Source organism: Styela clava, chromosome 2 (genome assembly GCF_964204865.1).
Source record: "Styela clava chromosome 2, kaStyClav1.hap1.2, whole genome shotgun sequence".
NCBI lineage: Eukaryota > Metazoa > Chordata > Ascidiacea > Stolidobranchia > Styelidae > Styela > Styela clava.
The window spans coordinates 22,121,497-22,390,139 of NC_135251.1; the positions used below are offsets into that span (position 1 = coordinate 22,121,497).

The 268,643-nt window shown below is 34.9% G+C and overlaps 21 protein-coding genes and 1 pseudogene across 25 annotated transcripts; 12 read left to right on the plus strand and 10 right to left on the minus strand.

Annotated features, from left to right (window-relative positions):
• Positions 1–13,117: 13,117 nt before the first annotated feature.
• Positions 13,118–16,067, plus strand: LOC144432065 (E-selectin-like). Its single transcript, XM_078120097.1, has 4 exons — positions 13,118–13,133; positions 13,277–13,468; positions 14,958–15,161; positions 15,901–16,067. The coding sequence occupies exons 1-4, from the start codon at positions 13,118–13,120 to the stop codon at positions 16,065–16,067; spliced, it is 579 nt and encodes a 192-aa protein (XP_077976223.1).
• A 5,292-nt stretch (positions 16,068–21,359) lies between these two features.
• On the minus strand, positions 21,360–26,332 carry LOC144431469 (E-selectin-like). 2 transcript variants are annotated; one of them, XM_078119637.1, is made up of 3 exons: positions 26,209–26,332; positions 25,285–25,491; positions 21,360–21,488 (listed from the first exon to the last, which is right to left on the minus strand). In XM_078119637.1, exons 1-3 carry the CDS (start codon positions 26,300–26,302, stop codon positions 21,436–21,438), a joined length of 354 nt encoding a protein of 117 aa, XP_077975763.1. In that variant the 5' UTR covers positions 26,303–26,332; the 3' UTR covers positions 21,360–21,435. The 2 variants fall into 2 exon arrangements, with proteins under 2 accessions (XP_077975763.1, XP_077975761.1); XM_078119635.1 differs by lacking the exon at positions 21,360–21,488 and having other exon boundaries at positions 24,938–25,491.
• An 862-nt stretch (positions 26,333–27,194) lies between these two features.
• Positions 27,195–32,135, minus strand: LOC144432068 (E-selectin-like). Its single transcript, XM_078120102.1, has 5 exons — positions 32,039–32,135; positions 31,106–31,312; positions 29,118–29,321; positions 28,194–28,400; positions 27,195–27,262 (listed from the first exon to the last, which is right to left on the minus strand). The coding sequence occupies exons 1-5, from the start codon at positions 32,133–32,135 to the stop codon at positions 27,195–27,197; spliced, it is 783 nt and encodes a 260-aa protein (XP_077976228.1).
• Positions 32,136–32,409: 274 nt separating this feature from the next.
• Positions 32,410–51,534, minus strand: LOC144432070 (sushi, von Willebrand factor type A, EGF and pentraxin domain-containing protein 1-like). Its single transcript, XM_078120111.1, has 13 exons — positions 51,399–51,534; positions 50,396–50,587; positions 48,724–48,927; positions 47,762–47,968; positions 45,098–45,301; positions 44,167–44,373; positions 41,502–41,705; positions 40,572–40,778; positions 37,481–37,684; positions 36,549–36,755; positions 34,956–35,162; positions 34,024–34,230; positions 32,410–32,441 (listed from the first exon to the last, which is right to left on the minus strand). Exons 1-13 carry the CDS (start codon positions 51,481–51,483, stop codon positions 32,410–32,412), a joined length of 2,367 nt encoding a protein of 788 aa, XP_077976237.1. The 5' UTR covers positions 51,484–51,534.
• A 4,315-nt stretch (positions 51,535–55,849) lies between these two features.
• LOC144432074 (prestin-like) lies at positions 55,850–56,440 on the plus strand. The gene has a single exon (XM_078120117.1). The coding sequence runs from the start codon at positions 55,850–55,852 to the stop codon at positions 56,438–56,440; it is 591 nt and encodes a 196-aa protein (XP_077976243.1).
• A 498-nt stretch (positions 56,441–56,938) lies between these two features.
• On the minus strand, positions 56,939–61,491 carry LOC120336361 (kynurenine/alpha-aminoadipate aminotransferase, mitochondrial-like). Its single transcript, XM_039404033.2, has 11 exons — positions 61,326–61,491; positions 60,948–60,992; positions 60,161–60,337; positions 59,575–59,779; positions 59,243–59,440; positions 58,842–58,907; positions 58,696–58,764; positions 58,323–58,433; positions 58,109–58,235; positions 57,639–57,847; positions 56,939–57,097 (listed from the first exon to the last, which is right to left on the minus strand). The coding sequence occupies exons 1-11, from the start codon at positions 61,355–61,357 to the stop codon at positions 57,041–57,043; spliced, it is 1,296 nt and encodes a 431-aa protein (XP_039259967.2). The 5' UTR covers positions 61,358–61,491; the 3' UTR covers positions 56,939–57,040.
• Positions 61,492–81,926: 20,435 nt separating this feature from the next.
• LOC144432076 (uncharacterized) lies at positions 81,927–88,301 on the plus strand. The gene has a single exon (XM_078120121.1). The coding sequence runs from the start codon at positions 81,927–81,929 to the stop codon at positions 88,299–88,301; it is 6,375 nt and encodes a 2,124-aa protein (XP_077976247.1).
• A 5,223-nt stretch (positions 88,302–93,524) lies between these two features.
• Positions 93,525–95,728, plus strand: LOC120335458 (saccharopine dehydrogenase-like oxidoreductase pseudogene; annotated as a pseudogene).
• Positions 95,729–96,230: 502 nt separating this feature from the next.
• Positions 96,231–98,065, plus strand: LOC120335457 (saccharopine dehydrogenase-like oxidoreductase). The gene has a single exon (XM_039402958.2). The coding sequence runs from the start codon at positions 96,357–96,359 to the stop codon at positions 97,629–97,631; it is 1,275 nt and encodes a 424-aa protein (XP_039258892.2). The 5' UTR covers positions 96,231–96,356; the 3' UTR covers positions 97,632–98,065.
• On the plus strand, positions 98,066–108,225 carry LOC120335368 (glucosidase 2 subunit beta-like). The gene is made up of 13 exons (XM_078109769.1): positions 98,066–98,230; positions 98,851–99,012; positions 99,300–99,398; positions 99,748–99,875; positions 100,308–100,522; positions 100,823–100,901; positions 101,644–101,751; positions 102,143–102,376; positions 103,783–103,925; positions 104,439–104,528; positions 104,895–104,969; positions 105,306–105,405; positions 105,784–108,225. Exons 1-13 carry the CDS (start codon positions 98,128–98,130, stop codon positions 105,919–105,921), a joined length of 1,674 nt encoding a protein of 557 aa, XP_077965895.1. The 5' UTR covers positions 98,066–98,127; the 3' UTR covers positions 105,922–108,225.
• Positions 108,226–108,302: 77 nt separating this feature from the next.
• On the minus strand, positions 108,303–113,680 carry LOC120335456 (synaptic vesicular amine transporter-like). Its single transcript, XM_039402957.2, has 10 exons — positions 113,521–113,680; positions 113,024–113,104; positions 112,447–112,656; positions 111,561–111,737; positions 111,084–111,217; positions 110,850–111,006; positions 109,853–110,000; positions 109,574–109,743; positions 108,978–109,111; positions 108,303–108,491 (listed from the first exon to the last, which is right to left on the minus strand). Exons 1-10 carry the CDS (start codon positions 113,645–113,647, stop codon positions 108,435–108,437), a joined length of 1,395 nt encoding a protein of 464 aa, XP_039258891.2. The 5' UTR covers positions 113,648–113,680; the 3' UTR covers positions 108,303–108,434.
• A 4,743-nt stretch (positions 113,681–118,423) lies between these two features.
• LOC120336092 (MAM domain-containing glycosylphosphatidylinositol anchor protein 2-like) lies at positions 118,424–140,418 on the plus strand. The gene is made up of 21 exons (XM_039403694.2): positions 118,424–118,622; positions 124,027–124,168; positions 125,398–125,531; positions 127,416–127,592; positions 129,894–130,073; positions 131,880–132,042; positions 132,487–132,599; positions 133,066–133,205; positions 133,499–133,611; positions 134,199–134,478; positions 135,057–135,189; positions 135,719–135,815; positions 135,932–136,258; positions 136,928–137,001; positions 137,479–137,613; positions 137,703–137,726; positions 137,984–138,175; positions 138,498–138,632; positions 138,724–138,845; positions 138,994–139,111; positions 139,566–140,418. The coding sequence occupies exons 1-21, from the start codon at positions 118,502–118,504 to the stop codon at positions 139,718–139,720; spliced, it is 3,075 nt and encodes a 1,024-aa protein (XP_039259628.2). The 5' UTR covers positions 118,424–118,501; the 3' UTR covers positions 139,721–140,418.
• Positions 140,419–144,836: 4,418 nt separating this feature from the next.
• Positions 144,837–156,781, plus strand: LOC120336170 (patched domain-containing protein 3-like). Of its 2 annotated transcripts, XR_013474336.1 has the most exons (20): positions 144,837–144,992; positions 145,193–145,297; positions 145,740–145,841; positions 146,038–146,181; positions 146,601–147,279; positions 147,487–147,697; positions 147,941–148,155; positions 148,542–148,611; positions 148,822–149,031; positions 149,453–149,687; positions 149,852–149,989; positions 150,298–150,423; positions 150,701–150,864; positions 151,402–151,566; positions 151,781–151,922; positions 152,554–152,711; positions 153,389–153,573; positions 153,863–154,098; positions 154,198–154,880; positions 156,363–156,781. XR_013474336.1 is itself a non-coding variant. In XM_039403780.2 (19 exons), exons 1-19 carry the CDS (start codon positions 144,930–144,932, stop codon positions 154,408–154,410), a joined length of 3,561 nt encoding a protein of 1,186 aa, XP_039259714.2. In that variant the 5' UTR covers positions 144,837–144,929; the 3' UTR covers positions 154,411–155,082. The 2 variants fall into 2 exon arrangements, 1 of the variants encoding a protein (XP_039259714.2); XM_039403780.2 differs by lacking the exon at positions 156,363–156,781 and having other exon boundaries at positions 154,198–155,082.
• Positions 156,782–157,966: 1,185 nt separating this feature from the next.
• LOC120335623 (patched domain-containing protein 3-like) lies at positions 157,967–169,555 on the plus strand. Its single transcript, XM_039403160.2, has 20 exons — positions 157,967–158,895; positions 159,003–159,110; positions 159,308–159,412; positions 159,919–160,020; positions 160,305–160,448; positions 162,113–162,797; positions 162,977–163,187; positions 163,508–163,722; positions 163,987–164,056; positions 164,671–164,880; positions 164,962–165,196; positions 165,365–165,502; positions 165,631–165,756; positions 166,258–166,421; positions 166,648–166,812; positions 167,043–167,184; positions 167,380–167,537; positions 167,692–167,876; positions 167,953–168,188; positions 168,564–169,555. Exons 2-20 carry the CDS (start codon positions 159,042–159,044, stop codon positions 168,738–168,740), a joined length of 3,537 nt encoding a protein of 1,178 aa, XP_039259094.2. The 5' UTR covers positions 157,967–158,895; positions 159,003–159,041; the 3' UTR covers positions 168,741–169,555.
• A 131-nt stretch (positions 169,556–169,686) lies between these two features.
• Positions 169,687–188,802, minus strand: LOC120335624 (NADP-specific glutamate dehydrogenase-like). Of its 3 annotated transcripts, none has more exons than XM_039403165.2 (11): positions 188,701–188,802; positions 179,382–179,487; positions 178,719–178,847; positions 178,211–178,282; positions 175,615–175,809; positions 174,973–175,126; positions 174,252–174,427; positions 173,823–173,920; positions 173,289–173,490; positions 172,607–172,766; positions 169,687–170,470 (listed from the first exon to the last, which is right to left on the minus strand). In XM_039403165.2, exons 2-11 carry the CDS (start codon positions 179,448–179,450, stop codon positions 170,379–170,381), a joined length of 1,347 nt encoding a protein of 448 aa, XP_039259099.2. In that variant the 5' UTR covers positions 179,451–179,487; positions 188,701–188,802; the 3' UTR covers positions 169,687–170,378. The 3 variants fall into 3 exon arrangements, with proteins under 3 accessions (XP_039259099.2, XP_039259098.2, XP_039259096.2); XM_039403164.2 differs by lacking the exon at positions 188,701–188,802 and adding an exon at positions 184,806–185,022; XM_039403162.2 differs by lacking the exon at positions 188,701–188,802 and adding an exon at positions 181,747–182,330.
• A 5,185-nt stretch (positions 188,803–193,987) lies between these two features.
• Positions 193,988–203,252, plus strand: LOC120335579 (C-terminal-binding protein 1-like). Its single transcript, XM_039403112.2, has 7 exons — positions 193,988–197,031; positions 197,717–197,858; positions 198,494–198,700; positions 199,475–199,599; positions 199,995–200,198; positions 201,299–201,443; positions 201,845–203,252. Exons 1-7 carry the CDS (start codon positions 196,903–196,905, stop codon positions 202,243–202,245), a joined length of 1,353 nt encoding a protein of 450 aa, XP_039259046.2. The 5' UTR covers positions 193,988–196,902; the 3' UTR covers positions 202,246–203,252.
• A 613-nt stretch (positions 203,253–203,865) lies between these two features.
• On the minus strand, positions 203,866–206,776 carry LOC120335543 (E3 ubiquitin-protein ligase ARIH2-like). Its single transcript, XM_039403070.2, has one exon. The coding sequence runs from the start codon at positions 206,764–206,766 to the stop codon at positions 205,228–205,230; it is 1,539 nt and encodes a 512-aa protein (XP_039259004.2). The 5' UTR covers positions 206,767–206,776; the 3' UTR covers positions 203,866–205,227.
• Positions 206,777–206,842: 66 nt separating this feature from the next.
• LOC120335545 (NADH dehydrogenase [ubiquinone] 1 alpha subcomplex subunit 6-like) lies at positions 206,843–207,575 on the minus strand. Its single transcript, XM_039403071.2, has one exon. The coding sequence runs from the start codon at positions 207,536–207,538 to the stop codon at positions 207,155–207,157; it is 384 nt and encodes a 127-aa protein (XP_039259005.1). The 5' UTR covers positions 207,539–207,575; the 3' UTR covers positions 206,843–207,154.
• A 10,259-nt stretch (positions 207,576–217,834) lies between these two features.
• On the plus strand, positions 217,835–235,529 carry LOC120335284 (condensin complex subunit 3-like). Its single transcript, XM_039402770.2, has 20 exons — positions 217,835–218,128; positions 218,529–218,644; positions 219,231–219,330; positions 219,762–219,871; positions 222,549–222,667; positions 223,085–223,230; positions 223,655–223,798; positions 224,123–224,256; positions 226,430–226,591; positions 226,924–227,045; positions 227,504–227,745; positions 228,261–228,461; positions 229,140–229,412; positions 229,947–230,066; positions 230,821–230,931; positions 231,824–232,005; positions 232,613–232,820; positions 233,641–233,817; positions 234,367–234,541; positions 235,034–235,529. Exons 1-20 carry the CDS (start codon positions 218,027–218,029, stop codon positions 235,135–235,137), a joined length of 3,048 nt encoding a protein of 1,015 aa, XP_039258704.2. The 5' UTR covers positions 217,835–218,026; the 3' UTR covers positions 235,138–235,529.
• Positions 234,988–240,103, minus strand: LOC120335286 (E3 ubiquitin-protein ligase RNF113A-like). Its single transcript, XM_039402772.2, has 8 exons — positions 239,938–240,103; positions 239,302–239,433; positions 238,614–238,724; positions 237,869–238,051; positions 237,209–237,353; positions 236,756–236,939; positions 235,808–235,914; positions 234,988–235,299 (listed from the first exon to the last, which is right to left on the minus strand). Exons 1-8 carry the CDS (start codon positions 239,956–239,958, stop codon positions 235,238–235,240), a joined length of 945 nt encoding a protein of 314 aa, XP_039258706.2. The 5' UTR covers positions 239,959–240,103; the 3' UTR covers positions 234,988–235,237.
• Positions 240,104–240,106: 3 nt separating this feature from the next.
• Positions 240,107–249,967, plus strand: LOC120335285 (protein SDA1 homolog). Its single transcript, XM_039402771.2, has 16 exons — positions 240,107–240,331; positions 240,837–240,941; positions 241,514–241,612; positions 241,700–241,810; positions 242,256–242,327; positions 242,850–243,008; positions 243,432–243,544; positions 244,675–244,811; positions 245,512–245,673; positions 245,904–246,039; positions 246,267–246,441; positions 246,788–246,911; positions 247,300–247,376; positions 248,440–248,654; positions 249,213–249,369; positions 249,802–249,967. Exons 1-16 carry the CDS (start codon positions 240,248–240,250, stop codon positions 249,931–249,933), a joined length of 2,058 nt encoding a protein of 685 aa, XP_039258705.2. The 5' UTR covers positions 240,107–240,247; the 3' UTR covers positions 249,934–249,967.
• A 500-nt stretch (positions 249,968–250,467) lies between these two features.
• LOC120335287 (uncharacterized) lies at positions 250,468–252,338 on the minus strand. The gene has a single exon (XM_039402775.2). It carries the CDS (start codon positions 252,198–252,200, stop codon positions 251,655–251,657), a length of 546 nt encoding a protein of 181 aa, XP_039258709.2. The 5' UTR covers positions 252,201–252,338; the 3' UTR covers positions 250,468–251,654.
• Positions 252,339–268,643: the final 16,305 nt, after the last annotated feature.

A 268,643-nucleotide genomic window follows, 5' to 3' on the forward strand; every position in this document is an offset into this window, starting at 1 on the left:
CATATCCTTTTCTTTGTACAACCATAATTTTCAGAAATTACTTTCACTCTTAGTGTTTGTTAGACAAACAATCTAATCCTTACCACGATGAGTATGTCAGTTAGGAAATACGATAATTTAAACAAAAATGAAGCAAAATCAATATCTCTGGAAGATATTATATTTGATCTGCAATAACATTGGGGTGCATAGCCTCGACAAAGCACGCACGAGACGCTAAGAATTCCCGAATACATAGTGTTTCAAAACAAAAAACACAAATAAATATGAAATTATTGCGAACAAAGTACTGACACAAAATTGTCATTTTGAATGAGGATATTTGCTGCTTATTTTGAAAGCAGTGAATCGTAATCTGGCGTTTAATTCAAAAACATTCAACCTCTAAACTCCAATAATACATCATTTTTAACTTATCGTTCTTTCGCTTTTGATCATTTTTAAATCTATTTCACGCTGATGATGTACACCACCAAGTCCAACGCGAGAAAGATATGACGATGACAACTTTCGATTTTGTACCAATTCTTACTAAAGGTAAAAAATACTCCTGTTTCTCCTCAACAACTGCTTTTTCAATAAAGTAAAGACATTCTGATTTTTGACACTGAAGCTTTTTGACTGTCCATCTCAAGCTGAAGATCGTTATATTTAAATAAATATTAACTTTATATATATATTTATATGTTATAACCAAATTAATAGCTGGAATTTTTCTGGCTGAATAGATTTTCCAACCTATGACGTAATATTAAAAACTATATATTTGAAAATGAAACAGACATTTTGTAATATCGATATTATGAAATACTGTATATTGTTTGAATTCGGAACGATAAATCGTGGTAGCCTATATCATGGAGGTGTATAAACACCTCAATGACCTATTTTCAGCGTAGAAGATTTTCTGGCTTCGAAAAACGTCATTGTTACATTCTTTAGACCAAAAGCGTAAATTAGATTGGAACACGAATTCAACTCATATTTTTTTGACCCTTGTCCCCATTTGAGTTAACATTTCTCTTCTTATAATGTGTTTCCGATTACTACGACAAGTTGTCCCTGAAGTTTGCAACTCATACGACATCTTAAAATTGATGAGATTAATGTATAGAAGTCTAAAGCGTTAAGTTGTGGGGTATTTTATTCATTACTTTTATTATAGTCATTATAGGTACATAGGTGTGTAAACAAAATATTGTTTCTTGTTGATGTATGAAATGTACTTAATCAGCGAGAAATATGTTTGAAAGGGACTGAAATACAAAACAAAGGTAGAGCTTTGGATAGGGAAGGAAAATGATATGCTGTGAAGTTGAATGTTTCCGAATCACGCGCTAAAACCTATTTGCCATTCAGTTTGAATTTTGCAATTTTTTGCCAATAATTTGTTCGCAATAATATCTTAGTTATTCGTGGACATGTACAGTTATTGATAATGATTCCATGGACGAGCAACCATGATGGCTCAATCCATTTTCTTTACTTCGTAAAAGCATTTATATCTTATTAATGGTTTTTGTTTCCCGTTGTTTTAGATTTTTTTTGCAAATAATATGATACTTCTGGCATTGAAAGAGGAGTAAAAAAGTGATTTCTGTTTACAAATACACAATGCAGTTCATCATAAACCCCTGTAGGCTTGCACGTAATTTACGGATTTACGGAATTACGGAATTATTTCGAGTTACGGAAGCGAAGTTACGAATTACGTAAATTCGTAATTATTGGTCGAGCGCTTTCACGATTGAAACGAGCTCTCTTCAGAGCAGTCAATTCCGTCGATTGTAAAAAATTAAAGTTTAAGTAAAAGAAGTTAGAGTTCTGGTATTCGCAGCCGTTTTTCTCTCTCTTGTTAGGCAGATGGGGAAGGCATAACGCGTCATTTACTAACCTATTATCAACTTATCTAGGATGGCCAATGTACATATTAACCGTAAATAAGGAATAGAATTGTGTTGAGACCGATGGACGTCGGATGAAACGACTAAAGAAAGTAAGAGATCAACCTATAAAACATGGTCTATTTGTAAATGCTGTGATAATTAATGTCGCGCTTATCAAACAGCAATATAAAGACGGAAGAGAAATTGCGTAATGAACCAACGCAACTTAGTCTTTTCGGCATCGGTAAAGCGATTGAGACGGCAGAGAAACAACAATACGACGGGAGATCCATTTTCTATTACAAAATCTTGATGTTCTGTTACCGATTTTATCGTTATATATCTGTCCGGACTCGGCAATGCTCAATATGTTTTTCACAATGCCTCGCAAGTCGCAATATGTCGGCCAAATATGATTACCTGTCTTTACCAAATGCGGCAACTTATTTTGATTTATCGTCGACTCGAATACCACCGGCACTCGACCAAACTTGTGTCAATCTTGGCAAATAGGATTGTCGGCTTGAGTTAGAAAAATAAATTAATATTTTCATGAGTACAAAATAAATGTCACAAAATGCATTGTTTTGCGATATAACTTTGTATTTTCGTAGAAGGCATGTCATATAAGTACGGTATTTTAAATAATGCGCAAATAATTAATATTTGATCTAAATTTATCGCAAATAATGTTATAACTTTTAGGTCGCGAAATGATTTAATTTAAAATGAAGCATAGAATTGGGAATATCGTCAATAAGTCGGCATCAATAATTATTATAAAATGCTAACTAAGTGGTAAAGTCGGATATTGGTGAAATAACAAGTCTTCGTCGCGAGGCATGCGAAAATATAATCAAACGAGAGAATACGCTTGTAGTTGATTAATAAATTAGCAACCCGGAATTTTTATTCAATACGAAAGTCGTATTAATACGTTAATACGATTTTAAAAAAGTGAACTATCGTTTCCTAAATATATTACCAGTGTTGGTAATGATAAAATTGATAGCATAAAATTTGGTGATAAAGTGGATAAAAAAAAATCAAAGCTAATACAAAAGATAAAAATCAGAATAAAATTATTTTGAATTCACTCGTTGACATTTGTCTTTAACATCTGTCGCCGGCGTGTAGTACTGCCGGGAATATGAAAACCAAACTTCGATGTCCCATCCGGAATAGAAGTGGATTAAATTGGTTGGTATGATAGGTTTAAATGTGTGAAAAAAAATATCGCAATTACGGGGTCATTACGTAATCGATTTGGCCGTAATTACGGAATTGATTTATGTCAATTACGTGCAAGCCTAAACCCCTGACATATGCTTATTGGTGTCGATATGGGTCGTTTTGTTATGTTTTGTTGTTGTTGGACACTTTAGTGGACATAACGATCGTTTCAATATTATGTTGTTGTTCTTGTTATTATTATTATTATTCTACGTCATGATACGAATACTGGACCAATTGCTTCGAAATTGTCAGTGGGTAAAGTTTGATTTTTTTTCAAGAAGGCTACTACTTTTATTAATTCCTAAATTTCCTATGAATCCTATGAGATCTGATATTTCATTCAAAATTTCGCTGTTCTAAAATTTACTCATGGGAACACGGTTTTAGACTTGTTTCAAATGGTTGCGTGATCGAGCGGTTCGAGCCTGCAGGTACGGTGCTGCTCAGTTACCGTACCACAGTGAAATTGACTTATTCCCTTTGCGATCTTACTATTGCAGTAAGGTCAAATGTAGGTTTTCTAGCAAATCTAGCCTACCGTATTTGTTAATTTTGATAAGATAAATTGGATTGAGTTTTTGTATGCCATAGAAGAACCGTTCCACGATCGAATAGCAGGCCTACAGTACATCAACAGGTACTGGAAAGGTACCGTACCGTCTGACCGTACGGTACCTCTGTGAATTACGCTCTCATCTTTTCGTTACAGTTCTGATGTAAACAACCTAAATTTTGTAGCCTTTTTTTTTTTGATAAGAGGGAGTGAATTGAGGTCTTATATGACAAGGAAGAACCGTTCCGCGAACGAATATCAGATACTGGTAAGTTACCGTACCGCATATGATTATCGGGGAATCGATATTTTCTTCTTATTTTGGCCTGGTACCAACGGAGAAGTGACTCGGATCCCTTGGTAGGCTATTTCAATTCACGTTGAAATTGGATGAAGAAAAATAGATCATTACCAGAGGACATGGAAGAGCTATGACAGTCCCTGTACCGTTATATATGCCCATGTACTAGTAAGTCAGTTACCATAGCCCTGTAGCTTTATCACTGTTCAGATTCGTGCAGGATACCGTACCGGTAGCGAAGGCGTAGGGTACCCTATGGTTTTCGGTGAAGTGATGATAATATATTTCGTTTTATTCTAAGTGTCCATATATTTGAGCATAGCTCTCTTGTTCTTCTCCTGATTATAGGTATTTTTCTTCCTATCGGTATATAAAATCGTTTTTCTCATGAACTACTGGATCAATTGATTTGTAAAATTCAGTGGTTGAAAATTGTTTTTTTCACTAGAAAAGCTCTAATATTTTCTATTCATTGCGGAAATTTCTGTGTGCTATATGGGATTTGTTAGTCGTGAACACTGCTACGCGGCAGTCTTCTGTGATGTATTGTATACCCGTACGTTAGGCCTACTGCTTTATTACTTTTGTCACCGTATTTTATATACCGTAATTCAACAGGACCAGGAAAACAGATTTGAGGTATAGTAAATTTTATATGACTGGAGGTTTTGGAAAATTTTTGCATAAACCTTTGTTATCTAGAGTCTACCCACTGACCATAAACAGACAGAGAACATAGCCAACCTAATAAGGTGGGTAACAAGTTTCCGGTAACTGAAGTGCATACGGAAAGGGACAAAGCTTCTTTTCTTCTCCACAAAAAATGAATGGTTCGACATGACTGTGACTGTGATATTTATAACAAAGTTGTTCAGCGGAAGAATTCAAGGTTGTCTTTTATTTTGTTTCATATATGCTTTTACAATTATTGAACAGCAAGAAGTGGGCTGACATGCGGAATATTTTGCTGAATTGTTGTTGTTTCTGTTAGCCTTGTTGGAATGCTTGGAGTTGTTGTTGTCGTCGCCTTTCTTCGCAACAAATGAAACAATCAATTTTAAATTTTAATATGGGAAATTCGCTAGAAGACTGATACTTTTATTTAGTTTTTGAATTGCACCTAAACTTTTGCTGGTATTTGAATTCACGGGAACCTTGCTATATGACATTTGATAAATTTCTTTCAGCATTTAGCTGGGATTGCGATGACATTTGGAAAGTTATTTGACCACGGTGTCCATATATTAAAGCATTGTTCTCTTGTATATATAACACTTTTCCGAGATACCCAGTGTTCCGTTTCAATTTATCACCTAAACTTTTGCTGGTATTTGAATTCACGGGAACCTTGCTATATGACATTTGATAAATTTCTTTCAGCATTTAGCTGGGATTGCGATGACATTTGGAAAGTTATTTGACCACGGTGTCCATATATTAAAGCATTGTTCTCTTGTATATATAACACTTTTCCGAGATACCCAGTGTTCCGTTTCAATTTATCATTACCCGTTCCCCCTTATAGCAAGCAACCTTGCTTCAACAGAATATATTATACCTTTACCTAGTGGCGGCGCGTGGTCATTTTGACAACCGGGGCAAGCTACTGCGGGACCAAGTCACCCCCATCTACGGGGACGGGATGAGCGCTGTAAGTTCTCCCATCATTTTATGAGTATAAAAACCATTCCATCGGTAACAACCAATCGGCAAAAGCGACAATTTTTAACGATAAGAAAGTGTCTTTAAAACCGGTCCAAGTCAAGGGATTAATAAATATAGGCATTGTTTATTTTGAAACCTCTTTCAAAAGGAAAGGCAATATTTACCCAGATAAATACAATGACATATTAACAGAAACTTCGGGAAAGCAGACAAAACCTAAAATAAGGTTTAAAACGTTACTATGAAGAAAGGAAAGTTATGCAAAGATAAGGACATGCGTCGCTCACTCATAGATATATATGCTGCTAGACTTCTACTGCTTGAACATATATGCAACACGCCGCGGTTTCTTGGAAGCAAAATGCTCAATAACGCGCTGATTGAAGTCATGCATCCCAGAAATAACGTCTCTGTGAATGGATAAAACAGCCAAGGAATTTAATCTATCTTGCTTCATTGTGTTTCTGAGATACGTTTTAATACGCTTCAGCGTGCTGAATGTTCGCTCTGCGTCGGCGGAAGAAATAGGCGTCGTCAAAATGGACAACACTAAAAGGCTGAAAGAAGAAACGGATGAGGTGGAGGAAAAACGGAAGTTGAGGTGTTCCTAAAGGTGAAAAATTGAAAAACACTAAAAGGCTGAACACTAAAAGGAGGAAGTGGATGAAATTTCTTCCGACGGGTGGTGAGGTGTCTGAAGTCACTAAAAAGCTGAACACTAAAAGGAAGAAGTGGATGAAATTTCTTCCGACGGATAATGAGGCGGTTGAAGTCACTAAAATGATGAACACTAAAAGGAAGAAGTGGATGAAATTTCTTCCGACGAATAATGAAGCGGTAAAAGTCACTAAAAAGATGAATACTGAAAGGGAGAGGTGGTTGAAATTTCTTCCGACGAATAATGAGGTGGTTGAAGTTACTAAAAAGCTGAACACTAAAAGAAGAAATGGTTGAAATTTCTTCCGACGAATAATGAGGTGGTTGAAGTCACTAAAAAGCTGAACACTGAAAGGAAGAAGTGGATGACATTTCTTCCGACCAACGACTCTTCCGACGAATAATGAGGTGGTTGAAGTCACTAACAAGATGAACACTAAGAAGAAGAAGTGGATGAAATTTCTTCCGACGAATAATGAGATGGTTGAAGTCACTAAAAACATGAACACTAAAAGGAAGAAGTGGATGAAATTTCTTTCGACGAATAATGAGGTGGTTGAAGTCACTAAAAAGCTGAACACTAAAAGGAAGAAGTGGATGAAATTTCTTTCGACGAATAATGAGGTGGTTGAAGTCACTAAAAAGCTGAACACTAAAAGGAAGAAGTGGATGAAATTTTTTTCGACAGGTGGTGAGGTGGCTGAGGTCACTGAAAAGCTAAACACTAAACGGAAGAAGTACGGTAGATGATATTTTGTCCTATCGATTTTGAGGCGGTTGAAGTCACTAAAATACCGAACATTAGGAGAGTTAAATAGCCTAAACATATCCCGACGGAAGTGAGATTGGATGAAGACCCTGAAAGCGGACTGATGCAATTTTAGGCATGCCACTTTTAGATTTATGAATTGAATCGATTCAAATCGCAATTCATTTCGAATCCGATTTACGCGATTCGAAAGAAAGAGAGCCGTTTAGCGAAGAAGAACAAACACTCCAAATAACACCAATTGCCAGACGGGAATGTAAATGAATTTTTCGTTATTTACTTCTATTGATCTGCCTTCGTTCATTTTCAAGTTCAGCGCAACACACCCTGATCATCACTCGAGATGCTGACGTGCTGTGTGGGTAATTAATTTCCTTCAATCTGTCAGTTGAGTTTTCCACTGAATGACCTAAGTTTCTATCACACGCAAATTTAAATGAATCGTATACCCGAAATTTCGTTGCAATTTTGTTAATAATTTGCAACAGCACACCTTCTCTGCGACTAAGTTATGGTACGCCTTGACATGAATTAATAAACGATCAGATACCGACTTCTAGAAAACATTTAATTTTGATTGAAATTTAATTTAAACTCCGTTGAGAGTGAAATATTTCGCGTATATATTTGAAGAGAACTATTACTGAACAAGTTCATTCGCCGGGCATGTTAATTGACGATCATGTTTTTTTTATCCTGACATTTATATTTATGCTATTTTATTCCCATTTGTTGTACCTCCATTTGAGTGGCGGTAAATGAAATGAGGGAACACGTGGTAGAACACTTCTTGCAGCAGTAATCATAAAAGAAATGTAGTATTTTCTCCTAATCGTTTTCGGTTGGAGGTTTATTTTAAATGGTTTAATTACTTTTTTGTGTTCGAGCCAATTCCTGAAAGCATTTCTTATTTATAGTTATCCAGATGCAATTAAAATGCCTTGTCTTATTACACTATGCTGCTAGCATGAATATATGCTCGGTATCTTCTTGTTTAGCAAGCTCTATCGCAATAATGAGCCCATATATCACAGAGATGACAAAGATCTGCGTGTACAAAGTTTTCCTTCATGTATAACCCAGAGTCACAAATTATTGTACTAATATTTTAGAGATAAAAAATCTGTAATGAGTCCAGCCTTAATTTAATATAACAATAAGTGAAATACCACAATCACATATTCTCGGGTGGGACTGCGGGAACCAATGCTGTTACTGTTGCAGCACTGTTTAAGATGGTACAATAGAATTGTTTCCTGCGCTTATTTTCACAATTGAGTTGCATCAAATTGCTTCAGTCCTAAGGGGATGGTTGGTCAATACCGAATAGTTCACTATTTCGAATACATTCGAAAATAAAATAAAGTAATTGAGGCTTATCTATAGTAGCCTATATAAAGGAATTTGCATACAATAAACAATGGAATAACTGTCATCAACAACATGTTGTCTACCATGCATTTCATGTTTGCAGATTACTGCTATATATTTTCATATACCATGAGTTACGTTATCAGAATCAAATTAATACGGCAAGCATTTAAAATAGTGCTATCGGTCATGGATTTGAACATTTTGCGCAACACAAAATCATCCTAAAAAGTTTGAATACCAACCATTATCCAAATTATTTGCCAAAAAGCGGTATAAAGTATAAATTATATTTCTGATTTGCGACAATTTTTTCGTGAGTACGTAAACACGAATGAAAAATTAATTATATTCGGGCACTTCAATGTCCGCATATATATCTTTTATTATTTTATAAATACGGAAGTATGAATCAAAAATTAATTATAATCGGGCAGTTTACCACACATTTTCAAGTCCATGGATATATATACGATATATACGAAAATAGGAATCAAAAAATAAATAACAATCGCGCAGTTGGCCACACATCTATGTACATAGATTGCCGTGGTATTGTGCCCAAATATAATTAATTTTTGATTCCGTATTCCATTCCTTAAACTTAATATCTGTTTTTAAAATTTTGCAAGCAGTTCACGCACGAAGACTTGAAATAATGATGTATTAGTCAAATTGAAGTCCTGTTAGACCACTGTTTCTTAACCAATGTGCCATGGCCCACTGGTAAGCCTCAGAGCCATTTTGAGGCGGGCCACAAACATATTATAAATTACAAGGTTTGTTGATTGGAAAAATCGATTTGATAACAAAATCAGCTTCACGCGTCTTGAAAACAAGATATCTATTTGCAAAACATGCCTCGCCGTAACCCACCCATTGTGGCGCAACAAATTCATTATACGGCAGTAACAGCTAGAAATGAGTATATATATATAGCAATTTGCTTGCACATTACATCAAAATTAAAAACAATATAACGAGAATGTCATGGCCTTCAATATTCGCCAGGCTCGAACTGAGAATACCATATAAAAAATTAACATAAAACGAATCCACGAGGACATTGTCTCATAAATATTAAACTAATATAATAAATTTTCTTCACTATCCGTCGGAAGAAATTTCATCCACCTCGTCTTTTTAGTTTTCAGCTTTTTAGTGACTTCAACCACATCAACACCCGTCGGAAGAAATTTCATCCACTTCTTCCTTTTAGTGTTCAGCTTTTTAGTGACTTCAACCACATCAACACCCGTCGGGAGAAATTTCATCCACTTCTTCCTTTTAGTGTTCAGCTTTTTAGTGACTTCAACCACATCAACACCCGTCGGGAGAAATTTCATCCACTTCTTCCTTTTAGTGTTCAGCTTTTTAGTGACCTCGGCCACCTCACCACCCGTCGGAAGAAATATCATCCACTTCTTCCTTTCAGTGTTCAGCTTTTTAGTGACTTCAACCACATCAACACCCGTCGGGAGAAATTTCATCCACTTCTTCCTTTTAGTGTTCAGCTTTTTAGTGACTTCAACCACATCAACACCCGTCGGGAGAAATTTCATCCACTTCTTCCTTTTAGTGTTCAGCTTTTTAGTGACTTCAACCACATCAACACCAGTCGGAAGAAATTTCATCTACTTCTTCCTTTCAGTGTTCAGCTTTTTAGTGACTTCAACTATCTCATTATTCGTCGGAAGAAATTTCATCCACGTCTTCCTTTTAGTGTTCAGCATTTTTAGTGACCTCAGCCACCTCACCACCTGTAGTAGAAAAATTTCATTCACTTCTTCCTTTTAGTGTTCATCTTTTTAGTGACTTCAACCGCTTCAACCACCTCATTATTCGTCGGAAGAAATTTAATCCACTTCTTTCTTTTAGTGTTCAGCTTTTTAGTGACTTCAACCACCTCATTATTCGTCGGAAGAAATTTCATCCACTTCTTCCTTTTAGTGTTCAGTTTTTTAGTGGTTTCAGCCACCTCGGAAGAAATTTCTTCCACTGCCTCGTTTTAGTGTTCAGCCTTTTAGTGTTTTTCAATTTTTCACCTTTGGGAACACTTCAACTTCTGTTTTTCCGCCACTTCATCCGTTTCTTCCTTCAGCCTTTTAGTGTTGTCCCGTCAAAATGATGTCCAGAATTTTGCAGACGCCGTAAAGGTAGTTACTAGAGTGTTATCTATGAGGAACCCATAGAGCGCGCAAGTTGATATGAGGTTCAAAAAAGTTTGATTGGTGTATATACATCGCAATTCATTTTCCAATTTACCCACGTTTATCATGGGGTAAAATTTGGAGACAGTAGCCAACAAATGGATGGGAAATTGACGTGCAAATTTTGAAAAATTTTTGTGGTTCATCAAGGAGAACGCGGCAAGGTGTTCAGTGCGCAGACGATCGCCTATTTGATTCACCAGAATGTCACAGCATTCCTTTGCAGACAAAATCAAACGCTGCGTTGTTTGCCCGCGGCGTAAAGAAGCACTCCATGTGTCGTCGTATTTTATTGTTTCCCGGATACGAGATACAGCATCGCAGAAGTCTGAAATACACGACTGCACAGACGCTCCATCCATTAGCCTTGACTGCAAAGCGCCGTATAATACATCCACGTGATAGAATATTGCGGAAAAAAAAGCGAGAAAAAATGAAAACTCACCATCTTCTAGCAGACGCTTTAGACCTGCCGCCTCCCTCACAGAGCGTTCGTCCCAAACCGGAGAGCCCTGAATGCCATTGAAACACTCAATGAGCTCAGACCTAATTTCGGACACGCCCTGCACCACGCGTGATTGGAAGTTCCAACGTGTTGGTGCACAAGCTGGGAGACGGCGGCTACATATCTGGCGAAGGAGGTCAGAGCGCTTCGGCGAAACGGAAAAAAATGAAGAAAACCCCGAAACATTTGCAAAAAATATACGAACGAGAGGGGTATCAAGACACATATTTTATTAACGAGGTTGAATTGGTGTGCATAACAATGTAAAAAATGCGCATGAGGAAAATCTTCTTTTATATAAACTTGAACACCATGTTTCGACCCACTCATGACTGCCGCGCCGTCATAAGTTTGAGCTATCAATTTTGACTTCGCGTTGTAAGGCTTGTAACACTTCTTTCAGTACAGCCGATATCCCGCAAGCCGTGCGATCAACGATTGGTACAAAGCTGTGAAATCTCTCGGTAGGTTTACCATCTTTCACAAACCGAAAAATCACAGCCAGTTGGGAAACGCACGTGATGTCAGTTGTCTCGTCAGACTGAATCGAAAGGAACTGGCAATTCTCAATTTCCAGAGCCAAATGTAAATAAATTTTATACATTGAGTCGAGCAAATCATTTTGGATATCCTTAGATGTCCCTTTCGAAACAGTTGCGGCATCAAGATGATCTCTCAATACTGTATCTAGGGATGCGGTGTATTCGACCATATCCAAAAATACCCCTCTATTAGAAGAGCCAGCCCGTTCATCGTGCCCACGGAGGGACAGCTCGTGACAACCAATGAACTTCAAAACATCTATCAATCGACCGAGAACATGGCGGTTTTTCTCGACGTTTTGGTTGTGCCGACGAATAGAAACCGCGCGTTCTTCATCCAACTGTGCTGCAATATTAACATTTCCGAATGTTCGGTATTTTACTGCATTGTCCAGATGCTCCATAGAAGATTGATGATCCCTGGCACGCTCGGAAAGATGTTTAAGATCTCTAAAACCAAATTTACACCAACGTGAGTCACGGGCGGTAGCAAAAAGTAGGCAATAAAAACAAAAAAGTGCATTTTTTTCCTCGCTGTAACACAACCATTCGTGTTTTTTATACCAGGTTTCTGCGCAGAATGTACGCCGACGCTTTCCTCCGTCGTGGGATTGTTCCAGTGAACAATTTTTTGGTTGATAAGGCCCAAGACGTTGTACCTCTAATTTTTGTTCCAGCGGCAGCTGCGAAAACGGAGTGCGAAGTAGTGCATCAACCTTATTCATTATGAGGTCTAAGGCTAAGAAATGCGAAGCCGGAAAGAAGTGAGGAGCTCAAAAGGAATGTGGAAAATCGAAAGCAAATGGACTAAAGGGTCTAACTGATTCAAATAGCGAAACAAGCGACAAAAACGAAGGCGAGGAAACTATCAACTCTTCAAGCAACCAACGAACGAGAAGGAATGCGTGAATATGTCAACACGTTGTTGTAAGAAACGTCGGCATTGTGTCGTCATAATTTCGGGGCTAGCCCCGATCGGCCCCGATGATTTAGTAAAAGAAACAGAAAACAAACGAGACAAACGCGGCGAGTGGAAGATAAAAGAGAGAATACGATATACAATGAGCAACCGGGGCAAAATCGGCGTCGCCCCGTCGACGTTCGGCAAAGGCTTTGCGAGCGAAAAATGAACCATGTCGGGAAAATATGGCTAGTGTAGACAGTCTGTGCAACCGATATTGAGGTATTTTTCGAATATTTTTTATTATACCGAAAAAACAACCGGAGCATTGCCCCGGTTGGCCCTATTGACGCGCCGCCACTGCCTTTACCATTCACATCCTTCTCCTTAGAACGTGTTTGAATGGGAAATGAAAACCCTTTTGCAGTTTAAATATTTTCAAAAAACATTTTTTTGCCGATCAAAAACGACCTATAAAATTTTATCAAAAAAAAAACAAACGTAAAGACGATTTTATTGCCATGTCATTTCTTCAAAGTTAGTTCTTCGGTTATGAAAAAGTTTTATACAGTTGGCTCTAACTTATGTGTTGTTTCTTAGTATAGCAAGCTTATTCCTGAAGGTTATAATCTCGTAGTTGAGTTATAAATTCAAATTCTTCTTTGTTACACTTATTTCAGCTACTGTTTGTTCATCTGACCCAGTAATCGAGAATGGACGACCTTCTACGAGTTGTGCTAATACGACAGTCGGGTGTGAATGTTCAATCAAATGTAATGAGGGATATTATCAGTTAGGAGCCGCTGCTGTAACTTGCGAGAAAACAAGTCCCGGTATTGGAGAATGGATTGTCGACAGCTCTGATTGTCGAGGTACTGTTCGATTAGATAATTCATTTTCTATTGGCGATTAATTATTGTATTATAGTTATTGTATTATTATTATCATAATTTTAAATTTTTTGAATCCATCACTAAGAAAAGCGCAATTCCACTGAGGGTGTGTGGAATTAGGTAGTAAAATTGGGTTGAAATTCCATTTCTATCGATCAAGTTTTCTTTTTCTTGTCAAATACGAAAGACTGGGTATGTTTCCAAATCGCACAAACTTTAGATACCAATCTTTTAGTCCAGGGGTGCACAACCTTTTTCTTTAGACGGCCGCATTACGTTATTGTAAAAGGCTTGGGGCCGCCAGTGGGTCGAGATCTATTATGAGCTGTTTGTATTATAGAATTGGTAATCATTGATATGTGTTATTGTTTTGCGTCTAAAACGTTCATGAAATGGTGAAATTTAAACAAATCTACTAAATAATTTTTTTTAGTGGTTAGTATCAGCGACAGCGCAACGTCTTTTTAGTTTGCCCATTACGTTATAATTGCTGATATTCATCGTCAACGTTTACTACTTTGCAGGCCGCAGCGGATATAGGATTTAAATTTTTTTATTTTCTAGCACAACTGCAGGTTTCATCAAACAAAATCGTAAGTTAAGCGATCATCGACAACAGGTCTTTTCAGGGATAATTAAGGAATCGTAGTTTTGACAATGATTTTGCTAATTTCATTCAAATCACTGAATGTTTTGGTCAGCTTGATGTGTTCGTTTAGTTAGGCCGTTAACATCGATATTGTGTTTGTAAACTATATTTTGGGAAATTCTCCCTATTTCACAAGTATCCTCTTACACATGTACGTTGTTTTGTGTCTCAAATACGTCAATAATTGTTTTTTCCGCCCGGACTTGTGCGTCCAGAGTAAAGAACTCGTTATTTTGCGATCATCGGTGACGGAACGCTTCATATAATGATAGAATGATTCTGCGACTGAAAATAAGAGAGTAGTTACTAAAACTGAAGACGGTGTTATAAAATACCATCACCGTAACTTTTGTTTCCGGATTCCGCGACAGATAAAAATTTGGATATCGTGAATCGCCGAAGTTTAACAATTAAATTGCTCTGCTGGAAGCTTTATCACAATTACCGATGTGAAATAATTATTTATGCCCACGTTGTGCCTTCTTACCCATTCTCGAATTACCGTCGGGGACGCACTCGACTTTTTATCGGATTATGATGATCGGACAGGTTTACCACGTATGTTCAAGTCCGCAGATTGCCGTGATATTTAACTGTATAATTGATTCTTTTATTTTGTCGTAGGTCGACGCAATCCCGAGTTACGCCGAGCACAATTAAATCAATATAAAGAGACATTTTAAATTCTCGTATCATTCGTGGGTTAAATATTTTGAGCAACATAAAAAATCATTATTCGCTGAAAAAGCTGGCTTTTTCAACGAGTGGCATCATCGCACCCCTGCTCTAGTTCATCTAACTATATACAATTTTGTTCAGCGTTGACGTGTATCATAAACTTGATGGTATTTATCAACGGAGGTCCATCATGCGCAGCTGTTAAACCATTTGGTGGCCAATGTACTTTGGAATGTAATAAGGGTTATTACATGACTGGAATAGGTACAGCAACTTGTATTGACCAACAGCCAAACCAGAAAAATACTATAGGAAAGTGGGATTTCGGAGACAGTTCTTGTGAAGGTACTTTCAAAACACATATCCACTATTTTTCCGATTAACCCGCGACGAAAAGATACTTACTACAGCAGGTGAACCTGTATTCCCAAATTTACCTCATAGAAAATTATAACCTTACTCGGACGAAATTGAACTCATAAAAACCACTACATTGTCAAGAATGTGCACATGAATACTGTAGACACATAACGAAATAGTAGCCTACTGTTTGACCTATGTCACAAATTGTGCAACCTATTCAAAAACCAAAGCTCAATGAACGTCAAGAAAACTCACTGAAGACTCGAGTAACGATTAAAAAATAATACATTGTCTGAAATTATGCATGAAATTAAATATTTTTTCAGTGCCGCGGTGACACTGAAACATTAGGAAATTCTTGACGCAAAATTTGAAGAAGACAGTGCAAGTGTAATCATAATTAAAGATTTGAAAGAAAATAACCGTCACAAAAGCTAATTTAGGATACGATTATTACTTGTAATGATTATAAAGCGTGGTAATCGTAACCAGATGATGACAATTTGATAATAAAAATAATACCAATCTATCACCGATATTGTGGATACCTATTCACGATACTGATACATCCGCATACTTTATTGTAGACGTAGAAACAGATTCAATTTTTACTTTCTCATTGGCCAAGAAGTTTGAATAGAAAACCACAATAGGTTACGCAGAACTGTTACGTTTGTTTGTACATTTTGATTTTGAATAAATTTGCAAATTTTATTTTCAGCTGTCATTTGTTCTAATTCTCCTACATTTGCTAATGGATACCTCACTTCATCGTGCGTTGGAGATGAAATGTTTGAGGAAACTTGTGATATAAAATGTGATCGAGGCTACTATATGTCAGGAAATGGAATTGCGACGACGCAACGACAGCAGACGACAATACAATAGGTATATGGGATACAAGTGGAAGCTCGTTTAAAGGTGAAATTTTTGCAATAAAGTCGAAATTTACTAGACACTCAGTGGACCTATGGGCCGTTTTGTTAATATGTTATTGGTGATATTCTTCTTCTTGAACAGCTTTTCTCTCTAGCTTCTGAATCAATTTCTTTGAAATTTCCAGTGATATTGTTGTTTTTGCTAGGAGAGTAATATTTTATTCCCCCGAATTTCTGTGGGCTCTATAGGATTCGTTTTTCACTTTGAAGTTATGTGCGATGACGTCATTGAATTTAAAAATTGCGCACCGTGTGGCGGTTGCGCGTTTGCAATCACTGGTCTTTTTTTGGTAAGGAGGACTACCGGAACTGTAGAAGATTCGATAAAACTTCGTTTTGACCTTCGTATCAATATATTTGAGCATGGCTCTCTTGTTTACTTCAAGCCTCTAAACTTTATTGGGAACTCAGTATGTTTCCGGGACTCATGTTGTATTCCAGAATGCTATCTATATTATACCACAACATGCCAGAATTACAATCACAGTCATGTCGAACCATTCATTTTTTTGTGCAGAAGAAAAGAAGCTTTGTCCCTTTCCGTATGCACTTCAGTTACCGGAAAATTGTTACCCACCTTATTAGGTTGGCTATGTTCTCTGTCTGTTTATGATCAGTGGGTAGACTCTAGATAACAAAGGTTTATGCAAAATTTTCCAAAACCTACAGTCATATAAAATTTACTATACCTCAAATTTGTTTTCCTGTTCCTGTTGAATTACGGTATATAAAATACGGTGACAAAAGTAATGAAGCAGTAGGCCTAACGTACGGGTATGCAATACATCACAGAAGACTGCCGCGTAGCAGTGTCACGACTAACGAATCCCATATAGCACACAGAGATTTCCGAAATGAATAGAAAAAAATAGAGCTTTTCTTGCGAAAAATACAATTTTCAACCACTGAATTTTACAAATCAATTGATCCAGTAGTGCATGAGAAAAACGATTTTAAATAACGATAGGAAGAAAAATACCTATAATCAGAATAAGAACAAGAGAGCTATGCTCAAATATATGGACACTTAGAATAAAACGAAATATATTATCATCACTTCACCGAAAATCATAGAGTACCCTACGCCTTCGGTACCGGTACGGTATCCTGCACGAATCTGAACAGTGAAACAGCTACATGGCTATGGTAACTGACTTACTAGTACATGGGTATAAATAACGGTACAGGGACTGTCATAGCTCTTCCATGTCCTATGGTAATGATTTATTCTTCTTCATCCAATTTCAATGTGAATTGAAAAACCCAGTTGTGCCGAGTAACTTCTCCATTACGGTACCAGGCCAAAATAAGAAGAAAATATCGATTCTCCGATAATCATATGAGGTACGGTAACTTACCAATGTCTGATATTTGTTCGCAGAACGGTTCTTCCTTGTCATATAAGACCTCAATTCATTCCCTCTTATCAAAAAAAAGATAGTCTACAAAATGTACGTTGTTTACATCAGAACTGTAACGAAAAGATGAGAGCGTAATTCACAGAGGTACCGGACGGTCAGAAGGTACGATACCTTTCCAGTACCTGTTGATGTACTGTAGGCCTGCTATTCGATCGTGGAACGGTTCTTCTCTGGCATATAAAAACTCAATCCCATTTATCTGATCAAAATTAACAAATACGGTAGGCTAGATTTTCTTGAAAACCTACATTTGACATTACTGCAATTGTAAAATCGCGAAAGGAATAAGTCAATTTCACCGTGGTACGGTAACTGAGCAGCACCGTACCTGCAGGCTCGATCACGCAACCGCTTGAAATAAGTCTAAAACAGTGTTCCCAGGAGTAAATTTTTGAACAGCGAAATTTTGAATGAAATATCAGATCTCATAGGATTCATAGGAAATTTAGGAACTAATAAAAGTAGTGGCCTTCTTAAAAAAAATCAAACTTTACCCACTGAAAATTTCGAAGCAATTGATCCAGTATTCGAAGAGAAAAGCGATTTTATCATGACGTAGGAGAATAATAATAATAACAAGAACAACAACATAATATTGAAACTATCGTTATGTCCACTAAAGTGTCCAACAACAACAAAACATAACAAAACGACCCATATCGACACTTGGTGCCCAATAAGCATTGGTCAGGGGTTTATGATGAGCTGCATTGTGTATTTGTAAACACAAATCACATTTTTACTCTTCTTTCAATGCCAAAAGTATCATATTATTTGCAAAAAATCTAAAGTAACGGGAAACAAAAACCATTAATAAGATATTAATGCTTTTACGAAGTAAAGAAAAGGAATTGAGCCATCATGGTTGCTCGTCCATGGAATCATTAACAATAACTGTAACATGTCCACGAATAACTAAGATATTATTGTGAACAAATTATTGGCTAAAAATTGCAAAATTCAATCTGAATGGCAAATAGGTTTTAGCGTGTGATTCGGAAACAGTCAACTTTACAGCATATCATTTTCCTTCCCTATCCAAATCTCTACCTTTGTTTTGTATTTCAGTCCCTTTCAAACATATTTCTCGCTGAAAACCTTCTGGTCTCGGGTGTCCCGGGGTCATTTTGACACCCCTCTATAATTTTTTTAATATTTCACCAACCAAGAATGCCAAAAACATCATTAATGTGTCCTTAAAAAGCTTATTTTCGTCGCTTTCCACTAAAACGCGCCCAAATTACTTAGCGCAAATGTGTACGCCGTACGACGGTAAGAAGAGAGAAATTTCAAAAAATTTCGAGAAAAAGTTTCTCACTTTTAACGCTGTGGTCGACACGTGATTGATATGCGAGAGAAAGAGTTCTCTTTTATAAGAGCTATACGTCACCTTCAAGATAAAACAAGACTGGGATTTTTAAGTGAAGTGATATTCGTTTTATCGAAGAGCATTTGATCGCGTGCTGTCTGGTATCTTGTTTGTTTATTATGAGCCGAAGAACGTTGCTCGCGCGTTCAAAATACTTCGTTTTCAACTAACAACAGATTATTTGGTTATTTTTAAGCTTTGCAATACTCATACAAATAAAATTGACCTTGTTGCAAAATAAAAATTATACATAAAAAAAAATATGATGACATCACCGTAATTAAGAACACTCGGATCAAGCATGGATAATTTAAACTCAAACATTTTGAGTTTTGAAATTGGTTTTGTTCACATGCAGACCACTATGAAATACTATTGACCCCCCAAAATACATTTAATTTAGCCATAAACCCAAATTATGATACAGATCAGCCATTTATGACCGGGCCGAAACCCTAGGGTTAAGTACATTTCATACATCATCGAGAAACAATATTTTGTTTACACACCTATGTACCCATAATGACCTATAATGACTATAATAAAAGTAATAAATAAAATACCCCACAACTTAACGCTTTAGTCTTCTATACATTAATCTCATCAATTTTAAGATGTCGTATGGGTTGCAAACTTCAGGGACAACTTGTCGTAGTAATCGGAAACACATTATAAGAAGAGAAATGTTAACTCAAATGGGGACAAGGGTCAAAAAAATATGAGTTGAATTCGTGTTCCAATCTAATTTACGCTTTTGGTCTAAAGAATGTAACAATGACGTTTTTCGAAGCCAGAAAATCTTCTACGCTGAAAATAGGTCATTGAGGTGTTTATACACCTCCATGATATACCACGATTTATCGTTCCGAATTCAAACAATATACAGTATTTCATAATATCGATATTACAAAATGTTTGTTTCATTTTCAAATATATAGTTTTTAATATTACGTCATATGTTGGAAAATCTATTTAGCCAAAAAATTCCAGCTATTGATTTGGTTATAACATATAAATATATTAAGTAAATATTTATTTAAATATAACGATCTTCAGCTTGAGATGGACAGTCAAAAAGCTTCAGTGTCAAAAATCAGAATATCTTTATTTTATTGAAAAAGCAGTTGTTGAGGAGAAACAGGAGTATTTTTTACCTCTAGTAAGGTTTGGTACAAAACCGAAAGTTTTCATCGTCATATCTTTCTCGCGTTGGACTTGGTGGTGTACATCATAAGCGTGAAATAAATTTGAAAATGATCAAAAGCGAAAGAACGATAAGTTAAAAACGAGAATATCGATCGGAGACCGAAGACTTATCGATCGAAAGTTAGGGGACTCTTCAAAACAGCGCTCTTACTCCATAGTGACACCTTGTGTCCCATCATTAGTTAATTAATACCTCGCTAATTATACGACATAATTCGCCCAAAATCAATAGGCTTCTGGTACGACATATGATGAATGCACATGCAAAATGGAGCAGGTTCAATCTTGCTTTCGTGAGATATCGCGTGCATCTAACAGACATACAGACAGATAGACAAATACCTATCAACATACTTACCGATTAAAATCGATAAGTAATGATGTATTATTGGAGTTTAGAGTTTGAATGTTTATGAATTAAACGCCAGATTACGATTCACTGCTTTCAAAATAAGCAGCAAATATCCTCATTCAAAATGACAATTTTGTGTCAATACTTTGTTCGCAATGGTTTCATATTTATTTGTGTTTTTGTTTTGAAACACTATGTATTCGGGAATTCTTAGCTGCTTCAGCTTAAGTGGGTGCTATTTGACTTCACAATTGTTTAGTTTTTTGAGGTCTAAAAGATACATACGGTGAAGCCTTAGAAGCGTCTCGTGCCTGCTTTGTCGCGGCTATGCACCCCAATGTTATTGCAGAGCAAATATAATATCTTCCAGAGATATTGATTTTGCTTCATTTTTGTTTAAATTATCGTATTTCCTAACTGACATACTCATCGTGGTAAGGATTAGATTGTTTGTCTAACAAACACTAAAAGTGAAAGTAATTTCTGGAAATTATGGTTGTACAAAGAAAAGGATATGTCGCCAATGATGAACAAATGCATATACTGTCTTTATTAGATGCTTCGTGCCTTATTTTTAGTCGCTATGTTCAGATTTTTGCAATATTTACGCAATTTATATATCGCATTTACATCATAGCTAAACGAGATGTTTAGGGGGCGTAGTTGGCGTGCTTAACATTGTAAGATCAAATCTCGCATCTAAAGATTTTCCAACACGACGCTGTTAAATAAGAAAACTTCACACTAAAACATAAAACTAAGGATCAAACACTTTGTAATTGATTATTTCAAGTAATATTTGTATTCTTTCACTCGTATTCCTCATTCACCAGCAGCTTAATCGTTTACGTACGACAAGTAGATTAGCGGGGTTGCTGTGTACATCACGATTGTATTTATTTATAAGAGTATATTCACTTATGTCGTAACCACAATCAAAAGATGTTTTAAAATCTGTATTGCTTATTTATCATCTTGTTGTTGATTTCTTGTTGTTGATCCAGTGTGATTTGTTGGCATGTTCTGAAAAATAATATTCTTGAAGCAAACAGATTAGGTATATGTGGGTGGCAAGATGCAAGTGGGGAAGGATATCGATGAATTCTTAGAATAAAAAGGTTTCGGTTTACCTGAAAATCATTTTTACAAATGAACGACGAATATACTGTCTTGTGTTGGCAGCAATAGGAAAGAAATATTATGAGCAGATAATTTGGCTACTTATTATACCAAAGCTTCATCAACTGCCTTTAAATTTTAATTCAAAAAATATTGTTTTCATCATTATAGCTGCAAAATTTAAAAATGACTAAAATAGTTCCCGAATGCTTGGTTTATTTAAAATGAAAAAAAATTAGACTTGAAACAGTTAATTAAACATGGACCGCTTACTCATTAATTTTTTCGAGTCATGCCACGAAACCCCCTGCCAAACGTATACTTAAGTATACGTAGATAAGACAAAACAATACCCATAAATGCATAAACTTGAATGTGAAATCATTCGTTATTTTTTATTTGATATCGTTATTCAACGAAAACGACAAATTACCGGTAATAAGATATTGAAATAAAACAGCGTATTTCAGATTACCATGTATGACTTTAAATGTATTAAACAGTTAAAGTGACAAAGGAATAAGATGATGCACAGCAACAATGTACTTTCAGCAAGACTTTTCATTCTCGTGATATTTATAACAAAGTTGTTCAGCGGAAGAATTCAAGGTTGTCTTTTATTTTGTCTCATATAGGCTTTTACAATTATTGAACACGAAGTGGGCTGACATGTGGATTATTTTGCTGAATTGTTGTTGTTTCTGTTAGCCTTGTTCGAATGCTTGGGACTGTTGTTGTCGTTACCTTTCTTCGCAACTAATGGAACAATCAATTTCAAATTTTTAATTTTAATATGGCAAATTCGCTAGAAGACTGATACTTTTATTTAGTTTTTGAATTGCAACTAAACTTTTGCTGTTATTTGAATTCAGGGGAGCCTTGCTATATGACATCTGATAAATTTCATTCAGGAATATGGAGAGTTATTTGATCTTCGTGTCCATATATTAGAGCATTGTTCTCTTGTATATATAACACCTTTCCGAGATACCCAGTGTTTCGTTTCAATTTATCCACCATACCCGTTCCCCTTTATAGCAAGCAGCTTTGCTTCAACAAAATATATTATACCTTCCCTATTCACATCCTTCTCCTTAGAACTTGTTTGAATGGGAAATGAAAACCCTTTTGCAGTTTAAGTATTTTCAAAAAACATTTTATTGCCGATCAAAGACGACCTATAAAATTTTATCAAAAAAAAAAAAAACGTTTCTTCAAAGTTAGTTCTTCGGTTATGAGAAAGTTTTATACAGTTAGATCTAACCTATGTGTCATTCCTTAGTATAGCAAGCTTATTATGAAGGTTATAATCTCGTAGTTACTTGAGTTATAAATTCAAATTCTTTTTTTTTTTACACATATTTCAGCTATTATTTGTTTATCTGACCCAGTAATCGAGAATGGACGGCCTTCTGCGAGTTGTGCTAATACGACAGTCGGGTGTGAATGCCCAGTCAAATGTAATGAAGGATATTATCAGTTAGGAGCCGCTGCTGTAACTTGCGAGGAAACAACTCCCGGTATTGGAGAATGGATTGTCGACAGCTCCGATTGTCGAGGTACTATTTGATTAGATAATTAGTTTTATAATTATTGTATTATTATTATCAAATTGTTAAATTTTTTGAATCTGTCACTAAATAAGCGCAATTCCACTGAGGTTATAAATTAAGTTTTTATATGCCAGAGAAGAACCTTTCCACGATCGAATAGCAGGCCTACAGTACATCAACAGGTACTGAAAAGGCCGTCTGACCTTACGCTACCTCTGGGAATTACGCTCTCATCTTTTCGTTACAGTTCTGATGTAAACAACGTAAATTTTGTAGCTTATCTTCTTTTTTTTTGATAAGAGGGAATGAATTGAGGTCTTATATGACAAGGAAGAACTGTTCCGCGAACGAATATCAGATACTGGTAAGTTACCGTACCACATATGATTATCGGGGAATCGATATTTTCTTCCAATTTTGGCCTGGTACCGTAATGGAGAAGTGACTCGGATCACTTGGTATTTCAATTCACGTTGAAATTGGATGAAGAAGAATAGATCATTACCAGAGGACATGGAAGAGATATGATGGTCCCGGTACCGTTATTTATACCCATGTACTAGTAAGTCAGTTACCATATCCATGTAGCTTTTTCACTGTTCAGATTCGTGCAGGATTCCGTACCGGTACCGAAGGCGTAGGGTACCCTATGGTTTTCGGTGAAGTGATGATAATATATTTCGTTTTATTCTAAGTGTCCATATATTTGAGCATAGCTCTCTTGTTCCTCTTCTGATTATAGGTATTTTTCTTCCTAACGTTATATAGAATCGTTTATTCTCATGAACTACTGGATCAATTGATTTGTAAAATTCAGTGGTTGAAAATTGTATTTTTCGCTAGAAAAGCTCTATTATTTTCTATTCATTGCAGAAATTTCTGTATTCTATATGGGATTCGTTAGTCGTGAACACTGCTACGCGGCAGTCTTCTGTGATGTATTGCATACCCGTACGTTAGGCCTATTGCTTCATTACTTTTGTCACCGTATTTTATATACCGTAATTCAACAGGACCAGGAAAACAGATTTGATGTATAGTAAATTTTATATGACTGGAGGATCTGGAAAATTTTGCATAAACCTTTTTTTTTATCTAGACTCTAGAGTGTACCCACTGACCATAAGCAGACAGAGAACATAGCCAACCTAATAAGGTGGGTAACAATTTTCCGATAACTGAAGTGCATACGGAAAGGGACAAAGTTTCTTTTCTTCTGCACAAAAAATGAATGGTTCGACATGACTGTGATTGTAGTTGTGGAATGTTGTGGTATAATATAGATAGCATTCTGGAATACAACACGAGTCCCGGAAACATACTGAGTTTCCAATAAAGTTTAGAATCTTAAAGTAAACAAGAGAGCAATGCTCGAATATATTGATACGAAGGTCAAAACGAAGTTTTATCGAATCTTTTACAGTTCCGGTAGTCCTCCTTACCAAAAAATATCACTGAATGCAAACGCGCAACCGCCACACGGTGCGCAATTTTTGAATTCAATGACGTCATCGCACAAAACTTCAACGTGAAAATCGAATCCCATAGAGCCCACCGAAATTCGAGTGAATAAAATATTACCCTTCTAGCAAAAACAACAATCTCACTGGGAATTTCAAAGAAATTGATTCAGAAGCTAGAGAGAAAAGATGTTCAAGAAGAAGAATATCAACAATAACATAACAAGGGATCTACGCCCAAATATATGGACACGTCTGGTCGCAGTACAGTACGGTTTACCGTATCGTCAGATCACAGTCTACAAATGTATTCACACCAAGCGAAGCAGTACAGTAGGACACAAAATGGCGTCCGATGACCTCAGAACATTTGGTGACGTCATAGCAAACAAAAACAAATCTCACAGAGCTAACAGAAATCTTTGAAATAAATAAAAGTAATAGCCTTCTGGAGAAAAATTTCATCTTCAACCACTAAAAATTTCAAAGCAATTGGTCCAGTGATCAAAGAGAAAAGCATTTTTTTAATATTTCCACTAGGTGTCCAAAACGTGTCAAAGAACAACAAGAACAAGAACAACATACCAACAAAGCGATCGTTATGTCCACTAAACGTGTCCAATACCAAAATGGCCCATAGCTCTACTGAGAGTCTAGCAAATTTCGATTTCATTGCAAAAATTTCACCTTTACACGAGCTTCCGCTTGTATCCCATATACCTATTGCATTGTCGTCTGCTGTCGTTGCGTCCTCGCAAGTCGCAATTCCATTTCCTAACATATAGTAGCCTTGATCACATTTTAAATCACAAGTTTCCTTAAATATTTCATCTCCAACACACGATGAAGAGGGGTATCCATTAGCAAATGTAGGAGGATTAGAACAAATGACAGCTGAAAATAAGATTTGCAAATTTATTCAAAATCAAAATGTACAAACACACGTAACAGTTCTGCGTAACCTATTGCGTAACTCCTTGGCCAATAGGAAAGCAAAATTGAACCTTTTTTTCACGTCTACAATGAAGTATCAGTATCGTAAATAGGTATCCACAATATCGGTGATAGATTGGTATTATTTTTAATATCAAATTGTCATCATCTGGTTACGATTACCACGCTTTATAATCATTTCAGGTAATAATCGTATCCCACATTGACATTAGCCTTTGTGACGGTCATTTTCTTTCAAATCTTTGATAATGATTACACTTGCACTGTCTTCTTCAAATTTCGCGTCAAGTATATATTTCCTAATGTTTCAGTGTCACCTCGGCACTGAAGAAATATTTATTTTTATGCATAATTTCAGACAATTTATTATTTTTTAATCGTTACTCAATTCTTTAGTGAGTTTCCTTGACGTTCATTGAGCTTTGGTTTTTGAATACGTTGCACAATTTGTGACATAGGTCAAACAGTACTATTTCGTTAGGTGTCTACAGTATTCATGTACACATCCTTGACAATGTAGTAATTTTAATGAGTTCAATTTCGTCCGAGTATAATTTGCTATGAGGTAAATTTGGGTATACAGGTTCACCTGTTGTAGTAAGTATCTTTTCGTCGCGGGTTAATCGAAAAAATAGTGGATATGTGTTTTGAAAGTACCTTCACAAGAACTGTCTCCGAAATCCCACTTTCCTATAGCATTGTCCTGGTTTGGCTGTTGGTCAATACAAGTTGCTGTACCTATTCCAGTCATGTAATACCCCTTATTACATTCCAAAGTACATTGGCCACCAAAAGGTTTAATACCTGCGCATGATTGACCTCCGTTGATAAATACCATCAAGTTTGTGGTACACGTCAGAGCTAAACAAAATTGTATATAGTTAGATGGACTAGAGCAGGGATGCAATGACGCCACTCGTTGAAAAAGCCAGCTTTTTCAGCGAATAATGATTTTTTATGTTGCTCAAGATACTTAACCAATGTCCGATACGAGAATTTAAAATGTCTCTTTACATTGATTTAATTGTGCTCGGCGTAACTCGAGATTGCGTCGAACTACGACAAAATAAAAAAATCAATTATACAGTTAAATATCACGGCAATCTGCGGACTTGAACATACGTGGTAAACCTGTCCGATCATCATAATCCGATAAAAAGTCGAGTGCGGCCCCGACGGTAATTCAAGAATTGGTAAGAAGGCACAACGTGGGCATAAATAATTATTTCACATCGGTAATTGTGATAAAGCTTCCAGCAGAGCAATTTAATTGGTAAACATCGGCGATTCACGATATCCAAATTTTAACTGTCGCGGAATCCGAAAACAAAAGTTACGGTGATGATATTTTATAACACCGTCTTCAGTTTTAGTACTACTCTCTTATTTCCAGTCACAGATTCATTCTATCATTATATGAAGCGTCTCGTCACCGATGATTGCAAAATAACGAGTTTTCCACTGTGGACGCACAAGTCCGGGCGGAAAAACAATTATTGACGTATTCGAGACACAAAACAACGGACGTGTGTAAGAGAGGTATAGTAAATTTTATATCACTGGAGGTTTTGGAAAGTTTTGCATAAACCTTTTTTATCTAGAGTCTACCCACTGACCATAAACAGACAGAGAACATAGCCAACCTAATAAAGTGGGTAACAATTTTCCGGTAACTGAAGTGCATACGGAAAAGGACAAAGCTTCTTTTCTTCTGCATAAAAAATGAATGGTTTGACATGACTGTGATTGTAATTGTGGCATGTTGTGGTATAATATAGATAGCATTCTGGAATACAACACGAGTCCAGGAAACATACTGAGTTTCCAATAAAGTTTAGAATTTTGAAGTAAACAAGAGAGCAATGCTCGAATATATTGATACAAAGGTCAAAACGAAATTTTATCGGATCTTTTACAGTTCCGGTAGTCCTCCTTACCAAAAAATATCACTGAATGCAAACGCGCAACCGCCACACGATGCGCAATTTTTTAATTCAATGACGTCATCGCACAAAACTTCAACGCTAAAAACGAATCCCATAGAGCCCACAGAAATTCGAGTGAATAAAATATTACCCTTTTAGCAAAAACAACAATCTCACTGAGAATTTCAAAGAAATTGATTTAGAAGCTAGAGAGAAAAGATGTTCAAGAAGAAGAATATCAACAATAACATAACAAGGGAGCTACGCCCAAATATAGGGACACGTCTGTTCGCAGTACAGTACTGTTTACCGTATCGTCAGATCACAGTCTACAAATGTATTCACACCAAGCGAAGCAATACAGTAGGACACAAAATGGCGTCCGATGACCTCAGAATATTTGATGAAGTCATAGCAAACAAAAACAAATCTCACAGAGCTAACAGAAATCTTTGAAATAAATAAAAGTAATACCCTTCTGGAGAAAAATTTCATCTTCAACCACTAAAAATTTCAAAGCAATCGGTCCAGTGATCAAAGAGAAAAGCGGTTTTTTAATATTACCACTAGGTGTCCAAAACGTGTCAAAGAACAACAAGAACAAGAACAACATACCAACAACGCGATCGTATTGTCCACTAAACGTGTCCAATAACAAAATGGCCCATAGCTCTACTGAGTGTCTAGTAAATTTCGACTTCATTGCAAAAATTTCACCTTTACACGAGCTTCCGCTTGTATCCCATATACCTATTGCATTGTCGTCTGCTGTCGTTGCGTCCTCGCAAGTCGCAATTCCATTTCCTGACATATAGTAGCCTTGATCACATTTTAAATCACAAGTTTCCTTAAATATTTCATCTCCAACACACGATGAAGAGGGGTATCCATTAGCAAATGTAGGAGGATTAGAACAAATGACAGCTGAAAATAAGATTTGCAAATTTATTCAAAATCAAAATGTACAAACAAACGTAACAGTTCTGCGTAATCGATTGCGTAACTCCTTGGCCAATAAGAAAGCAAAATTAAACCTTTTTTTCACGTCTACAATGAAGTATCAGTATCGTAAATAGGTATCCACAATATCGGTGATAGATTGGTATTATTTTTATTATCAAATTGTCATCATCTGGTTACGATTACCACGCTTTATAATCATTTCAGGTAATAATCGTATCCCACATTAGCCTATGTGACGGTCATTTTCTTTCAAATCTTTGATAATGATTACACTTGCACTGTCTTCTTCAAATTTCGCGTCAAGTATATATTTCCTAATGTTTCAGTGTCACCTCGGCACTGAAGAAATATTTATTTTTATGCATAATTTCAGACAATTTATTATTTTTTAATCGTTACTCAATTCTTTAGTGAGTTTCCTTGACGTTCATTGAGCTTTGGTTTTTGAATACGTTGCACAATTTGTGACATAGGTCAAACAGTACTATTTCGTTAGGTGTCTACAGTATTCATGTACACATCCTTGACAATGTAGTGATTTTATTGAGTTCAATTTCGTCCGAGTAAGGGTATAATTTGCTATGAGGTAAATTTGGGTATACAGGTTCACCTGCTGTAGTAAGTATCTTTTCGTCGCGGGTTAATCGAAAAAATAGTGGATATGTGTTTTGAAAGTACCTTCACAAGAACTGTCTCCGAAATCCCACTTTCCTATAGTATTGTCCTGGTTTGGCTGTTGGTCAATACAAGTTGCTGTACCTATTCCAGTCATGTAATACCCCTTATTACATTCCAAAGTACATTGGCCACCAAAAGGTTTAACACCTGCGCATGTAGGACCTCCGTTGATAAATACCATCAAGTTTGTGGTACACGTCAGAGCTAAACAAAATTGTATACAGTTAGATGGACTAGAACAGGGGTGCAATGACGCCACTCGTTGAAAAAGCCAGCTTTTTCAGCGAACAATGCTTTTTGATGTTGCTCAAGATATTCAACCAATGTCCAATACGAGAATTTAAAATGTCTCTTTATATTGATTTAATTGTGCTCGGCGTAACTCGAGATTGCGTCGACCTACGACAAAATAAAAAAATCAATTATACAGTTAAATATCACGGCAATCTGCGGACTTGAACATACGTGGTAAACCTGTCCGATCATCATAATCCGATAAAAAGTCGAGTGCGGACCCGACGGTAATTCAAGAATTGGTAAGAAGGCACAACGTGGGCATAAACAATTATTTTACATCGGTAATTGTGATATAGCTTCCAGCAGAGCAATTTAATTGGTAAACTTCGTAGATTCACGATATCCAAATTTTTATCTGTCGCGGAATCCGAAAACAAAAGTTACGGTGATGATATTTTATAACACCGTCCTCGGTTTTAGTAACTACTCTCTTATTTTCAGTCACAGATTCATTCTAATATTATATGAAGCGTCTCGTCACCGATGATCGCAAAATAACGAGTTTTTCACTCTGGGCGCTCAAGTCCGGGAGGAAAAACCAATTATTGACGTATTTGAGACACAAAACAACGTACGTGTGTAAGAGAGGTATAGTAAATTTTATATGACTGGAGGTTTTGTAAAATTTTGCATAAACCTTTTTTATCTAGAGTCTACCCACTGACCATAAACAGACAGCGAACATAGCCAACCTAAAAAGGTGGGTAACAATTTTCCGGTAACTGAAGTACATACGGAAAAGGACAAAGCTTCTTTTCTTGTGCACAAAAAATGAATGGTTCGACATGACTGTGATTGTAGTTGTGGCATGTTGTGGTATAATATATATAGCATTCTGGAATACAACACGAGTCCCGGAAACATACCGAATTTCCAATGAAGTTTAGAATCTTGAAGTAAACAAGAGAGCAATGCTCGAATATATTGATACGAAGGTCAAAACGAAGTTTTATCGGATCTTTTACAGTTCCGGTAGTCCTCCTCACCAAAAAATATCACTGAATGCAAACGCGCAACCGCCACACGGTGCGCAATTTTTTAATTCAATGACGTCATCGCACAAAACTTCAACGTGAAAAACGAATCCCATAGAGCCCGCAGAAATTCAAGTGAACAAAATATTACCCTTCTAGCAAAAACAACAATCTCACTGGAAATTTCAAAGAAATTGATTCAGAAGCTAGAGAGAAAAGATGTTCAAGAAGAAGAATATCAACAATAACATAACGAGGGAGCTACGCCCAAATATATCGACACGTCTGTTCTCATTACAGTACGGTTTACCGTACCGTCAGATCACAGTCTACAAATGTATTCACGCCAAGCGAAACAGCACAGTAGGACACAAAATGGCGTCCGATGACCTCAGAACATTTGGTGACGTCATAGCAAACAAAAACAAATCTCACAGAGCTAACAGAAATATTTGAAATAAATGAAAGTGATAGCCTTCTGGAGAAAAATTTCATCTTCAACCACTAAAAATTTCAAAGCAATTGGTCTAGTGTACAAAGAGAAAAGCGATTTTTTATTATTTTGACTAGGTGTCCAAAAAGTGTCAAAGAACAACAAGAACAAGAACAACATAACAACAAAACGATCGTTATGTCCACTAAACGTGTTCAATAACAAAACGGCCCATATGTCTACTGAGTGTCTAGTAAATTTCGACTTTATTGAAAAAATTTCACCTTTACACGAGCTTCCGCTTGTATCCCATATACCTATTGCATTGTCGCCTGCTGTCGTTGCGTCCTCGCAAGTCGCAATTCCATTTCCTGACATATAGTAGCCTTGATCACATTTTAAATCACAAGTTTCCTTAAATATTTCATCTCCAACACACGATGAAAATGGGTATCCATTAGCAAATGTAGGAGGATTAGAACAAATGATAGCTGAAAATAAGATTTGCAAATTTATTCAAAATCAAAATGTACAAACAAACCTAACAGTTCTGCGTAACCTATTTCGTAACTCCTTGGCCAATAAGAAATCAAATTAAACCTTTTTCTACATCTACAATGAAGTATGCAGATGTATCAGTATCGTAAATAGGTATCCACAATATCGGTGATAGATTGGTATTATATTTAATATCAAATTATCATCATATGGTTACGATTAACACGCTTTATAATCATTTCAGGTAATAATCGTATTCCACATTAGCCTTTGTGACGGTTATTTTCTTTCAAATCTTTAATAATGATTACATTTGCACTGTCTTCTTCAAATTCCGCGTCAAGTATATATTTCCTAATGTTTTATTGTCACCTCGGCACTGAAGAAATATTTATTTTTATGCATAATTTCAGACAATGTATTATTTTTATATTGTTACTCAATTCTTTAGTGAGTTTCCTTGACGTTCATTGAGCTTTGGTTTTTGAATAAGTTGCACAATTTTTGACATAGGTCAAACAGTACTATTTCGTTAGGTGTCTACAGTATTCATGTACACATCCTTGACAATGTAGTGATTTCAATGAGTTCAAATGTCGTCCAAGTAAGGGTATAATTTGCTATGAGGTAAATTTGGGTATACACGTTCACCTGCTGTAGTAACTATCTTTTCGTCGCGGGTTAATCGAAAAAATAGTGGATATGTGTTTTGAAAGTACCTTCACAAGAACTGTCTCCGAAATCCCACCATCCTACAGGATTATTGTCCTTGTTTGGCTGTTGGTCAACACAAGTTGCTGTACCTATTCCAGTCATGTAATACCCCTTATTACATTCCAAAGTACATTGGCCGCCAAAAGGTTTAACACCTGCGCATGATGGACCTCCGTTGATAAATACCATCAAGTTTGTGGTACACGTCAAAGCTAAACAAAATTGTATATAGTTAAATGGACTAGAGCAGGGGTGCAATGACGCCACTCGTTGAAAAAGCCAGCTTTTTCAGCGAATAATGATTTTTTTTTGTTGCTCAAGATATTTAACCAATGTCCGATACGAGAATTTAAAATGTCTCTTTATATTGATTTAATTATGCTCGGCGTAATTCGGGATTGCGTCGACCTACGACAAAATAAAAGAATCAATTATACAGTTAAATATCACGGCAATCTGCGGACTTGAACATACGTGGTAAACCTGTCCGATCATCATAATCCGATAAAAAGTCGAGTGCGGCCCCGACAGTAATTCGAGAATGGATAAGAAGGCACAACGTGGGCATAAATATTTATTTCACATCGGTAATTGTGATATAGCTTCCAGCAAAGCAATTTAATTGGTAAACTTTGGCGATTCACGATATCCAAATTTTTATCTGTCGCGGAATCCGAAAACAAAAGTTACGCTGATGATATTTTATAACACCGTCCTCAGTTTTAGTAACTACTCTCTTATTTTCAGTCACAGATTCATTCTATTATTATATGAAGCGTCTCGTCACCGATGATCGCAAAATAACGAGTTTTTCACTCTGGTCGCACAAGTCTGGGCGGAAAAAACAATTATTGACGTATTTGAGACACAAAACAACGTACGTGTGTAAGAGAGGTATAGTAAATTTTATATGACTGGAGGTTTTGGAAAATTTTGCATAAACCTTTTTTATCTAGAGTCTACCCACTGACCATAAACAGACAGGGAAAAAAGCCAACCTAATAAGGTGGGTAACAATTTTCCGGTAACTGAAGTGCATACGGAAAAGGACAAAGCTTCTTATCTTCTGCACAAAAAATGAATGGTTCGACATGACTGTGATTGTAGTTGTGGCATGTTGTGGTATAATATAGATAGCATTCTGGAATACAACACGAGTCCCGGAAACATACTGAGTCCCCAATAAAGTTTAGAATCTTGAAGTAAACAAGAGAGCAATGCTCGAATATATTGATACGAAGGTCAAAACGAAGTTTTATCGGATCTTCTACGGTTCCGGTAGTCCTCCTCACCAAAAAATATCACTGAATGCAAACGCGCAACCGCCACACGGTGCGCAATTTTTAAATTCAATGACGTCATCGCACAAAACTTCAACGTGAAAAACGAATCCCATAGAGCCCACAGAAACCGAGTGAATAAAATATTACCCTTCTAGCAAAAACAACAATCTCACTGGAAATTTCAAGGAAATTGATTCAGAAGCTAGAGAGAAAAGTTGTTCAAGAAGAAGAATATCAACAATAACATTACAAGGGAGCTACGCCCAAATATATGGACACGTCTGTTCGCAGTACAGTACGGTTTACGGTATCGCCAGATCACAGTCTACAAATGTATTCACACCAAGCGAAGCAGTACAGTAGGACACAAAATGGCGTCCGATGACCTCAGAACATTTGGTGACGTCATAGCAAACAAACACAAATCTCACAGAGCTAACAGAAATATTTGAAATAAATAAAAGTGATAACCTTCTGGAGAAAAATTTCATCTTCAACCACTAGAAATTTCAAAGCAATTGGTCCAGTGATCAAAGAGAAAAGCGGTTTTTTAATATTTCCACTAGGTGTCCAAAAAGTGTCAAAGAACAACAAGTACAACATAACAACAAAACGATCGTTATGTCCACTAAACGTGTCCAATAACAAAACGGCCCATAGGTCTACTGAGTGTCTAGTAAATTTAGACTTCATTGCAAAATTTTCACCTTTACACGAGCTCCCGCTTGTATCCCATATACCTATTGCATTGTCGTCTGCTGTCGTTGCGTCCTCGCAAGTCGCAATTCCATTTCCTGACATATAGTAGCCTTGATCACATGTTAAATTACAAATTTCTTTATATATTTCATCTCCAACACACGATGAAGAGGGGTATCCATTAGCAAATGTAGGAGGATTAGAACAAATGACAGCTGAAAATAAGATTTACAAATTTATTCAAAATCAAAATGTACAAACAAACGTAACAGTTCTGCGTAACCTACTCTGTAACTCCTTGGCCAATAAGAAAGCAAATTAAACCTTTTTCTACGTCTACAATGAAGTATGCGGATATATCAGTATCGTAAATAGGTATCCACAATATCGGTGATAGATTGGCATTATTTTTAATATCAAATTGTCATCATCTGGTTACGATTACCACGCTTTATAATCATTTCAGGTGATAATCGTATCCCACATTAGCCTTTGTGACGGTCATTTTCTTTCAAACCTTTAATAATGATTACACTTGCACTGTCTTCTTCAAATTTCGTGTCAAGTATATATTTCCTAATGTTTCAGTGTCACCTCGGCACTGAAGAAATATTTATTTTTATGCCTAATTTCAGACAATGTATTATTTTTATATCGTTACTCAATTTCTTAGTGAGTTTCCTTGACGTTAATTGAGCTTCGATTTTTGAATACGTTGCACAATTTGTGACATAGGTCAAACAGTACTATTTCGTTGGGTGTCTACAGTATTCATGTACACATCCTTGACAATGTAGTGATTTAATTGAATTCAATTTCGTCCGAGTAAGGGTATAATTTGCTATGAGGTAAATTTGGGTATACAGGTTCACCTGCTGTAGTAACTATCTTTTTGTCGCGGGTTAATCGAAAAAATAGTGGATATGTGTTTTGAAAGTACCTTCACAAGAACTGTCTCCGAAATCCCACCATCCTATATCATTATTGTCCTGGTTTGGCTGTTGGTCAATACAAGTTGCTGTACCTATTCCAGTCATGTAATACCCTTTATTACATTCCAAAGTACATTGGCCGCCAAAAGGTTTAACACCTGTGCATGATGGACCTCCGTTGATAAATACCATCAAGTTTGTGGTACACGTCAGAGCTAAACAAAATTGTATATAGTTAGATGGAATAGAGCAGGGGTGCAATGACGTCACTCGTTGAAAAAGCCAGCTTTTTCAGCGAATAATGATTTTTTATGTTGCTCAAGATATTTAACCAATGTCCGATACGAGAATTTAAAATGTCTCTTTATATTGATTTAATTGTGCTCGGCGTAACTCGGGATTGCGTCGACCTACGACAAAATAAAAGAATCAATTATACAGTTAAATACCACGGCAATCTGCGGACTTGAACATACGTGGTAAACCTGTCCGATCATCATAATCCGATAAAAAGTCGAGTGCGGCCCCGACGGTTATTCGATAAGGGTAAGAAGGCACAACGTTGGCATAAATAATTATTTCACATCTGTAGCTGTGATATAGCTTCCAGCAGAGCAATTTAATTGGTAAGCTTCGGCGATTCACGATATCCAAATTTTTAAGGTTCCATTACATTTGAACCCACGTACATTTGAACCCATGACAATTGCACCTGTATGCTATTGCACCTATGGAATTTTTTTTGTTTCATGGATAGTTAAACCCATACTAACCCTAATCCATGGGTTTTAGCACCCGCATATAGATTGAACCCGTGGATATACGCATGGGTTCAAATGTACATGGGTTCAAATGTACGGTCACCAATTTTTATCTGTCGCGGAATCCGAAAACAAAAGTTACGCTGATGATATTTTATAACACCGTCTTCAGTTTTAGTAACTACTCTCTTATTTTCAGTCACAGATTCATTCTATTATTATATGAAGCGGCTCGTCACCGATGATCGCAAAATAACAAATTTTTCACTCTGTACGCACAAGTCCGGGCGGAAAAAACAATAATTGACGTATTTGTAACACAAAACAACGTACGTGTGTAAGAGAGGTATAGTAAATTTTATATGACTGGAGGTTTTGGAAAATTTTGCATAAATCTTTTTTATCTAGAGTCTACCCACTGACCATAAACAGGCAGAGAACATAGCCAACCTAATAAGGTGGGTAACAATTTTCCGGTAACTGAAGTGCATACGAAAAGGACAAAGCTTCTTTTCTTCTGCACAAAAAATGAATGGTTCGACATGACTGTGATTGTAGTTGTGGTATAATTTAGATAGCATTCTGGAATACAACACGAGTCCCGGAAACATACTGAGTCTCCAATAAAATTTAACGTGAAAAACGAATCCCATAGAGCCCACAGAAATTCGAGTGAATAAAATATTGCCCTTCTAGCAAAAACAACAATCTCACTGGAAATTTCAAAGAAATTGATTCAGAAGCTAGAGAGAAAAGATGTTCAAGAAGAAGAATATCAACAATAACATAATAGGTCTACTGAGTGTCTAGTAAATTTCGACCTCATTGCAAAATTTTCACCTTTACACGAGCTTCCACTTGTATCCCATATACCTATTGCATTGTCGTCTGCTGTCGTTGCGTCGTCGCAAGTCGCAATTCCATTTCCTGACATATAGTAGCCTTGATCACATGTTAAATCACAAGTTTCCTTATATATTTCATCTCCAACACACGATGAAAATGGGTATCCATTAGCAAATGTAGGAGGATTAGAACAAATGACAGCTGAAAATGAAATTTGCAAATTTATTCAAAATCAAAATGTACAAACAAACGTAACAGTTCTGCGTAACCTATTGCGAACTCCTTGGCCAATAAGAAAGCAAAATTAAACTATTTTCTACGTCTACAATGAAGTATGCGGATGTATCAGTATTGTAAATAGGTATCCACAATTTCGTTGATAGATTGGTATTATTTTTAATATCAAATTGTCATCATCTGGTTACGATTACCACGCTTTATATTCATTACAAGTAATAATCGTATCCCACATTAGCCTTTGTGACGGCCATTTTCTTTCTAATCTTTAATTATGATTACACTTGCATTGTATTCTTCAAATTTTGCGTCAAGCATATATTTCCTAATGATTCAGTGTCACCTCGGCACTGAAGAAATATTTATTTTTATGCATAATTTCAGACAATGTATTATTTTTTAATCGTTACTCAGTTCTTTAGTGAGTTTCCTTGACGTTCATTAAGCTTTGGTTTTTGAATAGGTTGCACAATTTGTGACATAGGTCAAACAGTACTATTTCGTTAGATGTCTACAGTATTCATGTACACATTCTCGACAATGTAGTGGTTTTAATGAGTTCAATTTCGTCCGAGTAAGGGTATAATTTGCTATGAGGTAAATTTGGGAATACATTTTCACCTGCTGTAGTAAGTATCTTTTTGTCGCGGATTAATTAGAAAAATAGTGGGTATGTGTTTTGAAAATACCTTCACAAGAACTGTCTCCGAAATCCCACTTTCCTATAGCATTGTTCTGGTTTGGCTGTTGGTCAATACAAGTTGCTGTACCTATTCCAGTCATGTAATACCCCTTATTACAATCCAAAGTACATTGGCCACCAAAGAGTTTAACACCTGCGCATGATGGACCTCCGTTGATAAATATCATCAAGTTTGTGGTACACGTCAGAGCTAAACAAAATTGTATATAGTTAGATGGACTAGAGCAGGGGTTCTCAAACTTTTGGTGTTGCGGAGCCCTTGAAAGGTTGAATATTATTCGCGGAGCCCCAAAATAAATTTTAAAATTGTTACTTTCAGATTATTATTCCCGAGCAAGTTAAAAGTACTTTATTTATTCTAAATGCTGAACCTTTTTTAATAGGGTTAACACAAGTCCTAAATAAATCTAAATTTTATACTAAAGCTGTAAATTTGACACTTGACGAACATATTAATAAATTAGGGATCGAATCTTTTCTTTTTTGACATTTTTGGAAGACTTAATTAAAAGGCCGTTAGTAACGTGCGCTATTTCATTTTGTTACAATCGCCGATTTTTTCCGTCAGCATGGCGTGTTTTAAACATCTTTACGCCGCTGTTTATTCTCCCTAAATCAAAAATTTCCCTCGGCATATACATGTATTGTTACACAATGACGACGTTAATTGCTTTTTTGTTCTCGTGGGGAATTATGAGTTCAATGTGAAAAACATGTTACCATATTATAGTCATCGGCGACGAAATGCTAAAAATAATAATCAATAAAAAGGTAAATCCACAACTCAAATTTCTTGATTGAAAAGCGGCATTCTAAAATATTTAAACTGAAACTTAAAATGGAAGATCACACTTTGGTTTCAGCAGACTCACCTCAGATTGAAAACGCTTCTATGGACATTGTAAATCACAAAATTTGGTGTTATGTTAGGTTTTCATCGTAGTAGCTGCGAAATCGAAACACAGTCAATTGTGCGCGCGATTTACCTTTTTTTTTCATTCTGAAACTACCGACGCAGCCGCACGCAATCAATGGTGCGCGCGATCCGCGATGTACCTTTTTTCATTCTGAAACTACCGACGGAGCTGAATGCAATAAAATAATTTTCAATTGTTCGTATTTTCCCCAGACATTGTGATTTTTTAAACAGCGATATCTTGCTTAAAAATAATCTCAAGTGCGAAAGAACAAATCAAGTTTGAAAAATACCAAGATCGCAAAAATACGACACCAATTTATTTATAGTTGGCAGTATATCACATATTTTATGTTATTTTAGAATAGTATTCTTTCATTTTAGTAATCCTAATAGTAATCTCGAATCAAACGTGAGTAACGATGAGCACAACTACATTATACCGACGAGACACGTCAAATGCTCCATCGGTCTTGGATTGAATCTTTTACGCAACAGAAATCTCGTTATCCGTTTTTTTAATCGCGAAAAATGTTGCGCGGAAATTTCCGATTCCAATTTTGAACCATCTCCCTCTTAAGAATCCTGGCTGCGCTACTGCTCATAAATAATGTCATTTTTTAATTTCGGCCCTTTACCATATTTCGAGGCTATATTGTTGTCAGATGTTATCAAAGCTGTTATTGCTTCTTTGAACAGTTACAAAATTTTGAGTCAATATTTTGAAGAGTAATCGAATAGCTCGCGGAGCCCCTGAGTTTCTCTAACGGAGCCCTGGGGCTCCGTACGGAGCACTTTGAGAACCTATGGACTAGAGCAGAGGTGCAATGACGCCACTCGTTGAAAAAGCCAGTTTTTTCAGCGAATAATGATTTTTTATGTTGCTTAAGATATTCAACCAATGACCGATACGAAAATTATAAATGTCTCTTTATGTCGATTTATTTGTGCTCGGCGTCACTCGGTATTGCGTAGACCTACGACAAAATAAAAGAATCAATTCTACAGTTAAATACCACGGAAATCTGCAGACTTGAACATACGTGGTAAACCTGTTCGATCATCATAATCCGATAAAAAGTCGAGTGCGTCCCCGACGGTAATTCAAGAATGGGTCAGAAGGCACAACGTGGGCATAAATAATTATCTCACATCGGTAATTGTGATAAAGCTTCCAGCAAAGCAATTTAATTGGTAAACCTCGGCGATTCACGATATCCAAATTTTTATCTGTCGCGGAATCCGAAAACAAAAGTTACGCTGATGATATTTTATAACACCGTCCTCAGTTTTAGTAACTACTCTCTTATTTTCAGTCGCAGATTCATTCTATTATTATATGAAGCATCTCGTCACCGATGATCGCAAAATAACGAGTTTTTCACTCTGGACGAACAAGTCCGGGCGGAAAAAACAATTATTGACGTATTTGAGACACAAAACAACGTACGTGTGTAAGAGAGTAAATTTTATATGACTGGAGGTTTTGGAAAATTTTGCATAAACCTTTTTTATCTAGAGTCTATCCACTGACCATAAACAGACAGGGAACATAGCCAACCTAATAAGGTGGGTAACAATTTTCCGGTAACTGAAGTGCATACGGAAAAGGACAAAGCTTCTTTTCTTCTGCAAAAATAATGAATGGTTCGACATGACTGTGATTGTAGTTGTGGCATGTTGTGGTATAATATAGATAGCATTCTGGAATACAACACGAGTCCCGGAAACATACTGAGTTTCCAATAAAGTTTAGAATCTTGAAGTAAACAAGAGAGCAATGCTCGAATATATTGATACGAAGGTCAAAACAAAGTTTTATCGGATCTTCTACAGTTCCGGTAGTCCTCCTTACCAAAAAATATCACTGAATGCAAACGCGCAACCGCCACACGGTGCGCAATTTTTAAATTCAATGACGTCATCGCACAAAACTTTAACGTGAAAAACGAATCCCATAGAGCCCACAGAAATTCGAGTGAATAAAATATTACCCTTCTAGCAAAAACAACAATCTCACTGGAAATTTCAAAGAAATTGATTCAGAAGCTAGAGAGAAAAGATATTCAAGAAGAAGAATATCAACAATAACATATTAACAAAACGGCCCATAGGTCTACTGAGTGTCTAGTAAATTTCGACTTCATTGCAAAATTTTCACCTTTACACGAGCTTCCGCTTGTATCCCATATACCTATTGCATTGTCGTCTGCTGTCGTTGCGTCCTCGCAAGTCGCAATTCCATTTCCTGACATATAATAGCCTTGATCACATTTTAAATCACAAGTTTCCTTATATATTTCATCTCCAACACACGATGAAGAGGGGTATCCATTAGTAAATGTAGGAGGATTAGAACAAATGACAGCTGAAAATAAAATTTGCAAATTTATTCAAAATCAAAATGTACAAACACACGTAACAGATCTGCGTAACCTATTGCGAACTCCTTGGCCAATATGAAAGAAAATTAAACTATTTTCTACGTCTACAATGAAGTATGCGGATGTATCAGTATCGTAAATAGGTATCCACAATATCGGTGATAGATTGGTATTATTTTTAATATCAAATTGTCATCCTCTGGTTACGATTACCACGCTTTATAATCATTTCAGGTAATAATCGTATCCCACATTAGCCTTTGTGACGCCTTTTTCTTTCAAATCTTTTATTATGATTACACTTGCATTGTATTCTTCAAATTTTGCGTCAAGTATATATTTCCTAATGTTTCAGTGTCACCTCGGCACTGAAGAAATACTTATTTTTATGTATGATTTCAGACAATGTATTATTTTTTAATCGTTACTCAATTCTTTAGTGAGTTTCCTTGACGTTCATTAAGCTTTGGTTTTTGAATAGGTTGCACAATTTGTGACATAGGTCAAACAGTACTATTTCGTTAGGTGTCTACAGTTTTCATGTACACATTCTCGACAATGTAGTGGTTTTAATGAGTTCAATTTCGTCCGAGTAAGGGTATAATTTGCTATGAGGTAAATTTGGGAATACAGGTTTACCTGCTGTAGTAAGTATCTTTTCGTCGCGGGTTAATCGGAAAAATAGTGGATATGTGTTTTGAAAGTACCTTCACAAGAACTGTCTCCGAAATCCCACTTTCCTATAGCATTGTCCTGGTTTGGCTGTTGGTCAATACAAGTTGCTGTACCTATTCCAGTCATGTAATAACCCTTATTACATTCCAAAGTACATTGGCCACCAAAAGGTTTAACACCTGCGCATGATGGACCTCCGTTGAGAAACACCATCAAGTTTGTGGTACACGTCAGAGCTAAACAAAATTGTATATAGTTAGATGGACTAGAGCAGGGGTGCGATGACGCCACTCGTTGAAAAAGCCAGCTCTTTCAGCGAATAATGATTTTTTTATGTTGCTTAAGATATTCAACCAATGACCGATACGAGAATTATAAAGGTCTCTTTATATCGATTTATTTGTGCTCGGCGTCACTCGGTATTGCGTAGACCTACGACAAAATAAAAGAATCAATTCTACAGTTAAATACCACGGCAATCTGCAGACTTGAACATACGTGGTAAACCTGTTCGATCATCATAATCCGATAAAGAGCCGAGTGCGACCCCGACGGTAATTCAAGAATGGGTAAGAAGGCACAACGTGGGCATAAATAATTATTTCACATCGGTAATTGTGATAAAGCTTCCAGCAGAGCAATTTAATTGGTAAACCTCGGCGATTCACGATATCCAAATTTTTATCTGTCGCGGAATCCGAAAACAAAAGTTACGCTGATGATATTTTATAACACCGTCCTCAGTTTTAGTAACTACTCTCTTATTTTCAGTCGCAGATTCATTCTATTATTATATGAAGCGTCTCGTCACCGATGATCGCAAAATAACGAGTTTTTCACTCTGGACGCACAAGTCCGGGCGGAAAAAACAATTATTGACGTATTTGAGACACAAAACAACGTACGTGAGTAAGAGAGTAAATTTTATATGACTGGAGGTTTGGGAAAATTTTGCATAAACCTTTTTTATCTAGAGTCTACCCACTGACCTTAAACAGACAGGGAACATAGCCAACCTAATAAGTGCATACGGAAAAGGACAAAGCTTCTTTTCTTCTGCACAAATAATGAATGGTTCAACATGACTGTGATTGTGGTTGTGGCATGTTGTGGTATAATATAGATAGCATTCTGGGATACAACACGAGTCCCGGAAACATACTGAGTTTCCAATAAAGTTTAGAATCTTGAAGTAAACAAGAGAGCAATGCTCGAATATATTGATACAAAGGTCAAAACGAAGTTTTATCGGATCTTTTACAGTTCCGGTAGTCCTCCTTACCAAAAAAGATCACTGAATTCAAACGCGCAACCGCCACACGGTGCGCAATTTTTAAATTCAATGACGTCATTGCACAAAACTTCAACGTGAATAACGAATCCCATAGAGCCCACAGAAATTCAAGTGAATAAAATATTTCCCCATCTAGCAAAAACAACAATCTCACTGGAAATTTCAAAGAATTTGATTCAGAAGCTAGAGAGAAAAGATGTTCAAGAAGAAGAATATCAACAATAACTAGGGCTTGAAATGGTTAACCGGTTAACCGATTTCAGATGGTTAACGGTTACGATTTATTTTTTAACCGTTAACTGACATCTTAGGTACAAATCATCTTCATACCGTACAATTTTCTTCAAATATGATTACGTCATCACAAATTTATCTCTTGTGGCATTTAATTCAAAAGAATATTACTAACTGTGTGGGTAAGGACTCAATAAATGTGAAAAATAATGGAAGTACCAAGATTGCTGAATATGGAAATTTGACAATGATGAATTCAGAATCAGTTTTCAGTCGATTTCGAAATATATTGTTCACGATTTCATTGCAAAATCGGATATTCAATGTCATACAACAAGTGCGCAGTTGATGCCGTTTTTTTTTATGATATATATCTCGAAGTAAAATTTGCACATCGAACACTGATATTTGTCACATAAATGACGTTTAACAACGGAATCAGGTTTTCTAAAATACTTCAACACGCCCGAACCACGCTGCCTATCTCTAGAAGCAGAGCAATCATGAAATTATCTCGATTCGTGAATAATTTTAATAAGCGTACCGGGATACGAACACGCAAAATTGCTTTATAAGCATTGTGACGTAACAAGCTGAAATTATAAATTATTACGTCAAACGCCATGCGCGGTCAACCGGTTAATTTTTACCCGGTTAACGGTTAAAGTGTTTTCCCTGAAATTTCCAGCCCTAACAAAAACATAACAAGGGAGCTACGCTCAAATATATGGACACGTCTGTTCGCAGTACAGTACGGTTTACCGTACCGTCAGATCACAGTCTACAAATGTATTCACACCAAGCGAAGCAATACATTAGGACACAAAATGGCGTCCGATGCCCGCAGAACATTCGGTGACGTCATAGCAAACAAAAACAAATCTCAGAGAGCTAACAGGAATATTTGAAATAAATAAAAGTGATAGCCTTCTGGAGAAAAATTTCATCTTTAACCACTAAAAATTTCGAAGCAATTGGTCCAGTGATCAAAGAGAAAAGCGGTTTTTTATTATTTTCACTAGGTGTCCAAAAATGGTCAAAGAACAACAAGAACAAGAACAACATAACAACAAAACGATCGTTATGTCCGCTAAACGTGTCCAATAACAAAACGGCCCATAGGTCTACTGAGTGTCTAGTAAATTTCGACTTCATTGCAAAATTTTCACCTTTACACGAGCTTCCGCTTGTATCCCATATACCTATTGCATTGTCGTCTGCTGTCGTTGCGTCCTCGCAAGTCGCAATTCCATTTCCTGACATATAATAGCCTTGATCACATTTTAAATCACAAGTTTCCTTATATATTTCATCTCCAACACACGATGAAGAGGGGTATCCATTAGCAAATGTAGGAGGATTAGAACAAATGACAGCTGAAAATAAAATTTGCAAATTTATTCAAAATCAAAATGTACAAACACACGTAACAGTTCTGCGTAACCTATTGCGAACTCCTTGGCCAATAAGAAAGCAAAATTAAACTATTTTCTACGTCTACAATGAAGTATGCGGATGTATCAGTATCGTAAATAGGTATCCACAATATCGGTGATAGATTGGTATTATTTTTAATATCAAATTGTCATCCTCTGGTTACGATTACCACGCTTTATAATCATTTCAGGTAATAATCGTATCCCACATTAGCCTTTGTGACGCCTTTTTCTTTCAAATCTTTTATTATGATTACACTTGCATTGTATTCTTCAAATTTCGCGTCAAGTATATATTTCCTAATGTTTCAGTGTCACCTCGGCACTGAAGAAATACTTATTTTTATGTATGATTTCAGACATTGTATTATTTTTTAATCGTTACTCAATTCTTTAGTGAGTTTCCTTGACGTTCATTAAGCTTTGGTTTTTGAATAGGTTGCACAATTTGTGACATAGGTCAAACAGTACTATTTCGTTAGGTGTCTACAGTTTTCATGTACACATTCTCGACAATGTAGTGGTTTTAATGAGTTCAATTTCGTCCGAGTAAGGGTATAATTTGCTATGAGGTAAATTTGGGAATACAGGTTTACCTGCTGTAGTAAGTATCTTTTCGTCGCGGGTTAATCGGAAAAATAGTGGATATATGTTTTGAAAGTACCTTCACAAGAACTGTCTCCGAAATCCCACTTTCCTATAGCATTGTCCTGGTTTGGCTGTTGGTCAATACAAGTTGCTGTACCTATTCCAGTCATGTAATAACCCTTATTACATTCCAAAGTACATTGGCCACCAAAAGGTTTAACACCTGCGCATGATGGACCTCCGTTGAGAAACACCATCAAGTTTGTGGTACACGTCAGAGCTAAACAAAATTGTATATAGTTAGATGGACTAGAGCAGGGGTGCGATGACGCCACTCGTTGAAAAAGTCAGCTCTTTCAGCGAATAATGATTTTTTTATGTTGCTTAAGATATTCAACCAATGACCGATACGAGAATTATAAAGGTCTCTTTATATCGATTTATTTGTGCTCGGCGTCACTCGGTATTGCGTAGACCTACGACAAAATAAAAGAATCAATTCTACAGTTAAATACCACGGCAATCTGCAGACTTGAACATACGTGGTAAACCTGTCCGATCATCATAATCCGATAAAGAGCCGAGTGCGACCCCGACGGTAATTCAAGAATGGGTAAGAAGGCACAACGTGGGCATAAATAATTATTTCACATCGGTAATTGTGATAAAGCTTCCAGCAGAGCAATTTAATTGGTAAACCTCGGCGATTCACGATATCCAAATTTTTATCTGTCGCGGAATCCGAAAACAAAAGTTACGCTGATGATATTTTATAACACCGTCCTCAGTTTTAGTAACTACTCTCTTATTTTCAGTCGCAGATTCATTCTATTATTATATGAAGCGTCTCGTCACCGATGATCGCAAAATAACGAGTTTTTCACTCTGGACGCACAAGTCCGGGCGGAAAAAACAATTATTGACGTATTTGAGACACAAAACAACGTACGTGTGTAAGAGAGTAAATTTTATATGACTGGAGGTTTTGGAAAATTTTGCATAAACCTTTTTTATCTAGAGTCTACCCACTGACCATAAACAGACAGGGAACATAGCCAACCTAATAAGTGCATACGAAAAAGAACAAAGCTTCTTTTCTTCTGCACAAATAATGAATGGTTCAACATGACTGTGATTGTGGTTGTGGCATGTTGTGGTATAATATAGATAGCATTCTGGGATACAACACGAGTCCCGGAAACATACTGAGTTTCCAATAAAGTTTAGAATCTTGAAGTAAACAAGAGAGCAATGCTCGAATATATTGATACAAAGGTCAAAACGAAGTTTTATCGGATCTTTTACAGTTCCGGTAGTCCTCCTTACCAAAAAAGATCACTGAATTCAAACGCGCAACCGCCACACGGTGCGCAATTTTTAAATTCAATGACGTCATTGCACAAAACTTCAACGTGAATAACGAATCCCATAGAGCCCACAGAAATTCAAGTGAATAAAATATTTCCCCATCTAGCAAAAACAACAATCTCACTGGAAATTTCAAAGAATTTGATTCAGAAGCTAGAGAGAAAAGATGTTCAAGAAGAAGAATATCAACAATAACTAGGGCTGGAAATGGTTAACCGGTTAACCGATTTCAGATGGTTAACGGTTACGATTTATTTTTTAACCGTTAACTGACATCTTAGGTACAAATCATCTTCATACCGTACAATTTTCTTCAAATATGATTACGTCATCGCAAATTTATCTCTTGTGGCATTTAATTCAAAAGAATATTACTAACTGTGTGGGTAAGGACTCAATAAATGTGAAAAATAATGGAAGTACCAAGATTGCTGAATATGGAAATTTGACAATGATGAATTCAGAATCAGTTTTCAGTCGATTTCGAAATATATTGTTCACGATTTCATTGCAAAATCGGATATTCAATGTCATACAACAAGTGCGCAGTTGATGCCGTTTTTTTTATGATATATATCTCGAAGTAAAATTTGCACATCGAACACTGATATTTGTCACATAAATGACGTTTAACAACGGAATCAGGTTTTCTAAAATACTTCAACACGCCCGAACCACGCTGCCTATCTCTAGAAGCAGAGCAATCATGAAATTATCTCGATTCGTGAATAATTTTAATAAGCGTACCGGGATACGAACACGCGAAATTGCTTTATAAGCATTGTGACGTAACAAGCTGAAATTATAAATTATTACGTCAAACGTCATGCGCGGTCAACCGGTTAATTTTTACCCGGTTAACGGTTAAAGTGTTTTCCCTGAAATTTCCAGCCCTAACAAAAACATAACAAGGGAGCTACGCTCAAATATATGGACACGTCTGTTCGCAGTACAGTACGGTTTACCGTACCGTCAGATCACAGTCTACAAATGTATTCACACCAAGCGAAGCAATACAGTAGGACACAAAATGGCGTCCGATGCCCGCAGAACATTCGGTGACGTCATAGCAAACAAAAACAAATTTCAGAGAGCTAACAGGAATATTTGAAATAAATAAAAGTGATAGCCTTCTGGAAAAAAATTTCATCTTTAACCACTAAAAATTTCGAAGCAATTGGTCCAGTGATCAAAGAGAAAAGCGGTTTTTTATTATTTTCACTAGGTGTCCAAAAAGTGTCAAAGAACAACAAGAACAAGAACAACATAACAACAAAACGATCGTTATGTCCACTAAACGTGTCCAATAACAAAACGGCCCATAGGTCTACTGAGTGTCTAGTAAATTTCGACTTCATTGCAAAATTTTCACCTTTACACGAGCTTCCGCTTGTATCCCATATACCTATTGCATTGTCGTCTGCTGTCGTTGCGTCCTCGCAAGTCGCAATTCCATTTCCTGACATATAATAGCCTTGATCACATTTTAAATCACAAGTTTCCTTATATATTTCATCTCCAACACACGATGAAGAGGGGTATCCATTAGCAAATGTAGGAGGATTAGAACAAATGACAGCTGAAAATAAAATTTGCAAATTTATTCAAAGTCAAAATGTACAAGCACACGTAACAGTTCTGCGTAACCTATTGCGAACTCCTTGGCCAATAAGAAAGCAAAATCAAACTATTTTCTACGTCTACAATGAAGTATGCGGATGTATCAGTATCGTAAATAGGTATCCACAATATCGGTGATAGATTGGTATTATTTCCACAATATCGGTGATAGATTGGTATTATTTTTAATATCAAATTGTCATCCTCTGGTTACGATTACCACGCTTTATAATCATTTCAGGTAATAATCGTATCCCACATTAGCCTTTGTGACGCCTTTTTCTTTCAAATCTTTAATTATGATTACACTTGCATTGTATTCTTCAAATTTTGCGTCAAGTATATATTTCCTAATGTTTCAGTGTCACCTCGGCACTGAAGAAATATTTATTTTTATGTATGATTTCAGACAATGTATTATTTTTTAATCGTTACTCAATTCTTTAGTGAGTTTCCTTGACGTTCATTAAGCTTTGGTTTTTGAATAGGTTGCACAATTTGTGACATAGGTCAAACAGTACTATTTCGTTAGGTGTCTACAGTATTCATGTACACATTCTCGACAATGTAGTGGTTTTAATGAGTTCAATTTCGTCCGAGTAAGGGTATAATTTGCTATGAGGTAAATTTGGGAATACAGGTTTACCTGCTGTAGTAAGTATCTTTTCGTCGCGGGTTAATCGGAAAAATAGTGGATATGTGTTTTGAAAGTACCTTCACAAGAACTGTCTCCGAAATCCCACTTTCCTATAGCATTGTCCTGGTTTGGCTGTTGGTCAATACAAGTTGCTGTACCTATTCCAGTCATGTAATAACACTTATTACATTCCAAAGTACATTGGCCACCAAAAGGTTTAACACCTGCGCATGATGGACCTCCGTTGAGAAACACCATCAAGTTTGTGGTACACGTCAGAGCTAAACAAAATTGTATATAGTTAGATGGACTAGAGCAGGGGTGCGATGACGCCACTCGTTGAAAAAGCCAGCTTTTTCAGAGAATAATGATTTTTTATGTTGCTTAAGATATTCAACCAATGACCGATACGAGAATTTAAAATGTCTCTTTATATCGATTTATTTGTGCTCGGCGTCACTCGGTAATGCGTAGACCTACGACAAAATAAAAGAATCAATTCTACAGTTAAATACCACGGAAATCTGCAGACTTGAACATACGTGGTAAACCTGTCCGATCATCATAATTCGATAAAGAGCCGAGTGCGACCCCGACGGTAATTCAAGAAGAAGTAAGAAGGCACAACGTGGGCATAAATAATTATTTCACATCGGTAATTGTGATATAGCTTCCAGCAGGGCAATTTAATTGTTAAATTTCAGCGATTCACGATATCCAAATTTTTATCTGTCGCGGAATCCGAAAACAAAAGTTACGTTGATAATATTTTATAACACCGTCCTCAGTTTTAGTAACTACTCTCTTATTTTCAGTCGCAGATTCATTCTATTATTATATGAATCGTCTCGTCACCCATGATCGCAAAATAACGAGTTTTTCACTCTGGACGCACAAGTCCGGGCGGAAAAAACAATTATTGACGTATTTGAGACAAAAAACAACGTACGTGTGTGAGAGGATACTTGTGAAATGGGGAGGATTTCCAAAAATATAGTTTACAAACACAATATCGATTATAACGGCCTAACTAAACGACCACATTAAGCTGACCAAAACATTCAGTGACTTGTATAAAATTAGCAAAATCATTGTCAAAACAACGATTCTTTAATTATCCCTGAAAAGACCTGTTGTCGATGATCGCTTAACTTACGATTTTGTTTGAATAAACGTGCAGTTGTGCTAGAAATAAAAAAATTTATATCCTATGTCCGCTGCGGCCTGCAAAGTAATAAACGTTGACGATTAATATCAGCAATTATAACGTAATGGGCAAAGTAAAAAGACGTTGCGCTGTCGCTGATACTAACCACTAAAAAAATTTATGTTGTAGATTTGTTTAAATTTCACCATTTCATGAACGTTTTAGACGAAAGACAATAACACATATCAATGATTACCAATTCTATAATATACATACAGCTCATAAAAGATCTCGACTCACTGGCGGCCCCAAGCCTTTTACAAAAACGTAATGCAGCCGTCTAAAGAAAAAGGTTGTGCACCCCTGAACTAGAAGATTGATATCTAAAATTTGTGCGATTTGGAAACATACCCAGTCCTTCGTATTCGAGAAGACAAGGAAAACTTGATCGATGAAAACGGAATTTCAACCCAATTTTACTGCTTAATTCCACACATCCTCAGTGGAATTGCGCCTTTTTAGGGATAGATTCAAAAAATTCAACATTATGATAATAACAACACAATAATTATAATACAATTGATTATCTAATCAAATAGTACCTCGACAATCGGAGCTGTCGACATTCCATTCTACAATACCGGGAGCTGTTTCCTCGCAAGTTACAGCAGCGGCTCCTAACTGATAATATCCTTCATTACATTTGATTGGGCATTCAAACCCGACTGTCGCATTAGCACAACTCGCAGAAGGCCGTCCATTCTCGATTACTGGGTCAGATGAACAAACAGTAGCTGAAATGAGTGTAACAAAAAAAAATTGAATTTATAACTCAACTACGAGATTATAACCTTTAAGAATAAGCTTGCTATGCTAGGAAATGACACATAGGTTAGATCCAACTGTATAAAAAAATTTCATAACCGAAGAACTAAATTTAAAGAAATGACATGGCAATGTAATCGTCTTTACGTTTTTTCTTTTTTTTGATAAAATTTTATAGGTCGTCTTTGATCGGTGAAAAGATGTTTTTTGAAAATACTTAAACTGCAAAATGGTTTTCATTTCCCATTCAAACACGTTCTAAGGAGAAGGATGTGAATGGCGAAGGTATAATATATTCTGTTGAAGCAAGGCTGCTTGCTATAAGGGGGAACGGGTATGGATAAACTGAAACGGAACACTGGGTATCTCGGAAAGGTGTTATATATAAAAAACAACAATGCTCTAATATATGTCCATATATTACCATGGTCAAATAACTTTCCAAATGTCAACGCAATCCCAGCTAAATGCTGAAAGCAATTTATCAGATGTCATATAGCAAGGCTCCCGTGAATTCAAATAACAGCAAAAGTTTAGGTGCAATTCAAAAACTAAAAAAAAGTATCAGTCTTCTAGCGAATTTTCCATATTAAAATTAAAAATTTGAAATTGATTGTTCCATTAGTTGCGAAGAAAGGCGACGACAACAACAACAAACCCAAGCATTCCAACAAGGCTAACAGAAAAAATAACAATTCAGCAAGATAATCCACATGTCAGCCCACTTCGTGTTCAATAATTGTAAAGGGCATATATATATAAGACAAAATAAAAGACAACCTTGAATTCTTCCGCTGAACAACTTTGTTATAAATATCACGAGAATGAAAAATCTTGCTGAAAGTACATTGTTGCTGTGCATCATCTTATTCCTTCGTCACTTTAATACATTTAAAGTCATACATGGTAATCTGAAAAAACGCTGTTTTATTTCAATTTCTTATTATGGGTAATCTGTGGTTTTCGTTGAATAACAATATTAAATAAAAAATAACGAATGATTTCACATTCAAGTTTATGCATTTATGGGTATTGTTTTGTCTACGTATACTTAGATATACGTTTGGCAGGGGGTTTCGTTGCATGACTCGAAAAAAATAATAAGTAAGCGGTCCATGTTTAATTAACTGTTTCAAGTCTAATTTTTTTTCATTTTAAATAAACCAAGAATTCGGGGACTATTTCAGTCATTTTTAACTTTTTCAGCTATATTGATTAAAACAATATTTTTTAAATTAAAATTTCAAGGTAGTTGATAAAGCTTTGGTATAATAAGTAGCCAAATTATCTGCTCATAATATTTCTTTCCTATTGCTGCTAACACAAAGCAGTATATTCGTCGTTCATTTGTAAAAATGATCTTCAGGTAAACCGAAACCTTTTTATTCTAAGAATTCATCGATATCTCTCCCCACTTGCATCTTGCCACCCACATATAACATCTGTTTGCTTCAAGAATATTATTTTTCAGAACATGCCTACATATCACACTGGATCAACAACAAGAAATCAACAACATGAGATAAATGAGCAATACAGATTTTAAAACATTTCTCGATTGTGGTTACGACATAAGTGAATATACACTTATAAATAAATACAATCGTGATGCACACAGCAATCCCGCCAACCTATTTGCCGTACGCAAAGGATTAAGCTTGTGAATGAGGAATATGAGTCAAAGAATACAAATAATACTTGAAATAATCAATTACAAAGTGTTTAAGTCTTAGTTTTATGTTTCAGTGGAAGTTTTCTTATTTAACGGCGTCGTGTTGGAAAACGTTAGATGCGAGATTTGGTCTTACATAGTTAAGCATGCCAACTAACCATATAAGGTCATTCATTATAGCTTTACAAAGTAAAAATATCGACCTGGTAATCTTAACATCTGGCTGATGTTTCACCACCCCCCCCCCCTCTCTTTTAACTATGATGTAAATGCGATATAAGAATTGCGTAAATATTGCAAAACTTTATACATAGAGACTAAAAATAAGGCACAAAGCATCTAATAAAGACAGTATATGCATTTGTTCATCATTGGCGACATATCTTTTTCTTTGTACAACCATAATTTTCAGAAATTACTTTCACTCTTAGTGTTTGTTAGACAAACAATCTAATCCTTACCAAGATGAGTATGTCAGTTAAGAAATACGATAATTCAAACAAAAATGAAGCAAAATCAATATCTCTGGAAGATATTATATTTGATCTGCAATAACATTGGGGTGCATAGCCGCGACAAAGCACGAACGAGACGCATCTAAGGCTTCACCGTATGTATTTTTTAGACCACAACAAACTAAACAATTGTGAAGTCAAATAGCACCGACTTAAACTGAAGCAGCTAAGAATTCCCGAATATATAGTGTTTCAAAGCAAAAACACAAATAAATATGAAAATATTGCGAACAAAGTATTGACACAAAATTGTCATTTTGAATGAAGATATTTGCTGCTTATTTTGAAAGCAGTGAATCGTAATCTGGCGTTTAATTCTAAAACATTCAACCTCAAAACTCCAATAATACATCATTTTTACCTTATCGTTCTTTCGCTTTTGATCATTTTAAAATCTATTTCACGCTGATGATGTACACCACCGAGTCCAACGCGAGAAAGATATGACGATGACAACTTTCGGTTTAGTACTAAACCTCACTTAAGATAAAAAAAAATACTCTTGTTTCTCCTCAACAACTGATTTTTCAATAAAAGAAAGTATTCTGATTTTTGACACTGAAGCTTTTCGACTGTCCATCTCAAACTGGAGATCGTTATATTTAAATAAATATTTACTTTATATATTTATATGTTATAACCAAATCAATAGCTGGAATTTTTTTGGCTAAATAGATTTCCCAACCTATGATGTAATATTAAAAACTAAATATTTGAAAATGAAACAGACATTTTGAATATCGATATTATGAAATACTGTATATTGTTTGAATTCGGAACGATAAATCGTGGTATATCATGGAGGTGTATAAACACCTCAATGACCTGTTTTCAGCGTAGAAGAATTTCTGGCTTCGAAAAACGTCATTGTTACATTTTTTAGACCAAAAGCGTAAATTAGATTGGAACACGAATCCAACTCATATTTTTTTTTGTTGACCCTTGTCCACATTCGAGTCAACATTTCTCTTTTTATAATTTGTCTCCGATTACTATGACAAGTTGTCCCTGAAGTTTGCTACCCATACGACATCTTAAAATTGATGAGATTAATTGTGTAGAAGTCTAAAACGTTAAGTTGTGGGGTATTTTATTTATTACTTTTATTATAGTCATTATATGTACATGTGTGTAAACAAAATATTGTTTCTCGATGATGTATGAAATGTACTTAATCAGCGAGAAATATGTTTGAAAGGGACTGAAATACAAAACAAAGGTAGAGATTTGGATAGGGAAGGAAAATGATATGCTGTGAAGTTGACTGTTTCCGAATCACACGCTAAAACCTATTTGCCATTCAGATTAAATTTTGCAATTTTTTGTCATTAATTTGTTCGCAATAATATCTTAGTTATTCGTGGAATTGTATTGTGTATTTTGGCATTCGTTTCCTTCTTGTCTTCACATGTTTGGACACGAATTGTACTTATGAATCGTTTTGTTATTACTATGTTGTTGTTCATGATGTTGTTAGCGTTTTTTTTTAAAGTGAGGAGCGCTTCACAATCACAATAGTGGGTGCCACCCTTTTATTGTGGCCTAAACCTAAACTGTTGATAAACGACAAAAACGTCGCGTTGCTGTTGCGGCTATGACCGACAAGGTCATTGCAGATCAAATAATAACATCTTGCGGTAAATATTTATTTGATCTAGTTTTTATTTGAATGCTTTACTTATCTAACAAACTGATCTCGGTGGGGGATACGTTGTTTGTCGAACAAACACCAAATAATGAAAGTAATTATTGAGATTCATGCTTGAACGTTGAAAAGGTCACTTTGCCAATGGTCAGGAAATGAATATTCTGTTTTTACTAGATTTGATTTATGCGTTGTTTTCGGTCAATATGTTAAGATTTTTTATATCAAATTTATATTATATTATTATATCTGAAAACGACAATACTGTCTCCTCAATTAAGTACCTGCCAAAACATGTTCTATTGCAGGACTTCCCAAACTTTTGAGCCCGCGGCCCCTTGTGATATAAGAAAATTTTCGCGGCCCTTGTCTAAGTTTATTATGCTAAACAGTTCGAAATATGCATTTTTGATATTTTACTGACACAACTTTTAGTAGGCCTACTCAATAACAAAAACAAGCACATGTTTTCTCAGAGTAAGGTTATTAAATTATTCAATGTAATGGGTGCAAATGCTTTTCGCTGCGTAGCAAGTCCATCCGTGGCCCAATGTTTGTTTATGCAGGCCTAAATGATGAATTACAATGTCAGGCCACCGACGGTCTGATCCTTATCCGGAATTGTTCTCTCTTATTGATCAAACATAGCATATGGCTTAGCATCGGTTTGTGGTTTGTGCGAATTTGATTCATATACACATTATTTGCAATAATGAGAAACATCAGAATATGCCTTGTTATGCAAGCGCGATGATTCTACTGTGTTTCCCTAAAAATATGACCAAGACTGAATTTCAAAAATGGTTTTAACATAAGCGCTCCCCTTAACAAAGACTTCGTCGATAGCGCAATTGTTTTTACCTAGTCCAGTTTCAATTTTGCTAGAGCGTCGCAAAATTTTGTGATGGTGTTATAATAAATAAGTATATTTCTAAAAATTCGTTTTTTTTGTAGATAAAGATTATTTTTCTTTTATTTTTCAAGAAGCGTTGCGCACTCCCATCCCTAGGCTTGTCCATAGGACATATTTTTCTGTCCCATTCCCATCCCATTGCAATTATGCTTGTCCCACCCCATGGGATTTGTTAATTTTAGGTTTAGCGTCTACTAAATAGGACTATATGTACGATGAGACATGCAACACAACAAAATTTACTTTAAATTCAGATTTATCATACCATTATCATATCATGTGTCCATCAGCCCCTTCACGAAACATATTGTTAAGGCTGAATATATTTTGCTCTTTATAACTAACAAGAAAGCTATGCTCAAATATATAGACACGAAGTCCATAACGAAATGTTTTACCATCAGTTCCTTGAAAATCATACGGTTTTCGTGTCCCATGAGCAATACAAATGTGTGTCGGCCCATCCCATCCCACGGGACGTTTACCATGGAAATCCCGTTCCCATATACAAGCCTGCAGATTGGGTTATGTCAAATAGTGTCAGGATTCTTCCGTGGTCATTCGGGTGGAGATGCATCAGCAAGAAGCGCGGTGCAGGAAAGTGGCGATGGAAACACACAGATTGCTTCGCTTGTATCTTGTTTAGTAATGCTTCTTGTATTACTAGTTATCGGACCAGTTTTTGAAAGCTTACCTGTCGCTTGTCTAGCTTGTATAATATTAGCAAACCTACATAATCTTTTCATGCAGTTTGAAAAATTACCTCGGCTTTGGAAAATCGATGAATATGATTTTTCAATATGGCTTCTCACATTCCTATTTGTCGTTCTTCTTGGCGTGGATACTGGACTACTTTTAGGAGTAATATTTTCTCTTTGCTGTGGCGGACTAAGACAACGTATGGTATCGACCAAGTTCGTAGGTGCTCTGGATGAAACTGGCGTATATAGAGATGTGAATTTCTATCAGGATGCGCATGAAATACCAGGAATAAAGATTATACAATTTACGCAGCCTCCAACGTATGCCAACATGTCGTCATTAGAAAAAAATATTACAGATCTTCGCCATGATTAATCTGTGAATCCAACAATTGGTAAAAAAGTGTCAAAAACCAGTGATTTCGAAACGATCGAAGGTGAAAATGACACTCCCATTAGCATCTATACAAGAAGATGTGCTCATGAAACTATCGTTGTATGGTATAGTATAGATGATGAGAAATTTGCAATAAAAATATTTCCTACAGTGTCGCTGGCTGTGGCGACCGCAAAAAGTTTTGCTGGAGTCAGAGCACCAAATATTTGAGACAGGATATATTCTTGAGTGAATATTGTTATGAAATATTGCAATATTTCAATTCTATCTCGGTAAATATATGTTAAAGTACTATATATATATAGAAGTGCTTTGTATACATACTTACTATCAATATAGTATAACTGAGCTAACTCGAACAATCGCTAAGCTTTTAAACAATCTTAAAAAATCAGATTTCCATTACCATGCGCAACTGATGAATTGTAGCCCACTATAAAATGATGTAACTGTTTTAATCATGCAGAGAAATAACTCTTATATAAAAGGTTTTAAGAATATTTTATTTTGAAGAATTGTAATAAATTAGATTTATGTAGAAACTCTTCGTGATTTTTCTTAAAATTGTACCACAGAAATTTATTTGTTGTTGTTATGCAACTCTTCACGAACCAGATTAGAAAGTCTCTGAATTCCCTGTAAAATTTGAATTCAGTTTTTAATTCCTATTTACATCAGATTCGAAAACAATCTGTACGACCAGGGGCGAAAATGTTTTGTATTCTACCCAAGAAATGTTTGATTCGATAATTTATTTTCAGATTGAAATGCCAAGAAACACGGAAGTATATATGTGCCCACACATTATGGCGGTTGTTATATATATGAAGCAATGTCAATTGTGTTTGCACACTGCTGTGGTAGACTCTGTTGACATCTCCTATTTTGTTTCAGTTTGTTAAGATCTATGTTTCAATTGATTTTAACTTTTTATTCAAGATTAAAGGAGTAGCCAAGATTTTGGATGAGGTTTCCACAATTTAACTCCCATATTATCTGGGCAGATTTCGTAAACATTTGAAAATTGCTGCAACCAATAACTGCATAATTTTATGCGTAATTTCTCTCAAATTTGCGATATTTATAAATTATCCCGTTGCCTGATTTTCAAAAATCATGGAAGAACCTCATGTAAATCAGATTACGCTAGGTCGCTGGTTATGAAAGTTCAACACACCTCCTCAATATTTTCAGGTGATATGAGCGAAAAAGATAGTCTGCAAAATGATGATTTTGTGTTATCTTCTACATTAAAAGCTGATCCCGGAATCATAACAATCTCTTTTTCTATTATACCCCTCTGAACCAATTCCTTTGTGTCATCGATCCCGAATAATTTGAGCCACAAAAACATTCCACCTTCGGGAACATTCCATTCCGCTAATCCTGCAAAAAATGGAAGAAAATCAGTCTCAAGCTGAATATCATCATACCAGTATATAACATGAACTTTAATAAGAGATAGAAGTCCTGCTTTTAGAGAAACGTATATGCAGACAAACATCAAAGACATTAATGCCTTCCTGGCAGGACTTCGAAACTTGTCACTGATCGATCAAACAAAATACCATTAAGAATACTCCAGAATACGACAATCGATGCAAAACTTCATATTTTACCTTTGAAGATAAATCATTAAAAATATACCTGTAAGCCACTTGTTAGCGCTGGATATGATAGCATCTCGTTGTGATTTATAAAACTTTTTGATATCGGTTAGGTGATTCTGAAATCCGACAAATTTCCATTGTTCCAAAAGTTTCAATACGATCATCTATATGTGATAAAAATAATTATAGCAATAGCTTTCTTCAGTATTAGTGAATAGCTACAAACTCGCCCTGAAGATTGAAAAATGTACCTGGATTAAAGTACTGTTGTGTTGCGTTGTCACCTCTTGATTGAGTATCAGCTTTTGAATAAAAGGTTTTGCTCCAGATACCCATCCTAGGCGTATTCCGGCCGATAACACCTTTATTAAATTAATAAATAACAAAGAATAATTATAACTTTAATTCAGAAATGCTAAACATATAGGTCAGGTTGAGGTTTGGCATAACAAAAGCGATTTAAATGTGCAGCAGCGTATAGAGTTTACATCAATGCGTTGCAATTCTGCCAATTAGAAGTCCAATTGTTTAGGAATATAGCGAGAGCATGATCGCGCATAACAAGTTCACCACTATTGACAGTACACATTCAAAATTTATTAAGCATTAATATGAAGTATTTACCTTCGACATTGAGTCACTCCTGAGCACGCGACCATCGGTGTCAAGAGCTTGATAGCTTGAAGCAATGTCCTTAATTAAAATACACTAATGTATCATCTTAAACTTGGACAAAAATATAAAAATTAATATAAAAAAATATATCTTACATCGCCGTATTGCAGAAAATAATAAGGATCATCCTCGACAATCACCAGATCGTATTCTTGAGCTATCTAAAATGAAATACCAATCAAGAATCATATAACTACGAACGTATTTACAAATTCTGTTTGCGCAAACTCGACTCATTTCTGACTGTTTTATATGTGCGATGCAAATGTTATTTCAACAGAAGAACTTTAATAATATCACTAACCGACTGTGAGGTGTGTAAGGTAGTCACACTCAAGAGTACGAAGTACGAAGGACTAAATTGATATTCATACTTTATGTCTATTTATTTGCCGTTTTCTCATCAAAATTACATCTTACAACGTCAAACTAAGAATGACAGAGAACCTAAGAATATTTTGATGACTAGCATGCACATGCTAAATTTAGAGCCAACCTTATATATTTCCTTTTTCCTTTCTGTCGAAGCAGTTGCACCAGTTGGGTTACTGCAGTTAGGAATTGTGTAAATAACTTTGGGCAGTTTTGATTCTTGTTCAATGTTCCAAGTTTGCATAATTTCCTTGAGTCTGCAAGCTTTCATTCCAAACTCATCTGTTTCTACAGGGATGAGATGAATTGGGAGAGGCTTTAGCTAAAGAATGTTATATTGTTATGAGCATTAAATTATATAAGAATTTATTTTCAATCATAAAGGTTATTAATACAGAAAATGTTTATCACTATCATACTAGATTTCAAATTTATAGAATTTAGGATAAAACTCACAAATCCAAGAGTTCCTGAAAACACGGGATCATCAATTAAAATATTATCTCCCGGTGATAGAAGCATATCTAATGTTTGGGCCAGGCCATCTTGACTTCCAACTGATACATATAAGTCGAATTCTACTTCACTATGTTTGTTCATGAGAGGCGGTTCGTGATAACGCTTTTGAATTTTCTGCAGCCATTCCTTTAGCTCTTCAATGCTTGAAAATAAAAGTGTATAGATATAAGCATTAAAAAACGCTAACTACTAATATTGTATATGGTTACAATAAATAAGGATATATAATCTAATCCAAATTACATTTTGATGAAACTTTTTTGAATGAATGCATAGCATGTATGAATAACGGAATATAGAAAGCAAGTAAAAGAATAGTCATTAGTTATTTGAAACACATACGCAATCAAGTGAACAAAGTTTGCTATGCACTGTTGCAATGAAAACAATTGCGCTCGTGTCTGAGTTGACATAGTGTCGCGGAACTTACAAAAACAATCATGGAAGCTTGCTTCGTATTCCAGACAAAATAGAACCTTGCAATTCAACTTCTCAGAAGATTTGTGTCTCTAAATATACTCACCCCCCAGACTTCGAATATTGCAAAGCTTTCGCAAGTTCCTCCCCCTCTATCTTGACTGTTGAACCGTTTTTGATTTTGACATCAATACTTTCAAAGGGAAATGTAGATGGGTTCGGCATACCTGGGCCAAAGGAAATAATCGTCGGAGAACTTTTTGCTAAAGTGGCAACGGATTGTCTGAAATTAGAAGATTAGTTGGCTTATGCTCTGTGTTTTTCAAGCGCATTATCACTATTTCTGTATTTCGGGTAAAACAACCGATTAAATGGGTATGAGCTTTGCAACTGCGATAACTGATTTGCAAACCATCGATAGGTAAACTATGTTTCCAATAAACATATCTTATGCTGTCGTCAAAATATATCAATTTAAATTCCGTGTCCCAAGCACACATACTCACACTTGTACACACAATATTTTATATTTCAACACACAATATTTTTTTATACAAATGTCTTTCAATTTCATTATCTAAGCAAGCCAGAGAGCATACATAGATTAAGGTAAATTGCTTTATTCTTCGTACATGAACTTCAATTATCAGGAAAATGCTTCGTTAGAATCGCGCGCACCTTCAACAAACTGCGAAAGCAACGCATCAGAGTATAGTTTGAAGCAGAATGTGCATTTCGGTCGCGTTTGCGCTTGAAAAGATGAAGCAATCAATCAAGTCAAGTCAAATCAAGTGTCAAGGAAATTATTTTTAATTTCCATTGGTTTAAATATTAAAAGTAATCGTAAAGTTATACCTGATCCCAATAACACTAGTTTTTTTGTGAAATGTTACCTTATCGCACATGGTCTTCGTCTTTTACTTACTTCAGAAAAGAATCTACAAACAAAATAACCTTTATTGGTTATCTGAATAATTATTAGACCAGATGAATGAAATAATAAATGATGAGCAATTGTAGCTATTCCTATTAGTTTATTGTGTTTTCCTAGCTTAATATATTATATATATTAGAATTTTGACGGTTGAGATGCATTTTTATAATCGTTAATAAAATCAAAAATGGTCGACTCATCTCTAAGTAAAAGAGGTAATTAGCGATTCAAATTTGCTTAAAGTTGGGATTAAATTTATCGAAATCATTGGTTCTTACTTCAGTTTGGTATTATATGTATCAAGTGGACACAATACATCTTTGTAAAAATATCTCACCTGTCAAAATCTAGCTTTTGTGGAGTAGTCATTTCGAATAAAGAGTCTTTGAACACCCCGGTTTCAATTATGAACAATAAAATTACATTATAATAATACTGAATACAATCTAAAAAATTATTAAACTAGAATAGATATCGAGCACAAAATTACTGCGACAAATATAAAATAAAGCATTTTTAAAAAGATGGCTGAAACTTGGTATTTGACACGTTCGTTTAAATAATACGTTTTGCACACTGTTGAGTCCTGATAAAAAAAAAAACAATAAAACAACTTACCATTTTTTGTGGTACGTTACCGATGCCTACAATTTACTGTATATTAAAATAATAACTATACGAAAGCTAAACATTATCACGGTCATAATCATAACTAGTCATAATGTAGCATACCAAAATTAACGTAATCCCCTGGGTAAGTAAACCTGATTGTACTTTCAAAGGTGGCAGATGTATGAGTGTGTAACTAGCGTAACTCCGTTTCAGTTCTCATGTAGATAGATAACAAATTCTTTTTAATTTTCCAATACAATACCGGGCTTATTATGCATTGTGCAATAGAGTTTGCTTTTCGCACATGTTTAGGAATTGAGCTGAACTTGCCGACTATTTCCCTAGCATTTTCTTATAAATGAAAGCTCCATTGCACATAACTTTTATGCATGAACTAAAAAGAGAATCTCTTTAACTGCTGGGTTGGCCGACGTGATATGAACATCTAGTTGCTTTAGTGAGGTAATCGTCCTGATTTAAGTACTTTTAAGAGTACTTCTATAAATATTGCGTCATTGTGCATTAAGGCAATATTGCAGACGAAGATAGCATTTTCTTGTGTTTGAATTCGCTGCAATAACCATTTTCACCTGGCTTCTTCCTGTTAGTACCATCATAATTCGCTTTCGTGGATGTAACAATGAAATTCAACACGCAACAAATTTTTACGTAATATATCAGTATTCGTATTTATTATTATATACAAAAAATTATTCAGTATCGAATATATTGAAATTACGTTTAAAAAGTCATTTCAAGTTCGTGATTACGTATTGAGTAAAATTAAAATTTAAATAGACGCTGGCAAATAACGGTATATCGATATGTTTACTTATAACTATACAAAATTGACATAAAAATGGTTTCTCCAATGTATATGGAAAAGTCGAATCGTTTAAATACTTTTTAAGGACCTGTGAATCGCTGCTGAATGGCTATTGTTGGGTGATTGTTGTTGTGAAAAATCAACGGTCGGTAAAGTCGTAGGACTCACCGGAATGTTATTATTTTTAGTTTATATTTTTTCAACTTCTTTTAATTCCTGTGATACGCGATATTTCTATCAAACTTTATCTTTCACTCCATACCTTCAATATTTAGCTGGACTGCGCTGCCATTGTGGTACCAGCGGTTACGTGAACCTCTCGCACATAAATATCTCCGCATGGGATTCGAACTTGCCAACCCACGCAATGCAATCAGAGGTGCGTTGGTGAGCGTATTCCTAACGCTTAGCAAGGTGGGCCACACCGCCCATTTTTCATAAAAGTGCTATTTACATGTAACGATAACCTCTTTTAGCCATTTGCGGGACAAATGTTTGGATATTGGAACTAAACTGAAACTCTTTGGGACTTCTTAAGTTATTTTGTAGCGAGCACATTGGGGTAGTTACTGTGTATTTCAATATTTTTTACCACGTATTGTTAATAGTGCATGTTATTAGCTTGAAACAAGGTCGTTGCTCTAATTTATTTCCTATATGATTTATTTCCCTCGCTCAGTGTTGCTTGTCTTTAACTTTTTTTGTTAGTTAGAAATTTGGTTTCATCACAAAACTGCATCAAGGTTTTGAGTGTAATTTGTTATCTGTCATTGGGATCAATTCAATTGCGCATCTTTACCATATCAAAACATTTGGCGTTCAATCTATTGTGTGCTCATTGACTTCTGATGAGTTCAGGTCGGAGTTACACTCTGTTAAACGTGTGTTCAATAACACGGGAGTGTGGACACGCAGATAGGGTCATAGCCAGTAGTGGGATTCAGCCAGTTCGCACCGGTTCTATAGAACCGTCTCGCGGAATTTTATGAGATCAGCGAACCAGTTAGCATTACATGACTTTTTGTAACAGAACCGCCTGAAAATTCGTCATTTGTATGATGGAACCGGCTGACAAAAAATTTGAATCCCACCACTGGCCATAGCCAAACAACTTAAATTCCTTCCTTCAAAATGGAAATGAAATTTATCAGTTATCAAGTCAATGGACAATACGTCAACAACATAGGAATCAAGCAAGTAACCGCACTGCAGTTTTCGGCGGTTTGTCAATTTAATAAGCAGTCGAGAAAACCAGAACGTAATAGATTTTTTCCTCAAAACAAAGAATCTGGATCAGGACCTCCTGCGATCCGACAGGACTAACTCAACTTCAACTCTTCAAGTTTAACGCCCGAGTTCACGCTCGTGTATTTTTATTTTTCAAGCTTCAACGCCCGAATTCAACAATTCGTGTATATATACAGGAATTTTCTTTCTCAAGCATTTACGCCCAAATTCTTTGAATTTGTGTCTCATTATCAACTTATAAATTACAACTAAATGTTTTGTGTGTCAAACGGATCAGGACTTTAGCAAATCAAGCCGCCTCATTGAAATTCGAAATTACCAGGACAACTTCATATTATTATTGGATTTTTAAATGTGCCTATACCGACGTCGACAAAGCAAGCTACACAGGAAATAACAATGACACAGACAAAATCAATTTTGCTGAGCATACGATATACGCAAACCGATTTTTTACACCAAACAGCAGTATTTATACAACCTATTTATACAACCTATTGTCTGGCGAACCAACGAACATCAACTTTATTCTCTCAAGTCGACCCAATCATCTATTGCAGCATCATTGGAAACCAAGTCGAATACAAATATTTGTGGCCCGTGGAAAAGGGTCTTTTGTACTTCAATCACATAACACGGAAAATGGATTCTCCTCTAGCTGATTTAAGCCAATGTGAACCGAACACGAGTTTCTGTCGCACAGGCGCTTTCACAATAGTTTGGAGCGTAGAAGATACGAAAGTTTGCAGGACCCGCGGCTTTCTAAAATTCAACGCTACCGAACGTTTGCTACATTACAACTCGTCGGGCAATCTTCACATATTGAAAATTCCGAGAGTTGGCCAAGTTTTCAAAGCTTCGAGAAATGCTTTCAACGAAAGAAATCTTAACGTCGACATTATTCTACAAATCAACTATTACGTTCAACTACGGAACGCGGAAATTGCACTCGCCTATCGTATTGGCTTGCTTGACTCTATAGTAGGAAAAAACTAGGACTTTCTAGCAAACAGATGTAAAGCACTCAATTTCTGATTTTCAGTTATAATTTTCCTACCTGCACGGTTACTCTTACTCAATATATATTTGCCGAGAGCACGTTATTCTATTACAATTCGATTCGACAACGCGATTAACGGATCTTGTAGCACTATTACCAATCACCTGAAAACTATTCTAAAAGGACTAACTACTTCTTCGAACCGTTTTTAAAAATAACTTGAAAAAAGTACAAACGTGAAAAAAGAAATGTATTACGTGTGTCGTTTTAACTGTATGTTTTCATATGAAGAAACGATATATTTGAACAGAAGTACTTAGGACATGTGCGATTTCGTATATAAATAACTGGAATTCTGAATCACTTTCCCAGAACGTAATGTACTGACTTTTGAAGTTTCCATGTTTTCTGGGTAAGTTAATAAACAACATCCATGCCTTATCACGAGTTAGATAGTGACGTAATAAAAGAAATATGAGACTACAATCCGTATTTGCATTTTATTGCAAAAACGTGATAACTTATGCAAATTGTTCAAGCTATTACGTAAATTATATGAAAAATGTTGGCCATTCTCATGCTTGCTTCAGATAATTGGCTGTCTATGTCTGATGATTATGAACAAGAATTTTATGTCAATTTATTTATTTTTATCTGTATAAACTCAGCCATGGTACTGCAATATTCGTCTCTTAAAACAAACATCATTCTTCAACAAGCGTACCCCCAAACTGTTGGTTCTTCTCATAACCGCATCACGATTATTAGGAAATTCAGGACATCCTGGCTTCCATGGTAAGAGAGATTGATAATGTCCATCCACCATTTTTATATTATCTTTCATTAGTTGTAATGCATACTAATCTTCTCTTGACAATGTTGGTGTTGGAGTCAATGATATATCTTTGAAATCTGTTTCCCACATCTCTCGAATTTGTTGTTGAAGATCTTCACTTTGCACTTCAACATGATGAAAATGTACATGAAAACTTTCATTCCCAGAAGCTTTATTAAAGGCAGGCCCGACCAGTGACCAACCAAGAATACTTCTTTTTGCAACTGGTTCATTGTAGTACCACGTCTTTCATCTTTCACCCAGAATACTTCAGGTACATTCACTCCAATCATGAACATACCTCTTTCATTTGGCAATTTTGGAAATTCAATGCCCTGAAGATATCCATGCATTTCTGATTCAATCCTTTTAGGAAATTTATTTGATACGGAATGTCGGAATTTCGTTCACAGTGAGCACACGATGTAAAGTCACACAACCTTCACCTTTTAGTGGTTCAACAATCAAGTCAAGAGCAAATCCATCTTGTTCCTGTGATTAGGTGTATTTACAGTAGTAATAGAACAAGAGAGCTATGCTCAAATATATGGACACGTAGCGCCACATAATTTTGGTGACCTCGTAGCAAAAAATAAAAGTAATAGCCTTAGTAATATGGAGAAAAATTCCATCTCTAACCAATGAAAATTTCAAAGCGGTCAGAAATGCAATCAGAAGCCCAATTTTTTCACGCATGGCTGCGTATGCTCTAGTCTCGACACAGCAGAAACGATGTTCAAGGCTTGAAATCTGTGGTGGCACACCCGTCGTTCGGTCGCAAATACGTCTTCCGAGTGTCGTCATTTGGTGGCTTGTATAGCTTCAACCCCTGGTCGTAGAAAGTTAATTCGAAGTTTAGCGTGCAGAATAAATGCCAATGTCCCTACGGTGAAAAAATTAACGGGTTAGAAATATTGGTTTGTCGTATTTTGGTGGCTTGTATAGCTTTAACCCCTAGTCGTAGAAAGTTAATTCGAAGTTTAGCGTGCAGAATAATTGCCAATGCACCTACGGTGAAAAAACACACAAGACTACAAGTAAATAAATTCGGTAAGCTATGGTAAAATTGCCAAAGTTCAGACAAAATAGACTATTCTTATTTTCGCTGATAACTTTACTCTATTTAGGTATGTTACAAAAAAATTAAAGTTCATCCGATTTAAATAAAAACTGCACCAGTGGATAGATCTAAGTGAAAATAAGAAAACAATACCAAGTTTGCGAAAAATGGTCAAGAATTAACGGAGATATCTGCATTTAAGTACCGCCCGATAGGCCAATTTTTTCCATAAGGATTGTATTGCGCCGACTCAAAAACTGTGACCGCGAGAATGTCAGACCGATTAACAACAGAATGTATCTCGGCTATTTTTGGAGGTAATCGAAAAAAATTTTGAACGAAAAGTTATTGTGAATAGAAGAACCTAATGCAAAAAAGTTTACAAATTCTTTTTAACGATATTAGCTGCTTTTCAATTAATTATGTACGAGAAAGTTTCTGAACTTTACATAACCTCTGGTCGGCAACGACTTTCCCAATACGCAAGTCCCCGCATACGCGGCAATTAACTGATTTAGCGTTTTTCATATCCGACCTTAGTGAACGATTAATTATCATTTAATATTCCTTAACTCGTAGGAGATTTACCGCGCTTAGTGAAACGTAAAACGAGAGAAATCGCTGCGAGGGAAAATGTCGGCATTCAGTCGATAACTGATGCGCGTTGACAGACGCGTGCTAAGATCATACTTCTCGTGCCCTGAATTAATTTGTACCGTTTCGTAAACGTATGCGAATTGACTTTTTTCAATAAGAACTTTAATAAATATGAAAAAAAAAACACATATCAATCTTTAAGTTTTTGATGTACGTCACATCTAAGAAAATTCAGATTACTTTAGGATTTTATTCTGGCAACGATCATTGAGGCCGTCGGAAGATCGTCGCAAATCAACCCTGGGGTTGAGCATATTAGTTTGACAGTGCCTCGTTGCGGGTAATAATTAACGATGTTCTGATTGAACAAACTTCATAAAAATTGGTAAGTATCAAGTTAGGAATGACATACATGCGTCCATATATATTTTATTGGTGTCCATAGACAATATCATTAATTTGCAGTACCTATAACTTTAGCGTAATTTTTAAAAGCCCCGAATGTTGGGAAATTTATGCGCTAATGAAAAAATTCAAATACCAAATCATAGTTGCGCATTTTATCTAAGTTATGTCCAAATTTCATGGAATTCCAAGCAACAGCAGGCAGTCCGTAGTCGTTTTTATGAGCGGTATTCTGACACGTCGTTACGGTACTTAGCAGACGTGGTGCGTACATTTTTTGGCGCGAAAAAGCGCGTTTTGTAACATTCCTACTCTATTACCGTATTAGGTACGGTACCGATATGTTTTTAATAGTCTATCGGTACCGTACTGTCCCCATAAAAAACTTTCAATTCCAACTTCCGCTAAGGCGGTACGGTACATCCGATTCACTACTGTAATATAACACCAAGTACGGCGCTATTTGCCATTCACCAAATCTTAGCAAAGCAAGGATTTCGTTACGAACCACCGACGTTCGATGGCACGTGATCAAAATAAGAGGAGTGTCGGCATACGCGTCCGCAGAACGTTCGGTGATGTCATAGCAAACAAATCTCACAGAGCTAACAGAAATATTTGAAATAAATAAAAGTAATAGCCTTCTGAAGAAAATTTTTATCTTTCACCACTGAGGATTTAAAAACGAATGGTCCAGTAATCAAAGAGAAAAGCGATTTCTTCAAAACGTGTCAAAGAACAAGAACAACAAAACAACGTCCACTACGTGTTCAATAACTTATTGGCTCACCATCCATCTCTAAAAGTTCCATCAATCTTTTGTCACAAGTGCTTCCCTCGTCTAAGAAAAAGTATATTACAATTTCTTTACCATGAGGTGAGGATACTTTCACTGGAACTATATTCAGGTAAACTCCAGCTGAATTTCTGGTATAATTCGTTAAGTTTGACCCCGATGTAGCAGTTTGAGTAGCAGTAACTTGTACTTTGCTCTTTTCGCTTAGTATCTGCAATATTTCGATGAAGCATTCCATGATGTCTGCCACCACATCCTCTCTCAGTACATGCAGGATTCTTTCGACATTGCCGTGCCGTATGACAAATATACAAACAGTTTTTACAAATATGGAATTCACGAATTGTAGCCTCGTGTTCACTTGCAGACTCCTTTTCAAATTCTGGACAATGAATAAGAAGATGATCTTTCGAACAGACAACACATCTGTATCTATTTCTCACAAATGTACCTTTTCTCTCGGTAGATTGTTCATGTTTGCTATATTAGTATATGATGTTGCCCAGAATTGGTAAATTACTCCACAATACTCCACAAATACTCCACAATACTCCACAAATACTCCACAAATACTCCACAATACTCCACAATGCTCTTACTCCACATTGCTCCACATTCACATTGCTCTACATGGACAGGACATGTTTACTTTTTCGGAAAGGTATTAGAGTATTCGCTAGAGGGGTCAGGGGTGTTTCTCTCTCTCTCGATAAGACCTTGACATGAGAATTGGGAGAGAGAAAAATAGCGCTATTGTTTAATTTTCGCGCTTTAATTGATAAGACTTCGAGGAATTGGTAGAGAGAAAAATCGCGCTATTGTTTAATTTTCGCCCTTTAATTGATAAGACTTCGTCAAACTGGGGAGAGAGAAAAATCGCGTTATTGTTTTAACGGGGTGGAATCGCTTGTGTAATTGATAAGACTTCGGCGAACTGGGGAAAGAGAAAAATCACGTTATTACTTTATGGGGGTGCAATTAATCGTATTTTCGCTCTCTTGATCGATAAGACCTCAGCGTGATGAAGTGAGTTACCGTGAATAATTAGATAATAAAACTGCGTGAGAAGATCTGCGCAATCGTTTTGTTTAAATGGAATAGTGTCTTATTATAAACGAAGAAAGAGTTTGTTGAAACTTGATCAATGCGAGAAAAACATCATGATTGCTTGACTATGATAAACTGTTTACTTTGAAATATTCTGACGCTTATGAAGAAAATATCAGCTATGTTTGTAAGTGAATCTGCGCAATTGTTTTCTTTTAATGGCTTGTGCCGTAAACAACAAGACTTGCTGTGTAGCGCTGTTACACTGTTTGTTTTTATAAAGAATGTAAAAGAGAGAAAAATTATTTACAGAAAAATCTAGTTATTTTTACAATTAAACAAAATCGGAAATATATCACTCCGTGAATTTATAGGAAAATTAACTAAACAGTGGTGATACAGTAAAATGAAACGAAACCCTAAACAAAGGAATGAAATATGAAATGCGAGTGGGATTGCTGAAATTTTGACGATGAATTTTATCCGGGTATTTGTTAACGTATGCTTTTTTACTAAATATCTCATTAAATATGATGAAATAGATTCAGCGTGACAAGTAAACCCCCCATCTGGTGCTTATTTTATTGGAATATTGTTGCGATTATGAATAAAAAGTCGGTTGGGTTTTTAAGGTTTGCAGCTTTAATAACAAAACTAACGCAGTATCCACCATTTCGTGTAGTATCAGACCACATAATTTATTTTATACCACTGGTCGTACTATACGGGGCGGCTTTGTAGTTTTAACATATTGAGACTGTTGTGTGAAAGGTTTCTCAGAAATGAAGGAAGTGTTTTATGCTTTGGCGTCAGTGAAAATTTATGATCAACTCCGGGTGCAGTTCGAAATAAAATTCTGGTTCCGACTGTGGGAAAAAAATGTCAACTATGACTCTGTGTTTTGAAAAAATCGATTTCAACTTTTGGCCGAAAAATATTAGTGTATGCATAACTATTAAGAACGCTCAGTAAAAGTAATGATTTTGCAGTCTTAATCAGAAGTTATACATGATAATCTTCATCGATGCTCTGCAATTTTGACTCCAGATAGTTTAAAAAATAAGACTGCGGCTCCATTGAAAACATGTTAAACTTCAAATAGCCCGGATTAAAACAAAAACTGAATTCACTGAAGTTGTAGATTTGTACCCTCTTTATCATTTATTAATTAAATATTTAATCTTTTTAAACCCCACACATACTTTAAAACATTACCATGATATTAAAAATAATGTGACATAAAAGTAAAGGCGTAGATGTATTCCTAAAACACATTTATTAATATTCAATATTATTATTCATAATTATTTTACTTTGTAGAAATAACGTACGAGTATTAATTCTATGAAAAGTATTATTAGGCTCAAATAATCGTACATTACAACAGAAACATTTGAAACATTTCTATTACTCCGAGATCAGGTTCAGGTTGTGCGCCATCTTGGTGCGCATACTTCAAGAGGTCCGACTGATAAATTGCCTACATATTCAACATTTTATTATCATAAAAAAGTTTATTGTAAAAGCTTTTTGGCAATGTATGCTTATTTTACTTTACAGAAATAACGTGCTGGTATTCATTCTATAAAAATATTATCAACCGTAAATAATCATACATTACAACAGAAACATTCGAAGTATTTCTATTACTCCGAGATATTAACTGATAAATTACCTACATGTTTAGCATTTTACATTTTGTTATCATAAAAAAAAGTTTATTATGAAAGCTTTTTAGCAATGTATAATTATTTTACTTTACAGATATAACGTGCGAGCATTCATTCTATGAAAAATAATATTAATAATCATACACTACAACAGAAACATTTGAAATATTTCCATTACTCCGAAATATTAACTGATAAATTGCCTACACTTTCAGCATTTTACATTTTTTTTTATCATCAAAAGTTTATTTGAAATCATTTAGTAATTCATAATCATTTTACTTTACAGAAATAACGTGCGAATATACATTTGATAAAATATAATATTAATCGTAAGTAATCATACATTAAAACAGAAACATTTGAAATATTTCCATTACACCGAGATATTGACTGCACTTTCAGCATTTTACATTTTTTTATCACAAAAAGTTTATTTGAAATCATTTAGTCATTTTACTAATAACGTGCGAATATACATTTGATAAAAAATAATATTAATCGTAAATAATCATACATTACAACAACCGAGTAATTAACTGATAAACATATATCAAAAATGCATTTCAATATGAAGCAACAATGACATTATGAATTAAATATCAATACAATGTCATATTGACTCAAAAATAAAGCTACGTGATAAATAATCGATCTACATTGAAAATTCAAAATTTAGAACTACGCACTTGGGCGGCATGAATCAAAACCCGTTACAAATTTTTAATCATCCAATCTTTCATGTATATTAAATTTAATTTTAAAATAGTTGAGAAATGTTCTCGGACAACGATAAAGGCCTTATACTACAATATAAATAACAGTATCTTCTATATTTAGAATTACGATTTTAAAGTGTTTACCATGAACTGATTTTATTTTACTTTTCAATGATGTTTACTGAAAGCAACCGTATTTGTTACCGCAACAAGTTGAAAAATCCAATTTTATTATGCGGAGATGAAACGTATAAAATTAGTTGTTTTACATTCACCTAAATTGGGTAAAATGTTATCAGTAATCTAATCTGAGCATAATACCAAAATATTAAACATCTCAACCTCATTCCGATTTGATCTTCTTTATTGAATTACCGATAGATGGTAAACGCGTTACAATGTCTTTTTAAAAACAACGCTACACACAACTTCACGAAATTATAAAATTAAGTTTATTATAACAGAATAATCTTCAATGCACTGCAACAATATGTTTGAACATAAACGCTGAAATTCCCTTATAAAGTTCATAAACGATGCCATGAGCAATTTCATCAAAATTTATCAAAAATGCACTTCAACGTCCAGGCGCGAATACATGAAATTACGATCATATCTCCTATAAGCGACGTCCCAAATAATCTCGTGGCTCTACATTTTGAACGCAGTTGAGTAATTTTTTATGTACAAACCGTTATGCTAAATATAAATGATAAAATACCCCCATACCGAGTTTAGAGGCCCGCCATGAACAACTCCGCAACTCCAAGGCAACATGTAATGTGTAGCAACTATACGCTACAAAGCAAACGATTTACCTTCATACCGCTTCTTAACACCTCATAAACAACTTCATCAAACTTATAAAAACAAATCAGTAGACAACAATATTTCTCTTCAGATATACGAAAGCTGCACCACAAGTCACTTCGAATTTCCAATATGAATTTTCAAAAAGTATTTATATATTTTCCACATTAACATAAAATCTAACAATTTAATATTATACCAAAACATTCAAGTAAAACAAAATAATTCAAATTCTTTTTCAATCTTTCAACAATAATTAAATATCCTTCATATTTAACGAGATATTTAGTAAAAAAGCATACGTTAACAAATAACCGGATAAAATTCATCGTCAAAATTTCAGCAATCCCACTCGCATTTCATTTTTATTCCTTTGTTTAAAGTTTATTTTCATTTTACAGTATCACCACTGTTTAGTTAATTTTCCTATAAATTCACGGATTGATATATTTCCGATTTTGTTTAATCGTTTGTGACAATGCGAAATCTCTACGTAACTTCTCTTTCGTGCATATGAAACAAAATTTAGGAACTGAACAGCTCATACACCGAAACAACTCTATACTCTAAATATCAGAATCCTTCTCACTCACATCAAGCTAAGTGCAAAATAATTTCGCAATACTACATTATTGTCACATGATAATCATATTCGTCATCGAATTAATCACGGTTAAATAATCTGAGTTATGTTTTAATAAGAAATGATTTAAAAAAAACCAATATGTATATTGTTACGTGTATGTAAGATACTTGAATAAAGTCATGTGTCTCACAATCTGTTTGGAATATATCAACTTTCAGGACATATATACATGTGTGTAACCGCCATTTGTTTGTATACATTTTTCATAAATGAAAACAAAATCTTTGTAATTTTTATTATGGCCATAGCGGTATTTTAGTATCGTAACATGGTTACACTCATATGCATATTACGTAGCTACATCTCTGCCGAGTGTAATACGGGGCCAAATTAATTCTATCATAATCAAATACTAAAATAGAAACAGCTCTGTCAATTTTCAGCAAATCAGTTACGGGCAATACAACTTTCATTCTGGTCGACTAGACAAAATTCAAGCAAAAAAAGAATCGTTCCAACTGCTTAATCAACATTTTATCTTTACATAAAATTTATACCAATGTATCAAATGTCAGAAGTATTAACAAAATAATTTTATTAGCTCATTACTGAGCATTCAATACTTGCCACATTTGAAGATTTGTTAATAAATATGCACACGCTAATAAATTGACGCATGCTGAATTTTTATGGTGTATAATTAGATTCCATCGCAAGAATTACCGCAGTTCAACTAACATTTAAACTTTTCTACTTCACTCATTAAAATTAATTGCACGCCAAAGCATAAAACATTTTCTTCATTTCTGAGAAACCTTTCACACAACAGTCTCAATATGTTAAAACTACAAAGCCGCCCCGTATAGTACGACCAGTGGTATAAAATAAATTATGTGGTCTGATACTACACGAAATGGTGGATACTGCGTTAGTTTTGTTATTAAAGCTGCAAACCTTAAAAACCCAACCGACTTTTTATTCATAATCGCAACAATATTCCAATAAAATAAGCACCAGATGGGGGTTTTACTTGTCACGCTGAATCTATTTCATCATATTTAACGAGATATTTGATAAAAAAGCACACGCTAACAAATAACCGGATAAAATTCATCGTCAAAATTTCAGCAAATTGCACTCGCATTTCATTTTTTATTCTTTTGTTTAAGGTTTCGTTTCATTTTACTGTATCACCACTGTTTAGTTAATTTCCCTGTAAATTCACGGAGTGATATATTTCCGATTTCGTTTAATCGTAAAAATAACTAGATTTTTCTGTAAATAATTTTTCTCTCTTTTACATTCTTTATAAAAACAAACAGTGTAACAGCGCTACACAGCAAGTCTTGTTGTTTACGGCACAAGCCATTAAAAGAAAACGATGGCGCAGATTCATTTACAAACATAGCTGATATTTTCTTCATAAGCGTCAGAATATTTCAAAGTAAACAGTTTATCATAGTCAAGCAATCATGATGTTTTTCTCGCATTGATCAAGTTTCAACAAACTCTTTCTTCGTTTATAATAAGACACTATTCCATTTAAACAAAACGATTGCGCAGATCTTCTCACGCAGTTTTATTATCTAATTATTCACGGTAACTCACTTCATCACGCTGAGGTCTTATCGATCAAGAGAGCGGAAATGCACCATAAAGGCTCATAAAGTAATAACGCGATTTTTCTCTTTCCCCAGTTCGCCGAAGTCTTATCGATTATACAAGCGATTCCACCACCGTTTAAACAACAACGCGACAAGCGATTCCACCCCGTTAAAACAATAACGCGATTTTTCTCTCTCCCAAATATGACGAAATCAATTAAAGAGCGAAAATTAAACAATAGCGCGATTTTTCTCTCTCCCAATTCCTCGAAGTCTTATCAATTAAAGGGCGAAAATTAAACAATAGCGCGATTTTTCTCTCTCCCAATTCTCATGTCAAGGTCTTATCAAGCGAGAGAGAAACACCCCTGACCCCTCTAGCGAATACTCTAATACCTTACCGAAAAAGTGAACATGTCCTGTCCATGTAGAGCAATGTGGATGTGGAGTAAGAGCATTGTGGAGTATTGTGGAGTATTTGTGGAGTATTGTGGAGTAATTTACCAATTCTGGACAACATCATATACTACTTGCTATCACCACTTGTTGAATTGGAATTTGCATAAATTCTCTTCTTTTGAGGGTGTTTAGCCTTTTCCCTCTCTTTATGAGCTCTCATAGTTTTGCCCATTGATGGGCACCCTTTAAAAGATGTTCAAATTATAATTCAATGTTTCTGTTCTCATAATCTGTTGCCTCTTCTTCCCATTTATTATGGTACTTTAGGGGTAATCTACATGAAAGTTGTGCAATATTGTCGAAATTATTTAGATCTGAATATTGCTTCCAATGCGACAGCGTTAGGTAACATTCTTCCATTTTATGAGAAAGATCCAGAAGACTATCTCGATCATCTGGTTTCAACATTGGACCATGTACTAACTCTTCCATATAAGTTCTGGCAATCGACAATGGTCTTCCATAAGCCTCTCTCAAGAGTCTCTTTGCTAAAGTCAATCCTTCTGTAGGCGGATATACAGAACATTGACAAATCAATTCTCTTGATTTACCTTTGCAAAATTATTGCAAGTAAGTAAGTCTCAGATTGTCATCTGAAATCTTGTTCTCAATATTTATCTTGAAACTATTCATGAATCTTGTATATTCTTCATGAGAACCATGAAACCAAAGTAAGTCAGGCTTAGGTAAATCTACCATGTCACGCATTGTAGATGTCATGGTAGCAAGAATAGAGCCAACATCTTGTGATTGCATATTTATTATTACCTGACTCACAAAATTGACCTGTCTCGTTTCACCTTGTCTAGGTTGAGATGCTTGATTAACGGGATTCATCTCTTTCGTAATCACTTTCTGGACCGGATCCAAGGTTAATCTAACTTGTGGCTCTCTAGGAGGCACAATACAATTGGTTTGACCAACTTGAAATGTGTTTACTTCAGCTTGTGCTTCTTCACATTCGACCAATCGAGCTATCGGTGGTACAGAATTCATTTCTTGAAACTGGACTTCTTCTTTGCGATTAGAGCTTCTTTCCCACACTTCCGCTCAACACAAGCGGCTTGATGTTCGCGTATAGCTTCTAATCGTCTTATTTCCGTCTCTGATGCTGATTTTATCTCTTCAGCACGCTGCTTCTCTGACAGCTGCTGAATTTTAATTTTGCAAGTTCCCTGACAGCTATAGCTTCAGTTTTCTTGTAACTGGAACTTGTACTTCTATAACTCGATGCTGCTCTGGCAGATCGAGGTCTTGATATGTTAGATGATTTTCCTCTAGCCACAGATTGTGGTTTTGATGGAGGATTCTCAACGATTTGTGTGCTTTCTTGCTTGTGAGGTAGTAATTATTCCGCGTGTTTTTGATGCTTTTGTTTTCTTGTTTTTGTAATTTGTTTTGATTATTGCAGTGTTACATAATGATTTAACGCCGAACGCAAGAATGAAAAGGGATCGTCTGCCACGTTCTGGGCGGTGACAGACAGTCATGGTTTGAGTTTCGCGTGAGAGGATGATTTCTGTTTGAGTTCTAGCTGTCCATTTTAAGCTGTTTTGATTAAAAGAATAAAGCCGCAGTCGAACCTTGGATCTTCTGTTTTTATCGTGGCAGATGTTTAGTAAAGTATAGGAAGAAAAAGCTGCTACAAAATTGGCGAAAACGCCAGAATCAATAATTTGTGCGAATTATTGATATAACGAAACGAAAAGGAACTTTTTATTGGCACCTTCACGAGGGGGGTGATTTTGACGAATTTATAAGAAGAGTTCAGTACTCGATGTAATAAGACAAAAACAAATTCTTTATTGGCGATTCGTAATTTAACTTCTGGACAGTGTCTCATCATGACGTACACCTCTTTTACTGCAGAAGGCCTCTATATTCCGAAAGAGGAACATGTGAATGATGTGATAAATTATATTATCAGCGAGGTTGGTGAACATGTTCATCTTAATGGTCGTATGGGACGTTGTGGAAATTCGGAAATGTATCAAATTTATGGTCCGGTTGTTCGTGAAGTTTCTCGCGCATGTACAGACAGATAGCAGGAAGTTCTTGACTGCATGGATAATGGCATACTACATGATATTAAGGGTCGTACAAATACTTCGTTGTATTGCTATGTCAAAGGTAGCAAATTTATGATCCGGTTGTTCGTGAAGTTTCTCGCGCATGTACAGCAGGAACTTCCTGACTGCATGGGTAATGGCATACTACATGATATTAAAGGTCGTATAAATACTTCGTTGTATGGCCACGTCAAAGGTAGCAAATTTATGGTCCGGTTGTTCGTGAAGTTTCTCGCGCATGCACAGCAGGAAGTTCCTGACTGCATGGTCAGTAGCATATCATGAAGGTGCTATGGATACCAGTTTTAATCCGAAGGATGGGAAGTTTGGTACTCGGGACCAAAGGAGAACTATTGTCGTGCCAATGGAGACACTCTACTAGATTACGTCGATGACAGAGTAGCTTCTACGTCAAACCTCAATAGAAAGGGCGGTGGCTTTGATGATGATAATTGGGAGTAAAACCTGCATCTATTGATATGCATATTCTGATGTAAATAGATTTTTGAGCGCTGTCGAAATTCAGACATATCATGAGTTATCATGAATCGTTTTATGTTATCAACGGGGGCATGTTTCAGCCCTTTGATTACGTTATGGTCGCTTCATAACTGAAATGAGCTGAACTATATTCTTGTTGTGAATAAGTTTATAATTTGAGTTGTGTTAAGGTGTTTTAACCAAGTTCTCGTGACCTAAAATGACCGCGAATTCATTTTAACTGTTTTTATACGACTTGTGTAGTTTTGTTGTTCACGAGTGTTCAGATTTTAAATTCATAAGTAGTCTAATTCTAGTGTATATATATGTAAAGCACTAGTTTCCTATTTCGTTTTGAAGAGGATTTTTGTGTTTGGTTCACTCTTGTTGTACCCCTGTTTGTACATTTTTTTGTGTTTATCAAGCATGATAGGGAGGGGATATGTGTATGGCACTAGTTTTTTTTTAATTTCGTTTGGAGTCTGATCTTTGTGTGACTTTAGTATTTGAGTCTTAGTATTTTTTGATATTTTGTGTGTACAGCATGACCAGGAGGTCATGACATTTTAAGGGAGGAACTGTGTGATAGTAATTATTCCGCGTGTTTTTGATGCTTTTGTTTTCTAGTTTTTGTAATTTGTTTTGAATATTGCTGTGTTACGTAATGATTTAACGCCGAACGCGAGGATGAGAAGAGATCGTCTGCCACGTTCTGGGCGGTGACAGACAGTCATGGTTTGTGTTTCGCGTGAGAGATTCAATATCTGTTTGAGTTCTAGCTGTCCATTTTAAGCGGTTTTTATTAAAAGAATAAAGCCGCAGTCGAACCTCGGATCTTCTGTTTTTATCGTGACAGATGTTTTGTAAAGTATAGGAAGAAAAAGCTGCGACACTTGGAAAGCCACTCTTCCACACGTGCTTTGAACTCTTCATATCCATAACTTTCTCTATGGAAAGATTCTTTAGCTACTCTTTGAGCCTCGCCATCTACTGGAAGTTCTGCAACATGTATTTCATAAGCTTTAGAATACTCCACAAACATTGCATCCATTTCTTTTACTTGATTGATTGTAGAATCTCCTTATTTTTTGGATTCAACATCAATTCTTCTGCTGATCTATACTGGCCATTCAGATCAGCCAATAAACTTTCCAGTTCTTCTTGTGAAACTGGTTTTGCAGCCATTTCGCCTTTTAAGTGACCTTCTTCACTTAATCTGAAATCAATTGAAAAGTTCGATATCTTTTAATTGCTGCTTTCAATACTCTGGTTTAATTTCGAAAATAGAAGCTTCAGTATTCCTGCATTCGAAAACTTTAATGTTGCGCTCGATACTGTGTAGTCTGGTTACTTCCCACGCACATTATAAGATTGGAGACCTCATAAACGAGAAACGTAGAACGTAAAGAAACGGTTTTCTGCCAAAATAATAGATAAAACTAAATAGCTTATATGGCACAATTAATCGAATATAGAGGACTTGCACGGGTCACGTGACTTTGTTTACTGGACGGCAAAAAAACAAAAACGTCCAGCTGGCTCCTGTCAGTTGCAAGTCGGATTATACGTTTCCGTTTTGTTTGGCTGTTGAAAATGGTTATTTCGTATTGTTCCGTTGGCTGTACGTATAGTATAGACAACGAAATAGATCTTCAGTTATATTCCACTGTTTCCAAAAGATCCGGAACGTCGCCTTATGTGGATATCATCTACTGCTGTATTGGCAGGACTGCTTGGTGTCAAGTCCAGAAATCATCTTTCTTGTGTTTCACTGTTTGCGGACAGCACTTCGAGTGATAATGTGCCGTCATCAATTTCTTTAAATATTCATAAGCTCCCTCATTTTAATGGAAAGCAGATGACAAACTACTGTTATTGTTGGGCCTAGGCGTGGGCCTACTTGCAGACTTGACTTGTGTAAGGAATTAATCATCAATTGCCATAAGGTATTGTTTCCCTAGATGCTTCATAGTGGGTACCCCGTCCGACCTGTAGAACCTGCAGTTTTCATGAGCGACTTGATGACAGCTCTTTTCTTGTCTTATGCTTCATTGTTACAGTGAGTTACTTTTGCGTTTCGTTTCACTGTGTTTGTAGCCAACAAAGTAATTTATGTGTATATATCCGTCTTTTTTTCTATACCTATCTATTCCGTATATGCAGTTACATAATCATATATATATAAGGGAATCTGAATCTTTCGAGGCACAGCGAGTAAAAAGTAAATTATTTCACAATTTCTATCACTTAAATAAGAAAGAGGAAGATATGAAAGTCATTAGTCAAGCATTTATTCTTATTTTACAAATTTCCTCTGGGGTTCTCCGTCCACGTCAAATAGTCTTATTTCTGCAAATATTGCGCCACCAAAGTTAGTCTGTATTTGATATGCAGCATTTGAAACTTTAAATATAAAGATTTTTGCGTGGGTCTACGGTTTGTAAATTGATTTTCGTGGCCATACTGTGAGATCAACCAAGACTTGAAGCCCATGATACGTAGTATATCGTTAATTTGTTACCAGTTGTTGTTTGTTTGATGCTCTTATTCACCATTACTACCATTAATTAATAAAAATGATTTCAGTGTAGTGATTCCATTATACGTGGCTGACTAATTATATGTGGCTGACTAACACATAAAAACGCTATGGCGATAGGAAGTAAAATAATACATAATAAAATTAGGCTTTTCAAGAACTCATTCTTAAATATATTTAAAGTGAGTAAATGCGGGATGTTTTGATCACTTTCGGGTTTTCTCTGACTTAGGGTTGGATTATCCGGATAGCGGTTAACCGGATAACCCAGAGGTATTTTGCAATCTGATATCCGGATATTATTGTGACGGTTAACCGGATAATAGAGCAGTATAAATAATGCATATGCGCATTGGTGATTTTTATATTTTTTGTTGAGTGGCCACTGACATCTCTCAGAGCATATAATATCAACTTATATCCACACTACTCTGCTTATATTTTAGCCATTCGCGTAATGCTGGAGTGAACTCGACTATTAGATCACAAAACACGCCGAACAAATGTTACAGAAGAGCTCGACTTACGTTAAAATAAAAGCACTTCTACTCTAGATATTAAAATGCGTGTAAGCTGCACGAATAAATCCAGTTTCGTATTTTTGCGACCTTTCGAGTTTATCAAATTTGAGCTCTTGATTTATGAGCCAGTGATAGATAAAACAAAACGCCCTTCTAGGCGCTGTTGAATTGCCATCGTATTTACTGAATTTGCAACAAGCTTAATTTTTCACGGAATGTAAATTATCAAATTAAAACTGGCATAATGCCGATGTTAATTCTCCAAATAATCACGCGACGCGGAAGAAAACGATCGACGACGATAACCAAATTAGTCTGTAAAATTCGACCGCCTTTATTAGTGACGTTTTCGGAAATTTTAAAAAGAGGAGGGGGAAGTGTAGCGGTCATGATTCTAAACGGTGACCGCTATTATTATAACTAAACTGGCAACGGTAACTTAGGGCATTGAACCCTGACCAGTTTGGTGTTGGCGGGATCTCTTTCGGCGTGAGCCGCTTGGAGGTAGGACGTATAAATTTGTATCTTAATCAATCGGGGGACTTTTGGTATTATTAATTAGGCGTAGTTTAAATTTACATCATATAATTCTATTTTCCTGTTTCATATAGTTATTATTGGTCCCTCCTGTGTAATAGCACTGTATTTTACCGGATTACTGTTTGACAACTATTTCATCATTATTTGACTACTATTTTGACTCAACAATAAACATCTTTGGACAATCGTTTCGAACTTTGAAAGGAACTCAGACAGAACCGCGTCATCAAAAATAAAGTGCCTGTACGATCTATTTATTCCAATCACCCTAACGAGCACATCGCCATCGTATGGTGCTGAGCCGTTATAGTAAAATACATATCTCTCGGGAGGACATTGTCAAAATCTGCAAGTGTTGCAGTAAAGTATTGTGGGGTGTACCCACAGACCCAACACATTGTCAAAGTCTGCAAGTGTTGCAGCAAAACGTCATATAATCAGTAATTTGTGCTGCTGAGAAGGCCGTGTAGGCCTATTGTAATCAGCTGCAATTAGATACCGTAACGACCAACACCATGTCAACAAAATCTAGAGAAAGTCAAATTACTGATATAAAAGATGATTTGGATTCCTTGTCACCATGTGAAACTTTAAAAAGCAAACCAATTAAAATGTTCTCTGCTGCTGACAAGTCCGGCTCTAGGCCTACTAGCAGTGAAAATAGCTCTAGCGTCCAACTAGACCAAGGCACAAGAAATAGTGACTCGTTGAAAGCAGCCTTCACTGAAATGGAGAATGACATTTTAGAAGCCATAGCCGACTGCAAATTGTCTTTCGTCACCTGCAAAGATGGTTCTGGAATTCAAGCGGTGTTTCCAAAACTAGTGCAGTATAAGTCAAGTTTATCTTCAATTGTCAAGGATATGAAGAACATTTTATTGGAGACTGATTTGATTAATTTCACACGTCGTTATCAACAATGTATTGAAAATATTATACAAGTTTCTGAAACTGCTAGTGCGAAAATATTAGAACTAGATGAACGATCCCAATGTTCTCAATCATCTCGCCCAACTTCAAAGCGGCATCGTTCTGCTCGAACTGTAAGCAGCGTGAAATCAACAATGTCTGGGGAAAGCAAAGTTTCAAGCAAAAAAGAATTCTTCGACTTGCAAAAAGATGTGGCAGCAATGGAGGCTACGAAAGGCATTCGTAAACAGCAATTTGATCTTCAGATTCAAAAAGAGATAGCGGAGAAAAAAGCCAGGGCGCTAGTTTGTCTTCAAGCTGAAGAGGCCGAAAATCCTTTCAGTGTTGATGTGGATCTAATGAGAGGTGCAAATAATTATTTCAATTCAAATAATAGTTGTTTTAATGCAAATTCAAAATCATCTCCTATTTTAAATGAGGCCCCAGCGTGCATGGTTATTGATCCTCAAATTGAGCTAAATAATTCAGATATTTCTAATCATGATCAAGTTTCATCCACTGTTGTTGATATTCCCTGCCAAGCATCGAGCTATAGTCCTGTAATCAATCCCCGACTGCCCATTACTAATGTTAGTGCTTCCCAAGAGGCCGTTTCCACTGGTATTGTAAATGTTGGTAGCTTTTCCTTGCCACCCCCTAATGTGAATTCATTCCCATCAGTGCCTACTGTTTCTAATGTATCACAAAATGTTTTTAATGTATCCAGAGTTGCTAGTGCTCCTTTTAACTGTTGTACACAAACCACCACTGTGTCTGCCAATTCAGGCAGCTTACCAACTCATTGTAATGATAATAATATCTCTGTTCCCACTGTGAATAGTGCTGCTCTTCCTCCACAAACCTGCAATCTTTCCCATGACATGACCAATTTAATGAGTAATATTTTATCAGTCCAAAGGGCTCCTGTAGCCAAAGTTAGGGTGTTTGATGGGGATCCATTGCAATATCCACAATGGGAGAGCTCATTTAAAAAGCTAGTCGAGCAAAGGTTGCTTGATGACGCAGATAAAATGAATCTGCTTGAACGTCACTTGACAGGTGAACCCAAAAGTATGGTTGAAGGTTTGTTTTTATTACAATCCGAGAATTCTTATGAAAGAGCTAAAAAGGCCCTAAAAGATCGCTATGGTGATGACAGTGTCATTAGTGTAGCCTTTAGAACAAAACTGGCATCATGGCCTAAAATTGGTCCAAATGATATAAAAGGCATGTTGGCATTTTCTGATTTCCTTCAGCAAATTGTTGAGGTTAAAAAGGTTGTAGAGGATTTAAAAATTCTCGATTTTCCCTCAGAGCTATGTGTGTTAATCAAAAGAGTTTTGCCCTCTTCATTGTTTAACAGGTGGAAAGAGTCAGTTTATGAATGGAAGTGTAAGTTTAATGTAAACACATCTGATAACTTGAAGGTAAACTGCCCCAAATACCCTCCATTTGAGGAGTTTGCAAAATTTATTTTAAAGCGTGCCTCAGTGATGCATTGTCCTGAGATGACAGTTTTTGATGAGAATCTCAACCCGTCCAAGTATAATACTGAGCAAAATAGTAAGTCTAATCATTCGAGATATGGTCATCGAATGAATAAAAATTCCTTTAGCACTAATGTTTCACGAGATAGTTGCTTGCATTGTAATGGGTCTCACAAAATTGGTGATTGTCAAACATTCTTACGAATTTCTTTGGTAAAAAGAAGGAAACTGTTCTGGGATAATTTTTTATGTTACTCTTGTGGAGTGAAAATGTCCAAGGGTCATAGTGCAAAGTCATGCAAAAACGTGGCTTCTTGCAGAAAGTGCAATAAGGGCCATTTGACATGTTTTCATGTTGACAATAAGCCAGAACAGACTGAAAGTAACCAATCTTTCTGTTCTGAAGTATGCTCAATAGTTGACCAACATGATGGTGTAGACCAATCCATGATTATCCCAGTATGGGTCAAAGGTAACACTTCAAAAGAAGTGTTATGTTACTGTCTGCTTGATGGCCAGTCTAATACAAGTTTTATCACAGGTGAGTTGCAACAGCAACTGGGGTTAAAGGGTGTTGACACCCAGATATCATTATCCACTATGTCCAGCCGTAATGACTTAATTCAGTGCAAGGTTTTTAAAAATATTCAAGTCTCTAGTTATGATCATAAAGATATTATATCTGTTCCCAGAGCATATACCCGAGATGAGATCCCTGTCAAGAGATCTCAAATTCCTAAATCTGAAGTCTGCAAAAAGTGGAAACATCTAGCTGATGTAGCCAAGCACTTAATGCCATATATGCCAGATCTCCCTGTTTCTATGCTTATAGGCAGCAATGCACCAAATGCTATCAGACCTCGAGATATAATAGCCGGCCTAGAAACTGAGCCATATGCTCAAAGATCCATACTTGGATGGGGTGTTGTTGGGAAAGTTTGCCATGGTGATGATGATTGCTATGTAAGTCATAGGATGCTAGCATGTGGTGCTACTTCCAAAGTCGATCCCGGGGAGAAGTTTGTCTTCTCTACTAAAGTAAAAGAAGTATTATTTCCCAATCAGGTGTGTTCGATGTTTAATGCTGATTTTGTTGAGCACTGTGGCAATCAACAAAATATGTCAGCAGAAGACCACAGGTTTCTAAAAATTCTCTCAGATGGCATCACTAAAAAGGATGGCCATTACAAACTTCCATTACCTTTACGATCCCAACAAATCAACCTTCCAAATAATTTGCCTCTTGCTCAAAAAAGACTTGAGCAGCTGAAGAAGCGTATGCTTCGAGATCAGAAGTACAAAAATGATTATTATAAATTTATGTCGGACATCATTGAGAATTATGCTGAACGGGTGCCTGATGATGAAGTAAGTTTGAGCAATGGTAGTGTGAATTATGTTCCTCATTTGGGTGTGTATCATCCAAAGAAACCTGATAAAATTCGTGTTGTGTTTGACTGTTCTGCAAAATATGGTGGTGTGTGTTTGAATGATTATTTGCTTCCTGGGCCTGACCAGATGAACAGTCTTTTGGGTATTTTGCTCAGATTTCGTATGGAGAGAGTGGCTGTGAAGTGTGATATTAAAGCATTTTTTCATCAATTTTTAGTTGATGAACCGCACCGTGATCTGTTACGTTTTTTATGGTGGGATAATAGTGATATGACTGGTAACTTATGCCATTACAAGTTGAAAATTCACCTATTTGGTGCAATTTCATCACCTGGCTGTGCAAGTTTCGGGTTAAAGCATGCTGCAGATGATGGTGAGTCTTCTTTTGGTAAGGAAGCAGCAGACTTCATTCGTAATGAATTTTACGTTGATGATGGTCTGACTTCAAAGCCAAATGCAGAGGATGCTATTGAGTTGATAAAAAATAGCACAAATTTGTGTTCGAGTGCTGGTTTAAATCTCTGTAAGATAATGTCTAATAGTCGGGAGGTTCTTGAAAGCGTTCCTCAATTGTCTGTGTCTCCTAGCGTGCAGTGTTTGGATCCAAAATCTGATCCCTTACCTGTTGAAAGAGCTCTGGGTGTGGACTGGTTAGTGGAGAGTGATTGCTTGTGTTTTCGTATTGACTCGAAGGTTACTCCTGTTACAAGGAGGGGAATTCTTTCCGCAGTCAGTAGTGTGTATGATCCCATAGGTCTGGTTGCACCAGTCATTCTTGAGGGTAAGAAAATCCTCCAAGCCTTGTGCAAGGATTGTTATGACTGGGACGAACCCATTCCTGAGATTTTCAGGGTTAAATGGGAAAAATGGCAAAAGGATCTTTGTCATTTGGTGAATCTGAAAGTAGATCGTTGCTATAAGCCGGTAAATTTTGGTAATATCAAGCATGTGGAACTGCATCACTTTTCTGATGCCTCTGAAAGTGGTTATGGCCAGTGTACATACTTACGTCTGGTTAATGATTGTGGCAAAGCACATTGTGCCCTTGTAATTGGTAAGGCCAGAGTTGCTCCGTTGAAACATGTTACAATTCCCAGGTTGGAATTGACTGCAGCAGTGGTGTCTGCCAGAATGAGTAATTTGGTTAAAACTGAACTAAAATTGAAAAATGCCACAGAGTTTTTCTGGGTCGATAGTATGGTGGTACTGGGGTATATACAAAATGAGAGCAAACGTTTCAATGTTTTTGTGGCTAATAGGGTGCAAACTATCCATAATTTTTCTAGTCCATCATCCTGGCATCATGTACCTACCAAGGCAAACCCGAGTGATGATGCGAGTCGAGGCTTGCAAGCAGACCAGCTAAATGCTGGTTGTAGGTGGTTGAACGGGCCAGAGTTTTTGTGGTGTGAAGGAAAATTTGTTCCTCCATTAGTAAAGCCTGAACAGAATGATGAAGTAATTTTAGAAGTGCAGAAGGAGATGAAGGGATGCTCTGTGCATCGAACCATCGCCTTCAAAGCTGACTGTTCTGGCAAAGATTTTGATATCTCTAGACTTAATATTTTCTCATCCTGGTTTAAAGCAAAACGTGCAGTTGCAAACTGTATTAAGTACAAGGATTTGCTCAAGAATCCTAAATCTGCCTTTCAGAAAGTTACTTCTGATGATTTGTGCCAGGCGGAAAATTTAATTATATTTTCCCTTCAGCGTTCATATTTTAGTAAAGATCTAAGTGTACTAAAGAATTCTGATTGCTCAGATCAAGTCTCATTTAAAAACCGGTTTTCAAGATTAGACCCCTTCCTTGATAACTCTGGCATTGTCAGAGTTGGGGGACGAATTCGAAACTCTATAGAGGAGTTTAAGGTAAAACACCCTGTTGTCTTACCTAGAAAAGGTCATGTCACAAGTATTATTATTCACCATTTTCATGTCCGTGGTGGCCACATGGGTCGTTATATGACTCTAAATGCTATACGGCAATCTGGTTATTGGATTTTGGGAGGCACTTCTGCTGTTTCTCAGCAAATACATGCTTGTGTTCCTTGTAAAAAAATTAGAGGTAACCCACATGGCCAGAAGATGGCTGACCTGCCAAAAGATAGGTTTAATTTGGACAGTCCGTTCACATATTGTGGCATGGATATCTTTGGGCATTTTTTTATTAAAGAAAAAAGGTCCATGTTGAAACGATGGGTAATTTTATTCATTTGCTTGTCATCACGAGCTGTACATCTGGAATCTCTGAATTCTATGAGCACAGACTCTTTTATCAATGCTTTGCGTAGGTTCACTGCTCGAAGAGGCCCTGTGAAACAGCTACGCTGTGATTGTGGTAGCAATTTCATTGGTGCAAGTAACGAATTAAGAAAGGCTTATAAGGAATTTGATCAAGTCAAGATCAAAAATTTTCTCTTACAGGGTGAATGTGACTGGGTCGATTTCAAATTTGGGGTGCCAAATTCCAGTCATATGCAGGGTTTTGTTGAAAGGCAGATACGAACTGTTCGTTCTGCCTTGGAGCCCCTGTTTTTACAGTTTGGTCACATATTATGCGAAGAATCATTTCGCACTGTGTTAGTGGAGGCCGAGCAGGTTGTTAATTCGAAACCATTGGCAGTTGCTAATTTGAGTGATCCTCTGGCACCTGAACCACTGACTCCTAACCACATTTTAACACTCAAGCCCAAGGTTTTGTTGCCACCTCCAGGTAATTTCCAAAAGTCTGATCAGTATCTTTTAAAACGATGGAGACGTGTACAATATCTTGTTAATGAATTTTGGTACAGGTACCGACGAGAATGCCTTCACCTTTTGCAAGAAAGACAGAAATGGGTCTTTCCAAAGAGAAATCTTGCTCTGGGTGATATTGTCCATGTTATTGAGGATGGGTCTCCTAGAAATTCATGGAAATTAGGAAAGGTTGTTGAGGTTTTCCCCAGTGGTGATGGGCTAGTACGTAAAGTAAGACTTCAGCTTGCCACAAGTTTGTTAACAACCAATGGTAAGCGGGTTGGGGTCACAGCTTATTTAGACCGGGCTGTGCACAAGCTTGTTCTTTTAATTGCCAATGAGGGTTCCAGGTCTGTGGAGGATTGATTGCATTACACCTTTATTGTGTTAGTAACTTGAATTTACTGTGTTAGTAGTTGATTAATTTTATCACTACGTTCTTATTGTGTTAATAATTTTTTGATGTTTTGCTATTTGCATATGTTTTGTGTGTTTCTATTGAACGTAATTGACGGGTTTACAACTTTTCTCACAATTTGATACCTTTGTAATTTTATAAACTGCTTTCTGTTTTTCTCGTATGTGGGGTTTCCCCGACGGTGGAGCCAATCGTTTTAGAACCTTTATAAAGCGTTTTTATATTTTCGCTTGTTATTACTTGTTTGTGGGGTTTCCCCGGCGGTGGAGCCAATCGTTATGTTTTGACATTATTCAATTTGAAATGCTTAATGGTGCACCGGCGGCGAAGCTTCACTTTGGTTTTCACAGTTGGTTCTTGTTTGTTTTTATTAAATAGAAATCAGTCCCCCTTGTACTTCCATACGAGAGGAACTGATTTGGGGAGCCATGTAGCGGTCATGATTCTAAACGGTGACCGCTATTATTATAACTAAACTGGCAACGGTAACTTAGGGCATTGAACCCTGACCATTTTGGTGTTGGCGGGATCTCTTTCGGCGTGAGCCGCTTGGAGGTAGGACGTATAAATTTGTATCTTAATCAATCGGGGGACTTTTGGTATTATTAATTAGGCGTAGTTTAAATTTACATCATATAATTCTATTTTCCTGTTTCATATAGTTATTATTGGTCCCTCCTGTGTAATAGCACTGTATTTTACCGGATTACTGTTTGACAACTATTTCATCATTATTTGACTACTATTTTGACTCAACAATAAACATCTTTGGACAATCGTTTCGAACTTTGAAAGGAACTCAGACAGAACCGCGTCATCAAAAATAAAGTGCCTGTACGATCTATTTATTCCAATCACCCTAACGAGCACATCGCCATCGTATGGTGCTGAGCCGTTATAGGAAGGGCTGTTATTACATTTATGGTTTTCATGGAACTTTCCCAAAATAATTTCTTTGCAAGATGGTCTATGTTATTTCAGCAAAGTTTAATCTGACAGACTTTGTATCGTGTCATGTTTTTCATTTACTCACCTAGGGTGATAAGTAAAGTTGTTCAAAAAATGATGCCCCATCTTTTAGCTCTGTTAATTTAGTATAGGTATTCGAACGGAAATAGATTTAAAGCTGTGGCCTAATTAGTACAAACGTGAGAATATTTACAGTGACATGTTAAATAAGTGAAGTTTCCAAATTAGAAAAATTGCTGACTAGTTCGGTTTTTTCAAAATCATCAATTTTCTTTGTTATTATAAATTTTGTTCAAATTACGAATATTCCCTATACACTTTCACGGACTTTGTCCCCCCTGTATTCTATTTTTTTTTTGGATAATTCTCTCACCGAAATAAAATGTTCGAAATTTTTCGTGTTCAGGATTTCATTTATACGTATGCTATTACGGTATATGTGTACAAAGTTTATTTCGTCGTGCAAGAAATCACAAAACAATTAAGAATACAAAATACTATACATGACAATAATAAATTTCATTGCAACTGATAGGAAGGTGCGAAGAATCAGAAATGGTCATCGTGAGTCTGCGATATTAAAATTTAGTACGAGACAAAATGTAAAGAAAAGACGCTCTAGACAGAAAAAGAAACTTCCTAAACATTTAACAATGAAGTAAGAAATAATATAAATCTTTAAATATGATTTGAATAGGAGAAAATAACTTAGCAGTCGGGGGGAAAGACAATTAGGACACAGTATTTTTTTTAAATGTTTCATTTCATTATTCCGCTGTACATCGGTACGATTACAGAGCTTACATTTTTAGTTACAGACACATGCAACATCAAAATGCACAATCATTCTTATTCGAGAAAAATAATACATATGTGCGTATTTACAATATAACTAAGCGGTGGTTTTTGATCAATTCACCGCAAAAATCTTGTGTTATTTGTTCTCTAAAACTAGTAGTAACTATCCGGTTAACCGGATATTCAAAATACGAATACCCGGATATATCCGTTATCCGGATAGTAAAATATATAGGTATCCGAACTAACCCTAGGTGAGTGAGTGAGTCTGATAGTCCGGCAGATAAGGGGACCTTTTTGGCCCAAGTTTGATTTCAGACATAAAGTTTTTTTTATTTGTGATTATTCATCTTGGGGTCATTGTCCATCATTTATACATTGGTGTGGAGTTTGCAGCCTTGAGCAATTTTTTTACGGCTCAATATTTGTATTAGTGTTTTTCGTCAAACCTGTGCATCATAATGACGCACAACCTGAACCATAACCTGTTACAATACTATGTTCAGGTTGTGCGCAATCTTGATGCACAAACTACGCAAGCACCTAGCACAAGCACAAATTTACTAGGAAATAAAATCAATAACTTTTAGGTATTTGTTGAGCCCAGCTTTGGGTCGCGACCCATATATATACAGTATATTTCAGAGTACTATTTCAAAATACCCGTTTTTGTTGCAATTAACAATACAAGCCTGCTAATGCAGTCGCCAGTGGTTCAAGTGGATATACAACCGGTGGAGAACAGTCAATTATTTGTTAGCGAGAATTGTTATGCAGCGGGATGATCACGACGACGCAGTGAAAGATAATGATATCACGAGAACAAGAATGAGAAAATTGCTACATTTTATAGTATATCCCTGGGAAAGAATGTAGTTCATTCTTATGTTCCATGCTAATGCTTTTCAAACTACTAAAGACTCTCAACACTTTTGCTTCTTCTCTTCTATAAAAATACATTGTTATTATATATTCGCATTTCCATCTGTTTGTTCGTGCTCCCAGATAACCGATCAGCGGCCTCCAAGAAGGACGGGGTCCCTTTTTAAGAAACCCTGTCATAAACTAAAAGAGGCGACCGTGCTTCTCTTGCCTGTTGTCATGCTGTCCCTGGAATTCAGCTACAACAAAAATTTCACGAACACGGATTTTTAAATTTATGATTTTATTGATATTTTCAACAATGAATGATATACGGGTGGTAAATTGCCAAGTTATTCCAACAACATCATCAAGTTTTGCAATTTACAACCAATATTTTGTATGTAACTTTGTTTGACAGAGCCCCAAGAGCTCTAACTACAAATATCAAAAATGTGAGGCCAAAAAAGTCACACTACAACATTGTCAAATGTGCTGTATTTACGATAAATAACAGGTTTATCAAAAAGAATTACATGAAAAATGGTAAAATAAAGATCAATTCAGCAATATCTACTTGGTGATATGTATCTGTTGATGATTTTATGTGTTTGTTTCGGAAGTTTAATAACAGAATTAATTGTGGTTGTTGGGGATGTTTTAAAAAAAGGTTGCATGGAAAAAAGTTTTCACAAAATGTCAAGGTTTGATAGTAGTAGAGAAGTACGAAAAATACTCCCATGTTTTTTTTTTCATTTGATAACCACGCCACAGAACTTCCCCGATAAGTATACGCAGCAAATGCGAGAGGCAGAAATGCCAAGATGGGATTTCATCGCATTGCAAACCAATATTAGCAATTCTTATATCGTCACGCTAATAACGGAATTGCGTAAGTCATTTTTAGCAGTTTTGAGAAAAACGTCCTAATGATATTGTTATGCCATTGAGATTCAATAATTTGCCATGGTTCAATTTTTTGATCGTAGCCTGATTCAAGTTAATTTGTATGACGCAGTTAAGTGACGTCATAATGACGCACTGTGACTTAGGCAGAAATGTGTCTATGACTTGGGGACATACGCAATTTTGCAACTTTACTATATGCACCAGTCCTGAAAACTAAACATTCCAAAAACGAATGTAATTCTCAGTATCTCCAATGTCCAATCCCCAAAATAGCTAATCAGTTTTAATTACATTATTTTTTATGTTTGAAAATATATATTTCATCAATATAACACGTTCTGCACACCCACCGAAATAAGATTAAGATTAAATATAAAGAATAAAACAGCAATACATCCAATATAAAAGCCAACCAAGGTGAATTGGACTCGGACAGTGAATATCACAAGTGCACGCCTTCCTGTTCTGTAGTATAAAATAAAATTAATACGCGCTAAGCTAGAATCCGAGATGCAAAAACTCAAAAATACTTCGCCGATGTTATTTTGCCTTTGTGACGTCACAATAGTCCTGCGGTAACAATGATAATTCATTATGACGAAACAATTGCACAAATGTGCATGTCATACCAAATCTCCAGTTTTATGGGTTTCGGAATTCTTAAAAATTAAATCTGAGTTAACAGACAGGTGCGCCGCATTACATAAATACCTATTTTATAAAAGACTCAAAATCGGCAAAAATGACTTACGCAATTCGGTTATTAGCGTGATGATATATAGGCTATTTGCGCATTCCCATCTGAACAGCGTGGAAAAGATTATACCCATCTACACACTTTAAGACTATGTCAGATGAGCGTCATATTATCAAATATCAGTAAAGAAATAGTGCAATGGGAAAGGACATATAAGGCGGAACTTCCAGTAGTATGCAATCAAATAATCTTATTGTAGAATATATATTTAAAAACATTTCGTCACGCCAACTGCAGTCCGAATTTTTTAGTCTCTGGCTGAGCATAGATACCAATTGGCACTCATGTAAACTGGTAAGACTGTAAGAGGCACGCGTTGGAGCAGATACTAAGAGTATTCATCCCCCAGCTGTCATTTGAGTGGTTACTGCTGTTTTTATTGCAGATGTTACTGATCTTTTCGTATTAAAGATTTACTGGCATCACCGATTTAAGGATGTTGGAAACCAACACGCAATATTACAAAACTTACTTTCAACACGCGGTTTGAATGAATGAAAAAGCTGGAACTAGTATTCTTTAGAACAGCATACAAATTCTATGGAATGAAATCTAAAAACTAAACAAGCACGGTATGTTAGTCGTTGACCATGCAGTTACGAAATAATTGTTTTTAACAAAAAGGCGCTCCTGAATTATTCGTACCAAGATGGCGCACAACCTGAACATTGTATGTTTACCAGGTTAGGGTTCAGGATGTGCGTCATCTTGGACCGAATACTTTAAATCCACTTAAAAAAATTGCTCAACATTATATACTCCACACTCACCTGGGTATCATTATATATGTCATATACAATATATCTAAACAATAAAAAAACTTTATGTCCCAAAACAATGTTAACCCTATCACATCGCATCATGGGAATGGATCACTGACCGACAATTGGGCTCATATCCCGAATTGGACACGCGTCGGGCGTCGGACCGTGTTGTATGGCTTTATGTTTATAGTCAGCTCAACTCATTTGGAATTTATTTAGGCTCTGTAAAAACAATGGATACATCTATTTTTCGAATGTATTTATGTGCCACAATTCTGGAAAGGGTGTAACATGGCACCTCTTCATTGCAATATCAGAACTATAAATTTCCTACTAAATGGGATACCAATATAATATTAGAACTAATTATTGCTGTATTGCATGTGTGAAGGGGACAATATGGGATTTTTAAAAATTATTATATATATATAGAAAAGGATACTTACCAATCAACCCTGCAAACAAAATGTTCAAATACAACTGTACAAGCTGAGAGCTGCAAGAAAATATATGGGGGAAGGAACAAAATTAGAAAAAAAAAGGGATGAGTTCATTGATAAGTTACTTGATAAATCTGTTATGCTTTATTACTGTATTGAATGTGTTATTGTATGTGTATATTGTGTATAATGTGTATATGTGAATGTGTATAGTGTTATTTCATTTAAATTTTGAGGGTATCAGAAAAAAAATTAGTTGATAATACCGGTATCGCATCCTGCACTGCAGAGCCTATTTTCATTTCAGCATTTGATTTAGTCATTTATTACAGTAAAATGGTATCGGTATCGCTCTACTTGTACAACAGTATTTCAATATTCATGATTCTTTGATTATACAATATAGTCTATAGTAGCCTATAATTCTTAGCACAGTAGCACTAGCTCGTTAATCAATACTGCAATATGTCCAAAAAGTTTGATTTTGTTATTTTCGGAGCATCTGGTTTTACTGGGAAATATGTCTGCAAAGAACTTCTAAATCAGGTTGGTGACATGAATGGAAGAATTGCTCTCGCTGGAAGAAGCAAAAAGAAGTTAGAAGATGTGTTGTGTTGGTTAACAGAAGACTCTAGCTTGTCTTTCGACATCGATAAAATAGGTTTCATCATCGCTAATGTAGATGATAGCCAATCTCTTCTAAGCATGTGTAAGCAATCCAAAATTGTGTTAGATTGTGTTGGTCCATATAAATTTTATGGCGAAGCAGTGGTTAAAGCTTGCATTGATGGTGGATCTGATTACGTTGATATAACAGGAGAACCAGAATACATAGAAATGATCATGACGAAGTATCATGATGCTGCTATTGCAAAAGAAGTTTACATAGTAAGTGCCTGTGGATTTGATAGCATTCCGAGTGAGCTGGGAGTCATTTATGCCAAAAGAAATTTTAGTGGAACCCTCGCAACGGTTGAAAACTATTTTTCAACCAGGGTAGGACCAAAAGGACTGGGCTTAAATTTTGGAACATATGCTTCAATAGTCCATATTTCTTCCAATTTTGATCTTTTGGCAAATTTGTTTGCAAGAAGCTCTCCTCCTATATGTGGACCTGAATTGAAGCAGAAGAATATTCATTATGATCGCAGGCAAGAAACTTATGCTGTTCCATTTCTGGGTGCTGATCCAATGCTTGTTAGGAAAAGCCAACAGTTTTATGCTGAAAAGTACAATGAAATCCCTCTGCAGTTTACTATGTATCTCGCCACTAGTTTTGCAAGGATTATTGCAATTATGCTGTTTGGTATCATATTGAAGATTTTCACATTGACTTCATGGGGAACTAAGCTTCTACTGGATCATCCTAAGTTTTTCACGGCTGGTGTCTTCAGCAAAGAAGGTCCCACTGAGGAGCAAATTGCTGGAAGTGGATTTGAATTTCTTATGTTCTGTGAGGGATATAAGAAACAAATTGACACTGATGAATTCAAGGCCAAAAATGGGTCAAGTGATTCACTGGATGCAAAAATGACAGTGAGAATCTCTGGTCCAGAAATAGCATATGTATTGACACCCATTGCTGTGGTGCAATCTGCAATTGCAATAGCAGAAGAGAGGAGTAAATTACCCTCGAATGGTGGTGTATATTCACCTGGACCAGCTTTCAGAGATACAAAAATAATCAAAAAATTACATGAACGAGGCATAAAATTTGAAGTTTTGGACTGAAAGTTTTTTGTTCCGAATTAGTAATTAGTTCTTTCATGTTTTTTGAATTCTAGATTTCTATTGATTAATTACTTAATTATTATTTATAATTGATAACACTGTACATTTGCTATCAACATTAATTTATTCTGATATATAAATATTTTTTATAATATACAATTTTTAAAGAGGTTTCTTCAAAACTAATTTTAGTTGATTGGGATGTGTATCTTAATGCAATTTATAATATTACACTTTAGAATACTTTATCGATTGTTATTTAAAAAATTCTGACTAATAATTTCCATGGTGGAATGCTCTTTTGCTAGCTATCTAATGTATATATATATTATGAGTGCAATTTCCAATGAAACTTAAAAGTGCAAAATTTGTTCTATTAATTTTTTTTCTATATTGTAGCAAAAATATGATTGTAATATACATGGTATGTCACATCTCGAGACATTTTTCTATAATTTTAAAAACATAAATATGCTTGAATTTTTTTGCAGGCAATATTGCCATTCGTATACACCAATAGGTTGTCAGTTTTGATGTACAAGATAGCGATATGGATGAAGATCTCTTAAAATACCGTATCTTAGTTCATATCTCCCTTCATCAGTTTCTGTGATTAATTTGTTGAAAATTAATTTTGTCATAATATCTATACTACCTATTCATATTATGTAATGCCGATCTTCTTGCTTTTTTAATTTAATAACAAATTATATTTTTAATAATTGCTAGATATTAAATTTTCAATAATTTGTAATATTAAATATATGGAATAATATGGCGAAGGAATATGATTTCGTTGTATTTGGTGCATCTGGTTTTACTGGGAAATATGTTTGCAAACGGCTTATTAAAGACTCCGAAGGGGAAGAAGTGAAAATCGCTTTTGCTGGAAGAAGTAGAAAGAAGTTAGAAGATGTTGTAAACTGGCTATCAACTGATTCTTGTTTAAGTTTTCCTCTCGATAAAATTGGATTAATCGTTGCCAATGTTGATGATCAACAATCTCTATTGAATATGTGCAAACAATCAAGTCTTGTTCTAGATTGTGTTGGTCCTTTCAAGTTTCTCGGGGAAGCAGTGGTCAAAGCTTGCGTAGAGTGTGGATCTGATTATGTCGATGTAACAGGGGAACCAGAGTTTATGGAACGGATGTCAATGAAGTATCATGAAGCTGCCAAAGCTAAGGGAGTGTATATCATTAATGCATGTGGCTTCGATTGCATCCCAAGTGAACTTGGCATGATTTTCGCAAAGAAAAATTTTAATGGCACACTCTCTACTGTAGAAAACTATTTTTCCATGAAATTTGGCCCCAAAGGAATGACTGGAAATTATGGGACTTACGCGTCATTAGTTCATGGCATTTCAGATTTCAACTCACTGAAAAAATTGCGACAAGCTGTATCTCGTAAACCACTGCCTTTATGTGGTCCAAAATTGAATGTAAAAAGTATTCATTATGATAAAGAACAAAAAACATATGCTCTTCCATTTTTTGGTGCTGATGTTTCAGTAGTAAAACGAAGCCAACGTTACTTTTACGAAGAATGTGGGGAAATACCTGCTCAATTTGCAATGTATTTTGCCTTGAGTTTCAAAAGAATCGTTAGTATTCTTTTATTTGCTGTAATCCTGAAGCTTTTCACATTAACATCATGGGGAAAGAAACTCCTTCTGGATAATCCAAGTTTCTTTTCAGCAGGTGGATTTACCAAGGAAGGTCCAACAGAGGAGCAAATGGCAGAAAGTGGATTTGAGTTCTTTATGAAATGCAAAGGATATAAAAAACAACTAGATTCTGGTGAATTTACAGAATCAAATGGTGTAAAAAAGCCATTGGATTGTGAAATGAGAATGAAAATTAAAGGCCCAGAATTGGGGTATGTTCTGACTCCTATTGTGATGGTGCGAGCTGCTTTTACTGTGAAAGATGAGAGATCAAAATTACCAGAGGGTGGTGGCGTGTTTACTCCAGGTCCTGCCTTTAGATCAACTGATATAATAGAGAAGTTGCAGAAGAGTGGAGTTACATTTCAAGTTATGGAATAAAAACTTTACCATTTACTATGCATGCTAACATAAAATGCATTTACAATTTTACATATAGTTATATTATTTTACATTAAATTATATTATTTCAAATTCTAAAATTGCAAATTATTACACTTTTAATTGTATTACAGTTTATTATATTCTGGACACTGTAATTTATTTGATGCTTAATTTCATTAATAAATGTTTTATAAGTATTTATATAAATATTTTGTTCAAGCAATATTTAGGATATTAATTTAGGGCCAGTTTATAGTTGATCTTTGCTTGATTATTTAAATTTGTCCAGTTGCTGAGAAATCATTGATTTTTCATTCATCAACATATAAGAATTAGTTTTATTGTTTATCTTTTTAAAACTCTTGTTTAAAGCAATTTAACTGTATTGCTGACCAATTTGCTATTGAATGATTTTGCATTAATTTTACAGATCACCACTTTATGGGTATAGGTCTTTTAATTTTCTGACTAGTTTTCATCACTGTTCATCATCATGAAATGGAATGTTGTGAACATAGCATTTTTGGCTGCAACTGTTGGAATAGTACAAGCTCAATTGAGCAAAGTTGACAGACCTAGAGGTGTATCACTAACAAGTAAGTTAACAAATTATGCCTTTGTAATTCATGCTAGATTGAATCTTGAATTGTCATCAAATTAAAAAAATGATCTATTTTTTTATTTATTAGGATATACAACTATACAAGTGCTCTTCAAACATTTTATCTCCATGAAACCTGTGATATGCTATTGAGCTTAATATGGAACCCCATTACATAAAAATTCAAAAGTTCTGACTAATTGTATGGAAACTCAATATTTTGACACTTGGACAATAACACAGAAGTTAAAATGCGAGAAATTTATTCTTTCGGCTCTTGCATTTCTCTCACAAACTTCTAAACATGGCTCTATGTTGCTCAATCCAATATTTATGCACATATTCACATTGTTCTGTTTTTGTTCTTAATAATGGTTAAACCAGGTTATGCTGTTCCATATAAATAGGTGTTGGGAAATTGACATAGATCACTCAAAAACGAGGAACTCTCATGGAACCCTAATTTTTTACCCTATGTATGTCAGGAGAAAGATTGTCTGCATTTGATATATTCTCAAAGCTGTCTAAGTCATTCCGAATATTAATGTCCAAAATTGATTTATTATAATATCATGTGATCACTGTCAAGTCACATTCAAATCAATTCTATTTCAGAAAAGGTGTTTTATGATCCAAACAAAAATTTTGCTTGTTTTGATGGATCTCGAACTATTCCGTTTTCTCAAGTAAATGATGATTATTGTGATTGCAATGATGGATCCGATGAACCTGGAACATCAGCCTGCCCAAATGGACAGTTTCATTGTACAAATGCAGGTATTTTACATCATAGTCTAATATTATCTCAGAGGCAATAATCTGATGCAACCTTGATAATTTCATCATTCTCAAATTTGAGGGAGATCTGCCCCTGATATAAAGAAATTTGGATTGAAAACTTGGCATTTGCATGCTTTTTTACGTTCCTGTTAAAACTTTCGAACGACTGAAATTCCTTACTTTCGGAGCTGCATATTGTAGAAGCTCAAAATTTCAAATCTCAGACTTTAGTCCAGCTTTATTAGGTTCAGATAAATTTTTAATCTTCTTCTCAATTTCCTCAGGATATCGACCGTTAAATATTCCATCATCTCGTGTTAATGATGGAATATGTGATTGCTGTGATGGAAGTGATGAGTGGAAAACTGAAGGACTTTGTACTGGTAAGTTGCTTCACTCTGAATGAACATAAATTACCTAAATCAGGATATTGAAACACTAAATTTATTTGGATTTTGTTTGAAATATATATATCTGAGTTTGTATGAACTGGGATCAAAGATAAATGTAGATTGACAATACAATAGTCAAGGCTGGCATGACTAATGCTTGAAATGTTTTATTAAATAGTTTATTTTACTCAAATTGATGAAAAACGTCTTTATAAAGCTCAGGTTACCTTGTGAAATAAATAAAATAGCTCTCTGTGGTTACCCCTAACTGTGTTTGTTACTTGCAGTCTGGAAACTAACTGCATGTTTTGTGTTAATCAACTCTTACATGACTTCCTAGATACATGTAAAGAGTTATGGAAAGCAGCAAGAGAATATTTACAGAAGCAAGCTGCAGCAGCGAGCAGAGGTATTCAAGTTCGTAAAGAATATTCGGACAGGGGGATTGCTCTCAGGAATGAAAATCAGGTGGGTTTCTCTGAGCTGTCCTGACTAATGACTAACTCTGGGATAGGATTTTTATATCTTGGAACTTGGAAAAGAAGAGAGGAAGAAGAATATTAGGGATCATTTATATGGTGCACTAAAGCCTCTTTTCCAGTGGCCAGACTAGGTCGAATTTAATAACGAAAGCTGATATTAGGGCTCAATTATATGGGGTACTAAGGCCTCTTGCCCAGTAACAAAGTTAGGTTGAATTTAATAACGATTCTTAACCAAAAAATCATTTCATATACATGGGGGTGAAAGCCATATGCAGCCAGTGGTCATATGCATTACCTTATGAAAACAAAGTCGATCTTCTCACACTCAATTGACTGCTTAGAATTCGAATTTACAAAGGTGGGATAACATTTAACACAATGCACTATCAAAAATGCAATCTAACCTTTTTCACAGAAAAAATTAGAGACAATGAAAATTGAAATTGAGGAGATCAAGAGATTGGAAGATGAAATTCGAATCAAAAAAGAAGAAACAGAACAAGCAGAAGCTGTAGCAAAAGATACCGAACAGACTGCATGGAATGATTTCAAATCCAGAGTTCAAAAACAACAAGAATCAAGAAAAGCTGCAGATGCTTTTACTGAACTTGATTCAAATAAAGATGGAAGGTTAGTAGTGTGCAGATTATTATTTTGCAAGATGATCTTTGTGAATTAGGCAGTACAGATAAATATTTATAGAGTCTTACAATAAATAATTTGTATCTATGAATCGCTACATTTTTGAGGGATTTGCTGTTTTAGTATCTGTAGCATATATTGGGACTATGCCAGAGATTATACTCCAACAAAAAATTTCCATGACAATGTAGGTAGTGTTCTACCTATTGATAAAAGGAAATTTTTTTGTTGTTGACGCCAACATACATAATTAACTTGGCATAACTGATTCGTGTCTTCCGTATGCAGCATTTCTGTTGAAGAAATGAAATCTCATACAGAACTTGACACAAATTTGGATGGTGTTCTAGCAGATGATGAAATCAAGGTAATTTTTTAATTTTTTTCACTGATTTCATACATCTATGTTTTAATCAGGAATTATTAAATATTTACCGGTATGTATTTTCAATTTTTCTGAATCGAATTTGAAATGTGTGATATTTTAGGAATTTTTAGTAGCAAATATCCCGTTTTTTTGTGTAAATTTCGTTTTTCTAGATCCTGAAGTTATGACTTTTTTCCACTGTCATATAAAATTTGACATATATATATTTTACGATTTTGCCGGACAGTGTATCAAGTTAAAAGATAATTAAATGAGTTGCAAAGTGATGTATTAGACCTAGGGTGTGGAACTCTTAATACTGGAGGGCCAAATACAAATAACTGGGTGAAACCGCGGGCCTCTATTTAAATTAGGCTTCCTAGTATTTGCAGGCACAAAATTTATGGTCATTGATCTTATGACATGTGTTGTTTACTTCGCACAAGCAAGCTATTGGGGCATTGTAACTTCATAGTCATTGATAATAAATTGGACTTAGGTATAGACGCAACGCAAAGGGATTGGAATTACTTGTACGTAATAGATTGAACTAAATTAAAAACTTGTTTCACAGGCCACACACCATTCAAAATGGGCACTTATTCGCGGGCACACAATTTTTCCTCGTGGGTCGCAGGTTGCACAACCCTGTATTAGACTGTCAAACTAATTGAATTTTGGTATCAGACGTTTATACCTACTAAAAATAAATCCTTGACTTCATAATGCTTTCTTTCATCAGGCATTATTAGGAGGTGATATGGCTGAAGCACCATACTTTATTGAAAATACTTGGAAAATCATAAGTGAAAAGTATATATCTCGTCCTACTGAACCTGTAAAGGCACCGGTATGTCTGAACATTATTGAACTGTTTAAGTTGATCTTCTTAATATTGTTATGAGATGATGATTACCATAAAACAGGTATTTCAAAATTTACCTAAGAGAGCGTGGATGATGGGAACATTTATTCAACGATTGAAATTATACTTTCTGGTACTGGGAGGTGATATTTGAATGAGTGGTTAGCTATTAGTTTAAACTTTTTATTGTCTCTGCTCCTTGAAACTGATTTGATTTTTCCAGATTGTTTAGTTTTTATTTGTGATTGCATGAACGCATGTTGTTTTTCTCTTGGATAGATTTACTTCAGTATAATTATATTCTGGCTAAAAATTCTGAAATCAAAACAATCACTCGAAAAAAATCAGTGTTCCCATTTTATCCCGCAAATGTTAGCATCAAGAAATTGATGAAGAGGAACACCACGATGATGATCATGAAGATGATGATCTGGATGAAGAGGAAGATGATGATGATTATCATGATGAAGAAGATTTGGAAGATGAAGGGTATGATGATGATCTTAGCGAGGAGGAGGAAGATATGGAGATGAAAGCTAAGCTGGAGGAAGGCGAGCCGCAAAAGGAAAATTCTCAAGCTGAACAGGTTGAACAGAAGCAGGAAGAAAAGGTAAGGTTTGTTTGATATAAATTATATGGGACTAGGAAATAGGATTTTTTGTTGTTCATTCATTGCAAAGGAGGAATCCATATTGGAGTAGAGTATAATTCAGTCTTCAGAATTTGTCAGGAAATATAGAGTTGTCAATTCATTACCATAATTTAGTACTTTTCGTATATTGTTACATATATTGAAATTATCCTTGAGATTTCAGTCATAACTAGTCTATATGTATCTATGTTGTTGAAGAAAGTTTAGATTTCAACATTAATTACGATAAATTGTTAATTCAAACCACACCACTTTTTATTAATGATTGTTACTGCACTATTCTATATATTATCTGGAGAAACTCTTTCTACGATATCAATATATAATATTTGTGGTATTGTGCTTTTTTCTGTATTAGCTCAGACTCAGAGTGATTACCGGTACCTTATATTGCGGTTTAATGATGGTAGCTTAATAATGTAACAATGTAACTGACTGGGCATCTGATTATAATATACATGCCCGATTATCAAACATGTCATCAATGAATCATGCCTGTCAAATATATCCATTTATGTAAAATTAAAAAGATTAGTAATCTATCCTAAAATTGAGCAACCCAAATTTTTTGGTTAATGTTTTGCTTGTTTTTCTTTTAATTTGACTTTGCATCAATTATGCATCTTTTTGCAGTAAATTATTGACAATTTGTTATTAAAATAAGATATGTGTGATTTACTGATCTGATGCGATGATAATTCGAAGTGTCTATAAATTCTTTCCTCATTAACAGTTTGCTTTGTTTATGTGTGCAAATTTGTAAACCTAACTTTGATGTAATCTATCGTTACCAGTCTGAAACAGACCATGTGAAGAAGCGATGTCGCTGATTTTTAAGTACATTTGTGCTGTGCTATGGTTTTGATTTCTGTAGAGTTCGTGTGAAAATTAGTGGTGATAGTTATTATTAATTAGATCATGTTAGATCATGTTTGGAACTCTAGTTTGAATATTTTCTGATATATGCTTAATACCTTGGTTGCATTTGGTCTCGGTGACTAATAAAAGCTTCAATATTTTGCCACTTCGTCAACGAGAATTTACAATGTAAAGATATGTAAATGAAGAAATATAAAATAATGTTTCTTTTAATTAAATGAATGTTTAAGACACAATTATTAATAGCAGTTCTTATTTGAACATTCTATCCTAGATGCCCAAGGATCAATAAGATTTTTTTGTTTCTGTTAAGTGAAAAAAAAGAACGATAATGTATAGCATACTTACAACCGTTGTAAATAATTATCATAAATGAACCAAGTTTTCTATTTCATAATTGGGCAATTGAAATATTGTACTGTGTTATATTAGTATTCGAATTCTTCATTAAATATTTATATATTAATAAAATTTGTACTTTATAGCCTGAAGAAATACCAGAAATAAATTTACCGTCAGAACCAGTTTGGACTGACAATACTAAGGCATTAATAGAAGCAGCTGAAAAAACAAGACGTGAACATGAAGAACAACAAAAGAGGAAAAAAGATTTGGAAAGAGAAATCGCGTAAGTTTACTGTATATGGTCATAAGCATTTGCCCAAAGCAAGAAAGCATGCTATATATATATATTAATCAAATGTTATATCGATGATTATGAGTAGGATTTTTCTATTTATCCTGGGGAAGCCTAATCCTATGGCGAACCACAGCCTCTCTGTCCAGTGATCAGTCTATGTCTGGTATGGAAATAGGTAACCAATTATGTGTTTCAGATGCATGGACAATAGCAGAGGAACCATCCATCATTATCATTTATCGAATTCTTCTCTTTGTTTATGTAGTATGATTCAAGAAATAGTGTTTTTCTGTAGTGTGTTTCATTTTCTAATATCCTGCTGTTTCCTGGTGGCAAGCATATTCATGTGCTATAACCAATTCACAGTAGCTGTTTTGTGTTTTAAAAGTAATAAAATAAGTATTCAGCGTATTACATTTGTTACAAAGCATTGGGACAATGTACTGTTTTAATTTCCATATTCGGTATTTGATACATTCTTGTTATATTTTTTTTCGACAGGTCTCTGGAGAAAAATTTGAAAATGGATTTCGGTAATGACCAAGCATATAAAGAACTACAAGGAAAATGTTTTGATTTAGATACACATGAGTAAGTTGTTTCAAAGAGCCTGTGGGACTCTTAGTTTACTTCTGACTGAATATCCTACTCATTGAGAAATAGTCAAGTAAAATATTTTTGTCTAAGAGAGTCAGAAATTTAATTCCCTAACAGCTAGCTCGCGCAAAGCGATCAACGGATGTCATAAGAAGATCAAGAACCCAAATTTTTGTGCCTGCATCTGCTAGAAAGCATATGTTAAATAAAGGTCCGCCCACGGTTTTAAAGTTATTTGTATCTGGCCCCCCTTTTTTCAAGGTTGCACACCCCTGCTAAAATCAAACAAACTTCTGTAGGGCGTAGTATGTTTATTTCCTTTTTTTGTTCTTCAATGTACTGTACTTTGCTTCTTCACAGATACACATACAGAATATGTCCATTTGATAAAACTGTACAAAAACCAAAGGGTGGAGGATCAGAAACAAGTCTGGGGTGAGATAATAATTTTTTTTTAAATTAAGATTGTGTAAATTTATATTCAAAAGCGTATCGGTAGGAAATATTTAAATTAGTGGTGGTAAACCGAGCTATATTGATATATGTCCTCGTTTATCATAATATTGTACGTAGAATATCATTTTGCAGGCAATATGATCTTTTCCTTTCGTTTCTCTAAGGATCTTCATTTTTCCGGTGTTGCGTAAAAGTACTTATGCTTTCATTTGTACTAAAAGCTTCTGATTGTAACATGATCTACTGTAAATAGTGATTCAATATCATTGTCGAGTTTCTAACTACAAAATGAATGATATTCTAAAACTTTTTCAGACGTTGGGGATCTTGGAGTGGTCCGGAAACTAGCAAATATTCCGCAATGAAATATACTGGTGGTGTCAAGTGTTGGAATGGACCTGATAGGTCAACAGAGGTCAGTTATTACATTGTTAAATGTCAACTAATGTCAAAAATCGACCAAAAACACTAAAACTTGCAAAAACTCACAATAAACGTCAAAATAAAACCAAAAACAAAAGGGCCAATCATTTGCCATTATACATGTTTCAAGAGGTTGTTAAAATGATATCTAAAGCTGTCATTATTAGGCCTGGATGTCCTTATCCATATTTGTAGAGAGAGCATCATTTTCTGAAATCGTCACTGAATGTTTGAGAGCACTGAAGCATATTTGTTTTTGACTAATTCTGGTTTTGGCATTTTTACTTTCTGAAGACCAAATATTAACTTTGAAAATTTAAAATGTTCGCCAAACGATTTTTTTTAACACCCTACATTTGTCTCATTGTAGGTGAGAATTGCATGTGGAGATGAAAACAAATTGTTATCGGCCTCGGAGCCTTCGAGATGTGAATACCGTTTTGAATTTGTCACTCCTGCTGCTTGCGAACCCATCCATGTTCCAGATGCCGCACATGATGAATTGTAATACAATGACTGAAAAAAATAGGGAAATAGACTTATGCAAAGATTTCTACTTTCATACGGTTCTGCAAAACTTAGATGTCCAGCAGTTTATCTTTGATAGGATGCGAGTCATTAATACACTCTTGACTTGAAATGTTTCGATTGTTTCAATTGTATGAAAGCCAACAGTTCACATGTTACTTTAATTTCCGCTGTATTAGTTGAACTTATTTGTCAAAATGTTCCGCACAAGTTCTTTTGTTTTGTCGCTTTGAATTGAAACTTTGCAGTATTGGTTGAAGAGAAGATTACCATTTACTATTCACACACAAATCATTGTAGTTTTCATAGCCCTATTCATAGATGATCACAACATACTAATTAAGTTTATTTATTAAAATGTTAAATACCCTAATTTTTTTTCATGTGGAAGGCATTAAAATTTGGTTAGACTTATTGACAAATAATACAAAGCCCTTATCGATTGCACATTTGAAGGCATTGGATCTGAAAATGAGGATAGAAACTTGGCAAAGGAGGTTGTTTTGCTACGTCTAATCATTTTTGGGCTGTTATTTGAAAACTTTTGTTTACGGTCTGTGTAATCAGTCTTGCTTACTAAAATATCAGCTTTTCTCATTAAAAAAAAATTTTCTATATATATTTACTTGAACTACATAGCATCTTCATATTTCTTGGCATTTTTAATTTTACTAAACATTCAATAAATATTCTATAGTCTCTGCCATGTCTGTCATCACATAGATTTCGCTTTTGATTAAATTTTCTGCGCTTTTAAAAAAATATTGTGGTTATGCTTCTAGTGAGCACATTCCGATAATGAATTCTATAATATTTCCGAAATTAATTATTACCTACCTGCACCTATTAAATTGACTGTGTCTGATTTTCAAACGAATTCAACGTTCAATTGATTTTGTGTGTACCTGGCGGCTTCAAATTGAAATAAGTTTCATTGTGTAGTCCTTCCTATTTGCTTTCGGTTGTGAGTAAAATAAAGTGTGATTTATCTGTGCAATCTTTCAGATAATAATGCCGGCTATAATTAAAATATATTTAGGATATTCTGTATCCATTTTAAGTCGAGCGATCAACTATCAAATTGTTATTTCATTGATGTTTTTGTCAAGTTTATTTTCTCCCTATATCTGCATAAGAATATTTATCCCGCTGTTCAGCTTAAGAATTGTGCTATCGCATAGCGCGAATTTATCTTGCTTGAGAACTTTAGGAAATGTTTTTTTTTTGCTAAGCCTAATGAAATGAACATTAGTTATATATTAATATTGTTTCTCTGCATTTGATGAATATATAGATGTTAGAGTTCACATTGTATTAGTTCTTTGCTATGTACTGCTATTTTTGTTGTCACTTATTCAAGCCATAACTTCGAATTGTAAAAGGATGCTGTAGTCAATTTGAAGAGATTATATTTGCATCCAAGCATGTTAGAGGAATAGCTCAAGAAAATGCTATTCTCTTAAAATGTTGCAGTAGTAAATAACAGTAGGGTCCTATATTAATGAGTCATAGTTTAGATATAAAATTAAATGGCGGCTTTCAAATTATTTCTTCCGTCAACTAGCTCTAATTTGATTTCACGCTTTTTGGGGAAATTTATGTATGTATAACGTTTAATGTTATCAATACATGTAATATATCCATCGAAGGATAATTTAACTTCAGTAAGAAAACTCTGTTTATCGGTTTGTGAATGCTAAATTGGCACAAAATTATGATTTTTTGTGTTCGCCAAGCTAGTTTAATGTAAATGTTGATTAGCGCTTGTGAAAACATACTGGATAATTTTTTCTAAGTTCAGAATTTGAAAAAATATACTTATATCGTTATAACTCACTATTTCAGCAATTCGTGCCTACACAGATTTCGAATGATTACATTCTTTAGCAAAATTTTGATATTACCATAAAACAAAATTCATTTCCCATTAGGATATTTTCACTTGTGGAACAATACTTTGAATCTTTCTATTCTAAAATATAATTGTTACGAATGCTTTACCCTTCAATAGCAAATACCCATAGAGCTGGATAATTCCAACAACGTTAGATTTTGAGTATATATTTTTTTTTTCATTTTATAAGTTGCATAAGAAACTGATTTATTGGATTTTACAATGGGAGTTTGGAAACCAGATTTAGAATGTCGTATATCAATGCTTGGTATTGCGTTTTGAAAAAATTCGTCGTACTCCTTAAACATGTTTATTCAATACTAACTTTTCTATTGTCCGTAGTCGAAGCAAAATCTAATAAAAAGTGCAATTAAATGAGTCTTATTAGCACCTGATGATGATGTCAGATAGTTTCGAAAGATAGTTGATGTGAATATCCGATACTGATGGGAAGGAACCAAGAACAGTTCGATCAATGCAAATGTATTTAAAAATATTTTTGCATAAAGCCAGTATAAAACCTTTAAAAGTTCAATAAATGTAGCTTTTCGAGCTAATGATAGGAATTATCAAGAAACGGGACAGAAAAAATCTAAAATTTATTCAGTTGAGCGTGCTTCATCCTTTTGTTCAATGAGACGGTCGCTTTCGTTGTCCTGTTCGTGAGAACAAAAATAACGTTTTATAAGTAACAGGAGGCATACTTGAGATAAGTCACTTCAAGTTTAAAAAAAAATAGCGTTTTCTAGAACCGCCAAGTATTTAATGGTATCCAAAACTTTGCATTACGCTTACAGCAGTAGCACGGAGCGCCGCTTGTGCTCTTTTTGTGTGCCCAACGTCCCTTAGACTTCTCGTTATTATTGAAATTGTCATGTTGCTATGTATTTAGCGGGGCTTCTCATGATAAACTAAGTACGAGGTATATGTTAAGGGCCAAAGAAGCCATTCAAACATTTTTGATTTCACACCAGATGATGATATTAGTTCTGGACCTTGACAGTAATTTACGATTGCACTACTTGGGAATTTGTTTTTTCATAAGATGTACTTTCGTACATTTCCCCAGCATACTAAATCATACGTATACCAGAGGTTGACGTTACTCTAGCTGAGTATGCCAGCATACTTTTTCGACTCACCTTTTTGTATTCTTGTGAAAGAGGCTTTCGGAGAAATAGAGAAGGTAGTATGCCCAGAATAGATATTCCGGTAAGTATATACATGCATACAGAAAATCCCACAGCAGGTACTAATGCGCCCGAAACCATAGGCCCTGCAGTGAAATACGTATACAATATTTGAAAGAAAAAAAGATATTTGTGTAAGTATTCTATGTATCGAGGTAAAAATGCAGTGCGATTGAAATGTCAGTTCGAATTTTATGTGAGTATTCGAATATTACACGCACTTGCAATAAATAACTTAGACATTAATGGTGTTGGGATATATAGCTGATTATTTAACATTCTATGATTAGTTTGATTCCATCCCAGCAGTAAAAAATATATGGCAACGATAATATTTTTCAGGGCATAATTTTAATGCACAAAATTAAAAATCTCGCTTTTGCAAACAAGATTATTATATAAATGTGAAATGGATGCTGTTTCCACCATTCTGTTCTGTGTATAAATATATATACCACTTATATATATTTAAGCGAGTTTGCTTATTCTTATAAAATGTACATAATATTTAGTGACACTTCTTTGTTTTTTAATTAAAAATATCTCACCAACTGCAAAGACAGCGCAGTAAGCAGCGTCGGCAAGGGCGTACGCACTCCCGTAAAATGAAGGCCCGTGTCTTATATCAGCTAAATATCCTAATATTTGATATGCTGATGTACTAATCATTGCACCCGAAATTCCGAGAATTAACCCTGGCCCGATTAAGTCGTAGAGACTGCAAAAAAAACAAGAAAAATTTGTTGTATAAAATATTTCCTATCCAAATAGTCCTCATTTCTGTGTAACGGAATATTGTTGCGTAATTTGAACATTTTTTGTCATACCTTTTGCATAGAGGGTAAGTTGAAGAAGATATTGCAGCAAAGAAAAACGACAGAAAATTGAGTATCCATCTTCGTTTTGTAAAATTCAAACATCCAAGTATAGCTATAATCACCATGTAACCTCCGTTCAATGGTAGAAACGCTGCCCCTGTATTGAATAACTACAACATTGACTGCGAACAAGTCTGTAATTATCCCGGGAGTGGCATATGCATATCCTAGATTAGTATTTCATATCATTAGCTGACCTGAGTTTGATAAACAAAACGTAATATTTGTCAGGAATCTATCATATAGCCAAGTGAAAAAATGCTACCCGTTTGGTATACATTCCCGTTTGATTATTACGTTACGTAATGTATGATAAGTTGTCAATTTTTGCCTGACTTGTAACAAGCGGAAAAAGAAATGCTATGTAGTTATGCTTACTATATACTGGGGCATTTTCAGTAGTTAGTGGCGAAGGTTTCAAAAGTCTGAAAAACGGTACAATGTGGATTTTACAAGCCAACCTTGATCCGATACAGAGGGTCAGTAGTAGTTTAAACTTTTGCAATACTATTGACATAACGCACATCAAAATTAGCTGTAAATCTTTGCTTCAAATAATGAAATTTTTTTTTCAAATCAATAAAAAAACGTGCAATTTGTTTTCGACATTATGATGATTCAACGGTTGCTCCACAACATAACTATGACATAACCATATTTTATCTCTCTCTATCTGAAGTGATGAATGGATTAAACAATTTTATATTAAATTAATAAAAAAGTAGGTATGCCTGCCATATTATACCGGAACATTTAGGTTCACCGACCGGGACGATAGGACAGATTGTCAAAATCGGGACTTTCCCGGCTTAACCGGGACGCATGAGGGCCCCATTTATAGTACAGACTTTTATGAATTAAAAAAAAACCGTCACTTTGGGTAGACTTGGCGCTAGCGAGAGCACAATTATGAGGAGAACCGATCTTTTCTGTGAGATATATTTACCCAACATCCAGTCTTCTGCACACATTGTTCTTTTCATCCATATAGGTAAAACCGATGGGAGTGAAGCCATAGTAAACTGCCCGAAAATTATAGTTGAACATGCCAATAGCAGATACGGATCCATGAGTAATTTTTTATACGAATTGTTGCTTGTTCCCTATATAACAATAAAGCTGTGCTATTAAAGATAGTCTATAACCTGCGGTTTGAAACCATGTCATTATCAATACTCACTTTAAAGTCAGAACGACGCATTCGTCTAGTACACAATTGCAATATCAAAAGTATAAACCCCATCGCCGTTATTACGAGAAATGGAGCAGGTTTGCCTCCAAATTGATATAAAACTCCACCTAGTGCCGGGCCAACTACAATAAATAAGCAAACAAAATTATGTTGTCATATATATATATAATTCCTAGAACCATTTAAACACGTCGGAATCACCAAACTATATAGAGTTGTGCTTGTCACTTTAAATTGCATAAAATGGCCCAGGGTTAACTGACAAAGGTTTTGTACCAAAGTTTGTACCATCGGTCACCTTGCGGTAAAGGGTAGACTTTACGACACCTTTATTGGCTTCGTTAATCAAAACTATTTATGGCTACTCCAGGCCTAACATTGAAAAGATTGCAAAATATGAACTTTTACATTGAGATTATAAACACATATTTCACGAAGTATATAACAAGAGACAAATTAAGTTACTTGCAAATCCCATAGTCATTCCAAAGAGAATAAAGCTAAGCATTCTCCCTCTCTCTTCATCATCACGAAACATATCTGCAATCAAAGTCATACCACCAGTTGTTGCCATAGCCGAACCAATTCCTTGAAGCGCGCGCGCGATGAACACTCCGGGATATGTATTCCAATATGCAAATGCTGTGATTAGTGCAGGAATGAATGGATCATTAAATATAATCCATAATCGACCGAGAAACACTAGAAATCATATTGAACCAAGACATATCATAAAAGTGGGTGCAATAAAAGTAAAATTTCAAATGAAAATGAATCGTTGATCGTTTTTAATTGACAGGCATGTAGCACTAATATTGATATAATTGTTACCATATTAGTGAAAGTGATAGCACTTATTTTTCTCATAAAGGTTTTTCCATTTGACGAAGAAATCTTCTTGTGTAAATAAATTTTCTCATAAAGGTTTTTCCATTTGACGAAGAAATCTTCTTGTGTAAATAAATTTATTTTATTGTCTATGTACTAAGATAAAATGCAAGGCCAACAACATTTATTAGATGATGTACTTTTGAGACTGCATCAAGTACTTTAACAATTAAGATAACACGTATTATATCACAACAAATCTTTTCGTAGCCTACGTGTTGACTGAGGTATTGCTTGGCGTATGCTGAATCAGTGTGCAGCAGTTTACTGTGTTTAATTGGTTTCAGACAGAATTTTTTTAATATAAGCGAATCATTTTATTATACAAAATCATCCAAATATAATTACCTATCATGGCACGAATAGGGTTAAATGTTGTGACTGTCTTATTTACACATAAATACTTTAGCGTAATGTTTACGTCTTTACTTCCGTAGCTTATCGAGTTGTGCAGTATGCTTACCCAAGGTTGAAGTCATCATGACGATGTAGCCATTAAACATAACAATATCATATCCGATTTTATCAATTACCGGTCCCACGATAAAGTTTGAAAAGAGTTGGGAAATCTCTTTTAGGGCAATTATGAATCCAATGATGACGTCCTGTTTTCCCGTATTGAAGTATGCGAACGAACAACTTGAATTTACCAGTGTCACCTCAACTTTGGATTCTAAATATAAAAAAACACACCGCCTATATACATTTAATTGCAAGTTTTAATCTAATGCTGTTACAAACGGATATTTGAGCTTATTTCAAATTTGTCGACAAAGATGATGAATAGAATATAGCAATGTAATTGTGTGAATTATTATCGGGCTAAAGTATTCTCACACAGTAACTTCACGCTATCTATATATTTTTATGCACTAAAAAGCCTTTATATTGTAAACTATATTCGAATACACCACTTGGTGAAAACGATCGATTGAATTATTAGACTTAAAAAAAAACAGCTTGTAAACTGAGGAAATTATAACACAGACGTAGACAACCAATCAAATGCATAATAATTGAAAAATATTCGCGGAACTTACCATTGATTAATATTGTTCCAGTGGTTTTGTTTTTTCCAACATTTTGATCCAAGTCTTTAAGAATGTCAGGCAAAATTGGAGCTGTAATTAAATATAGCTGATATTTATGTAAAAAACAAAGGAAAGCGTTACAAATCATACAAAAGCGTTACAAAATGCAGTCCCAACAAATGAATGAATTTCTGGCATGCAATATATTTTATAAATAATTGTTCATGCGAATCTGCTATGTAATCGTCACCTTAGACCAGAAAATATTTCAGCTCAAAAATCATTCTACTCGAAATGACACTTAATAAATAAAAATCTTCAAAACTAGCGAAATTACGTAATGTTCGAAAGCAACTTTGACATTGTTTCCATTAAGATAGCCATCAATTTTAGGAGAAACTATATCGGCTATGACCAGCGTGAATTATATAGGAAAATTGCTACGTTCTTAATTGTTAAATTTGTGCGTCAGTGTGCTATTATTCATAAAATATAATGTTACTTACCAACTATACCATATAAAATACAGTCAGTCAACAGCGTAAAGAACACAATTCCTACGGTTAATGAGGATGAATTTGTGATCCGGTTGCATAATGTACCCAACTTCTCCATTTTTATTTCAAATTTCATGTACTTATTTTCTATCTATTTCTAAAATGTAAGGTGTTGCTATAAATAAAAATGATAATAAACATGGGTTGTTAATTGTGTAGTGCGTCATAAATATAATTATTTATCCAAGCCTTAGCCTACTTTGTAATTGCTACGAGATTTGCAGATTTTTTGAAACATCAATAAAAATACTGGTAAATAACGATTTACCAAAACAATTAATGCTATGTTAAAAATAACGAAGAAAAAAGAAGAAAAAGTTAAAAAGAAGAATGGAATTTTTATTCGGAGAGAAGATATCCGATACAACGACTTAAATATATGGCGAAATACGGCATCCACCTCTGTAATGGTCCATGTCAGGTGTGAAAATATTCAACCAGTTATTTAATTCAGATGCATTAGCGTGATTTCGGAAGAAGCCGTAACCGACTACCGGTTGTGTGAACCCCGCTGTGGGCCCATCAATCTTCTCCTGCATGAATAAACCAGTGTTTTTAGGCTTAGCACTTTGCGCCAACATTAGAGCGTAATTAAAAGAACTAAACCTAGTTAAGAGTTGAAGAGTTTAAACAGGCGAAGTGAAAGTGAAGTGAACAGGTCAAGTGAAAGTTTTAGTATCAATGTGTCCCATATTAATTCATTTCTCTCTCATTTATGAAATCTACAATGACTCCGAACTCCTGCTCAGAATAGAAACTCGTGTGCAACTGAACTCCGTTTATTGAGAACAATGGCACAAATTCAACAATACAACTTAAACAGCGATGACGACTGGTGAGCCAAGACGGATAGATGAGATGCGGCTCAGCAACTAAGTTGTCGCGCTACTCATCATTTGAGTAATCACATCCTCCCGTCAAACAAGAAATAGCATAATTATTAAATGTGCAAAAAATTGAAACATTATTAATCAATTACCATATCTATCAGATTTTCGAACTGCGTGTGTAGATCGCCGAAGAGGGGAGGTTACTCTGTTTTCCATTTGATCAGATACACGAGGATTAACTAAGTGACTGCTATCGGGACAAATGTCATTATTGATTGGGTCATGGTTGGTGTGTTTTCATATCACCGTTGTTATGGGAAGATGTGTATGAACCAGAAATAATACAATCATAATTTTTTGTAAAGGGTTGGAACCTATCAGGTTCGCTTATATGCCTCAAATGCCTTCGATTTCTTCGATAAAGACCCCCATCTTCAGTTCGGATCAGATACGATCTGATGTCAACTTGTTTTTCAATTCTACCTCTGCGCCATCTTTTCCCACGGTCCGGCTTCATTCTGACCAACTGACCCGGGTAAAATTTCATCAGCTCTCTTGTTCCCCTGTTGTAATATTTAGCTTGAATGTCTTTACGCTTTTTTAAATGTGGTTCGATATTCGTAACAACCTTTGAGCGATGAAGAGATTTTGAAATTGATTGTGTGTCTTCCAAATAACCTTTGTGCTGGTGAACCTGGTATTCCTTCACTCGGTGTATTACGCCAATCGAGCAACGCAGTAAATACATCACTCTTACTCGCAATAGCTTTCATCGTTAAGCTCTTCATTTGTTCCCCCACGCTGGACAATAATTTCTACCTTAAATGTGCTCTCTACCTCAAAGTTTACGCTCACGAATATGGAGTTTACTCTCATTGGCACTTTCAGCCCAAGGCTTCACTCGTGTCTTTTTAGTTTGATTGCTTTTACTTGCGTTGACATTTTCCATCGACGACTTCATTGTTTCTGAGCATATCATAGTAGACCATGAGTAGGCAAGGTTTTTGGACCAGGTGTCAAGAATTTTGCCCATGGGGGCCATGTAAGTGAGGCGTAAAAAGGTACATTTTATGTACTGTATTTACAGTGTTACAAAAGCCAAAATGGAAAACAATGAGACTCGCGCCATAACAAAAGTTAATCGCAATCTCAAATTCCTTAAGCTCCGGATGTAACCTCATGAGCTCGACAGCGATCAATACACTTTGCAAGGAGTTAAATCTCGTTCTTGTAACAATCTTCGTCTAAGGTCATTATCGGGTACTTCATCAATTATATTTGTTCTCGCATCAGACTCCCAATGCTCCGAAATTATATACAGGTTTTTACTACCACTTTTAACATTCAATGGAGCGGTAGGAAGATTTATTTCTTTTCTGAAGTCCGCAGATGAGCAATATTATCTAGGCGTAATTCGTCTTCTCGCTATTCCGCAGAGAATAGAACCAATTCTGACACCATGTTTTGTGGCTTGATTGCTATCTGCTCAGAGTAGAAATTCGCAAACAACTGAATTCCGTTTATTGAGAACAGTGGCACAACTTGAACAATACAACTTAAAACAGCGATGATGAACAGACGTTAGCACGACTATGTGACGACTGGCGAGCCAAGACGGGTAGACGAGATGCGGTGCGCCGCAACAATCAAGTTGTCGCGCTCCTCATCATTTGAGTAATCACACCACGTCACACTCGGGTTGTGACTTGAAATAGCTTGGGCTTGAAGTTTGAAATCGAATTCAACATGAGACTCCAATTGGAAATGTGCCCAACAATTAATTGAAAAACGCATTCCACATACCGAAGAAATCACTACGATAAATTGTCTGAATTAAGACCAATACTAACAAGAGAGCTATGCTCAAATATATGGACACGTAGCGCCACCTAATGGCAATAATTTTGATGACGTCATAGCAAAAAAAAGTAATAGCCTTCTGAAGAAAATTTTTATCTTTAACCACTAAAAATTTCAAAGCAATTGGTCCAGTAATCAAAGAGAAAAGCGACTTTTTAAAAACGTGTCAAAGAACAAGAACAACAACATAATATTGAAACGATCGCTATGTCCACTACGTGTCCAATAACTTATTTTGTAACTCCGTGTTGTACGCAGTAGCTCGTAACAACTATATATTCAACTGAGACGTCATTTTTCGTTTTTTACTGCAATGGCTAATCTCTATGAAATTGGCAACGTCGCCAAACTATGTCATGGTATAAGAAGGTATTTTGATTTATTATAAATATAAAAAAAAGATCCCGCCTGTAAGTCTAGTTATGACTGCGCGACTCACCACTTGAAAGTCATCATCAATGAACACAAAAAGTTTTGCATGATTTTTTCTGATACAATTCAATGATTTATTATTTTAAATATTTCTCTGTATGTGAATGTCTCATTTTGCCCCGATTTTTAAAAGTACTTCGGGTACCCAATGTCTGCGCATTATTGTTTTCTGCGTGTCCGTATTTTACGAAACAAATATTAGAGTCTATTTGTCTTGTGAAATAAGATAGAACTCAAACACAGAAAGCAGCTAGATTGCAAAATAATAAACATTATGCGTTAACAGAAAAAACATATCCTCTCGAAAGTCTGTCCTATATGCAATCAAAATATCTTTCCTGCAAAGTCCATACTTATAAACTAGGTAATTCTCACATATGTCCATATTTGTAAATCTATATATTCTCACCAACCTACATTTGCGCAAAAGCCCATTTTCGCGAAGTTTATTCTCGTAACGACTACGTTTTTGCAAGAATGGTTTATCCGAAATTGAGTTTTCTCATATTACAGCAGACCCATAAACTCATCTATTTGCGTTTGTAGCCACGCTGTGAAGCTTTCGCGGTCATCCTTTGTCATCTAGTGACTTGGAGCAAATCTATTTTGAACTTATTTATTTCATATAATTTAGAACATCAAGCTATAGCTATATCATCTTTACAAATTCAACAATGAACTCACAATATATCCATGTATTCCATTAAATTAGACAGGGTACCAAATGGCGAGATTTGATTAGCACATATCAAATTTATCGTGAACAGTGATAATAGCGACAACATAAAATAGCTGCTCCTGGAACACTGCCTCCTGCTTCCTCAACTTTCACTGGGTATCTCTGGAGTATGCTTCAAACTGCTCGTCAAAACAGTAAAAAAAGCCAAAATTACATTTTGAATGCAACACACCTGGCAAATGAATGATGGATCTGTGTTTTCCTGTAACAGGAAACTTTGGCGCGGCAGTCGCGTTTTCTATGATACCGAGAGAACTGAATCTCGATTATCGATTGTTTTCGGGAATATTTATTGTGACAACAGGTCTCTATTTTTGCTTTGAAAGTTCCAATGGAAAGCAAGCAAAAATCATTATGCTCGCGGTATTGATGGCGCGGTCATTTTAAATGGTTCGCATGTCAGTCATATTATAGTATATTTACCAATACTTAACAAGCGCGATCTTCACACACTCCAAAGTAGCCATGATGAGCATAATCAGTTTACAGTCCAATTAATTACACTAATCACGGATGATTCAATTAGTATTTGGTCTGCGTTCACACGTGTCTGAAGCATATTAACAATGAAAGCTTGCACAAGTGGCCGAGTTGAAATTATAGTGGAATGCAAATTGCTTTTACCAGCTTCGTCATTATAAAACATATGTCATCTTATAGTTTATTTCTAATCCATTATCTTATAATTATTTTGTCAGGCGTCGAAATAAATTCCTAATTTGAGAATATTGGAGAAAAAATGCAGACGCAGGCGTAATACACCAGGGAGTTTCGTTTCGGCGAACGCAGAATTATATTTAAATTTGTCACTTCTTTCTGTGTGTGTAATTCAACTGCACAGTTCAAGAAGGCAGTCCAAAAATATTTTAGTATTATTCGGGGAATCTAGGTAATATGTGTCAAATCGATTTTTTCAATACGCCCGACGTTATGCAAATTTACTTTTTTTGTTTATGACATCTTAAAGGTTCGTATAAGTTATAAACCAGAATTGATGCGAAATATAGCGTAGTTTTTATTTTATTTCTCGGAAGTGAGACAGATACATTACTACAATCGATCAAAACTAATGGAATTAGTGCAAAGATTCTTCTGCTATTGGTCATGCTGTTCTCAAGTTCTACTGCTTATGGGTTTTACAAAACCGTCGTTGTGCTTTGGGCCGGATTTTTTGAAGACCAGTGTTTACGGTAGGATATTTTTGTATCAGTTATGTTATACGTATTTTTAGAATTTCGAAATTTTTGGGAGGAATAATGATTTGATGTAATCTTTCCCCGGCAAACAAATGATCATATATATATACTGAATTTTTAAATTATTCCGCCGTTTCGTATGAGCTTAATATCTTTAAAATGTGCGTAGCTCATTTCGAAGAATAGTAAGCAATACAGTAGCTAATTATAAAGTCTAGGTTTTATTCCCAGCGAAGATGTAAAACCCATTATATAAGAGTAAAACGAATGCTTTGTCTGTGAAGGATAGTGCAAATGAATTTGTGTATTGCATTTTTTCGCAAATTGCACCATTATGTGAATTCAGCAATATTTTGCGTTCATACTGAAATATCAATAATTTTTTGGGCGAACTTTCTTTATTCGATTTTGATTTGGCATATGCTGACATGATTTATAGTTTTCAAGCTTATGTCTAAATTACGCTCAAAAACAATATCACATTTGCCAAAGATAAGCCCAATATCATAATCCCGTATTCGACTTAAATTTGGTATAATATAACGCCATTCCCTTATATTTATCGCTGCGTGGCAAACTTTTAGCAATGCTTCTGCATCCGTCGCATCCCCAGAGATTAAAAATAATTTAGCATACGTTGCTTCAAAGTTGGCCATGAACAAAAACATATTATGTAAATCGATCGATATGCTTCGTATAATTCATTGGTTTTACATATCATATAATCAATAAAATATAATACTAAAATTTAAATGATAAAATCTTGCTGTAAGCACACAATACAAAAATGATCAATTTTGAGAAACTAAAAATAATTAATATACACAATTATATAATTAATAATTTAAATTACACATATATTCATAATTATGTTAATCATACATTTTTTGGTTTACTTATTAGCTTGACTAAATGATAAGTTAATAATATCTTAATTTTGTTGATTGAAGAAAAGTTTTATAAGGTTCAGTCTTCGGGTACCCCAAATGTAAGTTTTGTCAAATTTGTAATATTTTATATATAACAATTCTAGGTTTAATTTGCGACTAGTCAGTAGACGGAGTAAGATAGAAACACTCTATATAAATTATCATGACGTATAATTAAGATGAAAGTTGTAGTAGATGTGTAGCACTTATACAGTTATATTGGATGGTCACATATGCATGCCAATAAATTTTGGCAATTTCGGAATGAAATTTTCCATTGCTTTTAGTAGTATAGTGACGATTAAGCGCTAAATTGCTGCTTGGAACAGGTGAGGAAAAATCGATATCCATTGATTTGCAGCAGAGACTCTTTTGAATGTTTAAATCTAAAATTAGTGCAAGTGCTACGAATAAATATTGCAACGACAAATCGCATTTGAAATAATGAGTCACAACTGAAAAATTAATAAATTTTTGCATTGTATTCGAAATCTGTCTGAATTTGTTATTATATTTTTTGTGAAAGTAATACCATAATAGTTTGCACTCAAGGCTGGTGACGTTTATGAAATATAGCTTCTTAGTCAGTCTCTATAGTATCTTAGATAGAAACGAAAGATGACTGCAGAAAATAATTTGCGAAGGGTGATGAAAAATAATATGAGTCACGAAACGAGTGGGGACATACCGTCCATCGGAAGAAACAGTAAAATAACAGTTGTTGAAAATTAGACGAATAAACAAATAAAAAATAATAGCATTATAATATGAATTTCTTTGTCATTTGGTGGTTGTGAGTAAAAAAGCTTCACGGCTGTAAATTAATGTGATGCAAAATTCGCTGTTTTCATCATAGTAACGCTATATTGTGACTCTTTTTAACTTCATTTTAAATATTCACAAAAATATCTGGACATGATAAAGTTTGATTGTTTTGAGTGAAATATTTGTTTTATCGAAACTTCCTTTACGCATTTAAAGGGTTTCATTTAAAAAGTATAATTGTCCAACTTTTCGTACGATTTTACCTTAAGTAGTGAACTTTCGCATTTATAAGGTTTTGTTCAAAAAGAAAAATTGCCCAATTTTTCGTATGTATGCCTTGGTTACGCCGAGTTTTGCTGGATTCGGGGATTAGAATGACATGTAACTGTACTGTAAGAGTACCAGAGATCCAGACTAAAAGTTAATTCCTATGCATTAACCGTAACCAATCAGTTTGAAATGGTTCCGATTCTAATTTGGCTCCAAATCGATCCATTTGGAAGAAGCACATAATAAGTGTAATAGAAAAAATTACAGAAGAGTAGTCTTACTGAAATTTTTCAGTGGTTAAATTCCTAAAGTAGTGAAAGGATGATTATGTACTGGCGTTTGAACCCAAAAAAATTCGCAGAAATTTGCTTGAATTCCAATGTTTCTACACCGTTTAATATGGTATATACAAGCATTAAAAATCTCCAAACGTTTAGATTTGATTTGCGACGCAACGCATAGATTTGCGTGTAAAAACGATACAATCATTTAAGTCGTAACTACAGAAATAAATCACGTGAACTTGAAAGTGAATAAAAGCACATGTCGCGCGTCTTTGGCAATTTCACATTGGAGAAATCAATTATAGGCCGTTTATATGAAAAAGAGTACCCGCGGTTTTGCCGAATGGGACCAATGTATGTAAATTATTAATGAGTATGTTAAGGTTATGGGTGTACTTGTCAACACCACTATGTAAGTTTGTGTAATCAAAGGGAAGAAACGTTTCCTATGATCCAGGAATGATTGAAAGGTACATGTCCGGAAAACTTGTGATCCTTTGTTATGAACAACTTCCCCATATGCACTGGATACATTTGAACTCGATGGTCATACTGTAATATAAACACATGAATTCGAGCCAGTTTACTGGCGTTATTAAATAAATAATTCGTCTGCTAAAACTTTTTCCTAAGAACTTCCATTACAGTTGTGACTTCAATTATTTCAAGCCTCCTATATCAATAACTATATCATGACATTGCTGTCACGAGGACAAATCCGTTACAATAACTTTGTCAGTATTTTTTCCGCTACAAGTTGAGACCTCACGGTTAAACTTTTTTTTATTTTTTGCTGATTACTGAGCGTATGTATTCAGTATGATCATCCAGGTTAAATTCGTTTGTTGCCATTTTTCACGTCTCGTTTCAAAATATACTGTCAATTGAGTAATACTAACTGAAGCAACGAAGTATACTTTTCTTTCCCATCCTCCCTCGTTTCAACGACTATGTAGAAGAAGATCGCCGTTTGTCGCAATTTTCATGCAATTTGTCTTTGCTTATATATCGCATAATTCACTCTTTATTTAAAGTTCTCACCCATTGCTGTTTTAAATATAGTTCCGTGAACAATCCAAAATTCAGGTGCGTACGGATTTGCAATTTGCGATTGTAACAATGATCATTCTCAATCCTAGAACGGATAATGTGCAAATACGACGATATCTGCTCCCAAATATTTACATTTTACTCCCAGGAGAAATTGACGTGGAAAATTCAAAAGTAAACAGTATTTCATCTCTTGACAAAAAGATTGATCGTCCAAAACGACTGAACAAAAATATATTTTTTAATATTTTGGCAATGATTACTCAATTAACCACGTTTATTTAAAGTCATAATTTTTACTTACTATCATTTATTGCTAATTCGTTTCATAGAAGAACCTAATATTTAAAGCAAAATGCCACTTGTTAAGTAAAGTGTAATAATTGGGAATTGGCTTGGTAGTATTTTATCAGTACTAAGACAAAATGTGATCACATTAAAGTTACACGAACTCACGGTGACATAGTTTTCTAAACTTTCCTATTTTTTTTTGCAGGGTATTACTTGGCATGTACAAAATGTACAAAATTGAATTTCTATGTTTCTAGAATGTTTCTAATTTTCGTCGTAATATGTTTATGACTCTGGCATGATTATGATCGACAGGAAAGGCATTTGTCGCCATAAATTATGCAGAGAAATTGACAAGACAATGTCTCTTCTATCAAAATTTTGCATTAAAAATATTAACGTTAGTTGGATACAAGATTTACAGTCCTTGTAACGAAGATGGCGGAAACTACATTTACAACAAACATGTCGAAAATCTCGGTTCCTATTTTAATCACAACATATGCACAACAAAGAAGACGAATAATATTTTTTTGTGCGTAATTCGTACTTTCTCCCTTTTTATAAATCGAAAATAGGGAGGTTTCATTGAAGCAAAGTCACGAAAATAGTCCCGACCAACAAGTCGTTAGGTAAACTGTTCGGTGACCTCTATGAATGAAGATTGTTTGGAAATAATTTTCAAAAATACATTGATTGTAATCTCAACAGACTGAAATTTTGTTAAATTATCTAAATAATTATCTAAATGATGATTGACATAGAAGTACAGAAATTATTCTACTTTATGTTGCTTGCCAAATTTGATGAATGTAAAAGGAAAAAACATCCATTTGGGAAATAATTTTGAAATGTCCACTGGTATTATTTCATTAAATATAATCTGATGAAAATTTAACATACAGGACGCGCTATAATTTAACTGTTCCTGACCGTAGAGAAAATTCAACCCAATATTTGAAAGTGGTATATAAAAATTAATTTTCATTTTGAATAAAGATTTTTTGATTGTATGCCCCAGAGAGTCATATAATGCTGAATGATAATGTGAAAGTTTAGCAATATTTTATTAAATTACTGAAAACAAGTATATATAATCCTATATATAACTGAAACTTATGAGCAGGGGGATATTCACTTGGCTAACACAGACAGTCCCCGAACTCGCAATAGAACTAAAGTAAGGAAAATCGAAATGAAATTATGGTCTAACCCTAACCTAGTACACATAATTTTGGAGTACCGAATTTTCTAGGAAACGTATATTAATGACAAATTATTTTCAATATCGGGCGTAATCCATCACCGTTGTTGTAGCATAAATATCAACAAATAAATGTAAATTGTAGGCTACCATTAAGTGAATATATCAAAAATAGCTTTCATCATTTCAATCAATGGAAATATAAGATAGAAACTAACACTCAGTAAATATTTGATTAATCGAAACACTTTCTAAAAATTTATTATTTCACCTTTTTGTTAGTAGCAAAATCATGGGGGAACTTGAACTTGGCCGACCATTACTATTGGAAGATGCAAAATGTTACAAGTACTGAGCATCCTTTTCTATTGCTATATTCACCAGATGAAGTATCAAATAGTTTCTCTACTTTTTTTAATTTTCTCCAGATCGAGATATGCGCATTGGGTGTTCATGTAAGAAACAAATTATCTGGTTTCAACTAAGTTCAGCCTTGATTAACTAATGCGTTTTTCTTTGCCATTGAAACATCATTATTTCCTAAACTATTTCTTTCAACTGCCACAGCTTATCTCCCGATATAGAAATTGTTATTTACATTTTAGCATCTCCGAAAGTCAGGATAATACCGGCTACAAAAAATAAAATTGTCTTGAGAGCTGGAGACAATGTTGTTCTCACTTGCGTAACTACTGGTCATCCCAAACCCAAGATACAATGGACAATACAAGGTGGAGAATTGGACAGGTATATGACTCTGATGGTTTCATTACATTTGAACTTACGACAATTGTACCTGCATACTATTGCACCTATATAAAAAATGTTCGTAAATTGTTTTACGAATATTTGAACCCATACTAACCCTAACCCATGGGTTTTAGCACCCGCATATAGATTGGACCAGCGGATATACACATGGGTTCAAATGTACGTGGGTTCAAATGTACGGTCACCGACTCCGATTACTCGAACTAGGATAATAATAGACCAAGAACCCGAGTCGAAACTAACGGGCCCGAGACTTAACAGGGGAAAGCAAAAAACACGTTTCCGACTGTGTTGCAACAACTTGCAACTGTGCCTTATCTTATATTGGTTTTATGTTTACAAAGCATAAAATAATGCTGTCATGGTTTTAACGCAGATCTCCGTATTTTTAGTGTTTTTCTGTGCATTTGGAGTTGTAACGTCGCCTTTACGTAACTAAAAAACGGGAAATTTACGGATGACAATCTTAAAAAGCATTGGATTATTGTTAAATCAGTGCATGTATTTTGGGTTTTGAACTATACAAACATCTGTTACTCAAACTAATAAATATATGTATTTCTTCACCCAATGGTAACCGTTCCTCATCTTAGAAAAACTTATGACATTGCACTCAAAATTATTTTAATATTCATCCAGCCGTCGTATGCTCCAAACAAATTAATATAATTATATTTGTGGCAATGATTTAGTGCTATTCGTGTTAGCATAAACAACACTTTCAGCATTTCTAAGAGGTCGACATTGAGAGTACCTCTGAGTACGAGCATTATCTCAACTGATGCTACTGGCAACATTTCATGAAAATATGTATTGTTGAGCGCGAGTTACACATTTCATCACTTCCAATTACATTTTCCATGTTCTAAACTTTTTTTATGCATGTAATGAATTGGGTTATTATTTTAAAAATATAGTTGGTCATCTGTGTCTGAACTTGATAAATAAAAACTTATCTTTTATGAAAGTGCATTTTCGGGAGATTTTGAATAAGTTCAGTGTAGTTTTAAGATGAATGAACTCGTGATTCAAATCACTATGGAATATTCGATGAGAAACTCTCAATACATGCATTCAAAAATCAGTTAATTGCCAAATATTCAAATTTGACAAAATACAATGTCGTCATTCGTCTTTCAGTGTTTGAACAAAATGAATAGTCTTCATTGTCTATTTTATCAGATGTTTCTGTTTTGTTGTCACAGACGTCCCTTGAATTTATACGATCCGATTTTAAGTGTAAGTAACATACAACCCCAAGAAGCAGGAAAAATCAGCTGCAAAGCGGAAAATGGAATTGGAAGTAGAGTGTTCGCTGTGACCAGACTGATTGTATATTGTAAGATGATTATATTTAAACTGAACAATGGATTTTGTATTATTGTTTCTGCCATTTTAATGTTGGATCTGTTAACAAACTTGATCTATTGTCGCTTTCATCTATCACTAAGTCACTTTGAAATCTTCATATAATTTTATTGTATTATTATTACTAAATATCATAATATTATTGAAAAACTGAACATACAAATAATATCTAATTGTTCGGAATGCACCAATGTCGAGGCTCATTAAACACGGTTTACAATGAATTCAAATTATAACTTGCTTTTGTTATGATCTAGATATTTCATTTTAATTTCTCGTTCTTTTCATTATCATTGTCACATTCTTAAGACTTATACGTGTATGCTAATTCAGGAAGTGCAACAGAAAAAGCTATCTACCTCAGAATTTTTTTCAATAACATCTCTCTCAGTCGGTAATTTTTTAGTGCGGAATAAACCAATTTACCGCAATATTGATTTTTCATGGACGGATTTTTTGACGTCTCCTACCATGGCGTCGAGTGAAAAATCCATTATCGAACGAAAATCCTAATGAAGAATAGACTGCCAATCTTTCCATTTGGTCACATAAATATGGGCTTTGATAAATTATGTTTGTTCGGATATAATCTATTTGATTTTAAGTTTTTCCAAAATGTTAAAACCCATTTATATCAAGTCATTCACAGAGATGGCATGTGCTTAAATTGGTTCGCTCGCTTCTGAAAAGTATCCAAGCCAAACTTGAATATATTTGGTGACTCTAGTTGTGCACTAATGTTGTAATCGTTTTTTCTTCGCAACTAAATTACTCTTAATGTACTCGAAATGGCAAAAAGTTCATTTGGCAAAGTTGGATAATTAATAACACAATTTCGCGTTTTCCATACTTACTGTACATCTCTCATTTTCAAATATTCAGTTATATAACTTTATCCGTTATAAGAGAATTGAGACAATAAGCCCTGTTCCAATTTCACTCTTTCGTGCCCGCTATTTCTAATTTAACTAATTTATATAGCAGTCTTTCAAATCATCAATCCCATTAGCGTAAATTAGCCAGAATGTGACTTAATTGGTTTACAACAGCCGTGAGATTCCAAAAGTCAATATTATTTTTGACAGAAGTAAATGACTCATCGGCCATTTGACGCAATTTATAATGCATATTATTATTCGAAGGGAATTAAATTATAATCCACGGTGAAAATTACAAAATATTATTTTTTACGAATTTCTTTCTGCCACATCGCATGTTATGTACAATATTAGTTATATGAATAGTAACGATTATTTCTACTTTTTCAAAATCGAATTTGACTGAACTTCAGACAGTACGGAGAATTATCTGAGTTTAATCCAAGATTTTTCAGAAAGCTCCTTAATTTTGTTTTCTTTAAAGACAATCAATAATTATCGGACAAAGTGGGATGTTTTATCGGATTTAAACTTTTTTGGGTGATTAAGGGCCATTACATAATGAAAACGTCATTGTTTATGGCGGCGTGCGGTTTTCGTCTAGACATGGCACTGTTGGAACGTAGGTACCCCACAGTATGTCGGACACGGGAACGTAGTATGTGTACCAGGTTGGGGTTAGACCATAATTTCAGGTACAAATACTACGGGAGACACTTGGTTAATCCCCGAACTGGTAATAAAACTAAAAAATGAACTAAAATAAGGAAAATTGGATAAAATTATGGCCTATCCCTGCTCTGATACACATACTACGTTCCGGGGTCCGCCATCTTGGTTCACATACTACGGAAGTACCGAAACGTATTTCAACAATAAACACATTTAAACTTGAATATATTCTTAGCAAAAGTACTATTCGTTATTATAACAAAATGAAGCTATTTTGATATCAACTGACTAACATTATGTTTCAGATCTATTGAAGCCAAGTATGAGGCTGTATATTAGCAAAAGTGACCCAGTCCCAAGTCACAGCATGTGGTTTGAAAACACGATAGTACTTCGTTGTGCGACTTATTCCAATCCAGAATCAGCTGTCTCGTGGTATAAAGACGGGCGACCAATTACAGAAGCCGTTGCAGCAGAAGATGGTAAGCTATCCTATACTGTACTGCTGTTATTATTGATATAAACATGTCATAAATGACACTCCTTTGTAATTCGAGTGATCATCATGTAAGAAATATATTTTAAATTGGCAGTAGGCGCCCTGGATCTCCGCTGATAGTTGAGGCCCGCACTCAAGCAACCGGTCACCACCAATAAAAACTTGCAGATCTATGACGACAGCGTAATTTAGTGAGCGGGTTACCGAAACTGCCAGTTCATATAAACCAGGGTCGGCCAACCTTTTTGGACGACGGGCCATATTTAATTTACTAATAATTGCGCGGGCCACTTAACATGGTAATTATGTTCTAGTTTTTCTACACTGACCAAAAGTTAATGATAAAACAAACAAAACCCTCGCACCAAACTTTCTCAATAATGAGAACAATAAAAAAACGAAGATACAATAAAGTCAACAAAGTTTTTCTACACGTAGACATTTTAGTGTGAAGTTTGGCACTGTTTTTCGCTAACAAGTTTGTCAATATTCGCTGAAAAGGACGATGTAGCAATGCGAAGCGAATTTTCCATATGACTGTCAGAAATTAGTGATCTCACAGAGGAGTTGACATGGTTTGACACGTGCTGCCAAATTATGAGGTCATTAAAACTGCCATTCTGCCCGAGTGTGTGAGCTACTATTTATGTATCGATATCTTTCAGTTGGTGATGGCACTCATGGCCTGTTTGAAAGGGCTAGCAAAGCGCATTTCAGGAAAATGAACGAATTGTTTGTATCAAATATTCATATTATCTACATCACTCAAAAAATGGAAGTTTTGCTCATTTTTTTTATTTAATTACAGCGCGGGCCACTCGAAACTCTCGGCGGGCCACATGTGGCCCGCGGGTCACGGGTTGGACGACCCTGATTTAAACGTTGCGCGTTTCGTAGACACTCTTGCGTGAGTGATATACTGCAGCTATTTATTGGATCCCCGCTATAGGAGACACCTATTATCGGTCGTTATGTCTGTCTGTGTGTTCATGCTCTAGCGCAGGGGTCGGGAACCTTTGTGGTCAAGAGAGCCATAAAAGGTACATATTTTCAACTGCATTTCCGTGCGAGCCATATAGCATTTCTTCACCTAATCGGGCCCGAGATTTTTACTCAAAAATCAACACATACAATGTCAATATAAATTTAATGTGCCTTCTGATGCTGCATGTTGTCGCTGCCGGCCTTGAACGGCTGCTCACATGCAGCACAAGTTGAAATCTACGATACTCATTTCCCTTCTTTCGTTTAGGCATCTTCGTAGTATTTTTAAAAACTAGCTTTGCTAGACCGACTTAAATATGACAAATACTGTAAATAGTACATACAAACGGACAAAAAGCTTTATTCTATTGGTTCGCGACTCTATCGCTATGAATACAGAATATGTTCCGTAATCTAGTTTTGTCACAATGCCTGTCTGGTAATTTTCTTAATTAAATAACGTAGACATGCGCGGGGCACGCGTTCTCAAACGTATTGGCAACTTTTCTGCCAAATTTGACTATAAAAGAGTCTGAAATCTCGTAACAATAGTAGGCTTAGCCTTGGAATACTAGATTTTTCTGGGAGCCATATGCCGTCACCAAAAGAGCCATAGATGGCTCGCGAGCTATGGGTTCCCGACTTCTGCTCTAGCGTCTTAACGACTGGACCTTTTTTTTTTCGGCTGGACCTATCTTGAAATTTTACACATGGGTCACCTGGGGTGCTGTCACTCTAGTAATGTGCATTACATAGAAAGTCCGGATTGGAATTTCGTTTCCATGATAACAACGACAAAATCGCGTCGATCGTTATAAAATTTCTAAATTTTTCACAATTTACCTAATAACTGTCTTGTTAGGTACACCACCAGAACGTGCACCCTTAAAAACTGGTACCTAAACGCCGTCGGCTTTTCCAGTATGACTGTACCCAGTCAGGCCAGCCCGCTGTCACTGTGCCAAGGTGATATTCACTTTGGTCGTTGCTATGCTGTTCGCTGTCCATGGTTACCCCTCCCGTACTTGACGGTGCCCGGAGACTCTTTTCTGTAACAAATTTGGTTTTTGGACCTCAATATTTGATATATTAATTTATATATATATTGTTCGTCTTATTTCCATTAAACTTGTATCAAAGTTAGACTCTTATCAAAGGTGTCGCAGGAGACATAGCAATGTTTTTTTTAGCTCAAAACTTTAAATTTGCTTGTCTGTCTGGGTTACATAAAAAATCAGTATTAACGTGGTAATTGAAGCTGTTTATTTCTAAGTAAAATTCTATTTTGTTTTGTTAACAGGTATAGAAATGCGAAAATTGATAAGATACATGCATGGAACCGCAGTACATGTCCTAAAGATTCGAAACGCAGGTTCCCAACATCACGGAAATTATGAATGTTTATCATCTTTGAAACAAAATGGATTGAAATACAGTATTCCAGAGAAGAGAGCAAATTTTACCTACAATGGAAAAATTGGTAGGTTGTCGAACAAACATTATGGTTTCATTTGAACGCAGTATCAACAATATCGTACAATAAACTGACATCTTACAATGGTATATTTATTATTTTTAAACAAAGCAATGGATAGACGTTTGGAATTAAACCAGATTGTTATTGTTGTAGTAAAAATAAATTTCAATCCGTCCAAGCTCACGATTAAAAGTGGGAACAGAGTGAGTTTTGCGGTAGATCTATACTGCAGGGGTGGCCAACCTGCTTTCGACCGCGATCGACTAAAATCCTCAAAATAGCTCTCGATCGACTGAGGTCATACACAAAAACGTGTACGAGTACTGAATAACTGCACAAATGCGTATAAAAAAATTCCGCCGCTGCCAATTAGCTCGGCTCAGTGGGCGCATTCCTAATAAAATCGCTACAAAAAGAAACCTTGCCAAGTATCCATTTATTATCTAATAAACAGATATCAATGAATATTCCCAAACCATAAATGTTACATGACTGCTCAAACTCCAGTATCTTAACTTCTCTAAGTCCGATTCTTCGCCTGCTTGGAATTAGAAAAAATTGGGAATTATGATGCCACTGCCATCTATTTATCACACTACCCTTGGAGCAGGGTACGGGAACTTTTTGGTCAAGAGAGCCATAAAAGGTACATATTTTCAATCACATTTCCGTGTGAGCCATTTGCATTTTTTCTCTTAATCAGACGTGAAATCTTTACTCAAAAGTCAACACATACAATTTCAATATACATTTAATGTGATTTTTGATGCTGCTTGTTGTCGCCGCAGGCCTTGAATGGCTGCTCACATGCAGCACAAGTTGAAATCTACGATACTCATCACCCTCCTTTCGTTTAGGCATTTCCGTACTATTTTAAAAACTAGCTTTGCTAATCCGATCTAAATATGACAAATACTGTAACCAGTACGTACAAACGGACAAAAAGCGTTTCTCTATTGCTCCGCAAATCTATCGCTTTGGGATATCACAAAATATGTTACAGAATCCCCCAGTTTTGTCACGATGTCCGTCTCGTAATTTTCCTACATAACATAGCCATGCGCTGACCGCGCGTTCTCAAACGTATTGGCATATTTTCTGCGCCAAATTTAGCTATAAAAAAGTTTGAAATCTCGTCACAATAATAAGCTTAGCTTTGGAATACTAGATTTTTCTGGGAGCCATATGCCGTCACCAAAACAGCCATATAGGGCTCGCGAGCCATGGGTTCCCGAACACTGCCTTGGAGTGAGACAATAACTTTTGCGTACTGTAGAAGTTATTGTAGGATCGTTTGTTAGCCAAGGCTCAAGACACACGATATTCGGCAAGTTCATTTCTGAATCTTAGCAGCGACGAAACTTCCATTTGTTGGTAATAATATGCTCAATCGGTCGTTCCCCTTACTCAAATATTTTGCGCATGCACAGTATTGTATGCTTTCTGTTTTAAAACATACAACAGGCGCTGCATAAAACTGGTTCGAGGCAATTTTTTTAGGTTAAATTCACTTAACATCAGACGCGATCGACTACTCGAGACGTGGCGATCGACCGGTTGTGTTGGCCACCCCTGATCTATAGCAAGTAGTCCGCACACAAAGAAGGGAAACAAATTTATATTATAAATTAGTTGACTGGAGAAGAGATTGTGTAATATGCTACAACCTTCCCGTTCATTAAAACCATTTTTGTTAATTTATTTGCGGCTTATGGCTCCATAAAATTTTATGGCACCGGATCCCATTAAATTCATTAGAATATTGGCATTACGTCAGCAACCAGACATCGAACTTTACCATTTACACAGCGGAACCAAGAATAGTTGTGATGAATCTTGACAAAGTGATTGCGAACACTGGCGATGATATATTACTTGAATGCAAAGTCACGGGTGGATTTCCTCAACCTTATGTAACATGGATTCGTGAAAACGAAGCAATTCCTCGGAATCACGCATTCGTCAGCAATAGGCGAGTTATTTAGAATATATTTTTGGTCTTGTAAAATGCAAGGTTGAAGAATAATTCAGAACAGTGCTTGATCGACTGAGCTTGCTCACTTTTAAAAAAACCCGAAACTCCCATTTACTTTGGGTAATGTAAAAAAAATAGGCTACAGTATCAATAAAAAATGTTCTACTTTTGACTTCTAAAATCTAGCATGCATGAGGAATTCTACAATCAAATTTGTTTGTTGAATATATTGTTCAAGATCAAGTAATAATTGGAATGCGAATTATCGGTATATCAGCTATTTTGGATTTCTATATATATGTATCATTTATCTAATAAAATATTTGAATAATTATCTGGTAGATAACTTTTATTTGACTGTTCATTCGAAAAGTATGCCACATAGCTTTCCATCCCAAAAACTGTTTCCTATATATTTTCGTAAAATTTGGTTTATTTTAGAAAAATTTTGCAACTTCGACAAGTTCAAGCTAACTACGCCGGAGCTTATTATTGTGTAGCAAATAACAACGTGGGAAACCCAGTAAAAACAAGAGTAGATATAATTGTCAGATGTGAGTTTTTTATAAATCTTCTCTTCACTTTATTTTTGTAGGTCGTCAAACATACAAACTGATGATAGGTATTTTGAGCCTACAAAATAGATATACGCATGCTACTAAGATAAATGGTAGTTATGAGGAGAGTTACAATATGATCGAAAAGTATAGTTTGTATGCTTTGCGATAAACGTTAGTTTCGTGGTGTAAATGCGATATAATACGTTTTCTTTCCAGGGTTTCGATTGAAAAAATAGTAATATCATAAATAAAAAATAGTTCAGATATATTATCACATTAATCTATATCAAAGCATCGAACCCACGAAGCAAACAAATTTTTTCAAAATTGTTTTCATAAAATTACTTATTTATTTACATTCAATGTTATACATATAAACTTTTTATTAAGTTAGAATCTTGTAGAATATCGTGTTAAATTTTTTTGTTGATTGACAATATTAAATTATCATCTCTTCAAGATCTGAACCCAATGCAGTACTGGATAACTCCCGATCCTCTCAGTGATGACAAACGACTTACAGTTGGAAAAGATATCAAATTAACATGCTACACTGAGGCGCAGCCCCCAGAAGAATTAGAATATTTATGGTTTAAAAAGGTATAGCCGAAATTTTCAAAGCCATCTACTTTTTCAATATCACTCAACAAGCCGGCTTAGTCAGCATTTACTGTTTAACAATGAGTTAGGCGCCTGACTGAAATAAGTCTTGTCTCTTATTGAAATAAATGTTTTGTGTTTTGATATCAAGTATGTTTTTGCAAGGCGTAGTCAAAGGTCTGGAGCAATCACAATATCATGCCATATGGTCTACCCACAGCCATGCAATTTAAATATTGTCGGTCTTTGTGAATGCATAGGTTTTTATAGATTCTAATTTAATTATTTTACAGAAAGGAAACAATGCACTTATTCCTGTGAATAGTAGAACAGGAACAAACATTCATATCACCGATATCAAGACTGATATTGTTAAGAGATTTTTGACTTTTCCAGCTTTTTCGAGGTTACAAATATACTATTAATATTGTTTTTTTCAATCGTTCGTAATATTTCAATCAGTTTGAAAAAATGTTAGTTGAATTTTAGTTTTAAACATCCTAAATTGGTTTAAGAATACTTACATAGTTTAAATTTGAATTGTTGTAGAATTTTTATTTGACTTCAATCCAGTATACAAGTATATCTGACTTGATCGTAATTGAGTCATTCCCGACTGCGCATGAACAAAAATTGAGTTCGGGCATTTAATTTATATTTTACGTCACAACGACCTTTCAAAAACGATTTTTTAAACAATATCGATATGATTTACACTTACAAAATATAATGGGTAAATTAATGCTGAAATATATCTTTTTTTTATTTAATATCTATCTATCAGTAAATATTGAATAACGCTGTAAATTATTTTCTGCAAATTGCGTCACATTTACAAGTTTTGTAATTTTAGCATATTGAAAAAGGAAGGTTTCGATTTCCTAGACAGCTGGCGATTGCTTCATTATTATCAGACCATCAGTTCTTACTATAATACTATACATACATTACTATAATCGTAATGGTCATGTCTGTAACCAACTAATTTTTTAGTCGGCTTGAAATTCGTCAGTCAAGTGAAGAAAATTACGGTATTTACGTGTGCCGTGCTCGCCTGGTCAACGGGAAAAACGGAACACAAGTACAATCGGAAATCGTCATCACACAAGAATCAGCACCGGCACAGCTTTTTGCAAGCGACCCCTTGGTGTCGGCTCGAGAAGGAGGAATGGCACTGCTTGAATGCAGATCGAAGGGACGACCCGTACCCAAAATACAATGGCTAAGAGAAGGAAATGTGACGATAAACGATAATAGAATAACGATTGTGAAGGTATGAAAAATCAATAGGCAAAACAAGCATAAAATAGAATTATATGCATTGAACTATTTTTCTTTTTTTGCCAGTGACGACTTTCTGAAATTAGTTATCGTTTTATCTAAACAAAATGTATTTGATACATTCTTAATAATTATTTTTACAATATATCATTTCGGAATAAAATCGCCATTTTCTCGTAAAATTTGTAAAGATATATAATATTGTCCTGTATCATTCGCTTCTCTCATGCAGACAACGGTGTATGACTTATAGAAAATTTTTCCCACATCTACAATTTCTCATTCAATGGCTGCCCTGATAGAAAAAATGAACTTTTATTTCCAAGCATAAGATTGGCGGGATGTGATGTGATAGATATGATGTGTCTTCAACGCTGTTATAAAATATTCAACATAATTCTAACCAACATGTATGTTTAGCAGAAGTGGTGTTTAAAATAATGATATCGTCTTTACGTCATATTTATCACTGTCAAACTAGTAGTATTTGCTTATGATCGTTGTTCTCTGTTGTTGTCAATATTTTTTATCTCACAAATAGAGCAAATAAAATGCATATTGTGCTCATAGAATGGCAAACTGCAGATTCGAAACGTGTCGCGAGATGACGCTGGAACATACACCTGTATACCGACTAGAATCAACGGATTCAGTAAATTGGCAAAAATAAATTTCCAAGATGAAGTTGAACTTGATGTTAATTGTGAGTTAAACATTAATGCCGTATGATTTGAAAATTCGATAAACAGATTTCTATTTTATCGAAATTGGAACAACGAAAAGGATAAATGTTTGACTTCTTCTTACTTTATTTATTTATTATTTGCACAATTTGTATGAGGCAACACATATATTAGTTGAGCAATAGCAAAGAGCTTATGCTTTGTAAAACAAAACATTGTTTCTGCTCAGAACGCAACTCTAATTCTTTTGTTGACGTAAACTAAATGTACCGGGTATATCATATTACCAAAAAAAAGCAAAACGGATTCGATTCATGCCAAATTAAAAATTTACTATTTAAAGCAGTAAAAGTTTGTACTCAATGAAAATTTCTACTTGCGGAATTTAAGATTAATCAGACCATTTCATTATTGAAAAACATCGTGTTAATAAATGTATAGATGTATACTATAACAATAATATCACAAAGATTGTCTCTGAGGATTTATGTTCATGCTCTATGTAATAGGGATGATTGAAAGAAAATAACAAGAGTGAAATTTTTACAGATCCGCCTGAAGTGATACCAAGTTACAAAGTATGGCGTAGACAAATGGGAGATAAGTTAACTCTAACGTGCCAAAAACAAAATGCAAAGCCAGATTGGTAAGCAATTTTGTAATATGTTTATTGAATTTGTCTTGGCTAAACGAACCCTATAACGAATATTGTATCAGCCTGATGCATTATAGGTTCATTAATACACAAATTTATTTATTCAGGGGAATATCATACAGGTGGACGAAGGAAGGTCGCTCAGTTACCGAAACAAACAGTCAAACAATAACAATATCTCCGCTGAAAGGCAGCAATTATGGAGTATACGTATGCACAGTTTCTAACGAGGTTGGCGAATCGCAGTGCGTCATCAATGTAACCGGTTCCGCATACGCACCAGAGTTCTATTACGGCGATGAAGACAATATGAGAATAAATGGTCCTGCAAACAGCATGTTTTCGAGAAATATCTCCGGACAAGGAGTTTTTGTTTACATATTATCTTGGACACAAAGATTGCCATACGCTGTTGACCCGATCACTGAATACAGGTTAGAATCTGTCACTTCGTTGTCGTTGCATGTTGTATTTACTACTTTTTGCCTGTTTGATAATGAAGTTAAAGAATTGACTGATATCAATGTAAATGACATACGCATTTAATTCTGTAACAAGTTGGTTGTAGGACATAGATGGAATTTAGGAACGTTTTGTTAAGTTGTTGTTGTTGCTGCTGGTGAGGTAATTGTTGTTGTGGAACAATTCGCTTTCAGTGCTTGTAGATCAAAAAACTCGCTAGAAAACTAGTACGTATATATTTTCAGCAAACTCGCTGATGGGTCATACCATCATACCTATTCAAAATCTTTGTGTCCTTATATTTAAGCATTTGTCTCGTGTTTACAAAAATAGCTGTAGACATAAAAGTATATTATAACTCAGAAGCATTATTATTTTAAATGGTTGAGGTTTTAATGCAAATGTTGATGGCAAATTTGGCAATGAACTTTCTATATACTTACCTAGTCCACACGTTACCCTGCTGTCCTCGACATATTTACATCAAATAGGTCAAGCTTTGTTTTTTTGTAAATATATTTATGTGTCAATATTTTTGCTCACTTGTTTTTATTGATGTGGATTTCCACTAGAATGAAAATAAACAGATGAAATTTGAATACTGTGGTCTAAACTAAAGTACAATACTCCTCTTGATTTAGGATAAGGTGGAGACAATGGACCAACAACTTGTCGACGGATGCACAGTGGTATCAGGATACAAAGCCAATACAAGGTACGTAGATGAAGTCTGAGAGGAATATTATGTCGCGGTTTTGTGATGCACAGATATAAATAATTTAACCAATATACAAATGTAAAAATATTCGCCAGTACTGTGACTAGTGTTTCTGCTGTTTTTGATTTGTCAGATTTTTCAGAAATGTGGACTGGCATATTTATTACTCATTACAATGCTATATATATATATTAGAGGGATACTGGACAAATGCTATCCGAGGGTCTCGGAATCTTTTTCGTTTGATTCATCTAATTTATCACAGCTCGGTTAAAATTGATCTGGTGGGTGGCTCGGTCGATCTGGTGGGTGTCAGAATCAGCTTGCTTAAGGCAACATAATATGCTTGATAATACAATTTATCGACTGATTATAAATACAAATTACAATTTATGAAATTTGAAAACCGACGTGAGAATCTCGGTGATTTTCGTTTTTTTTTGCACAAAATTTAATAAGGTTTAATTATTGCAGGAATCGGAGTTGGAGAACTCATAACGTACGAGATGTTAGATTTGACTGCTGGTAGTTACGAAGTTGAAGTTACACCAAAAACAGATTTTGGATATGGGGATACAGCTAAAAGAATAATTAATGCTCGTAAAAAACGTGAGTGGATATTTATCATTTTATATTAATTTATATTCAATCTATATTTCATTTTTGTTACCCCAATTTTTACTTTGTTCACAACACAGGTGGATTACAGACAACACTACAAGGTGAGTGCTGAAACTTGTTGAACATAAATTAAATCAATAAAAAGTCCTTTTAATATCAATGCGTAGAGCAGATTTTCACAAATACAATTTTTGTAAAAGTTTGATATATATGTAAAGTGTTAAAGTGGTTTGTTAACTAAGAAAACACATAAAATAAAAATCAATTGATATGATTTTTTTCAATTTACGAAATTTCAAAAAGTTGACATTTTCACAACAATATTGATTAAAATATATATGATTTTATTGTAACGCAGGGTCAGCTTTCTTCTGCGCCTTTTCTACAAATGATATTTGCGGATTCATGCAGGAGCCATCAGGCGGAGACCTGCATGATACTTTTTTACCAAAGGACGACTTTGATTGGCTGTGGAACAATGAAAACACCTTAGCAAAAAGGACAAGAGAAACTGGACCAGATTTTGATTTCACCAGCTCTAAAATAGATGGTAAGAGAAAAAGTATCTTCTTCACCACAAATCAGAAAATAAAGACAAAATCACAATCAACAATGCCATGAGTATTGTCGACAATAGATCACGCGTCATAGCTCGACTTTTTTCGTTTACATGAATCATGGAAAATATACTTACAAGTCTGTTGGGAGCAAAATATTGTGTCATCTTTAGTATTCCAAATTTAACACTCTAGCATTGTGCGTAACTATTTCGTTATAAGCCGCTGGTTATATCGATAAATTGAATAAATCTTTTTATATATACTTCATGTGAAAAAAAATCCAATTCACTTTTAAGTATTATTAATTTCTAGGAGGATATATGTTTATCGAATCGTCTCAAGTGAGAAAAGGTCAAAAAGCGAGATTAATTAGTCCATGGATTCGAGACGAAGATTCTCCGCAACAATGCCTCAAGTTTCATTATCATATGAAAGGGCGGCATATAGGTAAGAGCGATCTTCTGCAAAGTAACATCGGCACACATTCTTAAACAATACTCAACATAATTGTTGTAGCTAACACATATTATTTCAAAAGGTCGTCTTCGAGTATTTATGCGCACTACAAACATAGAAGCAACATTATGGAATAAAACAGGACATCAAGGAAACAATTGGATTCCAGCGTTTGTGCCTTTTTATCATAACATGCCGTACAAGGTGAGCTTGTGAATAAAAATCAATCAATTGATAGTAGAAATTCGACTGCTATTCATCAAATCAAAAGTAGTTAGGAATTAAATTAACTGTGGTAACCTTTTTCTGGTATACAGAAATAAATTGAATAGGTGTTTTCGTTATATTACAGATGGTATTTGAGGCACATATTTTAAAACCCCGACCACAAAACAACCAAGGAGACATAGCCATTGACGATGTTCTAATCGGCAAAGGTCCTTGCCCTACGCCTTCTACTCCCACATCAGGTATAGTAGATGTAGTTAACAACGTTGGAGCGTTTTCTTAAACCTTTTGCTCATCAATTGACAATATAGTATACCATAGTTTATAGTAAATAATTAGGTTCGAAGGTTTTTAGTTGTCTGGTGTGTGAATCACTGCACTTTTTATCTGAGTGAAAAAATGCCATCAGATTTATTTAATTATTGTTTGCGGATACTTGCAACACGAGTTTCTAGTTGTAGAACGTTTGCAATGATTTGTGACAACAAGACTAATTACAGACAAAGTTAGGTAATTTGATTTTATAGGTCATTTTACATGAAATATTCTAAATATTTCTCAACGTACTATAGTAGAGAGATATATATTGAATGTGGTATTACCTGTACTCAAACATTTTGAACTTCACCCAAATGAATATCAACTCATTAGCCATCTTAATGATTATATTCTGATCTCATTTGTTGTGTGTTACAGATCCACCACAAAGACGGACAGCGAAATCGAAAGGAAATGGTGCGAGGTCGATTCACTATTCAATAATTTCAAATTATATTATATCACAATATCCTGGATTTTGTAGCTTTGTTTTATTTTATTATTTTGCGCAATTCGTGCTGTCCATGAGATGACAATGCAGATATATACTTGCCAAGAGGTGAATATAAATCAATACGAAGAGAAACTGAGCTGAACTCCACTAGGAAGTAATATTCTGATTGATTTTGGTTTAAAAACAAACCTTATGGAATAGCAATACTAAGAAACAATAGGTCAAATATAAATTAATTTGGTAATTTGACCTAAAAACATTGGTCAGTTATGATTAGTTAACTTTTGCTAGTCATCCAATAAGATCATTTATAGTGACGTCATCGACAGAAACCCCAAAAGTTACCCAATTTGGATCAAAAACGTCGGGGTTATCAAAATATGTAGAAATTAGATGGTTCTATAAATAAGTGATTTATTTGTCAGTCATCCAGTACAAGTCAGACCAACAAATCAATAGATTTGACATAAAGCTTGGAATAATCGAAACAATTGCAATTATTTCATAATCTAAAAATGCCTAAAAACAATACCCCCGTCAAATAAAAATCATTTCATTATGTGAAATGTGTTATTTATTTATTTTCTAATAATGTGGTGTTAGTTGAGTTTTGTCCTATGTGTGCAATTAAATTTTTCTCTCCTGTTTTTTTACAATGATTTAAAACAATTTTTCTATTTTTCCGCAGTAACAACCAATGATCGTTGGTTGAATATTTACTGAAGAATTTTTATATTGTTCAAATGTTACACTGTTTAAATGTCTTCATTAAATAGATTCCAGTCGATGTGATACACTTTTACATGTCAGGTTCATGGTCAGGGGAACAACATGATAGACAAGAGTTTTCATAAGAAAGTTTGGACTAAAGCAAGCCGTATTATATTTTGTAAAAAGTTCTTCCCGCAATGAATGGGATGCAAAAAGAGGCTTAATAGCGTCAGTTATATATAACTTTTTCAATACAATTGAATCGGTGTCTAGGCAATAAAAAAATGTTGTATGCTGCCAAATGATCACTAGTTACAAAAGTCTTATTAAATTATTTGATTTGATAATAAAAAATATGTAATTAGAAAAATAATTTAACGTGTTATAAAATAACTCTAATTAACAGGTATTCGCAATTTTTTAATTTAGTTTTTTTTGCCGCAATCTCATTCATGTAACATAGATTTCAGATTAACATCGAAATTTCAGATAGTACCAGATTAACATCGAAAAGAACACCAGTTGATACATTGCGGCAAAACTCGAACCGAGATCGGCATTATTGATGCACTTTGAGTTTAGACAATACAAACATATTTACCTACTCGACGAACTAACTATCATTTTAAGTTTATGCAATCTTTTTAAGATGGTAAAAACTGCCGAAAAACTCGCTAAATCAATGGAGTTTTTCGAGTATTCATTCCACTATTAAGGGAGCAGTAACAGAATGAAATTACCACTGACCTCTCTTGGCTTTTTAAGAAAAAGAACTATATTCCTCAGACACATTGAGCTCTGTGTAATTTTAGAATCAAGGAGCGCAGGTCACTACGCTGATTTTGTTGCAAGGAAGCGACGATTGAGTTGTGCTGAAAACTTGATCATAATATAATAGAAAATAAATTTTGCGTTAGGGTGTTTCACGTCAAGTTTAACGAAAACTTTTAAAAAATCCACCAAAGCGGCCAACTCGGTATGACATTCACAAGAGCGGTATATTTTATCAGATACCACTGTCAACTTCTACTAGGCCTCAGAACATTGGAGCATTAGTATTATGCGGGGCAATTCCCGTCACGGTAGTTCTTATGAGAGAATACAACGATACAAACAAATTGTCTTTACATTGCTACTTTTTTAATTAAGGTGACAGTTTATAAGGAGATGACATCGGACCAAGACATTGTTTTATATATATATCACTCAGAGAATCGATGACGTTTAAAATGAAAACCATTTGTGTGACAAAGGATCTCACGTTATTTTATAATTTAAACCCCATGCCAAATTCGTATATTGACAACCCTAACTGAAAACATATATTCGAGCATATTTAAGCTTATATTAGTTGAAAGGCAATAGGATGACTCTCATTATTTTAAGCAGTATAAAAGAATATGATTCAGTAGTGCAGAAAAATGAGTTTGTTTAAAAAAAACTACTGTATAGCAACAAAATGACATTGATCACAGTATGTTGTTGTTTCGCTAAAATTGCATTACGATATTTTATATATTTAATCACCTTCATCTGAGTTTTTAATAACTTTATTGTGATCACAATTGATAGACACCATTCAAACAAAATGTGTATTTGCAGCATTTCTCCATCGTTTGTCTGAAAGGTCCCATGGTTGGACCTCACCAGTGTATTGAATACTGATCATAACACTGATTGAAGATTGGGATGCAATATACATCATACAAGGCAACCGGATAGCGAGTGACTTATATATATAAGCCGAAGATGGGTACAATCTTTTCATAATGTTGGATCCAAAATGTCAAAACAAAAATGACAGCCTTAAACTGTGTCTTTTATCATTTTAATTAGACTACTCAAGGAAATTGATTTTATTTTAATAATGACGCAGATAGACACATTACTACAAGGCACTACGTTTGTTTCGTTTCTGTAAACCACTAATAAGATAAAACTGTTATTCTGAGCAAAACAACTCAATAAAATGAACAAAATACTCCTCAGAACTATATAGTTGAAGGCTTTCTCTCGGACAGGTGCTCTGGTTGAACATAAGGTAATATATACACATAAGAAATAAGGTTTATTAATCATTCTACCAAACGAAGCTATCGGAGTCAGTCTGTCGTAAAACATAGGTCATATTTAAATTTTAGTGCATTCAACTAAAGGCTATTAGCAGTGCGAAATGTGATATTGTGCATTGGTTTATATCGCCTTTATCAGAACTTATAGCACGTCACGTTGTTAAAGAATCATCTACAAATTAACTTTGACACCATTGTGTTGCAGAAAAAAATTCATGTAAAATCTGTGTAACGATGATGGTAAAATATATAGAACATCATTGTAATATTACGTAGATAGAGACTGACATTCGGTGGTTGGTGATTCAAGATATCTGAATACATATTTCGAGAATTCCTAACTAAATTTTTGTTATCATAACAATAGTATAAATGTTTCAAAAAAAGGAATTTTTTATGAAATTTTCAGCTAAATAAAAAAGCAGTCAATAAAATAAGCCATTCCAATTTTTCTCTTTCAGCAGAAGATAAAGGGAAAAGCCAGTACTTGATTAGCACCAGGCTCCTTCTGTTGGTTGACAGTCAAGCTATATTTTTGTAAACTAAATTTCAGTGAAATTTTTTCCACGAACTAACGGAGTACATTACCAATGAGTTTTTTGTCCCCAACTTTTCATGAGTTACATTTCAGTCATTCAACAAATATGCGTTGAAATTTGGTAGATTTGTTCGGTACGGTAGGGGCCGCTCGCGACTTTATTATGAAGCAGGTTTGTTTTTAAAGTAAAAGGTCTGTATTTTCATTCATTTTTTAAATTTATCTTGCACAATAGTAATAAAATAATTTAAAAATTATTTGTAGGAAGTTCAAATCCGTGGGACAGTGGGTAGAACAATGTCCGTACAAATGCAGTCGAAGGTTTAGAAATATCTTGTTACTCAATGCGTTTTTCAGTAAGGCATACACTTAAATATTATGTATTTCTAATAGTACGTTATTAGTATTAGTGTTAGTATTAGTGTTGATTGTCGACTTTCATTCATTTAAACCGGGACATTTGGATGATATTCTCGATATTCACATAATTATTGGAGTTATGTAAGGATCGGAAAAAAAGAATGCCTTTCAATAAATGATACACAAAATATCCGATAAGAATGCCGACTCATCATTTGTCTACGCGTAACCTGGTCTCAGGTCATACAAAATCTATTTTCAGTATTACAATGGCTTGACTTACATAACGTAACGTTATACCATCCCTTACGTCTCGACCATTGTTTCCATATTTGTTTGGAATGGAATGGCAATCTACGAGTATTATTCGTATATCATATGCCCGTGTCTTGTTATTCTTTAAAAAGGAAGTGCCGTACACGACTTCGCTGATCGTCTCACACATTTATATTTTATGGATCTTCACTTGAACGACCCTTACCCCACTAGCTTCGGTCGTGATCACGCAACGAAGTGGAAAATAACGATACCCGCGTCGTCAGATTAAGTCGCGAATTCTTTTACTGAGCACGTCGTTTATAACAACATATGGGCTTAGTTTTGTAGTGGAGCCGAAGTTTATGTTCAGATATAGTTATATCACAGATAGGTCAGAGTCAGAAGATAAAAGGTAACATGCTAGGAAAGAAAGTTAAGAAAAGAACTATTACAGAAACTTGCCAAGCGTGTCAACCAGGCTTCGCACGCAATCAGTATACCGGTATGTTTGTGTAACTTGTTATACGCTAACACGGCAATATTTATACCGGATGCACTTGAAAATATGCTCATTGTAGTTTAACAACATCAAATTTATGCCTAAGTAGACCATATCTTCACAGCGCATACGTACAAAATAAGGTGGCTTCTGACTACTGTTTGAATATATTTGTTTTGAAAATCCTTTGTCGAAACAATACTTTCATTGAATATTTTTTGGCCTTTACATTCTCATATTTTCAACTTCATTGCATCACCTGTATCAACCTTTCATATTTATTGTAAGACGAAATTACGTGACTGAACATTTCTAAAGTGACTGAAACTTGATTTGAGCTTAAAATACATGTAAATATAGTTCGGATAAACAATAAAAAGTGCTCTTGGCGCTGTTCGTGACCGGAGTCTTTGTTGATGTTATCGGTTCACAATTACTCCCGACCATTATATATATGTATGTATTTATTTAATCTGTCGTCTGGTCAAATCTAGCTGTCAGTAAGAACGTGTGCGGTTTGTAGGTGTGCAAAACTGTATCTGGCGTCCAATAAGTCGAACTGGACAATAACAATATCAGAGCTTAGTAAGAATTTAGAAAAGCTACTGGTTCAAAAAAATCACTTGATGCATTCAACTTTGATGGCCAAATTTTTCAGTTTGGATATAGCTTGCAGCTCAACATTTCTTATGCTCAGAGGCTCTTTCTTCGCTGAATTCCAGTAAACGATAATAAATCCATTATTACTTACAGAGTTACAACTATCAACAAATTATATATGATATGAGATATTAGTTAAACAATATTTGTGTGTGACAACTACGGAAATTGTATTCTACGGAAACAAATCATGGAGCCGACATTTCAAAACAAGATTTGGCGAAATGCTGCATATTTTGCTTTCATTGGAATGGTGGGTGAATAAATAGAATAAATTTTATTTTAGAGAAAAATATAGCATACATTTTGTATTAAGTCTTCAAAAACACTGGTTCAGCTTCTCGAAATTAACAAAAACTTATCATAGAATGACTTATTTAAATCACAATTTTTCATGGTGTGTTGGTTTACATGTTTGGCTCGTTTTCATGTTTTGCATTTTCCAACTTTTAGAACATTGGAGCACTAATAGTTGTCGGAACAATGCCATTCACATTTCATGCAATGGGAGAAAACAGCGATATGAATACACTCGCTCTGCATTGTATTTCTATGAAGGTTTGTATATGTGATAATCTAAGAATATGTAAGGCTTGTGATTTTCACAAGCATTACAAGTGCATTCGTACGAACTAATTGCGGTCAAATCAGTTATTTGGTAAACATCAAAATGTTTAATTCGTTGGACAACTTTTTTTACACTCACTAAAAAGTATTCCACTTTTTATGTGATCAAAAATTATGCTGGCGATGAAAACATATAATGCATATATATATATATTATACCCAGTAGAAAAAAAAGTTCATATTGAGTTTATTATATTTTCGTTTTTACCGGTTACATAAAAAAAAATTATTACTGTACCATTGTTCTTTATGAATGCGTAACAACCGGGAACAAATGTGAGTCTTATTTAATGCAAACTTCGCATGCTTGCAGGAGACCTTTTTCGTGCGTTCCCTCTTAGGTATAGTATTATAAAAATGTTTGATATTTTAGTCCATTCAATACTGGTTGATTGGAATAGGTGGATTTGCCTTCATTGCTGAAGTTTTAGCTGTTCTGGCATCGATGGGACGAAGCAAAACATTCCGGATGATAGTAAGTTTTTTTATATTCGAAACAATACAGCAGCAGCTTGCATTGTTTTCAAGTCAATGTGACATCAAACTTTTAATTTTTTTTCTGATTTTCATTAGATAGTAAATGAATTAATTTTCTTATTTACTTCCATTTTCAGCTTAGAAATCACCAATCTAAAAAGCTTAACATTTCTATTGTTCATGTCTTTGTGCAGGTGATGGCTATCATTTCGCTAGTTATTATCCTCGCCCTAACTCTGGTTATCTGGGGATCAGTTGAAAGCGATAAAAGAAAAGAATATTTTCAATCGACTTGGAACGATATGGATGGTGATACTAAGCATTTCATTGAAACTTATGTAAGTAATAAGATATTAGATTTACTTACACATCAATAAATGTTATACCTCGGACTTAAATATATACATCTAAATATCGGCTTACTATCGAAATACTTTTATATTTTTTATGAGATCTTCGTCGTCTATTACAATTGATTTTCACGATATGAAAACCGAATTTACTAAAATTAATGTCGCCTTGCATAATTCATTTTGTAGTAGAAAAGGCTGTTTGTATAATAACAGCAGGACATTTAGATTATGTCGGGATTAATGGCCATTCTAATTGCCACATCACCCGTAATGTGATGTCAGTACACGCAAAATCAACTATTACATTTGATCGTCCGCTATGCTATGGTTTTAGATGGCATGCTTTACGACTTGAAAGAAACAAATGCGGTAAAGAATTAAACCAGTTTACTTCCATTTTTCAGTTCTACTGTTGTGGGTTCGAGAACGAAACTGAATACACATCAACGTTATTTCCAGTGAATGAATCGTGTTACGCAATTCCATCAGAAAACATAACATGGTCAGTTGGGTGCTACCAAAGAGTCACTTCTTCATATTTGGGTTCAGTTTCTGTGATAAATGGAGCAGGAACGACTCAATCTATCGGAGATGAGAAAGTGAATCCGTTTCTTGTTGCATTCATTTTTTCTATTCTAGTCATAATACTCGCGCTAGGAACAAATTTCGGTGTGTTTGTCGTGGGCATGACCAGGTCGACAATGTCACAGAACTCCGACAGTTTCGTCCTCGAGAATAGAATGGTTACAAACTATGACAGGCAGGCCTCAAATGCACCTGAAAGCATCAATGAATCAGAGAGAAATAACAATGAAGAAATTGAAGTCAATGACTTTCAAAATGGAAACTCGGTTACAAACGGAACGTTGCACAAAAACGGAGACTTGAATGGAAAAATAAATACCCAAAAGACCGAAAAAGCCTCGGTCTCTAGCGACGGCAGCACAATGATTGAGTCAAAACCATGGTACAAAGTTGTTCCAGATGCCATATCTAAAACATTCGGTAATACATTTTATTGGATCGGATTCAGAGTAGCAAGTCATCCAAAAATGACGATTTTGTTCTCCCTTATTATGATAGGTAAGTAGGCGTTTCTTTTACAATCTATTGATAACGAGATTGCAATGCTCTGATATATGGACACGAAAGTCAAAACGAAGTAGCACGGTTATCAAATCTTGAACAGTACCGGGAGTCTTCTCGACATCTACTGACCACTAGAACGCTGAGACCCCGAATTCAATTTAGTACGGTACCTTACAGTGATACTATTCACTCTTTCCACAGCTACAATGTCTGTGGGTATGCTCCAACGATATGAATCTCCAGCGGGATCCGCAAGCGCCTTTCTTGCAGATGACAACCCACGATTGCAAGAATTTAATTTATATGCACAAACTTTTGTAATACGGGAAAGAGATCAAAGAATAATTATAGAGGATGAATCAAATGTTATCTCTGCAGAAAACTATCTCACAACACTGAATCTGGATAAGAGGTGAGAAAGAACGAGGCAGGCAATATTGTAGACACACTATAATAAATTCGAAGATAATTTATGGTGTTTTATAGTAAATATTTACATTTTCTATCATTGTTAAATGGCACTCATGGTAAGTTTTTACTCACAAATTCAGAATTTATTTTAGCAGTTTGCAAATTTTATTTAGCAGTTTGCAATGTATTGCTTTACTTATGTCATATGCCACAGTTGACAATAATTACAACATTTACTTTTCAGTGTCAAGAATTTGACTAGTTCCACCGGACAAATGTTTTCCGACATTTGCCAAAATATAGACGGTGACTGTAGAGAAAGATCAGTTTTTGAATTTTGGAGTTTTAATAACACGGTTTTGGATGGATTATCAAATGCTGAATTGTTGACAAAAATTAATGAAAATCCGCTCACAAGCCCCGTCTTTGGAGACAACGTTGATATTACACACATACTCGGTAAGCGGTATAAACTGGTGTTATACATCTACAAAATTGAACTGATTCACCCCTAGAGTGGCCCGTTCGCTGTTCCTGGAGGAAGTTGTGAGAACATAAAGACAAAACATACAGAATATAGATATTTTTTTCAACTTAATTTAAAATATTTATAAAAGAATTATTAAAATAATATAAAGTTTTTTCCCCATTCCCGGTTCAGCAATTAATTTAAGTCGACATTAAATTCGACACCGTCGAATAGAATCAATAGATAACAATGTGATACATTCTTTTTAAACAATAAAGATTTCCGAATGTGACTCTTGCCAAAATACTATGTCCACTACCCATGCATGGTCTGAAATTTAAAAACATATTTGAATCCGAATCATATTTGAATTTAGGTGGAATAGGACGGGACAGTTCTGGCAATATCGTTTCGGCAAAAGCTCATCTTCTAGACTACGTCACAATGTGGGTATAGTTATTTTTTCTGAAGTTTGCACGTTACCAGGTTGCCGTGGCATACCTGATTACTATGTCCAACAGAAGAACCACTTCTGCAATTATATGATTAGACTAACTTGTTTAACTTCTTATACTGAGAATATTTTTGGTTTTACTTGTTTTGGTTTTATTTTCATTGCATCCTGTTTGATATCCTATAATTCACATTGTGTTTAGTGTCAACGGTGGTGACTGGGAAGAACTTTTCATCGATCTTGCAACGCAGAGCTACACCGGTCTCAACGTCTATCCATCTGCTTTCACAAGTAGGCGATTGGAATCTGGCAGCACATATACAAAAGAACTTCCGTTATTATTTGCTGGATTTGCATTGATTTTCGTTTATATAATTGCTATGAGTGGAAAGTTTTCTCTTTTAGAACACAAGTAAGAGCTCTATCATCTCCATTATACTGAAAATCTATTTTAACAGTAAATGCACCTGAAATTTAAATGTAATAAATGTTAGTTATTCCAATGAACCGAACTAAAATTAGATGACGAAAATAATACTACCATTTTTATACGTAATACAACATATTTTGGAGAAAGTAGTCCGGTAAAAGTTCAATGAGGACGTTCATTCGACATACTTTAAAATGTCGGAAATATTGATTTGTAGTTTTCAAAATTAACTTAGGCAGGTGGGGTTTCCAATTTCATTTTCTTCTTCATATAAGAAAGATTTTTTTTAGTTTTCATATTTGAATGTCAATCACTACGAAACTATGTTTCGAATTACTTTTACTTCCAGCAATGTATTTCTAATATCTAATTATAATCGTAAGTGATGTTCTTTTTTAAAAAGGGCTTATGTAGCATTAATGGGAGTCACTGCTTCTGGCCTCTCAATGGCTGGTGGAATTGGAATTTCCTCAGCATTCGGACTAAAATGGACACAGCTTCATCTAATCGTTCCATTTTTGGTGATTGGGATTGGTGTTGATGACATGTTCGTTATCATTCATTCTTGGGATACTATCGAAGATGACAAAGACAATAAGGAGAAAAGCATTCCGGAAAAAGCAGGACTGACTCTCAGAGTATTAAATCTTTTTTATTTCAATATTCTGTAATTTATGCAAAACCATATACTAAACTTTACTTATACTTTACTTATAACCTAAGCCACATATCTTTTTCTGTGTTCAACGTACTACCTTCATTTTAGATAGGTATACGTATAACCTTTTTGTATATATTGCAGACTGCAGGAGTATCCATCACAATAACATCAGTAACGGATTTGGTGGCTTTTGCAGTTGGTGCATCCAGTGAACTTGGGGGTTTTGCATCATTCAGTGTGTTTGTTGCAATTTGCATCATTTTGTTGTTCTTTTTGGAGGTAATTTTTATTTTTAAGTATTCCATCGTTGATAGATAACCGGAAAGTTATCATAGCGCAAAGAAATCGAGTTATTATATAATGTTAGGTATATTTGATTTGGGTTTATGTCTCACATATAGAAAGTAGTTAGTCTATCGTATGGTAAACATTCAATCAGTAATTGCTTCTTTCCAGAAATAGAAAATGTAGCTTTTCACTTATCAACTATTATTGAGCAATGAAGACAAAATCTTTCATTATATTAGAACCTATTCTAAAAATAAACATCGTTAACACTTAGGCAAGACTATCTATATTTTCCACAGTGTACATTTTTCTTGGCTTGTGTATGCCTCGATCAGCGACGTAAAGATAAAAGATACGATGCGTGCCTGGCATGTTGTTACAAACACAAGGATACGTATAAACCTGGCAAATGCTCGGAGCGAGAGGTAGGATATATCCATGTAAATGTTAATTAAACAGATGCTATTTATTGCAAAACAATGTATCAAGTGGCTTTATATTTTGAATATCTTATTTTAAACGAACCCGATTCGAACTCGTATTGTAAAATTTGAGAGGTTTAGAAGTAGATGAAACGTCATTGTCAATAGAAAATCTTCTACGATTCGGCAAATATTTGAAACTACATATCGAAAAATACAGCGGTTTATTTGTCATATAGATAGAAATGTGGAATATTGTAATAAATGCCTTTTTTTCAAGTTCTTTCAGACTTTTTTCGAAGATGGACTCGGTCGTATCGTTACCAAACTACCCTTCCAAGTATTTGGAATCTTAGCTACGTTGGCACTGACAGGAGTTATGGCATGGGGATTTTATAATTTAAAAGTCAGATACGACCCGGATTGGTATTTACCGGTGGATAGGTGGGTTTTCGTTCTCAATTGATTAAGCCTATCTCAAATTCCTTTAATGGGTATGCTCAGTGAACAGATCAATGAATAAGCTATCCTAGTTTTGTATCTCTGTTTTCTAAGGTGGGATATCGTATAAACTTACTCAAACCTATTTATACAAAGCAGAGTTTGAGTTTGCCCTAAAGCAGGCTCATCCACAAACAACAGTTCAGCATTTAGAATAGTTTTCTGACCCAATGATAATGGTGTCAAGTCCAATATCACGTCACCTGCAGCAATCCAACGGTGGCGATTTGAAAGTTATTTCATTCCCACACTTTGTTGCTGTTGTTTACTGTCTTGATCAAACTTAATACGTGATACTAACTTCTTGGTACGCAAATTGTTGTAGGCTATTAAAGTATATTCACTCAAGCGTTCAAGCGATATAAACAAGACATATTCACATTCCTATTTTTATCAACGTTAAATACTGGCCTGTAAGTATGCTAGCATATTCAATATATATATATATATATATATATATATATATACTCCATTTTTTAGCTACCTTATCACATACAACAACAAATATGATGAATATTTCAATGTTGGAGCAGAAGGGGCAGCTTACGTAATAAATGCAGATTTTTATGCAGAAAGAGAAAAACTTCACACTTTATATGAACGAATAAGAGTCAATTCCAACATTAATACGGCATATCTTCAGAGGTTAGCTAACTACATTTATTCAATATAGGATTTGAAATCAACAAAATGGAGTGCAAAATATGTAAAATCAGGAACGTAGATCACATGTTAATAAATTGAATCATGCTGATTTACTTTCAGTGAATTAGTTGCATGCGTTTATGTTTTCTTTTGAATCTTCGTGATTTGTCTGACAGAAAATAAGTTGAATTAACTTTTTTTCATCATTTTTCAGTTGGTTTGAAGCCTTTGTGTCATGGGCTGGAACAACGAAAGGAATTTCTGATATATATGCAAGTAACGCGTTTTCAGATGCAACAGCGTTTTACACAGCAGTTAACGAGTTTTTGTACTCAAGCGGACGAAAATATATTTATGTGAGTAATATGAATTTAAAATTTAAAGACAGGGTAGTTTGTATTTAATAAATGACATAAAGTTTGAAAAATACAAAAACGCTTAAACATCATTCAACTAACAAGGTGTAATAAACTTTTATTATGTAATGTAATGTAATATGTTCAAATGAACCAATCTTAGTAACTTTGAATTACATTTCAAACTACTTTGAGTCAACTATGCGATAATATCTTATTCAATGCGATAACAACATTCATGGTGATTTGTGAAAACAGCGATTGTGTGGGTTTCCATGTTAAAGTATTTTCGATTTAGTTAGTGAAAACATCATAAAAGCAAAATATGTTTTTTTTTACCTGTGGTAGATTCGATTCCATCTACACGATGATTATCAGTTGAATAAAGTAAACTGTAATATTGTTTGAGAGATTTGTTTGGGTCATTTCATCCATGAACGCTTTTTAACGCAAAAAGGCATAAGTTCGTTGAACCCTGACCTGGTACACATACTATGTTCAGGTTGTGCGCCATTTTGGTGTACACATTTCGTTTTATCGAAGTAGACTGCTTTGCATTTTGGCCATGATTGAGAATATTTCTTCCAGTGAAAATTAACATTTATAGCATAAATTTAAATCATCATTATAGGATGTGGTGTTCAAAGATGGCGTTATTATTGGATCACGAATTCATTATACTCATGTATTAGTATCGGATGATGCAGAGAATATAGAAATAGTAGAATCATTGCAAGCAGATTGTGAAGCCGTTGGATTCAGTTCAGGACAATGCTTTCCTTACGGAGGGTAAGTAATGATATATAAGTACTAATTAATTACGAAAAAAATTCTTGCACGACGTTTTATTTGAAATTCGAGGTAAAATCGTCCAGAATAAGAATATGGGTAACCACGGTCTATTCTCTTTTTACTTGGTTCAAATCGTATCGTGTATCAAAATCGTATTGTGTATGGAAATAGATAACAAGTATATTATTACATATACTTATGAACTCTGATCTCTTTGTGTGACACATCTTGAGACGGCGGGGCTCTCACGTGTAATTATTTTCCGCAGTATTCGAACCCACTCAGAAAAACTAGCGAAAATAATTATTACTTTTTTTGTAGTGAATTGAGTATTTACTAATGAGTTTCGATTCGGAGAATAAGTGAATATGTGGCATATAGTAAATAGCGGGTTGTATCATCAAATTTATCTTTGCTTCACTTCCTTCTCAAACTTTGGAGATTACGCAGTGATATATATAATAAACGTGACAACTAAGCAAACGATTGTAATTCAATAGCACCATTTTAAAAAAAAATTTGGAGAAAATTGAAACCCAAAAAGTTTGGCTTAACTTTCAGAAAATTTAGTATATATATATATATATATATATATATATTTGCATTTGCTTTGATTCGTTGAGTTAGAAACGTCCATTGTTGCTGTATAATTAATTATGAATTATTGTGTGTAGGTTCTATCTGTTGTATGAAATCACCAGAATTATCAAAGTTGAAGTTTATAGAAATTTGGGGATTACGTTGGCTTGTGTTTTTATTATGGTCTTGCCAATGCTAGCCAGTTTACAGATGGGTTTCTGGGTTTCACTCTGCGTTGTCTTCACAACTGTGGATGTCGCAGGAAGCATGTATTTTGCAGGTACAAATCAAATATTTCTATTTCGTCTTGTGCTTATATTTCTAGTTATCTGTCCTAATTTTCAACACACCATAGCAAGATAATTAATTACTCCCAGAGTAAAAGGAGACAGTAAGAATGTTTTTGTATATTAGAAATTGGCCATAGAGAGTGTCATATTCATGTGTTAAATCTTCATTACAACGATCATACAACACAATCTGCTATCTATATAGGCGACTAATACAATCGTTTGTAAAAGACATTCCACCGTTGCGGTTAAAAGTATATCCATATTCTTATAATTTAGGTCTTGCTATTGAAGCCAGTACAATTATCACTTTATTACTGTCTATCGGCCTGGCAGTGGACTATGCAGCTCACGTTGGTCACAAATTCCTGACATTGAAGGGAAGTCGAAAAATGAGAGCAAGAGTAGCTTTAGGACGAATCGGTCTTGCAGTTTTCAACGGAGGTTTCAGTACTTTTCTAGCGCTTGTCATGCTGGCCGGTTCGGATACATATTCTTACAAAGTCTTTTTCACGGTGAGGTATTTTTTAAATTATACGGGACTTTCTTTTTGTTCAATAAAACATAATTACAGAACATACAACCCGCTTATTAACATTACTTTTAATATCCAGGTGTTTGCCTGTGTAATCGGATACGGTTTGTGGAATGGTTTGGTATTTCTACCCTGCGTTCTAGCATTGATGGGACCGCCACCTAACTCCATTGCTACTGAAGCTCGTCTGACCTCCAGACATTACGCTCAAAAATCAAAAGTGAATGATAAAGCCAGGTCTGCCAATACAATTGAACAAGGAGATACACAGATAGGAGAAGCTAAGCAATGAGAGGAAAATTATAAATAATAATGATCTATCAACAGTATTATATTAAAGAACGATTATTTTCCTAATTGTTTTCTAAAATTTTCAAAAATTAAAATTTTGTCCTAAAACTTCTGCAAATGATTATTCTTGACAAACAAATTTGAAATTGCCTATTTTTTCATTGTTATTCATCAGTAAATCCTAGTCTAGAATAACATTAGCGCTCGTGTTAGGTCTTCTTTATTATCAATGTAGCGTTTTCTTCAAAAATAGTCCATCAATGTCAACCCGTGCGATAATGCTTGGCGTAATAGAGTACTTTCAGTTATATGTGCTCAACAATGCGTTCTCCGTCAAAATTATTCGAGAGAGATATATTTCTCTATCAGAATTCTAAAATGTAATAAATATGAATCATCACAAAATATATTACTCTCATTTGAATGGTTATTATATATAAAGTGTTTCAATTGTTAAATATCTACTTGCTTGTACTAGTAAAGCAACGCCGCAGCAGATACAAACTTATGAAATAGATAACTTGAATGTTTTTTTTTTTCATTTTGGTAATGGATTTATATATATGTATAAATTTTTATTGTACTTTTGTTGTGTTCAAAAAATTGATTCAAACTTTGAGTGTTTTCTACTTCTCTCGTTTTCTATGAGGTTCGAATATAATATTACTCAGAATTGTTCACTTAACGATAGCTAAAGATATTTTGGTATGCTAAAAATTCTGAAAATTAAGCTCAGTAATCTTAGGAGACATGATCGAGTTTATGCTCTATTTACCATGACCCAAGAAATTCTTAAGCTGCACGGATGACTGATTTTACTGACCCAAAGGCTTTATCACCAACACGGCAAGTTTCATCGTTCGTTCTGATGAATGTACTCAAAAACTGAAACAATGGGTTTATATAGTCAAACAGCTGACTTGATCTTCTTTTACCGTGTTCTTTGTCAATTCTAAAATGTAATAAATATGAATCATCACAAAATACATTACGGTTATTACTTATCGATCTTAAGATCGATAAGTATATTGATAGGTGTTTGTCTGTATGTATGTCTGTGTTAGATGCACGCGATATCTCACGAAGGCGTGGTTGAATCTGCTCCAAATTTTGCATGTGCATTCATCATATCCCGGACCAGAAGCCTATTGATTTTGGATGAATTATGTCGTATAATTAGCGAGTTATTAATTAATTAGTGATGAAGAGATCTGGATTTTCACAAATCGAGAGATTTTCGAGACGCGCTGAATGTGTGTGTGCGTATAAGATGCGCAAGTTTTCACGCTAGTGAGTCAGAGCGAAGGATACACACCGCTAGATCGTATCTCGTGATTAATCTTTGAGCCTTGTCCATATCTCTCTTGTAACTTTGACGTCGTCGCGATGCGCAAGTTTCCTTCGAGAAATTTTCCACACTATTGAGTCAGAGCGAAGGATACACGCCGCGAGATCGTATCTCGTTACTTATAATTACTCCTTAAAGTTTAAGCAATGTCCATATCCCTAAATCAGGTTCGGGGTTGCAGAATTCCTCACCAAAATATCGCTAGGCTGTGTTTGAATAGCCGTCGCAACCTGGGTTAGCGCCGTTGTATTTGACACAAACTATAGGATTGGTAAATACAGAAATAGGCTATTGGCTGGAAACTAATCGAAACAATCCAGTTCGGATTTGCAGAATTCTTCATAAAAGTATTTCCTCGAGTAGTATTTCGACGACATGGGGAGTTGGCTATTGTTTCCTACATTTCTGATATTGGCTGAAAACTAATCAAAACAATCCAGTTCGGGTTTGCAGAATTTTTCGAATCGAAACCGCAGTTTCTGTTTTGGGGATACCCTAACTTTCGATCGATAAGTCTTCGGTCTCTGACCGATATTCTCGTTTGAATGGTTATTATATATAAAGTGTTTCAATTGTTAAATATCTACTTGCTTGTGGAATATTAGCTCGAATAATGTCAACCCGTGCGATAATGCTTGGCGTAATAGAGTACTTTCAGTTATATGTGCTCAACAATGCGTTCTCCGTCAAAATTATTCGAGAGAGATATATTTCTCTATCAGAATTCTAAAATGTAATAAATATGAATCATCACAAAATACATTACTGTTATTTGAATGGTTATTATATATAAAGTGTTTCAATTGTTTAATATCTACTTGCTTGTACTAGTAAAGCAACGCCGCAGCAGATACAAACTTATGAAATAGATAACTTGAATATTTTTTTTTATTTTGGTAATGGATTTATATATATGTATAAATTTTTATTGTACTTTTGTTGTGTTCAAAAAATCGATTCAAACTTTGAGTGTTTTCTACTTCTCTTGTTTTCTATGAGGTTCAAATATATATATTACTCAGAATTGTTCACTTAACGATAGCTAAAGATATTTTGGTATGTTAAAAATTCTGAAAATTAGGCTCAGTAACCTTAGGAGACATGATCGAGTTTATGCTCTATTTACCATGACCCAAGAAACGAAAAATTCTTAAGCCTCACAGATGACTGTTTTTACTGACCCAAAGGCTTTATCACCAACACGGCAAGTTTCATCGTTCATTCTGATGATGTATTCAAAAACTGAAACAATGGGTTTATATAGTCAAACGGCTGACTTGATCTTCTTTTACCGTGTTCTTTGGAAGCCAGTTGAGACTGTTGGTTGCAAAACTTTGAGTCATGTATGATAGTAGTTTCTCAGTCGCGATCAAAGTAATAAATAATATAATTCAGATACTTTCAAGTGACAGAGAAATTGATCGCCACCCTATGTATTGCCTAATAGCAGCAATCTTCAGACAAAGTGTACCAATCCAACTCCAAGCTATATAAATTATGCAAAAATCTCCAGCACCAAGTGAACAAGATAGACAGATAGAAGGCCGCCGATGCGCTAGTCGCTGAACTACAGTATGTACATACAGTTATTCACTCGACAGGCAGTACTTACAGCCCAGTATTTATTTCACTCAGGAATTGTAGTATGATATTGCAAAATTGGTATCAATGAGTACAATTTTAGCGTTCGAAGAACACTTAAGATGGTTCGACGTGGATAACAACATTTGTTCAAATTAAGATTTGATAAGTTTTGCGATTTTCAATGATTTCAATAATCCTGAGAAACGTTTTCGTTATTAAAACTGTAATTTTCATTCATACATAAACAAATTTTTAGCAAAAAAAATTGTAATAATTCGTAATATAGTCTTCATATACCCAAAATATCAATTTCCAGCTAATAAAATTTAATACAATAAATATGCGGACTAAAAAATATTTTACACAAAAAGCAAGTCTGCCTACCTAAACTTTCCTCTAAGTTTTTGTGCTGGTTTGATAATCATGCGTATTTCTCAAGAGTGCTATAATGAGCAAGAATAAAGGCGACTAATATTACGCCATCCACGAGTCTTGCTGCTGTCGTATTGCAACATTTCATAAGGGTGGTGTATACATTATGCTGCGCATTTATTATGTTGGTGCAGATAGGTGTGATTATATGTACATTGAACACAGACAATGATTTAAAAATACAATTAAACAAAATTGCGTTCTCGCTTAAATCTCTAATAATCGTTTGTGTCTGTTTTATACAACAATTTTGCTTCCAGGCAAATGTCTTAAATGGTTCGTTAGTTATAGAATTAGACAATATCGCATTTCTATTTTGATTCCGCAAAAGGTGGACTGAACAATGCATATTAATGAAATGGTAATTCGGTTTTCGTGATTCAGATACGAATGCAATTAACTTCGAAAAACTGGCTATATATGGCATAACAATCGCTCCTAACATTGTGTTTAGCAACGTTTTTCTTCGAAGACGGTGTCGCCATGGCATTTTTTGTAACTTTAATCGACGATGAAAGAGAGAAACAATGCTTGGAACCTAATGTCCATATCAAATGTTGTGGATATAAGTGTCAATCTTTTCACTACAATGGATGACCTACTTTTGTAAAATTGCTTATGACCGCTTTGAAACGCACGATTGTCCGAGTCAATTTGTAGATTGGCATGGATTGTGAAGACACATATTGATCACGCGGCGACCAAAGTCAACGTGGTGTCATATTACGTTCAAAACTGGACGTTTGTAAAATTGCGGCACGTTTTTATGGATTTACCATTAGCATAATTCAAAAGATTAGAGAAAGTATAGATTTAAAAATGTTGAAATGATATATTTGATATGGAAGGATTACTGAGACTTGGAAGAATAAAGGGTGCATAGTCAGTAGAGTTTCAGCATCGAGAGTGAGCGAAACAGAAAGCTTAATCAAAGATAGAATAGGCTACATAGCATTAGAGAATTCCTACCAGAAAGCTCTTTGTCTGTGATAGAAAACATTGTTTTCAGCAAGTGGAATTCCACATTTATCGATATCAATATCATAGGTTCTATCCAAGATTATATCTTAAAGTGATATTTGAAAAACCTGATTTGGAATGATTTGATAGACTCAAGAAAAAGTAAGTTGCATTCTTGTACCTTGAGAAAAAGATTGAAATAATGATTTATTAAAGTTCACTGCACATATGCCTATATATATAAATACTGCATTTTTATTCTGACACAGGTTTTGGACTCACGTTTTAGTATATCAAAGACTACTTAAATGAATATGGAACCCACATTTCAAACAAAGCAATGGCGAATTGCTGCAGCCAGTGCTTATATTGGCATGGTGAGTATATGTATAAGTCAGAAATACTTTGAATTTTATTTATAGATAAAATTATATACTGTTACACCGTGGTTCTTTCCAAGTGTATATACTTAACAGCTGTCTCTACGGATAATATCTTATACTGGCACTCTCTATTGGAGAGGTTGCTCAAGTAATTTTATTATATACATTTCAAAGAGTTTTTCAAATTCCAGATTATTGGTGCCTTAGTAATAAGTTCAACGATACCGCTTACATTGCTTGCGATGGGAGGAATCAATGATTTAAACATTCTTGCTGTTCATTGTAATTCATTGAAGGTAAGTAGACTGTTTATGATTGTCTGTATTTTTCTTATCTTGATGTTCATGAGCAAACTTGTAATTATTAGCTACGTACGCCGCAAAACGATGCTACTCATGTGGGATGTGCCACAAAACGACACATTACTTATACGTATATATATATGAAAATATGTAGAGCATAAGTGACTGTTCGATATTTCAATCAGTTCCAATTAAATGCCATGTTGTTATCATTATAGTAAATAATATATGTATATATATAAGATATATATTTTATGATTTAAAAATATATTCCGCTAGTTTTCATAAAAAATCTACGTTTTAAAACTATATATTCAAAAAGTCGTTTTTTTATTTGAATATGCTACCCAGTAATTTTGTATGTATATATATAGCATATATCCATGTCTTAAATAGAGTTACAAAAAGCTTTCTTACTTATATGAGGGACTTGCATCATCCAACTATCGCTAACAGAAAGCAATGGTTTTAATTCTTAGTCTACTCTTTAACATTTTTAGACCATCCAATACTGGTTTCTCGGATGGGGTGGCTTGATACTGGTGGCCGAATTTATGGCTGTCGTTGCGTCGATGAAAAAACACAAAATATTTCGGATCGTTGTAAGTCAAACAGTATTTATATGTGTATCCAACTTAATCTCATCGCTCAGTCATATGAAAATTAATTAAAGCGTTGAATGTACTTACCCATACACATGCAAAAATCATGATCCATTTGAGCATGAATTTCAAATGCAACTAGACTATGGCCCAAATATAGCAAGAACCAATGTTATGAATAAAGAATGATGTGTTCTAGCTTGATGAAATGAGAATGGAATATAGGCCTACAAACGCATTGTAACTTATACCTAAAGTCTCAAACTACATTAATTAAATACCAGGTGGCGGCGATGCTGCTGATAACGATAATGTTCTCATTAACGTTGGTTATTTGGGGATCTGTTGAAAGTGACGGGAGAAAAAATTATTTCCAATCAACTTGGAATGATATGGATGATGGCACAAAGCATTTCATTGAATCTTACGTAAGTTTTGGACTCTCTAAAGAATTAGTTGGCGTGCTCTTAGTATTAGCCTGTAATGATTTTACAATGATGGTGATACTAATTATTCGTTTTATGTATGGATTATTTTATTTCTTTTTCATTTTTTTCGAATATAGTAGGTCGGGGTAGTTCGGACACCCGGGGTATGATGGTCAGTCAAAATAAAATCCTCCTAATAGCGACACCTCGCGCTTTTTTTTTCGTTTTGTTTTGTTTCGCGCTTTTTCGTCGCTCAAAACGCATCGCGTGAAAGAGCGACATCATGCGAACAACGACAGAACCAAGATTTACATTTCAGGCTCGACAACTTACACGGCGGTGCTTTTTGGGGAAAGGGTGTTTCTGTTGGGACAGAAAACATCAAATTATAGAGTCCCATGGTGGCGGAGAATAATTTTAGCCGGAAAAGTCTGCGAACTCGGTTCTGTTTTGTTTATTTGTTGAAAGTAGTTGCAGTAGATCGAATGAATTCTTTAGCAGACTGCCAGTACTCATTTTTGGGTTCGTAGGGTCACTTAAGAGGTAGGGTGAATTTTGAGTGGGGGAGGGGGGAGGATTTTTTTCAATATAGTCTGTTGGGAATGTCAATGGGCCGTCGTCATCGAAACTTATAAATAATTATTTTTTGGTACTAAGTACCCTTTTACAACAAAGATCAAAAGCACACTCATCGCCATATTTATCTTGGGTCTCTTAGAAGTTAGGCCCGGCGGAAAATTTCATCTTACCCCGTCCAATTTTTTTTTTTCCATTCGCGTATAAAAATACGCCCAAGGGTATGCCAAGAAATTACAAAATAAATATTTCTAGAATCTAGAGGTAGTCCGTGTAAAGAAGATATAAAAATTGCAGTTGAAAAAGTGCAAACTAAATTTTAAATTTCTACTTTTCCTAAAACTGTTCAAACTCTTTTGAAAATTGCCCTGTTATGTCCTTTATGGGGTAAGACGGACATACATTTTAATATGCAAGAAAAGTGATCTGTTTTAAAAAATGTAAGAGACATAATCCTGGGCCATCTAGGCGTTGACCGAAGTCTTATGACCGAAATCTTAGACACCATCAAGTTTATTTTGGTGTGTGTCTAACTTACCCCGATATTTTTTTCAGCTGAAAATCGGGCGTAAATTCCGATTCGTTGCTATGGCAACAATGTGCAAATGTGGCAAGATAGCTGGAGGGTGGGTGCATAAATCAAACGTAGAACGAATGCAGCTGCGACATTATTTGAAGAGTTATTCAAAATAACCTATTAGTGGGTCCGACTTCCTTCGACCTACTATATATGAAAATACAGCCGATAAATTTATTCGATATTAACAATAATATTTCGTTTATTGTCGAGTCGAAAATAAACAACGGATTATTATTGTGGGTCAGTGGTGTGTTGATAATTTTTACACTGACTGGAATTTATAATTACATCATCCAGCACAAGAAAATAATTCATCTGTATGCCATTTCCACTATTTCCGATTTCATTTAAAACAATATTTTACGCAACTTAGAACTTAAAATAATGATTTTTAGAGTACTATATACCGAAAACAAGCATTGTAATCAGTGCCTGCGAATCAATACATACATATATATATATATATATATCCATAATGTTTCAAATATATATTATGGCTATTTTTCAGTTCTACTGTTGCGGATACGAAAGCAAAATCGAGTACACAACAACACTATTTCCACTAGACAATGCATGTTATGCAATTCCATCAGAAAACACAACTTGGCCTGAAGGTTGTTATAACCGCGTTATTTCTTCATATTTGACCCCAATTACTCTGACAAATTCAGTGGGTGTAACTAACACCATCGGAACCGGGAAAGTCAATCCATTTCTTGTTGCATTCATCTTTACGTTCATGGTTATTATACTCACTGTTGGAATATCTACCGCAACCTTTATCGCAGCCATGCTCAACACTTCTAGGCCAATAAAGCCACCAACGCCAAATGATTTTGTTCTCGAAAATGCCACTGCAAAAACATACGGGGAACCAATACAGAATGGAAAAGATGCGATTTCGGCTGGTGACAACGACGTAGATGTGGAAACAATTCAAATGTCTAATACTATGAGTAAAAATTTGAGCGCAACTGAAAAAGCACGAAAGGAATCAAGCGCAGAACCTGAAGCGGGACTTGATACAAACGAGACCAATTCTAATTCCAAAGATCATATTACTACGAAAAAGATATGGTATAATAGAATACCGGATACTATATCTGAGGTCATTGGGGACACGTTTTATTGGATCGGATTTCGAGTAGGGAAGCATCCCAAATCTACTATTATATATTCACTGATATTAACAGGTACGTTGAGATCTCCCAACATTTATATTCAAAAGTCGTTCCAATTTGACATTTCGAGAAGTGCAAGAAATCTCTACACCAATCGTCCTTTTATGTTTAAAATATATATTTAGGTTTTTTGGCTCTTATCTGATACATAGCTGAGTATTGCCATTGATATATCATTATTTATGTTTTAGTCGCGATGTCCGTGGGTTTGCTACAACGTTATGAAGATACCTCCACAAACGATATCGCTTTTTTGGTGGACGACAATCCGCGATTGATAGAGTATAATATTTTTCTACGAACTTTCATCACCGAGGAAAGAGGCCAGAGCTTGATTGTCGAAGATGAAACAAATGTGCTTTCTTCGGAAAACTTTATTACGACTTTGAATTTGGAAAATAGGTAATAGAGTGAACGCATTTAGCGTGAAATTGTTTATATATCATACAAATAAAATAACCAGGTTGGAACTAATCCAACCCAATTCAAAAATAAGAAAGTCGGTCTAGTTTACCATATGTTGACTTTTCTTCGAACATTTCGGCTGTAATTTCGAGTCCGGCTATAATACCAACTAACAGAATCCAACTTCACAGCCTTGCGAATAACCAAGAAAATATGATAGGAATATTGATATAGATTATAACATATGAGGCGACATCAATGCATACTAATAGAAGAGCTCCATTTTAGATCTGTTATCCTCATTATTGCTCTTTCAGCGTGAAAAACTTGACAAGCTCAACAGGTCAAACATTTTCCGACATCTGTTTGTCAATATCCGGGAATTGTAAACAACGATCGCTGTTCGAGTTTTGGGAATTCGATAACGCAATGATAGAGGGACTATCAAACAGTGATATTCTGGCTAAAATTAACGAAAACCCACTGACGAGTCCTGTTTTTGGCGACAACGTTGATGTTACACATACAATCGGTGAGTCGTCGTCTTTTCATGAATCTTGATTAGGTGTAACAGTACACATAACCCTATTATCAAGGAAACGTAATATGACATGACTTTGGTGAGCCAATAAACAAATGTGCTTCCCACTTATATCGTTAATTAAGCACCACATATAATTGTTTTTACTTCACGAGTGCAACTAGAAACTACGCACACATACCTAAGCCATTTTTTCTGCTGCATTCGTTTTTTTTCTCATTCTCACGAGATAATGTAAAACATTTCTTTGTCTAGGAGGTTTGCAAAGAGATGCGTCAGGAAGCATAATATCAGCAAAGGCTCATTTACTGCATTATGTCACGACGTAAGGCTAGACCTAACATTTTTCAGTTAGAGATAAATAGTCTATGTAAAATCTAATCCTAACTTAAATTATAGTGAACCAAGCTGCTTGGCTTGGGCGTAAAATCGTAGATATACCGGTTGTAGTCCCATTACTGGAGAAACTGTAATAATCTGCAGCATCGATTTCAATTTTCAATAATTTAGGAACACAACACGCGGTAAAACAGGCTCATCATACCTGTAGGTCAGTCAGCTAAATAACTCTTCGTTGTGAACTATCTTCATGTTGATCAGCTGTCATCCGCGCTAACGGAAAATAGCAGACCAACAGACATGGGCAAATTTAACAATGTACCTATATTTCATAAATATAGTTAATACGCTCTTAGAAAACAAGTCATTTCAACCAAACCTGATCCGCGAGTTACCGCAGTTTATCATGACGAGCGACACTTTCTCAGCCAAACACGTCCGTAATCCGTATACGTATTCCTGAACCTAGCGTTGCCAGTTTTTGTTTATTGCCGATTCGCTGCGGTTTGTATATACCATTATGTTTAGACACCGACATACTTTACATTTACAAGAATGAGACAAATTGATTAACTGCACAGAAACAACAATTTCTTACAGAACTATCGGAAATAACTGGGAAGATTTATTCATCGAAAACGCCAAGCAGGGCCGTAGCGGTCTGAATGTATATCTTTCAGCATATTCAAGCCGGGTTTTAGAGGAAGGCAATATATTTACAAGAGAACTTCCATTACTTATCATTGGATTCAGTTTGATTTTCATTTACATCATCTTAATGAGCGGAAAATTTTCTCTTTTGGAGCATAAGTATGTAGCCTACTTCTTGTTTTTCTTTAACACAAAAAAGCAAGATAGTAGAGCGGCAATATTTTACCTCTTTTTTTTAAGAACGCACGTCGCTTTAATGGGAGTTACTGCTGCTGGCCTTTCAATGGCGAGTGGAATTGGACTTGTAGCATCGTTCGGTCTGAAATGGACTTCGTTGAATGTGATTGTTCCATTCTTAGCAATAGCTATTGGTGTTGATGACATGTTCGTGCTGCTTCAGGCGTGGAGTGGCGTGGAGGATGACAAAAATCTTAGGGATAAGAGCATACCTGAGAAGGCCGGACTCACATTGCGAGTAAGCGTTGTCGAATTTTGTGAGAATAAATTTTACGCTTGCGACTGGAAAGCCTCTAGTTAATTGCAATTTATTCTGTAATTGTACTACATTGTCTCGCATCTGGTCAAGTTTTCCCATTTTACCAAAAGCTCCTAAGAATAAAAGGAAAATATTTTATCTTAACAGACAGCCGGAGCTTCTATCACAGTGACTTCAATTACAGATTTGGTAGTTTTTTCGATCGGTGCAACCAGTAGTCTCGGAGCTTTTGCATCCTTCAACATTTACGTAGCAATTTGCATCCTATTGTTGTTCTTTATAGAGGTGAGGTAATTATATAAAGCTGATATTTGCCATAGGGATTTTTCTTTCGTGATCGCTTTGGATGAACTCGAAAGTCATTCGTAACGTGAAGTTCAAGTGGAATAGGTTATTTATTTCTATTTTATCAGTGTACTTTCTTCCTGGCCATTCTATGCCTTGACCAACGCCGCAAAGATGAAAGGTACGATGCATGTCTTACTTGTTGTTATAAACACAAAGATACATATAAAGCAGGAAAATGTTCGGAGCGAGAGGTGAGCTAGGTTTTATTTTCAGAAACTGTGATTCAGTCATGACTGTTTTCTCTGTAGACATGTAAGTCTGCTTTCCATATGAGTTTACGACATGTGCTTGATGAACCTTTCGCCCAAGAAAGAGGGATAGGTGTTTGGTAAGCTTTAAAAATGCGGTACTCCCGGAATATGTGAACCAAGATTGCGGACAGCGGAACGTAGAATGTGTACCAGGTTAGGGTTAGGCCATAATTTTATTCCAACTTTCCTCATTTTAGTTCTATTACGAGTTCGGGGACTAGCCAGATGATTTCCGTAGTATTTGTACCTGAAATTAAGGCCTAACCCTAACCTGGTACACATACTACGTTCCGGTGTCCGCCATCTTGGTTCAAATACTTTGGGAGTATCAAAAATGCTATTGCAAACAAATAAGAAATTATGCAATAAAATAATATTATTGACTATGTTAGTGTTAGATGAACAATTAAATAACAATGATGCATAATAACTTTTTTTTAGTTCTTTCAAATGTTTTTTGAAGACGGACTTGGGCGCATCGTAACAAAATTACCTTTTGCTATAATTGTCATTCTAATCACTCTTGGACTGACAGGATTCATGGTCTGGGGATTTTATAATTTGAAAATTGAGTTTGATGCAGATTGGTATTTACCCTCAACCAGGTAAATCGATTGTAATGGATGATTCTATATATTGCAGATCTAAAATCCAAATTTTGAACATTTCCTACAAATAACTAATGCGGAGAAAATCAGATTGACTTTGTTACAACTTCTACTTATTTTTATACTTAATGTTGTCTCCGGCCGAGTATTTCTATATAACAAATTTTCCTATATGAAACTTGATATGTTCCAACTACTAGAATATAACAACGTTTATATTCAGTTACCTCGTTACTTTCAACAATAAATATGATGAATACTTCGACGTTGGCGCATCAGCAGCTGCTTATGTTATTGAAACTGACTTCTACACTGAGAGAGAAAAACTGCACACTCTATATGAAAGAATACAGGCCAACTCTAAGATTGATACTACGTATCTTAAAAGGTAAAAACTGCTATGTAGTGAAGGAATAACAAAGATTCAAGCGCTCTGAAAAAGTCATACTGTTTAAAACAGAGCCATAAGTCCTGATAATCCATCTCTGTTTAATATGAGAGACAAAAAAGTTTCAATATTTGTTCACTCTAGTCTTGTCAGATATATACAAACTCAAACTCAGCCAAAAACCATTGGTATTGCCAGTAACACATTCCTCTTTCTTGTATTTGATTCAGTTGGTTTGAAAATTATGTGCTGTGGTGCGCAACTGCAAAAGGAATATCCGATGTTTACGCAGAAAATGCATTCTCTAGTTCAACTGCATTTTACACTTCTGTTAATGAGTTTTTATCTTCAACTGGGAGTCACTTTGTTCATGTAAGCATTGCTGTTTAATTCAGGATTCATTGAGAATAATTCAATAAATTTAATGGCTAATATTATTTCAATTAATAATATTAAAAGAATTAAATAAAACATAATATTCAATAAATTAAATAAACTGTTTTGGACAATAATGACAATTAGGAGAGAGCAGAGAAAAAGCATTTTATTTATTGCATTTGGTTTCAGGATGTTGTGTTCAAGGATAATGTTATCATCGGATCACGGTTTCATTTTCGTCATATATTGGTTCCCACTGACGCAGATAATATAGAAATTGTTGAGTCTTTGCAAGCAGACTGCAATTACGCTGGATTCAGTACGGGATACTGTTTTTCTCGCGGACCGTAAGATACTCATCTGTACAATATATATATCACAGAAAACTTAGAATACCGTTAAAATCACGAAGGATTAGACTCGGCAAAAGATGATCCATCATCCCGAGTGATCTAAATAGTCATTCAGCGAACTTTTCTATCTGTTGACACCTATTTTCAGATTCTACTTGTTTTACGAGATAGTAAGGATTATCGGACTGGAAGTTTACAGGAATTTAGGAATCGCATTAGCTTGCGTATTTATTATGGTGCTCCCAATGCTTTCAAGTCTACAGATGGGATTTTGGGTGACACTATGTGTCGTATTTACAACCGTCGACGTTGCCGGGACTATGTATTTAGCAGGTAAGTATCCACAGTTCTTTGTGTTGAGAGAAAACAAAAATGTGAATGTTTAATCAGAATATAATCTCAAATATAGGTCTTGCCATCGAAGCCAGCACCGTGATAACGTTGCTCCTATCCATTGGATTGGCAGTCGATTATGCGGCGCACGTGGGCCACAAGTTCTTGTTATTGAAAGGATCTCGAAAAATGAGAATAAGAACAGCTTTAGGTCGAATCGGTCTCGCTGTTTTCAATGGAGGATTCAGCACGTTTCTTGCACTTGTTGCACTGTCCGCGTCGGATACTTACACTTACAGGGTGTTTTTTACGGTTTGTGGACTTTTTGTAGTCTAAGGTCTAGGAATATTTTTAGTGATATCTGTGTACATTTATTGCGGTAGAACCGCCAGCGCTTATCCCAAAATGCCCAAGTGCGGTTTAAAGTATTTTGTGGCGTCTGAAGCTGCCGCAAAACCATGGCGGTATTTCCAAACCATGGCAGGAGCTAGCATGAAGTGGTAAGAACTGCGACTCAAAATGCTAGCATATAGGTTTCTGAGAAATCTTTCCAGGATTATTACCAATAATACACAACCCAACTAGACTCAAAGTAGTTCAAATCAACATGGACAGAAAATGAGCCCAAAGGTGATGACCGCCAAAACTTCAAATAAAACCTCTACATCATTTTTTTTATTTCTTCAGATATGTGCTTGTGTCGTTGGATTTGGTTTATGGAACGGATTAGTATTTCTACCATGTGTATTAGCTTTCGTTGGGCCACAACCTCTTATAACTGCAACTGAAGCGCGATTGAGTACAAGGCACCATGCTAAAAAAACTAAAGTTCAAAATACAACTACACAATCGCAACATGACTAAGCGATTGAAAGCCTTTAGATTCAAATTTTTATCATTTATGTGTATAATTGAGGACCATGAATCATTGCGACTAAAACAGGTACGACGTCGCGTTTTCAGATATTGCGACATTTTATCGAAGCCATAACCCTCAATTTTTTCAAATTTAACTTACTCAATATACTTACTTATACTATAATAATATACTTACTTATTTAACTTACTCAAGATATTTACTTATATATCGATCTTGTCAGGTCTAGCGATTATGAGATATAAGACTAGATATACTAACACAGTTAATGCCAAACATTTGCAACGTTTAACATTGATATAGTGGGAAGGAAACGCCGAAAAAGTTTTTTTCTATTCTTAAATTGTATAGCTTACTTTTTATAATAAAACTATTAATGAGCACCGGAGTTTTTAATTCTCGAAGGTATAAATTTGGAAAAAAAAATACTACTATGAAGTACAGTATATATATATTTAGAAGTTGTATGATGCAATCAGTCGAGGCACCGCTGCCATAATAATATTTAACAACTCATTAGAAGTGTACGACCGAAAACCCGAAGCAGGCCCATACGGAAACGTTGCCCATTCCAGTGCATATTACCAACGAAAGAGAAATTTTTCCCCAGGTTTATACTAGGGAGCAATACTTTACAGAGAGCCTACACCTTGCCACAAAATATCCACCGACCTACCTACCCACGGCGTTGAAATGAATATCAACCAGTTAATAATCTACACCTCGCCACAAAATATCCACAGACTTATCCACGGTGTTGAATTGAATATCAACCAGTTAATGAACTTTGTAGAGCTAGACATAAACCATGCCACTTTATTTATCAATATAGCAAGCGTTTATGTACGCAACAACCTAATCCCATGGGCGATATGGCATGAACTCAACTAGATTGAGACTAACCAAGAATCCAACGCACAAATTACAAAAATGAGCAGTGCACATTTCTCTATTCTAAATGATAATATCACATGCAATTCCAAATTTGGAAAGCATGAATTCAAGAAACCCAAACAGCAATAATATACTGAGAATACTAATTAACTATGAAGTCACTCATTAAAAGTTTCATGTATTTATAATTATTAAAAATTCAACTTATTTTAAAAATGACAATCCAGAGCTAAAAAAAATCAAGCACTGTATAATTTTAACCTTTTTCTAACTAGAACTAGAAACTTTTAACTAGAAACTTGCAGGAAAATCATGGAAAAATTATTTTAAAGAGATTGCTAAAATTTCATAAAATCACCAATAATAGAGTGAATAGAATTAAAAATAGAAGCTAATAATGCAAAAAACAAACAATTTCATTGAGTATAATATCCCTATTAAGTGGCTGTTGCATTCGGCCATATTAATAAGACCAAATGATACAGTAGTATCTTACAAATACTTCAATATTGAAAATTGAAGTCATTCCAGATTTAACAGGAAACAATAAAAAATAATAATTCACCCTCGATTAACCCTGGTTCATTGATAATCATGTTTTTCCAAGGAAATTTATCAACGATCCATGGATGATAGGGAATAATGGTTAGTTCATTAGTGATTGAGAATAAATGTATTGAATGTGTAGGAATCATTCTGCCAGTATAAACGAGTGGGGAGTGGCATCAAGTTTACAGATTTGGTTGGAAAACTTGACCTTGTGCTATCATGGCATCAGCAACCTTCTTGAACCCAGCAGCATTTGCTCCAAGTTGATAATCACCTGAAGATATAAAAAAATACCATACAGAAAATTCTCACTTATAAGAAAAAAGAATAGGATTTACATATTTATCCGGGGGAAGAGGAGAGCCGATAGGACTGCTTAATCATATGGCGAACTACGACCTCTCGTCTGTTTCCCAGCCAATGTCAGGTATGAGATTAGTTAGCCAGTTATTTGTTTCAGGTGCATGGACTTAATGGTGGAGGAGGCCGCAACACAAGTAATTGAGGTACAGCCCACAGGCTATATTAATTGACTTTCTTTCTAAATATGCCTGGAAATTTGTCATGATTATGAATTGTGTACAGTGATACCCCGGTAGACGAACTTAATTACGGTAGTTCAGCATTGGTGTACTGTACGACTACTGATTTGTTCGAGTACCAAAACTTTTTTGCCATAAGCAACTATAGTATTTATTTTAATTCGTTCTTTTGCATTCCAAAATAACAAAAATATTAACAAAAGTGTAACAACAATATCGGTACCGGCGTTACCGGTAGTCCACTGTGACAGATTGCATATCCATACCATACTTGTTGAATGATAAATATTTTTTCTTAACCCACATCTTTTTATGTTGCAAAGCCGGCTTATTAACATTTCCTTATAATTTTTGTTCGCTCTCCATAAACCTCAATATATAATATATTTATGTGTGTTGTGCAACAAACATCATGAAAAAAACTTTGTTTATATACATATGTCCCAAAACTTTCGGCAGATTCTAGAATAGATAATAGCCAGCCAGCCAAACTGTGTGTACAAAATTACAATACTATAAATTACTCAAGATAATGAAGCATCGAAATCAATAATTCACAAGCGTTTCAGTAATACCAACGATTTTCAAAATATTTATCCCATTTCTATTTTAATTAGGCCACGTATAAATTTGCCCAGGGCAAAAAGCACAAGCAAATTGTCAGAATGACTTCAAAAAATAATTTTATATAAATATTGAATAGCGTTAACATTATGCTACTGAGATTATACTTCTGTGTGAGCTTTGATAAACTTTACTCCTGAAAACAACATGAACTTTAACCAGTGTTCATAAATATATTGACTCATAATATTAAGGTTGACAGTTCAGAGCTTTACCACCAGCCATAAATGAACAACATTTAGGCCTGCAGCTAAAACCGTTAAAAAAATTTCGGAAATTTTGAGTTGCCACAGTCAGGAAGTAGATCAATATTTGTAACCAAATTTGGTAACAGAATCTGTTTTGTTTATTCTTGATTTCTTATTTATTTACAACTACCGAAATCCCAATAACAAATAAAATGAAAGCTGAAAAAATTTCAGTGAGACAAAAACTATTAAAATTAAAACATTCCAATTAATGGAGGGGGTTTAAGTTCACTTAAGTTAACTTCATTTTTGTTTCAATTTTACCATTCAGATCATATTCATTGCAGAGAATATTACAGAAAAAATTCAAATCAATTATTTATTAAAAATGGTCTTCATAAAAATTCGGAGGATCAATATAACTGTTTTTCACAATAATTTATCGGATATTAAGCTGGCCTAATAGTAGTTTTGCTAAATTATGCAGTTAAATCATTGAGGCTCTCCCCATCAACTAGTGCCCTATGTTACAAATTTTCAATAATTAGAGATGGAAGAGACTGCTGAAGGACATTACTCTTAGGTATTTTTCAAATTTTCCTGTACAGGGCTCAACATTTAACGCTAAATTTCACTGGTATTTCATAATTTTAGTGCACACCTTCATATGAGATTCAGCACAGTTCTGGTAATGATAACAGTAGGCTGGAATTTTGCAAACATCACCACAGCAAATAATTAAATAAGTAATTTTGTCAGTATCTTTTATTGCCAAATTCAAAAGTATTTTACCATAAGACAACAAACTGGTATATTGTTCAATTGATATAATTGAAACTTAATATTGTCAGGATCAATTTCTACATTCGAGCGTACATCTGTTGCTTTCGCCATTATTAATTGTAACGACCACTGAACTTGCCCTGTAAATCAACATTTCCCTGGGGAATGAGGATAGATATATTATTGTACTTGAGCATGCAAGACAGGCTAGGCATAAATCCTAACTTCTTTATAGACGAATATGCCACTGTAATTTATTTTGCAAATTTATACCTGGTTTTCCCAAATCCTTGGCAGTGTCTCGGCAGGTTTCAAAAATGTTTTTCATGATTCCTTGTAATTTATCATCAACTTCTTGTCTTGTCCAATGTACTCTCCCAGAATTTTGTGCCATTTCCAAACCAGAAACAGCTACACCTCCCGCATTGGCAGCCTGTTGAAAATTAGAAATTTCTTTAATTAACATAAAAGCACAAATATATTGCAGGGAAATACAGCAAGCATCCTGGGAATAGAAATGACCCAATCTGCTTCATGATAATTTCGATTTCAAAGTCTAGGAAACTACTATCAATTGGCCCTCGCCTGCCCATTTTATCACACCCGGTATAATTTGACATGAACATTTATTTCATTGCGAGAACGAAGAGTTTTGATTTTTACATCAATATTATTGGGTCGGATGTTATTGAGTAAAACCTTTTCCAGTGTCATTAATTTTTACTTCCATTTGAATAAATTCTTTGGGCATTATTAAATCTTATGGAAAGAAAAATTAAAAAAAACATCATTTTAATCAATATTATATAAAACAATGTTACATTGGGACCAAACATTGATTTTACAATTTTGTTCCTACTGCACAACTCTTTAAATAATTCATAATTGTTCGATCAGACCTTTCTGTCTAGACTACTGTTTATTTTTATAGCAAGAAGATAAATATATATATCACCTTCGCTGGGAAATAGACAACTTTATTTGCTTTGAAAATTTCAATAGCATCGTTTGTCGACGGCATGTTAGCACCTTCAAACACATATTTGCATCCATTCTTCACAAGAGCATCAGCATCAGCTTTCTCAACTTCATTTTGTGTTGCGCTTGGCAAAGCAACATCACAAGCAATATGCCATGGCCGTTTGCCATCAAAATACCTTTAGAATGAGAAAATGAGAGTTTAGATTTATTTCTGAAGCTACTCTTTGGAAAGAGCTATAGACAACTTCAATGTCTCATTGATGTAGCTTGCCTTTTATTCGATAATAACTCCTTATGATAATTCGTCAGTCACACCACACCCAGGATGTCCAAAACGATTCGAACCGATTTGGTGCATTCAATATTTTAAATTTTTGATTTTAGCGATAACTCAGTATAGTTTCTTTACAAAAATCGTTATTTTAATCAATTTGATGTCCAAAGATGAAATTTTAGCATTCTTAAAACTATAATTTATTAATTATATATATTTATGAATAAGACTTACTGAGCAGTACTAGACTCTTGTAAATACTCTTTACATCTGCCTCGCCTGTCTTTGATAGCGACAAGTTTATCACATTTAGCCTTATCAAAACCATTAGGCTGTATGAAAATAAGAAAGATAAATTAAATATAGAATTAATATGGCATGGAGGATCAATTTAAAGTGTGATCAATATATTCATCATGTTTCTAAATATTGCTGTAATTCTTAAATTCTGCTCCATGATTAATTTTGATTACGAATAATTGAAATAAATGCCATATGCAACAAAATCAAGAATTCCCATCGCGTCATCTCATATTTGTGACTAAAAATTAAACCTGCAAAAAAGCTTAATGTTCTGGAGTGAAGGAAAGTTTGTATATGGCCTGTTATTGTGTTCATCATATTTATATTAAATAGGTATTTAGATGGATGACAGTTCAGTACCTCATAAATGGTTCCTGATGAGTCACTGAAAGTAAGCACAGTTGCTCCAAAATGCAAACATTTCTCAGCAGCAAATTGAGCAACATTACCAGATCCAGAGATTGTAACTTTCTTGCCTTTAAGTGTGTCACCATGTTCAATAGCAGCAAAGTTCAAAGCATAGACACAACCATAACCTGGAAGTATTTGTTGAATAATTAGTCAAAATAATTTGTATGCTTTTATATCTATCACTTTTTCCAAATTCAAAAGGATTTTCCTCTGCAGAAGAGCATGAGGGCACTCCTGATTTTTGTCGAATTCTCAGTTTGAGACTGAGAGTGTGTTCTTTTCAATGCTTTTTAAGACAGTTCCATTAGCATGCATAATATTGCAAAGTAAATACTCTATAAGCACATTTGGTAAATTCAATTTCTCGCATTATTACATATCATAACTATCAACATCATGATATTAAATCCTCTTCTACATAATTTGAAACACAAAAACTGTTTGACATGCCAATGCAAAATTAATAGTAATATTATCAATACACAGACTGTTGAGACCAATTATAACATGGCAGCAAAATAATAAAGCAGACAAAACACATTGACAGATTAGAATACAAGGCAAGAAATTCTGAAAATATAATAATAGTCAGCAATAATTTGGCCTATTTATTAGATCAAATTAACAAAACTAGCGGTGAACTTCCAATTTACATCATAAAATTACCAACCTGTGGCTTCAGGTCTGATGAGTGATCCACCCCATCCCCAACCTTTTCCAGTTAAAACACCAACATGATCATGTGTAATTCTTTTATATTGACCAAACAAAAATCCGATCTCTCGTCCACCAACTCCAATGTCACCAGCTGGTACATCACAGTCCTAAAAATGTTGTACAATATTTATAGAAATGCAAAATACTGTTGTATGCAACTTTACGATTGGTTAAGATTTCCATATTAATCGCAAAAAAGGTGAGAAGATTACAAGACAATTTCATTATATAGTAAACCACAGCCTCCCATCTGGTTATTAATAGTCCATGTCCTGTCCAGTATGGGAATAGTTGGCCAGTTATTTGTTTCAGATGCATGGACTTGATGGTGGAGGAAGTTGTAACCAAACAGCAGAATATGATGACGAGCAGTCCAGTAATCAGAGATGCGATGGCAAGTGTAATCCTTGACATGCCAAACCCAATCCAAAAAGTCAACATTGTTGACTTACTGTTATCAGCCGTAATAAGCAATGAATAAAAATCAGTAGATTCAGCGGAATTCATCAAAATTATGATCATGTCTAAATATCCCACACCATAGCTTAGAAGGATGATCCAACCGTTATAGGAACAAAGAGGAAAGCCAACTTACTGGTCCAATGTGTCTGTACAATTCAGTCATGAAACTCTGACAGAAACGTAAAACCTCAGCATCAGATTTGCCTTTGGGATCGAAATCTGAACCTCCCTTTCCACCTCCCATAGGGAGAGTCGTCAGAGCATTTTTAAAAATTTGTTCGAAGCCAAGAAACTTGATGATTGACAGGTTGACAGAAGGATGAAAACGCTGAAAACAATGAGCGTTATTTAGTGAGATATATTTGAGACATTGAAACAAGCAAAAAAGCCATTTGTCAAAAACAATCTATGTTTATTTTTTTTATGATGGGTTTAAATTTATGAATTGTTTCTTTTTTAAAATGCAACACTGTTTCCAGGTTTCATAGAATACTTTGTCCTATTAATAATATCTTACAATTATGACAATATTTTTCGGATTTTTTTATTAATTCATTAACCTGTTTTCTGAAAATTGGGAATGCTGATGAATAGTTACTTCCAAAATATCTTGATATATTATTTACAATTCCAATATTAATTCAATTCAAAAAATACCAAATATAGATATATACCAGGCCACCTATACAAATAATGCCATATTAATCTAATAAAAACTTTTTCAATATTTGACTTCATCAGAACTTGTGATGGGAGCGATTCCTGGACTCGAAAAATTTGTGGGCAAACAACATGGGAAATGTGATTTATTGTAATAAATAACCCACAAGAACATATTCCATGAAATGTGTTTCGATAGATACATAGCTCCAAATTCTTAGAATTTACTATCAAAAAGTCAACATTATTGGCTTACTGTTACCAACCCTAATAACCAATAAATAAAGATCAGTTAATTCAGTGAAATCCATCAAAATTATGATGATGGATAAATATCTCACACCATATATTGGTAGTTTAAAAAAAATATCAATGTCTGTCCAAACAAGGCTGAAGGTTTCATTGTAATGGAAACCTAAATGAATCATTAACCTATAAAATATAGTATACTTTATGCATTTTCATTACAGTGTACCTAACATGCCAGACGTCATGGGTATCCCATGATTTCGAAGCATGATTTTTCACAACCTGCTGTTTCTAAGTAAAACAAGGTGATGGTTTGAATATTTGAATAAACCACACAACACAGCACTTGTAACTAAGTGCAAAGTCTAGCTTATATTAACCACAATTATAAAGGAATTGAACCTAAAACATTTTATCATAGTTATAATGTTCACATTTTTTTAGGTCAATGATTTTTTATTCCTTCTATCAGTTATGTAAATTTTAATCCTTCATTGGCATATCCATATTTAAACTTTGTGTTTAATATTTAATTTCTTTGCTTACATATCACACAACTGCAAGCTGTTCAAGACTAATAAACATACAAAAACATCAATCCCATATTTTCAATAATAAAATTGAACAACCTAACTTTTAGAATGGTAATTGCTTGTATTAATTAACATTTGAAAAGAAATTTTTTTGTACAAATCCATGGTAGGATTACATACCTTACTAAATTACTTCAAAAAAATAATGGAAATTGCTAGAGGAAAAAATTTATTTTGTGTGATTACAAGTACCATGATAGTTTGGTCACGTTCAGTTTACCAATTTACTGTTAAATTTGAAAAAGAAGGTATGTAAGAGTGGAATGTTAGAGCAAATTCTATTTTGTTACATCTGCTACTACCAACTGCTTATTGCAATACAAAACATCACATGCTCCGAGGGACGTATTGCTGCTTGCAAATAACTACTGATTAATAACAGGAGGAAGTTATTATCAGATGCAGCCAATCAAATGATATCACCAATCACTCAACAACATAGGAACGGGTAATCAAAGTAGAAGCATCAAAAAATATATTGGTGTAGCAGAAACATAGGAAGCAAAAAAACCAAAAATACTAAGATATTATAATTTATCATTGAATGGTATGAGAAAATAAGATAAATTATTATATATGAATTTCCAATGCTTTTGCCAGTTTTGAAAGAGTAACATGACATATTTCATATAAGTAATCCTCCATGAAAAATTAATTAAGGAACCTCATTTTCTAAACTAAATCAGGCGTGATAGGATATGACCAATTTAAGCCAATGAGAACAACTTAAATGGGGGTGTGTCCTAATATGATTGAAAGAAGCGCTTACGCAAACATGGATCGAGCCAATGGCTCAAAGAAATTGCTGACAGTAGATTACACTATTGTTAATGATCAACCACAATTTGAAAACGTTGGAGACTGAAGCACTGGTTATTATATGGGCCAATAAAAGACACACTGTCGAGAATTGGCAACCTCAATCCCACACTTTCGTGTGAGAAAAATAAATAAACTGTGTCAAGTCAGTGAATAAAGATTTTGAAATTAAACATGGGTATCTACATGATTGTCCAAGCTGTGATGACATCACCAAAAGCATATAATACGGGATTCCAAATTACAGAATAAACACAGCATAACCCATGTAATTCAATCATGCAAGTTTAGCTTCATTTTCCTCTGGTCCACACATGAAAATATAGTATCAAAATTGGCTTTCAAAAAAGGTAAAGTAGAATCAAATCAAAATTAATGTGGAAGAATATATATTAATGAGTTACTTACTAAACCCCCTTTGTATGGCCCGATTGCCTGGTTGAATTGCACTCGAAAACCTCTGTTAACTTGCATTACACCCTGAAAACAAGAAATATTAATTGTAAATTCTGGTACTTCCCCCTAACTCCTGCAAGAATATAGCTAGGAATATAATATGTTGTTAGGTATCACTATCTTCACTATATGATGGCTTCGTCCATCCACCATAAACTCATGCTCAGTGGCAATTAGATAGTATTAACACGGTGAGAGAAAACAAAACTGAAAATTATTTATCAGGCGAAGTTATATATGCTGCAATACATCATTTTACCCAACCGTTTTTTACTATTTATACTATAGCAACTTTCAAGCTCATAAATGTAACAAGACAAGTTAACTAGTTGAAAAATTATATTTGTCAAAATTTCTTGAAAAAATTTTCTAATCATCATTTCCAACAAGCTGTACCAATGACTGATAAAATAATATGATTTTCACAATATTCAATGTTTAATTTGAAATAAACACCCACCTTGTCATCTTGCCATGGAACTCTGAATTGAATCGCTCTCTCTGGTTCACATGCTGTTGCAAGTACTTGTAAATATTTTGGGTATCTCTCAAAAAGAGGTCGCAATGATTGGACAACTTCATCTACCGCCTAAAAAATTGAAATTTAAGGAAATGCTATACATAAATCACATTATACAAATTTATATACTATATGAACTAAGAAGAAAAAAATTAGTCAAAAGTGAAAGTGATAACAAAATTTATAACAAACAAACAATAATCAAAATTGAAACATGTATATCAATGTAATTAACTTTCGATATACATCAAGAAATAACACATTGAATAGCAATTCAATTGCTATTTTTAAAATTCTAAACCTATTTTAAGAAGGTCATTCATGCTGTATTTGTGATTTATAGATGAACAGATATTAAGTTCAAATTGAATATCCATAAAACACATAAACTTGGAATTTGGCTCAAAATAAAATTCTGTTTTATGTTTGGTCCATGTATAAAATTAGTAGACTAAAGAGTCATCTAACTTGGTAGACAAATAGTGCTAAACTCCACAGAGTCACTCATTAAGAAAGATTAACTGTCATATCATAGGAAACATATGGAAGTCAGGAAGTCGTTAGGAAATACATTAGTGAAGATAACGTTAAGTTATAATTTACCTGTAAAAACTCTGTTTGATTTGGGTCACGGCTTTTCACTTTAGCGTAGACTTCTTCCAAAGTTGCCATTATCAATCGATCTAATTCTGTCTCTGAGGTATACAACCTAAAAATTCAACAATTACATATTTAACATATCTCAGCATCGGCATAAGGTGATATGCGAAGGCCGATGTGTTCTTTCCATTGAAGAACTAAAGCTATAGCCACCCACCACTTGCAATTCAGTATTAGGGTACCCCTATATATTTTTTCTGGAACATGAAGCGCGAAGAAGGAAGAGGCATAACTGCATAATGGAGAATTGGTTTTCAAGTTTGGATTTTGCTTACAGAGTAAACAAATCCCATTTTAAAAGAGATGGGAAGAGATGACGAAAGGGGGAAAATAACTTCCATTTAAGCATAAATTATATTTAATGTGGGCCTTCGCTTCAATTTTATAATAACTCGAGATAGTCTAAATATTGTATATTCTAACTGCAGTACCATACTGTCCTACAGTCATAAGCTTCAGATACTTTTGAAAGGTAATATAATCTATGTTAGCCGATATGCGGATAAAATTAGTTGTTATATCTGTCTGTCTGTATATCGAGATAAGAGTTTGGTCAATTCAAAACGCTTGCAAAATAAAAAGAAATCTGCCTCTCGCTCTACGCAATAAATGCGCCCTCATTGCAATCAAGCACGTGCAGCGCACGACGAACCGGCGCCGCAGCCGACTCAATTGCCGCTGGCTTTTGCAAAGTCACGCAGACAACGAGAAAAACGCGACGATGCCCACGTCGACACTGCTCGCTTGAAATAGTCTTTTGTTGTTTGCTGTTTGACCACGCACAAATGGCTAAGCATGAAACAATTAACACATAAGGTATCCCGAAAGAGCGCCACTTGAGCCATTCATGAACGAATGTAATAAATTTCCTACACGTCTGATTACGCACGAATTCTGAACGAAAACACGAGTTTCAATTTAACAAAGGATAATTGAATACAAACACGTATTCAAGTATTTGAGAAGGCGAAAAATTGCTATTATAGTCGAAAAAGGAAAAAAAATAACCACACTACTAGATACTACTGTCAATGTACCGACTGTTGAATGAGATCTAGCGACTCGGGTTCCAAATAGCGACTGTCAGAAGAGCGACTGTCAATAGAGCGATCACATGGCACCGATTAATTTAAAACAGCGACTGTCAATAGAGCGACTATACGACAGTAGGGATGGGCCGGGATTCGGATCCGGACTCGGATTCGAGTCGAATCCAGGCATTTTTTGGACTCGGATTCGATTTCGAGTCCACGTCGTTTTTACCGAGTCCATAATCAATTCTGTTTTTACTAATTTACGCCTATGTTTGTACTTTTACCTCTTTAAATCCCACTACATACCTTAACTAGTAAAATTCAAAGTTAGCTCTGTAACAATATCCCTCGTGTGCATTATAAACACTCCTAATAAAACGACGACAGATATCCAGATAATATAACGCAAGTTAAAAACTATTGATCGCTTATAACAATGATGTTGCGCCAGTCGCCTTCAAACTATCTCTTCTTTTCGGTATACATGTGGTACACAATAAAATATGTGTTAGCGCAATATTTTTGAGTTTTAGATTCGCGTAAAAATGAAACATGCCCTGAATCAACCCAATGGGGAATCTCATCAATACCTCTTTTAAATCGGGTTTACTACGTGCAATCCTTTCGCTAAAAAGGCAATGGAAAGCATGGAGAGTTTTAGAACGTTTAGATGAACTATTAAATTGCAAGCGGATGTACCACAATGTATTGACGACGAGTGGCATTTCTCTACCATATGCGCACGTGACATAGTAAATTCACGGCTAGAAATATCTGGAATTATGGGAAAGCATTGTAGTCGAAAGATTTTTTATTTTTCATATTAACATGTAAGAATATCTGAATAGCCGACCAGAATTGACGCAAGGTGGTGGGCTGGAAATTCAGTTCACAGCCAAGGCGCACATTGGCCCACGTTTACGTTTGTATCATGGCCGCCAAAAAGAGAAAAAGATATTATTAAAATGATTCAACAGCTATCTGCGGAACCATCAGGCAAAAAATATGAGCTACGACGTATATTTGTGAGCGCACGATGCTGTAGCATGGTCAAAAACGTGTTTTTCTGCTTTTCTATTATGACGTCACGGACTCGGCAGATTCGATTCGAGTCCTTGACCTATTACTCGGATTCGTCGAATCTCTGTAATGCCGGACTCGTCCCATCCCTATACGACAGCGATTCATTTAAAACAGCGACTTCCTTTATTAAATCCAAGGCTTACGCGCACACGCACTCTTTCACCCCCCCCCCCCCCCCCCAACACACACACCTTCCATCCGTTACTTTCCTTTCCCGTCTGAACTTTTCATCGTACATGCGCTTTTTTATGCCAAAGTATAAGCGTGGTCGTATAATCAGCTGATCCGTTGCTTTCCTTTTCCGTCTGATGGTTTGACGCAGATTTGTAGAAGAGCCAACAGCTGCTGCGACTTCTTCGGTTATTGTATCCTGCACGATTCTTCGTGGTGGATCCCGTGTTCTTACTGCAGCTGTTTTTACACTGTTTTCAACTCTCCTGGCTGCCACTTCCGCAGGGTTTGGTGGATGCGTGTGGACGCCACTGCTCACTGGGGGTTGTTGTTGCTCACGATACCGAAGGCTTGTCGTTAGGCGACCTTTACAACCTGTTTTGGCACACCTCCAATTGATTGTATTTAACTTTGTTTTGTCATTTCTATACAAAAAGCCTTCATGACATATCATGTCACTTCCTTTTCTTGAAGTTATGAAATCCATTAGGGCAAATTTTTCAAACAACCTTAAAATTAATGTGACACGACATAGCGTTACCTTCCAACAACCGACCAGGAAATTCGACTCGGTGAATATGAGTTAAGTCTCTATCATAACAGGCGCTGTTTTAATGCGGTCGGCATTTATACAATCGCTGTTTGGAATGTCGCTCACTTGATTACGTCGCTATTATGAAGTCACCATTATGACAGTCGCTGTTTTGACAGTCGCTATCCGGCCTGGATACCGATCTAGCCACGCTATTAGCTCTGTAACGCCTTATAGCGCTTGACTGTACCACAAAATGCTCACAACGTTTTCATTTGATTTCAAACAATGTACAGTAATACTGTTGAAGTTAAACTAAAATTAATTTTGTAATCTTTAAAATATCAAGATATACATTCTTATATATGACTACTCGTGGATGCTCACCCTAAAACCATGGGCGTAGCTAGGAATTTTCAAGGGGGTTAGGGTTCAGACATATCTAATTGTCAAGTTAGAACGAATGAGCTAGCGGGTCGGTCGGAGGCCGGAAAACGTTGGTTTCAAGAGTCTTGGGAACCTAAAAAGCGTTTCAAGCTACAAAAATGTATGATTGATACAGAAAAATGTGGGTCGTGGTAACTGTAATTGCCCAATTCAAATTGTTGCATACGTACCAGATACGAGATATTTTTATAATTGTGGTAATGATAGTAAATACCCACAAATCAATTGCAATAATAAATCATTTGAATGAAAAATGAACCAATTTTAAGATGTTATTCGAAAAGCGGAGAACTGGACATCGAGTTTGATTGCAGCTTAAAATCCAATCCACTATATTATATACCACCGTGATGTTCCACAAGGAGATGTGGCCTGACATCAAAAAGTTTTATACAATAATCAATCATTATCAACTATTTTCATCATCACAGACGAAATGTCTAGAAAAAGAAACCAAAGCAAGGTAAGATCTCACAAAGATTATATATATGCGAAACAGATTCGAAAAGTGAGGCAGTATATCCTTATCATTAAAATATAATATATCATGAACATTCAATAAATATATATATATACAGAACCAATGAACCAATTTTAAGATGTTATTCGAAAAGCGGAGAACTGGACATCGAGTTTGATTGCAGCTTAAAATCCAATCCACTATATTATATACCACCGTGATGTTCCACAAGGAGATGTGGCCTGACATCAAAAAGTTTTATACAATAATCAATCATTATCAACTATTTTCATCATCACAGACGAAATGTCTAGAAAAAGAAACCAAAGCAAGGTAAGATCTCACAAAGATTATATATATGCGAAACAGATTCGAAAAGTGAGGCAGTATATCCTTATCATTAAAATATAATATATCATGAACATTCAATAAATATATATATATATATATATATAAATAATAAGAGATGGTTGGAGTTTGCTCATCGAAATAGAAGCAGGTGCTGTCGATCATTGTACAATAGAACAGAACTGGTTGCCATATTGTACAGAAAATATCTTGTGCAAAGCATGCTTGGGATTCTCGCACACATGCTATAAACACGCAGCCAATAATACGTACTTCGTCGCTTTGATAGATAAAAGCTTATCGATTTAGAATTGCTTATTCAATTATATTAAATCCTAGGCGAGGTTCAAAACCCAAGGCTGGTATACATGATCCGAGGCATCGAGATATGTCCAACGTCTTAACCACAACGACATTTTTTGATATATATGTCACAGAGTGCCGGTGATGACCCAACCCATATACATCGTCGAATTGAAGCGCGAATACACACATTTAATATATAAATTTTAATAACAAAATTACGCATTGATACAAGGATTAATACAAACGACAACTGTTATCGTGTTGGTGTGTTGGCAGCAGTGTTGTTCCCAGAAATTGCAAACGCGGTGAAAAATATTACTTCCGCAAAAGCTATCAGATATAAAGTAATCTCAAAATTTGAGTTGCACACAGCAAGCAATAGTACCTAACAAAATCACGCATTTATACAAGGATTCATACAAACGACAACTGAATCATGTTGATGTTTTCAACAGCGTTGTTCCCAGAAATTGCAAACGCGGTAAAAAAATATTACTTCCGCAAAAGTCATCAGATGTACAGTTTCGAAATTCGAAATTCGCACTGCAAACATCAAGCAATAGTATATTCATTGCTGCCAGCCAACCGCATGACTAGCTGAATATATCACATTCTAATTTAAATGGGTATTCCCGCAGTGTGTGTACCAGGTTAGGCCATAATTTTATTCCAATTTTTCTTATTTTGGGTGTATTACGAGTTCGGGGATTGTCCGTGTTAGCCAAGTGTATATACCCCCTACCCATAGGCTTCAGTCTCTTCACACAACTTGATGTAAAGTAGGCGAACAAAATTAGTTACATCCATATTGTTACACACACTTCTGAAGCGCCTGCAAATGACATTAACAGTGTCTCTATTGGTCGGAAACAGTGAATGACGACCCTTGACGTAAGAGTCGTGTAAAGCTGTGGGCCATACTCGGCCGAATGCCAAAGTGGCATAAACAGAATGTTTTTTGCGGTCGTTTTCTTACAGAATCTTACCTGGCAAATTGAATCGTTGGAATCCTAACGTTCCATTGATTATGCCTTTGTAGAGTCGTCGGCGCTGGTAAACAGTGAATATAGCTGCTGTAAAAACGTTGAGATAAATTTGCTATTTGTTTTCCAACACAAAATAATCTTACAGTTGCTCTTTTCATAACTAATTTCTATGATAGAGCAAAATATCGTTATGTAGGTCAAATATTCTAAGCCTGACTTCAAAACGAGGAAGCACTGCTAGACTTATTATACTGAATGTTATATTTAAGAAACAGGGGAGCAAATTGAAACTTTTTCGTCGCCTGAACCCTCATTTTATAAACTCCTTTAGTCGAGTCAAGTGGTTAGTTACATCGCATCGATATTGTGAGTTTTAATTCTAGGCAACCTTTCATTTTCACGCTATATGTTTGTTCAGCGAACAAAACCACCCAAATAAAATATGTATGAGGATGGTAGAGCTTGTGGCGACGTGGATCATGATAATTTTTATGTAAATTTGCAAAGAAGAACCGCCGGTTTCGAGGAACTTAGTTATGCATGACTTAGATAAAACTTTTATCGTACATGCGCTTTGTTATGCCAAAGTATAAGTGTTGTTGTATGATCAGCTGATCCAAACGGGCGTCACGCATTACCGGATTTCTATTGGCTAAATCACTGTGGTGTGAGACTGTGAGTATTTTAATCCGAAAAACTATCCCGGAAAACGAGAGCCTAAAAAAACACCGACAAACACTCAGGTGTCACGAACTCGGCAAACGCGTCAAACTTTATATTTTTATAGCTAAGGAACTAAGAAATGTTACCAAACTGAGTTCAGCGAGCGTTTTCCGGAGATTGCCATGGGTTTTGCCTTTTTTATCGCAACCTGAATTTTATAATTTTAAATCACGCATTTATCGATTTTTAAGCTTTTTTCTTGTCAATTCGCATACAGCAAAGTCTCAAAAACTTACAATTTGATCAAAATAAGCTAGAATGATCTTTGAAATTTAGTGCATACCAAAACGTACCGCAATCAACCAAAACTGCAATTTATCAACTAGTCACAAATACCGCGTAGTTTACGATCCATGTCCCGAGGGTAGGTTGATGGAAAACAGAGCCGAATTTTGACAGCTAAGTGCGTCGTCGTACCTGTCAACCAAATGCACAACCATTTGCAAGCCTATTATCTGCCATCATTTTCCGCTACCTTATTTTTAGCATCATTGCATTTTCTTCCGCAATGGTTGCTATGGGTCTTTTACGCATGACTTTTAAGTCGTTGGGATAAATTTTCACCGTTATAAATAAATCGTAATCTTCGAAAAGAGATTAAATCGCGTTGCATCGATCAATATTTTCTATTGAATAGTTATAACATAAAACAGCCAATGCCATGTTCTGTCGAGTTACTAATAAATATAACTTCACGATTTTTTTATGTACAGCAATGAAGCGATTGACTGTGTAAAGCGAAGCTTTATAAAATTTTAATATTTGTCAAATAAGTTCGAAACTTATTTACTTATTTAGTGAATCGGAAAGTCAAATATTTTCCTTCCACCAGTGACGCGACGATAGGAAATCATGAACTACCTTATTGAGGTTGTTGTTTGATTCCAAATACTAAACCAGGTGACGTGATGAGTGACGTTATTTTGTTTGGATGTTTGTGACACTCACATGACGGAATCTCAAATATTTGTTTCCTTAAAATTGTGCCAGGCTCAAAGTTTTTATAATAATATCCCTAATATGAGATTTGCTTTACATGAGTTATCGTTCGATAACAATTTATAAATGTACAATATTTTACATATCCTGCCTTTCGGAGTTAGGAATGCAGGTTCTGAATACAAACGGCTATTATAAAAAAGCATAATGAAAAGTTGTATTTGATGAAGGCTTCTGACATATTAAACTGACTATAGACTGATTCTAATTTTGATTGCGAAACAGTATATTTCTTTACTCTGTCTGATAACATTGTGGAAAATCTCTCCATATATAGATTAGCGACGAAATGTTTTGCATGTATAGTATTTCTTCAATTATATGTCTAGAAAAAGGCCCTCGAACTCAAATACAGAATCCTTCAAACGTAAAACCATCTGCTTTTCCGATTAGGCGTGTGTATGCGCCATTTTACGTGAGAATGTTTTTCTTTGCGTTGGTATACCATGCATAAGTGCAAGTCATTGATTATCCGGAACGCCGAGTACATTTTGTTTTAAAATTTTGCCATTTGTGTTCTTGCATTTTACGGTGCGGTTGCCTGGCTACTTTCTGCATTACCTTTGATTAGTCGAGCGGAAACGCATTCATTGGGACAACAAAGCTAAAAACACATACTATTGGTACTCAATTTTACACTTTCTAAGAACTGTGTAATACATGGACGCAAAAATAAGCAAAAGTCGTTTTCAAGAATATTTAAGTTAATTCTCTATTTTCAATATCAACACCTAGAGTTGGATCGAATTTCTTGAAATAACTTGGACAACAAGCTAGAACATTAAACATGCCCATCATTGATAAACCCCGCATTGATATTCTGTGCCAGAGAGTTTACTGCATTATTATTGAGCTTTCTAGCAATGTCTATCACTCGCATGGTATAATTGTCTGGTCTTGTCTGGTCGAAGGCGTCAATAAACAAAGTCTGAATTGCGCCACAAAAGTATTATTCTGAAAATATAATTTAGTCATTTGTCGATTTGACTAATGCTTCGATCAAGCATGTCTGATATATCCCAGATCCTGCTTTTCGAAGACCATGCGCATCAGCCCGATAGCGGCTGAGCGGCCCGCTTCGATGGACCGTACCAAACAGTAAGGGAATATTCACTACTACTTCATCAAATATAATTTGTCGTAAAAGTAAAATAATTCGTAAGCAAAAAACTGCAATCTGCTATACTTGGTCAGTCCATTCAAAGTAAGAGACAAAATATTCAACATAATTGGCTCCACTTGATGGGCAGTGATTAAGTGGGCTATATCTTAATGGTGAAAACGTTGGTCTACGTATATATGCACAATTTAATTATATGCGAAATATGGCGGAATCTCTTTAGTTATGTCATGCTACAGAATAATACATTTGGCAGTCTTACATTCTATTCTTAGGAAGCGTTTTGATGAGTCATCACACTAGGACGAAAGAAAGTTTAGAGATTTCAATTCTAGTTCGTGCATATTGTGTCGATGTTTTCTAATGACTAAGCATGACATAATCATTAATATGCACGTAGTAATATTGAGCATACCATGTGATATCCAATTTGAATTCGAGAAGAAAGAGAAAAATTGTAATCAGCGATATAGAATTTAATATATGTTGAGTATATAGTTTGCAAGTCTTTAATACGTAAATGCATTATTAATTATAAACTAAAAACACCTAACAGGACCTAAAAATTTAAAACTTCATAAGAATAGGATTTACAAGCCAGCCTATACGTGGCGCCATAGGTTAATGTACACATTTGTAAAGACAAAGTTTCAAGCCTGAAATATATTAATGCTAAATCCACATGCAACAGACAGTTGGTAGGAGAAGGAATGAATATAGATGGTCCCGAGCGACCATGGAATTGACTCTTCCGAAGAAGACTGCCATATATAGACCACAAGTTTGATTTACTTTGGTAGCTACGCAAAATGTGTGCTTCCGACTGTGCAATGATTTAGGTAAAGACTAATTTTAAATGTCTCTAGCAAATACCTAAACCTAATTATCTAATTCTAACGTGCGGAAAACTTGATTCTTAGAAATGAGTATAGGAAACCTCAAGCCCGCCTAAGGCCGAGAAGACTAGTGCGCGATAAAACACGAATATTCTTCAACGGAGTTTAAAGTAAGCTCCTGCTGACAAAAATATATTTAAAAGATGACTCTACTTACTTTTGTGACGAATATTTTTCCGGCTGACGATAGCCTCGTTATTGACGTGTTCTTCTTACTAAAGTATTATGATTCTAAAACTTCAATATATACTAATCTGTTCCCTGTGATAAAAAAAACGGTATTTAATAATGATCGATCGAATCGGTCAATATTAATCTCACATAAGTTTTATACAACATTACAAATATTTTACACTGTCTGATACAAATACAAAATATGGAGTTCCTAAATTAAATTATACTACTCTATGACAATTTTGTTGAACGAGAGAACCAACCAAAATATCCAACATACCTAAGGCTAAGAGAGTTCAACCTGAACGCAATTATTTTGATAATTACAAGCTAATCGCAACTAAACAAGGAGTGACTACGCTATTTTTTATCGCGTGATTTTATACTTTCATAACCGCTGTGTCATGTTTACTATTACATTTCTCGTCTTCTAATTCGCATATGTTTGATTTGAAGTTCAATCAATCGCGTCACCAAATGAAAGTTGTTACGTTAAGCGTTACGGTCTTGTATTAAAATAGTTTGCAATTTTAAATTCCAAATCAAAATAACCATTATAAATGATGACAATTGCTACAGCGATTACTGTAGGCAATAAATACCTTGTGAACCACAATTATTGTTATCGCGAATTGACACTTAAATAAATCATAAGAAGAAAAAAGTTGAAAAGACACACAAATGGCACTATTTCGATTCGCAAGCTTTAAAAAAGCAATTGGGCCATTTTTTAACTATTTGACAATTCATGTTGGAATGATGGAAAATGAGCATCATTCGCCAGGCAATATTTTGATCTAAAATTAGGACCCTAATTTGTTTAAAATTGTTTAATTCAAGATAAGCACCCATACTATATATATATTGGATTTGCCATATAAAATTACGTAAAAAAAAGTTGCAACTTACTGATCAGGAATGATATTCAAGAAGTCCAATTCTTTCGATATTATTACAGATATCATTTCAGTCATTGGTGAACGGACGATAGATAAACACATATAAGACTTTACCTTTTTCACAAAACATGAGGAATTTTGCATAAAATCCCTCTGCAGTGTAACAATTGTCTATAAACAAGGTTTGGGTATTGTAAAGTGGAAATACCTCATCTGATGTGTCAAGCTCACATTATAGCCAACACTGTTCAGATTCTTTTGACTTCAAGCCAAATCATCGAAGGGTCTAGGAAACAGCAATGCAAAATATCTGTTGCAGGTAGAAGTCCCGAATTGCGTGCCTGTTCAGTCTTTCACAATTGCACTTACATGTATTGATAATCCCTATCTAACTCATTCGGATGCCAATATACCGCACATTATTGTGTTTCCAATTGTCCATTATAGTAATGTTGCACAATCAAAATAGAATTATTCAAAGTAACAGACAAGATAGCAATGCTTAAATATTTAGACACGAAAGTCGAAACGAAATATTTTTACCCACAATTCCCCCAAAATCATGTCCTGAACGAATCTCGAACTGTGTAACAGTGATCGTAACTAGGTCTAGTGTGGTTTAGTGCCACAAGTATATTTCTAGTGGGCATGGCGTAACAATTTTTTGAATATATAGCTGACTGCGTTATTAAAAAATCACGTCACCGAAACGTCACAACCACGTAATGGACCTTTCCCCGAGCAGCGACTTCCTTGTTTACTTCGTGACATTGGCCAATCAGCAAGATGCAAAAAGTGACGTAACAATGCCCCCTTTTCGCATCCGCTCAGACACTTTTCTCACTCAGACAGATTTTCAAGCGCGGTTGTAAACATTACCTCGTTTTCGCGTTTTTGAACTCTATTCGTTAGTTTTCAGTTCTGTTTCGGAAACTTAAATAAAAATCAGATAATTCAATGATCACTCTGTCTTCCTAGGAGTTTTAATTTAATTGCAGTAATAAAAATTAGTGTAGAAATAGCTGTGATAGACTAGCCTGAAATTCTTTACCGGTACTTTTAAAAAACAGATTGTTGTATGCGATGAATCATAATGATGGTTTGAAACACATACCCCATTTTACAAGCGCCAACTCGCAAAAGCACTCTTAAAATAGCCCTGAAAATTTTGCAATGGTAAAGTATAGGAAGAATTTTCCGGGGGTCAAAGGTCGGGGAAAGGTCCATAGATCTTGCCAGCGTAGAGCTAGCGATCGTCCGTAATGGCTTCTGCGACAAAGATAAGAAACTCACTGAAGCCAGCTATTTCTCATGTATTAGGTGATTGACGACTGTGAGGTAATTTTTGAATGGCGTAGTCATCAGGAGGTCAAGAATGAAATATTCAATAATTGCTGGTACTAAACTGTTCCCGTCAATAAAAATGAAACTAGATGAAATATCAGATCTCATAAGATTCAAGGAAATCTAGGAATAAATAAAAGTAATACCGACTAGAGACAAAAAACAATCTTTTACAACTGAAATTTTCGAAGCTATTGGTCCAGTAGTTAACAAGAATAAAGTACCGCCACCACCAACAACATAATAGCAAAACGATCCATAGCTCCATTTCGTGTTCAATAAATGTTATTCTGTGAAATAAACCCTACACCTTAGCGCTATCTAACGATTTTACTCGGGGTCAAATGAATTTTATATTCAAGTGCCAGCCAACATAATTAATATCGTTGATGGCTTATTTTCATTAAAAGTCTTAATCTCTATGCTGCGCCACTCAGTCACTACATCAATACAATTGTTGTAATAAATAATGATAATAAAAATACATCAATGCGCCAAAATATGGATACTAAAGTCAAATATCAAATAAATGAAATAGCCAAACTCTGGGTGAAACATCGTTTCATATGAGATTCTAAAGCAGGGGTCGGCAGCTTTTTGTCGCTCGCGGACCAAAATTAGGGGTTGCCAGTCTTGGCGGGTCGCATATCTTTTTAGAAAGGGAAATTCACAACTCGTGAAATCAACTTAGTCGTCTTATCCAAAGAAAAGTTTACAAATGAAATTTAATGCGACACTTTTTGTTGCATCACGCCTGATACGTTTTCGACATCACTAAATGGGAAACATTTTCTAAATGGGACACTGGTAAAAGCCAAGATTAAAACATTTTATAAAAGGGAATCACTGATCCGAGTTCTCAACTTAATTTTTGTACTGTTCATTTTCGAAAATAATTGTTTGTATGCATATCTACTTCCAAACATCGATGTGAATCTTTTCGCAAAGTTTGTCAAATTTGGATAGAATTTTCCTTCAAGGACATACTTTTTATGAAAATCAAGCAGTGAAACATCTCTTGAATAGAATATAGCTTTATTTCCTCATTGCATTGCACTTCAAATTCCATTCAAATATTTACTGTTCCATCGAACCCTTTGCACTTAGCATCAACTTTTTTGCGTTTTGTTGCCATTTGTCTAATTATAGTTAAGTATAGGCTTTTTAAACGAGTAATTGTAAATTATATACTTGTTAGGTTATAATATAATTTAGTCTACACGTGTTTCACAATAAATCATGTTAGGTAAAGAATATAATCGTTATAACAGCGGTTCCGTTACTATAATTCAGTGGAGCGTCGCTGGCCGGATTATTTTACTCCGCGGGCCGGATTTGGCCCCGGGCTGTAGGTTGCCGACCCCTGCTCTAAAGTCTGAATAAAGAAAATAAATTAATATAACCTCTATAAGCACTACAAATTTGAAAGCTCTTGCTTCTTTATCTGGGAGGAAAGCGATTCTTTTTCACAACAATAATAACAACCCCAATAACAAGTAATTAGACAGGGTTCATCTTGTTCAAGAATGTGATGAGTGAGCTATTGACCAAACCATTTTTGTTAAATGAAAATAAGTTCTATTGCATATTATGTGATGGGTCCGTTTAGGTGATGAATTATTAAAAAAAGTTCTTTCTGGATTGTATTTAGCATCCCAGTGCACCATCAATTCAAAAATAATCTCCTCAAAAACGATTCTTGGGATATTGCGTAGATCGGAATTATCTAGGTTCATGGATAATTGCGGTCGGCAACCTTTAGCTGGTCGCGGGCTAATATCAAATCTTATAGGCCAGATATTTATATCATACAAAACAACGTGTATGCAATGCGTTTTACACTGGTTGGAAGGAGTGCTGCATGAGGGCGAGCGATGAGACTGCTTGTTACCAAAAACTAATATCTTTTATCTTTCTATTTGAATGATAATTGCTCGCACCCACCCTTATATAGGCCGGCCGTGGGTTAACGACTCACGATCGCTCCGTTTTAGCCTAATCACAATGTTTCGAGAATCTTTCGAATATACTGTATGTTATGAACCATTTTAACCAATTTTTTAGTTTTTATTAACCTCGAAGATTATCACTCACCCACTGCCATTTTGCCTGAGCAGTGGATATCGGTAGCTTCGAGCAGCCCAGTGCTGAAGTCAAGGGTCTGGCTGAGCGCGCGTGTTTGGGTGTTGCAGTGTCGGGCATCATAATAGGATACAGGGATAGGATGGGATTTACGGTACATATTTATCCCGGGGGAGAGGAAAGCCGATAAGACTGCCTCTCGTCCGGTTACCATTCCAAGTCGGGTATGGGATTAGTTACCGGTATATTGTTTGTTTCGGAAGCATGGACTTGGTGGTTGAGGAAGCCGTAACCGACCAGCGGTTACGTGAACCACCCAACGACGGCGAGGAGTCCAGCAATCGTCTCGCACATAACCATCCCTGCATGGGATTCGAACCTGCGAACCCACGCAGAGTAATTAGAGGTGCGGTGGCGAGCGTATTTCTAACGCTTAGCACGTTGAGCCACACCGCCGCGGCATACCTAATACTCTTGTCAGTTTGTGATGTGCGTCCTGGTGTCAGTACATTTTGATTTCAAAGTATCATGGCAGTCGCCGATTAAAACGCCAAAATGGGAAAGTTCATGTTTCAGCGTTCTGATTATACATTCAGAATTTACCGTTACGGTAGGAAAATAAGTATATACATTAACGACAGCATCATCAATCACATGTATTTTCAGTAAATCTCTGTTCTGAAGTTAGAGCTGTAGAATGGCGTCAGCTATTCGGTCGATGTGGACATAGCCTACATATCGACCGAATAGCTGACACCATTCTACAGCTCTAACTTAAGAACAGAGATTTACTGAAAATACATGTGATTGATGATGCTGTCGTTAATGTATATACTTATTTTCCTATTTGTACATACATGTGTCCCTTATTTATTATTTAATTATTGAAAATTCCACTTTGTTGGAACCATGAAAAAAAAGAAAAAAAAAGAGATTTACTTACATCTGTAATTTGAGAAAATCCTCATTCTGTCATTTGATTGTTTTTGTCAAGACTCGATTGATGTTTCGTATCGACTATCAGACTTACAGATTTGACATGGTACCGGTATCTGACCTATCATTCAGCATTTTGTAGCAGAAACTGAGTCAGTGAGTAGACATTTTCACTTGCTCAAAATAAATAGAATGACTTGATGCAAGTCTGATGTTATTATCTAGTAGGGTATTGTAGTCGGCTAGTGCTGTAGTAGTGAAGTCTGAGAAAAGTATGAACAATAATATAATTATAATTAATCCTATCCTATTGAATACCGCAATGTCAGAATATGTCCAATGGAATGGTAGAATGGGATATGAAATTATTCAACACCGGAAATTGAAAATGAAAGTCGCATTCTGAACAAACACACTGGACAAAGACTGTCTCCTAAAGGAGGGGCTTGAATTCACTGTTATACTTGATGATTATTAATGTGGGGGCTATTCTTGAAATCAGAGAACTTTGCCCTACTGTACTGCAAATGAACTGAAAGTACTCACATGGACCATATTCTTTCAATTTTTTTTGTTGGAATACAGGAATAAACATGTAGCTTATAATAAAGCTATGTAAACCATTTTCGAATCAAAGATTGGAATTTCGGGCTTAAATTATCACATTTGGTTTGTTTTTAGAAAAGTATAATACAGTTATAATGTGAGTTTTAGAAAATTATGGTCGAAATGATTTGTCTGAATAAAACGAGCTTTTTTAGCTGCATGGCCATTCATTGTTGGTACTTAAAATTATGCTTTTCAAATTTGTTATATTATTCATTTATTCAATGAGATAATTATAAAAATAGTAATTTACACTATTTTTGTATAAATTATATACAAATTTGGAAAGCTATTTTTGTACATATTTTTATCAAAAAATTGTTCATAACCTTTATCAACAGGACCTGATTAAACATAGTCACACATTTATATGTGACAGCTATTTCCTTTGAATTCTGACATAAAATATATACCTATATGTACATACACATATATGTATATATTGTAAAATGTTGAGAGTCAAGATTGACTGTATATTGTAAAATGTTGAGAGTCAAGATTGACTGAATTTAACTTAGCAAATAGAAATGTGCATTGTTCAATTGGTTCGTTTGATTTAAATGGGTGTGTCACTTTTGAAATTTTTCATCAGAAGAACTTCAATTATGTTCAGTACGGTCTGTTTATTTAATTACTTTTCATTCAGTTGGCTTATTCAAAAGTCATGTTAAATTTTTCATACATATTACCGAGTTACCGTATCATAATAACTGTCATACATTACACAAATGAAAAAAGGTATAAAACAATTGCAACATTGAATATTTATGATGTTCTAATATCATCTAATTCTGATAATTCTACAATGAAGTAACGATTAATGCATAATATCATTAACATGTTGTACCTTGTAATATTTGCATTCAGAATAACAAGGAATATTTTGTTAATTGAATTGAATAAGGTAAAAGTTTATAAACTGTTTATAAACTTCAATTTTGCGAGAATAAATTTCTGTGATTCATTTTCAATTCGAATTGTGAATGTGATGCTGATTATAGATGATCCTTGTTTGTTGTTGTTTTAAACTAGTTACTCGAAGACAAGAGTAATTTAATAGTGTGCCATTCTCCATTTATTTGCATTTTTTTATTCCGTTATATTTATATTCAACTGCAGAAATACCATTCCAAATTTTTATAGTTTTGCTATATAAAATGTTTTCCTAACTGTGTATTAATTCAAATTTTTTAAGCTAGTTGACGCTATTTGTATTAGGATGTTGCACAGTTTGAACTAGGAATTCTGGAAAAAATCAAATAGGCTAGTCGATGATTTTCAGATTTTTAAATTGTTTACAATAAAGTTTTACTTTTGATAATACTATAGTTCACAATAATTTCATTTTAAAATTAGCTTTTGATCAATTGATGTGTGAGAACAAATAGTTTACATTCAACCTTAAAAACTACCGGTTTGTATCCAAAATATTCGGTTTGGACATTTCCCGATTTGAAGTAGTTTTAGTATTTTATAGCACATTTCATTAGCTAAGTAAATATATTGTCAACATTGCACCAAACAGTTTAGTTGTAATAATTTATTTTGTTTTGGCGGGTTTTCTAGCCATGGTTTATGATGACTAGTGAATTCCCCACTCTAAATTTCACATCAAGTAAGGCTGTAAATACGATACTAAAGTGTTTTGCTTTTGGGTAATATGGTTACTCAGGAAATAAAGTACACTTCCTGCCGGCATCATATTGTTTTCCATCAGCATGTGATTTTCTTAGTAGGAAAAAATATTAAATTACTACCAGAAGCTGTTTCCTGTAATATGGCGCTATATTCAATTCAGCTACGGGAGTATAGAGGCATTACAACACAATGTTCTAGTAATAAGTCCTATGATATTTAATTCACATGTATAAGTCCATTAATGCAAGTTCTTTATACGAGTTCATTTGGATGGCGATTACGTTAGTTGAAAATAATTTTGATTGTTTTTTAAAGAAAAGATTCTTAGATTTGAAGCTACCAGTGTGTTCATATTCTAATTGGAAAATTCTAATAATGTGAAGAGACTTTCCATAATGCATGGCTGGAATCAAAACTAGTCTTGAATTAAAGACACAAATGACGGTTCTTAATAAAGTTTATTCTAATGACAGCTCTATAATAATAACGCTTTCAAATGTTTAATAGTTGTATCTATTTTGAAGCCAATTATATAAAATTATCACTTATTTTATTTATTAGGAATTGCATTTAACATATTTAATTCATGCTGCCAGATTTTTCTGTAATTGTGTATAATATTAAATAAGTAGGTTATATCAGCCATTGCATGACTTAGACTAATTTTAATCACAATCACCATGGCTGGAGGAAGGCCTTTGGTAGCCTTGTTAGATGGAAGAGATTGCAGTGTGGAGATGCCAATTTTAAAAGACATAGCAACAGTAGCTTTCTGTGATGCTCAATCAACACAAGAAATACATGAAAAGGTAATGATTGGAACTGTTTTGAGTTGAAAAAAAAAAATTTTTTATGTAATTGAACGGAAAATTCAAAAAATGTTTGTGGTTATTTAGTATAAATACTTGGAATTTTTCAAACATGTTTATCGTACTAATTAGGAAGTATCCATCTCCTAATATTTTTTGTATGAATTTTTGTTTTGGTTTATTTTGATTTCTGTTGTTCAATATTTAATAGTATGCTGCTGAAATGTGATATGTCATATTATGTGATTTACAGAATCTTGAATTTGCTACCAACATGATGGTTTTGTTATTAAATCAAACTCAATTAAATGATTAGCACTCATTTGAATGCTCTATCATGAAATTCATTCATATTTTATTCTTCAAACTGCCAATATTTATCTAACTTTAACGGAGGAAACTTGAAAAAAACCTTTTGGGAAAATTTGGGAAAAGTATTTTCTTGACTTCTAAACATCTCTGCTTTTCACTGAAATAACTTTGGTGAATATCGTTTCAAACTTTGTTCAGAAAAGCTGCTTTTAAATTTTTTTGTTGGAAACTTTCAACATTCACCCTAGCATGTTGAAACCCTCAAATTGAGATGTTTGATTTGATGGATGACTGCTAATGTTTCAATTTAAAGGGGGGTTAAAGTTGTGAGTTGTTGCTATATTTGTTTATATCATACTGTTTATCTTTCAAGGTGCTTAATGAGGCTGTTGGTGCATTGATGTCACGCATTCCTTTGACGAGAGAAGATCTTGAAAAATTCAAAGCCCTTCGTGTCATAGTTTGTATAGGGTCTGGATATGATAATGTTGATATAAAAGCTGCTGCTGATATGGGTAGGCAAAACTGAAAAAATTTCAAAACAATACATTTTACTTTGATTTGGGTATTCTGCGTATGAAATTGGAGTTTATAATGACTGGATATGGTTTTGATCGTCTTTTCAATAGATATATTTTTATAAATCTTTACTTCAAATTTTTCTTATTGCTAATCTTTTGAGGTATTTAACATCTTCACTTTTGCACAATGCTTATTTGGGCAGATAGAGCTAATATAGTTTAGAAAGGAATGGAATATTTCTCTTTGCTTAACGCAATGGTTCTCAAACCTGAATGATTTGTGGCCACTTCCAAAGATTTTGCTGAATAAAAAAAAAAATTAGATTTGCTTTTGACACTTCTCCATCAGTTGTTTTATTCGTTACATTTAATATTAAAAAGATAACGAATGAAAGCAAAAGAATAAAGCACTGCAGTCAAAGAATTAAACAATTACGGTCAATTTACTTTCAATTGTTGTAGTTATCACAAATGGCATCTATGCCTTGTGGCTCCCAGAAAACCACTTTGTGGCTCGCTAGGGCCCAGTTTGAGAAGCCTAATGCTTGCCTAGGTTATGTTGTCTGAATTTCTCATTTCATGCAAGTTTGTTTTCATGTGATATAGCTAAAGACATTTCTTTGTTTCAGGAGTGGCTGTGTGTAATGTACCTGCTGCCACAGTTGATGAAGTTGCCGACACAACAATATGTCACATATTGAATTTATATAGAAGAGTAACTTGGTTACATGAATCAGTAAAGGAAGGCAGGCGACCACAGAACAGTGAAAATGTAAGAGAAATTGCTGCTGGAGCTACAAGAATTCGTGGAGAAACGTTAGGAATCATAGGATTAGGTCAGTCATCTTCAATATACTTACCGTAGTTGCATTAGTTTTATCATTAGTTTTTAAGAAAACGAAATTATTACTTTTTCACACAGTTATAGCATAAACATTTTCAATTGTTATTATCGTGTTTGACTGTTTTCCCAGTGTATTAATGCTTAATTACAAAGATTTTTATACCGCTTGTCAGTTGTCACTAATATATATACAATGATTCATACAACACTCCCAAATTCAATGACTCATTATCTGGTATTTTAATACTTCCATAATAAGTATGGAAAGCTGCCACAACATAATAATGTGGGTTATGGTTTTATTCTGTTCCTGACTAAATGTTGGTATTATTCTCGAGATATCTTTTTAAATTAAAAAATAGGAATCAACGGTGTTTTTGCTGATTGTAACAAAAATCTAATTTGGTATCTGAATGAATCCACAAGTTATTTCAAGTAATAAAGTTTTTTGTGCGGTATAAATTATGATGTATGCTTAATTTTTTTAGGGAAAGATAATGGACTGTTTTTTTTACTAACCATAAGGAAATTTTTAATCATACACCAGTGTAAATGTAGAAACTGGACTAGAAACAAAATTTGTAATTGTAAATAGTAATTGTGCTTTTCATTTGCCTGTCCTAATTAGATTAAACAAGTTCTTCAACTTCCATTACTTTTACATATTACGGTACATTTACTATTCTCATGCCATGATACTGCTAGTGCCATTCTATCATTTTTTATATTTAAATATGGAAATGAATATTTATATTTTCATTCTCAGGTCGGACGGGTACAGCAGTCGCACAAAGAGCAAAAGCTTTTGGGTTTAATATTCTATTTTATGATCCATATTTATCGGATGGAATTGGTAAAGCTCTCGGATTTCAAGATGTACCTACTTTGCAGGTGAAATATATGATTTGTAGTATGTATGTATGTACTATGTAGAATTTCTCGAAGTAAATATATTGAAAAAAAAATTTAGGTTCACAGTTAGCATGTGTTAAGCTTGTCTATTTCAGATATGCCTCTATCATATCAATGGCTAAAGATGAAAGATTTTAATAAAGTCATCATAATTGTTTCTAATATTCAGCACAAATTTGTACATCCCTGAATGTTAACACGTTCATTACATTTATTCTTCAAAGTAGTGATTATCAAAATATTGTTTTAACCAATCCAGGTTCTAATTGGGTTTCCCAAATCATGTATTCTTGCCCACTGACTATTTTAATAGTATGGAATTTAACCAAATGCAGATGAACTGTAATTTTTTTCCTTCTGTTTTGCGCCACTAGGATCTACTGTACCAGAGTGACTGCGTTTCAATACATTGCAATCTCAATGAACACAACAATCATTTAATAAACGATTTCACAATCAAACAAATGCGACACGGAGCGTTTCTTATCAACACAGCACAAGGTTCCCTTGTAGAAGAACATGCACTTGCTTCTGCACTTAAAAATGGAAATCTGAGAGGGGCAGCTCTTGATGTACAGGTCATATATAATCATTATTTAATTAAGATCTCCATATTTATCTTGGGGTAAAGAAAAGTATATGACGAACCACGGTGTCTTGTCCAGTGACCAGTCCATATTGGGTATAGGAATAGTTGATCACGTCTTTGTTTCAGATTCAGGGACTTGATGTCGGGGAAAGCCGTAACCGACCAACAGTTTCGTGAACCATTCTACAACATACAACGATGAAGGGTCCAGCAATTCTCTCGCACATAATTATCTTCGCCACAGGATGCGAAGCTGCGCAGGGTATTCAGAGGTGTGATGACAAGCCCATCTCTGATGATTAGCACGATATACCAACTGCCAGGCCATTTTTTCTTTCCGAGTATTGTTGATGGTATCATACTATGAAACCATGTGTTCATATATAAAAAGCTTCTTTTAAATCAGATATTAAAAAATGGATATTGTATGATTATTTTCTGAAATTCAAGTTTGTTAAATATATATTTTGACATGGTGGCGATTAAATCTGGTCCAATGCTTCGTATTATTATTTTAAAAAGTACATATATGATCTTTAACGATATGCACAATCCGAGACACTTTCTCAGTTAAATTTGCTGTAAATATCACACATATCGAAAGAAACTGTCTCAGTTAAGACTGCACTGATGACGCAACATAATTTGAAGTTGAATGCAGGATTTTCATATTTTTTAATCTTTTGAACTTGTACTAGCAGAACTAAATTGGCGCCCAAGGTCCACCACGAAATTTGAATTTTCTCTCTCTACACAGCGATAATTTTGTCACTGTTAGAATTATCCTTTTTCTGAACTCATGCAACCATTCACCAAAGAAAGTCAAATTTTAGTCTTGACCTCGTTACTAATTTTGGACTTCCCGTAAATGATCTAGTCAAATGAGATTTTAAAAATATTTTGAGTATTTGTTGCCTTGCTCTTTGTACAGAATCAAGTTAGCCAGAAAGCTGTTTTTTGATTTCTGCAAGATCTGTGTTCAATTTTAATGGTTGAGCATTTCATTACCAATTACCTAAGTCGGTTGACTGTAATAGCTGCATGATACCTATTGCAATAAATTTCTAACTAAAATCTTTCAATATATAGGAGAATGAACCATTTGCATATGAAAATTCCCCTTTACGTGATGCTCCTAACCTCATTATAACACCTCATGCTGCTTGGTACAGTGAAAAGAGTTGGGTAGAACTAAGAGAATCTGCTGCTGCTGAGATCAGGCGTGCCATAACAGGTATCAGCATCTATAGCTTCTTTCATTTTTTGCAGTATTCTTTTTTATATAAAATAGGCATTTAAATTTCAAACAAATAAAAATTGATCAAAACATAAAGAAATAATTTGACAAATTGTGTAAATGGATAGATTTGATTATGATGACCGCCATGAATTAATTTGTAGCTATTGAGTAGTTCTTGATTCTATTTTACATGTTATAATTTATCACAACCTATTAATATTAATGGAGGTCATACCTTGGTTCACATGATTCATTCATAGGTCATTCAATAAAACAGCCATGATAACAATATATTATTTGTCAACTTTGCAACCATTTTTAATGACTCATGACTGGGCATATCAGGTGTATTTCTGCTTGATTGGTCAACATGGTGTTTGTATTTTCAATTTTAGGTCGAATTCCTGATAATCTACGAAATTGCGTCAACAAAGAATATTTTCCATCCTCTGGTTCAATGTCTGGCTCAGGAATGCATAGCGCTCCACCATGGCCAATTGAACCATCTATCCATCCTGTCCCGAGCATACCGGTACCAACAGCACACCATGAAACTAACGGCAACTCTTTCCGTTACGGCATACCCCCAGCTGGAGTTCCAGTTCCAGCACCATTGGCTGCAATAACTGATGGAGTAACCCCGGACGGACCATCTAGGGCACAAATAAATCAAATTCCTGGTGCTATGGTTATGCCTAGGGCTGCATCAGCTTCACCGATTGTTTCCGGGCAGTCGCCTGCCCCTCCTATGGTGTCTAAAATGGATGGCCAAGCAGATTCAACAATGAAAGAGTAGAGGTACAGGCCTATTTAGAAGGGGAACCTACTATAATATAAATGAAGATTTCATTTGCATGATAATAATGAATGCACAACATGAACGGACATTTATCTACACTTCCACTGGGCTCTTAAGCTATCAAGGTGCTTTTAAACATGCACTAGATCGCTTTTGAAAAGTAACCTACATCTGAACTCGCAATATTAAGATATTTCTCAAGGATCTCTCTGCTTAGGAAGCTGTACAAAAGACACTGTACAAGGACATGCATGCTGTATACTGATGCGTCGTCATAAACTGCATACACATTTTCTAATTCATGTTGAGTTGTGTTTTTTCAATTATTTTCACCAAACATATGCTAAACGTTTCAACTATATTCGCGCTGTTCTGTCTTGTAGTTTTTGGGTTCAGCGGAAACATATTTTTGCATATTCATAATCACAACTTAAACTGGATCATTTGTGATTTTGGATACCATTATTTTTCGTATTGCTATACCAATAGACTGGGAAATTGACTAAAAATTGCTAGCATAGTCAGTTAAAGGGAGATGGACATTGCTGTTGTAGCATGCTACCTTTCGGTTTACTTAAATTGCATCCTTAAGTATTTTCTTTGAAAAATTGGGGCGTGATGCCACTGGAATATATATAAGGACTGAAAACGCATTCTTTAGTGAGGTCTTATGTTATATCCAGTTTTGACTGGTTCAATGAATGAGTTTTTGTGTCTTAAGCAAACATGATACTGATCATTAGGTACAGCAGGTAGGGTAAAAAAAGTATCATTGTCAAGTTGAAATTTTTTGATTTTTGATGCATTCATTCGAATGAATTGAAATGCCTTGTTTGTTTTGTGCAGTGGTCTCAAAATATGTAATGTTCATTATGGGATATTTTGCATGTTTTTTCATTTTATTGTGTTCCAATTTGAATTGCTCATTACAACCAATACCGGCAAGTCTCTAAGATCGCTCATTGTATAGACGAAGCTTTTCTAATAAATGATAAAGAAATGAACTGTTCTTCTAAATGTAACATAGACTTATTAGCGAAGTGATATGCCCATGGCAGATGTAGCCTTCAGCCATGTTCTCATGTAATTAATAAATTTATTATTCTGACAATTAATTATCATGTCTTAAAACATTGAATAAAACACGGATTCACAGGAACTAACGTTCGATACAAACGCAAGGACTTCGCAATCATATAACAGATACACCATTTTCAGTCCCTTAAAAAAACAAAATGGTCTGTATAATGAAGCATTGGCATCTTCGAGCTATTTATGCCCGCCCTTAGCTTGCTAATTATGTTATGCTGGATAAATGTTCTAAACACTTTCAGTATGGAGATGCGGTTAATTCCATGCATATACACACCTTTGAGTCACGACATAGAAGCTGATGACTAACATAAACAACTCAAGTCTCTTAAATGGCAAAAGCCTCCCAACACTAACTGACTGACTGATTATAGCTGGTCAGTGAAGCTTTAAAATATTGAGGTTCTTTATCAACTAACTCCCTGTAATCCAGGATAAACCCATACACTCCTGCAGAATCTAGGTATGCCCGCTAACTTAGTTTGCTAACAAGTGAATCATTGCCATTATGCCCGTAAAAACACCTTTCACACAACAAAAAATAAGTGTATTGGAAAAAGTTCACAGGAAAGTAGCAAGTTACAAGCTAAAGAAGAACATGTAAATGGCAATTTCGACGGAAGTGTATAATACAAAGTAGAAGCGCTTCACATCTTGCAAAATCATTTTATTTATAGGTAGAAACATTGCACTATATACAGATTTCACAAACTCAAATAAAGGTGAAAATCCCACAAGTTAATTGGAAAGTATATGACTTGATGACACCATAATTATGAGTTAACTAGGTCATAATCTGATGCTTAATAAATCTTTGCTTCGTTAGCAAGGTTTACAACACTTATTATACAGAAACATGATAATGCACAAGAGTTAAATGCCTTTAGTTAGCTTGTGAAGCAATTTTCCAACTTAGGCAGCGGTATCTTGTTCAAGTACATACCATCATATGACCGATAAATAGAGTTAATTGAATCTGAGTCCAGTATGATATTTTGCATTTATCAAACTTATACAAAGAGGTACTATCAAATTTATACAGAAAACAATCATCAAACATTAGCTGTCGAGATTTCCAATTCAGACATAGTTGCTGGTTGACCGAACAACTTCATATACCTGGTTAAAAGCGGTATGGAATTTGGATCTCTTGGTTAATTATTGTGGTCTGTATGAAGTAGACTAAAAAGAAAAAACACCAAAATAATTTTACAATAATGGAAAAGAAAATAGGTGAAATCACAAGCTTACAGCAATATGTACAAACTTTGAAATTGCCAGATAAATGCTATAGTGACCAAAGTGAATGAATAAATGACATTGTAAAAATAATTATTTCACTCAAATGTGTGACAAAAATTTTCAAGATTGAAAAAAAAACATGTGCGGATTTCTGTAAAAATATTATAAAACATTTATCTTTTGTAGGAATTGAAGCGTAAGATAAACAAATTTATTGTTGCTACTGCACAAAACATTGACAATTATTACAAGAATAGAGAAACTAGAGATTTTCTACGAATAGCCTTAGGCCAATTACAATTTTCGTAAGATATAAATATCCATTTCATTACAGGCAATTACTTGAATTACAATACAACAAGTTCAAAAAAAATATTCCTAATGAAACATTGAATAACATCAACTGCTTCCCATATTTCCATTTTTTCTCTGCAAGTTAACTATGATACTGAAAATACTAATGCACCAAGATCAAAATATTCAAATAATAAAACCATAGGTATCAGCAATAACTGGTGTTCTAGGATGCTGTGGAGTTATATAATACATGATGATTCTGTGCATGAGTAACTTGCATTTTATGCAAAAATGAAAATTCAGGTGATATCCAGTATATGATAATGAGAGTTCAAATAAGTTCACAGTTTAATCTTTCAGAAAGTGCAAAAGCAGTGTATGTCGTCTTTTTCCAGCAACATCCATCTGGTTTTCTATGTCCCCTCTCTGGTATGATCCAGCGTTTTCCAATTTCCAAGATAATTCTTCAATCTCGACTTCCAATTGTGCTTGCTGATATTCAAATAATTCTTTTTCTGCCCCGACAGGTGAGTAATAAGCAAGTGGATATGTATTTTGGAGCGTAAGACGACATTTGGCTAAAAGTTCTCCAGCACGTAACAAATACTGCCAGTCGATCCATGTTCCTTCATTATTCATAACTTTCTTTTCAATTTGTTCCTGGATACGTTTTCGAGCTTCAGCTTCAAGATGTAAACTTTGGCTATGATTTTCCCATCTCTCAAAGTAAAAGAGATATTTCTTCAATGCTTCTCTGGCCTGGGACTTCTGATTTTGCTCTGCGATCAAGGGATTCTCTTTATATTTACTGCAAACGTAATAAGAATTACCGTGGCTACTCCAATCACCAAGACACATCCAGCAAAAATTGAATTTGCATTTGGAGCACTGGATATGATTACATCCCCCATTCTTTTCGATGCATATATTGCAACGCGGACAGTTTTTGGTGTTTGCACAAATATAATGAGCTGTCTCAGAATCATCACCACACTTCAACAACCATCTTTTGATAGTATCACAATCAGTGGGTGAGTGATAGTTATTGCCACATTCGAAACAAAACTCAGTGAGACATTCTTTGCATTTCACATGACGTGCTTTTGGCGTTTTCGAATAAATAACCATACTACAATCAGCTCCAGCGCAGAACCGCAGCAGATAATGAGCAGTTACGCATGCATCTCTGAAGCGAATTTTATACTGCATTGCTAAACGAGATTGCATATTTAAAAATTGCTCAACAAAGTCCTTAGGACAAAATAAACTGCACCCTTTAGCCATGCATTCAACACCCACAGGCATACCATCTTTGACAACAGTTTCTATATGCATATGCCAGCAATCGCGACAAAAAGCATGCATACAGGAAAGCCAAGCTAACTTTTGACGAGGTAGTAAATCAAAGCAAACCCCACACTCAATTTTTGTTGTGGCTAACTTTCGAACAGGGACAGGCAGTGAAGGAGGGGCAGACGCACACTGAACACCAGCATTGATCAGTAGTTTAATCCTCTCATCTTCACCAATTGTTGCCTTTTGTAAAATGACAGGCGTTTTCCATTTATTTGCTTGAAGAACAAGTCCGGCCACAGATGCCTTGACCTTCAGTTTACTGGCAACACTAGCACATTCCTGTTCTAATTTTTCGTCGACTTGTTCAGTAGCAAGACACTCATACTCAAAATATTCCAAGTCTTGGATTAGTTTTTTGACATTGTTATTATCCCGGTTATCACCCTGACCCTTCTGTCCAGAGTAATTATCATTTGGTTCTTCATCGCTACTTAAATTATCATCGTTATTGTTGTAATAATCGTCATAGTCCTCGTATTCCGAATCAGATTCTTCACCACTTTGAATGTCGGTCTCTTTCTCATCAGACATATTATAAGAATGATATGGATACCGTGTTAAGTTATAGATTTCAAATAACTATCATCTATATATTATTGTCAGAACATCTAAAGAGAATTCAACAAGATATAAATAAGACATTGGATACTGACAGAAAATATTCAATGAAATGAAACCATTAATTCAATCTAATTTTCACACGCATTGTCTCAGAACTTTGGGATTTAATGAACTGTACTTTCAAGATAAGGAGCAAATAGAAATGTCACTATCACAGAAAGGTATACTTGTTCAATGTAAATATATACCATATAAACAGTTAACTGTTTATGTAGAATTTCAATGTAGAATTCAATGTAGCATTCAAGAAAACAAAAAAAGTTAGGAAAGTATTGTCTATCTACATAATTTTAGAGCATTATTTCTGAGTAAAAAACTTGGACAGGAAAGTAGTTGGTCGTTCTATGCGAGAGTCATGTTTCAAGAAATAGAGAATATGATGTGTCTGCTTCCACATTTCCATAGTTTCTTGTAATTCCATTCTTCCCTTGACAACAAGGTAATCGATAGCCCGAACATCACGAACGTGAGAATTTTTGAAAAATTCCTCTTTGATTCTATCTCGTAGAGTTTCTGCTGGAGCTGGAAGGCGGTAGATGAAGCAGATTTCAGGAATAGCACGATACCATGTCTTGTATAAATTCAATACTCGAAGTCTGGCTTCGACACGATTATTTGACATAAATGGTTTAATTTCTCTTTTCCCTATATTCACAATGGCTCTGCCTGCTGTACCAGCCATGGCAATAGTTGGCTACATAGAAAACAAAACACAATCATCAAAACATCAATATTGAGAATCATACGATATATAACAAAAACCCAATTGATCCTAAGCTTCAATAACTACGGTAGTTAATATTGAAAAATGACAAAGTCTCATAATTCTGATCACCCTGTCACCCAATCCAACTGCTTTTCTGGGAAATCGCAACTAAATTTCCATTTTAAATTGCGATTTTCCGTCACTATTTTTTCTATTATTTTCAGTGTTTTATCTGTCTGAACTCAAAATAGAGATGATTTAAATTAAATTTCTATCACTGGCCAAACAATTTTTCCTAAAAAATTTCAAGGTCACAATAATTTACAAAAAAACCTTGCTTTGCTTGCCATCGGCTTTTATGCTGTAACTTTGTTTTGGAGCTCATTTTGTCAGTTTGTCAAGATTTCATGAAAAATTGGGTGGCAGGTAGGTGTTAGCTGGGTGATCAAACTTACAATTTTATTTTTCAATAATACTTCGATTATATAGGTACCTAAGTCACTATCATCGAATTTGTTGTGATCAAAAAGTGGATTAACAAACTCTACTAATAAACTCTACTCAAAACTCAAAAACTGGGAATTTCAGAAATTATTCTTTGACTTGACCCTGTCGGCACTACTGCACAGTCAAACAGTTGACTACTGAACGACTGGTCAGCTCTTCATTTTTGCATTTAGTCCTTGTAAATTCTGAAATTTCAACCCTATCAGCCTACCGTACCGGTAAACTAGATCTTTACCGTACGGTATTCCTGTACGATACTTGCATCACGACCCTATAACAGTATAAAAGACTGCAGAATATTACACAGTCCTGCAGTTGTAAGAACAGATTTAGAAGAATCGGAAGTCGGCACGAACAATGAAACCCAGGCGAAACTTTTCACAACTTGGACAGCTGGAAAACAAAAAGCAGTGCGACTATTGTTTATCGCTACCATCCCCCGCTTAGTCATCGCCTTTTAATTGAAGCGCTGGGGAGCCTCAACACTAAAATGCCAGTCGCGACCGAAGTGACTATAAAGCGTCTTGAAAAATCTCGTAAATTAATGGAAAACCAGTAGACTATAATAAAACTGTTATTTCTAATAATGATTTAGTAATGCTTTATACACCTTCTGTACCTATTGGTGAAACTACTAAAATTGCTTATTTATGGAATGCCCTTACAAAATTATTAACGTTTTGGAAAATCAGAAATTTCTGATTGAACCAGTTCGCGAAAACATTGGGAAATCCCATTCTAGTAGTCGAGTCTATTTCAATAGACTCAAACCCTTTATTACCAGACGTGAACCTTTGGTTTGTCGTGGTGCCCCCGATATCCCAAACACTTCACCAATAAAACATTCAAAACCCCTTGTTTCGAACCTTTCATGTAATCGATTCGGACCGCGTATGATTTCTTTATTTTGGAAGATTGTCTCCACTTAATTTTGGATATGTAAAATTTCGCGGTTACGCAGTTTTCCACAACTCGCTTTTCTTTGACTTTTTAACCGAAACGATAGAGTCACTAAAATATTGTTGGGCGCAGTACGAAGTACATTTTCTGGCCAGACCGGATCCCAGGAATTTTCAAGTTTTGTAGATGGACTTTTAGCAAAGATAGTTGAGTAGCCCTGCGTTAGTTCTCTCGTTCATTCGTATGACGCTCTTACGTTGTGCGTTTGTACATTTTCGTCTCGTATTTTTATTCGTTACTTTATTCATTATATTCATTCCGTATATATTGCTTTACTTGCACTGCACATGTATCTTACTGTATCTGAGTACATCTGACCGGTATCAGTCGTTGATCTGACTGATCTCACTATTTGAGTATCTGAACTTAAATCTCGTGCCTTTTGGGCGGAATGAGTTGCTATTAGGATTTGAAAAATGGTAATTTTAACCCTTTTTTGACATACGTAATTTTAACGAATAAGGGCATAATGTCTGTGACAATACCCCGATTTCTAAAATTTTGCAGGGATAGGTTCTAGTTGTATAAAAAACTTGACGTAATCCTCTTAATTATTAAATGGTTGAATCTCGTGCCTCTTGGGCGGAATGAGTTGCTATCAGGATTTGAAAAATGGTAGTTTTAGCCCATTTTTGAAAAACGTAATTTTAAAGAATAAGGGCATAATGTCTGTGAGAATACCCCGATTTCTAAAATTGTGCAGGGATAGGTTTGAGTTGTATAAAAAACTTGAGGTAACCCTCTTAATTATTAAATGGTTAAATCTCGTGCATGTTAGGCGGAATTTTTAAAATTTTGCAGAGATAGATTCGAGTTGTATGAAAAACTTAACGTAACCCTCTTAATTATTGAATATTTAAATCTCGTGCCTCTTGGGCGCATGAGTTGCTATTAGGATTTGAAAATGGTAATTTTAACCCATTTTTGACATACGTAATTTTAACGAATAGCCCGATTTCTAAAATTTTGCAGCGATAGGTTCGAGTTGTATGAAAAACTTAAGGTAACCCTCTTTATTATTGAAGAGTTAAATCTCGCGGAAGGGAATACTTCTTGGCTTTGTAAATGGTAGTCTTTACCCTTTTTTGACATATATATGTGATTTTAACAAATAAATCAATTTTCGCTGTGAGATCACTCTAAATTATGAAATTCGAAAGGCTTAGGTCCAAGTTGCGAAAAATACTCTAGGTAGCCCTTTTTGATATTGAATAATGACACCTGACTGCTATTCAGCGGTAGAGTATGCTGCTGGGATATTATACGTCATACGACGTAAAATAAACTGACTTTTGAATTCACGTAATCGAGACATATTGGGATAACAATAACATCTTACGTTCTGATTGCTATATACCACAAAATGCATGTGAAAATTTTTAAATTACCAAGGTGTAATAATGAAATTTGGTCATTGTTATGTCATACAATACACAATTTCAGACGAAGTAATAACACGTGTACGGCAACGAAATTTTTTAATAATTGACCAGGCTTTGAAACACCGGTGTCATCTTGCCACAATTTCAGCACAAAAAATACAACTTTACATCCGGGTGTCATAGCGAAAAAAATACCAGTTGCCACATTTAAAACAATATAAGATAAGGCCATTTCAGCTGGTGAAAATACAAATTACAATACAGCATTTGTGAATGAGGCATTTATAACATTATAAACATGAATGAAACGAAGTTTTGATTGCTCATTCAGAAAATCGACATAATAAATTCAACATCTACAACAAAAAATTAAAACCTAAAAACTTTAACCTCAGAAAAAATTTCCATTGAAGGAAATAATCCAATGAATATTTTTGAACATGTAACCTTATGCAGTAACAAATAGAATACGTATTCGGCAAGCCAATATATCATAATGAAATTTTTGATAAATAGTATGTGAGAGTCACGATAATAGAAAACGACATAAGCAATTTTGCTGTAGCAAAAAATTGTGCAGTGGAGGAAAATTTTCCAAAGCATTTCTGAAAAGGGATTCTAATGCAGTACATATAGAATAAATATTCAAAATAATATTCCTAAAAGCAACAAAACAGATGGAAATTTCCGATACAAAGTAAGTGAAAGTAATGAATATTGAAAATGACAAAAGCAATTTGGATGTAGTCTCAACATGATTTCTGAACGTGGAATCTACGGCAGTAAACATAGAATTAGTTAAATATTCAAAAAAATATTTGGAAAGCCAACATGACATATTGAAATTTCCGATATGTACTCAGCGAGAGTTACGATTATAGAAAAATCCAATTAGCTGTAGCGAAAAATTGTGCATTAAAGGAAAAGTTTCAACATGATTTCTGAACGTGGAATGTAATGCATTAACACATAGAATTAGTTAAATATTCAAAAAAATATTTGGAAAGCAGACATGACATATTGAAATTTCCGATATGTACTTAGCGAGAGTTACGATTATAGGAAACGGCCACCCCCTTTGTATGTGCTGGCAAAAAGGTAGAGGTTAAATCTGGAATTCAAAAAATATGTCATCGTCATATCTCAGAAAATAAAGGTCAAATAGTAGATGTCGAAGAACCAAAATTTAAAACACAAAATGTATTACCTAACTATAATACCACCAATAATAGGGATTTAAGCGAGGAAGTGAAATATGAGGAAGAAATATTTGATAGCGCTGATTACACTGGTACTGGTAGAACTATAGACATAGAGAATAAATTTGGAATTCAAAGAATATTTTATGATCATCCCTCCGAAGGGAAAAGCCCAATAGCACATGACGTAAAACCAAAATGCGAAACTCGAAGTGTATTTCCTAGCTCTAATACTACTAGTGATTCACCAGTTAGTAATGAAGACGAGTAAGAAATATGTAATATCACTACTAATTACGATGAGAGTAATTCGTCCAATGAAAGTTTAATCGACTTTGTAGAAAGTGAGATTATAACTGATAAAAAAATTGTCAGAACTAAATACATAAATATTGATGAAGAGATTCCCGTCGAGTTGCCGACTTGGAAAAAAATAATCGAAAATCGGAAAGAACATAGTTTTGGTCATGGCCAATATATAGAGTTTCTTGTGGAAAATATCACAAAACTATATACTGGTTGCGTTCCTTGTGTTTTGAATCACTATTTGACACACGCAAAAAGTAAAAAAAAATAGTAGCGAGGGTCAGCGACGTGAGGGTCGTGTAAACTTTTACTGCGCCCATAACAGTTGCTGTGGATGCGATGTGAAATATCAAATTCAATTCTGGTCAGGTGATCAAATTACAGCCCGGTTGTTGATAAAGGGAATGCGGACGCATGATAGGAATTGCGCTCGAAGCCGAACTGTGAGAAAAAATATGAGAAAGAGTAGCGGAAAACTACTAGAAAGTACGTCCACAGCTAAACAATACCGGGAAATGTACAAGAATTTGTCGTTTTCAGAGCGTTATCTTGGTTCGCATACATTTTTACCTTCTGTATCAGTATTAAGAAATATTAAAAGTGAACAAAGTGGAATTAATTATGAAAACTCGTGGGTTGATAATTTGCTTCAAATGAAAAATCAGATGGAAGAGATCGGGGATTATTTCATAAGAAAAATCAGCGCTTTTCCGCCCTCAGTAGCAGTGTATTCCAATACGCAGATGAAAATATACAGACGCCTATGCAAAAGAGATTTGGTATATTTTGATGCCACTGGAAGTGTCATCCGGAACTTTGAAAATAAACAATTTCAGATATATACCCTATTAATTAGAAACCCTCATAAAAGTAAAATCGCATTGCCAGTTGCAACACTCATTACTACAGACCACACTGCTTCAAACATTGGCCAATTTTTGGAAAATTTCAACGCAGATCAAGACAGAATTTTTAAAAGTGCAATGATGCCATTGTTAATTATGGTTGACGGCTCTCATGCAGTTTGGAAGGCCGTACTCAAGGCTTTTAGTCGTGAATCTCGGATACAGTACTACGAAAGATGTTTTCGAGTAGTAAGTGGAGATCCCGAACCGGAAGATTTGAATAAGACATTTTTACACAATTGCTTAAGCCACGCCATGAAAGCCGCCAAGCACGTGTGCATAAAATATTATAATCAGCGTTTCGTGAAGCAGGCTTTAGATTGGATCCGAATCCTATTTTCTTGCAGCACGTTGAAAGAATTGGACAGCACGTTGGAGTGTTTCATATGTCTGACATGCTGCAAGCAAACATCCAAATTTGTTGATGAGCAATACATTAAAATAAAAAAGAAACGTACCAATATCAATTCTGAAGAACCATTTGAGGTCACAAATTTACTTTCGAAAAACGAAAACGATTTTTTTGGGGATATAAAATCCACTGATAAATTACAAGAGTTTCTTTCACCTTTTTACATCAGAGCAAAACAGCAAATGCATAATTTTCGGACCAGCGCTATTTATAATGATCATCAAAATACCCAATTGCATCCTAATAAAAATAATTATTACAGCGAAACGTTCTGTAATAAATTCATTGAAATAATAGTTAGCAAAATTGCTATAACATCAGATTTAATGCTGGGCGATTTATCACGGCACATTGAAAATAATACCAAGCCCGACCAAAGAAAAGCATTTAAATTATTTTCCATACTATTCGAGAAGTTATGCAGCTCAGATCTTCAAAATATTGCGGGGAATAATAGGACCCAGGGAATCATTGAACAGCATTTTGGCCAACTAAAAAATACATATCTACAAGGCCAGGGAATATCAAGAATTGATAAGTTCATAAAATTATACAAAGAAGATATAGAAACTACGGAAAAAATATTTACAGATCAGGTAATTCATTCTGGCTACAGTTCGAAAAGGGAAACACACAAGAATCGATTCGAAAATGGGAGAAAAATGAAAGCACATTTGGTTAAGGAAAAATTCAAAAAAAGGAAAAGGCGAAATAATGGCATCGGATATTACGAAACGACAGAATCGGCAAAAAGAATACGCTACGCCAATATTCAATCAGAGGAAAGCAATTTGATTACAGGAGATAGAAATGCAACAGGCTTACTTCCAAAAATGGAGATTTCAAACTTTGGAAAAAACATATGGACATCAGTACATTTTTTAGAAAAGATTAAAACTACTGCTGTGAAACTTTGGAAACAAGCAAACGAAATAAAAGATTTTGGTCACACGGCATTAAGACTTAATAAAGAAATCGATCTGAACTGGGTTGATGTATGCTCGGTTTGCCCAAATATTGGAAAAGAAACATTGTTCAAAATGCAGAAAGTTATAAAAAATATAACGTATCAAGGTTGGCTAACGACTGACGTAGTGAATGCATCCATCAAAATGACTGTGGATCAGCACAACAGAGCAAAACAGAATGAAGATATCGGATGCACCGACTGGTATTTCACCAAAAGAATAATCGATGGACGTTATTTTAAAAGCGGATCAAAAAGTTTGAGAGATCTAATTGTACATGGAAGCAGTGAGTTGAGACAGCATCTAATATTTCCCTATCTTGTTAAAAAACGGAGAGCAGCATTTTGTCATATTATATTATTCGACCGATTTGAAGATTTGCACTATTATCAATTCCATCAGACCATACGACAAAATTTTATACAAAACAATTCAATCACAATTCATCCCATTTCTTCGTCAATTGGCAAATGTGCAATATATACATTAAATTAGAACAAGAATGCATAATTGAGCAGAAAGACGGTAGTTCCTGTGGAGTCTGTGCATGTGCGGCTGCCGAATTTATTTGTACGGGGGAAAAGTTCAATATTTCTACTGATGATTTCAGGCATTGGATTGTATATTTTCTGTTCGAAAACTCAACCAATGCATATCTCTTGAATGGTCAAAAAAACGAAAAGCCTATATTTAAAACTGTCGGATTGGTAAATAAATGGAACAACTGTTGGGAAAATTGTTGCTTACAGGCTTTAAATTATCTCCTAAGAAACTCTCGAATAGCAAGCGATGACGTGCCAGAATTCAATAACCTTGTAGGAAATGCAATTATGATACTCCGAACAATGTCCACAGGGCATCAAGTGTCGGATATTTCTATCACAAATTTATTGAAGAGAGTTTGTACAGAAAAGATGTGGACCTATGGACAAGAACAGGACGCTGCCGAGTTTCTATTTCAGACAGTGCTATTCAATATATGTCTGCTTTACGGGAAGGTTACAACCCTACAACTATCGACAATACGCTTGTGTAAAAAGTGCCCATATAGGACACATAATATAGTTTCACAAAATCATTTAATATTACCAATGCCAGAAACTATCGCCGACAGTGCTTATTTACAAATTTATTTAAAAGATTACACATATGGGAAAACTGGAAATGCCCCGAATGCAAAAAGAAATCAAGAGCAGAATGCAAAATCAATATCAATTCAACACCGGATATTTTGACAATTTGTCTTGCTCGAGGAACAAGACAAGGAATGAAAAATCATAAAAAAGTTTTCCCCAATCCCGAAATATCCATTTTTGATAATTCGCGGAATCAAAATGTCAAATACGATCTAGCTAGTGTTATTGTACACCGGGGTGAAAATAATGATACTGGAGGATCCCACTACGTGACTTACATATATTCTGACAATTCAACAATCTTGTGTGATGATCTGAATATTGGAGATCAGATATTATTCGATCCGGAGGATCCAGGCGATGATATAGCCAGGGGAGGGTATATATATTTTTATGAAAAACAGCTTAATACGCTAAAGTAGGATGCATCAATTGTAACTCCAATTACGTATATCTGAAAGATTTCCAAGCTGATAGAACATCCTTCCTGAAGTTATTTAAAGAATTGAGCACAATTTTTCGCTACAGCGAATTGGATATGGTCGTTTTTTCATAATCGTAACTATGACTAGGTAATTATCGGACATTTCATGCTGTGCTGGCTTTACTAATGATATTTTGAAAATTTAACCAATTCTTTGTGTTACTGTATTAGATTTCACGTTCATAAATCATATTGAAACTTTTCCTTTAATACACAATATTTCGTTACAGCTAAATTGCTTTGTCATTTTTAATAGTCTTAAATTTCGCTTAGTAAATATCGGAAATTTCAATAAGTTATGTTGGCTATTAAAATATTTATTTGAATATTTAACTAATTTTATGTGTTACTACATTGGATTCCACATTCAGAAATCATGTTGAAACTTTTCCTGCAATGCACCTTTTTCAATAGAGCGACTTGGATACGATCGTTTTGTTATAATCTTAACTTTCATATTGAAACTAATCGTCGTCTAACATGTTTTGACATTAACTGTAAATTTGTTAAATGTATTTTACTCGATAAATTTGAAAATTTCAACTTTTTTATGTTGATAATGTAATAAACGCGTTTTTACAAAATATTATTATGTAATATTATTCGATTTCGTCCCGAGAAATCGCCAGATGTTGCTTGTTGATGTCGTATCCCAAATGTGGCAACTGATGTTTTTTCCGCTATGACACCCGGATGTAAAGTTGTATTTTTTGTGCTGAAATTGTGGCAAGATGACACCGGTTTTAAAAACATTTTTAGTCATGCATGGGACGACCGTTTCATTGTTGGATCAACACTTGAGCAAAATAAGCACATGCAAATGGGGGCACCGCATAAATTTTCATAGACGATTTTTCAACGGTATCTTAGTGTTAGCAAATTAAGTCGAGATGGTCATATGATTTAGATCTCAACATTGGATCAGTTGAAATTGATAATTTCTCTTATTGGAGTACCATCTAACACCTCCATATAAATGTTTGCAGTCATGAGAACTATTACCCCAAAATGTCATGTAAAAGAATCATAACTTTTAATTACTAGTAAATATTTGCGACCGGTTTTAAAGACACTTTCTTATCGTTAAAAATTGTCGCTTTTGCCGATTGGTTGTTACCGATGGAATGGTTTTTATACTCATAAAATGATGGGAGAACTTACAGCGCTCATCCTGTCCCCGTAGATGGGGGTGACTTGGTCCCGCAGTAGCTTGCCCCGGTTGTCAAAATGACCACGCGCCGCCACTGGTAAAATCCTTTCATTGACCATCTTAATTGTTCATTCCAGTTTAGTAGGCGAAGCGAGGCTTTTAAAAAGTCGATGCTGAAATTTGGCGCCAAATTATTTTAAACGTCAGCTTAGCTCATCACGCTTTATTGATTTCCTAGTTTCTGTCTACAGTACTTTGTCGCTCGGTCGAATAAGTCGCTTCGAGTGTTTTGTGGTTGTAATTTCCGGACTTCGGTCTTCCACTAACTGCTGGTATTTAGGATAGGATAGGATAGGATTTACATATTTATCCCGGGGAAGAGGAAAGCCGATAAGACGGCTTATCCATATGGCGAACCACGGCCTCTCGTCCGGTTACCATTCCAAGTCGGGTATGGGATTAGATTTTACTGTATTGTTTGTTTTCGGAAGCATGGACTTGGTGGTGGAGGAAGCCGTAACCGACCAGCGGTTACGTGAACCACCCAACGACGGCGAGGAGTCCAGCAATCCTCTCGCACATAACCATCCCTGCATGGGATTCGAACCTGCGAACCCACGCAGAGTAGTTAGAGGTGCGGTGGCGAGCGTATTCCTAACGCTTAGCCCGTTGAGCCACACCGCCGCGCCCAATTATTTCATTTTAACTATCATTCAAATGTACAATAGTGTCCAGATTGTGTATACAACATTACGGACATCATCTTTAGACTGTTAGATAATAAAGGTTTTTGCAATCTGGAGGGTCCTAGGCCTACTGGCTGACTGCTGGACTGGCGAGAGTAAACGACGGTACCGGTACCGTACCAGCTTACCGATCCCCCAGGATAAATATGTAAACCGTATCCTATTTTTAATAATACGTCAATACAAATAACAGCCAGATACTAGACAGCATTGTGAAAGCTGGATTCTGGGGTTATACATTACCATACTGAATCTGTGCAAATTCAGAAATCAGGTAGCCTAGACTAATTGTGAATTTCGAGTATCAATATGAAAATTGAAGACAAACTATCAGAAACATTCGATAAAAGTCAACATGGACATCAAAATCAAGCTAAACTCGCAGAAGGATTGAAAACATTTTATTCTAAGGTCAGAAGGTTTTTACTTTTCAACATTACTGCATTAAGTACCGGTACCACATTACAGCATTAACTTTATTATGCATTTCAGCATTTGGTGAAGTTAAATATCTCTGTATTTCTTTGGATTCAACCCAAATGGCAGATAAAAATATGTGCCCATAATGGCTGAAAAACCTTCAATAATAGGTTTTAGGAAATGAGAAGTTGTATTACTGTATAATTATGCACAGATATAGATATGACCTCGATGATAAGATGGTGGATGCTTCCATTGTAATTCAAATCTTAACTATTGGCAACCCTTATTTATTCAAAATTGTTAGTAGCCTATTGATCATTATATTAACAATATTTAATAGGCCTACAATATTTATAAAACTATAATTTACTGTTTAATAATTTTTCAGCTGAAAGATAATGACAAGCAAACTTTCCGAGATGAGTTTATTCGACATTTGAAGCCATGTTTGGTTGTGTTTACGAGAGAACCTGCTGTGGAACGAGTGATGGAATTTGTTGCACGGTTCGATATCCCTATTTGAAACATTGGTGGCTAATAACTCTAACTAGGATAACGGTTCACGATATTAATATTCTGAGAATATTTCGAAGGGTTGATCATGTTTTTGGGTTATTTCAAATTTAGTTGAAGTGGAAATTTCCACAAATCTATGAAGTTTTTTTTAGGTGCAGTCACTCCCTTTGTACCCTAAATATATTTGGAGATTTCTGAATGAAAATTAAACGAAGGGGGTTCAATATACAGTCCTCAAATGCCATTTGAATATATCCTATCCAAGACAAGATAATCGCTTGGCCAGCTTGCATAGCGTCCTTCATTTTCTTACTTTTTAGAATGAAATATATGTTTCCATTCAATCTAATGAGGTGTCCCACGCGATAGTTAATAGCCACCTAAAGAAAACTGGTTTTTTACTGAAGTTATGAAAAGTTTTGACTGTCTGTGATGAACCCTCAAAATAATAACTATTCAAATATATTACAATATTTAATTTGCTTTGTCCACATGTACCTCTATGACACACATAAATGTCATTGCAAAAAAACAAACTATTCACTGTGCCATATGATTTTGTTTACCACCACAGATTTGCAGCATGTTTTGCACAAACAAGTGATGAGGATGAAATTGAACCAGAGGTTGATGCTGATAACTTCTATCATTTCTTATTCGATTTTTTACTCAAGGTGAGTTGAAACATTCCACTGTCATGATGAAGATGAGTTTTTTGAAATACTTTGATGCTACTTGCCTTGAATACTTTGATTCTACAAGTCCATATTTAAGGATGCGTTTATATGGAAATGACTTAAGCTAAACATATTTTCATTTAAAATTATTGAATTGGTTTTATTAAATTTTTTTTTTTTTTTGGTAAATTTCTATATGCACGAAAAAGCTTAAATCAGGCTTCATGTTAAATTTTGCTAGTAAAAATTTTTATATCATCAAAAACTATAGTTTGTTTGCTATTTGTTGAAATTGAAACTTCAAAAATTGAATTAATCTGAAGAAATCAAGATATGAAAAATTTGTAAAAGATGCTTAATCTTCAATATATATATATATGTATACATCTGTGTGTATATTACCAGATAAATTGAGAATCTTTTTCTAGAACCATGTTGCGCAAGGAAAAGCAGTTAGATTTCGTATCTGTCAGCTTGTCAAGCTGTTATTGCATGTTGTACCAAGGGATGCAGCTTTGGATGAGGACTTGGTAGAAAGGTATGGAATTGCATAATGGGGCAGAAGGCCTAGTTTGAAAAAAACCTTATTAGTCCGGCAGAATCGCGCCTTAACATTGTTTTGAGACAAAGTTTTTTTATTGTTTAGATATAATGTCGATGACATAAATAATGATACCCAGGTGGTTGTGGAGTATATAATGTTGAGCAATTTTTTTTAAATGGATTTCAAGTATTTGTACCAAGATGACGCACAACCTGAACCCTAACCTGGTCCACATCATGCAATGTTCAGGTTGTGCGCCATCTTGGTACGAATACTTCGGGAGCACCTTTCGTTAAAAACAATTATTTCATAACTACATGGGTTAGTATTGAATACATAGTAACATTGCATCTCCTTACAATGTCAGAAATTCAATTTTAGTAGAATAAATGGTAGTTTATTTCACTAATATAAGCCAAGATCTATCGACAGCATCTAGCCACTTTCTTTTGCGCTCGTCAAACTACATTTGTGTTGCTGCGGGCATTTCGTTTTCCTGCTTAAAGTTAGGGACCTGGGAAATATTTTATTAGTTGAAATGAATTGGAATATTCGACCTCGTCTTTCACTCCGAACAAGGCCATGTAACTGACGATGTGTAACGAGTTTTCTTTTGAAAGAACAGGAACCTTTCAGGTGCAGCATTGACTTTTGCCAAATTAATATATTCTTGAGGAGATAGAAAGTATGCGTATGCGAAACCGAGATGTGCACCTGTTATGCCAACATAGTTGAGTCAAACATTTTGATCACTAGTACATCACACACATTTTCCTGTGTGCTTCGGTTGTACGTAGTAACGCGCACATTTTTGCGAACATGCATCAAATTCCACTTGTTTATTGAGCTATAGGTTTTTGACGAGCTTTCGTGTATGATTTCATTCCATAGAATTTGTATGCTGTTTTTATTAAAGAATACTAGTTTCAGCTTTTTTATTCATTCAAACCGCGTGTTGGAAGTAATTTTTGTAATACTGCGTGTTGGTTTTCAAATGGTTTATTTATATCCATCACTTGACATCCTTAAATCGGTGATGCCAGTAAATCTTTAATACAAAATATCAGTATCATCTGCAATAAAAACAGCAGTACCTACTCAAATGACAGCTGGGGAATGGATACTCGTATTATCTGCTCCATTGCGTGTCTCTTACTAGTTTACATGAGTGGTATCTAAACTCAGCCAGAGACAAAAAGTTTCGGACTGCGGTTGGCGTGACGAAATGTTTTTAAATATATATTCCACAATAAGATTATTTGATGCATAGTACTGGAACTTACGCCTTATATGTCTTTTCCAATTGCACTATTCCTTAATATTCAATAATATGACACTCATCTGACATAGTTTTTCAAGTGTGTAGATAGGTAAAATCTTTTCCACGCTGTTCAGATGGGAATGTGCGAATATATCTGAGAATCGCTAATATTGGTTTGCAATGCGATGAAATCCCATCTTGGCATTTCTGCCTCTCGCAATTGCTGCGTATATTTATCGGAGAAGTTCTGTGTCGTAGTTATCAAATGAAGAACACACGGGAGTATTTTTTCCACTTCTCTACTACTCTCAAACCTTGACATTTTGTCAGAACTTTTTTCATTTAACCTTTTTTTTGAAACATCTCCAACAACCACAATTAATTCTGTCATTAAACTTCCGAAACAAACAGATGAAATCATCAACAGATGCATATCACGAAGTCCTAAGTAGATATTAGGCCTGATTACATGTCCGCTGGAACCGGTCTAGCAGACCACATATTGCTAAATTGATCTTTATCTGGGAGCACGAACAAACAGATGGATTGGAAATGCGAATATATAATAACAACGAATTTTTATAGAAAAGAAGCAAAAGTTTTGAAAGTTTTTGGTAGTTTTAAAAGCATTGGCAGGGAACATAAGAATGAACTACATTCTTTCCCAGGGATATACTATAAAATGTAGCAATTTTCTCATTCTTGTTCACGTGATAGCATTATTTTCACTGCATTGTCGTGATCATCCCGCTGCATAAGAATCCTTGCTAACAAATATTTGACCATTCTCCACCGGGTGTATATCGACTTGAACTACTGCCGACTGCATTTGCAGGCTTGTATTGTTAATTGCAACAAAAGCGGGTATTTTGAAATAGTACTTTTTATTTTACGCGTATTTCAACAGTATTTCCATATATATGGGTCGCTGGGTTAAAAAAATACCTAAAAGTTATTGATTTTTATTTCCTAGTAAATTTGGTGCTTGCGTAGTTTGTGAACCAAGATGGCGCACAACCTGAACACAGTATTGTAACAGGTTAGGATTCAGGTTGTGCACCATTATGGTGCACAGATTTGTTGAAAACACTAATACAAATATCAAGCCGTAAAAAAAATTGCTCAAGGCTGCAAACTCCACACCAGTGTAGAAATGATGGGCAATAACCCCAAGATAAATAATCACAAATAAAAAAAAACTTTGTCTGAAAACAAGGTTGGGCCCAAAAAGGCCCCTTATCTGCCGGACTATATTTAGAAGAACATATTACTTGAAGATATATAGTAATCTGTACAACCAGTGGGGCAGAAACTATGTAAGTTTTATGTAGGTTAATGTCCCTGAGACATTGCTCATTGCCCTTGATGCGTATATCGGCCTACAATAAAGTTTGGTTTCTTCTATCACAGAATATCTGATTGTATGTTGACAAGGATGTACGACATTATTCCATCCGTCAGAGCACAAGCAGTTCGAGCTCTCACCAGACTTCAACAACCTACTGAAAGTGACTGCCCGATTATTCAACGTAAGTCAATAATATTTCCTTTTTATTATACTGATATCTTTTGTGAAAGGTTTTACTAGAAAAACAATAGAATGCTTAGTTGATGTAAATCATTTCCATATAAAAATATGCATGATAAATTAATAAGTAATCTTCTTTGCGTTTAATTATAAAAAATCTGAAGCCAATATGAATAGAGCCATCTATTCTGGTATTCTATTTCAGAATTGTTTACAAATATTGAACTTGTTTAACTATGTGAAGTAAATTATGACAGAATCCTTTTGATAGAATTTTTGACAGCATCCATGTTCAATTATTTATTGAACAATCAAAAGTAGATATGATATAGGAGGATAAACAGGAATATCATGGAAACAAAGATCATTAGTTTAAGACAATATATCAGACAACAGACAATATAACTTACATTTCTAGGTTATTTGTTCCTGCTTCGATGTGATGAAAGTGCAGAAGTTCGAAGTGCAGTTTTATCTTGTATTACGCTCAGTACTCGAACCTTACCAGAAGTAATGAAAAGAGTGAGAGATGTGAAAGAAAGTGTTCGAAAATTGGCATATCAGGTCATTAGGCTATATATATTTTATTTCTGCCTATCAATGATCATAATGGTATAAAGATAATATTAGGAATTAAGAATTGCTTGTGTTCGATCGAATGTGGGAAGGTTGCTTTGGACTTCATTGTCTTTATAGACTGGGGCACTTTACTGTTCACTTGTTCATTTAACCGAGTCTGCAAGTCTGGGAAATTGACCTTCTTAGCTATCCTACTGCACCTGACCCAAGGCCGATAAATAGAGGAAAAGTTTGTCATATATCTACATCTTATTAATTTTTATCTTAACTCTAAAATATCTTATTTATAAAACACTTGTAGATAATAAAACTCAGAAGTCTCATACTATGATGACTCTCTATTTGAAAGAACTTGCTTTATATTAATCAAGTTTGGTTTGAAATTAAAGTTAAAAAATTTTGTATACAGGTTATGTCACAAAAAGTTAGTATTCGAGCTCTTACCTGCTCTCGCAGATTGCATCTTATTGAACAAGGACTACTAGATCATTCAGAAAGTGTTAAGAACGTTGTCAAAACACAATTGTTACAAGCATGGCTTCGAACTTATGAGGTAAATTCCAGTATTCATCAGTACTCAATCAAATGATATATAAACAAAACAGCCTTGCAGGTGAAAGATCTCGGTTTCAAGCTGTCTCCTAGGCTTTAGTACAAATAGTCAAAACTATGGCACGCATGGGGGGGGAGGAGGCTTGTATAAGCGCCGAAATTCATTTTCTTCTCTACAGACTTCTACTGATGTTAACTTCTGTTAGCACAATCAGTATAATTAGTTGTGATATGGATAATGAAATTAAAAATGCTATTATTCCTTTCCTACAAATTTTTTTCCTCAAATTTGTACCTTATCTATTTACTTTTTGATTTTTGTCAGGGCAACATCTTGGAAGTTTTAGAAAAACTTGACGCTATTGGATCTTATAAAACTACTTGCAAAGCAGTCCAGGCTTTATTTGAATATTCTCAAATTGCTGATCTAGTTTCAGGATTCACTATTCTAAATGAGAAGTATGTTATTGTTTTTATTGAAGATTATGTTGTATTTTTTTATAGGGGGGGTGGGGTATATTGAGCATATGGGGTTAATTGAGTACAAGGTATAAAAACCTCGCTAACTTTTTTGTATGTTGAGTGAATGGTTTGTACTTTGTAGCAACAATAGTTCATATCCTATGCTTCCATTTCATTGCGTATAACTCACTTGCCTACTAATGATAAAATTGTTTTAGATGTTTGTATGTGAAATTTTTTTGTTCACGAAAAAAATTGTTTTGGAAACTTTACGTGACACTTTTCTGATAGTATATTTTAAACTTTTTGTGATGCCTTTTATTACCTTAGTAAAGACTCTCTTTGCCCCAGTAGATAATTTTTCTGTAACTCATTGACTTTTTGTTTCATTGATGTTTGAAAAAATCGAGGTAAATTGAGTCTGTCGGAAATTTACCGTGGGGTAAATTGGGTATATGCATAAATGGCCTCTCCCACTGCTATAACACAGGATTATGAGGTTCTGTGTGACTATTTTTAGCCCTAACACTTTTTTGTAGCCTTTATCATGTCCATCTTTCAATATAGGATTCTATTTTTCATGAATATGAGTGTAAATCCACAATGGGCAATCGTAGGATTTTGAGAAAGCAGTTCTCTTCTTGTAACTAAAAAAAAATAGTAAAAAAGAAAGCTGTGGACAAGCCAAGCACAGAGTCCTACTCCACCATTAAGCTTAGTGCATTTACAAAGGCTTTAGTTGACGTAATCACACTCACTGTCATCTCCGAAAACATGTAGTAATAATAAAAAAACAGCCGCCCCAGAAAAAGAATTCAGGCGAAAACTATATATCGTCAGTTGAAAGTATATACCATTATACTGATAGGATAGACTTAAACGGATATGATTGGTAGAAAAAAGAAAAGCAGCAAAGAGAAAGATCATAATATTAGTTCAGAAAAGCAGTAACAGAGTCAGAATTAGATTGGGCTTTATTGACGATGAGACAGAATATGAAACAGAATTCTCACATTGTAGAGCTGATTATAACAGAGGACTAACTATAAGTAGCATATTCTGACATTAATGAAATCAAGACCTTGACTGGCTGGTTGAAATACGGGGAAAGGGAATTCCTTGGCCAAGTTGTCCTCACCAATGTATATAAAATGAACTTTGTATGATACCAGTGTATGAAAGAGCTCAAAGATTTTGTGTTAGATTTAACCCAAAATAGGAACATAAAAAGTATCTCTATCAAGGAAGTTGTTGGCCAAGTCAAACCACCCATTTCTATTCCATAGTGAACTCGTATTTAAACTAAAAGCCTATTTGTGGTAAAAAGTTTATGGAAACCATAATCGCGATCTATCATACCAAGTTTAAAGTGATGTCAGATAATTATGTTCCATGGTTTTTGTAATTACTATTTTTTAAAATAAACTATATGTACCCAAGTTTCTCATGAAGGTCTTTGATTTGGTTCTAGGGCTTTCTTGGATTTGATTTAACTGATAGATGTCAGTATACTCAATTATCCTCGAAAAATGAGGTAAATTGAGTATACTGACTTCCAAAAAAAAATTGCATTTTAAGGTGACTTGAATACATTGAATAAGACTCAAACTGTTATGCAATGAAGTACAGGGTCAGAATGTTACAATGAAACCATAATTTCACGGAGAATCAATTTCACTCAGATTTTACATCGGTTCAAATGTCAAAAACTACTCAAATAGCCCCCCCCCCCCCCCCCCTAGTATAAATTGAAATTTAATAGCTTGCTTTTGGGCTTCATTGACTAATTAATTGTAACATTACTTTTTTTCTTTTTGGGTTGCCTAGATGTCCAGTTTAAGATAAAAATATGTTATGGGTACGAAAACATGATCCAATAGTATTACAAGAATGGAAATTACTACAGCAGTTTATCCTTGAAAAGAGGGCAGACAATATGGTTCAATAATTTGACGAACTCGCTTGTTTATTCTTTGAGTTTGATTGTTTAGCATACGTGATCACAGCTGGGGAGATCTCAGCTGAGCATTTTTAGATATGGTGACTTCCAAGATTGTTCTCATGTCATTATTGTCTATTTACACTGAACTTTTTATGTGTTTGGATTAAATACATTAGAATATTTCACAGACTGTATTGACGTATACAAAAATTTTTATTATTATTTCAGTAATCTTATCAGCTTTGATATTCTCACTCCTGAGTCAGCATTGTACTGGTGTGAGCTTTGTCAATTCTTGAGATCGAAAGGAGTCGACTGTGAAGAACATCTTGAAAAATTACTTCCATCACTCACTGAATTTTGTGAATATTTGGAGCTTTATGTTAAAAAGTTAGTATGAGTGACTGTATGTTGAATATCATCATGGAAAAATTTATATCTTATATAAATATTTTTAGTTTCAACTATGTTATTATGGATAGTTTATCTCATCAATGAACAAGTGAGGATGATAAATTCACCACCGAATTGTCTCTTTGATAGATTTAAACTCATTGTTAAATTATGATCACATTGATCATTTTTCGACTATTCTCACTTAAATGTATTAGCTAGTGACTTTTTCAGTTCTATTCATGCCACACTTCTATTAATTACTATTAATAAACTCGCAAATAGGCTTCACTTGTTATCGAGCCATTAACCTTAAAAAAATATTTCAGATTTCTGAGAGTTAACGAAGAGGAAAATTCTCAAGAAGCTGAGGCTGAAGCAGAAGAAAAAGAATTTATAGCTGAACAACTCATTAAAATTGCATCTGGTTTTGATCTGTCTGACGATGCAGGTTGGTTCTAGCGAAACCTTCTCTCAGCGTCTTTTCTGGTCAATTTTCGAACAATTTTGCTCATCAGCAAATAGGCCTTAAAACTTTACTCATGGCTTTTTAAAAGCTTATGCTTGTGTTCTATTTATTGGAATGATAAAAGAGAGCCATTACTAGTAGTTTTTTCTTTTAAGCTAGTCATGGCCGAGAATTTGTAAAAAAAGTTGTAGTTGTATACTTGTATGCAATTGTGACTAGTAGAGTTTTGGCATGTTAATTTAAATTAGTTCAAATTTAGTGGCAACACTTTTTGCAATTTGTAGCAAATATCTTGCTACCTTGTTTAAATACATTTAAACTTCTATTTTAATTGTCTAATGTAAGATGTAAGTCATGTATTTCTAAAGGGATTGTACTCTATTAAAGGGTAGAGTTCATTTATTGTGTCGATGGAAAAAACGATGAATGTTTATTTTTAGGTCGCAGAGTCTTGAATGAGACAGTCCGAAGACTCACTCTGAGTGTTGATGTAACTCACTTTTCTATGATTGTGCCAGCTCTTGCTAGAATATTAAATTGTCTGCACGATTCTGATCATGAAGCAGATAGAGTTGAAATGGCTGCTGAAATGATACAAGATGCTCGTGAAAAAAGTGATCCTGTGCCGTCACAAACTGTTGTGTCATTAAGTGAGGATGAAATTCGCTCAAAACAAATTCAAGTAAGTGATGGCCTGCCTAAACACAGATGTCAGTCACCCGAGGTTTTATAAATTGGATTGTCGATGCTAAACCGGATGGATTCCGAATTCCAATTAATAGTTGCTCCGCACATATCGTCAGATATCAGTTGCCTCTTCTTGTTTAGAGCAAACGGGGCGAAAAAGGCATCATAAGAAAAAACTTATGGAGGATATTTTTGTTGGATTCTAGAATTCTGTGTATTTTGCACATCGCCATGTTATTCAATTTTTTCTGAGGATGTCTTGAGTTTCGTAAAGTTTGTTGGCTCTGTTTGAAATTTCCTCAAAGAATAAAAATCTGTTTTAATTAATATCAAGTATACACAGTATTTTTCTGTGTTATCTAGTTTGCCACTTTTGTCTTTTTTCCCTATTTCTGTATCCTGTGCTCACCCTTACATGTTTAAATTTGTCTGTTTTCTTATTCAAATATTTTTATTGTCCTACCTACATTTGCTTACTCATTCACCTTATTGCCTTCGGTAAATTTCTAGCTTGCTCGAATTCGAGTGAAAATGATCGAGTTGAGTGAGGTTTTAGAAGAGGAGATAAGTGCAAAGAAATTTGTTGAAGCTGCAGAAGTACAAAAAGAACTGGATGGTCTAAAAGTTGATAAAGCAGAAATAGAGAAAAGTATGGAACCACAAACTGTTGAAATTGATGGAATGGAAGAAGATTTTCCACCTGACCTGAAGGTTTGTGTTGATCCAGACTTCGTTTTGTGCAGGGATGGGTGGCATGTGGATTACGCAATTGAGAAAGTTGTGAAAATTTCTCACTACATACAAAAAAAATTGTTTGTGAAGTTTATTTGAAGTATCTAAAGTCTAAACTATGAATTGGTAAAATATTTTTAAAGTTTGTTCATCTCTGGTGCAATACTATCAGCTGCGATTAAATTTGACACTATCATAGTGAATGGGAATAGTAACTATTGAGAATAGATACTTTTGTCATTTCTTTAAAAATCCTCAATTTGAGATCTTTTTCATAATAAATTTGAACTAAAGGTAACTATTATAATCATATTTAAAAAATTAAGTACTTTTGTTGATGCAGTCCTTGCAAAAAACTTTGCCCCAATGCTGGTCTTGTGTGATCATTAGGAAAATCCGAATCCGTACAGCTATTGGAATACATTTGTAATGAAATATTAGAATAGGTAACCTAAATTCTTTGTTATTTAATAATACATATGGCAAGGATTGGGAAACTTTCTTGTGTGATTCCATAAACATCCAATTTACCGAAAGAATCTGAAAGAGGAATAGTTAAACTGAAGGCTTGTCTACCCTGATGATCCATTTTGCTTCTTGATTAGTCATTATCTTTTTCGCTTCTCTACAGTAAAAATGATTTAATTTTTATTCTAGAATGATCCTGCAACAATATTGAAATGCTTACAAATCACAAAAGAAGTTTGTTCATCGATATCTTTCTTTGATTCTGCCACAAAGCCAAATGGAAAAGTAAAAAGAAGATTGAAATCTCTTCATCCTACTCTTCTTGAGCTTGTCAATACACTCGTTTTACCTTCGATTGCAAACCCCCATCCAGCAATTCGTGAAGTTGCTGTTGAATGTCTGGGAAATTGTTGTCTTTATTCATTTGATTTGTCTGCTCAACATCTTCCGTTGTTTTTACAGGTGACTACTATTTTATACATTGTTTAAATTTGTCCGTTAGTACAGCGTTTTCTAACTATTTATGATACATCATACATTCATTCCTCCTTTCACTTATTATGAAACTCTCTTATTTCTTAAAATCTGCTTCTGTTTGTTGTGAAATATTTATTGGATCATTAGCATTAATGGATCAATGCGCAAAATCACTTTTGTTTATTTTAAATTTAATGTGTACATAAATATGTACAACAATATTACTAAATCTTCTTATTCTCATAAAAAAATTATTATTTGTTGAAATCGGATCTTGCTATTGCTACGCTCAATTGGCAATCTGGCTTTTGTGCAATTTGAATAAATTATAATGTGTCTATGAGTATGTATCACAAAATTACTAAATGAATGAATAAGTAATACATAGTAAAAGTACACCAAATACAAAGTAATATTTTCTTCCCGAAAAAACAACAAATTTTGTCTCTGCTTGTGAAACGCTGTTAGCAATCCTGGCAATGCTCCAACCCCCTAGGTCAAATTTATTTGTTTTTCTAGATTATACAAGCTGATGTTGTTGAGGTTCGAATCAAAGCATTGGGTGGTATTGTTGATGTATTAAGAATCTATGGTGTGGAAGCATTCGCTCCTAATAAAGACAAGAAAAAGGAAAGCGATGTAAGTTTGATGTTTCAAAAAGATTTTTATCTTTTTTCTATGGTTGAATCATTCGTATTATTATCGCATCAAGCTCAAATTCATTCATATTTTTAGTTTAGAACAATTGTGTGAATTTGGGGTTTGTTTTTGTACACTGTTGACTGCTGCTATTGGCAAGTATTTAGTTTAAAACTCTTGTTTATCTCTGCACTGAGGGCATAATAAGTAGTGGTGGGCTATGCTGAACCACGATTATTCTATTTTTTATAAACCTAGCATATCATTTCCTATGGCAGAATACTCAAATACCCTTGATCTAATCAATCAAACGTAAAAAATAGAAAAAAAGTTCTTTTTATGGGTAACATTGTGATTTATTACTTAGCAGAATAAGAAATTCGTTTTCAATGATTTCAAGTCTAAGCTTTCCTAAACCAGTGGTTTCTCCAACTGTCATGATCCGTAACCCCCTTCGGAAGACCTAACGCTTTTGGCGCCCTGTCTTCTATAAAAAAAACTAATTTTGCATTCAATAAACATGTTCCGATCAGTTATTTTATGCGCCACTTTCAATAATAAATAGTCAACAAATCAAAAAGTATTTGTATTACAGCAAAAAAGTGAACAACTCAATGTCGTTTAGTTGCAATTCATATAGTCATTGTGAATGATACCTAGTGGTGGCTTTTGGTTATGGCCTCCTGAGAACCACTCTGCTTTGCCTAATTTAAAAAACCCTGTCATGAGCCTATCGTATTTGTTTCCATCTCAGCCACTCGCTAATGAGGAAGAGGATAAAGAAAGTTATGACGTTGAAGATGATGAGAATAATTATATCACTACTTTGATTTTAACTAAAATTGTTGAAATGTTGGATGAAGACGTAAGACTTATTATTTGTTTCGGAAATGCTGTATGTCTTATGTGATGTATAGTATACATGCAAAAACTTTTTAGAATTCTCCGGTCTGTCTGATGGAGAGAAATATGATAAGATTGCATACTTATATCATTATATGGAGAAACCATGGCCTCTTATCTCGTTAGTAGTTTTTCCAGGTTTATGGACTTGATGGGGGAGACGTGAATCACCCCATGACAGGGTGGTCCAAAGTTGTTCGCTTCGCGGGCCACAAAATTATTTTTGCATTGTTCGCGGGCCACAATAGTGCTAAGAATAGGTAAACAGTGCAATACAAAACAAACACTTATATTGAGCAAACACATAGTTATCAGACATAGCCATCCCAAGCTAATAGAATCCGCATTCGATTTTTAGTATCTATGATGCCTATATTGTTAGCATATATTCCTGACCAAATAGATAAAAAGCCAGATCATAATTTAGACTGCTAAGCAAATTATTCAACTTTGATAGTTGCTTCAGCTAGCCATAACACTATAGTCAATTCAGTGACATTATTGATGTAACAATATGTCAAAAGATTTTTCTGATTAATTTTATCACGAAACAACATGAAATGCGATTTTTTGATTACTCTCCGAATGTTACGTGGGCCACAGATAATAAAGCGGCAGGCCACATGTGGCGCGTGGGTTTGGGTTGGACCACCCTGCAACCTGTTTCCACATAATTATCCCGAATAGGATTTGAAACTGTCGATCTATGCTGGGAAAGTTGTGCGATTCCCTTCAGTGCCTTATGATAAAATTGTGGAAAGAAATTTCAGCTTTGCTATAAATTGAATTATTGATATAGAAATCATTGGTTCAGTTACTAAATGAATTCGTATAAACTTCTGAATTTTTTTCAGCATGCTGATATCCGACACGCTGCTGCTTCTGGTCTAGCTATGATACTTGTATCTGGTAGAATCGTGAGTCCTGCTATATTTTCACGACTTGTTTTACTTTGGTATAATCCAACAACTCAAGATGAATTCAACACATTGAATAAAATCAGCTGCTTCCTTGATTTTTATCCTTACATGTGCAAGTAAGTGCTACATGATGATAAATATAACATTTTGTGACAATTTTAGGTGAGATGAAAAAAAAATTTATCAACTAAGTTTTAATACCAAGAGTAAATAGCTTGATATCAAACTTCATAAGCTGAGATTTTCTAAAATTACCATACCTTCAGTTCAGTGTAGAAAAAAATTAATTTTTACCTTTGAGAGCTTATGATTTATTGGTTTTCTATAAATTGTAATTAAAAATGTCTTGTCTATCGGTATTTACTGACTCGTAATTTGCCGCAGTGGTTGTCTGTAACTTCAGTCAGATATCATATCCTTCGCTTTTGATGAGTCCACATGACCTTGTTTTGATCAAATTTTTTCATAAAATCATTATATTAGTAGTAACTATATAGTCCTTCCAGTTGGGGGTAGAACGTCGCGTTTGACAAATAGTTTTGAATGGACTTTCTGGGAAACTTATGTGAATTCTAAATTTGAAAATTACAGCTCAAAGATGATATTTTCAAACCTAAAAATTTATTTAATTTAATAGCTAAGTTATGTTCGAAAATATGTTCCTGTATGTTAAGACTATCGTTTTTTTTTTTTTTTGCAAAATTAATACTTCATTAATTTCAGAGCAACACACAACTGTCTTGAAGAAGCATTCCTTCCAACACTTCGGACTCTTTTTGAGGCTCCAAACTCATCTCCACTTGCATCAGTTAATATACAGAATGTTGCAGAATTACTTGTTCATCTGACAAAACCATCATTGATAAAAAGTCTTCATCGTGATAAAGACAATGAAGGAAATGGAACAAAATGGAGAGAACAAGTTGATTGGGTCAGTTTGCATGAGAGAATCTGAAACCTGATAAAACATAGGCGGCCTCGTGGGTAAAGCGTTAGCATCGCAGGTTGACATGCCCACCATCTGTGATAAATTTTGTAGGCAAAGCTGAATAAAGATTCTGGTCTTTCCAAACTATTGTAGCTTACCTTGCTTTGAGTGCTTCTGCAGTGTATTGATCAAAGCGAAAGGCATAAAGTTTCGTGTCAAATCAGAAACAGGTGTCACGGTCAGCAGATTAAAAATCGTGTTCCTATGACAAATATAACAAACTTTTAGATGAAATATCAGATCTCATACGATTTATAGAAAATTTAGGAATAAATAAAAGCAATAGCCTTCTTTTTAACCACTGAAAATTTCAAAGCAATTGGTCCTTTAGTGAATGGAATCAAATTGACTCCTCAGAATTGAAAACAGGCAATTGAATTAAGCTTGCATATGCTTTTGTGATCATTGCTCTAATTTTTGTTTTCTCCGAAATTAAATTTATTTTATAATAGTTGTTGGCCCAGGACTTAACTTCCCAAAGTCTGAATTGCACACTTTTATAGGCGATAAACTTAATTCCAAACTATCCATTTCTCAAAAGAGCATTAATTTTACTGAGTCTTTGTAACAGTTTATTATAGGAGGCTCACATGCACCTAAGTTTTCATTATCAAGAGTTGATTTTATTAGATCTGTAGTCGAAACCAACATTTATTCGACTGTAGTCTGAGGGTGAGCAGTCATGTTTTTCAATAAGACTATTTTCATATGCAATTTGCGAAACTTTAATACTTATTAAATCATTTGTTGTGCCCATTTTCAGCTTGGTGATCGTTCAGCACACGATGGATTGGCAATAAAGTTAAGCAATGAGATTCTGAGAGATCCACAATCAGTAAATGTTGTGGTTTTATCTCGCAGTTTATCTATGTTGGAATTGTCATCAAACCTGCAAGACAATCTTAAAGATCTCACAGTTTTGTGTGAAGATATGTTGGAAGTGGGTATTTGGAAAATAAATGGATTTTAAGTGATATTGAGTCTGCTGGATAGAGCAACAATATCACTCGACCCTGTGCTAAATATTGTTTATTGGACCGTTTAATTAAATTCTCGTTTCTTGGAAAAAAAAAAACTATTGGACCAATTGTTTCAAATTCCATGTATGTGTAGATGGAAGAAGTCGCTACAAGGCTGTTCCTTGTTTTTTCTGATTTTGCACAAAATTCTGCCGTTTTTAAATTTAACTTTTGTCATTCGTTCCGCTGATCTTTTCAGCGAACTCTATGATCTCAACTCAATTCTTACTGATCAGTGATGTAAAATCTCCACGTCCATATATTTCAGCATTGCTTTCTTGTTAGTGTGCGCAAATTGGTTGTTTTCAGTCGTAAACTAGTTTTTGTGATAGTGACATCAAAAACGGATTATGTTTTGCAGCTAACAACGATAGTATTTGGTTCACAAAGCATATCGAGCTCGCACAGATAAAACTTATGATGGGCCAACTGATATGTCATGATAACTTGCCATGTAATATTTCGTTCAGGTTGTAAAAAACAAACAATCTTGGAGATATTTGAAGAAGTTCCAATCACAAGTTTTATCACTCATACTTGTGAGGCCATCGAGCAAACAACAGGAAAATATGAGCTGTGAAGAGGAGACCATGAACGATGAGAATACTCAACATTCTGAGGAAGCTAGTGAAGACAACAGCCAGGGTGCGGAAAGTGGAGATTCTGTATTTATTTAATGTATTATTACTGGGATAAATAACTGAAAAAATCCTTAAGCACTGAGTCTTGTTTCTTTGCATAACAGAAAAATATATTGTGAAACCTTGTTTTGTTATTATTACAAGTATAAAACTATTCAACTCATGGGTAAGGATTTCGGCGAGGCCATGTATTTATTCTTTTATTATTACGTCTTCTGCTCTGAACAAGGCCAGGTGCAGCAGTCACCAATCAATATCCACTGGTATGTCAGGACCCGCCTTCCTTCCTATGATAATATTATCCTCATACATGTTGAGTGAGGGTCCAGGAACGTGCGCACTTTTCCTTCCGTTTGGCCACAAAATACTCATGATGACCTCATCTGTCGCATTATCTACCCAGGACGAGTCAGTCCACAGCCCCCAAACCTACTTTGCACGAAAACATCATTGACAACAAGTAAAATAACATTTATTATTGTATCACTCTCTACAGGAAAAACCTTGGTGCTCGATGAAAACGATACAACATTCCATATACAAAGAAAGAGACTGAAGAACAACAATCAGCCACCAACATCAGCTTTCACAAATGCTTGATTGATATTCAGCTTGGCGAGTACCTGCGACTTTTTGATAGATTTTGGTCATCTCATCATTCAATATTCTGAGCAGCAATCATAAGCTTTCCTTTCTTCCATCAGTCTTCGTCTTGTCCATAACCTTCTGCATCCTTCACTTTCTCCAGTTTTTTTATTAGTTCTGTTCGAAAATTATTATTAGTTTTGGAGGTACAAGATTTCATTACAGCCCTATATTTTACTGTTGCTGTTAACATGAGTTGTTTTTATACACAAACATGTACATAGTTGGCCATTTTTAGGCTTGTTCTAATTTGATTATTCATGTATGGGCCACCAAAACTGGCTGTGTGAAATTAATATTCTACTGCCATGTGATATTTTATAATGTAATAAATTGTTCATGTTTTATGATGTTTGGTGGTGCAGATTGGGGCATCAGTTTGGTTGTTTTAGATATGGATTATATGTCGGTAATCGTGAAGGACATTGAAGATGAAAATTGATTTAGGTAACGATTAACAGAATAACTTGTTCTTGGGCTGTTCAATAAATTACCCACATTAGTGGGATTTTCTATCTTACTTTTGGAAGATCTACACGTGTCTATTAAAATAGATACAAAATACGAATAATCAATCCCCCACCACAACTTCATATTTGATATGCGCATAGATATGTCAGAATACCTTTAGCTGGGTTGAAAACTCCGCTTGTCTGAGTTCCGCATACAAAACATCGTTTTGATTTCTTATAATGATCCAGAGCACATTTTTCGCAATAATAATGTTTGCACCTGTAAATTTATAACAACAAAATTGGCATCGTTATTTTCCTCCTGATCACAATATTAAAAAATTAGTAGTTTTTAAAATTTCATGACCCACGGCCAGTGGTGGGCTTCAAAATTTTTGTAAGCCGGTTCCTTCCCAAAAGTCATATTTTCCAGCCGGTTCTTTTATAAACAGAACATTGACAGTAACCAGTAATGCTAACCGGTTCGCTGATCTCATAAAATTCCGTGAGAAGGTTCTATAGAACCGGCTGACTCCCACCACTGCCTACGGCCACTTTCCAAAACTCATCATTTGCATGTCCCAGCTATTCTATAAACATAACTAGTTTTTTTTTTTCAACACAGCTATATCACAAATGGTACAGGGTAAAAGTCTTTGCTCTAAGCTGATTGCCTTGAGTGATACCCCGGGCAGGGGTGGGCAAGGTTTTTTGACCTTGGGCCAAAAATTTGCCACTCAGATTGGCAGGCCATGTAAGTGTGACGTCAGAAAAGTTATGAACAGTATTTACAGTGTTACAAACGAAAAGGTTGAAAATAAAAAGCCTCGTGCCAAAACTAAATATAATCGCAATCTCAACAAATTCCTTCCTTCTAAAAACATCAACTTTAGTTGTAGCAGCATCAGCGGGCAAGATTGAATTTCCCAATGGACCTGATTTGGCCAGCAGGCTGTAGTTTGCTCATGTCAGGTCTAGCAGCTTATGTAACTGAAAAAAAGAGCGTAGACAGACCTACATCAGTATTGCTTTTAACAGTACTAGAATCATAGGCCCCAAATCATCATTGCCAACCCATAAATGAGTGGATGAAAATAAATTGGTATTGCTTTCCAACTTACTTGGTAACGATTGGGTCTTTGAAAGTATTCCGACAAATTAGACATTTGAATGGTAAATCTTCATCATCGCTTGATACTTCCCAATTTTCATCATCGTTTCCACCATAATGTCCCTCAGCCATCTCTCTTTCTAGCTGCCAACCATGCTTGTAATCACTTCGATCATGGAGAAATTTACAAGAATCTGAGAAAAGGAAATTGTTCCTAAATTTTGATACTGATTTGTTGAACTGAAAATTAGCTTTAAACATTCTTATTTAAACAACAATTCTATTTCAGTAAGGTGAGTGCTGGAAATAAGTCATGAAACCTGAGGTTTAAGAAACGCTAAACTGAAAAAGATATCTGTTTTTGCCTATTGTTATGGTTGTACATGATTTGTTATTAGCAAAAAGCGTTTTGTATACCACCATCGGTGTTGCGATCAGAAATGAATCATTACTTGATCCTTACCTCCAAATCCACAAAACCCAGTTTCTTTGTAATCTTTACAAATATCTGGTTGATAATCCCATCTGACTGTTGCTCTTAAATGTTCTGGAGCACGAATTGGACCTTTTCTAACATTTCCTGATGCTGCGTTACCAGCTGCAGTGTCCTACAAAGACAAGTCAGAGATAAAAAACAAGTCCATATTCATTGAATATACCCTTATTCATTCAAAAATCAGTCTACATATGGAAAACTGAAAATGGCATGAAAAAACAATTTTAACATTAGCTCCTATTGGAAATGAGGATCATATATTCACATTTTTTCCTTTATCATGAAAGTGGCATTATTATTGATAGGAAATTTTTCTTGGTTCTCATCAATATTCGAATATGTTCTGATTGGATCTCTCGGACAAGACTAGACCACAACATTATGCCAACGACTTATCGCCTGTGAAAGTTGTGCATCAACTGTGGGTTTCAAATGATTAGATCAATTCGCAGTCTTTCTGAGATTATGTCGAACCTTAAAATGCAGTTTATCTGAATAATAACAGGCATACTAGTTGTCCCTCAGCCTGACTACATAAGGCATGATTCTATTGTAGTGACAAAAGAAAGCTTGTATATGTATTATATTAGAAATAATGAAATAGATACAAGCATTGTCAATTCATACCTTTGGCTTGATAAATTGCCTATATCCAGCTTGCCCTCTGTATAAATTCTCAGATGCCTCACCAGAGTCAATTTTGTCTTGAATTTCAAGTCCACGTTCAAATATGGCTTGTGCATCCCTGTCTTTTTCTGTGTCTAGTTCATAAGTCCTTGTTGCTCCCATATCATCAGGTCCTGATGGTTTCTAAGTGAAATTTAAAAAAAAAAATGACTGAATCATAAGCTTCTTACAAAGGAATTGTCATTCTAGCAAAAGAGTGTACTTGATTAAATATCCTGATACGGGAGCGGTGCATAGTGCTAAGAAATGAGTACGTACTCGTCATCGCACCTCTGATTACACTGCAGATTTGAATGAATCCTGTGGGAGACGACTATGTGTGAGAGGATATTTAGACATATGATTAAATCGTCTTTCCTCTTACCAGGATAATTATAATGGAAGTCCTGCCCAATTGAATCAACTAATTATAGTGCAGAAAAGGTAGGAAAGTACTACTTAAAAAAGTCTGCAAGAATTGAATTTTATTCAAATATAGGATAGGATTTACATATTTATACCGGGGTATATAGGGGTCATTTTCAATTTTCAGCCAGGTATATAGTAAACTGGTAAGAAAACGAGTTAGTTGTTGTAAATTTATTACTATGGACAAGCCTAGTAGCGACTACTTGACATTCTAAGTAGGTTCTTTGACAATGGCTGACATGAAATAAATACACAAATCATATTTAAAACAACTTACAGCAGTCTTCGATGATTTGTAGGAAACACTGATTTTATTTTTATCGTCATCAGAACCTTCACCGCTACTACTGCTACTGTAATCTACTTTTTCTTTTGTGAACTTCGCACTCTGTAGATAAAAACACATTTTATGATATTAAAGGTTTCACTTGCTAAATTGTAGAACCTTACATAAAAGAATTACGGGAAATTAAAAAAAATCAGAGTCCAAAGTCAATTACTGAGTCGGGTCTCGCTGGCATTTAGTTGATAACTCCGAGTCAATTTCATTCAGACGGCTTTCCGTGGCTTATATAAATGGTGATTGTGTCAGGGACTCGGGTCTTCCAACATTGTAAATTATATGGAAGTGATGATGAATGAATGATCATTTTGTTTCATTCAATTATACAGACTCCACCGACTCCACCTGGCGTATCGATTGTGCTTCATCTGTGATAGAATAGCTTCATAAAAACATGACGATAATTTCTTGTACAGAGATGAATCCTATGACATACTGTGATACAAGAACAATATCTGAATATATTTACAACACCAAATTTCTGGGCAGTTATAGGTAAGACAGGAAAAGGTGGCAGGGCGATGTCCTATCCTAACCCAACACAGACAGAATCGAATAAAACAAAGCAGAAAATGAACGGCGGGGCAATGACAAAATATTACCGATCTATCTAACTACTCACCGATTGAACCATTGGATTCATCTTTCTCTTCTTCTCTTTCCTCACAACAGTTTCCTGGTCTTCTTCATCACTACTTTTTTTTTCAATTTCATCACCGCTGTCTTTTTTCTTTCTTCTATTCCTACCACGAAACTGCAAAGTGAAAATTTTATAAAGAATTAGGTTTTCGTGTATTACATTTTTTTGAATCAAAACTTAGTAAAACCGTCTAATCTGAGCGTTTTGTACAGTTTATGCTTTTAAGATGACAACACCTATTGCTAATATAACTGATTAAAAATAATAGTTATAACTGTTAGAAAAACACTTCTGAGTTCTGAGTCACACAAGTTCGGAGCATAAATGAGTAACCAAATTCAGAAACATTTAGAACACCAAAAACATTTTCTGATTTTAGATGAGTTATTCGAGAACTTGGATAAATGGACATATATTATAATTAAGTGCTGTATGGAAATATGTGCTTCAGGTAATAAAAAAATTTTGGTCAAGAAAATGATCAGTATATAGGAAGACTCATCTTGAACCCGGTAGAAAGCGACAATATTCTCAGATTGAAAACTAGAATTAATCGCAACTAAGGCTTTATCCTTGATTGGCAAATTAAAGTAAAATTCGTAAAAAAGAAAAGCTGACCTTTCCGGATTTCTTGAACATGTTTAGTTTTCTTCTTTTACACACTTTCTAAAGTTTTATTGTCTGAAACTTGACCAAAACCATCGCAACCCGCGCTTCGCAACGTTTGATTTACAACTTTCAGAGAAATTACTGCAGAGCTTAAAATTAACAAAATTTGTTTTCACTATTATGATGTCACACTTTACTCAAGTGACCGTGGCACGTGGTACACAGCTGATCTGATTCTGTGTGATCTCACTTCCCCAGCTGAATTACTGGCCCATCGGCAGCTCCTTTGGATATTTTGATTTGAAATATTGGTGCAGAGATGGGGAGAACAAATCAACTTCCATATAATTTACCGCAGCTTCAAAATTTAATCAAAAGAGATCCGGTTTCTTATCAAGATGAGGTGAGAGTACTTTAATAAATAAATTATCGTATCTACAAGACGGCCTAAGCTTCGCCCGTGAATTTTATTTCATCGTTTTAAGGTATGCTGTTTATGAATTTATTCTTTTCAGTATGATTGTGTTGATCCATGTCATGTGTTTTTTCACTTGTGTGGTTGAATTGGCACAAATGTTACAGCGTTTGCTATAAACATTTCTCTAGTTTTTCCCATTCTCCCGATCTTCCTGTCGTCATTGTCTGTGTATTTTATTTTTGTTTATTCATGTTCTGTGATGTAGACGAAAGATCAAAATGAAGTTGTACTGTATCTACAATGTCTATTCCGCACATCATGACATTAATACCTTCTGTATTTATCGCAAAATAATGTATTAATGGGCAGATTTGGGTACTGTGGTGTTACAATGCTGGATAATTTTAAGCTGATCTGATTAAATTTGTTGTGATATACCATCAGGATATACATATCTAGTCAAATATTTGTATTATATTTATGTTAACAGTTCGAGCAACAGTATCGGAGATATCAATCCAATATGAAATTGTTTCTTCTTCAACCAAATGAAGAATCGAAAGATCTATCGGAACTCATAACATTTATCGGCCAGGTCAGCAGGTTGTTTTTGCATGTTCTTGTTTATCATTTATGTGTATATTGCATATCGATAAATCTTGTATTCACTAGCTTGTTGTAGCGATAATTCGACATAGGCTGTGATGATGTCAAATTAAATATTATCAATACAAGAATAAATCCAAATTTTGATTTCGAAATGACCATTATTTTAACTCAAAATGGAAGTTTCTGGTGTCGGTGTGAATCATATCTATCAATTTTACTGTTATTTATGAAATTTTCAGAATCGATGTGCAGTGACTTTTACTCAAAAGTTTAAAATTTGCTGAAACTTTGACTTGACTTGAGATCAGATGACCCGTGTGACCTGACTTGATTTGAAACTTGGGGACTAGGGACTTGCACCCAACAGATTTAATTTATCTTAGAAAGAATTATGACTTGTAATTCTAATTTTCAAATATACATCCTCAGTCATCACCATCCTGGAGTTGCTTTTTTGGTAAAGCAGTAGTAATCCAGTCTCAATTCTATCATTATCTGATGTGCTGGCATGTTGAGGTTTTTATATACTAATGTTAAATTGTTATTTTTTATATTTAGGTAGCTCATTGCTATCGAGAGTTGGTAAAAGATTTTCCCAACCAATTACAAGAAATTCTTCAGAAACATGCACTCTCGATAAACCATGAAATGAGACTGGTCAGTATATTTTTAATGTTGATTATCAAAATGTAAAATTAAATACGCTTGCTATTCGATAAAATTAATTTTGTTTAAATATTTCAGAATTTCTGCAAAAGTTTGATGCTTCTTCGAAACAAGGATCTTATAACACCACATTCTTTGTTTGAATTATTTTTTGAGTTATTGAGATGCCCTGACAAACTTCTTCGTAAGGTATATGTGGATTTCATATTACAGTAGTTACTTGGAAATACTTGACAAGGTCCGAATAGCTATGGTTAAATTATTTTTAAGTTTTCCCTCATTCCCTTGTACATTCTGTATTATCAGGCACTAGTAGTCAAGGAATTGCTCAAGTTTAAAATATTCTGATTCAGCTTAGCTATACAAACTATTTTCTGTGTTGCAAACGGACATCCAAAAATTTCATTCATATTTATATTTACAGTCTTACATTCAATTCTGGATTGGGTTATTATAACTCTTATCTGAACAAGGCTCTAGATAAGCTACTTTTATGAGAAGATCTAGCTATTACATTCCACAAAGACTGGATTCGGCAATCTGCATACGGAATTTATCATAGAACAGTAGACTTTGGTTGAAGAATTTGTTAATTTACATTAAGTTACTTCTTTGTATATTTTATTAATTTCAGACGCTGTATAATTTCATAGTTCAAGATATCAAGAATTTAAATCATAAGCATAAGAATAATAAGTTAAATAAGGTAAGTTGAATTCACTTAAAATTTCATGTCAGTTTGAATGGCGTGTTCAACTACAAACTATAGATCTGACATGGGCAACTCACGGACCTCGGGCCAAATCCGGCCCGTTGGGTAATTCAATCCAGCCCTGCTGATGCTGCCACAACCAAACTAATGAGGAATTTGTTGAGATTGCGATTGGATTTGGTTTTGGCACGAGGCTTATTGTCTTCCACCTTTGCTTTTGTACACTGTAAATATTGTTGTAACTTTTCATGTCACACTTGATGGCCTGCCAGTCTAGGTGGGCATCCACACCCTTATCAAAAGCTTTTAGTTCGAATAACTTATATAGCCCACTGTAATTATTCTTATATTATATCTGAATAGGTCTGAGCTCATGATTTATAATGTCTGTAGCAATTTTTTTCACCCGAAAGAAAAAAAAATGAGTAGAATGACTTGTATATTAAAAATTGTTTCTATGTAGAGTTCGAATCCCGCTTCAGTAGACCTCAACCTCTTTTGTTTATGTTTTCCTAGGCGCTACAAAATTTCATGTACACAATGTTATCAGACAGTAATGCAATTGCGGCAAAAATGTCGCTTGATGTTATGACAGAATTATACCACAGACAAATATGGAATGATACAAAAACAGTGAATGTGATTAGCACAGCATGCTTTTCAAAGATTACAAAGGTTTTTTTATTTGATGATATATTAATTTAACATTATTTAGCGGTGTAAAACATAGTTTTGCTATATTCGAATATCGTTTAAAAAATAATGTTTAATCAAACACCTGTTAGTTGGCCCATCAACTTGGCTTTATTGCATTGGCATCATATGCTATAGGTTCCTATTCAGTTTGCAATATTTATCAAAATACCCCCTTTCTCACCCAGAGTATGAAACAAATCAGATTTGTAAAATATTTTGTGTTTTCTCAAACTTAATTTGGTATATATATTTCTCATAAAGAAAAGTGTGAAAGTCAAATAAACTTTATATACCTGTATTACGCTATAACAGTATTTTCCCCGTTACATAGGTAGGTGTGTATGAGAAAATTATATTAATTTTTGATCTAAATGTTCCTGCTGTTTTTAATGTACAATCCAGGTTTCATCATGCGCTCTTCGATTTTTTCTTGGGCAAGATGAAATGAAGAGTAGAGTCGAAGATGATTCAGATTCAGATAATGGCGAAGTAACAGCTAGAGATGTTCTTATAAGGTTGGTGTGTTTATAATTGGTTCAAATCTACTTAACGTAATAGTTAATCTAGGAGTATTAACAATATTGTTATTTTTGCACCATATTTTTTAAATATGACAAAGCTATTCATTTTATGTCCATGTCAAACTCAATCGCACCATTTCACCAAAAAATACAAGATTGTATTGTAATAGCTGAATTCCTAAGGGTCTATATCAAGGGTGGGCAACTCTAGTCGGCGAGTCAGATGTGGGAGAATGAAGTCCTCGGTGGGCCGGATCATTACAAAAAATACTTTGGTATCCGATCTTTGTTAAATGCTCTGCTCAATCTATGTTAAATGTTTTGCTCGACACTCTCTGTCAACTTTACGTTTTCTTGATATATATATTCCATGTTTAATAAATCTTAATATAAAATCTAATTTCTAAAATCTATTTATATTTAGAATCTAAATATAACTGATAACAGTAGTGGGGAATGTTTACAACGCTCTCTGCTTTGACCTTTTAACAAGTGTGCTAACTTAATTGTTTGTTCACTAGGACAATTGTTTATTTCACCAGCTCGCACTAACAGTGAGGTGAGAGTAGAGCGATCGGTAACTTTCAAGAATGATGCGTCGGACCACATTACAGAGTGTGGTTGATACAGTCAGCAGGCCGGTCAAAATCTCGTTGCGGCCGTATGTTGCCCACCCCTGGTCTACATATAGGCTATATATATGAATGGTTATGCTTGAAAAAATATCAATAAAAAAAATAATTTTGCAATCATTTTCGCGATTTTTTATACACTAAACTAATTACAAGTAGAGTAATTGCAACTGATTACAGCTGGGTTTTTGCCTGTAATTGTACAAAAACTTCAGGCAAATTTGTTAAACATCAGGTTACATTGGTTAAATTTATTTTTGTATATGATTGCAGGCTTGCAGCATTATTATGTATTAATAATCATTATTTATAAACAAAATTAGAATTTGATGGTATGCGAAAAAAATCCATCGACAATCGTAAATACAATTTTTTCTGTAAAATATGACTTTTTTCAAAGAAATTAGGAAATGCTAAGAATATCAGTGAAACTTTCATTTATTTGTTTGCAATTTGCATTACATGATTATTCAATTGCATGATATCATTCAGGTTTGGTGTAAATAAGAAATCAACAAGAGCTAAAAAGAAAAGAGATAAGGCGTTGAAAACATTGGGTAAACATAAGAAGAAATTGAAAAAACAAGCAACTGATTTTTCTGCAGTTCATCTTCTGCATGATCCTCAAGGTATATATACATTCTTAGTTCAAATTAACACGAAGATAGAGTAGTAGCTGAAATTGTAGAATAATTATTACTTTATTATCTCTTACACAAAATGGTTTGTTTTATACTCATTGTCTTGAATTGAACGTTTACGTTATGCAAATTTTTAGTTTTAAGCTAATTCAAAGTTTCCGCTGGCAAGTAGACCGAATGGTCATTTTGTGGATATCCTGTCCATTCTGTGCAAAGGCATAAATATATACAAATATTTCGTAAGCTGTCTTGCATTCATTTCATTGTGCTTTTCCTAATTGACAAATAAAAAACGATTTGATTGATTGAATATCCTGCCTTTTATAGAAGATCTATTGCTTAGTTCTCAAGGATTCTGAATTTTCTTACTTGATGTAGCTATAAAAATATGTATAATGCACATTCATATATCTGGACTGATAAATGGAAGAGAGAATGTGGTTTGCCATAGCATAGGTTAAAGCCGTCTTGTAAACTTTCCTCTCATCCCAAGGATAAATATGGAAATTTTTTTTCTCCTCCATCTATTGGTCACAATCCCCGAAAAATTCTCGTTATCTAATATAAAAGATAAAATATCTTAATACCAACTAGAATCAAATTATTATACAGCTAAACCAAAATTGGCCATACAAATCTCCATTGAAATTAATTTTAACTTCTACATATTTGTAACTGCATTTTACAGGTTTTTCCGAACGTTTGTACAAAGTCCTGGAAAAGTCTACTGAAAGATTTGAACATAAACTAATGTTGATGACGGTGATCTCTAGAATTATCGGAATTCATGAATTGTTTCTGTTTAATTTTTATCCTTTTCTACAAAGGTTTTTGCAACCACATCAAAGAGGTTAGTTCTTATTTTTTTTCCTTTTTTATCTTATATTAATTTATTTGGGTTCAGATGTCAAAATAATTTTCTTAGAAGTGATTGAGAAATTCATGGGCTTTGTTTTTGGGCCCCTCATTATTTAGCCCATTATTGCCAGGTGTTTGAATTCATTAGTTGATGAAGGATTATAAAATTTTGTTTATCGCGGGTATAAGGTAATTTTTTAATTAGTTTTCTGCTTATTTCAGAGGTTACAAAAATGTTGTTATGCGGAGCACAAGCTAGTCACTCCCTTGTTCCACCTGAAATTTTACATCCACTACTTATGACTATTGTTAATAATTTTGTTACTGAACGAAACTCAAGCGAAGTTATTGCTGTTGGGTAAGTATTATTTTTTATATAAATTAAGTATTGTTTGAGATATTTTAAAAATTTAGCACAGTGGACATGACCAAATCATTAAATTCCATTTCAAAGTATCGCAAACTTTTTTTTGTATAACAGCAAACCTACTGTTGAAAAAGGCATTTATGTCAATGTAAATAAGCATAAAATACTCGCAATTTTCTGACGATCTTGTATTTAAATTTGTGTATTGATCTTTCAAGATTGAATGCTGTCCGAGAGATATGTTCACGTTGCCCGCTTGCCATGAATGAAAGTTTATTACAAGACCTTGTACAATATAAAACATACAGAAATAAAGCTGTCATGATGGCAGCAAGATCCATTCTACAATTATATAGAACTTTAAATCCAACCATGCTGCATAAGAGGGACCGGGTAAAGTTCTTTGCTTGTTATTTATTTAATTTATGTTTGTGTCAATTATTCAATTTCAATATATTGACTTGTTTCCTGCATGTGTCTGATAGAATAGGAATTATATTTACCCCGGAGGAGAGCAAAGACACTATATATGGAGGAGAGTAAGATTAATATTATTTCCTAATACACACATATATAGTGTTCAGCAATCCTCTCTTACATAATTATCCAACACAAATCCTGCAAACACAATTGGGGTAATCGAAGGTGCCATAGTAGGAGCCAAGCTCTTCCATATATTTCAAGTTATGATACAGTTTATTTTATTTTTTTTTATCTATTATTAATATTACAATTGTAGGGTAGGCCAACTGAAGCCAGTAAAGATAGGCAAGTAGTTGAATATGGACAAGTTATTGCAACAGATTATGTTCCTGGTGCCGAGATTTTACCAGAGGAAGTTGAGAAAGATGAAGAAGATAATGGTTTGTTGTGGTATACATGTTTTGAAACAGACATTAGTCTGCGTCTGACTGTACATTTATGTGAAATGTATAAAGCTTGGAAGATGCATGTTTGCTCTGTAATATTATTGTATGTATCATATTACATTGCCAATAATTTCAATTCATTTCAGTTACTATAGTATATCTAGGAAAGTTAAGAATAGAACGAATTAATTCTTTGTCTATTTAAATTAGTAAAAAATACTGATTAAGATTTTAAAAATTAGTATGTTAAGTCATTTGGGCCGAATAATTTTTGAAAACGAGACAGCGGTTTGCCACTTATTTTTGTATGTACCAGTATATCAAAATAGTAATCGAATCTGTTCCGACATGGGTTACTGTAAATGCTTTTCGATCATTTCAGATGGTTGGGAATCTTGTTCTGATGAAGATAATGACAGTGATGGAAGTTGGCAGGATGTCGTGCATTCTGATGATGAGGTAGGTTAATGTGAACTCTGATATTTAATATACCTAAGCTTCCTTACTGCGAATTCTTAATTGCTATTCTCTTTTTTTATCTCTTTTTTTTTTTGATGCGAAGTGGACATATGGATCATTTTACTTTTTGTTATTATTAGGGTGATTGTTGTTGTTGCTTTTCCTCTACCAATGCGCCAATTAATTTCAATTTACAACTTTAAGATTTTCAACTTGGGACAAGATTTTCCAAGTTGGTCATCTGGGACTCAATATTTCACCAAAAGTTACATTTTGGTTCATGGGAACACTTTTTATCACCTATAGTAGAAGTGACCAACACGTTGATCACGATCGGCCGAGCTCGATCACTACGCTTAGAGTAGTCAATCGCATCTGATGTTGAGTGAATTTAATGATAAAGCCCAAAAAATTGCTCAAACCAGTTTTATGCAGCGTCTGTTGTATGTTTTAAAACAGGATGAATACAGTATCATACTTGCGCAAAATATGATATACAGTGATACATACAGTATTTGGGTCTGGAAAGTCCGATAGAGAATATTATTTATGTAACAAATGCAAGTTTCGACTTTGCCAAGGTCTAAAATGAACTTGTCGAATATCGTGTGCCTTGACCGACGAATGACCCTCCAAGTGTAGTGTGATAAATTTTATTCACAACGGTAGCAGTGGCATCAGATTGCCTAATTTTGTCTAATTTCAAACGAGCAAAGAATCGGGCTCAAGAGGAAATTGTAAATTAGATACTAAAGTTTGAGCAGTAATGTAACATTTATGGTTTGAGAATAATTATTTTCCACTGTCTATTTTCCCACAGGGCCAAGCATATTGGCAGCGGTTCAGTTTTTTATATGTGTGTGTGCAGTTATCTGCATATTCAGTACTCATTTGTTTTTGTGTACGACCTTATTGCAGATCGTGAGCTATTTTGAAGATTTGGGCCACCCCTGAACATTTTAATTTGGTACAGATGCGCAGCCATACTTTTCTTATTAATTTGAGTACTGCTCTCTTGTTTATCATGGCGTGGAAATAACGAGTGTTCACTTTTAACTTTCAGACTGAAATGGAAGAAGTTGCAGATATGCCGAAAGAAGAACAAATAAGCAAAGCGCAAGCTGTTAGTCAGATGAGACTTCTCACACAGGAGGATTTCATGAAGATGAAAGCTCATCAAGTTATGAAAGAAATTGAACCTTCCTCTTCAAAGAAAAAAGCGAATAAGCGAAAATTAAACGTCAGCATAGCAGAGAATGATGAGGAAACAATGGGAGGGTGAGTGCACTATGACTTCATTCTAAATTAATGACATTTCCTGGCACTATAATCCAATTTCATGAAATTTAAAATCCAAAGGCTGTTCATTTAGTTCTGAGGCTTTTATTTATATATCCGCATTTATTTATTCACTTGTAGCATCTTGGCCACGGAATAACAGTATTTGGATATATTAATTGCACTGGTAATATTTTGACGTTGAAAAATGTCATTGATTTTGGAATAACAATTAAATGACTGTAACGAGGCTCAGTGGTGCAATCTGTTGACTAGATCTAAGAATACTACTACTGATTAACCATGTGATGTGGTCTAGCATCCTATTCAATACGGATGTATGTGTGAAAGAAGATTACTGCAAACATCGTTGCCATGGTGATGTTCACTGCAAATTAATTTGATTGAGTTTGTACATAACAGAGTTTTGACTACGATATAGATTGTTGAAAAGAGCTATCTCTGTGATTAATTTTCAGCATTGTTTAGTGGTGTGTTTAATCAGGTTACTATTTCAAATAAAGTCATTGTTGAAAAATAAATTGCCTTTCTTTTTAGAGAGCTTGTTGCACTTGGATCAATTGAAAGAGTCCATGCTAAACGAGCTCACAATAAAGAAAGCAGACTTGCTACTGTATTACAAGGAAGGGAAGGTCGAGAGAAGTATGGAAGAAGAAAACAAAAGATGGATCCGTATGCTTCAACAACGAATAAGGTTTGTTGAAATTTTCATTGTATATTCTGAGAGGGATAGAGAAACAATGACTCAAGCTTATAGATAGGGTTAATGGGAGATACTGTGTGTGAGGTTGGGTGAAATATGTTATGTCAAATGAGCTGGCTAAACTAATAATAGACTTGAACAAGTGGCTGGGGTTCACCCATATGATCAAAACCCCCACCATACTTGGGGTAAATATGAAATGGGTTTTGAAATGATAAACAAATTGGACTCTGTAAGATAAGTGTTTAATCCTACTCATTCTTTAATATACTGTCACACAAAGTTGTGGTGTCTATTTTAGCATACATGAATCGCATCATGTTTTTTTATAATACTGGTTGAATTCATATCAGTTCAGCTGATATTTCTCTGTTAATTTTGAACTGAATGTTAAATAAGGACTTTCTTTTGAAAACATTTCAGCAAAAAAGAAAAAATAAGCCATATATGATGGTTCGGAACAAAGTGAAAAAGAAGGCATCGGGGCGATCATTCAGAGAAAAGCAGATTGCTTTACGGAATTCATTGTTGAAAAGGGCCAAACGAGTTAAATGAATATGTAGATAATAAAGAAATAAATAAAAATTTATTCTTGGTGTTTATAGTATTTGAGCAGTGGAACAATTTGCTGCAGTCTGGTAGGTAGTTTGGTAACTGACCATCAGGCCTGCAATTTTTAACAGCAATTGTTGATTTGAGCCGTCTGTGGAATTATGTCATTGTTAGAATATTACATTGTTTTTTTGTCATCTCTGTCTCTGTGCAACAAGTGAGCAGTTGACTGGAGGCTATCCACAAATAAATATCAAAATTGCACCCTTTGCTCTTGTTGAGTTGACGGAGGCTACATTGTTAATTGCAGATTTGGTTTAAGGTTTACTCGCTGTAATTCCAGATCCGTTCGCTGATAGCTTTTCTAATTTGGACGGTTCTAACGAAATGACTAAAGAGTGATTTCAAATGCCATCGTCATAAATGTGATAAGTGAACCTGTACTTATATCCATTCTCTGCCACCCTAACACAGAATATTTGCAAATCAGTTTCCGCATGTGTCTCCACTGATTCTAACAAAAAAAGGGACACGTAACACCATAAAAACCATTTAATTAAACTACAGTGTAAGAGAAAATACATTGAACTACAGTGGCTAATGTGTAATAACATGGGCAATGACTATACTAAATATATTAGCACCATACAAAACAAATTATATATACATATCCCAGTCAGAAATAAATTTATGCCAAGAAATGGCAACGTCACTTTACACCGTTGGCACATGCTCGGTTTTATTCTGATTAGGATAATTGCACAAGGCGGAAGAACTAAATATATGATATTTGTTGTTGGATAAAACTATTATAAAATATAATATTTATGAATACAAAAAAAATTACTTTGGTTTATAAAGATAACAATTCAATTATAAAATTATTCCTGGACTTTTCGTCTACTGTTTTAAATATAAAAATTGTGAAATATTGCAGAATCTGATAAAATATGTCACATTCCATTAATCTTGAAAACTAGATTGGCTGAAAACATCATCACTGACTAAGTTATACTGAAGGAGAGGCACTCTGCTGCAAAATTGGTTTTGGTGCCAGCTATACCAGTGTTGTCTATCATTGAATCATAGAATGAAATCTGTTCCGCAGAAAGATTTAATAATTGGGTTGCAACTAAAATTGTAATAGGTACTATGGTATGACTTTCTTCGCTTTAAATGTACTTAAGAATATTTTGATGTGATACACTTGCACAAAATATTATGTCTCCTTGTGAAATGATCTTCACAGTTCTTGACAAGGTAGAATTAGATGGCTGAAGAAAGTTTGGTGAAATTTCCACCATTGATGTTCATATTCTTTGATAATTTTTGTTCGGACCAGAGGGCGTTGATATATACAATTGGGTGCTCCCGAAGTATGCGAACCAAGATGGCGGACATCGGAACGTAACATGGGTAACAGGTTAGGGTTAGGCGATAATTTTTTTCCAATTTTCCTTATTTTAGTTCTATTATTAGTTCGAAGACTAGCCAAGAGCCTCCCGTAGTATTTATACCTAAAAATATGGGCTAACCCTAACCTAGTACACATATTACATTCCAATGTCCGCCATCTTGGTTCGCATACTTCGGGAGCCCCTACAATTGTCTTTTTTGTCCATTTATCAGTGATAACAAAATGCTTCTGGTTTTGTTCTGATAAAATCTTCAATGACTTTACTGAGACAATGTTAGGTCTTCATTCCTGTAGTAATAGGGAAATGTTAAAAGTCGAATGCCGAGTCTGAGTTGTTCTCATCAAATCCTGAATCTGATTTGAATCGTGTAATATCATGGATTTGTTCTGAACATGGCGTGATTCGACATTGCAAAGATGATTGAGAAGCAAAATTGCTTTCAGGTATTCTTTGCGAACTTCCACTGTACTGAGGCATTGATTTACTCACATATGAGTAGGATGGTTCTCCTTTAGTAGAAGAATAACCATATTTATCTGGTGTAAAAGTCGATGATTTCATAGTGGTTGCATTTCCCTGTGGAACTGTTGCTCCAAATCCTTTATGTCTTGAATAAACAGAGTTATGGGATTTATAGGAATCAGTATTAGGTTTTGCAGTTTCTATAGAAACATTTTTTCTAATGCTCCACGCGTTGTCCAATCCAATGTTTGAAGGTGCATTGTTTTGAAACTGATCTCTCGCAAATTCTGTGGACCACTGCTCCGGTAATGATGTCTTTTTCTTGGGCGATTTATACTGAAAACGTTTGACTGAGGTCGTTTTATCCTTTATTTCGTTTCCACTTTTCATTTAAACTACTCAATAATATAACTTACCTAAAAATCGGCAAACATGGCCTATATCTGAACCCAAATAACATAAAAATCGGGACTTAATCTGAAAATGGTAAGAATTTGTTGTTTACCTGTTACCAAAGTTTTAACCCTCCAGCGACACCAAGCGTTGTCGATCAGTCACAAAGCGTGACCGGTGAACATATATAATATGTATCGAAATGGGTTTAAAATACCGACTAAGTATGGAATAAAACTTTCACAAATTTAAACAAAAAAGAAATGCTCAAACGATGGTAGCTGGCAAAGCCGAGCACCAGGTTCGGAAACAAGACGAATGACAAACTTGGTGGAGTCGGTCACACTTGACTGAATAAAATAAGTGTTCACATGAATTAAAATAATATATAGAAACTTTCTGTAAAAAATCGAATCTTATGGCACTGAAAGTAAGTTGAAAATAAAAAATAAAAGCGATTGAACTGAAAATCCTAAAATTTTTAAATTGATTGGCCCGATATTTATGCCGAAAAGCTAATTTTCAAAGCCGCCCTAACAATTCAATAATTTATTAAAACGATCTTTATGGTCATTTCGTGTCCAATATACAGGAATATAGTATTCATATCTATTTCGGGAATTAAACTAATCTTGTTTTCAACACGACTGCTATTGCCATCAACATTTATGGCATTACAGTTGTTTCCAGAAAGGCTATTTATTGTATATATCACAGCCAATAATCTAAAATAAGCAATTTGAGGTTCTGAAAGAAGAGGTAAACAATTGGCTCTAATCTTTTACGTTCATTTTAAACTTCGTGTTTATTTTTTAATATAATGTATCTGTGTGAGGAGTTTAGTATGATATTTCATTCCAACGTGGTAGTAGCATAAGCCCATGTTACATTGAGCTGATATTGAAAAAGTTTGGAAGGGTGAATTCAAAATTTCGTGGACCTCAGACGCCAATTTAATTCCGTTAGCACAAGGTTAAAAAAAGGCTGCCTTCAACTTCAAAGTATGGCGCGCTTTTTGCGTGCGCGTCATCAGCATCGTCTTAACTAAGGCAGTTTCTTTCGATATGTGTGACTTTTACAGCAAATTTAACTGATAAAGTGCCTCGGCTTGTGCGTGCCGTTACGGATCATATATGTACTTCTTAAAATAATAATAAAACATACCGGTATGTATTATACTAATACTGGAGCATTGTACCAGATTTAATCATCACCATCTCACAACATATATATTTAACAAACTTGAAATTCAGAAGATAGCCATACAATATTCATTTTTTAAGGTGACCGTACATTTGAACCCATGTGTATATCCGCGGGTTCAATCTATATGCGGGTGCTAAAACCCATGAGTTAGGGTTAGTATGGGTTCAAATATCCGTAAAACAAAAAAAATCCATTGGCGCAATAGTATGTAGGTGCAATTGACGTGGGTTCAAATGTACGTGGGTTCAAATGTAATGGAACCATTTTTTAATATTTGACTATAGGTCAGATATAGGTTTTATAGGTCGATAGCATCGACAATACTCATAAAAAAATAATCGCAATATAAAAAAAATTACAAATAGAGTTGTGTTCATTCAACAATGATTGATTACCAACTTAAATCAGTGGTGTTCCACTGATCACTTAAATCTGAATGTTGTGTTTTATACTCGTCGATGCTAGAAGCAGGCTAACTCGTAGCATCAAATTTTTATTTTTCCCGACTGAGGATGGTTTCTGACATACGAAGACATAGATACGGATTAAATTTTGTACACGTTAAGAACCATATTGATTCAAATGAAAACAGGTATCACTGCATATCTAGCAAACTGCCAAACGATTGCCAATGTCTAATTGGCTACGTAGTTTCTCAACCCAAAAACTTTCCCGCTTTTTTATTTAGTTTATAGACACGCCCATAACTTCTATAATCTAGATTCTAGATCAACAGCATAGCCTAGGGCCCATCTTGCGCATTCCTTAAAAACTTTGTTATAGAATGACATAAAACTCAACTAAACGGCAAAGTCGAGTCGTGAATTTAGTTGTGTCACGAGTAAAGTAATCGAGCACTGAATCTGACAGTAAATAAAAAGTATGACCGATATTGCAGTGCTTAGACAAAACACAAGGGGATGATGAAGGTATGGGATTTTGTATAAAAATCGATACCAACTATCCAATAAATGACTAATTATTGTATAATAAGGTACTAAAGACGAAAGAACGTTTAATAAGGGTGAGTTTGTGAGTTTTCGTTGTATCCAATGATTGATATATTCCACTTCACCACGAGCATAACCGGAAGTTATGATATCTTATTTCTATCATCGTTAGTGTTTGGCAAAATTAAATTTTCCAAGGATACTTCTGTCATATACCGATACCAACATATGATTAACTCCAATGTAGTTAATATGACACCCATCATGTCAAGGATGCAATATGGTCGAAAGGCCATCATCTTCCGACTTGGTCATACACTATTAAAAAAATCGAAAAATTCAAAAGTTATATTGCATACCTTGGATTTTTTTTATCATTTGATATCGTAATTGCATATGTAAAGCTATCCACAAATTTCATATGGCCATGGCTAGCAGTACTAGAGACTGATTTATTGGTAACTCGTCTTTTATATCTGAACTCTGTTGTTATACTTGACTGTGTATGTCTGTGGAATCACGGTGAACTAAATCCACATTGTCAACAGTGCTACCCGCTGGTATATTACGTAGGGTATGAATGAAATGACTTTACTATGAGAAAAGAATGCGTCTTACTTGTAGGCACATGTACAAAAGGCGACGATACCGAATACAATGAATTCTACAAGTGGTGAGTTGTAAAACTTTTACTTACGGTAGTTAGAATAATTCTGGTATATCTATAAAGATGCATGCGCGCTTAACAAAGAATTGTTTTGTAGATTGTCATACTAACAAGTTATGAAAATGTGCGAAATGTTTCAAATTGGGTGAAATACAGAAAATTAACAACTCTCGAAATGGCAAGTTTGCCATACAAAACTGACCTTCACACCGTTTTAAAGATATCGACAAAAAGTTTATTTCACGTGGTGTCGTGTATAGTAGTACTATAACTATGCACGTCAAAAAAAAAAATTCCATTACAATACTGTTGACTTTTAAGCACTTTGGTGAATCGTAAATAGTAGGACAGGATGCTAATTTCATATTTGACAGGAGAAGAGGAAAGTCGATCGACCAAGGTAGAGATTTCGATGCAATACGCTGTAAGGAAAGATGTGATCTCGATTCAACTTGGCAAATCATTGACTACAGCGCTAATTGGTATATGTTTTATTGCCATAACATAACAGAGTCACTCACTATGTGGTCAGAAGTCGTGTTGCAATATTGGCGGTTCCAAATCCCGCGGTGGTGGAAACACCATGTCACAACTCACGAGTCACGATCAAACAATATTCTATCTTGTCGTGTTGGTCTAATTTTACTAGCAAACATTACTATGGAGTGCATAAAACGGTACCTCCCCGTTGTGTTTTGAAAAGTCTTACGCATTTCTATTCAAGAACCGCGTGATGGGTTAGCATATCTTTGCACCAGTTTATTTGACAATCTCGGCATTTTTTCCACAAAAGTTGTTGACGGATGTTAACATCCTGGAATTGTAAACCTTGTTTAGACAAATGATATGGATTGGTGAAAATTGAAAAACAAAATGACGATGAAGTGTAAATTAAACGACGCATTCGCTTTCATTAGAAAATGCTCTTTTGGGCCCCGATGCCCAATCTTCGATACCCGATTTTCAATGATTCTTACATTAACGTACGTTGTCAATCTGTCACCCGCAACATATTTATGAAGGTGAACACTGAGAGCTATATATTTTAATAAAGGACAGGCAGCTCCAGCGTGTCATAACTCGTAATAAATTAGTTAACCATGAAACTACCGTTTGCAATCACGCTGCGACAATGATGATTCAATTTTCAATACGAAAATGAATAACTTCATGATATATATGTTACATGAGTTGAGTAAAGAAAATGTCCGTTGTAGTAAAAACATAAAAGAAGCCAAATTTTCACGCTAACAACAGTGAAGCAAACTGCATGGAAAAGGAAAGCTATAAATATTTTAGGACACGAATACTTTCTGAGTGACTGCTTTTATCAAAAATTAAAAAGATTTCGCAATTTTTTACACAAGTAGATAAAATATCATACCTCCGTACTCTCTAGGCCTATATATATCTAATCGTGGTATTACCATTTGTTTTAGGGAAATGATAGCTCTAAAATATGCGTTGAATATATATTTCATATATATTAGGTAAATATTTACGTTCTTTATTCTTCCGAAATAAGTCGATACGACAATGCTGAACGAATTATTTTCATATTTGGTAAGTGTTAGGTTTGAAATATACTTAAAATCGGTGAGATATTCGATATTTTGCCCTGACTTACGTAGTGTGTACAATTGTATTGAGTTTCAGACTGTCTTGTCCTCCTGGTTCCTTATCCGAAAATGACTAAATATGACAACCATCTTTTGTTAAGAAATACGTTATTCAAATGATTGTCAGACAACGATAGCACACAAATTCTGAAGCACAGTAAGATATGATAATATCGATAGATTTTGAATGTCGCAAGAATTGAAAGTTTGCGGTTTACTGATCTATTATTCGCTTTTCTGGGTCTCACAAGATTAGATTTGAAGATTTAAAACCGTGTCATTTAAGTGGTTTCCGTAGTGGACTGTAATTTTCCGTTTCAGCTCCGTAAGTTTTGCTCGTAGCCCGCGGCTGATATTTTGGAGTGGTATCGTACTGTGTAACCAATGAGAACATGTTAAAACTTAGAAATTGCCGGGCATGAATTCTTTTTCAGTATTTTTTATTCAAACTAGTAAAATATTACATAAACGGTATCTTCATATGGAAAGTTCTGATCCGAATAAAAGTTTAATTTTGATCTCTGACGTCATTCGGAAAAATTATGACATTTTGAAAAATGATAATTTTATCTCAACTCGTATTGGCCAACGGGGTATTGTCCATCAAAATGGGTGGAAGTGAAAAATGTTTTGAATATTCGAAAGACATTTAAAAGACAAAATATTCTGCATTCGATTTCTGAATCAAAATGTATTCGATTTTGGCAAATCTTCAAGATTAGTTGAGCCCAAATCATTTTGGTATTTTCTTGTAATAATTCCAAAATTTTATGAAATTCAGTAAAAACACTACTCAAACAACTTAATGTGGAGCGGGAGATCAAGGTCGTAGCGAAATTACTTTTCATGTTCGCGCATAAACTTGTGACCAAACACTCAAGGTTATAATTCCAAACTATAAAATGTACTAAATGGTTGAGATCAATCAATAAAATGATGTGTAACTGTCTGTGTATGAAAGATGTCAACTTAAAAAAATGATGTTAATGATAAAAAAGGTTTGTTTGTTCAATTCAAACCAAATCAAATGACCCGGTCAAGCATGCATTTGTTACAAATAATTATTTCGAAATTTGTCGAATTTTGTGGGAAGAAAATAAATTAGACATTGTTATACGTATGCCTCTATCTACGCTTTTAATCTCTTGATACATATTCAATATTCATAAGTCGGCACTTTGATTCGGCGATTTTTGATCAGCCTGTCATTTCCAGGGTATTCCGTAAACTTTCCGGCATAGCCCCAGTGAGACCTCATTCCTGGTTTTGTACATAAATAGTGGACGACAATGCTCAAGCAATTGCGAAATATTTTGTTTTATAGCTCAAATTGTCGCCGGTACGAGCGAATTGTGCGTATAGGACGAACGGGTTGATAATACAGTTTACTCATTCAGAATATTAATGATTTACCAGCGGAACGTTGACTCAATTAATGTCATGAGAAATATATATCAGAGGTTTAATGAACCGAAATCACAGAATGTTGAAGGTAATTTTAACTTTAAGCGTTATTGTAGAAGTCCCGTGATTAGATTAGAAACACTTTGAACAAAACTTGGTTCGATGCAAACGTATAATATTACTTTGCAGTCAGTGTAGTTTCCACTTATTGGAACCTGAAAACGGTACCTCAAGTTAGCAACGTCAAATTATATGTGATACTGCTAGAAAAACTAAAATCGTAATAAGTCAGTTTCAGCAATTGCGTTTTTGACGTGGCACTGATCCTTTATTATTATTAGAAGAACATGTGATTTGAAATTTTCTTTGTCTAAACATTGCCGAATTTTACTTTCGCTGTTGGATAAGATAAAAAGAGTCGTCCTCGTGATTTATTTTACTTTATGGTACGTCTTCAATATTTGCATTATTCATTAGCAGGAGAAGTAGAATTTAGACGACTCGACTGACAAGCTTGTGGCGGCTGTATCGTAGGAACTGCTTGATTTACTTAAGCTTAGTCGATAAAAGGTCGACCAGAATGAACGTTTTACGTCAGTGCAGCAAAAAATGAGATACAAATAGTCAGTTTGAGGCTCAAAACCACTGGAGTGACCTTTTGTAAAGGTGCCTTGCCTCGCCCACGTTATTACGTTCAATACCAAACTCAGAAAATTACCTCATATGGCGCCAAATTATATGACTACTGCGCAAATATTTGACTATGAAAGTATCCTTATACTGCCGTGCTATACAGCTTTTTAGTATCTAGTATAAAATAATCTGTACCATGAGATGTAACAGCTTTATTGATGACTTATTTTTGTATAGGACAATGAATCGGTTGTTACAAATAACACGTGCTTGATGACGTAGTGATGTGCAAGTCAGACTTTTTTCTGTTCTACGGGTCTTAAATTACTTCCGGATACGCTATTGTACTGTACAAAAAGTACCTGCTGCTTCCCATACGATTCGAAATTGAGTTACAAGCCCTAAATACGAAATGTCATATTTAATCGCCAGTTTGTATCAAACATGTTTTGTATCTTATATACTTATTGTCACATTGTTAGACCATCAAGTGGTATCTTGGTTCGGAATATGTTCGTCAGGCAAACCTGGAAAGTCATCCGAAGTGATATCATGCAGCGTTGTGACATATAGCACGTAATATGTTTATATTGTCTGTGTCGCGGTACCTATGTTTGCACTTGAGGATTTTTTTCGTCTGTAATAGCATACGCTCAATAAATTCGTCGAAAATGTTTGACATTGAGTGATGCTGACAAATAAAATCATTTTACACGGAATTTAGATCAATAATTTCCATCGTAACTCAATCAGTGACAAATAATTGACATATATATATTTCTGAAAAATGGAACTTTGCATACAAGAATTGTGCAAATGGACGGCCAGTCTGGTACGTGCGCAATTTTCGTGGTACAAAATTGACCGTTTCATTTTAGCGCGAACACAAGTTTACTGACTTGGTGTGTGTTTTGCTATCCGCTGAGACACGTAAAAATACATAATGTTGATTTGTTTATGTTTCGGAAAATTTTGTACAATCACGCTTACCCACAAATTTGTGTTAAGTATCAAAATTCTGGTATGTTATGTTTGGTATATTGTGAAGAGGGCCATGGAAGATTTCGGGTTCGCGTTCATTATCTGATTCGAAATTTAAAATAACGAGGCACATCAATTAAACTTTGCATGAAATATGTGCGATATTTTTATATAGAAAATAGTGAGTTTCAGGTGTCTTTTTTATCATCATTTTCACTCTATGATTTGATGTATTATGAATCGTGCAGCTATGATATTTTTCAATAATTGAACAATGTTCCGTTGATCCACGATACATCTTTGGCTCATGTTCAATAAATATTTCGAAACTTTAGTCTGTAATCACATTGAGTTTTGAAAATCTATTTCTATCAAGAAATTTTATCTTTGCTTTCGGTCATCGCATATGACTTGGTATATCCCAGAATTATTCACAAAAAATGTTTTGTTAGGTTCAGTGTTTTAATTTGTTAATTGCAAAAGTTCAGTTCACTGAAGTAATTAACCGAAACACGAGAACGGAGTCATCACCATTTGACGGATTTGGGATATCCTGTCAAAGCGTAACAACGCTCTGATGACGCTACGCAGGCCGCTACACTACGCGCAGAATGAGTGATCGAATAAGTTGTAATTCGAACCATATTTGGAACAAATACTACATTATACATATCTTGCCTTCCTTCCTTACAAAAATTTTCAAACGGTCATACATTATTAAGAAAAATAGGAATTTTCGTTCGTTAATGAATTAACGTTGATATACCAGCAACTTCATTCGGACTTATATAATTTTTAGGGCACAATTTTTTGATAAGACGGGTACCAACTGCTGAAGTAGCGCTGAATGCGATTTTCCTATCATTATACAATACCTGTTTAATCTCCCTCAGTACATGTTTTATATATGCAAAATATGATATATTCAAACGCGACCTTTTCCACAAATATGACGATAAGAGCAATATTCGATGGCTTTATAAGGCATGAATAGCCCTTGGTAGTGTTAATGTTATTAAATGTACAGGTTTTCTAATAGTATAGTGACTTGTCGGAATTTTAGGAGTGAAATGCATGCATGTGTGATGTTTACGATATTCGGTTATTTCATTGTACCACCCGGTACTTAATTATTAATAACCCAATATATTATCTCGTTTAATGCGGGACAATATTTTATTATCGGTATTGTGTATGTGCCAATATAATAGGTGATCGTTAACGCGCTTTAGAACCGCACTACGTTATTATCGTCCAGATTTTGGCGATAATCAACCCCCTCGGGTCAAATAACCACAGAAAAATTTTGCACTGCAACGCCTATACCAAGTAACGTGATTTGCCGCGCCAAAGCTGCCATTCTAGCTTTCCAGACGACAATTGAGGCTAAAAGAAAAAATTTGCAGTCTTTTGTCTGTCTAATTTACGCTTTGAATGATTTCGTATAAATCGTGAAGTGAAATTGGTAGAGAACACAGTATATTTTGAATTTGTCGAGAGTAAGAAATTTCATTAATGCTTGAATGTCTGAAGTATTCTATTATTTGGTAGTAATTTTTAGATGTAAGTCAAAAGTGTCGACTGATTCTTGTTGTGGAATAATCGTTAAAATTATAAAGAAGAACAGTGCAGCATTCATTTTCGAAATGATTTCATTATTTAAAATAATGTATCGCGAGTGCGCTTTTGCAACGAGATGGCTACGGTTACGAAATATCGTCGCGTTGTCAAGTAGGATTGTTTTCTTAGGTTGCTGCAATTTTCAACGTTGTAATTTTAAATAGCTGCAAGGCATAGCGTACGCACCGTCGTCGACATTCGACATGTTAAAGCACATATTCCCGTAAGACTAAAAGATTTATCCACTTATGGGCCACGGTTGAGCGCGCACAGGTCCACTTTATTCAATTAGCCGGCGTCACGGCGAGTCGAGTTAAGGCATCGAGGTTGTATAATTCCTTCGGGATCGTAGTATCCCTGCGTTTTATTATAAGCCGTGAATTGCAATAAGTAACCTAAGCTTATCCGTTCAGTAGCAAGCCTTGTTGGACTCCACAGGGAATTCGTGATGCCGACATCATGAAAGGTTTACAATAATGTGCGATGGTATGCAACGTAGAACGTAACAGTAATGTTGATGGTGGCTGTAATACTGTATAGTGAGAGCGAACGGTCTCTCAGTCAAGTTATAGTAAAGCGAATGGGTTTCACTTGCTGTAAAATGTGAATGAAACCTCCTCTTTACTTAGCGGAATTATAGCGGTACTGTGCGATTAAGAGCGTTTTGTATGTATAAAATGCATGTACGTTACACATTATTGCATGTTGTCCGCTTTACACGCATTTTGAGGGCATCGAGGGTACGCCGAGTCTTGGGAGCGCATTCGTGCAGATCTCATACAAATTACCGACAGCAAGATGTTGCTTTCAATTTGATTAATGATAGAAATATGGGGAGTTTATGGTTTACGCGGGGCAACGAATCAAATGTATGACAGGGAAGATCTACGTGCATAGAAAAACAATTTATAATGCATGTTATCGAAATGGCGATTAAATCAATGTAGCTAATTCCAATTAAACCCCAAAGAGACGTGGCACAGCTTGCACGATTACGAATCACGCATTTTTCTATCTTTCAGTACATTAACCCTTGCAGTGCTTATTGATTCGACATCTTACTATGTCATCTCGCATCCAATTAACGCCTATACAAATGGGGTTAATGCCAGAGACATCGACAGATAATTAATGATAAACAAATCGACTTCGGAAAGTGCAGTGTCTTCTACAGGCACGGATTCTTCAGCGTTCTTTTTACCACGCATGAACACGGTTTCCGTGCCCTGCTGACATGATCGATAACATGCTTGCTGCTAAGCCTTTTTAGGCCAGACGTTATATGCTACCACACCAGTCATGGACAAACCTTGGTAAAGTAAAGAGGCAGCAGCTATCCAACGGGTCTCTTCTTCAAACAAATGATGATTTTCGATTTGGTGAGCATTTTTATATCTTGCTAACTTTATTCTCCACTGTTATTGTATTTATATATTGAATATTCACTATATATTTTTGCATTTCTGATTTTATATTACATATTTTAAATCCTTATTTTTACAGGTTGCCTGAATCGAGATAGAAGAGACGTTTGGTTATAATATGCACGAACTGCTGCTGTGGGCTATGAATTATACATTGGTGTTTTGCGAATTCCTAACGTTTGCGGGGCGGTATAGATTGCACATTCTACCCTTCGTTTACGACAGCAGGTTGTATTTTACCTTATACTTAAATTGTAAAGTTTAAGTGTGGTCTAGTATATGGGTCGATATAAAGTTTACTCTTCCGATTTTAATACACAGTACTTTAGTGGGTCAGTGTAAAATTAGACTTTTTTCACGGTCTTCACGGCGACCTGTTCTGCACAGTGGAGGTAAAGATTGTGTTTGGAAATGTTTCACGGTTTTTACCTAATCACTGTATAGTACATGATTGCATAGTTCTTCATTAAAGACATGAAGTATGTTTGGGTTAGGGCGAGTCTAGAAATATTTGGCATTGTCTACGCGGTGGTATATTTGCCAACATTTGTAATTTAAGCTGTGTTCTCGGATATATCCATGAACTAACAATAATAAGCGTAGAATTTCATTTAGCTTTAAAGCACTCACAAAAATAACTTTATTAATCTCGAATAAATTTCAAAACGCAACATATTTTGATCAATGATAATGACGACCACGTTCAAAGGCCAAGTTTCCGCCTGCAGGTAAGGACTTTTTATTAAAAAACATGGAGTTATACCAGGTATTTGGTGTGCTTTACTTGACTTACTCAATATACAAAAAAAGAATCATCGAGTATGTAATGAACAACATTGAGCTACAACTTTTGACTTCAATTTACGTAGTGAATGCCCAGCCAATTAAACCTAGTTTCGTAACAAGCTATTCTCACTATACTGGACAAATACTGACTGATGTCGGCAGATATTAGAACATTCTGAAATAACCAAGAAAATGATTATACATTTGATGGGAAACGCCCTGCAAGTACTGTATAATATAAATATAGTAATTACTTGCTATTTTCTATATGTAATAGCCTTATATGGAGCGTCGATTATATATATATATATATATATAACAGGAGAAGTATTCAGAATATAAGATTCAATATTGCTTTCCAGTCTATTTTCCGCGTAATGATGACTTGGCAAATTATGGAATTCAATTCATAAAATATATTTGTAAACATAGGAAGTTAATAATATAGTACCAACGTCATGAAATCAAAGAAGATGAAATTTGGTTTGCCAATATTGTAATCAGATAATTGTAATACATTTTACTGTTTTAATAAGGAATTTTGCAGTTTTTTTTATTATTTAGGTACATATTGCATTATCAAATTGTAGAATCTAATAGATGATACAAAAATTATTCCGAGTGGGCGTGGCGTGCGATAAGCAGCATGTTACCTGTACCAATTTTATGCCTGGAAAAGGCAAGCCAAAGAGTCAATATGACGGCTGACAGCGTTAACTCTGATTTATTCCTTCGTTGCAACGACACATTGGATCAAGCATTGGTGGCGCATCTGAAACAATGCGTATATTTAACTGATGTATATATTTATTTTAAAATGTGTTTGTCTGGTTTAGACGGTATTTCTAACATTATATTTTGTTACAGTGATTTCAGCCTTATTTTTTATGTTCGACATTAACTTTTTTGTTAAGTTTTGCTGTTTAAGAAACTAGTCATCTGCTTTGTGACTTTATGTCAATGTAGAAGTGGCGAAATGAAAAGCCATGTCATAGACATTATATGTTTTCCAAATAGCTTGCCAGCCAATATCACAATTCACGCAAACTTATTTTAAGACGCAAGCAGCGTCGACAAGCTGCAAACCCTAAACAGATCAGCCGCTGTCATAGCGTGTCTGTAGCTTCCCTACGGAAGGCAGATTTCATACCCTTAAAAAGTGCGATCATATATGATCCTTATATACACAGAAGCAAATATTTCTAATTATCAAGTATCCATGCTTGCCAGCAGTTTTCGATATTACAAATTCTGGCCTCCGGGCAAGAAGGCGCGTCCCGGATCAATTTCTCCATTTCCTGTCACGTGACAGGCACTGATCATTGATCACAACCGTCCGATAGCGTTAAAGTGCAAAAACGAATTGCGCAAGCTTGTTATGATACACGATCGTGACTTTAGGTTATCATGCATTGCTTGGCAATGTTTACATTTCTGCCCCAAATTTTAGTTTTGCTTGACGATATTACAAAAAGAAATGAAATATATATGCACGAAACATGAGGGTCTGTTACTCGGTGCAACGCTATCAATAATTTAAACGCTCGGCGACTGATCGCCTTTCAAGATACTGCATTTCACAGTCCTGATATACGTCGAGTTTGTTTCCGATTTAAAATTAGAAAACGTATTGAATGCTTCTCAACTTATCACAAAAAAGATTTGAAGTTTTCATCCATATATTTTATTCCCCACAACGTCTCAGCGAATACTATTCAATATTGTGTTGGGTGAAACGGATTTCCTGTAACAGTTTATTTGGGCATCTCGCCTCAGGTGTTATAATGATTTTTGATACATGTGGTATCATTTTACACCTCTTTAGGCATCGCATTCAGTTTCAGAGATCAGCAACTTTTTCAGGTGGGACACAAACCTAATACAAATACCTATAGATATTGATAATTTCCTTTTCATTTGTGTCACTATAGTTACATTTTGATTGTAGTGGCAATGAATGATGATATTTTTTTTACTGCCGAGGTGTATTTTCTATTCAAATTATTAAAGTGAAAGTGTCTATTTTTGTGAACATAGGTATTTAATTTTCGTGTAGTTTTTCACTTGGATAAAAAAGTGAATGGGCTACAGATGAATTTAGGGGTGACGTGGGTACGGAGAAGCCAACCATTGACACGATATCTTAAACCTTGATAATGTAATTACCCGAACACCAGGGCATATTCGCAAACGAGTCATAGGCAATTTTTACTGTTCAATGACGTTACCATATATGACGTCATCGAGCAAATGCAATATTTGGGAGAACTTCAGTAGTTGAAACCATAAAGTGTTGAACAGTGGGGTTAATAATTAAGTCCGATTCTTTTCTCCCTACTTTGAGAAATGACTTCCACACCCAAATTCAAGAATTTTTTTATGAAACATGCTGAACTGGGAGAAGACTTTTTCAAATGCTGAGGCGATATTTTCCACACCATCCTCTTGTTTTTCAGTATACTTGATGGATAATTACTAAAGTGGATCTTAAAAAAGCGGTATCGTACCGCTTTAAAAATTTCACGCTTGTTCACACTTGCCGATTTTCAAATATTCCAGGATTCATCAAAAGTAACCATGCGTCAGCGTCACCAATAGCTTCCCTCGGGGACGTTACGGGTGAGGTCATCAATGGCGGGATGGAATAAATTGCTCAATCGCATGCTCTTTTAATAAATAATTTGAAAAAGGCTGAAACAGGGAGTTGGGTATTACCTTTTCAAAGGTTTGAATAATTTATTCGCGAGGGCCAAACGTTGTCAATGAACTGGTTCATCCTTCCGCTGTAGTTTTTGCCAGAAGTTGCGAAATATATACACATTTTGACCCCATTAAGGATTCTTAACTGAACATTCATCACACAAAAATTTGCGTAGTGCTTTACATGAGATGAATTTCAGCTACCAGTTACATACTTGCTTTAGGGCACAGCACAGTGTGTATGTGTAACACAGTCAAACCATAAACTCTCGGCAATTCGGTCCGACTGCGATAATGTCACGCTTTTCTGAACGAGTCCTGTTAAACCACAGCCCACCATGAATATACATATCGCCCTCTTGCGGAAGGACACTCCAGGACTTTTGGCAAGCTCAGAAAATTGAAACCGAGCCGAATTCGGCCTGGGAATCATTTACCATTTTGAGGCGCCTAAGGTATCAAGTATTACACAACAATATTGTTGTAGCCCAATTTACCTGCAGATTGTCTTGTTTGTTCTGTCGTGGATTACGAGCCGCTACCTAATATTTCTCTCCGAGCTACCGCATGAACAAACGAATTCGGAATACAACACTTCTGTCGTACAATTTACAACTTATAATCAGTTAAAATGTTTATTCTGATAGTAATCTATCCGATATTTTTCCTTAGTTGGATCTCGTTTCAATATATGTCGACCTTTTTTGGACCTCTTGGTTGGTTGCAAGCCACCAGAACAACCGCATAGCTAATATTTGCAAAAAGCAGATAAATATTGATATCCTGCATTTAATTTAGTATGTCTTGACAGAAATGGGTCAATTTATACGCGAATATAAAACTACCATATTTTAGGTTCATTGATAAATCTTTTTAAGATCTTTTTCAAAGTTTTGTTATATTTTCCAGTCATATATGGAATTCAAATCGTTGTGCTGTTTTTTTTTACTTTAGTGCAGGGTCGTCCAACCCGTGGCCCGCGGAAGCATTTAGAGTGGCCCGCGCTGTATTTTTCAGAATTGAATAAAAAAAAATTGAGTAACGATGTAATACAAACGATTTGTTTATTTTCCTGAATTGCGCTCTGCCAGCCCTTTCAAACGAGCCATGAGTGCCATTTTGAATCGAAACCAACTGGGAGGAGATTATCGATACATAAAGATGCCATAGTCGCTTACACTCTTGGTCTTTTACTACTCTATATGATGTCATCGCAAAACATTCGAAGGAATGTATATTATGTATTGTTCGGGTTGCCAATGTTTTACGTCCGGAAATAAAAGAGGTTTTTGCAAAAATAGCCTGTCAAGACAGACCATAACTCGTCGTGTTGAGATCCTGAGAAATCTATAGCGGAGACTTTAATAGCAAAAACGGGAAAAATATTTCATCGTTTTCCTTGGCGCTTAGCGAAAGCACTGACATCAAGTTTACTGCTCAGTTGGCAACTTGCGATCTTCTTGCGGGGAGTTAATGATGATTTGAAATTACCGAAGAGCTCGCAGCCATTGTCCAGGTGTAGCATAATGCGGCCTATTTTGTGAAATATTACATGTTATTAATATGAAAGGGTTAAATACGTTATAATCCATAGTTACACAATGCACATTCGCTACACAGGCATTGATATTTGTTGGGAGCTGTCATAAAATTGATAAAGTGTCTTGCCTTGTCTTTGGCGAAACTTTCGGGAATAACAGTTTCATTATTCTAATAATTGTGAAAGTTTGGTGTGAGGGTATTGTTTGTTTGTTCATTAACCCGTAGTAAGTGTAGCAAAACAAGAACAAAACTACCCAGTTGAGTGGCCCGTGCAACTATTAATGAACTACATGTGGCCCTTCGACAAAAAAGGTTGGCCGACCGTGCTCTAGTGTATTGACACTCGGGTAACACTTGACAACTTTTACATGTTCAAAACCATCATTTTAATTCAAAATATTTCACCACGTGCCGGTGAAGAGAACTGACGGCTAATTTTAGTCCAGTCTTTTCGAGAATTTTGGGACTATTTTAAATTACCGCGACAAAACTGAAACGCTTCATTTGCTTTACCTCTGTCTTGAAAGCATCTGGATAACTGTCAAATAGTTATCAATATCAATTCTTACGTTGTAGTTAGCTTTTTACATGGTGATGAACGAGAAATTACGATGCTTGAGTTCGCGATAGGCGAAGTATTGGGTGATTAATATCACCATTAGTTGTGTGCATATATACCAAATGGCGTGTTCCATGTTAAAAATGTAGTTAATCTTATAAAATATAGCATCAAATTATTTATTTACCAATCATCGGAAGGCGATAAATTGCTACAGAACAGCCTCTTGGAGCACCAACCAAGGCATATAACATCTTTGTAAAATACACTTTTAGATATAGCCTAGTGTAAAAAAAATTAATAAAAGTAGGTTAACGGTAATGATGAATAGGTGGAAACTTGAATTCCC

Excerpts from the sequence above, each read along its gene's own strand:
- LOC144432065 (XM_078120097.1), top strand. Across the intron at positions 13,469-14,957 it reads CGACAGCTCTGATTGTCGAG|CGTTGACGTGTATCATAAAC; the intron begins GTACTGTTCGAT and ends AATTTTGTTCAG. Across the intron at positions 15,162-15,900 it reads CGGAGACAGTTCTTGTGAAG|CTGTCATTTGTTCTAATTCT; the intron begins GTACTTTCAAAA and ends TTTTATTTTCAG.
- LOC144431469 (XM_078119635.1), bottom strand. The coding sequence starts at position 26,302 with ATGACTGGAATAGGTACAGCAACTTGTATTGACCAACAGCCAAACCAG. Across the intron at positions 25,492-26,208 it reads CGGAGACAGTTCTTGTGAAG|CTGTCATTTGTTCTAATCCT; the intron begins GTACTTTCAAAA and ends TCTTATTTTCAG.
- LOC144432068 (XM_078120102.1), bottom strand. The coding sequence starts at position 32,135 with ATGACTGGAATAGGTACAGCAACTTGTGTTGACCAACAGCCAAACAAG. Across the intron at positions 29,322-31,105 it reads AAGCGGAAGCTCGTGTAAAG|CTCTGACGTGTACCACAAAC; the intron begins GTGAAATTTTTT and ends AATTTTGTTTAG. Across the intron at positions 28,401-29,117 it reads CGGAGACAGTTCTTGTGAAG|CTGTCATTTGTTCTAATCCT; the intron begins GTACTTTCAAAA and ends TCTTATTTTCAG.
- LOC144432070 (XM_078120111.1), bottom strand. The coding sequence starts at position 51,483 with ATGATGCACAGCAACAATGTACTTTCAGCAAGATTTTTCATTCTCGTG. Across the intron at positions 41,706-44,166 it reads AAGCGGAAGCTCGTGTAAAG|CTCTGACGTGTACCACAAAC; the intron begins GTGAAAATTTTG and ends AATTTTGTTTAG. Across the intron at positions 35,163-36,548 it reads AAGTGGAAGCTCGTGTAAAG|CTCTGACGTGTACCACAAAC; the intron begins GTGAAAATTTTG and ends AATTTTGTTTAG.
- LOC144432074 (XM_078120117.1), top strand. The coding sequence starts at position 55,850 with ATGGAAATCCCGTTCCCATATACAAGCCTGCAGATTGGGTTATGTCAA.
- LOC120336361 (XM_039404033.2), bottom strand. The coding sequence starts at position 61,357 with ATGACTACTCCACAAAAGCTAGATTTTGACAG. Across the intron at positions 58,765-58,841 it reads ATTTTCTGCAATACGGCGAT|GACATTGCTTCAAGCTATCA; the intron begins GTAAGATATATT and ends ATTTTAATTAAG. Across the intron at positions 57,098-57,638 it reads CACCTGAAAATATTGAGGAG|GGAATTCAGAGACTTTCTAA; the intron begins GTGTGTTGAACT and ends CAAATTTTACAG.
- LOC144432076 (XM_078120121.1), top strand. The coding sequence starts at position 81,927 with ATGTCAACAAAATCTAGAGAAAGTCAAATTACTGATATAAAAGATGAT.
- LOC120335457 (XM_039402958.2), top strand. The coding sequence starts at position 96,357 with ATGGCGAAGGAATATGATTTCGTTGTATTTGGTGCATCTGGTTTTACT.
- LOC120335368 (XM_078109769.1), top strand. The coding sequence starts at position 98,128 with ATGAAATGGAATGTTGTGAACATAGCATTTTTGGCTGCAACTGTTGGA. Across the intron at positions 99,399-99,747 it reads AACTGAAGGACTTTGTACTG|ATACATGTAAAGAGTTATGG; the intron begins GTAAGTTGCTTC and ends ATGACTTCCTAG. Across the intron at positions 101,752-102,142 it reads CTGAACCTGTAAAGGCACCG|CATCAAGAAATTGATGAAGA; the intron begins GTATGTCTGAAC and ends CGCAAATGTTAG.
- LOC120335456 (XM_039402957.2), bottom strand. The coding sequence starts at position 113,647 with ATGAAATTTGAAATAAAAATGGAGAAGTTGGGTACATTATGCAACCGG. Across the intron at positions 110,001-110,849 it reads TGCAGAAGACTGGATGTTGG|GGGCAGCGTTTCTACCATTG; the intron begins GTAAATATATCT and ends TATTCAATACAG. Across the intron at positions 109,744-109,852 it reads ACTTACCCTCTATGCAAAAG|TCTCTACGACTTAATCGGGC; the intron begins GTATGACAAAAA and ends TTTTTTTTGCAG.
- LOC120336092 (XM_039403694.2), top strand. The coding sequence starts at position 118,502 with ATGGAATTAGTGCAAAGATTCTTCTGCTATTGGTCATGCTGTTCTCAA. Across the intron at positions 135,816-135,931 it reads CAAAATGCAAAGCCAGATTG|GGGAATATCATACAGGTGGA; the intron begins GTAAGCAATTTT and ends TTATTTATTCAG. Across the intron at positions 137,614-137,702 it reads AATTAATGCTCGTAAAAAAC|GTGGATTACAGACAACACTA; the intron begins GTGAGTGGATAT and ends TTCACAACACAG.
- LOC120336170 (XM_039403780.2), top strand. The coding sequence starts at position 144,930 with ATGGAGCCGACATTTCAAAACAAGATTTGGCGAAATGCTGCATATTTT. Across the intron at positions 152,712-153,388 it reads CAATGCTTTCCTTACGGAGG|GTTCTATCTGTTGTATGAAA; the intron begins GTAAGTAATGAT and ends TATTGTGTGTAG. Across the intron at positions 154,099-154,197 it reads CTTACAAAGTCTTTTTCACG|GTGTTTGCCTGTGTAATCGG; the intron begins GTGAGGTATTTT and ends TTTAATATCCAG.
- LOC120335623 (XM_039403160.2), top strand. The coding sequence starts at position 159,042 with ATGAATATGGAACCCACATTTCAAACAAAGCAATGGCGAATTGCTGCA. Across the intron at positions 163,723-163,986 it reads TGATGTTACACATACAATCG|GAGGTTTGCAAAGAGATGCG; the intron begins GTGAGTCGTCGT and ends TTCTTTGTCTAG. Across the intron at positions 165,757-166,257 it reads GAAAATGTTCGGAGCGAGAG|TTCTTTCAAATGTTTTTTGA; the intron begins GTGAGCTAGGTT and ends ACTTTTTTTTAG.
- LOC120335624 (XM_039403162.2), bottom strand. The coding sequence starts at position 182,213 with ATGGATTTCATAACTTCAAGAAAAGGAAGTGACATGATATGTCATGAA. Across the intron at positions 175,810-178,210 it reads GGCCATACAAAGGGGGTTTA|CGTTTTCATCCTTCTGTCAA; the intron begins GTAAGTAACTCA and ends CATTGTTTTCAG. Across the intron at positions 174,428-174,972 it reads CATCAGACCTGAAGCCACAG|GTTATGGTTGTGTCTATGCT; the intron begins GTTGGTAATTTT and ends AAATACTTCCAG.
- LOC120335579 (XM_039403112.2), top strand. The coding sequence starts at position 196,903 with ATGGCTGGAGGAAGGCCTTTGGTAGCCTTGTTAGATGGAAGAGATTGC. Across the intron at positions 198,701-199,474 it reads GTTAGGAATCATAGGATTAG|GTCGGACGGGTACAGCAGTC; the intron begins GTCAGTCATCTT and ends TTTCATTCTCAG. Across the intron at positions 200,199-201,298 it reads GGGCAGCTCTTGATGTACAG|GAGAATGAACCATTTGCATA; the intron begins GTCATATATAAT and ends TTCAATATATAG.
- LOC120335543 (XM_039403070.2), bottom strand. The coding sequence starts at position 206,766 with ATGTCTGATGAGAAAGAGACCGACATTCAAAGTGGTGAAGAATCTGAT.
- LOC120335545 (XM_039403071.2), bottom strand. The coding sequence starts at position 207,538 with ATGGCTGGTACAGCAGGCAGAGCCATTGTGAATATAGGGAAAAGAGAA.
- LOC120335284 (XM_039402770.2), top strand. The coding sequence starts at position 218,027 with ATGAAAATTGAAGACAAACTATCAGAAACATTCGATAAAAGTCAACAT. Across the intron at positions 223,799-224,122 it reads CATGGCTTCGAACTTATGAG|GGCAACATCTTGGAAGTTTT; the intron begins GTAAATTCCAGT and ends GATTTTTGTCAG. Across the intron at positions 228,462-229,139 it reads ATTTTCCACCTGACCTGAAG|AATGATCCTGCAACAATATT; the intron begins GTTTGTGTTGAT and ends TTTTTATTCTAG.
- LOC120335286 (XM_039402772.2), bottom strand. The coding sequence starts at position 239,958 with ATGTTCAAGAAATCCGGAAAG. Across the intron at positions 236,940-237,208 it reads TGGGTTTTGTGGATTTGGAG|ATTCTTGTAAATTTCTCCAT; the intron begins GTAAGGATCAAG and ends TCCTTTTCTCAG. Across the intron at positions 235,300-235,807 it reads AGTTTTCAACCCAGCTAAAG|AACTAATAAAAAAACTGGAG; the intron begins GTATTCTGACAT and ends ATTTTCGAACAG.
- LOC120335285 (XM_039402771.2), top strand. The coding sequence starts at position 240,248 with ATGGGGAGAACAAATCAACTTCCATATAATTTACCGCAGCTTCAAAAT. Across the intron at positions 244,812-245,511 it reads TCTTCTGCATGATCCTCAAG|GTTTTTCCGAACGTTTGTAC; the intron begins GTATATATACAT and ends TGCATTTTACAG. Across the intron at positions 245,674-245,903 it reads TTTGCAACCACATCAAAGAG|AGGTTACAAAAATGTTGTTA; the intron begins GTTAGTTCTTAT and ends TGCTTATTTCAG.
- LOC120335287 (XM_039402775.2), bottom strand. The coding sequence starts at position 252,200 with ATGAAAAGTGGAAACGAAATAAAGGATAAAACGACCTCAGTCAAACGT.